This window comes from Camelus bactrianus, chromosome 13, assembly GCF_048773025.1.
Source record: "Camelus bactrianus isolate YW-2024 breed Bactrian camel chromosome 13, ASM4877302v1, whole genome shotgun sequence".
NCBI lineage: Eukaryota > Metazoa > Chordata > Mammalia > Artiodactyla > Camelidae > Camelus > Camelus bactrianus.
The window spans coordinates 68334991-68547378 of record NC_133551.1 but is presented as its reverse complement, the minus strand read 5'-3'; the positions used below and the strand labels follow the sequence as shown (position 1 = coordinate 68547378).

Here is a 212388-nt window from a genome sequence, read left to right as displayed (position 1 = left end):
TTGGAATCAAGGAGCTGGCTGCAGGATAAGAGAAACAACCTGGGTTTTTTGTTTCGTTTTGTTTTTTTAACAGCCTGGCACTTTCTCTCCCTTGTTGCTAATCAGCCAGGGTCAGTAAGCCTATCTAGTTACCTCTCAATTCCCCCTGAGAGACTTCATACTCAAGAATCTTCCTGGGGAAATGGACGGAGGTCTCTATCTTCTGTAGCTACTTCCTGCTGAAAAGGGGCGATGGCTTGTCTGATTGAGTAGAAGTCTCTCTCTACCTTCTCTAAACCTAGACAATCTGACCCTGGGATAGGCTTCCAGTCATGTAGTAGCAGAGCCTTATTTTGAAACTGCTGGAGACAACTTGAAATGAAGCAGGAAACTATTTGAATTAAAAATCATCCAAAAAGTAGAGCCAACAGGATAATTAGGGTAGGGCCTAGGAAGGGCATAGCCAAGGAATCAGCTGAGTTCTTTACCCTGTTTTTTGATGATTTTGCCTGTTCTAATAGACCTGTGATCTCTTTTTGTATCTGGCATAGGTTCCTCCCTGGCTTGGGGTGAAGAGATCTAAGGAGACCTTGCAACCACAAGGCTGCAGTTGCTTTGAGAGTGACTAGAGGTGTCCCTGGGTCTGACACAGCTCAGAAAAATTTAAGTTCTCAGCAATACAAAAGCTTCTCTGAAATTATGTCTATAATGGCCACCCAGTTTTACCTTAGCTGCCTGAACTACAGTTATTTTATTTTGACTTTCAAATGTATTTCTCTCCTTAATGGCTAAAGCAGATGGCACCATCAACAATTTTAGTGTTTTTCTAGGTATGGGGAGATGCAAGAATTGGGCTCATAAAATCTTCTCCTGAAAATACCTAACTATCTTAAGACCTATTCTGCTAGTTCTTTTCCAGAGCACTGAGTGCCTTATTTCCGATCTTCACCCTGAATTCCTTTCAGAGTGTGCTGAAGGTTAGCGACTGAATCCTTGTACAGGCAGATGGCAAGTGCCAATTTTTAACTGGCAGGGTCCCTCATGGTCATAAATTCAACCATGGTTTAGGAGGCATTTCATGATCATTTCGTCCCACGGTGCTAGGAATGCTTATTCCTAGGTCAGGCGAGGATTTGGTTGACAGGCCACTCAAAGTGCTATTATTGGAACAGGCCTTATTAATAGTAGTAAAAAGCCTCTGGACCACCTGTCTTACCAGTCTGTTATGGTCCAGGAAAATATTCCCTCTTGTTGCTTCTTCCCATATCTAGGGTTACACTATTACAATCACTGGTCTCTTACAGAACTACAAATCTGGTTAACTGCTTCCGGCTGCCTAGTCATCATTTTATCAGTGGCTCAGTCACACAACTGGTAATGTAAGAAACAACAATCTTGTAAAACAGGCAATATACAAATAATATAACTAGCAGTAAAGTAAGGTCATAAGTAAGAATTTAAGAACTTTTATTAGGTATAGCCCAGTATATTCCCAGGTCATCTGCTTTAGTCTGTTTTGTACCAATCTTTACCTTTAAGGGACGGTACATACTGGCATTGTCCATAAGGCACCCAGCCCAACTTTCTAATTTATTAGGCTAGTTATCCCTAGTATGGTTTAATTGTCCTCAACATAAGGGAGACTTTTCATTTAAATGACCATGACCTAGTGTTAATCATATAAATTTATCCCACAATTGTGGGAGGCTATACTCTTTGGCTGAAATTTTGCTTGTTGCTCTGATTGAGTTTGAGTAAACTTCAGAAGAAAATTCATATTTATGGCCAAGGTCAGAGCAGGTTACTATTAATTGGCCAGGTGAAGGGATCCCATCTAGTAATATCAATAGTGGCCTGAACAGAACTATAATTTCTTTCTTCTAGAATAAAAAAAAAAAAAAAATTAAGGGCCATCCAATTAGAGCTTTGGAATGGAGAAGTCCACAAAGGTAACCCAGAAGTACTGAATATAGGTAATTGACCATAAACCTAACAACTGAATTAACTTTAACTCTGCATAAGATTGTAAGATACATTTAGTTCATAAGCAAAGGTGTGAGCAAAGGCCTGGTCCAGAATCTTGCATCAGCTTTTTACCCCTAATTTCCTTTCATCTTGGTCTGGTAGTTTCTTCTCTGCTTGAGCACTGTTTTAAGGTGATTTGGGTCACCAATCCTCTCCATAGGCCAGTCCAGTGCAAAGGCCCTTTGTAAGTGGAAATATTCATCTAGGAGTCAATTTCCTTCAGTTTCACTGTTTAGGAGCTAGTCAAGAGTACCTGATAAGGGTCCTTTCATCTAGGTTGGAGACAGTCCTTAAGTTATGGCTTTTCTAGTATGCATAATCTCATAGTTGCAGGCCATAGGGCATTTAATCTTCATCCAAAAATAGATTACTGAGCTTCAGAAACAAACTTAGAGTGTCTTTTTAACAATTCAATTAAACTTTGCAACAATATAACATAACAGCAAGGAACCACCTGGGAAGTGAGTCTTAGGAAATACAGACCTCAAATAAGAAAACTATAATATCTACTGAAACATAATCTTTCTCTCTATAATTACCCTCATTTTAAATCAAGTATAGTTGAATCAAGACTGATTTGCCTGCAAATTAAGTCTGATTAATTGATCACATAGGCTTTTTTAAATTGTCTGTGCCAGAACTTTTCACAAGGAGTCTCAGACTGAAATTTTAAAAGGCATCCCAGGGCCAGGAAAGCCACATCAAGTGCTTGTCATAAATTTGCCTTACAGATTTAGTTAAACTTTACCCTTTTTGAGGTCCTCAAAATACCTTGAGGTTTTTGCTCTTGTTAGTGTCAGTTTTGCGATACCACGTACACATACACACCGTATGCAGAGAGAGCTGATGGCTACTCTGAAGCTTTATTAAGTTGCACAGTCTTATATAGCAAAGAAGAGTGACAAGGGAAATGATTAATAGGCAGTGTCTGACTCAAGGTCAGAAGACTCTTTATGTTTTGGTGTATCATGTTCGTGTTGGCACCAGTAAGCCTTACAGCTTATCAGGGCGGAATGTATGAGAAATGGCTGCTTCAGACATTCTTCTTGGACTCAGGCGGCTGTGCCTGTCTTAGGTTGCCCCCTTCTGGGGATCTTACCCGTCATTGGCTAACCAGCCTTCTCACCTCTGAGTCTGCAGCTTTCTACAACTTGTTTACCATTCCAGCCCAAGGCTCATTCCTTCGTTCCCACAGTTGGGGGCTTACAGTTAGGAGGCAGCCTTCCCAATTTACCTGAGAAAGATGCTGGGAGTCTAAGAGTTTCTAATCTCTAGAGGGATCAGGTAGAGAGAAAAGATAACTGTTTCAATTTTGCTTAAAAGGTATAATTTACTAAGTTGCTATACATCATAATTAGCTTAAGGAGAATTTCCTTATATATAAATACAGATTAAAAGCCAGTAATATTTTACAGAACTGAAAAATTATAACCACATTTATTGGTTTACTTAATACCATGTAATTAACCTTCTCTGTTAACAGTTTCATGAAGCCACCAGGTTTTCCATTAGAATTTTTAAATTTCTTACCTAGTTCAGAGTTATGGTCTAAAAGTTATTAGGAAACTTGTATTTATCAAAAAGTCCTTGCTATGAATTTTCTTGATGAGGAGGCATTTTGCAAAGGCATCAGAGTAAAACCATAACTGTCTATCAATGACAAGACTTAAGAAGGCACAGTTAAAAACCTGATTACAATGTAATTGACAAACTTGGTTACTGCTGTGACACACTACATTTTAAGATAATAACTGAAAGTACGACAGATAGCATTTCATCAAGACATACCAGATCTTTAGGAACTCCATACACATTTTAGAGTATCTATATTAATAACATTCTTCTGTACAATATGACCTAAGAAGATTTACTATTTACTTGATAATGTAAATGATACTTCCCATGTAACTAACATGCCAAATGAACCTAATTAGTTTAAAATCTCTCTTTGGGATGCTTCAGAGGCCCTCCAAAGCATCCCAAAGTTACCTGGAGGTCAACAGAACTTCAATTAAAATTTGATACTTGGGAAGCTTGGGAAGCTTGTCAGAAAGTTTCAAAACATCTGATCATTTAAGATCATAGTCACTGTGAAACAATACGTATTTATCAAACCAAAATAACAATAAAAGATTTTAAAGGCAAACATAGAACAGATCACCCAATATGCAAAGAAACTTTACAATCTGTTACCAAAAGCAGATTAACATTTCAAGAAAACTGTCCTCTTAACAAAGAGGAAAAACCAAATCTACTCTTGTATTAATTCACTTTTAATAACAAGACTCATTTACTTAACCAAATTCAACCTAAATTTAGACAGTCCTAACTTCCCTCTGGGTTCCTTTTTCACAAATTTTTCACATCACTTTCTGTATCAATATTATTTTTGTCCCTTATTTTTTTCTTTTCTAGAAACAACCAGCTTTAGGACAAAACTACTTTTTTTTCTTAACATGCAACTCCATTCCTTTTATCTTCTTTTACTGAAAACACACATCTTATTTTCCTGGTATACTGAAGTATTTCCCTTATTATTTTAGTAGCTTTAATTATATATAATTTTAACCTTTAAAAAAACCCCTTAATTTCCAGTGAAAACTAAGAAGTAAACAATTATGGACTGTCTTTTACATTAGCATTCTGTAGATTGGCAAACATAAATACCAATAGCTTCTAAAAACATGTGTTTTTTAATACAGAGTATTTCAGTGTGGCACCAAACATATTTATCAATAGTCCTAAATAACTTTAAATTTTCTATAAAGAGAAGCCAATGTTTAGTAATTAATGTTTTAGTATTTTATTTGGAGATGATCTTGTTATTCAATAAACTTCTATCATTTAACTTAATTAATTTAGCATGACTCTAAACCTTCAAGTTACCAAATATCTGGAGAGATCACTTTTAAGTAGACATTTTAAAAACATAATTATTTTTAAGAGTTCACCCAAAAGCTCTTGTCTTATTTGTATTTAGTTTACTTACAAGAATTTCATCAGACCAAGTTATTTTTCTTGACAAATTTGCAGCAGATATAACAAGATCTTATTTGATTTTATTAAACCTAGGTACAATAAAAGTATTACACTTAATGTTGGTAACTCTAAAGACATGTCTATATTAATTAGGTCAATGAACTTAAACTAATTTTAATACCAGGTATTAACTTAATTTTGACTATTTCCCAGTTCATGTGAACCTGAGAGTTATTTTGTCTGGCTTCTCTTGGAAATGTTTAGTTTGTAAGCTCTTAAGTTAATCAAATAGGGCTCTTTTATAAATTTAATTTTGATAATACTTTCTAGAGGTAGAGACATCTCACATGTATAATGTGTACACAGACGTATATATGATATCTAGATAGACGCAGAGATCTCATTGTTTTCCTGCTTGAGTTTTTAAAAAGGCCCTTTTCTACGTTTGTCCCCTTTGGTTTGAAGTTCTACTAATTAACCCAAGGCCAAAGTCTCAAGCAGAGCAGGCCATGTTTGTATTTCAAGGACATGATATGAGTTAACTTCAAGTTTTCTCCTAGGAATATTTTTGTTCTCTCAGGGTCAGAATTCTGAAAAAAATGTTTCTATCAAGCCAGCTGTATTTAATAGCGTATGTAAAAAATCAGTCTTGGAATGTCAAAAAAAAAGTCTCATTTTGGCCATTTTAGGGTTAGATAATACTTCCAAGTATTGGCTCCCTGTCAATTGTGGAAGCCAGCTGGAGTTCCAGCAGGTGGCTGCCTATCTGGGAGCTGACAGGCTTCAGAAGCACAACCTCCTGCTTTCTTTTAGTTTTCTTTTACTATAAAGTACAAGTCTAAAATGAAATTTAAATTTCCAATTTTAAGCCACACTAAAGAAACATCAGCCAACCCAGTTTACTCCCAAATTCCCTCCAGGCCTTCCTGCCTGAGAATTCCCTCTAGGTCCTTCCCTAGAAATTTTCCCTAGGTTCTTTGACTAGGAATTCCCTCTCAGGTAGAGGTGCAGAGCTAAAATGGCACTCTTAAAACAGTCTGAAAACAAGAAGTTGAAAGAGGATGGCAGTAAGTACCCAAATCTACCAGAGCATGTTAATTGAAGGGTGAGCAAGAGCAAGCAAGTGTGAAAGAAAGAGAGGAAAAGGAAAAGAAAGCTGTGGCCTTACAGACATCTGTTGCCACACCAGATGCCCAGGTGTCATGGGACTTTTCCCTAGGTGCTTTTGGAGAGAGGCACAAACTCTGCCCACCAGAACAGAAGAGAGTCCTCTGCCTGCCAGGGGGGTATCAAGCCCCTGGTTCCTTGGTTCACCAGAGATCTCCACCTGATGTCCTGCATCCAGGACCCTGAAAAGAAGAAAGAGAGAAAGAGGGAGAAAAGAAAGGAAACTGGCAGTAAAAAGTAAGAAGGGAATCATAAGTAAAAAGTAGGAGGCTCTCCCCAGAAAAACCTACAGGGATTTTTTCGTGGGGAATTGGGGCTTATGGATGCTTTTTACCACGTGCCTGAAGGAGTATGGTCTTTTTTTTCCTGACTGACAAGACTAAAAGCTAACCCAGACCACACCCCAGTTCATCCTGTCACAGGAGACTTCTAGACTTGTGGTGACCACTCTAACAGCTTTTAATTGGTGGTCCCAGGCCCAAGTTTCAAATCAGTCAAAGAGCCTCCTGAGATTAGTTTTCAGGAGGACCTCGTTTGGCCAGGGGTGGAGTCTTCCAACAACGCAGGTTTTGAGAGCAGATCAAAGAGTAGCTTTGGCCATGGCCTCACAGTCCCTGGGAGGTCGGGGCTAGCCTAGCACTGTCCTGGTGAAGTTCTCCCTTCAGAAAAGAAAAAAAGGAAGAAATGGGGAGGGGGAGTGAAAGAGAGAGAGAAAAGGAGAGTAGGGGGAGAGATGTAGGTGCCTGCAAGAAATACAGAAGACTAAGAAGACAGCAAGAAAGCAGCCAGAAGCTTACCTAGTTGGGTGTCCCCGATCAGCAATTTGCATCAGGAGGAAACAAAGAGGACAAAGAAGTCCTAGAGGTGGCTGCTTTGTTCAGTCCTGTTCATGAGGTCCAGTGGGCAACCCTAAGTGAGCAGCAGTCACAAAAGATGTCCCAACTGGGGTGCCACTTGTTAGCATATAGAGAAACCCCAAATTGAAAAGCCCACCAAACGTGTGGGCAAGTCCCCCCCAAACATGCGGGTCCTTGCCTGCCAATTGAGAAAGAATTCTCAGCAGAGGCAGAGGGACAAAGTGAGAAAAAGAGCTGCGTTATTGCCCAGAGACAGAAGGGAAAAAGGAAAACACACAAGTGGGGAGTCATCAGCCACGTAGCTGGTCGAGGCAGTTACAGCCCCTGATCGGGCCATGGGGTCTTTTACTGGAAGGCTCTGCCACTGTTATCTTCATTCTGTTGGTGCCAATCATCTTCTGTTACTGGCTTTTTCCTCCTGTGGAGCTCAGCTCTAAAACAGAAACTTCGGTGGGAAAGAGAACAAAACCAGAGCTACTGGGCTATGTCCTTGGGACTGATGCAGCAGTTGTGGGACATAAAATGTCTTCTTGTATGGCCATGGCCTTGGAATCAAGGAGCCGGCTGCAGGACAGAAAAACATCCTGTTGTACAGATACATCCTTGGAACCAAGGAGCCAGCTGCGGGATAAGAGAAACAACCTGTTTTTTTAACAGCCTGGAGCTTTCTTCCCCTTGTTAATCAGGCAGGGTCAGTAAGCCCGCCTAATTACTGCTCTTATTAAGGGTTCAAAAGTATAATCAGGGGCCAAGAATTCAGTGGTGGGTTTCCAGGCCCCTCTGGTGTTAGGAGGGTTGGGTCCTCTTACTTCCTCCTGTCCGTGGAGAGTGCGCCCTGTGTGGGAATTGCAAAGGGGGTCCTGGCTAGAAATGGGTACTATTTTTACTCAGGAGTGGTGTATTCAAGGTTCAACTCCCTTTAGCTTTACTGAAGAATGTTTTATAACCAGAAGGCCTTTGTAGGGTCCATTCCACTTGGGTTGCAGTTGATCCTCAGGGTGGTGATTTTTCCAGTTTTGAGGTGGACCCAATCCCCTGGGCTTACGCAGTGCAGGGGAACATCTGCAGGAAACATTAATTGGCTAGAAGCATACTTATGTACAGAAGATAAGATAGCACTGAGAGGCTGTACACACTTCATAGTACTTAATTCTTTTACATTGTGATCATTTTCAAAACTGCAGTAATACTTAGTCTTAAGGAAGTGTCTCCCACATGACATTTCATAAGGGCTCAACCGGAGCTTGCTTCTAGCAGCTACTCTTACCCTCAGCAGGAAAACTGTTAAGACCTTCTCTCAGGTTAAGTTGCTTTCTTGACATACTTTGGCAATTATCTTTTTCAAGGTAGGATTCATCACTTCAGTCATGAGGTCTCCACAAAGTATGTAATTTCCATTGTATTCCGAGGGCCCCAGATAACCCTTGAGTTACTTTGGCTATGAAAGCTCCTCCATGGTAACTTTGAATTGAAAGAGGCGACCCAAAACAAGGGATTATTCTTTTTAGTAAGGCCTTTTTACCTAGGAAACTTTTTCTGTCTGGCATGGAAAAGCTTCAACCCATCCTGTGAAGGTGTCCACAAATACCAGCAAATATCTATAATGTCCCATGGCTCTTGGCATAACAGTAAAGTCTATTTGCCAATCATCTCCTGGTTGTTCCTCGAGTTTGCACCCCTTTTATTATTTTGTTTTTTTTATGGGGGGAGGTAATTAGGTTTATTTTTTTAATGGAGGTACTGGGAATTGAACCCAGGACCTCATGCATGCTAGACATGCACTCTGCCACTGAGCTATAACCTCCCCCCTCACCCCTTTTATTATTGGAGGTGGCCTGGTTTTAGGATTGTTTCTGGTGTAAATCAGGCAATTTTTATTACTTTTTGGATGGTCCTTTGCATTTATGGATTAATAATAAACTTTTGTAGCCAATGATAAGTTGCATCCTTCCCATAATGGTTTCCTTCATGTAGATGAGTAATAATTCTTTCCATTAAATACTTGGACATAAGCACTAGTCCCTGTTCATTACATATCCAGCCTTCTTTGGTTGTTTGGTACTGATCACTATCTAAGGCTCAAGAGTCAGCATGAAATCCCCGTTTGTCTGCTCTCTCTAGATCCATTTCTGAATACTGAGGCTTAAACAGGGATAGGCCTACACTTGGAATGAGTACTAGGTTTTTTGGTTCTGGCCACTTGTTTTGCAGCCTGTTCAGCCAAATTACTTCCTTTTGCTATACAACTATCAGTGTTTCGGCATGAGCAATGTACTATGGCTACTTCTTCTGGCATCATAACAGAGTTTAATAAGGCCAGTATCTCCTCTGCGTGTTTAATTTTTTTCCTTCCTGATGTTAGTAGACCTCTCTCTTTCCACATGGCCCCATGTGCATGCATGACAGAGAAGGCATACTTCGAATCTGTATAAATGGTTACCTTTTTCTTAGCTCCAAGATGCAAGGCTCTCCTGAGGGCTATGAGCTCTGCCTTCTGGGCAGACACACCTGGAGGGAGGGTTTCTGCTTCTAGGACTTCCTCATGAGTTACCACTGCATATCCAGCTTTTCGGATTCCATGATCCATGAAGCTGCTCCCGTGTGTAAACATTTCCATGTCTGGATTTTCTAAAGGCTGATCAGTCAGGTCAGGTCTGCTAGAATAAACTTCTTCAATTATTTGTACACAATCATGAACAGGTTCTTCTGTTGTACTGGGGAGCAGAGTGGCTGGGTTTAAAGCAGATACCTCCTTTAATGTTACATTTGGGTTGTCAAATAGTATGGCCCAGTATTTGTTCAGCCTCCTCAAAGTAAGCCAGTGTCTGCCCTTTTGTTCAAGTAAAGGTTGCACATGATGTGGGGTGTGCACAGTGGTAGGACGGCCCAGGGTAAACTTTTCAGCTTGTTGTAAAAGATCACAGGTGGCGGCCACAGCCCGGAGACAATCTGGCCATTCTTGAGTTCCAACATCCAATTGTTTGGAAAAGTAAGCTACTGGCCTTCTGGTGGTATCTAAATTTTGAGTTAGCACTCCAAGACTCATGCCTTGTCTTTCATGCACAAAAAGATCAAATGATTTTCTAATGTCTGGGAGACCAAGGGCTGGGGCTGTTAAAATTTTCTCCTTGATGGCATTGAATGACTTATGGCATTCCGCAGCCCCGCTTAATGGCTTGTCACCTCTTTTGAGAGCCTCATATAGAGGTTTTGCTATGAGTCCAAAGTTTGGAATCCAAATACGACAAAACTCAGCCATTCCTAAGAATCTTCTCAATTGCTTTCTGTTGGCAGGTACAGCCTCCCCAGCTATTGCTTTCCTTCGATCCGGCAGTAAGTTTCTTTGTCCTTGTGATAACTCAAATCCTAGATATTTCACAGTTAGTTGGGAAATTTGTGCCTTTCCCCTGGAGACTTTATATCCCCGATCTGCCAAAAAGTTTAAAGTGAGGATTGTATTTTGATCTGAAGCTTCCTTAGTTTTACTAGCAATTAGTATATCAGCCACATACTGGAGTAAGAGTCCTTCACTTAATTGGAGATCCTTTAAGTCCTTGGCTAAGGCCTCCACAAAGATGCTAGAGGCATTTTTAAATCCTTGTGGAAGTACCGTCCAGCAATATTGCTGTTTTATATTAGTTTCTGGATCATCCCATTCAAAGGCAAAGAGTTTCTGGGACTCAGGACTTAGGGGTATGCAGTAAAAGCCATCTTTTATGTTCAGAACTGTAAACCAGCAAAAGTCTCCTGATAAAGCTGTAAGCAAAGTATAAGGATTTGGCATCACTGAATGTACGTCCTCTACAATTTGATTAATGGCTCTCAAATCCTGCACAAAACGATCACCTCCAGTCCTAGGTTCTTGTACCAGTCGGATGGGAGTGTTATATGGGGACTGACAAGGTCGGATTAATTGGTGTTTAAGAAAGGTAGTTATCAGAGGCTTTATACCTTTCTTCATGTGCCTCTTTAAAGGGTACTGCTTTAACTTTGGAGCCTGGGCACCTGGACGGAGTTTTACTACTACTGGGTCAGCCGTCTTGGCTCTTCCTGGCGCCCCATCAGCCCAAACATCTGCTCTTACCTTCTGCAGAATTTCTTCAGGGAAATCTGGTTGAGGCTTGTCTCCCAATTTTAATGGCGTGGCTTGGAGGGTGCAGTCTCGACCTGGGAATACTTTAGTATCTACTTTTTCTGCTGAGAAATTTGTTGGTAGAACTTGCCCTGACGAGGAACTAGGACATTCATGCCCATATGTAAAGCTGTACTTCACGCAAGTTTTCTCTATGTGACATTCAAGCGGTCGTAGAAAAGGTTTACGAGAGGCTTCCCGAGATATACCAGTGATGGATGCTGTCTTGGGGGAGAGGGGGCCCTGTCTGTTCTTGGGACACTCCCGTTTCCAGTGTCCTTTCTGTCTACAAAAGGCACATTGTTGTGGCCCAACAGATGGATGGCCTTTTCGGCCAGGTTTTGGAGGTCCCCAGGGCCTTACCGGTGGTCGTTTGTCCTCTCCTGCAGACATCCTGCTGGGTCTTGAATGGTCACAGCTGAGCAGAGCAATTTGCCTCATGATGCGTTGCTCTTGCTTTTTCCAAATTTCACCTCGGGATTGGAACACTTCAAAAGCAATCTGGACCAACTGAGACATTGGCATCCACGATCCCCCTTCCAGTCCTTGTAGTTTTTTTTTTATATCTGGGGTGCTCTGACTGATAAAGATTATATTGACCAGTCCCATGTTATCTGGGTGTTCCGGATCAATATCAGTATATTTTCGGAAAGCCTCAAAAAGCCTCTCAAGGAATATGAATGGGCTCTCCTCAGGCCTTTGCCATACATTCTGGACCCTCTTGAAGTCCTTTGCCCCCTTTTGAAGTCCAGCTATTAAACATTCTTTATAGTGATTTAGCCTTGCTTGATCCCCTGGGTCATTGGGATCCCATCCTGGCTCAGATCTAGGGATGGCCTGCTCTGCTGGAGTTCTGATTGGATTATTTGGTTGTAATTCATGGAGCCTTTCAGCTTCCTCATAGGTCTTCTCTAATATCATTCTGCGTTCCTCTGGACTAAGGAGGATAAGCATGAGAGTCTGTATGTCAGCCCAGTTTGGATGATAAAAAGCAAAAATGAATGTAAACAGATTCTCCATTTCTTTAGGATCATCTTGATAAGACGGCATTTTAGCTTTATAATTATGTAAATCCGTGACTGATAAAGGAAAATGCCTGAATCCAAGTGCTCTGGGTTGGCCTGGGTCATCTAAGCCTGCTGGGACCTGCCTTAACTGAAGTTGCCCTGCCTTGGGTAGAGTGTTCCCTGGGCCAAACTGAGTACCCTGGTGGGTGCAGGGAAGGGAGACTATTCCTTTGTGACCATTTGGTAAGGGCGAATAGAGAGTGGGACCAGCAGCCCTAGGATTGGCAGGAGCCTCATCACTGCCTGCAGGAAGATCCCCTTCAGAAGTTGAGGGAACCGCAAGAGGTGCTGACGGAGGGACTACCGCAGGAGGTGCTGACGGAGGGGCCACCGCAGGAGGTGACGACGGAGGGGCCACCGCAGGAGGTGCCAGCAGAGGGACCCCTGCAAGAGGTGCTGACGGCGGGGCTAGTTCATCATTAGGCTCAGACACAGGTAAAACACACTTTTTCTGAAGTTCTTCCCTCTGAACCATCATTTTAAATCCCTTAGGCAAATTTCTCCTCTTATGTAAAGACATAAATGATTGTACATATGGGATTTCATCCCATTTTTTATTTCTCTTACAAAACGAGTCTAATTGTAAAATAGTATCATAGTTCAAAGACCCATTCTTGGGCCATTTTTCCCCCGACTCCAGTTGATATCTGGGCCAGTCAGTGTTACAAAAGAGAATCATTTTCTTCTTTTTCATAGGCTCAGAGCTAAACATTGACCAATCTTGAAGAATACTTCCCAAGGGACTGCTGTCAGGTATGCTCTTACCATTCCCCATTTTGGAAGGGTTTTCTTCCTCAGGATGACCAGAGCAAAATGATGTAAAACAGAGTCAATAAAGTTCTGCTGCAGTCATCCAATGGTTAACCCCTATTAGCCAATTCCTTACAAATAAAACAGTCAGACATAGACAAAAAAATCCAAAGGCCTGGGGCTCTATCCCGATATTTTGAGAACTTCAGCCGGCTGTAACCTTTTTATACTGTCTCCCTTAGGGTGGGGATCTTGATGAAGTTATTACACAGTTTAGGCAGCGCGTTTTAACGAGGTTACTCACGCAAAAGATCCAGGAGCTGTTTCTTTTCCTAAAAGTGAAAGTAGCGTCGAGGAGCCTGGAGCGCCACTGCCGCAGGAAGCAGGAACCAGGAACCAGCAACCAGCCTTCAGACAAATTCGGTCTAGGTGACTACTCAGGCTCCTTGGAGAGGGCCTACACTCAGCCGGGGGCTACAGTGCCTCGGACAGGTGGTCACAAGATTTTAATCCCTTGGAGATGGCCAGAAAGTGTTACCTAGCCAGGGCTCGCTGCTTGGTGCGCAAAGAAGCCAATTCCAGGGCATCAGGTTTTGAGAAAACAAAGGACTTTATCGCGAGGTCACCGGCAAGGAGACAGGAAGCAGGCCTCAAATCTGTCTTTCCGAGCCAGGGTATGGGGCAAAATTTAAGGGGTTAGGGAAATTTCTAACTCAGCACAACGTGATTGGCAAGTTTCAAAGCAGTCCATATATGGTAATCAAGGTACTATGGCAGCCGGAAGCCGGATTTTTCTTACTAAAGGACTCCTTGCTTCTACTGATAAAGCACTCCAGCAGCAACGTTTCTATTGTTTGAGTTCCCTAGACTGCAGATTCTTGGTTTCCCAGGAAACATGTCTTCCGGGAAACATGCGCTCCCCTGTAGCACTCATGCAGCGCTGTCTCTATAAAAATCTCAAGTTTGATTAATCAACAACCCATTTAAGGAGTCAAAGCCAGTTTAAGCTGGTCAATATTTTATCTGCTGTTTCACTTTGATGAGGTATGAAAATGTTTTCAGATTTTTGGGAAAAAAAATATAATCTGCGGTTTATAGAAACTATGACCAAAAAAGTAACTGCATGCCCTTAAAAAAAATGGTTCCAAAGAGCACACTTCCTGTGCGCAGGTCGGTGACTTCACAGGGATTCCCATTCAGTACGAGAGCTAACACATTGCCCTTAAGAAAAATGGCAACTTTCTAGTTTCTCTGCCCTCTTCCAAGATGGTTTCCTCTATGGTCTTGGGCCTTGGCCTGGAGCTTCTTCCTGGCTTGTCAGGGGGCGTGGTTCATTGAGCAAAGCCTTGCGTGCCGGCGCCCGCGACGGAGGCGCGCTTCAGGGCGCAGGCGCAGGGAGGGGGTTGGGGAGGAGGGAAAGCGGCGAGTAAGATGGAAGATGAGGAGGTCGCTGAGAGCTGGGAGGAGGCGGCAGACAGCGGGGTAAGGAGGAGCCGCCGCCCCGGGGCTGGGCCGGGCGGGACCTGGCGTGAGGGAAGCCTCCGGGGAGCGGGTCTGTGGATGGTTCTCCCCAAGGAAAGGCCCCACACTCCCGGCCGGGGATGAAGGAGAGGCCCCCGGCCCCTGAGCGCCGTGAAGGCCTCTTAAAGGGGCCGCGTTCCTTTTCTCTCTCCACCTTTGCCTGGTGCGCCTACTTCCACCTCCCCCTCACCCACCGACGTGCGCGTCACCCGGGGCGCCCCACTCGCCGTCCAGGGCCTCTTCTGGCGCCTGCTAGTTCTCCCCAGGCCCCTTTGACCCTTCCTTTCCCATCGGCGCCCCCCCAGCCCATGGCACCATTTTAAAGTTCATGTGCTCTGAGGAGGAGCAACACACTGTGGCGGGGGGGGGGGGGGGCGCCGACCGGGGCGACAAGCCCGGCTCCGGAGAAGAGCAGGAGGAGGAAATTGAGTCATATCTGGGCCCCTCAGCTCTGCTAAAATCCCCACCGCTTTGCGCTGTCCGCCACGGTGGGCGAGTGTGGGTTTTTTACTCTTTCAGTTTTACTCTGAGAATCCGTGGCAGGCTGGTCTCCCGGGGCCCCCGCCAGAACAACCGAAAGTCCAGCGGGCAGCCTCTCTCTCCGGGGCCCTCCCAAAGATCTGAGCAGCGGGCAAGGGTCTCGAAGTGTGGTCGCCGGGGTCGGGGGGGAGGGGTGCGATATGTAAAGTAGCTGCATTCCTGGGAGGGGAGGGGGAAAACGGACCGTTCGATTTCGCTTTTTGGAGTTTTGTTTGCCTCCGGAAGCTATAGGAAATACGTTTATTCCAAGCTGGAACGGCCAGTTCGGTTAGGTTCTTGTTTAATTTGGTCTTTTCAGAGTTTGTTATTCTATGGTGACCCTTGTGAAGATGGGGAGATGTCTTTTTGGCCTCCCCGTGTTCGTGTCTGTTCAGTGCTGGCCCGAGTTGACATCCACCGAAGGTTTATGTGTTGGTAGTAGGGCGTGGAGAGCCAAGTGTGCCGGGGTAGCGCAGGAGCTGGGTTCTTTTTCCCCAAGCGCCTTTAAGGTTTAAGCTTGTCAGCGCTTGAAGAGGCCGAGAAATTGACCTTCGCAGTAGTGAGTGTATCGCCAAGGAAATGTTGAAACTTTGGCTTTGAAGTTTTGCCCGGTGGTGGTTCAGCATTTCTCTCAAGGTGTTTATGCTTTCCACTTAGCATAATTGAGAATTTGAAGAAATAATTGTTATAGAAGGCTTTTAGTACAGTTCTTACTGCTGAACATCTTTCTAGGATTCTGACTTGAGTAAGAAGAGCAATTGAAAGATTTTATAGGGAGCGGCCGGTATCAGCTAGGTATTCATTCAACAAACATTTTGGAGTGTCTCCTGTGTTCTAGACAGCGTGCTTACCAGTGACTTTGTGCCAGAGAATTCACAATCTCCAGTAGAGGCGTTTATTGCCCACGAGTATGAGTGAATCATGTAGAACCCATCATGCTGCTCCCTGTGAAAAAGGTTGGCCAACAATTTGGATATGACTTAAGTGATAAGTTTCTTGAGCAGCTTGTCCTTTCTTTGTTTTCCCTCTACTATTTCAAAAGGACTTGAGTTTGTCTTGTTAAAGGAGAAGAAAATAAAAAGAACAAAACTAAATATAGAATTCAGACATTGAGGTATGCTTTAGTTTTTCAGAATGCGCAAGCTCCTTAGAGATCAGCTAGCCCACTCCTGCCTTTTATAGCTGAATACATCTCAGAGATGTAAGGTTTAACTTACACATCTTCGTGCTGCTTGTCCAGTATTCTTTGTACTATCCTTTACTTTAGTAAAACCCTTTGAAAGTGCCATTTACAGAAATGGAACCCAAACCTTGTCTCATTGGCTCCATGAGTCGTTATGCCAAAATGCAAGTTCCTTTATATATAGCTTTTCTTTAATTGAAATAACCTGTAGACGTATTATCCTCCTTTTATAAACAAGGAAACTGAGATTTAGGGAGTAACCTGTCTTGCTCGAGTTCATATACAGTAAGTGTGAAGCTGGGATTTGACCCCAAGCCAGTCTGACTCTAGAGCTGGATTCTTTCTCTAGGATTTTGCTGTCTCCTACCTGGGGTCCTGAGGAAAATTTGGAAGTTGGGTATTAACTTTTATTTTTAGTATGTTTGCTTTGGGCTTATATTTGAAGGCTCTCTTGAATTTGATTACCTTTGCAAATTTCACAAAGGGTCTTGTAAATGCACTTTTGAGGGAGGGGAGCCAGGGAGGGGATGAAGCATGATGTCCATGTCACTGGGAAACCAACTAACTATACAGTATCTTTCAGATGTAGCCAGTTGGATATGTAAAAGTCTTAGCTTCAGGTTACCCTGTCCCCCAATTGATACATAGTAATGAGTGTTAAATTATACCCCCGCCTTGCAGAACAACAGCAACCCTGGATGGCAAGACTAGCAAATGGGGGTTGACTAATTCTAAAAGTGAGCATTCAAACTTTATATAATCTGGAGGCAGTTCTAATCTTTGAAAGTAGAGGCTTGTCCCTTTACCTGTTCCACCCAAGAAGTTGCATTTCAGTCAAAGGACAATTCAAAAAACATAACTCACATTCCATTAAGGAAATGCTTCTTTAAAAATATGCTGCCTTTGGGGAAAACGAAAATGTAAAATTAAATTAATGTTGATTCAAACTCTAAATTTTGTCGTTTGTCTTAAGCACATCTCAGGAGACAAATACTACATTTTGTAATTGGAAGATACCTTTGACCTCCCCCAAAAATCAGATCAGCAGTTTGCTCAGTTTGAAAAGGGGTTGTGTGCCCGCTGCAGAGATGGCAGGTGTTTTGTAGTGAAGTAAGGATTTTATTGCAAGGCGCCAGACAAGGGAGTGGGAGACAAGTTTCAGGTTCACTCCAACTTTATATTTAAGGTACGAGTTTTTAAAGGGGAAAGAGGGGACACTAGTGGTTAATCGTTCTTGTGACATTTCTTAATCATACGTCTACGTGCCTTGTGGTCTGCGACCTGGTGGTCTGGACATGTAACCTGCAAAGGTCACCTTGTTCTGAAAAACAACTTAGTCTTGTGCATCAGTGATATTATCAGAATTACATTACATCTGGTACTGGTTAGTTATTACTGTGCAAGCATGGGATAGAAGTTAGAGGAGGAAAAAGAAAAGGGAGAAGGGAAAAAATTTTAAAATCACAGCTTTTCTAAAGGCTAGTTAATGGACTGCGTTTCCAATTTCTAATGATTTGAAGCTTTGTATTCACTTGTTTAGACACACAAAAAAGATGTGACCTAGTCCATCTTATTGGTAATGAGCTAACCCAGTCCTAGGGGAAGGCAGATCATACATAAATGGAATTGGAATGGTGGTTATTATAAAGCATTGGCAACCTCTCTAATTTCCTTGCATCTCAAAAGTTAACTTTTATTCTTTTCACAGGGGCAAGTCATGTAGCTAATTGGAAGAAAATATATCTTAAGTAAGTTAAAGGATACCGGTCTTCTGGACTAAGAATTTAAATTTATGTTTACTTTCTACCCTCACTGAGCCAGTCATGTAAACATTACCCCTTCAGTGATGCTGGATGGTGTGTAATTCTGTAGTAAACATGGCATGCCTGCTGTGTACCAGGTACTTGGCACAATCCAGTGGAGAAAACGGGTGAGACAAGTGTGGCAGCATTTCCTTTGGAAGGGGCATAGATGGAATACTGTGGCTGGGATCAGAGACAGTCTTGTAGAGAAGGTGATGCCTAAATTAAGATTTAAAGGACCAGCTGAATTAAGCATTAGTTTGGGGATGAGGGGCAGGTAGAGTGTAGGGCCAATGCACACATAGGCAAAGAGGCAGTGAGAGAAGAGTGTGCAGCATTGGGAGAGCTACAAGTATTCCTTCTGGCTGGAGGGTAGGGGATTGGCAGGGCTGCGTGGAAAGAGATAAGACCTGAGAGGTATGCAGGGGCCAGACCAGGAGGAGCCTCCTTGTACTTGGTTCTGGGGATCTTGGACTTTGTCCTGAAAGCAGGAAGAGCTTTGGAGGCTTTTTTCTTTTCTTTTCTTTTTTCTTTTCTTTTCTTTTCTTTTCTTTTCTTTTCTTTTCTTTTCTTTTCTTTTCTTCTTTTCTTTTCCTTTTCTTTTCTTTTTCTTTTTCTTTTTCTTTTTCTTTTCTTCTCAGCAGAGTAGTGACATAGTTAGATTTTAATCTAAGAGATAAGAACTATGATTTATTTATCTTTCTTTGGAGAAGTGGCCAGTTTTCCCTGAAGCGTGGCCGCCACCTCACTTCGGGGTCTTCAGCACTACCTGTAATTGCTATCGTGGTGGAAGGTGTACAGTGGCTGTGGGTAGTGGGCAAATACTAGTTATTTGAGGGCTACCTGGTGCTGATTTCCTTATGTCTGTCCTTATACGAAAGAAGGCATTTAAGATTTGTGGTATCAGAAAGCACACATCCAAGTGTACCTTGCCCAGAGGAGCCATTTCTAAGCTATTCCTGGTCCTTTTGGGAAGATTGAGTTCTAGGGACTGATGTCTTCAGATGGGGCTTTCTATAAAGCAGTTGGCTAGTTTAGACATGACTGTGCTAAGCGGTCTGCCCCTGGGACTCTGGAAAAAGATGTTTCACTGTGATTTCAAAGAAAGGAGGATAATGAGCTTTTCACTAGTAACTGCTCAGCTCTTTTCTTTGAGGCTACATGGGGGGCTTGTTCCCAGCATGTTCTGCGTATTTAAGAGAGCTGCCATGGTTGCTGTAGGTTGGAATTTTAAAAGTTGCTTTTCCTTCTACAACAGGACAGAACTAAGTGTATCTTTCTAAAGCTTTTGGTAAAATCCTGCAAGAGAAAAGACACTATTGAGATCTGATGACTAAAAAGTGTTCTAAAGGCCAGCTCTTTCTTTCCAATCTCCACTCTACACTGTGTTGGGCACCCGCACAGTTAACATCAGCTTCTGGCTGTGTCAGTTAGCTAGCCTTCATGAAGTGGAGTGGATTCTTTCCTTTATACTTTCCACGGAAATAGACATTTTTTTTCCTGACAGGACAACTACTGACTTGTTGGTTTCCTAGAAGATTGATTAGCTACTTATATGTGTGGCCAAAATTACAGAATGCAGTGAATTTAACTCTGCTAACCTCTGCCAAGCATCTTTCTCCTTAACATCCAGCTCTCTGAAAGATAAAGGTTAAAACCAGCCACCACAGAAGTTAGCAACAAATCCTGTCAGCAGTCTGTGTAGATAAAGAATCTTTTGCCTGAGGGGAGGACACTTAAAAACGTTCCTCACAGTAAGTCATCCCCTCCCCACACCCAAAACTCTTACCCTTATAAAATGAATTCAGGAAATAGTCATTCTTTTCTGAAAGGAATGATAAATATGCATAGTTAAAATTGTATTCTCCAGGGGTGTGCTCCTCAGATAAGATTGTACAGGACTGTTCTGACCCCAGTCTGGAAAGGCCAGGACTGTCATTACTCTTCATAGACCTTGAGAGCCAAATTCCTAGCCCTCATGCTCTGGCCTTCTTGGCTTATAAAAACTTTTATGACCCTCCAGCTGTCAGTTCTGTTTCTGCTACCTAGTTGCACATCTCACTAGTGCCTATAAACCTGTGAACTCCCAAACCCCACTTGCCATTTCTGGAAGGGCTTCTTAGCGGCTTGAGGGCTTATTACTGGGCAACTGGGGTGCATTTTTATATTCATTGTCCCATTCCGTCTCAGTGTGAAGTGTATGTACTGTTATTCCTAGTGTCTAGGAGAGGAAATCACATGCTTGATCTCAGCCCAGGCTATTGGCGTCCTAAGCCCACACTTAAGGAATTTTTGGGGCAGTTTGTTTACCATTGCTTCTCAGCAGATAGTTAACTAGTTAAGTGCTCTAGGATGCTTAGCTGCTAGTTTCTCTGAAGTATTATACTTGTTTTGCCTGGGATTGACCTTCTCCTTCTGTAGCCTGGATGATGAGCTAATAAATTTTGTGTACCTGAGAGATTTGAACTCAGTGCTCTAGAGCCAACAGGACAGTGCTGCTGGCAGTTGTAATATTAAGAACAGTGACTGCAAATGAGATGCTGATTGAAATCTTGATTACAAATGGAAAATAACTTTTTTTTAACATCTGGCAGAATGGAGAGAGATAATGTAAATAATTTTTGCTCAGATCTGTTAAGAAGAGTCAATGACTCTGCTATCTTAGGATCCCTATATCTGTAGTTGCAAACTGACAGCCTATGAATATTCAGCGTATAGACTTTTTTGGGGTGCACGTTTTTAAAAATTTTGAACTTGAATGCCTTTATCTGGATCTCGATTCCTCTCCTCTCCTCCGCAGTCCCCACCCCATGTTACTACTGTGTTACTGTGTTCTGTCCTACCTGCTTTATTCGCTTGGCCCTGGAAGCATTCTGTTTGCTGCCCCTGCTGAGTGCCATGATGAAGGCACCCTTGCGTGTTTGAATAAAACCTGGTGGGTGCTGAGGTCGGGAGGTAATAGTGACTTTGCTTCGTCCCCCAAAGTCTATATGCCTAAATGTTTCCTTTGGGAGAGGAGCCTGGCTGTCTTCATTCTAAAAGGTAGCAGGGAAGGATAGGTCGCCTCTGCCAGACAGTGACCCACTTATCTCCATCCATGGCAGGAGAAGTCAGAAGTCTAGGATAATGGTTCAAGTCCCAGGTCTGATATTTGGGCAATTCACTACCTACCGTTGATGAAAAATTGATCAACAGTCAAAGAAATAAAAATTTTTATTCTAGTCAACCTGAGGATTATAACCTGGGAGACAGCCTCTAAGAGTGAGAACTGAGAACAGTTCCAAAGAAGTAAGGCCAGTAGTAATGTGATTTTGATGAAGGGGTATGTGTAATTCAAGCACACATCCTGATAGAAGGTTATTGCTGTTGTGAAGAACAGATATCTCAGTTAATGGTTTTAGTGCTTTTCTAAGTATGGGAAGATGCAAGAAACTGGGTTCATAAAATTTTCTCCTAAAAATATAGAACTATCAGTTCTGCCAGTTTTCCCAGAGCACAAAATACCTCATTCTGATCTTCACCCTGAATTTCTTTCAAGATGTGCTATAAGTCAGTGACTGCAGTGAGTGGGTAAGGGCTTGATTCTTGTAGAACTAGATGGTGGGCAAAATTCTTTATTTTACAGTCCCTTCCTTTCGGTCTTAATTTCAGCGAAGGTTTAGGAGGCATCTATCTCATGACCAGTTTATCCCACAGCTCTAGGAATGCTTATCCCCAGATCGGGCGGATTTCATTGATTGGCCACTAAACGTGCTGTTGCTGGACTGAGCCCTGTTAGTAGTAGTAGCCAAAAGCCTCTGGACCACCTGTCTTACTAGTCTGTTATGGTCCAGGAAATGGTTCCTTCTTGTTGCTTTCCTATTACAGTCATTGATCTTACAGAACTGTATATTTGGTCAATTGTTTCAAGTCACCTAGGCATCACTAATTTTACTGGAGGCTCACTCACACATTTGGTAATGCAAGAAGCGATAATCTTGTAAAATAGGTAGAATACAAGTAACATAGCTAATGACATTAATAATTAAGTAGGTATTTAAGCTAAGAACTTCCCTTAGGTGTGGCCTAGTAGCTCCCCAGGTGGCCTGACCAGTCTGTTCTGCACCATTCACTGTCTTTAAGAGAAATGATATATTGGCATTTTACAGAAAGTTCACCAAGAATGTCTGCATGTACAAGGCAAATGGTGGATCATTCTGACTCCTTAAAGGACTGAGAAAGGACTGTTATCTTCTTAAGAGTTAAATGGCCAATGCTAGAAGAAAAATTAATCTTTATGGTTGAGCAGGTATTTCTGCCGTTGGGGAGGTGGGGTTAACACATAATGCAGATGTAACATGCACACTAGAGGGGAGGGAGGAGGCCCAAAAGGGCAGAAGAAATTTTTATGTTTAAATTTTTCTTGCCTTGCCTTGAAGTAAGAATTTTTATTTCATCACTGTCTTTCAGCTTCATTTTCCTCATTTGTAAGATTAGATTAGTAAAATCTGTGTTGCCTGATGATGAGAGTTACATAAAGCACTGAGTAAAGCATCATTCAGAGGCAGTGTTGGAGCAGAGAGTGCCATTACTCTAAGTGTGGGGGGCCTCTCTCCAGCCATTGATAGTGTGGCCTCTGTCCTGTTAGGGTACATCAGGACTGGCTGAGGGATCTCTTTCTTGGTGCCCCTGGGAACTAATATGTAGACTGGTTAAGAGTTGTGTTGCTTAGTTTTGTATGAAAACTGAAAGGAGAGAACAGTAATAAACCTGGAGAAAGGGGAGCCCCATTAGACCCTACTTCCTGTTTTATTCCAGGGGCAGGGCTCACCAGTGTTACTCCCACCCCTGCTGGTTCCCTTCCTTTAAGATAAAGGACTGGGTGGATTCCCCCTTGACTTATAACAATATATGTTAAGTTAATATTGTACCATATCATGTATGTTCAACTTTACTGCAGTATTATTTCATGTACACTCCCTCTAATCCTTCTAATATCATATATTTTACTTCTTCATATGATATAAACCCCAAATATTTTATTTTTTGCTTTAACCAATTAACTTCTAAATAATTTTTAGAAGGATATTTTTGTATGTATTTAACCACATGTTGACCCTTTTCAGTGCTCTTTATTATTCTCTGTATGTATGAATTTTCATCTGTTAGAATTTTTGTTCTGCATAAATTCCTTTAGTATTTTTTGAAGTGGAAAAAATGCTGTCAATTTTTGTTTATCTGAAACTATATTTATTTCAACTTCAATTTTAATATAAATTTTCATTGGGGGAAAAAAAGATCAAGGACTGTGTGGATTCCCTCCCCTACTTAGACTCTTGAAGAGGCACTCAAAGCAGAATAATACATTGTCTCAAAACAGCAAGTTACAGAGTTTCTGAGTCCTTCCAACCTGGGATACATCTAAACTGCAAGGCTTGTTCTGGAAGAATGCTTTCCTTTTCCGTACTTCTTAGATTTAAGATCTGGACTTTGAGGTTCAGCTCTGCTGTGGTCTGCCACTGCCGTAGTCCTTGCTTAGGAACTGTGGGCTTGCATTAACCTGGCCTGGGGTGCTGAGGCAGGCAAGCAGGTTAGTATTACCTGTCAGTCACCCACTAGCCACTCTCCTGAGACTTTTTGCTTCCTCCTTTCGAGGTTTAGGGTCCAGTTCTGTCACTTACTGTTGAGCAGCCTTAGGCAAGTCACCTAACCTCTGAGCATGCAGCAAGGCTGTTGTACATCCCTTGAGTTGTGAGGATTACAGGTGGGGAAGAAAGGACCGGGTGCCTTCCTTACGCATACATACTTATGGCAAGTGCTTGGAGAGTGCCCTGCCACCACCACTACTGAGAAATGCTTAAGGCAGCCTTAGCTTTTTGAATATGGGTAGTGTCACTGCCTTTGGACCCAGATAGACCCAGTTCATATTCTGGCTCCACTCCTTAGTAGCTGTGGAACCATGGTCAAGTTACAGACTCCTCTGAGTTGGTTTGTAAATCATTTGTAAAATGAGGACGTATCTCTAAAGGCTTGTTTCATAGGATGATTGTTACTTAATTCATGTATTGGGTACTGTTTTACAGTACAGACAACTGTAGCAAATGAAGTTCCTACTCATAAAACTTTCTAGTGGAGAAAGACGGACAATAAGTAATATTTCATACACACAATGAAGAAAAATACAACAGATTAAGGGGCATAGAAAGTGACTGGCAGGAGTACCATTTTGTTAAAAATGGTCAGAGAAGGCCTCTCAAATAAAGACAGGCAGAGAGACCTAAGGAAGTGAGAGAGTAAGCCGTGCAGAAGCTGGCAAGGGTACATTCTAGGCAGAGGGAACGGCAAATGCCAGGGATCTGAGGCTAAATCGTGCTTGTTTTATTGGGTGGGAATGGGTGAAAGGGAAAGTGGCAGGAGATGAGGTCAGAGGTAGCAGGGAGCCAGATCCAGCAGAGACTGGGAGGCCACAGTGGAGATCGCCTTGAAACAGGAAGCCATGTGAAGGTGTGAAACAGGCTAACTTGGTTTTCAGAAAGATGGTTCTGGCTGCTATGGGTAAAATAAACTGTAGGGGCAAGAACAGAAGCACAGAGACTAATTAGGATACAATTGCAACTACCATTCAAGGGCTATTGGTAATTTGGATCAGAGTGGTCCCGGTGGCAGAAGTGTTAAGAAAACTCAGGATACGTTTTGAAAATAGAACCAACAAGATCTGCTGATGTGGATGTGAAAGAGACATCAGAGATGAGCCCAAAGTCTTTGGCCTGAACTCCTAGAGGACTGGAATTGCTGAGATGGGATGGTAAAGGGAATGTGGGAGGAGCAGGTTTAGGTGATTGGGTGAAATCAAGAGTTGGAGTTTGGACACAATAGGCTGAGGTACCTTTTGAAATCCAAGTGAGAATGTTGAGTTAGCAGTTGTATATCAGTGATTATAAAGCTGTGGGCTAGATGAGATCAGGTAAGAAGCCAGCATAGATACAGAAGGCACAAACCCTCCAACCTCACGAGATCAGGAGAGGAAGAGGAACCTATCCTGTTATAGGAGAAATCAAGGAGGCAGTGAGCGAAGGAGCTACCTGGGAGAGTGGTGTCTGAGAGCCTGAGTAAAGAAAGTGCATTAAGGGAGGAGCACTGAGCAGTGCTGAACACTGCTGAGAGGTTGAGTGAGGTGAAGATTTGGAATTTACCACTGAATTTGGCAGCACTGGAGGTCATTGGCGACTTTGGCAAGAACAGTTTCAGTGGGACAGTAGGGCTTAGAGAGTTGCATTAAAGGGAGGTGGTGAAGGCCCTCCCCTTTCTCAGAGCAGGGTGTCAGCCAAACATTGAGTACTAGATTAGTGCTAGTTGCTGTTATGAGGACCTGACAAATGGGACCCACCAGAGGAGGTTTTGCACATCAGTAAACATCATTAGCTAGTTGCTAAAAGATGAAATGTACAGCAGAGATATATATATCTTATTCTAAGGTTAGATATAAAGCAGTTTTCCATGCAAGCCACGTAGATGATTTAAATTTTTCTAGAAGCCACATTTGAAAGGTATAAACAGGTGAAAATAATTTTAATATTTTAATTTAACCCAATATATACAAAGTAGTATGTCAACATATAACCAATATTGAAAATATATTAATGATCCATTTTACACTCTTTTTCTGTACTAAGTCTGGGAAATCTGTGTGTTTGGCACTTAAAGCACGTCTCAGTTTGGACTGGCTACGTGTCAAGTGCTACCAGCTACATATGGCGGTCACCACTGCACTGAGTGACATAGCTAGATCTGGTGCAGAAGAGAGTGTGCCCAAAGGATTCCCTCTTCCTGGGTAGATGCAGAGAGACCCTGAAAGCTGTAGCAGACTTGGAACAGAAAGCAGAAAGTCGTTTTCCCTTATAACCAAGTATGAATTGTTTGGTCTCTATTAGCGTACCATCCTAAAATAAAGCCCTTCGTGGTTTTCTGGTGCCCCTAATTTCTTCCAGTTCATAGCTTGCTGGCCCTAGAAGTTATAACTAATTTTCTACAGTAGCTTTTTTTAAAATTATGGTTGATTTACTACAGTAGCTTTTTGAATAGTGTTGATACCAACTAATAAAAACCATTGCTGACTACAGCTAAAGTAATCTCAGATGGTTTTCTAAACCTAGAGTAAAAGAAAAAATGGGTCCGTTATAAGATATCTTTCTAGATTTGAATATCTCCATTTAAGAAGTATCTTGTTTGGGGTCCCTTTTTTTCTTTCCCTCTATTCATGTTTTTATTCTTTCTCCTCAACTTTTTTATGCCCCTTCTCTTCTTGAAACTCTCTTTAAGTTCTAGCAGCTTTCCCTGTCTTCTCACTGCCAGATCATCTCCTCTTCATATCTCTTTGCAAAACAATGTTTATACAACTGATATAGCAACTGTGGTTTTTTTTTTGTTTTTTTTTAATCTCCCCCCTCCTCACCCCGGCTGGGCTCTCCTCATCTGTAAGGAGTGCCTTACTCATCTCTGGGTCACCAACATCTAGCACATCTCCTGCTTTATGGTAGATTTTCCATAAATGCTTGTCTCCAGCTTTTTGTCACAGTGAAGCAAAAGGAAAATGGCCTTGAGATACATTAACAAAGCATAGTCTTCCTTAGGGAGGGAATTTTAGAACTATATCCTGTGCCCTACAGTGACCCACTTGATTAAAGTGGAATGTTTTTCCTTGCTGTGGGAGTAACAGAGGAAGGGGAATGGAACCTCTGTGGGAAATGAAACCTTCAAATGGACTAACCGAGTTTGTATTAAAAGGGCAACTGTTAAATCCGTGGTCTAGATGTGCCCCTGCAGATCTTTGTCTCTCAACTTATGAATTCTACCTTTTGCTCTTTCTGACTTACCCAATCATATTTGCTCAGGAGTTAATTTTTTGAACCTAACAGTGATCCTGAAGCATCACTGTAGAATCAAGCTTGGGATGGTATGAATTTGGGTGCTTCCCTCCCGGAGTTAGCCTGGAGAGGTGGAATAAGCTGAAGCATTGGAGATGGCTAGCCTTGTCGAGGCAGGGCACTGTCACTGCCACACCCCTGATGTAAAGAAATAAGGCAGGGACAGTTGAACAAGTTCATATCGATGAAGGTTGTTTGGGAAAGTCTCTATGATTGCGTATCTGGACTTGAAATGGCCAGTGGTGCACTTTAAAAGAACAGGGACCTTTTTACCTGATAGGTTTAGACCAGATTTTGCTAGTTCTACCCATGAATTCTTTTTGCTTTATTCCTAAATGAAATTGAGGCCCTCATGGGAGGAGCCAGAATCCTATCCAGGTGTATGGTATGGGAGGCATAGGAACCTTGCTGGGGAGACTGCTCTCCCTGGAGACCCTGACACAGGCAGTCTTGTAGCCACGGGAATGGGCAGTGATGTCCTGCCCAACACTTCAAGACATTAGGCCCAGCGTGGGCTTTGCCTGCTATGGTGGGAGTTCGGGGGCCAGAATGTATTGGAAGGTAGTCTCACCATCTACTCCTTGACAGCATCTTCTTTTTGCTTTTCATCAGGACCTGTCAGGCTCTAGTTCTGAAAGAAATGCTTGTTGTACTCTCAGAGCTCTGATAGCTTCCTTTTCCCCCAGTGTCTGCTTGTAGACATGTGCTCCCTAATTTGGGATAGGTGGACAAGACCAGTTGAGTCTGTGGGGCATACTGGTTCACAGGGAGCCCAAGACCAGTCAGTATGCCTTGAATTTGAGAAAAGTCATTTAAATAGTAACTGTTGCTGATAAAAAGAGGTTGTTTCCTAACTCAGAGCTAAGAACCATGGGTACCTCTTAGACTTCCATTCAATACAAGATTGCTTGGATTCTTTGGAGTTGTGTTGGCTGCATTGGTGACCAGAGGATTTTGGTTGTCAGAGAGAGGGATGTTGTGATGGAGCAGTACAGTTCAGTCTTTTGGCACTGGGGGTGGGGCAGGGTGGGGACCCTGCGGAGCTGGTAGCAGCAGGTCAGGCACCCTAAAGGACAAGACAACCCCTCCCTTTCCCCACTAGTGTAACCGATGAGAATTTGAATTTGTTCATTCTGCCTCTTGTGACTGGCTGGTTTGAATCTTTTTCACCATCCCTAGGTGAATTGAAGTCTATTTCTTGAACGTTCAGGTCTGAGACAGCACAGCTGTAATGGTCCTATACCAGGCTGTACTTCGCACCAAGGCCCAGAATAGCCTGTCTGTTTCTCTCCTCTGCCTTTGTTCTTCACCTCTCCCCTTCTCACTTTTCTTTTTTCCTCTCACCCACCTCTCAGTGTTACAGGAGTAAAGCTGTCATTGTAATCTGCCTGCTTTTACACAGCCATCCTGATCCTCCTTGTCTTCTTTGTTCCTTTTGGAGGTTGTGGTTGTGTCACAAATGAGGCTGTTAAGAGGTGTCTCCTTCCCCTCCTAAGCTTCCATTCCCAACTTTCTGCTGGAGGTTCATGGAAGCATAATCATTGCAAGATTAAGGGCAGCAGCAGCCAATGAAGCCGTGCTTCTTCCTTAGCTGAACTGGATTAGCAGATGTTGATGTCTCATTTCATTCACCTTGTGACTGAGGCCTCTCCTTTACCCCTCATAGGGACCAGTCTTGTCCAGAACCGCCTTGCTCCCCACTGCAGTTCTCCATGACCTCCTTCCCTGACTCTTTCTTTCTGGTTTTGCTTGTTCTCTCAGACCAAGAAGCATGTAGAGGTGTTGCTCCCCAGGGGAAGTAACATCTGTGTTTGATAACTTCAGATCTTTTGCTTAGGATTTTTGACCCAGGGAGAGGAGGTCACCCCACTTACCAGAGCACAGAGCATCATCTTCTGGAGTTTGTTCAGTGCTACTTGACAAAAGATAAAGAGCCTTTCCAGAAGAAGCCATAGGAAATCAAACTTTCTTTGATATGCTTATGCCCTAACACTTGCCTTGTGCCCTGGTGACCCTTCCTCACTCAGAGCACAGTTAGAAAGTGATGAAGATATGGGTTTCTTTCACTAGCCATGGAGGTTGGGCCTCTAACACAGGAGCCTTGACCTTGGGCCAGGGCTCTGTGCTTCCTTGTAAAAAGAGAATTTGTGCTAGGTAACTGGATTCCTTGTTGGGGTCCACATCTAGACACTTCCCCACACATTCTGAGGCCTGTTTAATTCCTTTGGGCTATCGCATCTCTGCGGGAGACAAGCATTTTCCTTGTAGTGTGCCCTGTAGGAAGGTTTCCACTTGGTCCAGCTCTTCAGCAGATTGATTGTAAGGCCTTGTCCAGAGAGAGAATAGACTGACTCATGATACCTGGACAGACTCCAGAGTGAGATGCAGTGCCCTCTCTGGCTGCTGGCAGAGCACTCCCTCTCCTGCTTGGACAGCTCTGAGGTGCTGGTGTCTAGCTGGCTGCCTGGAGATGGCCAGGATCTGCTTTCCACCAGAGCTGTTGGGTTTGTATCCCGTTCTCCCATCAGATGGAAGAATTCCTCAGCTCTGATCAACCATTCTGCCTGATGCGTTGGAGATTGATGGGAGTATTATTATTGGAGTATCAGGGAGCAGTGTAGAACTCGGGGGGTGGGAGGAAGAGGGAATCCATATCTAATGGCTTTACCAGCCTTTCCAGAGGGTTGAGCAGTTTTGGGGGGTGGCAGCATGTGGTAGGGCCTCCAAAGGCCTTCGTTCTAGGGCTGCCTCTATGATGTACTACTTTGTGACGTTGGGTAAGTTCCTTAACCTCCCTGAGTCACTTTTCCTTCATCTAACAGAGAAGGATAAAAGCTACTTTGTCTGTCAAACAGGGTTGGTGTGACCAGAGAATGAGTGTTTGGGAAAGTGTATTGACAGCCATAAAGCATTATATTGATGTAAGGCATTATTTTATAAGCCAGTAGTTTTATATTATATACCAAGTGTGCTGGTCGTGTTCCAGTTTCAGGACAGAGGCCCATTTACTCAGGTACAGTCCATATGCCCTCTTGAAGGACTTTTTTCCACCCAGGCTCTATTTGCTGGGCCTGGGCAGATTCCCTACCTTCCCTAAGGCCCTAGGGAGAGAAAGAAGCAGTTTGCCCTCCTGAGCAGAAGCCTGGATGGGAACTCAAATTCAGTTAATGCAGTGTGTATTTTAGCATACTTTAAAAAAAATCAACCAGCATATTAATATTAGGCCCATTTGTCTGTATGTCTTACTTGGCCCTCACAATGATATGAAAACGAGAGTTCCATGTAATGAAGTTTAAAAATTTAGCGCTTTCCCATAAAAATCTCCTAAAATAGCAGCTCTGGCCCTGGCAGCCAGGACTTAGCTGCCTGTCTGTAGGGGTACGAGTACTGTTTGTAGCCCCCTCACTTCCCCACTGTGCCTTGTAGCCCCCTCACTTCCCCACTGTGCTCCCTACATATAGAGTTTGGTTGCTTGCCAGCCTCTGGAGGCATTTGATTTTGACCCCGTTTGAAGACATCTAAATCCTAGAGATGTGAAATCTTGCATTCATGACGGAGAAACTTGAATAGGAAGTCCCATTTTCAGATTGGAGCAAAATGATAGTGTGGAACTTTAAAACTGTTAAGTTATTTGTGGAAAGCCTTGAAAAGCCCTTAAGAGGTAATGGGCATTAGACTAATGTGAAACAGAGTATTTACTCAGGCAGTAATATTGGTATTGATTCAAAAATTTAGAAGAATTACATTTCTGACACAGACTGTGCTGTGGGCGTAGATTCCCTTTGAGTGCATGTCTGTCAGTTCTCAGAAAACATCTAGGTCATTCTCTTACTCTAGGTTGCACCATTTCTGTCCAGTCATTAAACAGCCATGGGCACTAACTTGTGTTACAAGCTTGAGTGAGAAGTTATCGTTCTTGTGGCTTCCTACCCACCCCCTCCAGAGAGTTGATGGTGCCCTCAGAATACAGTTTGTTGTGCTTGCCTAAATATATTTTGGGTCTTTCCTAAAAATAAGAAATTGTAAACACAACTCAACGTTAATTAGAATCAGCGTCAGGCACGATTTAAGGCCAGCTTCATATGGTTCGGCTAGCTTCGTATTTTTCACAGGAAACAAAAATAAGGACACGGAAATATAAGAAGTAAAAGAGAAAAGCATATTCCAGGGAATGCTAATAACCAAAAGAAACACTTGCATAGCTCTATTAATATGAAATAATAGATTTTAAGATAAAAAACATCTCTTCACAATGGTAAACTTAATGTACTAGAAAGAATAATTCTTGATTCTGTAGTCCATAGATCAGTCAAATCAGTAAGAATGTAGACGATTTGAACAATATAGTTAACCAGCTTGAATTGTGTCCATCAGTTATTTCAGGACATAAGAGCATTTGTGACACCTGGCTATACACTGGGCTCTGAGGTGGATCTTAGCAAATTTCAAAAACTTTTTACTAAAGCAGTGATTTTTAACATTTTTCAAGTAATAGGCTCCTTTGAAAATCCCATCCATCTTGTAAGTCAGGGTTTCTCATCCTCGGCATTATTGGCCTTTGGGGCTAGGATTTTGGCAGCATCCCTGGACTCAACCCACAAGATGCCAGTAATGATGACTAAAAATGTCTCGAGACATTGCCAAATGTCCCAATGGCACCCCTGGTTGAGAACCACTGTTACAAATCTCCTCTTCAGAAAAATACATAATTTTTGCATGTAATTGCTCCCTTCTCCAATAGCTGGATGGTCTTGCCCTCATTGAAAACAGTTGAGTGGGACTTTTGTAAGAAAAAGTAGTGGGGTAGCCAAGGAGCCTGGAGGGTTGGTCTTTGCTGCTCGCACACAAGGCTGTGGAGGCCTCATGGAGTCCCTGGTACTGAGGGCCTGAGCACTCAGACTCCCATCCAGTTCTCCAGATGTTAGGCTTCTGTTTTGTTCTAGGTCTTTTGCTGGGTGCTAGTCACAGAGTTCAAGTCCATTCAAGTAAAAAAAGATTATAAAATATGTGATACATATGCTCATGAAGGCATGTAAAAGGGAGATCTTATGTCTGAGGAGCAGAGATTAGAGAAGACTTCAGAAAGGAGAGGTGGACATCCAAGCTGGATTCTGGGGGTTAGCAACAGCTCAGTTTTGCTGTGGTGTGAAACAGGAACGGAGGCTATAAAGGAATGTGTGAGCGAGGCACGTTCAGGAGCTTGGACTTGATCCGACAAGCAGTTGAAGCGTTTTAACTGGGGAAGTGACACAGTCAGATTTATGTTTGGAAAGTTGATTTGAGTGGCTCTGGAGAGCCACTGATAGGAGGCCAGGAGACTAGTTGGAGGTCACACAAAGAACCCAGCAGAATGTTGAGATCTAGAACTCTCACCACAGCCACGGGGATGGAGGACGACGAATCTGCAGGGAGTCAGGGCCCCAAACCCCAGACTCTCATAAAGGGAGAGCTGCATCTGTTACTTCAAAGGACACAGTAATGTCCCTGGTCAGAGAGAGAACACTGCCCTTAGCTCTGAAAATAAAGACATAAGTTTTTGTTTGAGAGAGATTTTTTTCCACTTTTTATATACATTTTTTTCCTCTAGGAAATAGACAGACGGTTGGAAAAAAAACTGAAGATCACACAAAAGGAGAGGTAAGGCTGCTGTCTGGTCTGAGGGCTCACGCTCTCTGCCCTTGAGAGCTGGGCAGTCAGTGGTATTCTCCAGCTGGCCAGTAGGTTTGGTAGGTCAGGCTCCTGGGCAGTGAACCCTTCCCTTAGGGACATGGTGGCTTTGGGAGTGAGCCTGGAGTGTTGCACCTACCTCCTACCTTAGTGGGCACCCTGTGTGAGGTGGTCTGTTGGAGACTGAGTGGTGACAAGTCAGAAAGCTTGGGTTTGAGGCCCAACTCTGAGGTTTGGAGTAAGTTGATTCCCCTTCTGGACATCACTTTCTTTCTCTGTGACATAAGGAGGTCGGACAGATGAGTTCTCTGGGCCGTCTCTGACTTGATGGCTTTGGGTATTATGAGGGTATCCTGGAAGAGAAGATTGTCAGGATTTCTTCAAGACCTTTAAGATAGCTTCTCCCAACACACCCAGGCAGCAGAGGAAGTGGTTTTCCAAAGCAGGTGAAAGTTGATTTCAGCAGTCTGTCTTTGCCCTGGGTAACCTGTCAGCCTCTGGCAGGGACAGGCAGCAGGGAGGAGGAGAAGAGGGCCTCTCTGGACTCACTTCATGGGCTGCACAGTCATTCCCCAGGGAGCTCGCGGGTGCCCTGCCCGCCCACCGGCTTTCCTGGCCCCCTGCCTCTTTGATCAGAGTGCTGGCTCCTTGTCTGTCTGCTTGTCTCAGCAACCACACTAACACCTGGTTACAGCCCCCTGGTCATGCCATTCCTGTCCCACCCAGGACTTGTTCCAGTTCCCCTGACAGCAGCCCTCCAGTCCCTACCCCTCCTGACAACCAAGGCTCAGCAAACAGGCCCCTGTGGGCTGTTTGGTTCTGAAGAGAAGCTAGTTGACTGCTCTGGGGAGGGTCTTTGTGGCTGTTGAAGGGTGGTCATTTCTGCCTGGTTCCCTTGTTCTCCTGTGGCTTTTGTTTATTCCCCTTCCTGTGTTGTTTTCTTCCTCCCTTTGTGGACACATCACCTGATGTGCATATCCACCAGCCTTGGACAATGCTTTTCCTTTGAGCACTGCCAAGAACTGTCTCAAGGATCGTCCTGCACCCAGCCCCGCCGCATCCAGCAGACCAGAGAGCCCTAGTGAGGGAGGGGTCTCTGCTCAGCAGCTCTTCTGAAGAGGCAGTCCCGTGGTTTGGAATAGCTTGTCTCTGGGAGGCACAGGTCACTCACCAGAAGGCTGGGGCAATTTGGTAAATCCTGTTTTGGTGCCAGGCAGGGCCGGCGGAGCTAGCTTCTCTGTAGTATTTGGTTTGAGCACAAGTTTTGGGACTGTGACTGGGAGTGAACACTTTGCCGACCCCCAGGCTCAGGGGCTCCCACTGCACCCGCCTATTACACTCCAGTCTGTGTAGGGGAGCTGGGATTTTAATTGAGGCTATGGACTCTGGACAAGAAGTGTTTTGCTACAAGGGCCAAATGATGGTCATTGTGACTGTGATGAACATGGAGATAGAAGTCCCAGAAGGAGCTGGTGTTCCTGCCCCCTTTGCCTGGGGTTAGGTCTGAGGAGCAGACCTGTGGGCTGCATGAGCTTAATAAGCAAGGTTGTTCTTTGAGAAATCCTTGAGGAGTGAGAATTTTGATGTCTGGTCAGAGGCCAGAGAATAATCAATAGAATTAGGAGGGGGAGGGAGAGAAAAGTGATACACGGTGGGTGAGGGACATGGATGGGGCCCTTGTAGTCCAGGGTGGGACTTGTGAAGCTGTGTTTGCTCTTTGTCAGCAGGAAATCCAAATCTCCTCCCAAAGTGCCCATTGTGATTCAGGACGATAGCCTTCCCACGGGGCCCCCTCCACAGATCCGCATCCTCAAGAGGCCCACCAGCAACGGTGTGGTCAGCAGCCCCAACTCCACCAGCAGGCCAGCCCTTCCTGTCAAGTCCCTAGCCCAGCGGGAGGCAGAATACGCAGAGGCCCGGAAGCGGATCCTGGGCAGTGCCAGCCCCGAGGAGGAGCAAGAGAAACCCATCCTCGACAGGTGAGTATAGCTGACCCTTCCACCAGACCACCGTGTGGAGGCCGAGGAAACTGACCTGGCTGCATGCAGAGCAGTGAGAAGCAGGCAGAATCAGGGCTGGAACCATCGAGGCTCCAGGTGCCAGCCCTGGCTAGGGGGGCTAGTTTGTTGTCTGGCACTGGTTCCAGGACTGCCCTGAAAGCTTTGAGGTCCTAGTCTGCTGGCATGCTGCCTCTGCAGGCACCAGGGGGCAATGTGGCACAGAGGTTACAGGCATGGACTTTGCGTCAAAATCGACCAGTTTGAGCCTACCTCTGCCACTTAATTCTACTTAACTTAGAGCTGCTTAACCTCTCTGTGCCCTCATGGCTTAATTTGAAAAATGAGATCATGAGTGTACCTGCCTCATCAGTATGCTGTGCAATTAAATGACAGTGGGCCCTGGGACCTTGCCTGCCAGAATGGGAAAGTGCCCAGTTAAGTGTTTAGGTGTTATCATAAGAGCCCACTGTGATGTTTTTGTGAATTTTCTAAATTCTTTTTTATTCCTGGCATGTTTTTCTTTGCAGCCCCAGAGATTGCATTATGTAAGTTTGTCACCTGGTAAAGCACTATTTGTTAAAACAGCCCCTTTCTAACTTTGAGAAGCCTCCTTGGGGTTGATGTTCTGGGACTTGAAGAACTAATCTCTGTACCTTCTTTCTGTCCCTTCATTATTTTGATAGACTTCCATTATCTGTCCTCTAAGCCTTCATTTGGCAAAGTAGAAAAAGTTTGTTTTCTTTTAGTTTTCCGTAGTAATGTGAGTCAATCGTTGACCCCATGATTTGGAGAGAAGCAGGAGGCAGCAGTGGCGGGTGCCAGGGGACTCTGCTGAGCTCTTGGTTAGAGGTCTTTATCTTGGCCCGACACTCTGGGGCATCTCTGCGACAAACGAGGTTATGTGGAAGATGTGCTATCCATAGTCACGACCTCTGAACAGTGTGGGCCCTTGAGCACTCCCCTTGACTCCAGGTGTCTGATGGCGAGCCAGCCTAGGGGGAGAGCGCTGCAGGCGCCAGAGGTGAACATGGACCATCTGCCTCACCTGCTCGCCAGGGCTTCCCAGCGTGGCGATGTGCTGAGTCTGCTGGCCAAAGAAGTAGGCTCAGGGATCCAGAGTTGGCTGTTGGCCGCTGTGACTTCTGTCCTAGGTACAGGAGTGGTTGATTTTAAGATTTGGGGACCTCTTTTATATCCTTTTTCAGGCCTCCCTCTGATCTTCTTCCTTTCAGGCCAACCAGGATCTCCCAACCCGAAGACAGCAGGCAGCCCAACAATGTGATCAGACAGCCTTTGGGTCCTGATGGGTCACAAGGCTTCAAACAGCGTAGATAAATGCGGGCAGGAAAGGATGCCGCCGCTGCTGCCGTCACCACCTCCTGGGTCGTCTGCCATGGGTCGCACTGCCGTGGCAGACAGCTGGACTTGAGCAGAGGGAACGACCTGACTTACTTGCACTGTGATCCCCTTTGCTCCGCCCACTGTGACCTTGAACCCCATGCACTGTGACCTCTCTTCCCCCCCCTTCCCACTGTGATTGGCATGTCTACAAGGGCTGTCCCAAGTCAATGGAAAGGGAAAGGGTAGGGGTTAGAGGAGGGTTGGGGGGACCCACCAAGGACTCAGAGTAGAGAGTCGACAGTGCCACCTGGCCACTTGGGGTAAAGCCAGTGCCAGCAATAACAGTTTATCATGCTCATTAATTTGGGAATTCAAAACACAGATGAGAACTCCTGTCCACCCACCTTCAAGTGCATGTCTTCATCACTTAAAAGCAAGTTCCATTTGAAAATATCCTTTCTTTTTTTTCCTTTCCTTCCTATTTTTGTTTGTTTATGCAAATATTTGATTTGGAAAAAAAAGTGCATGGGAGGGGTTTTAGCAGTTTAATGAATTTTTAATTGAGAAAGAGTAGTTTGGTAGTCTACTTAAAAATGTTTCTGGGCAATTCACTAGAAACATTAACCAATAGGATTTTGGTGAGCTTAGCTTCTGTATTCCTACTGCCGCCCGGAAAAGGGGCAGGGCTCTGCAGCCCCCAATACAGATGAGCACCCCATGCCTATACCTCCCTCCCCCAGCTAAGTCCCAGGGCATCTGGGCCATACCTGGAGACTGGGCTAGCTCTGCAGGCTCAGAGAGCCTGGGGAGGGTGCCAGCCCCTCACCTCTAGTATTTTGGGAGATAGGGAAAGTAAACAGACTTCCCTTTCCAAAATTCCTCAGGGTGGTTCCCTACCAGCCAGGCTTACTACTAGAAGAGAGCAGGGAGTGAGGCTGCACTCCTGGACTTCAGGAGTAAGGGCTGCGGGACTTGCTCAGTATTTTGCTGTTAGCATAAGGAAAGCCAGGAGGCAGTCTGACTCCAGGACTCTGGGCCTCCTGCCTAGTGTGGTCAGAAGGTAGGTAGATCTTCCCACTCCGGCAAGGCTTAGAATGCTCAAGGGTCTGTGGAGTGTGGAGTGCCATCTCTTGATGGCATCAGCTTGGTGACTCTACCCAGTATGTTTCCTTTTTGAAATCACTACCTTGGGAGCAGACTATCCTGAATACCTTTGGGAGAAGACAGGCTGTGCATTGCAAAGGTTGGTGATGACAGACTGGTTCCCCACTGGCCTAGGTTACCCTCCACCCCTTTTTCCAGAGCAGAATGAAGGCAGTTTCTCCTCTGTCCCTGGAACCTGGAGATTTGCTTTGGCTCTTTGAGGTGGACGAGGCTTAGAGGGCCCTGCCCAGAGCGGCTCTGTATGTGTACAGTCTGGCCCCCTCAGGCTTTCTGATCTCTTCTGTTGTACTGCGCCTTAGGTCCCTCGGCCAGCCAGACGGCCTCTTGGCTCAGCAGATGAGTTTTGGAGTGGTTGGTGTGACATTTGTGATGAGGGCAGCTTGTGGTGGCCAAGGTGGCAAGCTAGCTTTTGCAGGCTCCCTCCACTTTGCCCTGTGGGGATGTTGCCAGGCCCAGCAAGCCCTGGCCCACTGCACCTTCCCCTTAGGAAGACGGGCAGCCAGCTGTCAGTTGAGTCAGCAGCTAGTCCACAGCACAGCCTTACAACTGTGTGAAACTGGGAAATTGCCCATGAGCAGAGATGGAACAAAGCTTCAGTCAGTAAAGACCTACAGGATGTTGAATCATGCCTGCAGGCTATTCTAAGGGGAAATGACCTCCAGGAGTAGGCAAGGGAGAAGGTTGCTGCTGTCTTTACAGTTCCACTGCCCTGACCAAGTTTCCACATTCTACATGGATAGTGTCCATCCCTTATGTAATAGTAGTTTCTGGCCCAAGATAAGGCTATCCTTTTCAGTCGGAGAAGGGTGCAGAGGCAAGCCAGGTGGGAAGGCCAGAAGCGCTGATTGCTCAGCCATTGGGACCACCTGTTCTTGCTTCCTTCTCTCGTGGGAGCCAAGGGAAGGCTGGCCGATGGGTGTCTGTGGATGGAGGATGTAGTAGGGACTGATGCTCCCACCTCCCTCCGGCCAAAGATGGGGCTCTGCCCACTGTGTGCCTGTCACCACCCACCAGCAGTTGTATCCTGGCTTCCCAGATGGGGAGGTGGCAGGCAAAATTTTAAAAAGAAAGAAAGAAAAACGGAAACTATTGTGTTGGGGGGAGGTGAGGGGGGAGATGGGAGAACGGTTTGGATTTTGTGTGTGTTTGTGGGTGTTTTTTTTTCTTTTTTTCCTTTTTTTTTTTTTTTTTTTTGTAGTTGTCTAACTTTCCTTAAGTGCTTTTTTTTTTTTTTTAATTTTTTTTTAAAAAAATTTAAAAGTAAGCTGCAGGCTTTGGCTTGGAAAACCCCAGAGGAGTGGGGGCAGAAACCTGAGGCTGCTGCCCCTTTATCTGCCTTTGTGGTACTGTCCCCTTCCCCCAGCTCCTTCCTGACCCCGTAAGCCAGGCCTCAGACCTTCCAGCTAACCGCTTCCCATGAGCCACTACTCTGATGTCAGCCTATAACCAAAGGAGCTGGGGGTCTGGGCCTGGTGACCAACCCTTCTCCGCCCACTCAATCAGGGTGCTCCCCACCTGCAGGCAGGAGGCAACACCCTATCTGCTACCATAAGCCCCTTCCAGAGCCCACTGCCCCGCCCTGCCCTGTCCAGCCCAGCCATACCCTGCTCTGCCCCATCTGGGGATGCTCTGCTCAGGGATGGGCCGGCAGGGCTGCCCCAGCCTCCCTGGTTGGCAGAGACTCTGGAAACCTCTGGGTTCCTGTTTTTGGCCATGTGATCTCAGGGGTGCACATGGGCCCCTTGGGTGTCTGAACAGAAGGGCATGGGAGGGAGGGCCGCACCCCTGCAGTCCTGCTCTGCTGGTCTAGCGGGCAGCTGCCCACCCTACCCCACCCCGCACCGCGGGCTCCTGAGTCGGCAGATTAAGCATTTTATAAATTGTATTTTAAATACATGTTTTAAACTTGTCAGCGCCTTGTCCTCATTTCAATTTCTAGCCTCCTAACCTCTTGCTGTGGCTGCTTGTTTATCACTGGGGAGCTGCCTCCACTCAGTCCCAGGGAGGGAGCCTTTGAGTAATATTACTCTCTTTGAGTAATAGGACTGGGGTGGTGTGTGGGTTGGGGCCTAGGACCCATAACTCTTAGGCTCTAAGGAAAGGGGACCTCTGGGTCCTGGGGCTCTGTTGGTAAGAGCATGGCTGAGGCTCCTCCTGCCCTTCCAGGAGGTCTGTCCCTTCTAGGGGCCAGAGTCTTTCCAGGTACTTCCCTTGAGTTCACCATTCCCATCGAGTAAGTGGGAAAGAGAATCCCTGCCCTTGTGGGGCTCCTAGTCCAAGGTTGGAGGGTGAGGGTGACTCATCTGAGGAGAGTCCCAGTTCTGGGCACAGGTCAAGACTTTGCACCCAGGGCAACCTGTAGCAGGACCCCTGGCCCTGGGCAGGGTTTTGAGGCGAGTCTTGCTTCAGGGGCTCCCAAGCCCAAGGGAAGCAGGGGCCGGGCACTCTCAGAGCCAAGTGGAGGCGGGGAAACCTGGAGCCTTCCCTGGCACCAGGCACAGAGGCTGAGGTTCTTGTTATTTATTGGCTTACCAGGCCACAAAAGCAAAATCTAGCAGCAGTTCCTGCCTGATGGCCCATCCATCTGCAGGCCCTGAACAGCTGCCCAGAGTCAGGACTCCACGGTCAGTGGGTTCGAGCTGGTACAGAGCTGAGCCATCTTCGGCTGTCAGAGCTGGGTTCCCTAGGGAGAGGTGGCGGAGAAGAAGGGTGCGAGGAAATGAGCCATCCCATGTGCCCAACCGGAGATGAGTCCTCTGGGAGGTGATGGAGGCAGCAGTCGGGCTCAGGGGCCTGATTCCAAGTCCAGTGTTCTTTTATCCCAAGATGTCTGCAAGGGGACTGCTGTATCCATCTACCCAGCTGCTAAGACTGTTTCCTGCTACTCCTGATGGAACCAGACTCAGGCAGAGGGCTTGAGAGGTAAACCCCCTGCGCAAGGAAGGCGGGTAGTGCCAGCTTAAAAGTATGTGTTACCAAGTCCTGGGCACAGAAAGGCATAAGTACCCTGACTTAGGAGCAATCTACCTGGTACACAGGCCCTTAACAAAGGTTAGTTTCTTCCCCCTTCCATCCTTTCCCCCTTTTCCTCCCTGGACCAGCAGTCTCCCAGGCATCATCTCTTGAAAGGATGGATTCCCCTTGAGTTCGGCCAGGGGCTTCATAAGGAAGGAGGTGGATGGGCCTGGGCTGGGGCCCCTGCCCTCTGGACACCCACCTGCTTCCTTGAGATCCAGAGTGGAAGAAGAGGCTACGGGTGTCAGGGCCCAGGCTGGTGGGGGTGCTCTGGTCCAGCACGTAGTGGCTGCCCTGCTTCCGTCGGGCCGTCTTCTTGTCCAGCTGTGGACAGAGCGGGATGCAAGGCACCTGGGCGTAGGGGCTTTGCAGGTTGGCAGCTGGCAAAGGTGGAAGAGGCAGGAAAGGGAAATGCTTCATAGCACACCCAGCCTTGGGAGGCAGGCAGACCTGTGTGAAATCTGGGTTTTGCCACATAACGAGCTGGGTGGGTTTGGGCAAATCACTTCACTTCTCTGAGCTACATAAACTGGAGATGATAGTGGTACCCACCTTGGAGTTGATGATGAGGATAAAAGGGATAATTTAGCGGAGCACAGTGTAAGGGCTAATAACAGCCTTAAAGGAGCACTTGTCTTTGTAATGAGTCCAGGCAGAGTCTGATAAGGAAACTAAAGAGACTGAAAAGCTCCTAGCCTATCACTTGGCACACAGTAGGAGTTTACTATTATGGGGAAGTAACCTTGCCCATTGAAAACAGCACAGGTTTTGGAGGCAGACATGAGTATAAACTTCCCTTTCTGACACATGCTAGCTGTGGGGCCTTGGGCAAGTTACTTAAACCTCAATTTTCTCATTGTGAATACGTGGGGTAAATGTGTGATTATGAGGATTAAATTCTAGCATAAATGCAAAGGGCCTGGCACAGTGAGTGATCCCAGTGGGTACTCAATAAATGATGAGCTGGGATTGCTCTTCCTTCTCAAGCCAGGCTCTTGGGACCAACCTGTGCTCAGGGGGAAGTCTGTCAGAAGGCTGGAGGTGGGTGGTGACTCGCAGCCCGCTGCCTGAGGTACTCGCTTAAGCCCGAAGTGGGAAACCATGTCTCGGCTCCTGGGCCTGGCTGTGCCGGGGCCCAGGGCCCTCACCGTAGTTCTGCTGCTTCAGCTGGCTCAGGATCCTGAGGACTCTTCGTTCTGGGACTTCCAGGATGTCTGCCTGCTGGGAATTGTAGGCAAGCTTCTTCCGGGACCGCAGCCGGCCTGTGGCCGATTCCATCTCTCGGGCCTTAAAGGTGCCTTCCTTCAGCTTCTTCTGGTAATAGCTGAGGAGGCAGTGCCCACCCAGCTCAACCTGGCTGTGTTTAATTCACCCTCCTCCTCCCTCCCTCTTCCTGAGCCCCTGAGCCCAGCTCAGGAGCAGGGACACAAGCCCAGGAGTTGGGAGATCTGGGTTTTAGTCCCGGCTCTACTGTTAACTTCCTGTGACTGCGGGCAAGTCAGTGCCCTGCTCTGGGCCTCAGTCACCTCTATGTAAAGGTGGGGGGAAACGGTTATCTCTACCAGTCACTGCAAGTCACTTGACTTCTCTGAATGGCTCAAACAGTCCATGTTTAATAGGGTTAAAAACAAACATTAAATAACAAGGCCCGTGAAGCACTCAGCAAATCGGCCCAGGGAAAGAGCTTGGTAAATGTTACCTGTGATTTCTATCACTCATATTTTTACTCTGATGTGCTTTGAAAGCCAGTCAGTGAACTCTTGCTCATCTTCCAGATTTCGGCTTAAGGACTATCTCCAGAAAGTCCTCTCTCCTCCAGTAGAATAGCTAGGTTCCCACTACAGGCCCCCTGGCAACGTGTACTTACCCCATCATAAACCATGGCCCACTTAATATTAACTCATCACTACTTGCCTTCTTTCCAGTAGACTTCAGCACCATTCATTCATTTACTCAAATATTCATTGAGCGTTTACTGCGTGCTGGCCATTCATCTAAATGCTTGGGAAAGAGGTATGCAGGAGATGGCCATACATGGTCTTTGTGTCATCTCTCAGCCCCACCTCTTACTCCGGCCACTGCCACAGCAACCACTTCTACGTGGGCCTCCGCCAGTTTTGCACAGGGACAACCTGACATGGACTCACCTCAGACCTAAGCCTCTTGTTTCTTCCCCCAGAGCCTCTCTGACATATATACTGCCCAGAAGTGCAGGGGAATTAAACACCTGTGGGGGCCACCCTTGACCAAAGGAACCAGCAGCTGAGGTCTACAGGCTTCTCTCTCTTCCCCTGACAGTTCTGAGCCACCATTCATAGTCTCCTCAGAAGACCCTGGGGGTAGTTGACTCAGTAACACATCCCTGTACTGGCTCCCCCTCCTGTGCTCACGTCCCTTCCCTCACTTCTGCTCCCTGGGATCATTTTCCAAATCAACTGCCTCGGCACAGAGCTAGTGGGAGAGTCAGACCATGAACAAATAAATAAGCGAGGAGACCGTCTGAGTAGTGATGGGTGCTCTGAGACAAAGTAAAAGCTGAGTAGAGGGTAGTGATGAGCTATTTTGTTCATAGCCTTCAGGGAAAGTCTGGAAGTTGGTGACATTGGAGCAGAATGAGGGGAGGGAGCAAGCTAAATGGATATCTGGGAGAAGAGCCTTTCAGCCAGAGGGAGTGGCTTGTGAAAAGGCCAGGAGGTAGAAAAGAGCTTGGTGAGCTCTAGGACAAGGAGGGGCCAGAGCCTGGTGTGTGAGGGAGAAGGGGATAGTAAGGGGAAGCAAGATGGGAGGGTCGGACCACCGGGGCTTTGTAGGCAATGGTGAGGGGTGGGCAGGCTGCTCAGAGGGTCAGGAAGCCGTTGGGGCTTAAGCTGATGGCTCTGCTAGAGCCTCTGCCTCTCCCTGGGGCCTGGAATTTTGAGTTTTAATGAGCTTCACACACAGAAAATAGAAAATGAATACCAGAGCCCTCACATGGAGATTGGATCTAGACCCCTGTGTAAAATTAGGACTTGAAAAGTCAACATTCTGAGCAAAAAGATGGACTAGAAAATAACTTCACTCCACAGGGGCCAATAGACCATGAACAGAATGTATGCAACTTTCTCAGTCACAGTTTTAAAGGAAATTGCTTGCTCTCTACTTCCTCTCCTCCCCCTTCCTGTGGGCTTGAATTTAAATGTGTTGCTGGTAAATTGGCTTAGGACTGACCTAGGGAATGGTGGAACAATGAGTTGGAAAGAAACTGAGTGCTTCGGTGACCTTGTCTTCCTGCCTGCCGCCTCCAGACCGTCAATGTAAGAGAGAAATAAACTATATCGTTAGAACTATAGTACATTGGGGTCTATTCCTTAACTAATACACTAACCTAGAATTCTGCACCCAGCCAGCTAAACTATCCAGTAAGTGTGATGGTAGAATAAACATACAAAGTCTTTTGTAGACATACAAAGTCTCAAAAATTCTACCTCCCATGCATCTTTTCCCAGGAAGCTACCGCAAGACATGTTCTTCCAAAAAGCGGGCATAAACCAAAAGAGGAAAGGAAGATATACACACAGAAAATAGGAGAAAGGCCAAAGTTAAAGGAAGATGGGGAAGGAAGATCCCACAATGGCAGTGCAACTGTCGTGAAGGGCAACCAGTTTAGATTGGATCACCATAACTTAAAAGATGGAAATTTCAACAATTGGCGTTCCCATACCTGTTGTTCAATTACTGCCTTTTGAACCCTAAAAAGCTACAGGGAAAACATGCTCCCATTACGTTCTTATGCAAACTAAACAAACCAAGAAAGAGTAAACAAGCCAAGAAAAAGTAAGACATGTGATCCAGCAAACAGGATTCTAATCAGGGAAAAAGAAGAAAGAATTCCTAGGATGACAACAGACTCCCAAGATGACAGCTCTGCCACAGACCTAAAAAAGAAATTAATCCAAAAATGAGAAGAACAGAATGATTTAGAAAATGCCTCCAAGAGAAGGAGACTCTAGGAAGATACAAGAATTATCAGTGAGTAGTACAAAGAAAAAAACATCAAGGCAATTGTCAACTTTCAGGAAATAAACAAGAATGGAAATAAAATCATAGTATACAAAAATGCTCATCTATGAATAATTGTATAGCCATATTATTATAGAAACTCCAAATATTTAGTAAAAAATGATGGTTTCTTGGAATGGGGAGTGAGGAGCTGAGGGGATAGTTGTATCAGACAGCTAAATTCTTACTATAATAGGAAGTCCATAGACACAAGTCTAAAAATCACTAACCAAAATATTGTAGTACATCCATATTATTTAGAAGTAAATGCCAAAAATACACAAGAAGAAAGAGAAAGCTTGCATAGCCCCGTACCTATTAAAGATGTTGCATTCACAATTAAAAACCTTCCCGCAAGGAACACTTCAAGGTCTAAATGGCTTCACTGTGAGTTTTATCAAACCTTTAGGGGAGAATGAATACCAAGATTTCATGAACTCTTTCAGAACATGAGAACCCTTAACTCATTTTGTGAGGCCAGCATTACACTAACAGGAAAACTAGGTATTACAAAAAAGTAAGCAAGGGACCAATATCTTTTGTGAACATAGATACAAAAATTCTTAACAAAATAGCAAAATGAATTCAATGATATGTTAAAAGGATAATACACAACAACTAATGTTAGAAACAAAAACTAACCCTAAACTTTACATGGAATCACAAAAGACCCAGAACTGCCAAAGCAATACTGAAGAAAAAGGACAAAGCTGGAGGCATAACCCTCCCAGACTTCAGACAGTACTACAAAGTTACAGTAATCAAAACAGCATAGTGTTGGCACAAAAACAGACACATGGATCAATGGAACAGAATAGAGAGCCCAGAAATAAACCCACACACCTACAGCCAATTAATCTTCAAGAAAGGAGGCAAGAATATACAATGAAGAAAAGACAGTCTCTTTGGCAAGTGGTGTTGGGAAAACTGGACAACAGCACGTAAATTAATGATGTTAGAACACTTTCTCACACCGTACAAAAATAAACTCAAAATGGCTTAGACTTAAACGTAAGACAGAACATCATAAATCTCCTAGAAGAAAACATAGGCAAAATGTTCTCTGACATAAATCATAGCAATGTTCTCTTAGGTCAGTGTACCAAGGCAATAGAAATAAAAGCAAAAATAAACAAATGGTACATAATTAAACTTATACCCTTTCACACAGCAAAGGAAACCATAAACAAATGAAAAGACAACCAGTAGCTCGGGAAGAAATATTTGCAAATGATGCAAATGACAAGGGCTTAACTTCCAGAATATATCAACAGCTCATACAACTCAATAACAAAAAAGAAACAAGTCAGTCAAAAAATGGGGAGAAGACCTAGACAGACATTTCTTCAATGAAGACATACAGATGGCCAATAGGCACATGAAATAAATGCTCAATATCACTAATTATCAGAGAAATGCAAATCAAAACTACAATGAAGTATCACCTCACACCAGTCAGAATGGCCATCACTAAAAAGTCCACAAAGGATCAATGCTGGAGAGAGTGTGGAGAAAAAGAACCCTCCTACATTGTTGGTGGGAATGTGCAGCCACTATGGAAAACAGTATTGAGATCCCTTAAAAAAATGAAAATAGACTCACCCTGTAATCCAGCAATCCCACTCCTGGGCATATATCTGGAGGAAACACTAATTCAAAAAGCTACATGCTCCCCAATATTCATAGCAGCACTATTTACAATAGCCAAGACATGGAAACAACCTAAATGTCCATCGACCGATAATTGATTGGATAAAGAAGTTGTAATACAGACACACACTGGAATACTATACTACTCGGCCATGAAAAGGAATGAAATAATGCCACTTGCAGCAACATAGGTGGACCGGGAGATTGTCTTTCTAAGTGAAGTAAATCAGACAGAGAAAGCGAAATACATGATATCACTTATATGATGTGGATCTAAAAAATGATACAAATGAATTTATTTACAAAACAGAAACACATTCACATAGAAAACAAACTTATGGTTACGAAGAGGAGAGAGAGAAGGGAAGGAGGGATAAATTAGGAGTTTGGAATTTGCAGATACTGACTACTATTTAAAGAAAGACCCATGTGGTATTTGCAGAAATATAGACACAGGAAGAAGATAAAGAGTCCAGAAATAAACCCGGGTGTATATGGTCAATTGATTGGGGGGGCTTTCTATTTATAGTGTACTTTTTTCTTAACTAAGATTTTTTAATAGACTTTATTTTTTAGAGTAGTTTTAGATTCACAGAAAATTGGGAGGAAAGTACAGAGTTCCTGTATACCTCCTGCCCCGCAACACACACAGACTCCCCATGATCAACAGTGGTACATTGGTTAAAATCGATGAACCTACTTTGACATATTATCACCATAAGTCCATAGTTTACATTAGAGTTCACTCTCAGTGTTGTATATTGCATGAGTTTTGACCAATGTAAAATGACACGTATCTACCATTACAGTAATACAGAATTGGTTTCGTTGCTCTAAAAATCTGTGCTCCACCTCCTCCCTCTCCCTTCACCCCAGTAACCACTGATGTTTTTACTGTCTCCATTGTTTTGTCTTTTCCAGAATGTCATATGGCTGGAATTGTAAAGTAGGTAGCCTTTTCAGATCAGTTTTTTTTCACTTAATGATATGCATTTAAGTTTCCTGTCTTTTCATGGCCTGGTGGCTCTTATTAGTGTAGAATATCCCACTGTGTGGGTGTAGCACAGTTTATTTATCTATTCACCTGCCAAAGGACACCTTGGTTGCTTCCAAGTTTTAGCAACTATGAATAAATGTGCTATACACATCTGTGTGCCAGTTTTCGTGTGGACTAAGTTTTCATTTCATTTGGGTAAATACCAAGGAACACAATTGTTGGATCATATTGTAAGAGTTTGTTTAGTTTTGTAAGAAACCACCAAACTGTCTTCCAAAGGGGCTGTACCATTTTGCATCCTCAACAGAAACGAAACAAGAGTTCCTTTTATTCCACATCCTCGCAGGCACTTGATGATTCTCAGTGTTTTGGGTTTTTACCATTCTAATAGGTATATAATGGTATCTCCTTGTTGTTGTAATTTGCAATTCCCTAACAACACGTGATGTTGAGCACTTTTTCATATGCTTGTTTGTCAGTCATACATCTTCTTCGGTGAAGTGTCTGTTCAAGTCTTTTGCCTGCTTTTTAATTGGGTTGTTTTCTTATTGTTCCATTTAAAAAATTCTTTTGTCTATTTTGGATCACAGTCCTTTATTAGATATGTCTTTTGAAAGTATTTTCTCCCAGTCTGTGGCCTGTCTTCTCACTCTTTGATATTTGGCTTTTTGTGTTGACATTTGCACTGAAGCTACAAAAAAATGGTGGGTAAAACTGAGCCTTAGCATAAATCAAGGAAGGGCACCAAACTGAACTCCAAGTCATTGTATTCTTCAGTGCACGGCCAATTGTACTGACAGGAAGGAAGGAAGGAAGGAAGGAAAGAAGGAAGGAAGGAAAGAAAGGAAGGAAGGAAGTCCTTGGTGAAAATGAAAATAATTAATTGTATTAAATCTTGACTCTTGAGCACTTACTGGTTTAATATTCTATGAATAGTCTCTAAAACCCTTCTGCTAGATACTAAAGTACCACGGTTGTCTTGAGGAAAAGGACTTGTGAAATTGAATTATGAGCTACAGTGGTCATTTTTTTTCTTATGAAGGAGTTCAGGACACGGCACCCCAAAATATGTCACTTTGGCACTTTGGTTATTTTGAGTTAAAGGCATTTGATAAACAGTAGATGCAAGAAGGTCACACTGACCTTCCTTTCTCTTTCTAAAAGCAAGAGATGAAATTGCCATGTGAAAGTGCCTTCTCTGTACCAGGAGGAAGAAACATTTTCATCATAAGAGGTGAGGAGTCGAGGCCAAGAGAACTCTGTACAAACAGACCTTGTTAAAATATCAAGTATCTTCCTTTAGTCCACCCCCGTATCATTTAGTTACTCCCTTACAATTGCTATTCTTTGCTCAACCTAGTATGTGAGCACTTAGGCCTTGTCACTTCTTTGGGTCTTCATTTTTCTTATGAAAGTTTTTCTTGATAATTACATGTGAATAAATCTCATAGGCTTGCCTCCTGTTAATCTGTCTCATGTCAGTCCCAGCTGAAAACCCTAAGAGGGGAGAGAAAAATTTCAACTCTCCTAAAGTTTCTAACAAGGATGGGCTAGCATTGTCTGGGACACCCTGCTCACTCCAGGGGGCTGCAGCTGAGAGATCGTGGGACCCGACTAAACCAGCAGAAGGTACGAATTCTTACCATGTCAGTCTCCTGGATCTCTGTCTATAGTGCCTAGCCAAGAGTCCCTTCCTTCCCAAATTCAGATAGGCAGGAGAAAAAACGTTTGTAAGAATCAGTTCTTTGGATTGTGACCCTTGTGAACTTGGTTTTGGGTACCCATTGGTTATGGATCCTTTCCCTCCCAGGGACAGCTATTACTTTCCCACTTGTCTCATTTTGTGTCCTGAGATCTTAGCTTGGCTTTCTCTCTGCTGGGGCGTGCAGGTTGTCTCTGTCTGCAGGTGGCCAACTGGCAGGTTGGGAGCCCTGAGAATATGTAGACGTCCTGACAGAAATGTGGGTTGCACCCCACTTGTGGCTAGCATCCTATGGACTGTTGCCAATTCACGGGGTAGAGGGGTTATTTAAGTCTTTCTTTTGGATGTCTTTGGGCTCTGGATCTTGGGAAGGCTGTTACCTTTTTGCATCCCTCTTTGAAGATGCCTCTTGCATCCATGGTTAGTCATTAAAGGCTTATTAGTTTTGGGTTTGAGTCACTTGAAATAGGTGTATCCTTGGTTTCAAGAGAAAAAAAAAAAAAGAGCTCAATACTGCCAGGAAAATTTACCAGCTGAAACCTAATAATAAAATTTTGAAGGGGCTTTTTTTTTAAAGGGACTATGTGGTCAGAAGTTTGCCTGATATTCAGTCTTATAGGAATGATTTTTAAGGCTTTCTTTCCTAAGCTAAAATGAAACTATTGTACTCAGAGGGGGAAAAAAAAACATTCTGAAGCCTTTGTGGAATGATTAAAACATTCCAAAGACATACAGCTCTAAATCTAGAACATAGAATCTTTCAATTTCCATCTGAATTGAAAATCTTCTCCCTGATATAAAGAAACAAAGTAAAGATAATGTAGTTGGGTGTGCAGGTCACCCCTGCTTGGTATCATTCAGGCTGCACCCAATTCTTTGAGAATTAAAAACAACTCTTCTTCAGAGAAAGACTCGCAGACATAGTAAACAATCTTACAGTTACAGGGGGCAAAGATGGTGGGAAGGGATAAATTTAGGAGTTTGAGATTTGCAAATGTTAACCACTATATATAAGAATAGATTAAAAAAACAAATTTCTTCTGTACAGCACAGGGAACTATATTCAATATATTGTAATAACCTGTAATGAAAAAGAATGTGGAAACGAATATATGTATATATATTATACATATATACATATGGGACATTATGCTGTACACCAGAAATTGACACATTGTAACTGATTATACTTCAATAAACAAACAAACAAACAAACCAAAAACCCCAACTGTTCTTGTCTTGCAAAATGAGTCTTTACAAAAACATAAATGTGGCTCCAGGAGTAATTAAAAGCCCACCCATCTCTCTTACCAATCCCGAAATCTCCCTTACTCGTTTCAAGACGCTTTCAGATACTCTCAAGACACTTTTAAGATCAGGACATTGGAAACAGAACAGAACTATCCTGCACTTAAGAAAAAGAGAGCCATGTGGAAACAAATGAAAAATCTTTTAAGTCTTCTCCGTAAATATTAGTAAAAAGCTTTAGCCTTCTGGGTAGCTAACTTTAACTTGTTCCATCTGCTAGAAATATAATTTGGATCCAATTATTTTTTTATGGACTGATGAACTTTGTGTTATTGTACCTATCTCATAACTAAGATTTTAAAGTGAAAGCCTTAAGACCTCTGTTTGCATCTGTCTGTATGTTTATGTTTATATATACACACACACACATATATATATAATATGTAAATAATGTTTTTCTACTCCAGATGGTATTGCTAAAAATCAACCTGTAAGAGAGCTGTATTTAACTGGCTTGAAAGAAAGCAAGCAAGTAAGAAAGAAAGATTATATAAATTAAGACTAGTCAAACAAGCTTATGTTATCTCTACCAGATGTTTAACATTATAATGCTATGAATTCAACCTAAGAACAAAATGCACAATTAAAGTGAATTGCTTAATGTATGTCAACCAGGACAATAAATTAAAAGAAAAAAAAAAAAAAGGAAGAGAGCCATATGTTTAACTTTTTAGATTCTTTGTTTCTATGATTTCTGATACCTGCCTGATTTGTCAACATAAACAAACAAACAAATAAATAAATAAATAAGATGATGACTAGCTACTTAACATCTCATGAAATTTTCATGAGTAATCTAAGCAAAATTGTTAAAAAAAAAAAAGGTAAATAAATCTAAGTGGGATAAAAGTTTACAAATCAACATTTCAACAATAATTATGTTTTATACTATGTCTGCTAGTTTCCAAAATCTTCTTCGTAACTTCAAGCCTTATGATACTAAACTAAGTGAAAGATACTCATTAAACAGCTAGACAATTTCCTAATAAGACAATAAAGCAGTAACTACTGAACTCAAGAATAAGTTTATCCACTTTGGTTTCTTCACTTTTTTTTTTATAGGAGACTAAGGATATTTGGGTCTATTAGTAAGCATATCTCTTGCCACATTAAAAATATTGTGCAATAAGAATCATATGTCTCTACAAATCATCAAAAGGGTGCATTCATAAATTTATTAATCTACTACAGGATACTAATATATGACAGTTCACAATTGCTTACTTCCTAATTTTCGTTGGAAATTAAGGTTACTGAAAGTTAAAAATTATAATCAACATAAGTAAATCAGATTACTAAGAATACTAAGGGTAAAAAAATCTCTCTGTAAACAAAGTATGCAAGGAAAATAAGATGCACTTGTGATAAGAGAAGGTAGGAGGTCGGAAAAATGCATTTTTGCTGAAAGAAAAGGAGAGTGATTTTGTCCTAGTTTAAAGGGTATTTAAAGGCTGTTTCAAAATTAAGAAGAGGAAACTAAAGGAAAACAACCTAAATGGGTATAGGAAGTCACAGAGAGGCAGGTGGGGAAGAGGGAGGGAGAAATCCTGTGTAGCCACACTGGCTAAAATTTAAAAGATTGATTATAGTTATAAGTGTTGGGGGTTTTTTTAGGTTTATTTGTTCTTCAGTGGGGGTACTGGGGATTGAACCCAAGACCTCATGAATGCTAAGCACACAGTCTACCAATTGAGCTATACCCTCCCCCTAGCTTATGAAGTTTTGATGAGCTTTAATGAAAATAGTGTGTCTATACAAAACTAGAATTTATCTTTCTCTGTAAAATTTTCTTGCATTATTGTAAAATATTTTTCTTTACTTGTTAAATAATTCACCTAGAAGGCAAAGATTTGATGTTTCATCAAAATATTTTCCTGTGCTTCACGTTATCTTTATCAGGTTATCTTCTCAATATTAAAAGTTATGGTTTTTTACAACATGTAACTTTCTGTATTTGCCTTTAAAATCTTTTGTCACTTTAGTTAAATATGTACCTAAGTATTGTTGCATAATAACCTGTGATCCTATTTAATCAAGTGTTCAAATCTTTTGTATTTTTTACAAACTTCCCAAAATCAGATTCTAAATTAAAGTCTTTTGACTTCATACTGATTTCTCAGAGGGCCCCTGGAAAATCTCAAAAGAATTTGTTCTCTTGCCTTATAAAGAGAGAGATGCTGAACCGATTAGGTTTTTTTAATGTGTTAAATTACATGGAGAGCACTGTCAAATAAAAAGAGATATTAAATCTTCTTTGGATTATATTTATAGGGATGTATGTTATTAATATATGGTGTTTCAGAAACTCTATAAAATTCTTAGAAATCCGACATGTTCTGGTATAATGTTATCAGTCATAATTCTAATTATCATCTTAAAATATTGTATGTCACAAATATAATAAAATGTTCTTCTGAACTGCATTTAAGTGAACACTCATCAGATCTTTAGTTATAGCCGTTTCAAGTCTTTCATTCACAGACTATTCCTGTTTTACTCTGATTCTTCTTTGAAAGCTTTTATAGTCAACTAAAAGCAAAAATGCTTCCTCTTTAGGGAAATTTATGAAAAAGACTCTAACAAGTACCCTGGATTATAGATTTCTGATAACATTAAGATCACACCACTGAACTGGGTAAGAATTTCCAGAACTCTGATGAAGAAAACTGATGGATTCGTAAAGCTGCTAACCCAAGGTCAATCAGAACAAAAATTAATTACATGTGACTGAACCGATGAGTATGATGATAATTTCATGATTTTTTTGTTTGTAACATTACTGGTTCCTTAAAGTTTTGCTTTCCAAATTAAAAAAACAAATTCTCTTTTCTCTTAAGCTATCTATAACTTACAACAATTTGGTAAATTATACCTTTGTAAACAGAATTAAAATATTTATCTTTTTCTTCCTACCCAATCCATCCAGAACTTAGAAACTCTGTCCAAATATTCTTGTTTTCATGGCCATATAGTTATTTACATAAATTCAGTAAGTGTCTGTTCTTCTTGCTGCAGGACATAACTAGAAAGATTGGTTTTATTACCAAGGTTTTGACACTCATGCCATATTTGAAAATGGTAAACATAGAATCAGATATGACCAGACAGATGTAAGAAACTAAAGTTGACTTCATTGAGGCAATACTTACAAAGAAAGCCCACTTAAAATACTGGCCTGGTACCTGAATTATATGGTTCATGATCTTAAAGGTGAGTAAAGGTCACTTCCTTGCAGACCTGGGAACCTCAGAGCATCTTAGGGACCTTGAAAACAGAGGAATTCATTCAAATCTGCAGGCTAAGTCTGATGGTAAGTTTCTGACTTGGCTTCTTAGCCTCAACGGACTTTTAAACATCCAATCTGAGATTCCTCTTAAAAAATCACAGCAAAACAAACTTAAAAGGAACCTATTTGATCCATCATTAGTCTTGGTACACTCATCTGAAAAATTAAGCCAAGTTTTGAGGGAGGGTATAGCTCAAGTGGCAGAGTGCATGCTTGGCATGCATGAGGTCCTGGGTTCAGACCTCAGTACCTCCTTCCTCTAGGAATAAATAAATAAACCTAATTACCTCCTTCCAAAAGAAGTTTTAAAAATTAAAATAAATGCTTAATAGCTCAGCACACAGAGGCCTAACTTAGGTCGGTGCCCTACTCCCACCTACACCAACACCTCCCAAAATGAGCTATGACTATCACTGAGCTGATCTGTTCTCAGGACTGAGATGGATTCAGGGAAATACGTGATCGTGTGCTTAGATTTGTTCTTTTTCTGCCTGTTCCAATCTATGTATTTCCTTTGCCTTTTACAGATCTCTTACTTTGCAAATTCCAACCTGAATTTTTCTCAGCCACCAACTCAGCTTTTAATATATGAAACTTCTAGGGAAGTGCCAGATGGGGGAAACAAAGGAGTTTAGGACATGCCACCCCGACATATGCCGCTTTGGCATGTTGATTATTTTGAGTTAAAGGCACTTGAAAAACAGTAGATGCCAGAAAGGTACACTGACCCTCCTTTTTCTTTCTAAAAGCAGGAGATGAAATTCCCATGTGAAAGGTGCCCTCCCTGAACCAGAAGGAAGAAACATTCTTATCACAAGAGAGGAAAAGTCCAGGCGAAGAGAACTCTGTACAAACGTGCTTAAAATAACTCCTGTCTTCTTTTAGTCAGCCTCTGTATTTTAGCTACTTTTCTACAGTTGCTACTCTTTGTTCAACCAAGTATGTAAGCAGCTAGGCCCTGTCACTTCTTTGGGTCTTCGTCATTCCTGGGAGGACTCCCACGTGCATGCGAATGAAACTCAGGCTTTTTTCCTGCTGGTCTGTTTTATGTGGAGCCCAGCTGGAAACTCTAGGAGGGTAAAGGCAAATTTTACCTCCCCTTCACACTGAGTGTCATTTTTTTCTCGAAAGAAGGACAAACTATGGTTATGCAGTATTTGGTGGATATTGTCTCGAAAATGGATGAAGTTAGCCTATCATTTCACGGAAAACAATTGACAGCATTTGTTACCTATGATAACATTAAAGCTTTCAAGTAAAACGTAGAATTTTGAAAAACTTAAATCCATTCTCATAAGTAGGGCAGGAAAGTGTAGCTCAGTGGTAAGAGTGTGTGCTTAGCATGCACAAGGTCCTGGGTTCAACTCCCAGTACTGCCATTAAAATAAATAAACCTAATTGCCTCCTCCCCACTATTGAAAAAAAAATCCATTCTCATAAGCATGTATTGTATACATGTTCATACACAGAATAGTTTATAGCAGTGAAAATGAGTGAATTATAGCTCCACACAACACTTATAATATTTAAAGGCTTTTCTGGTGTTAGTGGTGATATTAATAATTATACATATAGCATATAGAGTAACTATAATGAAATGTGTCAACATTTAGAGGATACATAATATTTTCTAAATGAGCAATGCATGTTTCAAAAAACATTCATGGGCAAAAAAAAATTGATGGGAGAAGATGGATTTAAACTATAAAACAGACCAATCGATTTTTATTTAAAAGGGTATGAACAGTCCATAGATAGGATTCATATTCCATATTGCAACCAACTTTTAAGACACTGCTACTCATTAAGTTTGGTGTACTATCAAAGAAAAATATCTACATGATATGTGACTATTAAATGGAAAGACTATTAAAATATTTTTTCTAAGTACGTATTTGTGTGAGGTCAGATTTCTTCATAGACTTCAACCAAAACAACAAGACTGCAACAGATTGAATGCAGAAGCAGACAGGAAAATCCAGCCATCTTTTGCCACTCCAGGCATGGAAGAGATTCTCAATAGCGTAAAGCAATGCCATTCTGCTTATTAAGTTTTTTGTTTGTTTTGAAAAATGCAGTTATTTTTTTCATTTAAAACTTTTTTATATTAACATGTAATGGGGGTTGTCCTTGTTAAATAAATCAATTGGTATTTTAAAAATCTCTCATTTGACACAACATTGTAAAATGACTATAACTCAATAAAAAATGTTAAAAAAAAAAAAACAAACCTTTCAGTTTCAAGCTCAAATACAGAAAAATATTGTCAGAGTTTCCCTAGACCAAAAAGTTTAAAGACTGCTGCTCTGGAAAAACTCTTGCTCAGGTGTCCCAGAAGACATATACAAAATATTCTCACTGTTTCTACCCTAGCTGGAAACTAACCATAGCCCTAATGTCCATCGGCAGAATAGATTGTGACACAGTCTTATCATGTAATAGGATAGAGCAGTGAAAATGATAAATATTCTACCACCATGCACAAGAACATGAATGAATCACAAAAATGTAACATTGAGGAGAAAAAGCAAGTATCAGAGGACTTGCGTGAGTCCACTCCTATAGCTGCATATCCACCAGAGTGACTTAATTAAAGAGACTGACAGTACGAATTCGCACAAGATGTGGAGCAACTGGAAATCTCTTACATGGTTGGTGGGAATGTAAAATGGTATAACCACCTGGAAAAAAGTCCAACAGTTTCTTATAACTAAGATACATCTATCCTATGACCCAGCATTTCCATTTCTGGGTGTTTACCCAAGACAAAAAATATATATGTCCACACAAAAACTTGTACAAAAATGTTAATAGCAGCTTTACTCATTATAACCCCAAATTGGAAGCTGCTCAGAAACCTAACCATGACACGAAGGATCAACAAACCATGGTCAATTCCTACAATGGAATACAAAGAAGAGTGGACTATTGCTGCCACAGCAGCGTGGATTAATCTCAAAAGCATTTTGCTGAGTAAAAGCAGCTAGATGCTAAGGACTACATACTGTGTGTTTCCACTTATATGAAGTTTTAAGACAGGCGAAACCAATCTGTGATGGGAAAAAAAAATTAGGAGAGTGATTGCCTCTGGAGCAGTGTGTTCAGGGACCAACTGGGAAGGGTCACGAGGGTACTTTCTGGAGTGATTGTAAAGTTCTATGTATCTTTTTTTTTTAATATGATTCTTTTGGGGGGGCGTTGGGGGTAATTAGGCTTTTAAAAAATTTTGTTTACTTATTTACTTTTTAAATGGAGGCCTTGGAGATTGAATCCAGGACCTTGTGCATGCTAGGCATGCACTCTACCACTGAGCTATACCCTCCCCCTCAAGTTCTACATATCTTGAGAGGGGTTTGGATTGCTGGGGTGTGGGCTTTGTTGAGACTCAAACAATGATACACTTAAGATTTGTGCGTTTCACTGAGTGTACATTGTACCTCCAAAGATGGGGGAAAAAATTTCTAAACAAATCATTAGCTAACGACATGTATGCTTAAGTATTTAGAGGGAAGTGATTTAACTTAATATGAAATGATAAAAAATAACAGACTGATGAACAGATGGAGGGATGTGTAGGTAGAAGTATGGCAAAATGGCAAAAGTGGAATCTAGGCGGTGGGTATATAAATGTTCACTGTAAAATTCTTTGAGCTTTGCTGTGTGTTTGAAACTTTCAATAAACAACAAGGGGGAAAATAAGCAATGAAAATTTAAAACAAAAAGCGCGGGAATAACGATTGGTTCTTGTTAAGGGAGGAAGCGTTTTGTTACTGGGGCAGAGCACATAGGGGCTTCAAGATTATTGGAATTGACCTATCTTTTAACTGGAGGAATGGATACAGGGAAATTTGTTTTATGGCTTTTAAAATTACACATTTGTGTTCTTCAGAGTTTTGTGTATATATATAGTGATTTATAGATGCGGAGAAAAAGACAGATCTCTTGTCTTTGGGGTGGTTAAGCTGGTGTTGATGGAACAGCCAGTAATCATTCCTCCTCCTCCCACCCCTGTCGAAAAGGGCTGGTCTGTGGTAGGAAAAAATGATCCAACTTACTGAGCGACAGGGACAAGGCTCTGTGTGCTACGAGAGACCAGCTGAGCCGCTCTGCCGTTTCCCTTTGCTTCTCACTTTCGAGTATTCATATTGTTTTTGTACACAGTCATCTCTTCCTCAGGTGAACCACTAACCACCAGCTCACTCTGAAAACATGGGGAGGCTTCCATCTATTGTGATCTCTAGCCCTAGGCAGGCTCCATCACATTCCTTTTCTGGGATTGCTATATGGATATTGCAAGAAGTTATTCCTCTTGCTGCTGAGGTAGCAAAACAAGGAGGGTATGAGTATGGGGCTGCCCTATGCCATCCCACTGTGGGAGGAGCCTAGTTGAGCCAGTACAGAAATGAGCAGGAGAGATAAAGCCTAATGGTATCTGGTCTCCTGGATCCAGTCATTCTTGAAGCCCTGAGCAGTGATGTGAACCAATATATTCCCCTTTGGCGTAAGCCAGTTTTATGTGGGTTTCCCTTGTAACTAAAAGTCCTAACTATCAAAGTCCTCAGCTGTCAAAATTCTAGGTGCCATTTCTGTGTCTGCAACTCTCCACCCCCAACAACCAGCCCTACTCACCTGGTGATCTCCTCTAAGGCTGCCTCGGGTAGGGCCAGCATCTCCACCAGCAGGGACAGGATCTCAAAGAGCAGAGTGTCGGGGTTTGGGGGAACCATGTCCGTCAGGGCATTCTGTTCTGGGGACATGGGATGGTGGCTGCCATTACTATTGGGCAGTTCGGTATTCCCAACCCCCACCAGCCTTCTGGCCCCTCCCCCAGCTCTGAGTGCCCTGGGATCATCCCTGCTCACCCACAGAGCAGAAGAAGCGCTTGGTGTCTGTCAGCACGGCCAAAAAGTCTTTGAAGTTCACGTGACCATCTCCTGCGGAGGCCAGAAGAACACTGGGTGGGCAGGGGCCCTCCAGAGCAGGTCCAGACATTGCAACCCAGGCACAGCTGTTAACATTTACTCATTGGGTTTGATTATAAAAGTAACACATGTCGATGCAGAAAGCACGGTGCACACAGGAAAGTAAAAGATGAACATTAAAATCTCCTGGGTTAGAAGCTCCCAAAAGGTCTCAGGCTCCTTTCCCAGGTCGACCATTTACCATTTTTGTGACCTTGGCAAAGACTTAACCCTACTAAGCCTTCATTTTCTCATCTAAAGGGTAAGGATGACCGTAACACTTTTCCCATGGAAGAGAAAATGAGGCAAAGTGCTCAGCACAGGGCCATGCATATTAACGCATGCTCACTAATGCCAGCAATTGTTCCACTGTGGAAGACGGTGTCAGCTGAGGGAGGCTGAAGAGTGATCCGAAGAGGTGAGCCCCTCCAGCTGGAAAAATGCACGAAGAGCCAACATAATGCGCGACGAGCAGACGTGGAGAGAAATAGCACTTTATTCTAGTACAACAAGATGGTGCGCCCCGGCGTGGCGCGCTTGTCCTTTATATGTTCTGCCCGCATATGCGTATTGTTCATAATGCTTACTCATGCTACTAGCGCATGTGTACATTTACCTCTTACCAGGTGCAAGCTATTGTGAACTGTGGCCTGGGCCCCACGGCCTACTCACTTAAGGCTGCGGACAGACAGTATGGAGGTTCCTTAAAAAACTAAAAATAGGCTTTACCGTATGATCCAGCAGTCTCACTTCTGGGCATATATCTGGAGAAAAATATAATTCAAAAAGACACATGCACCCCAATGTTCATAGAAGCACTATTTACAATAGCCAAAACATGGAAACAGCCTAAATGTCCATTGACAGGTGACTGAATAAAGAAACTGTGGTCTATTTATACACTGCAATACTACTCAGCCATAAAAACGAATAAAACAGTGCCATTTGCAGCAACATGGATGGACCTGGAGATCATCATTCTAAGTGAAGTAAGCCAGAAAGGGAAAGAAGAATGCCATATGATATCACTTATATGTGGAATCTAAAAATACGGACACAAATGAACTACGTATTAATTATAACTCATATGACTGATTTCCTGAATATGTGTATGCACATTTGACTGTCCTTTATGAATGGATTACTGCATTCTGTTGATTCTTATTTTGTGGTTGGCTTTATTCCTTTGATAACTATGTAAGTTTAAAAAGCTAAAACTCTAAGCTGTTCTTAGAAACAATGAACAGTACATATATGTAAATTTTTTAATTGTATGTGCAGTGTATTGTATATATGTATTTATGTGCAACATATTGTATACATGCAGTCAAATTGTTATCAATTTTACCTAACAAAATTCAAAAATTAAAAGAAAAAAAGAAAAAGTATTCAAGCCATGTGATAAAATAACAAAAATAAATAAAAATAAATGCCAGCAACTATTATTACCATGTGCTAGTCTTGGCGTGAGAACACATTTATACTCACAAGATTCCCACTTTGGCCTTTGAAGCCTCACTAGATCTGCCCATTACCTGTCTCCAGCCCCACCTGGTACCACGCACCCCCAGCACTAACCTGCTCTCCCACCAGGGGCCGTATCCTTCCCTGTTCCGTGCCTTTGCACATGCTGCTTCCTCTTCCTAGAATTCTCTCCACCACCCTCCAACTCTTTTACTTAATGCTTCCCCTTGACCATCACTTCCTGAGAGAAGTCAGACCAGCGTGGGTCAGATCTCCAGTCAAATACTCTCATAAAACCCTTGTGCTTCAACCAGACACTCATAAGATTTGGGATTTCACTGAGTCTCTGGGAGGCAGGAACTGGTTGTTTTGTTCAAATTGTGTCCTCAGAGCTTAAGGCAGCTAGGTGCCAGGCAAATGTTCTCTGAAATACTTGGCAAATTAATAAATGGTCTCTAATTCTTAAAACCACCATCCAGGGGTGCCTAATACTCTGATCCCCATGTCACCAAGGAAGCCTGAGGCACAGAGAAAAGCAAGCTGTTGCCTGGGGTCACATGGGGGGCCAAACTGAGGTAAGTTCAGCTCAGGCAGTGGTGGAGGAAGCAGATTTGATTACCTGGTGGGAGCCCAGGTCCCTACAGCTCTGCTGCATTCTCTGCATCTAGCCAACTAAACTACATGTCCTTCTCCTCACCCTCTGTTCATTCCCTTTGTCCAGGTTATTTCTGCCCCCAGGAATGTCCTTCTTCCTTCTTCATTCCCTGACTAACTCCTGCTTAAACCTTCACAGTTTGGCTCAGGCATCACCTCTTCCAGGAAGCCTTCCTTCCTGATCCCTTCTTCCAAGCCACCTTAAGTGCTGCTTCCTTTGGTAACTCTTCTGTGTCACTGACTGTGTGGGCACCTCAAGGGTAGGTCTCCTGGGTCTTACACATCTGTTTATTCTCAGTGCCCAGCACAGGAATGGGCACACAGTAGGCAGTTAATAAATACTGAGTGAATGAATAATACTAGCAGTTAATGTCTCCTAGATGCATTTTGTGCACCAGGTATTGTGCTCAATACTTTCCCTGGATTAGCTCATTTAATCTTTTTAGCAGCCCAGTGAGATGGGTCCTGCTATCAGCCCCATTTTGCAGATGGGGAAAATGAGACTCGATGAACTTCAGGACTTGTCCAAGATCATACAGCTGGTAAAATGAGTGACCAAATCACGGAGGAATGTATGATGAAGCACATACAAAGGCCTGAAAGGAGTGACCTCAGAGATCACCTACATCTTAAGGTCAGGAGCTAGGTCTTAAGTCATCTCTGGGTCCCCAGAACCTGGCACTGAGCAGGTTGGTGCTCAGGGAGCACTAACTTTGGGGGCCAGGACCAGTTACATAATTTGTGGGGCCCAGTGCAAAATGAAAATGCAGAACAGGGCCCCTCATTCAAAAATTATTAAGAATTTCGAGACTGCAACAGCAGAGCATTAAACCAAACTCAGGACCCTGTAAGTGCAGGGCGCCATATGACTGCACAGGTCTCATGCTGCCTGTGAAGCTGGACCAGCCTGGGGCTCAGAATGAAGACCCCCCCGACAACACTCACCATCGATATCAGCACTCGTCAGGGCATCCTCCACCTGGGCTGGTGTCAGGGGGATGCCCACAAGGAGCAGGATGTTCTCCAGGCTCTGTGCGTCCACTTCGCCATGACCGTTGAAGATCTCAAAGTAGCTGCGGAAGGCTGGAGTGGGCGGCGGGGTTACGTGGGGTGAGGACATTTCCTGTTTCCACCATTCATCTCATCCCTTCCAACCACCCTCCCGCCTAGTGTCTTCTATCATCGTGACTGGGTGGAGGGACAAAGTTAACTGAAAGAGTGGAAGTGGAGGGGTGAGGGCCGGTTAACGCACTTCACTCTCTAGTACAAGGTCAGGCCAAGGGCTCAGCTGGCGTGGCAAGAGCTAAGCTAATTAGCCACCTTCACTTCGCACCAGGAACACACCCAACTTAGGGTACCCCTGCTATGTGCCAGGCACTATGAGAAGCTCCTTATAGCCGTGTTCTCATTTAATTCTTACAGCAGCCTTATAAAGAGTAGAATGCTTATTCCCTTGTAAAGATGGGGAAACTGAGGCTAAAAGTTTAGAGGACCAGACGAATCTTTCTGACTCAGTCTGTGCCTTGATTTTGGTGCTCTGCAGGTGCTTATTTGCATAGACATAGCCTCTGGGATAGTTTCATGGGTCTGGACCAAAGCAGAGGACCAGGGAGGATGCTGAGAAAGCTCTTAGAATAGCACCAATTGATAGAAAAGCCTTAATGTGTGTGCTATCTGGTTTCACTGCCTACAGCAAAACCCAGATTAGATCAACAGAACTGGTGAGAAGATGGTTCTACCATTTAATAGTAAACTGGGTTCCTGTTATGAGCTGAATTGTGCCTGCCCCCTGATTTCATATATGGAAGTCCTAACCAACCCCTGTACCTTAAAATGTGATGATATTTGGAGATAGGGCCTTTAAAGAGGTGATTAAGTTAAAATGAGGCCATTCGGGTGGACCCTAATCCAACCTAAGTGGTTTCCTTAAGAGAAGAGGAAATTTGGACACACAAGAGACACCAGGGATGCGTGTGCAGAGGGAAGACCACGTGAGGACACAGAGAGAAGGCAGCCACCTGCGAGCCAAGGAGAGAGGCCTCAGAAGAAATCAAACATACCGACACCTCGATCTTGGACTTCTAGCCTCCAGAACTATGAGAAAACAAATTTTAAGCCACCTAGTTTGTGGTATTTTGTTATGGCAGCCCAAGCAAACTAATACAGTTGTCATGTGCAAGTCACTGTACTTCTCTGAGCCTCAGTTTTCTTATCTGTAAGATGGAAGCAACAACAGTACACCCTCCAAGAGAGGTTGCATTAATTCAGCACTTGGCACATCATAGACTCTGTAAGTCTGTGACACACAGGATTGAAATGTGGGGTAGAGGTAGGGCCAGGATTAGGGTTGGAGTAAGTGATGACCTGCCACCGGCAGGCATGCTGAAAAGGGAAAAACCAGAACAACTCTCAAAAGGAGATGTGGTTGAGAGGGTATAGCTCAGTGGTAGAGTGTCTGCTTAGCATACACCCGGTCCTAAGTTCAATCCCCAGTACCTCCATTAAAAAATAAATAAATAAATAAATAAACAAATAAACTTAATACCTTCCCCCCCCTTAAAAAAAAAAAGCAGATGCAATCATCCAAAATGCAGGGTGGTTTGGACCATCCGAGCAGGTAGCCAGCTCCTTCTTCCCCAGAAATGGCCGAGAGTTTTGGGGGCCTCTTGGGGAGAACACTGAATCTCTAAGCCAAAGTGGCAAGCTGTCCATGAACTCTTGCCTCCAGGCAGGGCAGTGGGTTCTGGACCTAGAAAAGCCCTCCAAAATAGCTAGAGAGCTTTTCTTTTTTTTCATTTTTGCATGGAGGTACTGGGGATTGAACCCAGGATCCCTCTCAGGCTAAGCATGTGCTCTACCGCTAATCTATACCCCCGCGCCCTGGAGAGTTGTAATGCTAAAGGAAGGGAACTTCAAGGATGGGGTCCTAAGGAGCCAGAGAGCACATTCAGGAAAGAAGAAGAAGGGGCCACTCTGGCCCTGCCTGGGGCTCAGACTCTGGGGAGGAGGCGCGGATGCAAGGAGGGTACACACCCACTCATCCAGAGCCAGAGCCAGGTGTGGCCGGGTTGGCAGTGATGTGGACGGTGGATTAGGCCACCTCCGGAGCCTGCAGGAAACAGCAATCACTCCTCCTCAAAGAGTGGGTAAGAGGAGTCACGGGGCCCAGCCCCAAGGATGGTGGGGAGCAAAGGGCATGGCATCTTGCCCAGGGCAGGTATTCAGAACTTCTGAATTTTGGGGTGGAGGTGGGATGTGGAGGAAAATGGGGACCTGTCCGTAATCAAGCAGGAGCCCATGGGGCCTTCTCAGGACAGATTTCCCTCAACATGTCCTCCACCTGCCTCTGGTCTGTAGAAAAGCTTTAGCCTCCTAGGCCTTCCCCAAGTTCCAAAGAATAAAAGAGAAGTCAGAAAACGCAGGAAGAAAGGAAAGCAGCCAAGCAAGACAAAATAATAATAGTTTAGCCATTAAACAGAGTCAAGGACCTTTAGTTTCTCCTCAAGGGCTACAGATAACATTCTGAGCTGTGTCCTTTGAGCTGTTTTGCAGAGCCTGAAACCCCCACCAGGCAGAAGAAGTTCACTCTGTGCTGCCCACAAGCAGGTTGGAACCAGAAGATTAACGAGGTTGACTCCTGATGACCTAACCACCAACCAATCAGAAGAGTGTCCACGAACCGATCACACCCCACACAACCCCCTTCTCTCACCTTGTCTTTAAAAGCCTTTCCCTGAAAGCCATCAGGGTGTTTGGGTCTTTTAAGAACTAGCTGTCTGGACTCCGTGCTTGGAGGCTGCAGTAAGTGCCACGCTCTCCGTCACCACAACCCGGTGTCAGTAGATTGGCTTTACTGCGCGCAGGTGAACCCAAGTTTGGTTCCGTAACATGTCCAGGGCAGAGGGGCTTGTTAAATGGTGAGGGATGTAGGACAGGCGGGGGCTCTGGAGCCCTGCCTCCCATCCAGGCAGTCTCTACAGAGGACCGATAGAGGGGGCTTGGGATGGGGGAGGCAGAACTGTGTCCAAAAATGAAAGAGCTTTGCAGGGCTTGCTTCATTCATTCAGAGAGGTGGCTCTGGGCCAGGGAAGAGAACTGGACCCCAAGTGACAAGACCCAGCAGGAGTCCTGGCTCCCCGACAGCGGTGTGCCAGGGCTGGGGTCAGCCTCCTACCCTGCACAGCCCGCCTAGCCAAGTGCAGGGCTGGGGTGGGCACTGGGGCAGCCGCGTGATCTGCAACCCCACCCTGGACCTAGAAACCCAAGGACTGAGGGTTCTGCCTGCCCTGCGAGGGGCTCCCCTGGCCAGGCCCGCCCTCACCTTCCTCTTGCTTCAGTGTGAGGTGCTCCTCGGACCTCTCCTCCCAGGTCTGATACATCTTCAGGAGACAGTGCTCCTCCAGCTCCTGCCTGCAGAGGACAGAGCTGGGCCCAGGGCACATATCCAGCCGCCCATCCCTGCCCAATGCCCAAACCTAGCTGAAGGCGAGGGGAAGCTGGGGAGGAGGAGGTCATAGGAGGGCCCCTGAGGGAGGCTTGGAGAGGTCAGGAGAGTGTAAGAGTGACCCAGAGGAGGAGTGAAGCAGAGGGGAGGGGAGTCTAAAGGAGAGACGTCATCACAAAGGTTAGAAAGGACAGAGGGGTCTGCAATGAGAAAGGAGGCCTGGATATGAAAGATAAAGAGCTGGGAAAGGTAGACAGTGAGGAGAAATGAAGAGCAGGACTCACGAGAGGGAATAGACTGGTGCAGCGACAGGGACAAGAGCCTGGAAGAGAGACACCAGGGGCCCTGGGACACAGGCTCTGATCCCGGACACCCTTCCTGGGGTGGCTCCTACCGTGCCTTGGGGTAGTTCAGTCTCCTCTCCCCGCTGTGGTGCAAAAGTTCTGTCCTTCTCCAGCCCAGGTCTGAGGTGGGGACTGGCAGGACTGAGACGGGTACTGAAGCTGGGACTGGGGCTCCCACCGGCGCAGAGATTGGCCCAGGGGCTGGCAGCCGGGCCCAGGATGGGGTCATGGCAGGGGTGTGAGGCAGTGCCAGGGGCAGGCTTGGAGCTGAGGTGGGCACAGGGGTCAGGGTCCTGGGGGACTTCCGGTTTGGCAGGGCCCGAGCCTTGGTGGCCCTCCGATGCATGGCCTCCTCCTCCTCCACCGCCAGCAAGCACTTTATGAAGCCCGGCCGAGGGTTCCTAAGGTTCTCGGTCCCTGTGGCCACCACAGTCTCCTGAGGCTGTTTCCGCATGTGGTCCAGCTCCCTCCTCTCTCCTATGTCCCTCACCTCCTAGGGACAGGGTGAGGGAGGGAATTCAGGAGGCCTCCAGTCAGCCAGATTGTTCAACAAACTCCTCCCTGCTACCCACTCTGCAGGGGATCCTCTGCCCCTTCCTCTCTGGTCCCTGGGGAGGCCCAGATCTCTCCTGCATCCTGCCAGGCTCCCACCCCATGTCCTCCCTGACCCCTAACCCGGGCTCTGCCCCCTCCTGGCCATCCTGAGCTGCAGTCTTGAGTGAGTTACTCCCCATCTCACCACTTGTTTATTTCCTTCATTGCAACCAACACAACCTGCCAAGGCCTTATCCATGCTTATTGTTTGCCCGCCTGACCAGAAGTGAGCTTCATGAGGGCAGGACCTTGATGCCTCTTTCGACCCAGCAGCCAGCACGTGGTATGCGTTATGAATTAATAAATTCCCACTAATTCATTCAACAAATCCAGCACCTCCTACATCTGTCCCTCTCATCAGAGGGGTGGGCCGTCCCCTGCCCACCACCAACCAGGCCACACCACTCAGGTTCCAGCACAGCCCATTCAAAGATGTAGCTCCTACCACACACTGACTCTTCCTGAAGTATCAGCTCTACCCTCTCCACCAGATTGCCCCCATCAGCATGTAAACACGCTATATTATTGTCCTTTAAAAACAAAAAAACTCTCCTGACGCTATAAACCCCTCCAACTACCATCCCAGTTCCCTGCTCTTCCTTCAGAGCAAAATGCCTTGAAAGAGTTGGCTGAACTCCATCTCCACTTCCTCCAGCCTCCAGCCTGGCTTCTGCTACCACTCCCCAGCCAGACTGTTGCAAGTCACTGGTCACATCTCTGGCCTCTTAGAGCTGACCTCTCAGTGGTGATAGACAGAGATGGCCACTCCCTCCTTCTGGAAATGCTTTCTTCTCCAGACTCCCACCCCCTCCCTGAGTCTTCCACAGCCTACTTCACTGTCCCTCCCCACTCTCGCTCCATTTCTAAACGTTGTGGAGACCCAATGATTTGTCCTCAGACCTCTTCCTGCTCTGTATTCACTCTCCTAGATGTCATCCCCATTTTCCTCTCATTTGCATGTCCAATCCTGACTTCTCTGTCCTTCCTAACTCCAGGCATCCTCCTGACATTTCTTCCCAGGCGTCTAGAACATGACCCAAGCAGAACCTTAGGTATCTTCCTGTCTGCTCCTTCCCCAGTGTCATCCCTTTGGTGAATGACACGACTTGCTGCTCAGGCCCCAGATCTAAGGTCTCTTTTTTAAAACTGAAATATAGTTGATTTACAATATTGAATCATTTTCAGGTGCATAACATAGTGATTCAATTATTTGTGTAGATTATACTCCCTAAAGGCTCTTTTGACTCCTCTTTTTCCAACCTACCTTTCCACCAGGCAGACAATGACTGTGCATTCACAGGTTCCTCAGTCAAGTTAAAGAACTAGGAAGTGGCCAAGTTGGCAGAGGTGGGGATGGGTGGGAGGGAGATGGGACCCTCTCAGATGTTCAGGGAAGCTATGGGTTGTGTGCTGTGACTGAGAGCAAATTTGCAGAAGAAATCCATGCCAATGTAAGAAAAGCCATGACCTGGGGTGAACCCAGGGACTCCAGAGTGGAAGAACATCCTTGGCCCCCACCCAAGATGCACACACATGGGTACACACATGCATATGTGCAAACACACAGATACATGGGCACACTCACACAAACACACAGGCACACACTCACACCCTCCCCAGTTTGACTCCATTTCTTTCTCTACTCCTTCTTCCTCCTGATCCCCATCCCACTCTGTCCCCATCCCCATTATGGCTCTACTTACAGATGGACGAACAGGCCCCAGTGGTGGCTCGGTCTCCACAGCTTCGCCCCTAAATAAGGAAGAAACCTCCAGGTGGCAGAGGGGCTCAGCTCAAGGCTTGACCCTTACACCCACCTTTTCTCAGTGCCCGGGACACTCTTGGGTGGTCCATCACCCAAGCTTCATTCCCTTGAACTTCTAATCTCAGAGGGGCTCCTCATTGCCTCATATCCCCATGTAGGGATGTGGCCCTTGAAGTATAGGCTCACGGAACAAAGACTTCTGGTATTAGAGCTATTATACGGATGGGGAAATTGAGGCCCAGGGGAGCTTGACTTGACCAAAGTCCTACATTATGTAAGGAGTGGTCAGGACTAGATTCACCTCACTTGTAATTTAGCAGAAGAGCAACCTTGTTGGGGTCAGAGAGTGGGGTAGGGGGTGCCATCAGAGGATGGCTTACCTTTCTTTGGGTGTGTTAGGTCTTGGTGTGCATGGTGGGAAAGAGTGGGCTGTCTTTTCCTCCAGAATTGCCGTGGGCATTAGGGGCACTGCTTCCTGGGAACTGTCCCCATGTCCCCCTGGGCCAGGCTCTGGCAGAGCCCCCTGTGGCCTGATGGGGGAGGTGTCCACCTCCTTGGAAGGCTTGTCTCCCAGTTGCTGTGCACAGCTGTCCAAGGTGCAGCAAGTCTCTGTTGGCTGCACGATGTCTGACTCATTTGCTGCCAGGTGACCTGGGGTGGGCTGACACACTGGACCCTGCCAAGGACAAGGACATCAAGAGGGGGTGCCCCATCCTGGCTCCCAGGTGAATCAACCAGAGACGAGTTGTCACACACTCACTCCAGTCCAACCTCTGCAAGCACGATCTTACTGAGTTCTCCCAGTACCCCTAGAAGGTAGCACAGATGCCCCCATTTTGAGGGATGAGGAAATTGAGGCCCCCAGGAGGCATGGCCTACCCAAAATCATAATCCACGCTTCTCTGCGCAGGTAGAATGGGACCCTGGAAAAAGTGAGATGATCCTCTTTTTTAAAAATATATTTTTATTGAAGTACAGTCAGTTTACAATGTTGTCAATTTCTGGTGTACAGCACAATACTTCAGTCATATAGGAACATACATATATTCATTTTCATATTCTTTTTAACCATAAGTTACTACAAGGTATTGAATATAGTTCCCTGTGCTATACAGTGTAAACTTGTTTTTATATATAGTAGTTACATATTTTATATACTATTTTATATATAGTAGTTAGTATCTGCAAATCTCGAACTCCCAATTTATCCCTTCCCACCCTCTTCCCACCCTGGTAACCATAAGTTTGTTTTCTATGTGAGTCTGTTTCTGTTTTGTATATAAGTTTGTCTTTTTTTTTTTTTTAAAGATTCCACATATAAGTGATATAATATGGTATTTTTCTTTCTCTTTCTGGTTTACTTCACTTAGAATGACAGTCTCCGGGTCCATCCATGTTGCTGCAAATGGCATTATTTTATTCTTTTTTATGGCTGAGTAGTACTCCATTGTATAAATGTACCATAACTTCTTTATCCAGTTGAGATGATCCTCTTTAAATGGGATTTCCCAGCAGATGTTTCAAAGAACAAGAGTCCTTCATGGTACTCCTACAAAGGGGATTTCTGTACTGACTGATTTCAAAAGTTGCTATAATTGGGAGAGGGTATAGCTCAGTGGTAGAGTATGTGCTTAGCATGCACAAGGTCCTAGGTTCAATCCCCAGTACTTCCATTAAAAATAAATAAACCTAATTACCTCCCTCACCCAAACAAACAAACAAAAAAGTTGCTATAATCAAGACAGCATGGTGTTGAAATAAGGATAGATAAATAGATGAGTGTAAAAAGTAGAGATATAGACTCATGTTGAGGTGGGAAGCCCCATAAAAAGACCAGCAGGACCCCCAGGCAGGACCACTACTCTCCTGCCAGCACCATCTGGTTCCCTGGCCCAGCGGCTTTATCTCACTTTTTGCCTCTGAAACCGCTAACTTCTAGGAAAGTGGAGCTCACTCCTGATTGGTTATTTCTCTCCCTCCTGATCGGCCCATTTCTACAAAGCCTGTTCCTAATTAGTCAACTTTAGTTATACCTTATTTGCATATGATGTTGCAAAGTGTAAACTGGCAGCCTATAAAAGCCTGTGTAAACCTACAGACGGGGTCTAGAGCTTGGAGTGTTAAGTCCTCTGGGCCCGCTGGTGTAATAAACCTGAGTTCTTCAACTCTCCGAGTGCTGCTTGATTTCTCGCCCGGATCCAGGTTGCTGTCACAACTGAGCTGTAACACGTTTTTCTGCAATATTTCATGTGATAAATTGATTTTCGACAAAGGTGCAAATTCAGCAGGGAAAGTATAGTGTTCAACAAATGGTGCTGGGATGACTGGGCCATCATATGCAAAAAACAAAGCTTGATCCAACACTTATACTATGTACAAGAATTAACTCAAATTGGATCATAAATGTAAATATAAAACCTAAAACAATAAAACTTCTTAAAGATAACATAGGAGAAAATCCTATGTGACTTTGAGATACGTAAAGATTTTTAAGAGAGGTTGGGAGTATATCCTGGTTGGCAAAGTGCATGCTTGGCATGCATGAGGTACTTGGTTCAATCCCCGGTACTTCCATTTAAAAAGAAAAGAAAAGGAAGATTTCTAAGAAATAATACCAAAAGCACAGTCATAAAGAAAAAATGGATAAATTAGGCTTCACCAAAATTGAGAATTTCTGTTCTTTGAAAGCCATTGTTAAGAGAATGGAAAAGACAGCTCACAGCCTGGGAGAACACATATGAAAATTACATATATGATACAGGACTTGTATTCAGAATACATAAGAACCCTCAAAACTCAATAATAAGAAAACAACCCAATTTGGAAAAACAAAAGGGCAGAAAGTGAAAAGACAACCCATAGAAGTGGAAGAAAAAAATCCATAAATCATAAATCTGATAGTCTAGTATCCAGAATATATAAAGAACTCTTGGAACTCAACAATAAACTGACTAATTCAATTCAAATAACAGGCAAACTATTTGAATAGACATTTCTCCAAAGATATACAAATGGCCTATAAGCACATGAAAAGATGCTTGATATGATTAGTCATTAGGAAAATGAAAATAAAGACCACAATGAGATTCCACTATACACCTATGAGAATGCTTAGAATTGAAAACTGGCCATTGTTTTGGGGAGGATGTGGAGCAACTGGAATTCTCATACATTGCTGATGGGGATGTAAAATGACAGAGCCACTTTGGAGAAATGTTTGGCAGTTTCTTAATAAGTTAAATATTACAAATACCATATGGTCCATTCTACCCCTAGCCATTTATTTGCCCAAGAGAAATAAAACCACGTGTACATATGGACATGAATGTTTCTGTAAATCTTATTTGTGATAGTCAAAAAGTTTTTGAAAGCAACTAAATATCCATCAATAGATAAAAGAATGAAGAAATTGTGACATATTCATACAATGGAATATTACTTAGCAATAAAAACAACAAAGTATTGATCCACACAATAGCATGGTTGAATCTCAAAATAGTCATGCTGAGTGAAAGAAGACAAACAAAAAGGAATGGCTACTGAATGCTTCCACTTATGGAAAATTCTAGGAAATACATCTAACGCGACAGAACACACATCTGTGGTTGCCTGGGGATGGGGGCAGGTTCGAGGAGCTGTGACAAAGGGGTGTCAGGAAACTGTGGGGGGTGGGTGACAGATGTGTTTGTTTTCTTGATTGGGGTGATGGTTGCATGAGTGTACACCTATGTCCAAAACATCGAATTGTACACTTGAAGTATGTGCAAGTGTATGTCAATGATACCTCACTGAAGCTGTTAAAAAATGCTAAATCTTAAAATAAAAATAAATTAAAAGATATGTTTGGAAAAGGCACCATACTCTAACCATCTCCTGCAAGGTCCCACAAAGAAGCAGTGAAGAAACAGCGGTTAGAATATCCTAGCATTAAAAAAAAAATCGCTTGAGCTTTGTTAAACCCCGCATGTCCCAATTTTAATTTTACACAGAACCCCCTATCTCTTCCCTGCCTCCAACATTTCCCCACTCCTTCTCCTCCCCTGTGGGTCATCATTCCATACCTTCCCGCCAAGGTCTCCGCGGACATTACCTGGCAGCTCTCGGAGGCCTGACCCTCCACTGTCCCTGGGTTCTGCTGGCTCCCTTGTTGGTCCTCGGTCTCCTTCCCTGTGCCGGGCTGCTGCAGCCCTTCATGCGCTGCAGGGACCCTGGAAGGCAGCACCCCCAGCTCACTCCCTGGCATGGCCTGATCCTGGCCTGCTTGCAGGGACACGGGCACCTCCTGGGCGGCCCAAGATGACTCCTTCATCCTGGGGAGAACAGACAAACGGACACCTCAGTCTCCAGCCTGGGGCAGAGTTTTATATTCATATACTTCTCTGGAGTTCCCAGAGCACCTGCACTGGGCTAGGCACACAATAGGTTCATACTTAATGTGTAGGAGAAAGAATAAAAGGCTAACATGAATTCTCCCAATCACAGACACTTTGATGTCAATGTTTAGGAGAGTCAGGATATAATATTTTTATGATTACTCATTGCTTTCTCGAAAAAAAGAAAAATCTGGGAGAATGGGGAGATAAGAGAGGTCAGGAGACTTGAGACTCAGGTCATTAAGCTAAAGTTGACAGCTCTTGATTTGAATCTGTGTCTATCTGATCTCACTTTAATATTCTGGAGTATATCCTCCAGGTTTCTGCCTAAGGATATACATACATATTTTCAATGGGGATTAATTTAAAAGCCATCTTCAAATAATTGCATATTTTTACATGTTATTACTACAGATACACTTTTGCAATGCTTTTCAATTAACATTATAACCTAAAATTTTCCCATGCCAAAAATCTTTCATAAACATGCTTTTCAAGGAAAGTATAAAATTCTATATTTTGTAGATAATCATAATTTACTTAACCATGCCCCTACTGTGGGCATTTAGCACACACTGGCATTTCTAATATTTTAGCATTTAAAATAATGTGACAGTGAAAATGTTTGTGCATAAAACTTTGCCTGAATCTGGAGTTATTTTCTTAGGGCATATTTCTAGAAATAGATGGGGGTAAAGACAGTCTTAAGGCAGTTTAAACAAATGCCAAGCAAATCCGTTGAAATGGTTTCTATTTCTGCCAGCCCAGGGTGCAGTACCTGTCTCAGGGGTGCTCAAACCTGGCTTTGATTGATTCCCCTAACTTTTCATGTAGTAGAGATTATCTCAAGGTTTGGGGTTATAATCAAATTTCAATAATACTTTGATCAGTCTCCCAAATCTTCCACATTGCCTCTTACGTCTCTCTCTCTCGATTTTTCTCTTTTTAAAAAGAATACGTTCTCACTGTAGACAAGTTTAAATATATATACAATATTTGGAAAATAACAATAAAAACACACAAATGTGTGCCTCCATGTCTTTCAGCCCCTCTCTTGTTCATTCTTCTATGAATTTGGTGAATGCATATTTACTGAGCATCTACTATGTGCCATTCAGAGTCCCAGGCATGAGGGATTTGAGATTGAACATGTACATCCATGCCCCTTGAACAAGACATGTAACAGAAGCTTGCGGTGTAGTGGGGGAATGCAGACAAAAACTCAACACAAATAATTATTTAGTGTGATTTGTGGTACGAAAGAAGTTCGGGGCTGTGACTGGGTGGATCCACCTTAGTCTGGGAGTTCTTTCTCCTCTCTCCCCCTACCAGGTGAGTCACAAGTGTTTCTCCTGGACGTGCTCTCGGGAAGCCCCCAGCTCACCTTGGTCCTGCCGGATGCCTCTGCTCCTGGGTGCTGAGCTCTGGAGATCCCTCCTCTGATGCTTCTCTGTGGGTGGATCCATTCTCTGGCCCTCCTGGAGCTGATGAGGGCTGCTTCCCAATCCCCATTCCTTCAGTATCTGGAAACACAACCTAGAACAAAGATGCCCATGGCACTGGCTCAAGGATTGGCCTGTTCTGCAAGGATCCTCCCATTCCCTGGGTATCACCCTGGCCTCAGGGACAAGGAATTCCTGTGCCTAACTGGGGAAGGCATTGGAAAGAGGCTGTTGGTCAGCACCGATGGCTCTAGCTTGAACCTGGGGTCCAGAGTAGAGCACCCTGGGGGACTTCAATACCCTCGCAAGTCCTAGAGAGGCTTCCATAACTTCCACTACTTCAGAACTCAGGCCCTGGAATGGGTTTTGCTTCCCATCTTGGTCTATCGCTTCCCTGTTGGGTGACCTTGAACCGATGACTTAGACTCAGTTCCAAGCTTCACCTGAGTCAGCAAACTCCAGGCAACCTGGTTCAATCAATTGATAATAATTGTTACAAGATGCTGCTGCAAGCCAACACTCAGGGCATCTACCACGGGGCAGGGCCAGTACCAGGTGCCCCTGGGGATTTTACCCACACATGAGCCCTTGAGGCTCAAAGGGCTGCAGTGACATGTGACATGCCCCAGGCCATACAGCTGGTTAAGTGGTGGCACTGAGACCTCATGGCCATGCTCATTAAAAAAATAAATGGGCAAGTAAAAGAAGTCCTGAAGGTTTGCCCCAGCCTCTTTCCAAGATGCCCCTCTTCAGCCCTCTTCTTGGGTCCAGGAGAAGCCATGATTTATAACAGAGGCTTCAGGGAGGGGGCGATACTCAACTCAGGGGAATGTCAACTTTTTTTATGGTGACATTTTTAGCTCTGGGAAAAGTAGATGAGAAGGAGGGTCTTCCCTGGGCTCTTCAGTTCGTGCCACGTGGCACTTAAAATGTTTTTGATGGGAAGAGGTTAAGAGTGATGAGAGCTTAGGTTGCAGTCTGGGGGGTGGGGTCAGGGATGGAAGCTTTGAGCAGTTGTCAGGGGAATAAAGGAAATTAAAGTAGGGGAGGCTGAAGGCCACGGAAGGCACCTAGTAGAGTAAGTAGGCAATTCTTTTTTTGCTCACCCAGCCAGCATCTCTTTTGGTAACAGAAGCCAACATTCTTTTATGGGAACTTTCCTGTCTCTATCTGGCCCATGGGGCTCAGTAGAGCTAGCTGAGTGCCACTTCTGACTCCACATTATATCAAGAGATCCAGGCCACTCTGTCCTGCCATGGTGAATGGTTCAGGGATAAACATGTGACTATAATCTGGGCCAAAGACAGTGATACCAAAGACTTTCTTCACCTATTACAAAGAGGGTCTCCTGTTGAGAAGGCTAAGCCTGATGATGTAAGATGGGGACATGTAAGCCTGGAGTGACCAGAGCAATTCTTGCCATTTTTCACGAAGAGTCTGCCTGGGGATGGCACAGAGGAAGGCAGAGCCAAGAGACACTCATTTAGCACCTTGATCCAGCCATACCTGAAGTCTACATGTAGATTTGTCAGCTACCCATGCTGTTTCTCATTCCTGCCTAATCCAGCTTGAACTGGGTTTTGTGTCACTTGTACCTGAGGCTTAATAAAAGCAGATGGGGAGGAAACCTGGGCAGGGGAAAGGAAAGGTGCCTGCTGGGAGTGGAGGGATCAGAACATGAGGGCCAGGTTCTTACCTGGATGACTCCTGATATGATGGGTTCAACACTAGCCCTCTTGCTGGCAGTCCTCAGGTCAAGACTTGGCTGGGCCCCGGGAGACTTCATCCTACCCTCCTCGTACATCTGGGCATTTGTGTTGTCCATTGTGCCAGGGCCAACAAGGGTACCAAGTGAGGGGCATCAAACGCTGTTTTCCCAGAGGAGAAATCCAATCAAAGTTTCACCAAGCCCATTATCTAACTGCCTCTTCAGCCGACCATGTGAAGCCTGGCTCAAAGGAGGAGGTGGTGCCAGGCCTGGCACCTGTGGGGCACGTAGGAAAACCAAGAGCTTGCCACATATTTTTCCTCATTCTCTCAATGATTCTGAGGAAAAGGGGGCTCTGGGGAGCAAAGTGAGTTGCCCAAGATTCAACACCAAATAGGTTACAGGGGTGGGGGCAGTTAATAGCTCAGTGGTAGAATGCACGCCTAGCATGCATGAGGTCCTGGGTTCAATCCCAGTACCTCCATTAAAAATAAATAAACCTAATTACCTGCCCCCCAAAAAAACCAAACAAGTGAAAAAAAATCTGAACAGGTTACAACGCAAGAACTGAATCACAGCCTGTTGGATCCCCCCAAAACAAAAAATGTTTCCAACAGCAGCATTTCCTAACAGACATTTTTGGGAATAGTGGTCCCATGAGGTACACCACATTAAAAGGATTCTGACGTCAAACATGTCTGGAAAGTGCCAGCTCAAGTTGTAGAGTGTATGCTTAGCAGGCATGAGGTCCTGGGTTCAATTCCTGGTACCTCCTCTAAAAATAAATAAATAGACCTACCTCTCTGCCAAAAGTAAATAAAATAAAGTGGTCTCTTTCCTGCAGGATCTCTCAGAGCCTTTAATATCATAATGTGCTTTTTAAAAAGTTTATTTATTTGGGAGATGGTAATTTATTTATGTTTAGAGGAGGTATTGGGAATTGGCCCCAGGACCTTGTGCATGCTAAGCATGCACCCTACCTCTTAAGCTGTACCTTTCCCCCACTATAACATGCATTTTAAAGAGAACCCAAGAGTGTCATGGTTGCTGCTTCTATAGATGGAAACTCCATTCTTTTTGGGGCTAAAGAATAGGAGTGGGGAACATCTGTCTTGATGGCCCTGAAGTCTCCAATGGCAATGGGTAGTTTGCCAAAGCACCCCCATCCTGCCCTGGACACCTCCCTTTCTAAAGCCTTTCTTAGTGTTTCTCCTTCTGCCTCTCCTAGCCAGCCTATTTGACTGTACCACCATCCGCTGCACAAACACTGTTTTTTTTTTCTCATCTGCATTGCTTTTATTTCATATCCCATTAATTTTTTCAGTTTATATTTTATTGAAGTATAGTTGTTGTACAACATTGTATGTTACAGGGTTACGATCTAGTAATGCACAATTTTTAAAGATTATACTCATTTACAGTTATTATGAAACATTGGCTGTATTCCCTACATTGTACAATATATCCTTGCAGCTTATTTTTTACATAATGCTTTATACCTTTTACTCCCCTGCCCCTACATTTCTCCTCCCCCTTCCCTCTACCCATTGGTAACCACTAGTGTGTTCTCTATATCTGTGAGAATGCTTCTTTTTTTCCCCCTTATTTAAAAAAAAAAAATTTACTGAAGTATAGCTGGTTTACAATGTGTTAATTTCTGGCATACAGCATAGTGATTCAGTTATATATATATTCATATATTCATAATATTCATATTCTTTTTCATTATAGGCTATTACAAAGTATTGAATATAGTGCCCTGTGCTCTACAGTAGAATCTGGGCAGACTCCTCGATCCCAATCCCACAGACTGCCCCCCTCCAACCTCTGTGCCCGCTCCCCACTTCTCTGTCTCTTCAACACCCCCCACCTCATCCTTCAAGCTCCCACCTCTTCTCCAAGCTTCCAACCACCTCAGCCCTCTCTCCAGCCTCTGAATTCCTTTGAGGCAACACCAACATTTCTACAGGGACTCCACCGACCTCTTCTCACTGTTAATTAGTTCCTAGGATTAAATCCTACCCCGCAGTGAGACCACAGGACCTTGAGGGACTTGATGGTGCTTCTTTCACTCTAAATCATGACAGACCAGCCAACATCCACAGGGGAACCTTCTATTTGCTGGGCATGTTTGCAAAACGATATTCTAACCTTCCTGTCCTTGAGGTCAGTGGGTTCAGCCCTGTTTTAAAGATATGGAAACTGAGGCTCAGAGTGGCCCAATGTCTTGTCCAATACCACACAGCAAGTCGGCAGAGGCACTGCCTTCAAACCCAGGCCTGGTTGACTCCCAAGACTGGTTATCTCAACATATTATCCTGTTTCCAAAGAAGCTTGTCACTCATTCATTTACCCATGCAATCAACAATTGCATGTGACACTGCGGGGCACCGTGTCAGGCCTTGGGGGGACACTGGGTGCCCTGACGGCTCTTGCAGTTTACCAGGGGCACAGGGGACATACCCCTAACAGCTGCTGACCCCGATCCCCTCTCCCTTGTCCTTTGCCCCAACCTTGCCTACCCTGCCGTCCTACCCTCCAGGCCTGCACCCCTGCACTGCCAATAAGACCTCCGCTCCCCACCCTGGCTGCAGCTCCATCTTCCCGAAGGACTCAAGCTCTCACTTGGCACAGAGAAGTCAGTGCTGTGACCACGCCCCTCTCTCTTCCAGTGGAGTTGCTCCCTTCTCCCTGCTTCTTTCCCTTTAGGGCTCCCTAAGCATTCCCCTTTCCTCTGAGCCTTCCTGCCCCAGGGGTAGATGACCCATCTGCCAGAAACCTCTCCCACCTCTCAAACACACCCCCCATTGTCCCCTGCCTCCACCTCAGCAAGCGCTCTCTCAGCCTCAGAATTCTCAGGCCCCAGTGTTCCACAAGCTGAGGGGACCAGAGGCTCCAGATGGGATCCGGCCCCTTCTCTGTCCCCACCTGGAGCTTACAACCTCCGTGAGAGTCTGGACAAGAAGGGGAAGACCCCAACCCCAGCAGCAGAAGGGCATGGAATCTGAGGACAGAAGTGGGGGTGGGGTGGGAGGCAAATAAAGGCTATATCCTCCTTTCAAAGCACTTTCTTGCTCAAAGCTTCTCTGAGATTTAACTCATGTATCACACAACTCATCCACTTAAAGTGGACAAGTCAGTGGCTTTTATTTATTTATTTATTTATTTAATGCACATACTGAGGACTGCACCCAGGACCTCCTGCATGCTAAGCATGCACCACTCTACCACTGAGCTATACCCACCTCCCTCAATGGCTTTTAATATATTTCAAGAATTATGCAATCCTCACTCCAATTTTAGAACATTTTCATCACCCCAGAAAGAAACCCCACACCCCTTAGCCATCACCTCAATCCTCCCACCCCACCCTCAGCCCTAGGCACCCACTAATCTACTTTCTGTCTCTATAAATTTGCCTATTCTGGACATTTCATTTAAATGGAATCATACAGTATGTGTTCCTTGGTGACTGGCTTCTTTCACTTAGCAAATGTTTTCAAGGTTCATCCGTGTTGTAGCTTGAATTAGCCCTTCGTTCCTTTTTATAGCCAATATACTATGTTTTGTATTTCCATTCCTCAGTTGATAGACACTTGGGCTGTTTCCACTTCTTGGCTGTTATGAGTAACTCTGCCACGAACATTTGTTTACAAATTCTTGTGTGTGGGTATGTTTTCATTTCTCTTGGGTGTGTACCGAGGAGTGGAATTGCTGGGTCATGTGGTAACTCTTTGTTTAGCCCCTTGAGTGACTGCCATACTGTTTTCCTAAGTGGCTGCATCGTTTTTACATTCCCACCAGCAGTAGCCTGGCGCAGGGGAGACGGAAGGGCCTTTCAATACTTACTACAGCAATGTATGAGGGTTCTAATTTTCTGCCTCCTCACCAACACTTATTATCTGTCTTTTTTTTTTTTTTAATTCTGGCTATGGTAGCAGGTGTAAGTATAAAGTGGTATCTCCTTGTGGCTTTGGTTTGCATTTCTCTGATGGCTAGTGACGATGGGCAGCTCTTCATGTGCTTATTGGCTACTTGTGTATTTTCTTTGGAAAAAAATGTCTGTTCAGGTTCATTGTCCATTTATAAATTGGGTTATTTATCTTTTTATTATTCAATGGTAAGAACTCTATATATTCTAGATGCAAGTTTCTTGTCAGATAAGTAATTTGCAAATTTTTGCTCAAATTATATAAATTGTACTTTCACTGTTTTTGTCCTTCGAAGCACAAAAGTTTTTTAATTTTGTTAACGTCCCATTTGTCTATGTTTTCTTTTATTGCTTGGGCTTTTAGTGTCATATCTAAGAATCTGTTAGATTCATCTTATTATGCCATAAATCCAAGGTCATAAAGATTTATGTCTGTGTTTTCTTCTAAGAGTTGTACAGTCTGAGCTCATACATTTAGGTCTATGATCCATCTTGAATGACATTTTGTATATGGTGTGAGATAGGGGTCCAGCATCATTCTTTTGCACATGGAATGTAAATGTCTCGTCCTAGTGCCATTTGTTGAAAATTCTTTCTCATTTCTACCCTTTCTCAACTGAGTTGTCTTGGCACACTCATGGAAAGTCAACTGGCTGTAAATGTGAAGGTTTATCTCTGGATTCTCAATTCTATTCCACTGATCTATCGTCTATCCTTATACCAGTATTATACTGTCTTGATTACTGTAGCTTTGCAGTAAGTATTGAATAGCGAAGTGTGAGTCCACCAATTTCGTTCTTTTTCAAGATTGTCTTGTTATCTAGTGTCCTTTTATAAGTGGTTTCCCCATGTGAGAAATGGGGGAACTTCTCTTAGAAATGTCTATGATGGCAGGAAAATATAGCAGGGAAAGATGATAAGTGATCTATCATATACACTTCTGGAAGCCACCAAGGAAAGCTGCTCACATCAAACCCCCACCTTGGCCCTGGACCTACCAGAATGCAGCTCGATGAATCACGGCGAGATTTGCATCCCTGTCACCTCCTCACATATGAGACATGGGCTCTATCTGAGCCTACACTCTGCTTGTTGGGTTGAACGGAATTCGTTGGGTAAATAATGTAGTTAACCTGGAAATAGCCAGTCGGCCCAATTATTCTCAGCAGCAAAAGTTTAGAAATGCATTTCAGGCAGGTCGTGCCCTGTGGTTGCGGTTTGGGAATAAGACTGACCTTTCACAGCTAGAGCGCAGTGTAGTTTCCCTGGGCTGGTCACTGTTTCAGTGGCTCGATTACACAGTAAGGATAACAATCCTTGCCTCACCTACATCACAGGGATTATTGTGTCAAGGTAACCTCTTTCAGAGAGTCTTCCTTGACTGCCCCCAGACTTGGCTCTCACACGCTCCTGTGAGTTTCCAACATCATAGCCGTTTTCCATATGCATTGTAAATTAAATGACTTTTTCTTTCTGTCTCCTCCACTCTGTTGGATCCATGAAAGCAGGAGTTGAGTGGGCCTAACCTATGTGGCCCCAGCACTCAGCACCTGCTTTATAGCAGGTGCTCAATGTCCATCTTTCCAGAACCGGAAGTGCTCTGAACACATTGTAAGATCTGGCTGCTCTCCATCCCCCCACCCCCACTCTCAGCCCCCATATGGAGTGAGAATTCCCTTCCAGGTTCATGAAAGGAAGGTGTCCTACCAGCAGCAGCCACAGGGGGAGGCCCAAAACAGTCACCATAGGCCAACTTCTTGCTGCTTGGCTTCCAGAGAGGAAGTGATAGAACTCGGTGCTGATGGTGGACGGTGTCCCAAAGTTTAGCTCTTAAGAGCTGGTCCTAGATGCTCTCCCAGCTGGAAGTTTCCCCAACTAAGTGGGTCCAGGTGCTTTATTCCTGGGATACCCTACTTCCCCCTGTTGTTCAGCACATACTGATGCTAAGAGTCAGAGTGTGAAAAAGAAAACATGGTGGCCCATCCCGAAATTGCCTCTTGGCTTTGAGATGAAGCCAATGGAACATGCACACACACACAAACACTCCTTTACTAATTTACTAACTGAGCACTTAGTCTGTGCCAGACCCTGTGCTGCTGAATACAGGGGTCCACAGGTGGCAGGGACAGGGTCCCACATTCAAGAAGCTTGTAGTCTGGTGGGAGAGCAGACATGTAAACAGAATGATGAGAAGTAAGGGTATAAGATTGTCACTGTGGGCATGTGCCCTCCCTTCCCATCTCAGTATCTCTCTGCTCCAGCTTCTAAGGGGAGCTCTGTCTTTGCCACTGCAGGACTTTAGGAAAACGAGACAGGACCAAAGAACTAGGAGGAAGAAATCTCATTTTCTGAGTCACTTCTCAGTTTCTTCATTGTTGTGCAGAATCAGGGTAATGAGCAAAGTTGAAATTAGAGGTTAAATCAATTCACATAAAGAAAAGTTAACTTCAGACCCACCAAGATGGCTATTATCGAAGGAAACGGAAATTAAGAATTGGCAAAGATGTGGAAAAATTGGAACCCTTTCTCCAATTTTTGCTGGTGGAAACATACAATGCAGCTGCTATGGAAAACAGTTCAGCAGTTCCTCAAAAAGCAACACATAGAATTCCCATATGGGCCAGCAGGTCCACCTCTGGATATATACTCAAGAGAATTGAAAACAAGGACTTGAACTGGAATTTGTACACCAGTGTTCACAGCAATGTGATTCACAATAGCTGAAAGGTGGAAACAGCCCAAATGTCCCTCAGCGGATGAATGAATAAACAACATGTGGTGTGTCCATCGCTGACCTGACATAAATAGACTGCCAGAATTTCTCCAGCAAAGATGGGTTTACTTGAAATCAGCAGAGAATTGTAACTCAAGTACTGCAACCATGCCAGCCATGTGCAAGTTCCCTCAGGGCAGGGGAAGCAGAACTCTTTGACAGTGGGGAAAAGGCAGTTGGGAGGGCCACAGTAAACAAGGGGTCCATGGCTTTTCATTGCTTGAGTACTTGCCAGGAAAGAAGGGGAGTCGTTCTTTTTCCTGTTGGGCTCTGCTACGGTCCCAGGATGTGACAGCTCCCAATTCTGGTCTCCTGACTATTTAATTGAGGTTTCAGTTTGTCAATTTTTTTTTACACCATATAATAGGATATCATTCAGCCATTAGAAGGAATGAAATTCTGATACAGGCTATGGCGTGGATAAACCTTGAAAACATTATACCAAGTGAAATAAGCAGACACAAAGACAATACCTATACGATTCCACTTAGATGAGGTACCCAGAATAGGCAAATTCATATACAGAAAGTAGAACAGAGGTTACGAGGGGCTGGGGGTAGTGGGAAATGGGGTGTTATTGCTTAATGGGTATAGAGTTTCTGCCTGGGATGATGAAAATTTCTGGAAATAGATAGTGGTGATAGTTATACAACATTCTGAATGTATTTAATTTCAGTAAATTGTACACTTCAAATGGTTAAAATGGTAAAGTTTATGTTATGTGTGTTTTACCATAATAAAAAATTTTTTGATTTAAGAGGGTAGATCAACACTATAATAAAGAGCTTATACAGTGAGTGAAAAGAGAGAGAGAAGAAGGAGAAGAGGAGGTGGAGAAAGTTTGGGAGAAATTGGCGAATCAGAGATTTGGAATCAGCGGTGCCCTATATAGGACCTGCCATATTGTAAGCACTTAATTAAATATCTGTGTAATGAATGAGAGAATGTTGCAGAAAGATTGGCCCCCGTCCCTTATAACCCAAATAACACAGAGACAGGGTCTTAGAGTGCAGAATAAAAGAGGCAGCTTTATTGCTTTGCCAGGCAAAGGGGACTCACAGCAGACTAGTGCCTTCAAAACTGTAAACCCGTCTTAGGATTGGGGCTTAGTGATTACACAGTGAACAAATTGGGATGTAAAAGGTGATATAATCATCAAGAGTCTCTGGTGAAGCTTCCTCCTAAATCCCAGCGAGCCTGTCCAGCATCGTGGGACCACTCAGTGGTCTGGAGGGTCATCAATCTGTGACCTTTTTTATCTGATCAGACTCATCAGGTGCCAGGAGGAACTTCGGAGGGTCTGGTCATTCTCCCAAGAGCAATGTCCTGTGACTCCCTTCCTGGGGGAATGACTCAGAATCCAAACATGATTTTAAATTTCAATTGCCAGAGTAAGGTAAAACAAATAGGGAAATCAGTAACTTCAGCTTTAACAACGGGCCTCAGGCTGGGAGCAGTGTCTGGACAGTCAGGTTTGCTGATCTTTCTAAAAGCAAGCAGTAAGCATAAAGCCAAGAATTAGCCTAAGTGTGGCCATTTTATTATTTCTCCTTCAAAAATGGCAGAGAAGAAGGGATTTTGAGAATGTGACTATGGTTAGATGTAACTCCTATAACATTCTCTGAGAAATTCAAGTTAATACTGGATGCTTTTAAAATTACCTGTGTTATTAATAAACTTTGCTTCTTTAAATACCTTTTGTTGAATCTAGGCCACAGGGGCCTCTGGGCACATGGTGGGTTAGCAAAAGGGTGGCAGGTTAGGGACATCGCACTTAACTGGTGGGTCAGGTAAGGATTTCTCTAGGAGGAAAAGCCTCAGTGGAGTCTTACAGAATCAGAAAATGCGAGGACATTCAGGAACTGCAGAGGGAGCAAAGGCTGGAGAAGAAAAAGGCATCAGGGTGAGCTGTCTAGGTATCTACAGCTTTGAATCTCAGCCAGTTGGACACCAGGTTGAGTGTTGAAGCGATGGGGCTGACCCACAACCACACAACAGATTACAGTTTTCTCTGTGGCCCTGTAAGCGGAAGCCTCCAGACGACCCTATTCCTCATCAAGTCAGTTCTGGATCCGTCCGCCTCCTGTCTTGAGCCAGGCCTCCAGCAGGGGGCGCGCGGGCGATGAGCGGACAAGGCCCGTGAGCTGCCGCTCTAGCCTGACGCGGGTCATAGAGTCGCGCAGCTGCCGCCCCCGCTGTGGGGAAGGAGGCGGAAGTCCGGCAGGCTCTGGGCGTCGAGATGGAGGAGGGAGAGTACGAGTCGGTCCTCTGTGTCAAGCCAGAGGTCCACGTCTACCGCATCCCGCCGAGGGCCACGAACCGTGGTTACAGGTGAGCACCCGCTGTTGAGCCAGGCTAGAGCCCGACCTAACCCCTTCCCTGCTTCCCTGCCGCCCCAACACGGCCACTGTGGGAGCCGAGAACACCTCCCTTCCCGGCCCGTTGAGGGGCCAAGGGCCAGGAGCGAGGGGGGAGGTAATGCTGTGGCTTCTTCCAGTTCGAGGCTAGGGCAGAGAGGGGGACCCAGACTTTCGGTTGTCTCAGTGCGACGCATGGGGCTCCCGGCGGCGGGGAAGGCGTTAAAGCCGTATCTAGCGCTTGGGGGCTCCGGTGAGTCGTTGGGGACCCTCAACGTGGTCAGGAGCAGTGGTGTCACAGACCTGTATTTTTCATCCCTAATTAATGGCTTTGAAGGGATCCTTGAAAAGCTTGAAGGGGGAGGGGCCCTGTCACAGCCAGAAATCCCCTAGGAAAAGGAAGGAAGGAAGGGAGTCCAGAATCGGTCAACAGGACCCATCCCGAGAATTTTTGAGCTGATGTTAAAAACCCAGGGACCCTTCCTTGGCTCATCTGTTACCGCACGAACTCCAGCCCTTCTCACAGGCTGTGGCAGTTGGAAGGAATCAATCCGCACTTCTCTAGTGAAACGTTCACCTGGGACGAATAAATACGCATAGATTTGTAGATGTAGACTATCTCGAAGGGAACACCGGAAACTGCCGGACCGGTGGAAAAAGGGGGTTGGAAGGAGATTTCCTTTCGCTGTATATCTTTTTGTACTGTTTGCATTTTGTTACCATGTATCACAAGAAGAAAAATATTAAAAAGAGAAAAAGATGTACTTGATATAGACAACCTGGCCTATGGCTATTTTGTGCCACCATAGGAGGGTGGGGAGGGCTCTTGAAGGTAGTGTTTGTCCAAGTGATTTGGAAATACAAGATTGGCCTGCACAACAAGAATGATAGAGTGTCCACATGTCTGGCCTTTTGTTCCTTTCCAGTTGTGTTAACAGGGCTCATAGCTGCTTTTCTAGTGGACAAGTATTTTGTTGAACACCTGCTACGTCGGTGACATAATTTTAAAATAGTATGAAGGCAATGGTAATAACATAACAAAAACACATTTCTTTCTATCATCCAACTGGAGATGGGCCACCAAACTAGGGATGCTCGTCTACCCCCATCCGTTTCTGTAGGATGAGTTTGGTGTCTCTTGGTCTCTCAGAGTGCGATTACCAAGTGTCAGGGCTGGCTAGGTTGGCACAGAGGAAACTGCCAACTCTGGTACTTCATCCTCAGGGCTGTCTTAGCTTGAGTCTAAGGCCTCTTGCTCCAGGAAGAGGAACGGAAACTGAGTCGGCTGACTTGTGAATTGAGAGTCTGCACTTTGTGTGAACTTCAAAACAGCCTGCGTCCACAGTTACGGCATATGCTTAGGGACTTCCAAGAAAAGCCTCTTGGAAACACCCAAGGTTTTTGCTCTTTGGGGGTTTTACTGAGCTGCTTCTTAGAACTAAAATGTGAAGTTAATGCTTTAGAAGAGGCCATTGTGATAGGTCCATGGTTTCCTGGGTTCAATTCTGCTTAGGATACCTTTGAGAATATATTTCTTGAACACTCTTTCACTCTTCTCACATGTCCTGTTGCTCTCCTTTTCCCTTTTCGCTGGTGGTTGCTCCCCTCTCTCCTTTTTCTCCAAGATGGCCTCAGTGGTCCCAAATGATCACTTTGATGACCTGAGCCTAGCAGGATTTTTAACAGACCATGGGCCTCAGTAGCTGCTTCCTCTACAGAGAGAAACCGGAATCATACTTCAGAGAGGTTCTCTATAATCTAGAACTGGGGTTGGCAAACTGCGGCCCACTATGTTTTTGTCTGGCTCATAAGTTAAGAACAGTTTTTACACTTTTAAGTGGTTAGGAAAATTTTAAAGAATAATATTTCACAATGTGAAAATTATGTGAAGTCTAAATTGTCCTTAAAGTTTCACTGGAACAAGCCATGCTCAGTAGAAAATATTTGGTTAAAATACTTAAAGCACCAGCCTGCTCATGTACCGTGACTGCTTGCTCTCTGCAGGAGCAGAGCAGGCAGTTGGGATAGAGGTCGTATGGCCCTTCTCAGAAAAGTTTGCCTACCCCTGGTCTAGAGCAGGCAGCCCACGTGCCCTTCCCATTCCCATCCCCTGCCTTGGGGGAATGGAGCAGGAGCCTCTGGCAGAGGCACAATGGTTTTTGTCCCCTTAGGGCTGCGGAGTGGCAGCTGGACCAGCCATCATGGAGTGGCCGGCTGCGGATCACTGCAAAAGGGCAGGTGGCCTACATCAAGCTGGAGGACAGGATGTCAGGTAAACGCATGGGAGGCCGGCATGGGGCTGAGGTACCATACCACCCACCTGTGCAGGGCGAGGCAGCCCGGGCCTGGCCAGGACGCTCAGGGATTGTGGGAACCTGTCCTGGAAATCAGAGGCCCAAGTATACCTAGAAGCCGTCTCCATTCCCCCAAGCTTTAGTTTAAGAGGGAGTGTTTCCTGTCAAGCACCTCTTCTTTGTGGGTCCTTAAGAAAATACGAATTTTGGAGCCCAGGAAAGAGAAACCTGCAGGCTGGTCCCCAGTAGGAAGCCCCAGAGCTTGCCTGGAAGACAGGCTGGGTGAAGACGCACAGCCCTCTGCTGCGGAGCTCCCGGTCTCAGGAATTCTGCTTATCGACTAAATGGTAACTTCCCAGACTGACCACACCCATTCCGAAAGAGCTGGAAACTGCCCTTCTCAGCTCTTTTTGTGGTGAGAGGACAAGCCACGCTGGGCTGTGCCAGGGTCAGCTGGCAGTTGTCACCTTTGGCGAAATCGCTCCAGAAGCCCTGCACCACCAGTGCCTCTGGGTGAGCTGTGGACTGCGACACGGCCTGGAATCATCCCAACCCCCGCAGCCAGAGCAGGGATCGGGTGCATTGCGTGCTCAGTCAGGTGCCCCGGTGTTTGGTCATTTATTTTTTCTAACGTGGAGGTTTTGCTTTGTGGGGCAAATAAAGCACAAAGATTCATAGGCGCAACTGGCTGCCTTTTCTCAGATCTGCATCAGTTGCATCTGAGCTGTGGAACCTCAGGCAAGCCACATGACCTCTGGTACCTTGTCCTCCTTTTTATTGAAATGGAGATCACATTAGCTCCTACTTCACAAGGTTGTTGGAAATACAAAGTGAACACATATTTATCCACTTTGTGAACTGCAGGGTGACCCAAAGCATTAATTTGTTATGAGTGTGATTGAGCATTGGCAGCAGAGGAGTTTGAAGGGACAGTTGCCATGGCAAGACCAGAGAACTCTGGCTGTGAGGTTTGCTGGGATGTCCCAGGGGGTGTCACAAGGAAACTGCAACACCTATTCTGTATGGACCTTGGGAACTGGCTTAAGATGACCACCTAGTGTGACAGCCACTGCTCAAAGTTGAGCCTCACCTGCAGGACCCACCCCAAGATGCTCTTAGTTTGGGGTCATGCCCACTGGGTCGTGTTTGTCTCTCACCTTCCAATCACTCTAGGCCAGAGTGTCTCAGCCTCAGCACTAATGACATTTGGGCCAGCTGAGTATTGTGGTCTAAGTCAAATTTAAGATACTTAGCAACATCCCTGGCCTCTACCTACTTGATGCCAATAGCATCCCCCAAGTTGTGGCGATCAAAAATGTGTCCAGATGTTGCCAGATGTCCCTTGGGGGGAGGGAGGGCACAAATAACCCATGGTTGAGAACCACTGCTCTAGGCTGAAGGCATCCAGCTGAATCCAAGATCCCTAGGTACCAAACTAGAGAGGGGCAGAGAGATTAACAAGAAGCTACAAACTCTAGGGCCGCTGATTTTGATTCAGTTCAGCCTTGATTGCACAGGCACCTCTGAACCATAGAATTCAGTAGAAACTGTTGGGTTAAATACTTAAAACATCAACAGAGATCAGCACCCACCAAAATGACGCCAGTCATAAATGCTCACAGGTGTGTGTTGTGCTGCGCCCTGGAGAGCTGTAGTTGATAAGAGTATGCATTTCACAAGGGGTCTTTTTTTTTGTTTTAAATGTTTTGTTTTGTTTTGTTTTTTCCCCAAAGAAAAACAGTAATAGCCAGTTGGAAATCTGCTTATTTTTCAACTCCAGTTTTACTTTCTTCAAATTTAGAAGTGACTTACTGATTTACTATTTTAAACAAACCCCCCCTTTTTCCCCTTTAAATGTTTACCATCTATTCGTGCTGAATCATTCCAAGGAGATTGCTCTAGCATATATCTCCAGGTCCTCACTTTGCACCTTTTATCAAAAAATGTGAAACACAGTTCCATCGTGCAACTTAAGGGCTCCAATTGTCCAAAATAGGGAAAACAAAAACAAAAAAACCTTTGGAATAGCCAATTAAGTTGAACTAAAAATAAAAACCCACACGAGTGCACTTCGGTTGGGTCAGGAATCCACATCCGTGTTCCAGATGATCTGATCCCGGTCCATGAATCCTTGTAATTAATTCATCCTCCGTATCCTATCCACATTATGATTTGAGTCCATGATCCAGCTCCTAAGATTGGGATCTAGTGAGCACAAGGGCTCCTTTTAAAAGCAGTCACCCTTTTGTGCTGAGATTAGGTTAAATCTGCCTGCTTCACATTCTTCTCTGAGTGCAAAAACCCTCCTCCTTTCCAGTGGGTTCACCTGCCCTCTAGAGTCCTTCCTTGGAGACCAGGCCTTTTTTAAAGGTGTGATCTACCTGGACCAGGGCTCCCAGGGTGCAGGCCATTGATGTTAATGGATGAGGCAGATGGAATGGGTGGCCACAGCTCCAACCCATCATTCTTATGTGGAAATGGAGGCCTGGGTTGCTCAGCTTCTCTGGCTAGGAGAAGCCAGAAATCTGGATTATTTTACAGGTAATTTGATTTTGAAATGTTAAGTTAAAAATACTAAAACTGTGAGCTGGATCTGACCTGTAAGCTAACCGCCTCTGACTTAAACTTTCCCTGGGTTATATTCCTGAGTTTTCCCTTTGGCCAAAATGGATTTGACTTGAATCCCAGGGTAAGGTTTGCCCATCTGCCTCCCAGGATGAAGGCCCTGGTAGCGTGATGGAAACAGATTGCTGGGGGCTCAAGGCTCACCCTCCCTTATGCTTTCAGGGGAGCTCTTTGCTCAGGCCCCAGTGGATCAGTTTCCTGGCACAGCTGTGGAGAGTGTGACGGATTCCAGCAGGTACTTCGTTATCCGCATCGAAGATGGAAACGGTACGCACAGGACTTGGCACCTCCTCTTCTGAGAAGGGTTTTCTCTGCCTCTGGAAAGTGGGATTGATCGTGTGTTGTCCCCCAGGGCGCCGGGCGTTTATTGGAATTGGCTTCGGGGACCGAGGTGATGCCTTTGACTTCAATGTTGCCTTGCAGGACCATTTCAAGTGAGTGGTTCCAGGAGACCCGTGCTAATGCCTCCCCCCTTTCCCCAGACAATGATCTCCCAGGTTAGGATACCCAGGTGGTTGTGTGTGATCTATCTGCTAGCAGAGCCTCAGGAAAACTCACTTCTCCTGCGGGGCACATTGCCCTCTCTGCACTCCGCCAGTCCTCATCTCTGCTTTGAAGTCATCTCCTTTTCCTGAGGCCCGTCTCTGCTGCCTCAGTCAGCTGGCCCAGCCTTTGAGGTGTCACATCTCTTCACTCGCCAGGCCCCTGAGCAGCCAGTGTCCTTGCCAGGCTCCTTTGGCCTTTCTGGGCCTGTTCCTCCACAATGTGATAAGGGTTGCTTGGATTCCCAGGCCACCCAGCACACACCTTGGTGGTCCTTTCTGAAGCTAAAAGGGCAGGAAATTCTGTTCCCCTGCCATCTGCAGGCCTCCACCGCTGGCTGCCAGCAACTGGGGAGTGTGCAGCTGTTCTCATGGGTGCCTCTGGCTCTTCTCTGCTCCGCGTGGCTGCTGGAGGGGTGCTGTGTGGAGGGTGGGGGACCTTTTTGTTGCTCTGTACTTCCTGGGTGTCTGTGTTGCCTCACCAACTACTTTATAAGCCCTTGGGAGGTATGTGGAGACCTTGTCTCAGTTTTCATACCACGTGCTGAGGAGGAGACGGCCAGGTTCTCAGATTTCCTGAAGACCATTATTAGGATCCTCTATGTAAGTGATCTCGTGGAATTTCCACAGCAGTCTTTAAGGCTTAGAGAATTGTCCCATTTTGCTGATGAGGAAACTGATGTGCATGCAGCTGCTTACGTGTCAGAGCCAGGATTTGAATTCAGGCCTAACTCCCAAGCTGCTCTCCATTCCTACCACCCTGCTGCAGTAAAAGCCTCATCCTGGACTGATGGCAGGTAGGAATGAAGTGAGTGCATGAATGCAGGGCAGCTCGCCTCTTCCTCACCTCTTCCTTCCTGTTCTCTCCCCAGGTGGGTGAAACAGCAGTGTGAATTTGCAAAACAAGCCCAGAACCCAGATCAAGGCCCCAAGTTGGACCTAGGCTTCAAGGAGGGCCAGACCATCAAGCTCAACATTGCGGTGAGTCCCACCGCTGCTTGGCCGTGTTGGCCACCACACCAAGCCCAGCCCAGAGCCCACCACTCTTTTCTCACAGTTCAGCACATTTACTGAGCAGCTGCCCTGTGCCAGGTACTGTTCTGGGGACAAATGAGAGGACTCTGCTGTCGTAGAGCCCAGAGCTGAGCTGAGATGGGGGAGTCAAGATGGGATTACAACATGACAGGAGAGGTTCTACCACCTAGGGATGTCCTCAGTGCTGTGAGCTCCTAGAGGAGGGGTGTGCAGCCCGGAGTTAGGGGGAACCAAGGAAGGCTTCCTGGAAAAAGTGATCTTTAAAGAAGGGAAGAGGAGTCGAAGGGTGGTTCAAGGAAAAGAAACAGCATGTACAAAGCCTCTGAGTTGAGAAGGAACGTCAGTCACTTGCTGCCAGGGCTGGTGTCTCTGTCCTGGCTCTTAGAGCAGGGGTCAGTGTGCTTATCCCAAGCTGTGTCTTGGTTTGTCCCTGGAGAAAGGAAGATTCGGGAGCACTCTGGGCAGGAAAGGGCGGGCACTGGGAGCCATGGGCAGCTTCTGCTGGGCTGGACACACCATGTTGTCTTGGCTCCCTGTGTCTTTGTCTTGAGCTACCCTGCCTCCTGCTTTCCCCATTAGCTCCTGGTGAGGATAGGAAGGTTGGGCTGCGCTGGACTGCTAAGACTTGGCCTTTACCTGGCTGTGGGGGTGGGGTTGGAGTGATCTGGGGGGAACCAAGGACCCAATGGATTTGTTTTCTGAAGAAGCTTTGTAACCCTACATAATGCTTTTCTTCTTTACTATCTCTTTCTCCTCTTTTCTGCTTCATGCTGGTGATGATTTGGGACCCTTGAAGTTGGCCAACTGGCCCGTAAGAGAAAATCCAGGGCATGTCCAGTGGACTGGTTGGGATATGAATCTGTATCTTGCTGGGAGGAAACTAACATTTAATGAGCATCAGCTGTGTGCCAGGTAGTGTTTTTAGGTACTTTGCATATGAATTAAACATTCTCCCTTCTATAGGTGGGCAAGTGGAGGTCTAGAGAGGGTGAGGGACTTGCCTAGGGTCATAGAGCTAGAAGTAACCGGCACAGGGACTCACACTGAGGTCTTTGAGGGCTTTTGGCTTCAAGACTGTGGTCTTAGCATTTGATTAAGCTGCTCCTCTCCTTACAAGGTAGGAACCACATCGTCTTCATCTTTGTAGCTGCTCTGGTTTGTGGTTCACCTTAGTTTTTGTTTTTCTTTTTTTAATGTTTTGTTGAGGTATAATACACATACAGAAAAGGGCACACGTTATAAATGCAGAACTCAGTGAGTTTTTAAAAACCAATTTTGCTCATACAAACTAGCCCCCAGATCAAGAAGCTGACGATTATCAGCACTCCGGAAGCCCCTCTCCGGCTCTCTTCCACGACCGCTATCCTGACTGTGAACACCCTAGATTTTATTTTTATGTTTTATTAGTTGAATCATGCACTTCATACTCTTTTGTGAATGACTCCTGTACTCAGTGCAGAATCTGTAAGAGCATCGCTGCACGTAGATCGCCTGTTCTCTCCGGGGCGGTGCACTCCATTAGGAGGGTGTATCCATCATCTGCCTGTTGCTGATGGTGGACGTTGGGTACTCTCCAGTCTGGCGTTACTACAGGTAGTGCTGCTCTGAACGTTCAAGCATGCGTCCCTTGGCACACACACGTATGCACCTCTGTCGGGTCTGTATCTAGGAGTGAAATGGCAGGGGCATCAGTTCATATGTTCAGCTTTAAAGATTCTTTCAAACAGTTTTTCCAAGGAGTGTTCCCAGTTTACACTTCCACCAGCAGTGTGTGAGGGTTCTGGTTGCTCCATACCCTTGTCAGTGTTGACACGCTACGTCTGAGCGGTTCTGGTAGGTGTGTATGGTATATCATTGTAGTTTGATTTGCATTTCCCTGATGATTAATGAAGTCGGTGCTATGTTTTTAAATTAAATGTATTTGTGATAGTTTTAGAATTGTGATGCATTGAATACAGCTCATAACAACAAGAATGCTGGATGGATGGTTCTTGACCGTGTTTCAGTTGTACAGTCGTTTGGGGCCTGGTGGTCACCTTGGTCCTCCTCAAGTTTTCCAGTAGCAGTGGGACTCCAGCAGAACTGACTGGTTTGCATTCCTTTCCTCTCTTTAGAATATGAAGAAGAAGGAAGGAACAGCTGGGTCTCCCCGAGCCCGGCCTGCCAGCACAGGAGGACTGAGCCTGCTTCCCCCTCCCCCAGGGGGGAAAACCTCCACCCTGATCCCGCCCCCTGGGGAGCAGTCGTCTGTAGGGGGGTCCATCGTCCCGCCAGCAGGTACTCCCAGTTCAGGTCAGTGCTCGAGGGTGACTGTACTTGCTGCTAAACCTGCACCTCTGGGTTCCGCTTCCTCCCTGGCAGCGGGGGCCCCGTGGCTTTCCCTCCTTCACTCACAGTGGTCCGTCACTTAGTACCTGTGTGTGACAAACTGGAAGGTGGGCACCACAGAGCTGGCCCTTCCCACACTGGGTGAGGGCTGCTTCCCTTCCCACCGCTTACCCACTCAGGGCGTCTGTCCTCCCCGATGGGCGGGGGCTGCAACTCATTTGTTGCTGTGAAGTCATCTGCGTGTGGGTTCCTGGTTCTCAGAGGCTGCTCACTGAGTGAGTGAGTCATGAGGACACGGTCTCTGCTCACAGGGAGCTCACTCCAGTAGGAGAGAGAAGTCATGAGCACAAAGACCAGATTCACTGCCTGCTGGCATGACCTGGAGAGGCTTCATGGAAGAGGTGGCATTGAATGGGCCTTAAAGGGAGACTGGGGCAAGGGACACTTGGCATTCCAGACAGGGAGAAGAGCATGAAGAAGGCTCAGACGTTTAAACACTTGGTGTATTCAGGGAGGTAGATGCAGCATAAGAGTGCCTAGGTGAGTGGTAGGAAATAAAATTGAAGATTTAGTTTGGAGCAAGCTCCTCAGTGAGGCTGTCAGGCGTTGGAAAGCTGAGAGGCATCTCCCCCAGCAAGCCGCGCTGGTGCTTGTTCAGGGTGTAAGGACTGCCTTTTGGAGACGCCAGGATTCCAAAAGTTAGTGCCTAATGCCAGCCTCTGATAGTGCTGGGATGCCAGCCCAGTCCCTCGACATCCCCACCCTGCCTGCCTGGCCCAGCTTGGTGCTCCTAGCCTTCCCCAGCTGACTTTCTCCACTCGGCTCTCACCAGGATCCAGGACTGGGGGGAAGGATCCAGACAGGGAGCCTGCTTTCTTTCCCTTTTAAGGGGTGTAGGCATTGGCTCCCCTATCTGGAGGTCAGGCTTCAAACCTCAGCCCCATGGGGAATACCTCAGCCTAGCAGAGTGGCAGGAGGAGTCGTCAGGGAGGGCCCCTACCCTGGCCCCCGGATTTATTCTCAGGGTGAGATCATAGGACCATTTGCCTTGGCATCACCAGGGATGGGGCAGGAATCTGCGTACTTAACGTTATTCGTATGCTCGCTGGGTCTGAGAGCCACTGTCTTAGGCCTTCCCTCCATTGCTAGTGCATTTTGAATGGCCTGTATGGAGTCCTTGCTATGTGCCAGGTAGCATTTTAGGCCCTGGCAATACTGCAGGTACAGCCCCAAGTCCCTGCTCTCAAAGCCTTACGTTTTAATGTGCAAGACAGACAATGAGTATGTCTACAAATAAAATGGTGTCAGGTAGTAAGAGTCAGGAATAGCTAATATTTATTGAGCACTTAATATGTGCTCCAAAACCAGACTGGCTGAGTTCAGATTCAAGCTTACCAGTTGTATGACATTCAGAAAATTGCCTACTGCTTTGTGCCTCAGTTTTCTTACCTGTAGGATGGGGGTAGTAACGACACCTACAATATGGGTTTCTTGTGAGGATCAAATGAGCTAATCCATGTACAACACTTAGAGCAATACCTGGAACATTGTAAGTCCTCACTGAATGTTCGTAGTCATTTTATTAATACTGTCATTATCACTAGGTACTGGGCCTGTTCTAAGCATTCCACATGTATTAACTTATTTAATCCTCAGACCAGTCAGTCCTATGAAGTAGTTACTGTCTCCATTTCAGAGATAAGGAAACTGAGACTTTCCTGCATAAAGTTCTGGCCTATCTTCCCCCAGGGACTGTGGCAAGGTTCAAATGAGATAATACCCGTTAGGCAGTCAGTGAACTGCAAAACTAAACTGTTGAAGGCCCTAGTTTTATCTGGTTTCCCAGCCCAGAGCAGATTAGAAGTAGCAAATTGGGGGGAAGACAGAGGTGGCAGGCACAAGGCCTTCAGAAGAGACAGTTGGCAGCACTGGGAGTGGTGCCAGAAAAAACACAAAAAACACAAAAGCGGACGCTGCCGTCCCATCATGCCACCCACCCCAGTGAAGAGATACACACAGAAGTCAGCTTCTCTGTTAGCTCTTCTGGAAGGCACTCCCCAACCCCTAACCAGTTTGGCTCCCAGGACTTGGCGCACGTCTGGCACACAATTTTCTCAGCTGGTTCATCTAGGCTCTGGACTGAGGGCTTTATACGAAGGTGACCTTGCAGTTTTGGTGGGCATTCTCCATCCAAGATGTCTGGGCAGGAGATAGTAAATTTTAAACAGTTTCCAACAAAACAGTTGAAACAAGGTCAGCTTCAGGTACAAGTGATAGATGGCGTGCCCCTTGCCCTCGCTGGCATTCGTCCCCTCCACCTGGAATGTGGCCTTCTGCTCTTTCTCCAGGAGCCTCCAGGCCTCGTGAGAGGGTGGTGGGAACGCAGCTGCTGGATGGCGTTTTGTTGCCCAGAGCACATCTGTGTGGGTGTCTTTCTCAGCCATCTGGGCTCGTGAGTCTGAGTTTAGGGTCACCGAGACAACCAGAAACAGAGGTCTCTGACTCCTCTGTCTCCTTCTCTTCTTTCCCTTCCCTTCGGACTTGGGGACATCAATAGGAGGTGCCACTGTGTCCTGGCCGCAGCCCAAGCCTGCCACTACTGCCACCGCTGACATCTGGGGAGACTTTACCAAATCCACGGGGTGAGGAGGGTCACGTCTGTGGTGGGACTGGGGCCAGGGCCATTTCTCTGAAGACCTGGGGGTGCCCCAGGTGCCTTCTGACATTGGGAGCAGCAGCTCTGATTTGGACATTTTCAGGCCAGCCAGAGGACAGAGTCCCAGAGTGCCCATTTCTCTCCGTGAAGGCTTTTTGCTGCTCTCTGCTATTGGGTGGCCTGGAGCCACCATCTGCAACTCTTTCTGGTCTTTAAATCATCTCACCAAGTGCTTTGGCTTGTTCCCAGTACCTCCCTCTTCCCCTGCTCCTCCCTGCCAACTACCCTAGAACACTGGCCTGAGAGTTAACCTGGGCTCTGGCCTTGGCCCATCCTCTGAGGCAAGGTCTCTGGCCTTTTCTGCTTCCATAAAATTTCAAGCCTTGGGGTCAAGGTGAAAAGGTGCTCAGTACCAACCTCACCGTTACTTACATGGACTAAGTTCTCAGACAGGAGTCAGCACACGTTTTCTATAAAGGACCAGAAAGCAAACGGCTTAGACTTTGCAGGTGCTGTGGTCTCTGTCCCAGCTACTCAGTACTGCTCTTGTAGCTCAGAAGTACCTCAGACAGTATATAGATGAATGAGCGTGGCTATGAAACGATAAAACTTCATTTATAAAAACAGGCAGGGACTAGATTTGGTCTAGTCCTGTGCTGTAGTTTGCTGGCCCCCACTCTAGAACGTTGGGGGACTGGCTTCTGGAAGCTGTTTCTGCCCAGAGAGAAGTCACATTTTATCTCCTTTGTATTTTCAAACATTTGAGATCTCCCACCCTTCCCTATCTAACCTTTACAGGTCGACCTCCAGCCAGACTCAGCCAGGCACAGGCTGGGTCCAGTTCTGACCTGAGCCCAACTCTTTTTCTTCGTACAACTTCTGGAAAGGAGCCACCTCACGTGGGCCGAAGGAAGGGGGATGCCGCGCTCCCTGGCCAGCCTCATTTTGGAGCATGACTCTCTCCTCTCTTCCTGGCCTGGACTCTCTTGACAGACTGCACACGTTAGGCAGTAAATTGGCACCACATTACACTGTTCCCTGGGATTCGAGTATGCAGCCAGAACACCGAAGAAAAGTTCCAGGATCCCTACCCCTGTCTGTCCTCTTGACACGAGAGAGACTCTGACTACTGCTCTGTCACAATGGCCCGTATTAAACACAAGCCCCTAGAGCAAAAGGAAGGGTTGAATGTGCCGCCAGGATTCACATCAGCCCTTTGCGGGGTGGGGGTGGGGGTCACATGTGTCACGTGATCACTGCCTGGAAGGGGGCTTTCCGCACTCCCATTGGATGTAGCCACTCACAGTCAAGTCTCCTCTAGAGGAGGGATTCCTTCTTGATTTCAAGCAGGTTTATAGGCTGCAGCTTGAACAGACAACCAGGAGGGAAATCAAGAGTATTAACCAGCTTTAAAACATTTTTTTTTTATAATACTTGCTTTGCTAACGTGTTGATCTGCACTAACGCGTGGTCTTTGCAAAAGGGACTGTTCCCACGGTGTGCCCCAGCAGGGGCCCCTGAAAACATTCCTCACCATCAGCCACAGAAGCTGCTGCTCTAAGCTTCAGAAAGCTGTGTTCATCTCGGCCATGTGGCCCGGTTTCCATGTTTGCCAGGCCAGGTGGGCAGTGCAGGGCCGAGCAGGCGCTGGGAGCCAGGTGGGACAGTCCGTGTTTGAGCCAGAAACCGGTAGCTCCTCTCCTGGAGGTGGGAGGTTCGGCCTTCCCATCAGCTGGCAGCTCTCTGGGCTCAGGGCTCACGGCACAGTTCCTCGCGGGCTTGGGTTTTCTCCTTGGTTTCTGAAGTGCCTTATCTGCAGACAGCCTCTTAACTTTCTTTTCTCCTTCAGGGACTGTCCATGACAGACAGACAGAAGGAGTTCTGAAGCAACTGGAAGTTTAGGGTTGCCTGTATTACTGGTTTATAAGAATTTTATCTGAGCACACCTCTAAGATTGCTTTTATTGACATATGTAAGTTACCTCTTAATTGAAAGATTTCCTGTTTGAAGGGTCATGATGATGAACTGAAAAAAGGGTTGGCCTTTCTGTGGGACCAGATTTCTAAGGTAAAAAATAAATAAATATTTTTACTCTGTCAGTGTATGTCAAAGATGAACATATTTATGGCGGCAAGGCTGCTAAACCCTCCTGGATGTCACAGCTAAACTCGCAGCCACCTCTCACCACTCATCACGTGTCTGGACTTAAAGTCTGGGGCCAGAGGTGTCAGACTGACCAAAATAAGAGAATTTAGCCCTGCTGCCCTAAGGCAACCAGTAATTTCTCTTCCGTCTACCTAGAAGAGTACAGTCTTTCTGCCATTCTGGGACATTCTGGGCTCCTTGCCTTCTGAAGTGGGAAGGGGGAGCCCTGCCTCTTACCAAGACCTCCCCATGGAAGCATCTCCCTAAATAGTAAGAGTGTACAGACACACACAGGCCAAAAACAAGATAAAGGGCACTGAGCTTTTCACCCCTGTGGGTTCTGTAAGAAAAATGCATTTTTATTGTTGGTTACAGAAATGGGCACTCTGGCTAGTAAAACAGTGTAAGGGAGGACAAAGAAAACGAATTGAGGCTCCTCGTGTCCTCTGAATAAGGAAAAGGAAATTGCGTCATGGGATTCTCATGAATAGCAAATTTTTTTGTGTCTGTTTCCCATTACTTCCCGTTTTCTAAGGCTTAGAGGCTGGAAAAGAGGAAGCTTAGACTTAGAGGAGACCCTTAACTGGAAGCATTTACCATCGAAGGTAAGCACGTGGGTTCTGGAGACAGACCTGGGCTTTGGGTCTAGGTTGTCTCTGTGTATATGTGACCACAGGCTCCTTCCTTAACCTAGTGTCACTTAGATGAGGCATATAAAGCACTAGGAGGTCCCCATCCTATAGTTTGACCTTAATAATCTTGACCTAGAATCGGGTACCCAAAACCATTAGTCATAATGGTGTTAAGGCAGCTGATGAAGAAACGGAGGTCAAAAAATCTAATCTCAAAAGCACCTTGAGGAGTCTGTGGTGGGAGGGGCAAGGGACAGTTTGGTGCTCTTCACCAACTGGAATCCCAGCTACGGGACCAGGGTCCCCAGGAAAACCCCCAATACCAGGCCAGGCATCTCTTCAGTGATACCCCTGACTGGAGCTCCAAGTTGGTGGGGTGGGGTTTGGCTAAGATGGGTGGTAGGAGATGGCTGCTGGGATCCGGGCTTGTGAGACCTGAGGTGCTGTGGGTACAGCAGGAGGACTTGGATACACCGAGAGGTGGCAGACAGACTACAAGATGTTTTCCATCATTATATTACGTTGTATCGCGAATCTGGCTGGCTGGCCCTAAAGAAGCTAGCTGTCGTGTTGTGTGAGTTGCCCTAGTCAGGGTCACAGTGTCAAGGCGGCAGGAGCAGTCAACAAGCTGAAGCTCTTAGGCCAGCAGTCTGCAAGGAGCCAGGTGCTGCCAGAACCACCTGGGCTGGGGAGCACATCCTCCCCCAGCTGATCCTCGGATGAGCCCTGCCCTGGCCAGCACTTTGATTGCAGCCTTGCAGAGAACCCAGGCGAGCTGCGCCCAGACCCCTGACCAGTAGAAACTGAATTAGTAAATGTGTTGTTTGAATCTGCCGAGTTTGTGGTAACATCCTTAGGCAGCAGTAGATAACTAATACAAGAGGTGAGTGAAGGGCATTGGAGGTGGGAGTCAGTGTGAGAAAAGAATCTGGACAGACTTAAATGACAGAATGGCCTTGGGAGGTCATTTATCCTGCTCCTTTGGGCCTCGCTTTCCCTTTATGTTGACAGCAGCTGCTACTTGTGTGATGCTTACTCTGTGCCAGGCACTGTTCTGTGCGCTTAACAACGTAAAATTCATTTCATCGTCACAACAGCCCTGTGAGATAGGTACTCGTCCCTGGTTTACAAATGATGAGACTGAGCACAGTGAGATGATGTGATTTGCCCAAAGTCATGTAGTTGCTAAGTGGCAGAGCTGGGATTGGAACCCAGGCAGCCTGACTCTAGCATCCATGCTTCTGATCAGGTTGATGACCTTGAGCAGTGCTGCCGACAGGGCTCCACCGAAGACCTGCCTAATACACAGAAATTCCCATTGCCTCCATGCGGATTAAGAAAGCCCGAATGTGGCAGGTGAATATTGAATGACAGGCCAAGGGGTGGGGCTTTATTCCATAGGTGATTGGAAGCCACTGTGATGTATCATGGGCACACAGTAGGTGCTCAATAGCTGTTGATTTCTCTGAGCAGGGAGTGACAGGAAGATACCCTCTGTGGGCAGAGTGGACCTGATTATGGATGGGTAATGCAATATGAAAACAGAAAAACACAAAGAATATTTTACACCATCTGTAATATAGTGAAAGACTGGAAACAGCCTAGATGTCTATATTGTCTGTTGCTGTGTAACAATCACCCCAAAACTTATCAGCTTAACACATTTATTTTCTGACACCTGGACTGCAGCCTGTGAGAGATGTGGAGACAGAGGACCCAGCTCAGCTGTGAGACAATAAACGTGTTAATCTGCTAAGTGTTGGGGTACAGAATAAGGTGGATATATGCTCTCTTTTGCATAAAAAATAGGAAGGGAAAAATATGTCATTTATGTGCATAAAATATCTCTGGGAAGATATACAGGGAACAGCACCCCGCAGGTTGCTGCAGGGTAAGACTGGGTGACTGGGAGACAGGCATGGGAGAGACACTTTTACTTTATTTGATTTATCTGTACTATTTGATTTCAGACCATATAAATGTACCATTTTTTCAAAGAAAGAAAAATTAGTTAAAAAAAAATTACGTCTAAAAGGTGATCTGCCATCTTAACACCCAAAGATAGAGCACATGGTTAACATTTTAGTGTCTTCTCGTCTTTTTCCTATTATATCTATACATAGGAAATATTTCTCTTTTACAAATATGAGTTAATTCTGTCCTACTGTTCTGAAACCTTTCACTTAATATCGTGTAACAATTTCTCCAGTCACTGAATGTTTTTCTGTAATATTTGGAATGGCTTCATAGCATTCCCTTAAATGAACAACTCATATATGCAAGTCCCCTATTGCTGGACATTTTGGTCTTTCTAATTTTTTGCTACTAAAGTCAGGCATTTTAAAAAGACCTTGCCACCTAGCCTTAAGATACCCAGCAAATCCAGCTAACCGGAACACCTGTCCTCTAAGCCTCCTGGTTAATGTGGTTTTGCTGATGGCAGGCAGAGTCCAACCCAGCCTAGCACCTGGGTTTGGCTGGCACTTGGCCCTAGCAACCTAGGGGTGGTAACTCCCAGTCACTTGTTTCCCAGTTACCTGAGTTGGCAGATTTAGAACCCTCTGCAGTGAGCAGGTGAGCACCTGTCCCAACTCCCTTCTGGTGGCTGGTCCTGGGGATGTTGAGTTGGGGCAGCATGACCAGTGAGCAGCAGCCCTGGGGATTCAGGTGACCACAGGCCAGGCTGAGCTGATGAGAGCCACTGAGTCAGCATGGTAGGGGACCCAGCCTCTTCACAGAGAGAGGGGCTTAAGGCCTCCCCAGGAGGGCTGGTGTCACATACCTCCCTGCAACAGTGGGTCCCGGGGGTAAGGTCAGGGAGAGGAGCTGTGTTTTCTGTCCCTCCCAAAGTCTCACATGAGGCAGTATGGTGTAGAGGAAAGAGCATGGGAGAAGCCACTGAACTTGTGTGTCCTTTCTGTCTCAGGTCTCCTCATCTGTAAAGTGGAAGTAATTCTAGAACCTGTGGCCTACTCTTCTCTTTCACAGAAGAGTTCAAAGGGGACTGAAGGTGGGGGAGGTTGTAGCTCAGTGGTAGTGTGTGCCTAGCATGCACAGGGTCCTGGCTTCAATCCCCAGCCCCAGTACCTCCATCAAAAACAAACAAACAATAAATAAATAAAAGGGGGGGAACTGAGGACAGAATGAGAAAACATAAGAGGGACCAGCCAGCACTCTGGTGCGCAGCCAGTGTAGGCTTCCTGTAAGGTGCAGGTACTGGTAACCAAGGGACACCTGGTGGAGAGGGGCCGGGGCAGGTCCGCTGGAGGGAGGAGGGCAAGAATGGGGGCCTGAGCACAGACCCTGGTGCTGTGAGGAGCATTCTGGAGTGAGGGCTCTGCAGGGACAAGCAGGATCAGAAGTGAACTGGAGAGCCCATGAGCCTGTCAGGTCCTGGGTAGGGATCCAGCATGTCTGGGGACTCCAGACAAGGTGACACAGACCTGGGCCATGCCCATCTACTTACTGACAGAGGTCGGTCAATCCTCCCTGGGCTGAGCCAGGGACACCTCAGGGAAATTGTGCCTTTCTCCTCCCAACCTCGCACCCCTCCTCATCCCAGACCCCAGGGATAGGCTCAAATCTCCTTTGACCAACAGCTGTCAGCTCTGGCCCAGGCCACAGCCTTGCCTCTGCCATCCCCAGGTGTCAGAGCCTGAAGGCACACTGGCAGCTCCTAGTGCGATTTCTCAGATGTAAAAAACGGGGTCGGTCCTCTTTGACAAAGATAAAACTCCCACTCATCCTCTCCGACAGTGGGGAAATGCAGAACCATCAGCTGTAGTCCTGCTGCTTTTCTTTCTGGGTGTTTACTGTTTTCCAAATGTAAAACCATAAAATTAAACATGCTTTTTCAAATAAAACACCCCTCCCTCAGCCCTAGAGATTCAGCCCAGCCTCCCCTTTTGAAATGGATCCTAGAGCAGAGAGAAGTTGAAGGCCAGTGAGAGGATGGAACCTAACCTATTGTTAGAATAGAAAGGACACACTTTAGTTTCAAAAGCATGATTTCCTCTGTGGGTTTATCCCCATCACATCTGGGGAAGGACCTGAGCTTGTGAGAAGGAATGGGCAGCACATAGGGCTCCACCATTTTACAGATGAACAAACTGAGGCTAAAGTGTCCCATCCAAGGTTGCAGGACAATCAGGAAAACAGACATTCCCCACAGGTCAAGTGATTGAAGCCTCACATTGCTACTGTGGGCCCCGAAGGGGTGGGCAGGCATGACCCCTGTCTGGTTCGTCGAGGGGTCAAAGCCAGGGAACACAAAGCCTAGGCCACAGTGAGACTCTGCAGCTGGGTCTGCGCTCCGATTCTGCTCTGCCACCTTGCAGCTGCGAGACCTTGAGCAATTGGCGTAATCTTCAAATTCCCGTTTATGCAAAAAGAGCTAATAATCTGATCGTGTATGAAAAGCCCTCAGTCCAGTGCGGGTCCCGAGCAAGCGCTGGTAGACGGATCCCGCCGCACGCACTCTGCGGCCGGCCCCGCCCCGGACCGGGGCGCGCCCTCCACCCCAGGCGACGCGGGAACGCGGGCGGGTCTGGCGCGGGCTCCGCCTTCTGGCCCCTCCCGGCCCGCTCGACCTCGGCGGCGGCGGCGGCGGCGGCGGCGGCAACAGCGCGCGAAGGTAGGAGGCCGGCGGCGCGCGCTCCCGCGGGCCAGGGACTCGGGCGCGCAGGACGCGCGAGGGCGAGAGGAGGCCGCGGGGCTGAGATTGCGGCTCGCGCGGAGGGCGGGAAAGCGGGCGCGCGCCAGGGAGCGGGCTGGAGCCGGCGTCCCGGGCCCTGGGGGCGCTCAGGGCGCACGCGCCGCATCCCCGCCGCTACCCGGCCGGGCCTCTTGCAGAGTGCGCCCAGGGCCCCTGCGGACATCCTGCCGGCTGTCCTGCTCCAAATCCTGCCCGGATTCCCGCGGGCTGGGGTGGGCGGGACGAGGCGGGCGTGGGGGTGGCCTGCCCGGGCGCAGCGGCCTGCAGACAAGCGTCTCTCCGCCCCGGGGGTCCCCTCGCTCTTAGCTGCGGTGGGAGGCCTTTCCCTACTGTCACCACCAACAGCTAATCCTTTACTGCGGCTTCCGATGGGCCAGACACGGTGCCTGTCTTCCTCGCGTAGAATGTTGTTTCAGTGCAATCTAGAGTCTCAAATAACTGCATTTTACCATGAGGAAACTAAGGCCCACCCAGAGTGGTCAGTTGAGTTGCTCAAGTTGGCACAAGCCTTGCATCCTCCTTGGGTTACTCAAAATGGGGCCTAACCCCCCTCCCCCGCTATTCCAGTCTCTGGGGTTGCCATTTTGAACGCGCTCCCTCGTTTTATGCAAACCTAAGAGGACAGTGCTCTGGGCCAGTGTCTTGCCTCCTTGGTGGCTAGTGTCCCCAGATCTGCTGGGGGATTGGGATGTTGAGGGAGGGAGCTATGAGGGTACCTTCTGTCTGTTTTCATCTGAGATTCCGTTTTCCTTAGCTGAACTCATATCAGGTGCTTAGTAAAAAATCCTGTGGCAGGATCAGACCAGAGGCCAAGGCCAGGCCAGGCTCCTCTGTCAGGAAAGACCTCAGGAGTCAGAACTCCTGGATCTTGGGAGTGTCCTTGATTTAGCTCCTTCCCTCTTATTTTTCTCTCAAGCCTTAGGGATGGGAATCAGCCCTTGGAGACTAGGTACCCCTCCCACCCAGGAGTCACTGCACAGTTTTTACCCTGAACTCCTGGGATGTGGCTGGTGTTGGATATGTGTTCTCTGGGGTCCATTTGGGATCCTCGTTTGTGGGTAACATCATCTATGGCCAAGACTTGCTCTGTGTGACCCCTGCCAAACCCAGGGGAACTTTGTTTTTCCTTTCTATTTTTTTTTGTTTAGTTTCCTATATTACTACTTGTCTCCTAGCATTCATTCACTCACTTGACATGTTCATGGTGCTTTGGGCCTTAGGCCCTGTGGAGATAGCAGTGAACAAGGCTAACTTGGTCCCTGCCCTTGAAGCAGACAGACAACATGCATTTTGGAGAAAACAGTGAACTGACTACTGACCGGAACGCTTTGGCTGGGAGGTCAGTGTTCACACTCTCAGAAGGTAATAGTTTTGGCCTAGGTCTGGTTGACTAGCAGGAGTCAGCCATGAAAGGAAGGGGGAAAGGCATTCCAGGGAGAGAAGTGACAGGTGCAAAGGCCCTGAGGTGGGAGTGTGCTTTCTTTGAGGAAGGCCAGCTTGGCTAGAGTGGAATGAACTGGGGGTGAGGGAAGGAGATGAGGTGGAGAGGCGGACCAGGCTGCATCGGGCAGGCCTTGCTTCCTGCGGTAGGACTTTGAATTTTATTTTGAGTGTGATAGTAGCCAGTATGGAGGTTGAACAGAAGAGGAATGTGTGAGAATAGATGGGGTGGGGGGGGGGGACAAAAGGGGAAGTAGGGAGAAGTGGCAGTCCAGGCAAAAGATGGCAGTGGCTTATATAACACACATCAGAGTCCTAGGGTGGAGCCTGGTACACAGTAAGCGCTACATAAGGGTAGCCATTGCTGTTATTGTTTAAAACTGGAACCAGGTGTACCTGGGCCTCATTGTGGCTTCAGCTCTTCAGGGCTGGGTGATGCTGAGCAGGTTATTTAACGTCACCCAGGCTTAGTGTTGTTGTCATCTGTCAAGCAGGTAGAACTGTACCAGCATCACAGGTAGACCCGCAGCCATTGTTGGGCAAAGAAATGCAGAGGAGACACATGAACATCTACCGTGTACCAGGCACAGGGTTCTAGACTGGGTGCCAGGAGGAGCCAATGATACCAGTGACAGTGCTGATAACACTAGTAACAGCCAGCGTGTATTCACTATGTAACAGTGTGCAATAATTAAGGTAATTCTAGCTGGTGTGGTAGTGAAACCCTGAAATCTCAGTGGCTTAGCACAACAGAAGTTCATTTCTTACTCATGAAAAGTCCTGTTGAGTGTTTGGCAGGTGGCTTTCTACGTGGTGACCCACGGACTTGGACCACCTAGGAGCTCAGTGTTACTGCCTTGCAGCTGGTGGACAGGGAAGGAGATAAGCCTCCTGGGAGGTTTTTATGGGCCAGGTCTGAAGTGTCACACATTCTTTCTGCCTTAATTCTTCTGGCCTGAACTTGATCACATGGTCGTATCTGATGGCAAGGAAATCTGGGAAATGACTTATAGCCATTTTCCTAAGAAGAATCGGAAATGGTTATTATCCTGTTTTACAGGTAAGGAAACTGAGCCTCAGAGAGGCAAAGTCATTGGCCCAGGTTTACACAACTGGTAGGGGGAGGCATAGCCCGGTTGGAGTTCCAACAGTTAGACGCTGAAGCTATAACATCCAGACCTTCACTATGAGGAATCCACTTGTTATTTTGAGGATTGGATGGGAGCTGCAGACGCGAGAGACATGTACTTACACACAGGGCTTAGATGTGGTTTCTCGGGCTCTACAGACACAGTAGGACTCTAGGGGGAGAACTCTGTGGGCAGAGCCAGGAGTTGGAATTGCCCAGTGCAAAGGGTTCTGGCATCCTGCTCCCCTCCATCCCTTAGGGCACTGGCTGGGGGAAGGCGCAGAATAATTCAGTTCCGCTCACCAAGCACATCTGGGGCACCCTCTCGCCCAGCTGGGCAAGCAGGGGTGAAGAGCCTGGCCTAGGGGTGTCTGTGGCCTCGCCCTGCTCTGGTTACATGTGTGCAGCCCATGGAGAGGATTTCTGGATGTAGGAACATGGGGTCCCAGGGTTTTGTAGTGACAGCTCACTGCCTCTGGCTGAGATTAGTTTTGCCTAAATCTGGCCTTGGTTGCCATAGCAGCTTGGTGGCACTTTTTTTTTTTTTTTTTTTTTTTGTCCTGGTGTGCCTTGTTTCCTGGTTTTCCATTTCCAGAGCTGATTCCCTAGTTGGGGGTGAGGGTTCCAGGCTCAGCTTGGACTGATGTGCATTTATGCAGCACCTGCTGCATTCCTGGGTCTGACCTAGACCCAGTGGTAGAGCCTTGGGGTGCAAATGCCCTGGCCTTGCCCTTGAGGCACTTACTGGGAGGCTGCCTGGCCTCTCACCACTCCCCTGCAGTGGCACCACTTTGAATAAGTAAGGGCCCCAACCTTTCTGTGTCCCGGTTTTCTCATCTGGAAATGGCTTGAGGTGAGAATTTAATGACATAACTCTAATGTGCCTCCTATGGGACACGGCACTTAGAGCAGAGGGCACCCTGAGGCTGAGGGCCAAGAGGTAGCAGGAGCCCAGATACATGATGCTAATGACATAGGAACAGCAGCTGCCGTCTTTACAAACCCCAGCTCAGTGATCCCAGATCTGACCCTGATCCCAGAGTTCCGGCCTAACCACGACCCCACACAGCCTCCTTGCCTTAGGGAGGGAATGACAGGAGGCAGGGGGTGGACCTTGGAGCCCCAGGGCCCTGGGGTACAGGGACTGTGCATTTCAGATTTGCGGATGAAGGAAATCAGTATTGATCACATGCTCACTCCCAGCCCAGTGCCGAGTCACACTCTCTGCCCCCAGACGACTCCATGAGATGGGTGCCCATATTTGCTTCTTACATGAAGACACTGAGGCTCAGAGAGGCAAAGTTGATTTCTCTGGGGCACACAGCCAGTGACGGGAGGGGTGGTGGGAGCGGGAGGAAAGGGGATTCAGTTCCTTACCTGGTCTGGGCGATTCCACAGCATGAGTTCTTTGCCCTGCACCTGATGTGGGAAAACGCCATCAGCACCCAGTAAAGACGTTCTTAGCAAACTGTGTGACTCCTGTTCTGGATCAGGAAGAAAAGTCTCAAAGACTGGCCTTTCCGGCCTCCTGGTTGCTGGTCACTCCCCCTGGGCTTGGAGGGCTCTCGGACCCTGCAGCTGGAGAGGGTGGAGTGTGTGTGTGTGTGTGTGTGTGTCCTCACTTCCAGGTCTAACCCTAACCCTCCCACCCCCTCTTTCCCTCCATCCTTTCCCTCTTCTCCTCCATCCTTTCCCTCTTCTCCATCCTTTCCCTCTTCTTTCCATTCCTTCCCTTCTCCCCCACCTCCTCCCCTCTCTCCTCTCCTCCCTCTCAGCATCCTTCCCTTCTGTCTGTTCCCCTCAGCCTGGCTTTTCCCTCCCCTCCTCTCCTTTTCCACCCCTCCCCCTCCATCAGCCCCGCCCCCTCTGTGATCACGTGGGGATGCCGCTGGATTTAAGCCTAATCTGCCCAGTGCTCAACACAGCAGTCTGGCTGAGGGGTGGGCGGGCTTTGTTGGTCTCCAGGGCCCTGGAGAAGGGCTTGGAGAGGGGTGCCCTCAGCCTACCCCCATGAGCTTGGGGCTGGAAGGGTCATTGGAGGTCCAGCTGGCATTGGAGGCCGTTATCCAGGTGGGTCTTAGGGGCTGTACCCATCCTGTCCAGGACAGGGGAGCATGGGCCTAGCAGGAGTGGGTGAGGAGTGGGCATATCTTTGGGGTCCAGGGGTGGGAGAAGTGTGGTGGCGGGCCCCAGGGGCCCCAGCTTACAGCTCCTGGCAAGACTTAGGTTTGAGGGGTGCCCAGGGCTCAACTCTGTGGCTCCCTTATCCAGTGCCCTTCCAGGGAAGGGGGAGTTCCTTCTTCCAGATTTTAGGGTTGGGGTGACCTCTGCTGGCAAAGTGGGATCCTCGCTCATCTAGGGAGGGAGCTGGATTGGAGCCCCCAACACTCCGTGCTGTCCCGATGGGCTTGTGAGTGGACCATGGGGTTTAGTTTGCTTCCTGGCCCTTGAGGGGCCTCCTTCCCCAGGCGGGAGGCACAGAGTGTCCTCCCACGGAGCTGTTTGTGATTCTAACTCCCAGGCTTCCTTCCATTTGGGGATTTCCAGAGGGTCTCCTGGGCACCCCCATCTTGAACGGCAGGACTTTGTTTCTCTCTCACCCACACCAGGGAGCCCACGGTCCCAGGTCTCCCGAAGCCCCTCCCTCTTTCCTCACAGACGCTGGAGAGCAGCATCCTGGGGCCGGGCCAGGAGAAGGGCCTGAATGTGCAGGACCCGGCCCAGGACTCTCAGCCCACCTGCCTGCCTGCCCGCATCAGGGAGATTGTCACTCGCAACTTCTCCCAGCCTGAGAGCCCAGGTACCGCACACACTGCCAACATCTCACCTCTTCTCACATCCCCCTCCTCAGCAGCCGTAATGACAGTAGTGATTACAGCTTCCATTTCTTGAATAATCACTGTGAAGCAGGCACAAGCCTGTGATGGAGGGTCCCGTTTTTCAGATGACAACATGGAGGTATGGAGGTGTAATTTGCCCAGACTTGCTCCCCATGTGATGCTGCTAGAAGGCAGGGCTGAGCATCTCCTCCTTGCTTGCAGGCAGCCTGCTGCAAAGACTTAAACCCCACATTCTCTCCCGGGGAAGGTGTGAGCTGGATGAACCCAAGATTACAGGGGGAGGGAAGCTCAGTTTAGCTCAGGGCTTTGCAGGAGTCCAAGGGGGTGGGAATGTCTGTTCTCCCCTGGGCAGGAGGGCTGATGGGACCCTGCTCCTTCTGGAGGGTGGCACCCACAACCTCATATGTGGTTTGAGAGTCTGGAAAGGGCCCCCTCAGTTGCAGCTCCTCCTGGGTCCTGGTCCACTTCCCTGCCTCCAGGGATGGGTAGGGCACCTGTAGGGGGAGGCGGTTCCTCTGGATACAGGTGGAAGCCAATCATGTGCCCGCTGTCCCTCTCCAGCCCTGCTGCCCACCACCGAGATGGCATCGATGCTGTCGCTGCAGGAGGAGAACCAGCTGCTGCAGCAGGAGCTGTCCCGCGTGGAGGACCTGCTGGCTCAGAGCCGAGCCGAGCGCGATGAGCTGGCCATCAAGTTCAATGCGGTCAGCGAGAGGGTGGGTGCTACTAGGGGCTGAGAACTGGGCTAGGGGTCCCCTGCAGTGAGGGCAGGGCGACAGCCAGGGCAGGCCCGTACATGGGGCAAAATGTGGCCCCTGGAGTCAGGCTGCCTCCATTGTGGCCTCTGCCATCTTGAATGGCCTTGAGCAGATCACTGCGATCTGTGAGTCTGCTTTCTGTAGTGGGGATGCTGACATGACGTGCAGTCCTGAGGCATCAATGAGCGATGAAATCAAGTGCCTGGCATGGGGGTTATTTCATTCCTGTCTGTCCTGGGCCTGCTTGGGGTGTAGGACACGGAGAACAAGCCCCCTAGAGGCCCCTGCCACCCCTTGAGTCTCGGGTCATCGTCTCCCTGTGCTCCCATTTACCTGGGTCTTAGGGGATGCTGGGGTAGGCACAGGCAGCCACAGACCTGCCCTGCTCCCCGTGGGGGCGAGTCCCAGCCAGCTAAGGAAGGAGAAGCCAGGCCGGCCCCCAAGTTCAGACAGGATTCACATCCCGTGGGGACTGGTCCTGCAGGGCCTGGGACAGGAGGTCAGTGTGAGCCAGTTGTTCTGAGTGCATTGTCTCCTTTAGGCCTTCAGGCTCATGGGAGGTGGCCCTGGGGAACTGATGGAGGCTGAGAGTTGGTGAGAGAGTTGCACGAGGGAGGGTGTGTGCCCATGGGAGATGTGTGGGTGGTAACAACAATCATAATAGTAGCTAATGATTATTCGGTGCCTACTGTGTGCCAAGCATGTGCTGGGTACTTTATGTTTAATGCACCAAAGTCGGGACCAGTATGATGCTCATTTAACAGAGATGACAGAGGCTCAGAGAGGGAAAGCACTGTGCTTGGGGGTCACACAGCCAAGGGCTGTGCATTGCAGTTTTGTTTCCTGGGTGTGGGAAGAGACAACTGGGCTAGGATTCCAGGGGGCTGCCGGCCCCAGGAAAGCTGAAAAGACCTCAGATGTGAGCCCCTGATGTTACAAAAGGAAGACTGAAGCCGAGGCTGAAGCTGGCCTAGGGTCCCCTGGGTGGTAGTGGTTTCTGTGTGTGGTTGCGGGGCAGGCTGGTGTCCTGGCATCCGCCCGCCTGGACAAGCCCCTGACTTGTTGGGACTTGTAGAGGAGCTGGGTAGGGGGCACGCAGTGGCCGCCAGCACTGGGGACAGGACAGAGCTAGTTTTCCCAGGGTTTGCAGGGGGTGTGGAGGGCGGGCTGGGTCGAGTCTGCGTTGTTAGTGGTGGGCCCTGAGCCAGCCCCCTACCAGTTTAGGCCTGTCATCTTTGAGCTCCTGGCACAGTGTCAGGCCCCCAGGGGCTACATCTTAAATGCCAACTTCTGACTGACAATGAAGCCTGCACCATCCCTGCTCCAGGCTGGCAGGGGAAGGGAAGAAGAGGTGGAGGCAGCAGGTGCCTTTTCTGCTAGGACACAGCTACTGGAGCTGGACCGGGAGCTGCATTAGTGTAGGAAGTTTCCTGGTGTGGCTGGGGAGGCCCCTGGATCACATGTGGAGGGAGCCTGGTGTGTGACTGCCCTCTGTCTGAGACGGGCGAGTGCAGCCCCACCTGGAGGCCGGGGTTGGATAAGAATGACCTTGAGGCCTTTGGAGGGGTGGGGGGAGGGGGCTGGGTCCACAGAGAACATCAGAGCCTGGAGATTACCTTATTAGAGGTGGGGGAACAGGCCCAGGGAGGGAGCATGACAGGGCCAAGGTCAGTGGTGGAGCTGGGATGAGACCCCTGGTCCAGGGCTCTGTAGTCCTGAGGCACTGTCTCTTCCTGCTGCCCACTTGTCCCCGGCTGCAGGTGGCGGGGCCTGCCCTTGTGGCCATAACTGCTGCATGTGGGCTGGCTTGAGGGGCAGTCAGTGAGGTTGTTCTGACCCTTTAAACCCCACAACATCCCTGGGAAAGGGCAGTGGAGGTGAGGTCAGGATCTGTGTTCTGTTGACTGCATTAGGGAAACTGAGGCAGGGGCTCCCAGTGGCCACCTCCCAGGTCAGAGGGAGAACCTCAAGGTCCCTGCGGAGGCCCCCCTTCTTCCTGTCCTGGAAGAGCAGGTGCTGGGCAAGGCAGCTGGGATCGGAAGGAGGGGGTCGGCTCCACCGGCCAGGCCCCTGGGCTCCCCTAGTGTCCATGGCAACCTGGATGGAGTGAATGGAACGGCGGGGGCTAGGGCAGCTGTTGCTAGGGGAGACAGTAAACTTCTTTCATCCTTGGCTTGATGGCAGCCTCCTTCCCTTTTGAATTACAAGGAAAACTGAAAGCCTGTTTTGTGAGGGGCAAAGTTTGTGGAAAGGGGTGAAGTGTGCCCGGGAGTGGCTGAGGTCTGGCAGTGAGCACCAGGGAAGCGGTGGAGTATCCGGTGATGCCAGAACCCCTCTAAATCAGAGAAGCAGACAGCACCTGATTCACACAGATGCAAGACACAACACAACACAGGCTGCCATCAGACCCCTCCCATACACCCAGATGCACAAAACACATCACACAAACACAAACCCACCATGGGGATACACTCAGATGTGAATCTGCACCCACAGCCAGACACCACACGATCCCAGCCAAGCGCATGGTCACACCGCCATGATACACCCACCCCGCAGACCACACAATGTTGTGTCACATTCCCTGGACACATACGGCCAGACAAAGGTATGCACAGGTGCACACAGCACACAGTCGCCGACATGCACACCACAGATGCACGCAGAGCCCAGCCACACTCCCCAGACCCACCACTTAATGGTTAGACACATAGACGTACAAACACGTGGACACATGGGTACCCATGCAGACACACCCATCGCCTGCACCACAACGTAGACCTTGGACCGCAGATGCCACCTCACCCAGGTCCCTCTGAAGGTCCAGACACAGGAAGGGGGACATGTGGAGATAAATGACAAAACACACCCCACCCCCACCCCAGGAAGCACCACATCGATGCACAGCACACAGCATCTCGGTGCCACCGCCACCAAGCACAGAGGTGGATGCTCTGCCCTCCACCTGACTTAGGGGGACATCATGCAGGTGCTGGCTATGGGCCTGCAGCCCACCTCCAGGCAGAGACCCCTGGCATACCACCCCTTCTCCCACCCCCTCAGACCGGGGTCCCCCATCACAAGCTTAAGCTCCCAAGCAGCCTCAGTGGGCACTGCCCTGCAGTGGAGGGGTTGGGAGAGGTGGAGATGAGGTTGTTCCCAGGTTGCTGGTTCACTGAACTGCTCCCGACATCATACTGAGTTAACACAGGCCTGGAGGGCTGACCTGGCCTGGACCCGTTATTAGCGTGGGTGAGTGAAAGTCGTCGCCCTTGCCCTTGGCTTCCCTTGGACCGGATGTGGGTGAGCGTGGGAATACCCTGCCTGGGCTCTCGTTCTGTTGATTTTCTCTGGGCACTGTCATACCTCCGTTAGTCCCCCTCATCCTCAGCTGTACCCTCCCCACTCCCTTCTACAAACAGCTGGAGGAGGCTGAGGGTTCCCTTGGGACTAGCAGGTGCCTAAGGGAGTTAGGGGATTCCATGGCTAGTGGGGGCAGTCAGAGCCCCCCACATCCTGCCTGTGCCCTCAGGGTCTGATAATGAAGGAGCTAGGAGCTGCCTGGGGGTGAGGGAATGACAGTAACCGCAGAGGCTTCCCATGAGGTGACGGAGAGGTGGGGGCCTGAGGCCAGGTGGGCCGAGAGGGCATGAATAAGCCGCACTGTGTGTTAGGACATCTGTGCACACCCCTTACAAATCTGAGAGCTGTGTAGGTGGGGAGTGGGGGCAGGATGGGGCATTCATCTATGTCGCCTTGGGGATGTTTGAGACGGCCTGTGTGCGAATGTGTGTGTTTGTCTGTAAGCTCATATACGCGTATGTGTATTGATGCCTCTGAATGTATTCACGTGTGCTCATGCTTTAATTCATTAGCATGTTACTGCCACTGTTCTAAAATACAATGGGGACCAAAATCCAGGCTTTCCAGAGCTCACTTAGGGTGGGGGTGGAGAGACAGGGGCACAGATCTAATAATTATGCACCACAGGGGAGTTGGGTGTTTTGGAGGAGAGGTTCACAGCGTACCCAGGGCCTCTAAGGTGCATCTTTGTGTTTTGCATGCACATGTTTGTGGGCCCACCTGCATGTGTCCATGCACACCCTGTTTGTGTGTCCCTGCACGCCCAGTCTGTGTGTCCATGCATGGCTGCATTAGCCCCTGCACATGTGCATTGCATATCGGGCTTGCCCACATGTGCCTGCAAGGTGTTGTGGGTCAGGGCCCAAGCTGGCGCCCCCTGCAGAGGACTGTGCCTGCCTTCCCGGGAGGCCCAGGACTCTATCCCAGGGCCCTTCCCTGCAGCTGGAGCAGGCAGTGCGGCTGGAGTCTGGGGAGCTGGAAACACAGGAGCCCAGGGGGCTGGCCCGGCAGAGCGTGGAGCTGCGGAGGCAGCTGCAGGAGGAGCAGGCCTCCTACCGGCGCAAGCTGCAGGCCTACCAGGAGGGCCAGCAGAGGCAGGCCCAGCTTGTGCAGCGGCTGCAGGCCAAGGTCAGGGCCACCCACTCCTGCTCCTGCCCGCTCATGCGCTCACTTTGCCCTGCCCCCATCCCCCCCGGGGGCTAACCAGTCACTCGCCACCCATCCCCAGATTCTCCAGTATAAGAAGAAGTGCTCAGAGCTGGAGCAGCAGCTGCTGGAGAGAGCCACGGAGCTGGAGCAGCAGCGGCTCAGGGTGGGTGCCAGGGTGGAGCAGAGCAGATCCTTCCCTCCATGTGCCCAGCCTGATGCCCCTACTTCTCCCACCCAGGACACAGTGCACAGCCAAGACCTGGAGAGCGCCCTCATCCGCCTGGAGGAGGAACAGCAGAGGTGGGGTGCAGCAGAGAGGGCTCATGGCTAGCAGGGCTGTCCTCTCTGGCCACCCACCCACTGGTCCCTTCTCCACCCCCGCCCAGAAGCACCAGCCTGGCCCAGGTGAACGCAATGCTCCGAGAGCAGCTAGACCAGGCCAACTCGGCCAACCAGGCTCTGAGTGAGGACATCCGCAAGGTGACCAGTGACTGGACCCGCAGCCGCCAGGAGCTGGAGCAGCGGGAAGCAGCATGGAGGCGCGAGGGAGAGGTGGGTGTTGATGGGGGAGCGACGAGCCCAGTGGGGCCTGGAGGGTCCAGCCTAACCCAAAGGAAAGGGCCTTTGTAGAGTAGCAAAGACATCAGGAGATGGGGAGGGAGGGCCCTGCTGCCCAGGTGAGCCCTTTAGAAGAGGTAACTAGCTGTTATAACAACAGCTGGCCTTGATTCGCACGTACCACGTGCAGGGAGTGCGTTTTCTCCTGCATCTCTCATCATATCTATATGTGGTAGAGGCTGTCCTCCGTCTAAAGAGAAGTTAAGTAGCCTGACCAGGCATGCAGCTGCACAGCAGGGATGCAAACCTGGGTCCCTGGCACTTTCTGCCCTTCCTTGCTGCTTCTCGCAGCAGGTGGAGGCACTGAAATCCAGTTCCCTGTGCCAGCAGGAGGCTTGGGGTGGTGATCTCACATAGGCCCAGAGCTGGCCCACAGGAAGACCTGTTCCCTGGGCCACGGTGCCTACAGGATGGTCAGAGCTGGGGGAGGAAGCAGGCGGCACTCCCTCCAGCCCCTCACTCAGCCTGTCTGCTTTCCAGTCTTTCAACGCCTACTTCAGCCACGAGCACAGCCGCCTGCTCCTTCTCTGGAGGCAGGTTGTGGGGGTCCGACGGCTGGTCAGCGAGGTGAAGATGTCCACTGAGAGGTGAGGCCTGGCTGGCAGAGGCGGCGGCTCGGGGAGATGCTGCATAGCCCGGAGACAACCCTGCTTTTCAAGTTGAGTTCAACTCAGTTCAGTTGAACTTTGGTCTAAGCCAACATTCCTACTGGGGGCCAGGCCCTCCGGAGATGCAGAGGCAACTAGTAATAATTAACTCTTACCAAGATCATGGCAGTCATTTAATATTTACCTAATGTATTTGCTAAGTCGACTATTTATAACTAAATGACTAAGACTAAATACTAAATACTGTTTACTCTGAGCTAAGCTCTTTGTACATTTTATTTTATCTCATCCATAGTGTCCCTGTGAGGTAAGAACTGTAATGATCCCCATTTTACAGATGAGGCCACTGAGGCTCAGAGAGGTGAAGTGACTTTCCCAAGGTTACACAGCAGTAAGTGGCTGAGTCAGGATTCTCAGCTTCTGCTTTTAATCCACTGGAATATTCAGCTTCTGCTACCAAGGACCTCACAACCTCTAGTGAGGAAAAGATATAGACACCTTTTTCCAAAAAAAATTTTGACCGAGGAAGTGAGTGGTCAGTGACATGAATGGGGAACAGGGGGGATGTCCCGAATGCTCAGAAGGATGGGAGGGGTGGGGAGGTCAGAAAATGCTTCCCAGAGGAGGTGGAATTTGCACTGACCTCAAGGGATGGGTGGCTTTTAACTGGCAGAGCTGGGGGCACTTGAGGCAGAGAGCAGCAGGAGCAAAGACAGAGGTGGGAGGAAATGGAGCCAGTGGGGTTGAGGCAGAAAGCAAGTGAAAGAAGGTCAGGTTGGAAAAGAGCCTCCAAGGCCCCCTGCAGCAGGGGACTTGGTCCTGCTGGATCTCTGAGCAGGTGATGCTGCGGGGAGATCCCAGAGGCGGGTGGACCAATTTGTTTCGTTTGGTACCATAAACATTTGTCTAATTGATGATCTTTTGTTAAAATCATCTTGTATTCACTCATTGTCTGAATTTCCAGTTGACTTGTCAGTGTCCCAGATAGTTTTGCTTCACTTTTTGTCTTTACAGTTGTTCAAATCAGGATCCAGAGACAGTCACAAAATGTGATTGGCTGATTGGTCTTTTTAAGTCTCATAATGTTTGTTCAGGAAACTGGGACAATTGTCCTTAGAGATTCTCAGTCTGGATTCCGTGATATTGTTTAACACCTTTGTCCCCTGTAGTCCCTGTAAATTGGATGTTGGATTTAAGACTTGATCAGATCCAGGTTCAGGTTGTGTTTTATGGTATTGTGTGTGTATGTATGTATGTATGTATGTATTTTAAGTGGAAGTATGGGGGATTGAACCTAGGATCTCGTGGATGCTAAGCACACACTGTATCACTGAGCTATAACCTACCCCCCTGTTTTGTTGTGTTTTGACAAGACTTCTTCCTAAGTGCTATGTGCTCTGCCATCAGGAGCCTCTCTTTTTGTTCACTGGCAGCCCTTGGATGCTCAGTGCCAAGGTCTAGACACTCTTCAGAGGTTGCAAAATCATGATTGTCTTATTCTGTCACTTCTTCCTGTATTGACAAGAATTCTTCTATAATGAGGCAATTCCCCTCCTTACCATGAGATACCCAATGATGCAGCTCATTTGGGACAGGGGAGGGTTTAACCTATTTGATGTATATAAACCATGTTTTATTTTTAGTTAGCATTTAAAATTTTAACATTTTTTTTTTGGAATAACTCACATATTCACAAGGTTCAAATTTCAAATTTGAAAAAGTCTCCCTCCCACCTTTGGCCCAGACACTCAGGCTTATTTGGCACAAGCAAATACAGCAGATCATACACATCCCGTCTCTCCCCTGCTTTTTATTTTATTTTATTTTTGGGGGGGGAGGGGCGGTAATTAGGTTTTTATTTATTTGTTTATTTTTAATGGCGGTACTGGGGATTGAACCCAGGACCTCGTGCATGCTAAGCACGCGCTCTACCACTGAGCTATACCCTCCCCCCTCCCCTGCTTTTAAAAATATACTCCTAGTAGACTTTCATCTTTGTGGTTCTTGAAGATGCTTTGTTCAGCTAATAGTTGTAACTGGGAGGTGGCTCCATCTCCGGCTCTAAAGAGCTTCCCCATTCACTTTTCTTGGCTCCATAGTAACCCACTGAATGGAAGTATCATGATTTATTTAACAGCAGCTCCCTTTCAATAGGTATTTAGGTTGCCACCAGTATGTCCTGTATAAGCGGGTGTGGGGTCACCCTATACATGGGTCATTTTCCTTGTGTTGGGACATATCTGTAGAGTAAATTCTGAGAGGTGGAGTTGGTGGGACATAGAGCCTATTCAGTTATGGTTTTCAGAGCTCTTCCTGGTTGCCCTCTGTGTGGTTAAATGCGCCCTCCTGCCAGCAGTGTAGGGAAGGGCCCGTTTCCCCGCAGCCTCACCTACACTGTGCATTATGTGACTTTTTGTTCCCAGTCTGAGAGTGACAAATAGCATCCCACTGTAGTTTTAATTTACGCTTAGGAGCCCACCTCCCCATCCCATCCCCATGCTGTGTTCTCTCCACCAGGGACCTACTGCAGCTGGGAGGGGAGCTGGCCCGGACCTCACGAGCCGTCCAGGAGGCGGGCCTGGGGCTGAGCACAGGCTGGCGACTGGCCGAGAGCCGGGCCGAGGCAGCCCTGGAGAAGCAGGCCCTGCTTCAGGCCCAGCTGGAGGAGCAGCTGCGGGACAAGGTGCTCCAGGAGAAGGACCTGGCCCAGCTGCAAGTGCAAACCAACCTGGACAAGGCCGACCTCAGTGCCAGGTGGGTGCCTGGCAGGCCTCCCTGTAGAGTGTGCCCCTGGAGATGCGGGGAGGAGGGGGTGTCTCTCCACTGGGGACGGGTCCTTCCCCTGCGTGAGCTCAGCTGGTCTTCCCAGGCACCCGTGTGCCTGAGGGGGAGAAGGAGGTTCAGAGGTCCCCTGCCCAGGGCACATCATGAGCAGTTCAACCTCTGCTCCTGTGGTCTGGACAAGTCCCCGCGTGCTTTCCCATGAGATAAAGTGGATGGCTGCTTCATTCTCATTTATAGATGAGAAGCCTGAGGCTCAGGAAGGAGACGGACTTGCTCCAAGTCCCACAGCAAGGGAGGCGAGTCCTAGGGTCCCTGCCGCAGGTTTTGGGAAGCAGGCAGAACACAGAGCTGGTGGCTTTGAGGAGACGTGCTGGGTGGGTCTCCCATTCACCTGTGTTGCTCCCCCTCCTCCAGAGTGACAGAGCTGGCCCTGACAGTGGAGCGCCTTCAGAACCAGAATCTGGAGAAGGATCAGCTCAACAAGGCCCTCACGGAGAAGCTCGAGGCCCTGGTGAGATGCAGGAGGAGACGGGGGAACCAACCAGATCCATGGACACAGGGCTGGGTTGCTTGGGCCACCCCTGAGCATCCCACTCAGACTCAGTTGTACCCTCTCATTAATTGAGCACCTAGTGTGAGCCAGCCTTAGTGGTAAGCACACTCACCCCCTTTATCCCATTTCATCCTCTCAGCAGCCCTGTAGCGTGGTCCCCATTATACACATAAGGACCCCAAGGCCCAAGGCGAAATACCTGTCCAGAGCCTCAGAGCCAGTAAGCTGGGGAGTCAGGACTTGGATTCATGCCTGGTCTTTGTCTTCCCAACACCACTCCAGGAATCCCTGCGGCTCCAGCAGCAGGCAGCCCTGGAGACAGAGGATGGAGAGGGGCTGCAGCAGACCCTGAGGGACCTGGCACAGGTCTGAGATGGGAGGGAGCCGGGAGAAGCCAGAAGGGGTGGGAGCCCTGAGCAGGGGGAGGCCAGGCAGTCCTGGGCCACCACATCCTCTGGTGGCCTCGAGCTGAACTGCAAGTGGGTGGGGGCCCTGGAGACCTAGGCAGCTGTTTAACACCCCGGCGAGCTCAACCCAAACTCTGCCCCCTGGGGGAGCTCCCTTTCTGAGGAAAGGCACCGCTTGTTCCCAGCCCATCTGTGAGAAACGCTGAATCATGTCTTTGAAATAAGTGGGGCCTTCCTTATCTGGTGGGCTGAGGACTGGGAGCTGGTGGTGGTGGAACCAGGGAGACTTCCTGTGGGAAGGGAGCTTAGAATGTGCTGCAGGGTTTGGGATGAAACTGGACACCTGGTCCCCAGCAGCCTCCCTAGGCTTCTTTGCCCGACTAACCCCTTAGCTCCCCTCTTCTTTCTGCCTCACTAACGCACCCTCAGGCCGTCTTATCGGACATGGAGAGCGGCGTCCAGTTAAGTGGCTCTGAGCGGACAGCCGACGCATCGGACGGCAGCCTGCGGGGGCTCTCAGGGGCCCGGACCCCGTCCCCACCGAGGCGCTCCTCGCCTGGCCGCGGCCGCTCCCCACGCCGAGGCCCGTCCCCAGCCTGCTCTGACTCCTCCACGCTAGCCCTGATCCACTCGGCTCTGCACAAGCGCCAGCTGCAGGTCCAGGTAGGAAGGGGCCTGAGTGTCCCGGGCTAGAGTCCAGGGGGAGGGACATGGGCAGCCTAGGGGCGGAGCTAGGGTCGTAGGGGAGGAGCCCGGGCATCCTAGGCTAGAGCCAGAGCCCTGAGAAAGGACAACCCACGGAGGTGGCTGAGAGCTCTGCCTTGGAATCTGAGCCTAGAGTGGGAGGGGCTTAAGCACCTGGGGGCGGAGCCTGGGTGGAGCTACAGTCCTGGTATAGAAAGGGAGATGAGGTTACCACCCTGAGCAAGGAAGCCTTGGGGGAGTCAGAAGCAGGAAGAGGAAGGATTGTGCTTTGTGCTTTGTCTGGCACCCTGGGGACCCAGGTCAGACTTGCTGGGGACCCCAGGGAGATGGAGGCTCAGAGCCCTGGCAGAGGTCTTAGAAGGGTGAAGCACAGCGAAGGGGAGTGGAAACCCACTCTGGGCTCTTAGCTGCACTCCCATGCCCCAGGCCTGGACATGGGCCTGGGCCGCAGAGTAGGCTGGTCTACATCCTGCAGAGAGCAGAGGGGGAGCTTTCCAGGGCTCCCCCAGACTCAGTGATTCCCACAGGACATGCGTGGGCGCTATGAGGCCAGCCAGGACCTCCTGGGCACCCTGCGGAAGCAGCTTAGCGACAGCGAGGGTGAGCGCCGTGCCCTAGAGGAACAGCTGCGGCGCCTACGGGACAAGAGCGACGGGGCCACCCAGGCCCAAGAGGATGCGCAGCGCGAGGCCCAGCGCCTGCGCAGTGCCATTGACCTCCTGAGCAGGTGCCGGGAGGGAGAATAAATCAGTTTCTGGGCCTATCGCCAACCCGAGCCTGTGAGCATGTGGATTTGCACTAATATGGTGGCAACTAGCCACATGTGTCACAATTTTAGATTAATTAAACATTTATGGAAGTAAAAATTCATCCCCTCAGTTGCACTAGGCACATTTCGAGGGCTCAGTAGCACATGTGACTAGAAGACATTTCCATCATCTCCAAGAGTTCTGTTGACAGTGCTGTTCCAGACTCTGTTTCTTGGAGGTTTTGGAGACAAGAATTATCCACTCTTAGCTGCCTGGTTGTTTCTGATTTTTTGTTCTTGTTTTTGGGGTTTTCTCTTCATAAATGTAACTGCATAATAAAAAGTTTGATGAAATGGAGGGGAAATAAAAAGGCAGGACCTCCTCACAGCCTCCCCTGCCCAACCTAACCGCTGTTGATGCACTGGCTCTGCTTCCCAAGGCTTGGAAGGAGAAAGGTTTTTTATGTAGTTGTGTTCCCAGTGAACACTTCATCTTGCATTCCACTATTCTTTTTCTTAATTTCATGTTGTATGTTTTCTCCCACCTACTGCCAGCCTTCACATCTAGTGTATTGGCTGGTTGTCACTTTGAGTGAAGGGGATGGCAGTGGATGATATGACCACAGTCAGCCCTAATCCTGGGCTGGAAACCCCTGGCTTGGAAGGCGCCTGCTCCCTCCCCTGCCCTGGCTGCCACATGCTGCTGGCCTGTGCAGCAGGCAATTGTGGAATCTGGACAGACCCAGCTCTATTGGGCCTCCCAGAACTGAGGGGCATGGGGTGCTGTAAGGGGCATTTCCTAGTCATACAGGCTAGCAGAACTGGCAGCAACATTGCTCAAATGTCACAGGAGCCTAGCCTGGCATCGTCGCCTGGTGGGGTATTTGGAGATAATGCCAGTGCCCAGTTCCACTGGGCCTCCCATTGGGCTGGTTGAGGGGAAAAGGAAAGCTGGGTTCCCTCTGCTGGGAAGAGTCAGCTCCAGGGAGATGTGGATGAAATGAAGGGGCCATACTTAGGGTCAGGGAAGGCTTCCTAGAGGCAGGTGCCTTGGAAGATGGGAGATATGGCTCTTGGCTAAGACAGCAGCATGGCCATCTTCCCTGGTGGGAGCGGCCCCAGCATCCCCTTCAGCTCCCCATCCCCTTGTCCTGCAGGGAGAAGGACAGCCTGGCCCACAGCCTGCAGGCGGCCCAGCAGCAGGCTGAGGAGCTACGGCAGGAGCGGGAGAAGATGCAGGTGACCCAGGAGGAGCTGCGGCGCCAGCGGGACCAGCTGGAGGAAGAGCGGGAGGACACAGCGCAGGACAGTGCGTGGACTCGCAGGGAGCTCGAGCGCAGGTGAGCAGCTTCTGGCTCCCTGCCAAGGCCACTTGTGTGGGCCATGGGGCTACAGACTGTGTCCCTGGGGGCTCGGGAACACCTCCTGTGTCCTGGGCTTCCTGCTGTCTCAAGGAGTCCTCAGGGCACCCCTCTGATGTAGGGTCTTCAACCAGTCCCATTTCAGGAAACTGAGGCTCAGGGAGGTATAGTCATTTACCTGAGATCGGAGAACTGGTAGGAGGTAGAATATGGATAATGATAACGACAATAACTGAAGTAACAGTAGTAACGTGAATACTATTTTCTGAACTTAACGTTACAATAATGACACTAATATTACTGGGTGCTGGACACCGTTTTAAGCATTTAGAGTCTCTTATTTAACCTCCACAATAACTCTACGGTGTAGGAGCTATTAGTATCTTCATTTTATGGATGATGAAACTGAGGCACAGAGAGGTCATGTAACTTACCCAAGGTCACACAGCTAGTTAGTGGAAGAGCCAGGATTTGAACCCAGTCATTGTGCCTTCTTAACCACTTTGATGTTCACTTCTCTGAGGCATAAGTAACAGTGGTGTTTAGTACACCGTGGTAGTGGAGAGTATTCTTGTTTCCTAAGGCCCGTGGGGAGTTATGTCAGGCATTATTGTAAGCACTTCATATAGGCTAAGGTCACATAGCCTTATAACAACTTCATGAGGTGGGTGTTGCCCCATTTTGCAGATGTGAAAACTGAGGTCCAGGGTCACAGTGGGTTTGGCTATTCTTGTAGGGGAGGCTCCTGCCTCGGATCTACCCCCTGGCTGCATGTCTGGCTGTGGGAGACTCAGGGCAAGGAAGTGACATGGGACTCCTCACCCTCTGTCCCACAGCCATAGGCAACTGGAGCAGCTGGAAGTGAAGCGCTCTGGGCTGGCAAAGGAGCTGGTGGAGGTGAGGGAGGCGCTGAGCTGTGCCACACTGCAGCGGGACATGCTGCAGGCTGAGAAGGCCGAGGTGGCCGAGGCGCTGACCAAGGTGGGTCCCCATTTGCCACACCACCACCCACCCACCTCTACCCTAGACCCTAGGCCTTCCCGCTCCAGCCACAGACGAACCCTCTTAACCCTGGTCACAGATTGATCCCTTCCTTCAGGACTCAGGCTGACCTTTGACCCAGGCCACAGACTGACCTCTGATCCCAGCCATAAGTGACTGACCTTTATGACTAGCCATAGCTTTTCCAGATGCTCCTGGGACAGTGCCCTTAGGTCAGGTCATCCAGTCCCATCTCTGGACATAGGTCCTGGGGGCTGGGAGAATTAGGGGCACAGCCCTTGGTCAGTGACGGCACCAATCCCTATGGTCTGGGCCCTGAGCAGTGCTGCCCGAGATCCTGCTCTGGGGCACCCTCTGACCGCTGGCTAGAGCTGACCTCATTTGTTCTTGCACAGCTCTGGGCTCGTGGCTTCATTGGCAGCAGGCCATCCTGCCGTGATTTTTTTCTGTCTCGTGTTGTATCTCCCTCCTTGTCTCCCCTACCCTGCTCTGTGGGCCCTGTGCTCCATGACTCCTGCCTCTTCCCTCCTGTCTCTCTACGTCTCTGCACACCTTTTCCCATCTCTCTCCATCTCTCCCGGCCTGACCGTCTCTGGCCGCCCCGGTCCCCGTCCTGCAGGCTGAGGCTGGCCGCGTGGAGCTCGAGCTCTCAATGACCAAGCTGAGGGTGGAGGAGGCCTCTCTGCGGGACTCCTTGTCCAAGCTGAGCGCCCTGAACGAGAGTCTCGCCCAGGACAAGCTGGGTCTGAATCGCCTTGTCGCCCAGGTATGCTGTGTGCCAGTGGGCCCTCCTGCCTTGCTCACCTGTCCCCCCACTCAGAGACCCCACGGAGGCACCCCAACCTCAGCCCGCACCCCCACATCTCCCTGTATACCTCTGTCCCTCTGTCTTGGTCCTTGCCTCTTTCTGTCTCTGTGCTGTCTCTGACTTCGTCTGTCTGTCTTCTCTCTCATGGTCTGAGACACCAGAGGCCCTTCCTTCCTTCTCCTCCTCCCCAGTGTCCACATACCCTAGGGCACCACCCCTTCCCCCCAGGGAGCCTTCCCTGGGCTGGCCGTGATAGGTGGGTGCATCCCAGGTGGGTCCTCTTCCTGGGATGAGGGGCTGGGCTGATCTCACTCGCCTCCACCTGGCCCCCTCAGCTAGAAGAGGAAAAGGCAGCCCTGCAGGGCCGGCAGCGGCAAGTGGAGCAGGAGGCCATCTCGGCGCGGGAGGAGCAGGAGCGGCTGGACCAGCTGCGGCTGGAGCAGGAGGTGGAGCGGCAGGGCCTGGAGGGCTCCCTGCGGGTGGCAGAGCACGCCCGGGATGCCCTGGAGCACCAGCTCCCCACGCTGCACCAGGAGCGCTGCCGGCTGCAGGAGCAGCTGGCCCAGGTGGGTGTGTGTGGGGGATGGGGAGCAGGTGAGGCAGGGGTTCTGGGCTCCTAGCATTCTGTCCTGGGAGAAGTCTCAGGCTCAGGGGCCTGATCTGGGCTGAAATACAGCCCCACCTCTGCTAGCTTGGGGCCCTTGGGCAGGCTCCCCAACCTCCCCGTGCCTCAGTGACCCCATCTGTAACATGGGGCTAATAGTTCTTATCACAAAGGGTTGTTCTGAAGAGTATACCGTGTAAGTGAGCACTTAGCAGAGATGAATCACCACTCAGTACACATTACTGATATGATAATAGGCAGAGAATTTTAGAATTGGAATCTTAAACTTGGGAAATCATAGCTGGAAGGGACCCTAGATTTCCAGGGATCCAGAGGCCTTTATATGGTGTGTGTCCTGGAGGTCCTGGCTTCCTGGGAGGGGCCTCTAGGGAACAGACCATGCGGGACAGGGAGCTGGGCTCCAGGTCCCACTCTTGAAGCCTGCAGAGCAGCTCTCCTTCGGTCTCTTTTATATATTCAGCTTCTCTGGATGTTCTGGGGAACAGAAAGGATTGGATTACTACCCAAACTAAGTGAGGACCCTGATTTTTGAATGTGTGTGCGCTGCAGATCCAGAGAAGGCTGTGATTTGTACAAGTGCACACAGCACATCAGAGTAGAGCCTGAGCTTGAACCTGGTCTCCTGCCTGCCAGGGCCACGTCAGGCCTGGATTTGAGGTGCTGCATGATAAGCAGGATGGGGGGTTCTAGGGTGGGGCTCACAGTGTCTGGGGTGGGGGCCAGCTCTCCCGGCAGCTGAGCGGGCGGGAGCAGGAGCTGGAGCAGGCACGGCGGGATACGCAGAGGCAGGTGGAGGCACTGGAGCGGGCGTCCAGGGAGAAGGAGGCACTGGCCAAGGAGCGGGCCGGCCTGGCAGTGCAGCTGGCGGCAGCTGAGCGTGAAGGCCGGACCCTGTCGGAGGAGGCCACCCGCCTGCGGTAAGGCCTTGGGCACTGCCCACCCCACCCTGGGGGGTCTGCTTGGGGCCACGCCATGACCAGCCACACCTGGCATCACCCCACAGGGGCAGTTACTTAGGAGCCGGCTTGCCAACTCATCTAGCGAGGGCTTAGGCCTCCCCAGGGAGTGTGGGCCCGGCTGGGCAGGTAGGCTGGCACCTGGCCTGTGGCTGGCCACGCCCTGGGATCCACAGTTTCCTGGGGCCCGGGAAGCTGAGTCCCAAAGCCTTAGGGATCGTGCATGCTGCAGCTTGGAGAAGGAAGCCCTGGAGAGCAGCCTGTTTGAGGTGCAGCGGCAGCTGGTCCAGCTCGAGGCCCGGCGAGAGCAGCTGGAAGCAGATGGGCAGGCCCTGCTGCTGGCCAAGGAGACCCTGACTGGTATGGGGGCCCGGGGTGCATGGCAGGGACCACCAGGCTCCAGCCTGACTGTAAGCTGTTGAGTTCTGAGATCTCATCAAAGCTGGGATCACTGGCTTTGGAATGTAGCTGACCTGGGAACCAATCCTGCCACTTTCCCAAGCCAGCCCCTTCCCTCTCTGATAATGCCCACCTTCTGAGGCTTTGCCAGGATGAGGTGAGAAAAGCCTGGCCTTGGCACAGGGCCTGGCTCAGCCAACGGTGGCTGTTGTTTACCGTCATTGGGGCATGTAGAGAGTTCTGAGTTTCTGCGGAGACATTGGCAGCTTTTCCAACGACTCAGTCTCTGAACTCAGGGGTTTTCCTTGCTCAGTAAATGTTTACTGAGCACCTACTTGGATCATGAAAGTTAATTTTCCCACCCACGTACACCTGAGACAGACAGAACCAGGAAGGGAAATGCTGACAGTCTCTGGTGGGCTTCCAACTTGGAGGATGGTTTATAGATTGTCCACACTGGGGGGTCACCCTCCCCATGGTCCCCTTCACTAGTGCTGACAGTCCCCCAAGTGTGCTTAGGGCAATCAGTCATTAAAGGAGATGCCTTAGGAAAGCTGTGCAGCCTTGGAAAGTTACCTGTCTCCTCTGAGCCTCCGTGTACTCATGTGTAAATTGGGGATGAGATAAGTTACTTAGGCATGTTGTGAAACTACGATGCCGCTAGATCTGTCAAGAGCTCAGCCAGGGGCCCGCCCATAGTAAACACTTAAGTGATGTGAACTGTTACATTTTTGCTCTCCTTCCCATTTGGGGGTCCTCCTCATCAGTCATTTCATCCCTTTGATGCCATTTCAGGTAGGGAGGGAGGAGGACAGGGTCAGTGGGCAGCAGATAGGGAGGAGGACAGGGTCAATGGGCAGCAGATAGAGAAACTGAGGCCCGAAGAGGGTGAGAACCTTCTCCAAGGGAACTCAGCCTAGATACTAGGTGGGCCCTCTTCCCTCTGGGATTTTGCCCATGTGATCCACCTGGCCTGAGTCTGCTGGCCCACTGGGAGGTTCCAACCAAAGCCTGACCCTCCTTCCCCTCCCTCCTGTGCAGGGGAGTTGGCAGGCCTGCGGCAGCAGATGACAACTACAGAGGAGAAAGTGGCTCTGGACAAGGAGCTGATGGCCCAGAAACTGGTGCAGGCTGAGCGGGAGGCCCAGGCCTCTCTGCGGGAGCAGCGGGCAGCCCACGAGGAGGACTTACAGCGACTTCAGCGAGAGAAGGTTCAAGCAGCTGGGTTGGGGCAGGCGAAGGGCTCTGAACCACTGTCTCTGTCTCCTCTGTCTCCTCAGTGGGGGTAATGATAGTGTTATTATGAGGATGAAGTGGGATAATCTATAAAAAGGGCTTAGTGAAGAGACTGGCGCTTTGTAAATGCTCCATAAATGCAGGTTGATTTTATTTTTAGTTGGGGGGTAATGAGGTTTATTTATTTATTTTTGGAGAATGTACTGGGGATTGAACCCAGGACCTTGTGTATGCTAAGCATGCACTCTGCCACTTGAGCTATACCCTCTGCCATGAATGCTGGTAATTATAATTATGTATTTACGGTACTCTTCAGAGCAAGTCTTGGGCCGGGCTGCCTCTGACAGACTCCAGGGAGCGCCATTCACCCTGTAGTCCTGGATTTGGGTGGGTAGTACCACACGTCTCCAGCAGGTGGCGGCAGAGCACTCGAAGCGGGGGCACCTCTGTTTTCACACAGCTGCTGGGGACTAGTGCTGGGGCCAGGCTTAGACCCCAGGTGGGCTTTGCCGGTGGGTTGTCCCCACCCACCCAGTCCCCAGGGAAACAAACTTCTGTGCCCTTCCTCACTCCCCCTGACAGCCTCTTAATGTCACTAGATCTGTACCCTTCTCTCCAGCCACTCTGCCACCCCCAGACCCAAGCCCATTTACTGCTCACTCTTCTCCACCCCAGCCCCCCTCCCGGTCCCTCTTCCACAAGCTCTGAAAAATCTGCTATTTGAAAATGCAGATTGCTCCTTGTCACCCTGGCTTGATTGAGGCTCTCTGTGGCCCCGACCATCCTCAGAATCAGACCACCACTCCCTGCAGCCCAGTGGCCTAGTCTGGCCTGGCTGCTGCCTGTGGCTCTGGTCTGATCCTTCACCATGTCCCCCTCATGGTCCCAGCTCCAGTGACCTTAAATACTGTGGTTTCCCCATACATCACGTTTCTTCTTTCTTCCGGGCGTCTCCAGGGCTGGACTCTGCCCTGGGGTTCTTTTTCTTCTCTCTCTACCCGGCTGACTGCTGCTTGTTTCCTCCAGGAAATGTTCTCTGACACTCCCCCTCCCCCAGGCCAGGCTGCTGCTGCTCCTTGGGGCTCACACTGCCCTGGTGTGTCCCCATCACAGTCCTTGTGGTCACCTGGTTACCTGCCCTGTGGCCCCTGCTGCCCTGAGGTTGGTGAGGGGCTGCCTGGGCCCAGCCTCGTGGGTCACATGTGTCTGGGCCTGGCCCCCAGGAGGCAGCATGGCGGGAGCTGGAGTCCGAGCGGGCCCAGCTGCAGAGTCAGCTGCAGCAGGAGCGGGAGGAGCTGCTGGCCCGGCTGGAGGCCGAGAAGGAGGAGCTGAGTGAGGAGATCGCAGCCCTGCAGCAGGAGCGTGACGAGGGCCTCCTCCTGGCTGAGAGTGAGAAGCAGCAGGTTTGTGAGCCCTGCTGTGGCGTCCACTGCTGCCCAAGGGGCCCCTGTTCTGGGGCTGGTCTCTGCTCAGCCACCCAGCAGCTCAGAGCTAGTCCTTTTCTGGGCCTCAGTTTCCTCACCTGTAGGATGGGGGGATTTGAGGGGTGTTTGCAAGGCATCACTGAGACCCCTAGTCAGCGAGCCATGTCTGGCACACAGTGGACGCTTACAGCCACTGTGGCAGCCACAGTCGTGACACAATGAGCGTTGTTCCGGAAAAGCTGATCCTCCCACCCCAGGCTGGGCATGGCGTCCCCATGACCGCCTCTGAGCAGTCCCTGTGAAGCCCACATGCATCAGCTGACCCTCCTCAGAAAAAACTAACTTCTGACTTTCCCATAATGTCATGGAGACAGTCAGGGCAGGCTGCATCCATGTCCTCTCCTCACCCGCTGTGTCACCCTGGGCAAGTCACTTTACCTCTTTGAGCCTCAACAACTTCATCTGTAAAATGGGAATAATGAAGCGCCTTGCTTCAGGATTGTTGTGGCAAGTTAGTGAAATCTCTAAGTTGTGTCCATGTCCAGGTTATTGTTACGGCTATTGTACCCTTTCCTGGGGCTGCAGATGGGTGAGCCTGCACCTCTGCCATGGCTCTACCTGTGGGGGCCCAGTCAGGTCCCCAAGCCCCCAGGGAGCACATTTCCCAGGGCAGGGTGGGGGTAGGGCCCGAGCCCTTTGCTCCCTGCCTCTTGCCCAGGCCCTGTCCCTGAAAGAGTCTGAGAAGACGGCGCTGTCAGAGAAGTTGATGGGGACACGGCACAGCCTGGCTGCCATCTCCCTGGAGATGGAGCGACAGAAGCGAGATGCCCAGAGCCGCCAGGAGCAGGACCGGGTAGGGCAGCTGGGGGGCAGAGGTGAGGTGCAGGCAGGCCTCCATCTGAGACACAGCCTTGGAGGAGGCTCCTGCCTGAGGGGGAGGCATGGCTCTGCCCTGGGGCAGCCTCTAGTCTGAGGGCTAGGCCAGCTACTCTAGGCATTAAGGGGTCAGCAGAGGGCCTGGTAGGCCAGTGGAAGCAGCTGTGTTGGGAGCAGGAAGTGGACAGTCAGCTGGCCCAGTTGGGATCAGCCAGGGGAGGGGGATGCCCAAGCACCAAGCCTGAAGAGCCCATCCGTCCTAGAGCACTGTGAACACCCTGACCTCTGAGCTGCGGGACCTGCGGGCCCAGCTTGAGGAGGGGGCTGCAGCCCACACCCAGGAGGTGAAGCGGCTGCAGGAGCAGGCCCGAGACCTGGGCAGGCAGCGGGAGTCCTGCCTGCGCGAGGTGAGCTGCCCGCCCGCCCTCTTCCTTTTCCCACAACGCACCCTCAATGCCTCTGGGGGCCCAGAAAGGTGCCAGGTTTGTCCCTGCATTCAAGAACAAATGAATGAATGAAAGAAAGGAGGCAGCAAGCATTTATTAAGTACCTGCTGTGTACACACGCGTGGGGCTTGGGCTATCAAGGAGAGGCTGGTGGGGTCCCTGCCTCTTGAGGTCCAGCCACGGGATAATCCTGATTGATGATTATTTCAGGCCAAAACACTGCTGACTCAAGCATGTTTTGCTGGAAATCATAACTCACACCTGCAGTCTGAATCACTCCAGAGGGATGAGGCAGATCCCCCGTGGCCAGGTGCCCCATGGCCAGGGATATGGGGATGGACTGGTTGCCGCCAAGGCCCAGCTTGAGTGGGGCCTGAGCCCCATCCTGTCATCACAGGCAGAAGAGCTGAGGACTCAGCTGCGCCTGCTGGAGGACGCCCGCGACGGGCTGCGGCGGGAGCTGCTGGAGGCCCAGCGCAAGGTGCGCGAGAGCCAGGACGGCCGCGAGGCCCAGCGCCAGGAGGTGGGCGAGCTGCGGCGCAGCCTGAGCGAGGGGGCCAAGGAGCTGGAGGCCCTGCGGCGGTCCAACGAGGAGCTGCGGGCTGCTGTAAAGAAGGCGGAGAGCGAGCGTATCAGGTGGGGTGACCGGGTGCCCAGCCCCTAGCCCTTCACCGAGCCGTGTCCTTTCTTCCCACGGAATCTCATCCCTGGAACCTAACTTCACCCCCAGGGTTCTGGGTACATAGTGCAGATGGGGAGTCTCTGCCCTGGAACCAAGCCTGGACTTGGGTCACTTTAGGTGATTTTTCTATCTGAGGGAAGGGGAACGGTGGCCCCAGGCAGGGTTGGGCCCCGACTCTGACCCCATCTGCTGGCATCAGCCTGGAGATTAGTGTGCACCCCTGACCCTGAGTTGCTGGTTCACCTCTCCCAGCCAAGGCCCCCAGCCCTTGAGGGCTCAGCTCAGGCGAGGACATGGGGCACCTCCCGGCCAGGACCCTGCCAGACCATTCCAGGAATCAGGGGAAGGGACTTTCGTGTAGGGCCACACACTGTATTCTTGCCAGGACCTGGGGCTGCCTCTGACATCTGCCTCTGCTCCCTCCAGCCTGAAGCTTGCCAATGAGGACAAGGAGCAGAAGCTGGCACTCCTGGAGGAGGCGCGGGTGGCCGTGGGCAAGGAGGCTGGGGAGCTGCGGGCCGGGCTGCAGGAGGTGGAGCGCTCACGACTGGAGGCCCGGAGGGAGCTGCAGGAGCTTCGGCGGCAGGTACCCTCCCCAGTTCCACGCCTTCCCCGGGCACTTTGCTGTGTGTCCCTAGGCCGACAGTACCCCCTTTCCGGAGCCAAAGTCCCTCATATGTAAAACCAGGGGCTTGAACTATAGCAAGGCTTCTCACCTAACCTTAGTATGAATGGATGGGCTTTGAGGAGCCCTCAGACCCTGAAACCATGTGTTTGTGTGTGTCTACGTTTGTGTACACGCTCATTCCCCATTCACATTTCTCTGAAGACTGGATCTGGGGCTCTTGTCTAATTCTCAAAGGAACCTGTGAACAACAAAGAGGTGCAGACCCCATGGACTAGATTAGGAACTGGCAAAAGTTTTTGTAAGGCGCCCAATGGTAAATATTTCGAGCCTTATGGGCCTTACAGTCTCTATCACATCCACTCAACTCGGCCATTGTGGGGAGAAGGCAGGCCTAGATGGTACCAACATGAGTAGGAGTGTGTTCCATTAAAACTTTGTTGATGGACACTGAAATGTGAATTTCATATAATTTTCATGTGTCAAAAATACTGTCCTTCTTTTGATTTTCTTTCACCCATTTAAAAATGAGCCATTTTAAGGGATGACTATAGCTCAGTGGTAGAGCTCATGCTTAGCATGCATGAGGTCCTGGGTTCAATCCCCAGTACTGCCACTAAAAAAAAAAAAAAAAAGGCATTTTCAACTGTTTCAAAATGTACAAACTATCCTTAGCCCAAGGCCTTTACAGAAGCAGATGACTGGTGGAATTTGGCCTGCAGAGATTGGCCTACAGTTTGCTGAGCCCTGAACTAGATGATCTCCAAGCTCATCAACAACAGCAAGCATTTAACAAGTGCCTGCTGTATACTGGGCACTGCCCTGGACACTGAGGGCTCAGGCATTCCCACTCTAGAAAGCCGGCAGAACAGGAAACAGCCCCATTTGGCGCCCAGGCCCTTCCTCCCCCAGAGATGTCACAGCCTGAAGGAGAAACCCTGTTCACCTCCCACCAGTTCACCCCTCTACCCAGGCCCCTTCCTGTTGGGACTGATGTCCTGGGAAGCCACAAGAGTCCCTGAAAGGAACTCATGTCTGTGTGCCAGGCTCTTGCTGGGTGTTTTATGTGCTATAGCGTGTTCTCCTGTTCCCTTCCTTACAGCACAGTGAGGTAGGTAGGCCTCACCCCCCCACCTGCTCCTCTGGGGAAATAGGGGGCCTAGAACATTCCTTTGATTCCACTTGTCTGAGGTCAAATCCCAGTCTCCTGCCTATGGGCTGTGTGACTTTGGGCAAGTCACTTCACATCTCTGAGCTTTAGTTTTCTTATCTGTTAAGTAGGGTAATGTTAGTACCTACCCCACACAGAGTTGTGTGAAGGTTAAATGATTTAATTCAAGTGCGGTGCTTAGAACAGGGCTGGATGCATGATAAGTACTCCATAAAAGCTAGGCATTATTGTAGAAGTGAAAGGTGATGCAGAGAGCTGTGGTTCCTGCCCTGCAGAACTCCTAGGGGTTCAGCACTCCCTTCCTGCCTCCGCATGACAGGTAGTTGTGATTAGGTGGTACACAGAGGTCATTGGTGCCCAGGTGCCTGGCATGGCTTGACCTCTGTGGAGTTATCAGGGGCAGGCTCCCAGTGGATTGGAATGGTGTTCAATGTATGTGTCCCTAGAGCAGTGGGTCCTGAGTGCCCTCTGTGCCAGGTCTGGACTAGGCAGGGTATGGGGCAGAGCTGAACAGGCTGCTGTGGGAGCCTGTGGGCGCTCACCAACACCCTGGGCTCAGAGGGGCTGTGGATGCTGAGAATGGGTCCTAGGTCCTGTCTGTGTCTGCTTTCTCTCCCAGATGAAGATGCTGGACAGTGAGAACGCCAGGCTGGGCCGGGAGCTGGTGGAGCTGCAGGGCCGCTTGGCACTGGGCGAACGGGCAGAAAAGGAGGGCAGACGGGAGGCCCTGGGCCTCAGACAGAAGCTCCTGAAGGGCGAGGCCAGCCTGGAGGCCATGCGGCAGGAGGTAACTAGATGGTGGGTGGGCTGCCTGGAGGGGGAGGGTCCTCGGAGGCAGTCAGGATGCCCTGTGCCTTCTCCAGTGAGAAGGTGGTGGTGCTCAATGCTGGAGTCACCCTGAGAGATCACTGCCCAGGACTTGTCGGTCTTCCCCATTCCTTGAGCTTCTCCCCCAGGTATAATAATAACAATAACAACAGCTGCAAGAACTGTAGCAGGGGTGGCGGGAGCTTGGTAGACAGAACCTTGTCTGAGTCTCCCGGCAGCCTCATGAGGTAGGTACTGTTAGCCCCACTTTACAGAGAACCAGACACTGAGGCTCAGAGAAGTCAAGGGATCTACCCAGGGCCACACAGCCACCTAGGTCTGTCTGATTCCAAAGCCTGCACTCTTTCCCCTCTGCTTTTACTGGTTGTTTCACTACAGTGACTCTACTATGTGACCTTAACTATGCCACTCAACCTCTCTGTGCTTTAGAGCATTCGTGGGCTAGGGGCTGACACAGCACAGATGTATACTAGGCCCTGGTGCAGGTCTTGGCATCCAGGTGGTACTCTATAGGAGGTTTCTAGTGGAACTGATGACCGTGAGACGTTGACTCATTCTCTGGACCAGAGAAGTGTGTGTGAGTGTACGTGTGATCATGCACTTTATCTGTAAATAATTTTATAGCCCCTCCCCTCACTGTGTGATTTATTGATAAGTTATGTGCACTGAAAGGCAGTGTGGCTTAGTGATTAAGAGAACAGACTCTGGAGCCAGGGTGCCTGACTTTGGATCCCAGCTCGAATTTTCCTAGTTGTGTGGCCTTAGGCAAGTTGCTTAACTGCCTTGTGTCTCAGTTTCCTCATCTGTGAAACAGAGATGATTCATAGTGGTAATTAGAGTTGATTTTGGGGGAGAAAGTACTAAGTGCCTGGCACTAAGTTCTACCTATGTAAGCATTAGCTGTCAGTTTATTACTAATACACAGTATACATTGCAAGGCATATATATAGAAAGAAGAGATTAAAAAAAAAATTTCTAGTGGTTTCCACCATACTCCCATGATCTTGCATCTTCTGCTCGGGTGGAGACCACTAATGGAACAGGTGTTGCGCACGCCACTTTTGGGCCCGTGGGCTCGAGGCAGGGTGTCGGGTTAGGGGGCAGCCTTGCAGACCCCCACCTCCTGGCCTTGCCCCCGCCCCAGCTCCAGGGAGCCCAGCGGAAGCTGCAGGAGCAAGAGGGCGAGTTCCGGACCCGTGAGCGAAGCCTGCTGGGCTCCCTGGAGGAGGTGCGCGGCGCCCAGAAGCAGCAGCTGGACCATGCCCACAGTCTGGAACTGAAGCTGGAGGCCGCCCGGGCCGAGACCGCGGAGCTGGGGCTGCGACTGAGCGCGGCAGAGGGCCGGGCGCAAGGCCTGGAGACCGAGCTGGCCCGCGTGGAGACACAGCGGCGCGCGGCCGAGACACAGCTGGCCGGCCTGCGCTCTGCCCTGCGCCGGGGCCTGGGCCTTGGCGGTGCGCCCCGCCCGGCCCAGCCCCAGCGGCCGGCGCCCAGTTCCCCAAGTCGGAGTGCGCCTGCTGGAGGTAAGCAAGCTCCTCGGAGAAAGGGAGAGTCAGTCGAAGAGTCCCCGCCCCCAGCGTTGGATGCCTCTGTCTAGTTCTGCCCCGCCTACTGGGCTGCCCTTGGCCATGCCTGCCCTTTCGGCCCTTTTTTTGATGACCAGCCTCAAACCCCGCCCCCTCTGCTAGTCTCATCCTCTTGCTGAGGCCCTCCCACCTGGGCCCCGCCCCTTAGATCACTGGGGACATTGGCTGGGCCACGTCCCTCCTGAGCCTAGCCTCAGCCCCGCCCCTCACTGAGGCTGCGCACTGTAGATTCCTCTTTAAAGGGAGTAAGTAGGTGGTGCCGCATCTTTTTTTTTAATTCGCGTGTTGTTGATTTACAATGTTGTGTTTCTAGTGTGCAGCATAGTGATTCACTTATACATTTATGTATATACTTTTTCATATTCTTTTTCAGTGTAGGTTATTACAAGATATTGACTATAGTTCCCTCTGCTATACAGTAGGACCTTGCCATTTTTCTGTTACATATAGTAGTTAGTATCTGCAAACCCCAAACTCCCAATTTATCCCTCCACACAACCCCCTTTCCCCGCGTTACCATAAGTTTGTTTTCTATGTCTGAGTCTATTTCTCTTTTGTAAATGTTTGTGTCATTTTTTTAGATTCCACAAATAAGTAATGTCATATGGTATTTTTCTTTCTCTCTGGCTTGCTTCACTTAGTATGACAATCTCTAGGTCCATCCATGTTGCTAAAAATGGCATTATTTTACTCTTTTTTTGGCCTGAGTAGTATTCCACTGTGTATATTTACCACATCTTTTTTATCCACTCGTCTGTCGATGAACATTTACATTGCTTCCAAGTCTTGGCTATTGTAAATAGTGCGGGTATGAAATAGGGGTGCAAGTATTTTTTCGGATGAAAGTTTTCTCTGGACACATGCCCAGGACGGGGATTGTTGGAACATATGGTAAGTCTACTTTTAGTCTTTTTAAGGAATTTCCGTACTGTTTTCCATAATGGCTGCATCAGTTTACATTCCCACCAACAGTGTAGGAGGGTTCCCTTTTCCTTCCATTAGGGTTCCACTTCTTAGTGCTCCTAACTCCTCTGAGTCTTTATGCCTCCATCTTCCGTGACCCCTGCCTCTCTCCATCAGCACCTTATCTTGTGCATTCTTCCGTCGCTGGCTCCACACCCCTTCATACCAGGCCTATGAACCCGATATCTCTCCCAGACAGATACACACTCAGCCTGAAATCCCTTCCAGGAACAGATCCTCCCAGCCCCACCTGCTCCCAAGACCCAGTGGATGATGCTGGGAGGGTGCTTCAGGGGGTGCAGGTAGCCTTTTTGGGAGCATTCATCTTGTCTCAGCCTGACCCCAATCTCACCTTGATTCCTAGGCCTAGAAAACCTGTGGACTTTCGGAACTGTGGGAAATGCACTATGAGACATTGAGTCCTTGCCTCTTCAGGACATATTAAGCCCATTTAGCTGAATTTGTCCATTTAGCTACTCTATTTATTAAGCCACATACAGTGTAAGCACTGGGGATGGAGCAGAAAAGAAAACTGACAAACATTTCTGCCTTTATGGAGCTTGCGGTCTGGGTGTGGGAGTACCACACAGTAAATGTAATGTGTAAGTTAAATATAGAATTATTTAATGGGTGGTGGTAAGAGCTGGAAAATAGGTAAGAAAAAAATAAGGAACATTGCTGGTGAGAATAAAAAATGGTGCAGCCACTGTGGAAAACAGTTTGGCAGTTCCTCAAAAAAAACAAAAACTTAGAGTTTCCATATGACCTAAAAATTCCACCCCTTAGGCATATACCCAAAAGCATTGAAAATAGACGCTTGTCTAGAAATTGTGCTCCAGTGTTCATCATAGCACTATTCACAATAGCCAAAAGGTGGAAGCAGTTAAAGTGTGCATCAGCGGGTGAATGGACAAACAAAATGTGCTATCTGTGTAAATGGAATATTATTCAGCCTTCAAAAGAAATGGCATTCTCATATCTGCTACAGCATGGATAAACTCTGAAATTAGGCTAAGTGAAATAAGCTAGTCACAAAAGGGCAAATACAGTATGATTCTACTTATATGAAATACCTAGAATGGACATTCACGGGGACAGAAATTAAAGGTTACCAGGGGTTGTGGGGAGGGGAACATTAGGAGTTGTTTCTTACCAGTTTAGAGTTTGGGGTTGTATTAGTCTCCCAGGACTGCTTATTGCAAAGTACCGCAAACTGAGCGGCTTTGTGGCTTAAACAACAGAAATTTGTGCCTCAAGGGCCTGGAGGCCAGAAGTCCAAGGTCAGGTTGTCAGCAGGGCCTTCCTACTGAAGGCATTAGAAGAGAATTTGTTCCAGGTTTCCTAGCTTCTGGTAGTTCCCTGACTCATAGCAGCTTAACCTCAGTCTTTACAGAGTTCTCCTCGAGGATGTGTCCAGATCTCCCCTTTCTATAAGGACATCAATCATACTGGATTAAGGTCCACCCTACTTATGACCTCATTTTAACTAATGACATCTAGCACACCTCGATTTCCAAATCAGGTCACATGCTGAGGTGTTACAATTCAACTCATAATAGGAGTGATGGACAGGATTTAGAAATAGTGGTGATGTTCACATTACAGCGTGAATATAATTAAAGTATACACGTAAAGGTGGTCAGAAAGTCATATTTTGTTGTATATACCTTATCACAATAAAAGATTTTTTAAGGAGAAGACAAGGGCGGGGCTCGGATGTTGTGTGGGAGGCAGGGAGAGCCTCCCTGAGGAGGTGGTAGCTAAGGGGAGATTGGGAGAAGAGACTGAGGACCGTGGAAAGGTCTTGTGTGGGAGGACCCCTGTCCTGTGGACAGCAAGGGCCCGAGAGCAGCCGGAGTGTAGCAAGCAAGGTGGAACGGTGTAAGAGGGGAGGCACAGGGTTCATAGGCACAGGGCCTGCTCCCATAGTCCTTGCAGGCCACCACGAGGGTGCTGGCTTTACTCTGAGGGGATGAAGGCAGTGGGTAGACGTCCTGCTCTGGGTCCTTTGGGTGTTGACAGAGCTGTGGGGCAGTTTGGGTGTCTCTTGGCAGAGGCAGGAGGATGCGAAGGGCACGCGGACCCTCTAGCCTGCAGTTCCTGTGTTGACCTCCAGGTGCCGTCCTGTCTCTGTCCACCCCGCCCCCTCCCACCCCTTCCTAGCCCATCATCTCCCAAGGAGAGCTCTTTTTTTCAGCTGGGAAATAGGGGCACCTGGGTTCAATTCCTAGCTCAGGATCTTCCCATCTTTGAGACCAAGCAAATCATTTAACTGCTTTGAGCTCTCCCAGCCTGTGAAGGGGGAAATTGGTCCTTACGTCTCAGGGAATTACTGTGAGGATGAAATGAGGTGATGTAGGGCAGGCATTGGCCCATGCCCGGCACACAGTAAGCACTCAGTACAGGGAGGCGTAGAGGTGATGGAGTGTCCGTCCTTGGACTGGGCCCTGGGGATGCAGCCTTCATGGCGCTTGGGGTCTGGGTAGGGAAGCAGACATCAGACCCCTGTAAGGGGATGAGCTCACCCAAACCCAGCCTGGGGTCAGGGAGGCCTCTGGGAAGTGATCTTTACATTTAAGCCTAAAGGAATGGGCCAGGCAAAGAGAAGCCACAGGGAGAGAGGGGTTCAGCATGTACAAAGGCCCTAGTGCTTTTATAAGAGGAGGTGTTCTAGAACGTGGGAGCTGTGGGTGATGTGAAGTAGCCAGCTCGTAAAGGGAGAGAGGGTGATGCCGGAGTGAGCAGCAGGTGGTGACAGGGAAGTTGGGCTTGATTCTGAGGGTTGTGGGGGCTGGTGAAGGGTTAAGCAAGTGGGTGAAGCGACCCAGTTTGTGCTGTGGGAAGCTCACGTGGGCTGCCGGCCACAGCAGGGGTGGATGAGATGCATTAGGAGCCTGCAGGCGCCATCCAAGCAGGAGAGGCCAGTGCCTCCTGCATCCCTGAGCGTATCTCCTTTTCCAGGAAGTGGGGAAGGGCTCAGCAGCTCCAGCCCCTTGGAACGCAGCCCTGGGTCCGAGCCACCATCTCCAGGACCTGCCACCTCCCCAGCATCTCCAGACCTGGACCCGGAAGCAGTGCGGGGGGCCCTCCGGGAGTTCCTGCAGGAGCTGCGGAGTGCCCAGAGGGAACGGGTATGGTGGGGTGTGAGTGGCTGGAGAGGAAACCGGGTGGCTAAGGGCCCCGTGAGGGGCTGCAGGTCGTCAGAGCAGGGATGTTTCCTTCCTCACCGACACTGGGGCTGCAGGATGAGCTCCGGGCCCAGATGAGCACCCTGAGTCGCCAGCTGGCTGAGATGGAGGCTGAGAGGGACAGTACAAGCTCACGGGCAAGGCAGCTGCAGAAGGCTGTGGCCGAGAGTGAGGAAGGTGGGTCTGACTACCTGGGTCCTTGCTCTCTTGTTCTCTTAGCAGCTGAGATGGGAGGCTGCTAGACTGGCCTGAGCTGCTGCTGCATTCCTGCCCTGGCCACCATGGCCTGAGTCAGGGGCTGCCTCCCCTGGGGGACCCTCCCTGGCCAATCCCACCCGATGTCCAGACCCACAGACCCTCGTAGAGGCAGGCCCTGGGGTAGGAGGAGGGCAGGCCTGGTTCAGGTCTCAGGGCTGTGACTGGCCAGGCCTGACGGGGCTGGGTGGGGGCCGCAGCCCGGCGCAGCGTGGATGCGCGGCTGAGTGGGGCCCAGGCTGAGCTGGCACTGCAAGAGGAGAGCATGCGGCGCAGTGAGCGGGAGCACCGGGCAGTGCTGGACCAGGTGGCCTCCCTGGAGAGGAGCCTGCAGGCCACCGAGAGTGAGCTTCGGGCCAGCCAGGTGGGCAGGAGCTGAGGGCCAAGGGGAGGGGGTGGGGCAGATCTGTGTGTCCCTGAATGGATGTCAGTAAGTCCTCCTGTGTGCATCCCTGTTCATCTGCCTGGGGCTCTCAGCAGCCACTGAAGTGACCAGCCTGTGACTCTCCAAAAGCACATTCAGATTTCATCATCTTGTTCCATATTGAGGTCATTAGGCTATAGAAGAAAGAGCCCAGGCATTGGAGGCTAACAGATCTGGGTTCAAGTCCTTGCCCTGCTGTGTGATTCTCATTTTCATCTTCTACAGAATGGGGAGACCAATAATTATCTCCCAGAGACTGCACCTACACTCTTGACACATAGACGGTGCTCAAGGGACCTCTGCTTCCTTCATCTCTATATAGGCACACGTGGTGTTCTGGGGGTTTTATGTGGGTTTGGGAGACATCTGTGTGTGCGTGTGCATGTCTGGGGCAAGAAGGACAGGCCCTGGTGGTGATGGTCCAGGCTGCTGAAGCCTTGAGCCCTTCTTACAGCCACAGATCCGCCCCCTTCCCTCCCCTTTCCTCCCCTGGCCCTCCATGACTGCCCCTACAGCCCACCCCCTGCCTTTGGCTCTAGGCCAAACTTGAGCTGGATTGTTGTGTCTGCGGCTTCAGGTCTGGCCTTGGGCCCAGCCGCAGGGGCCGCGGGAGGAGGCCGGGAACAAAGCTGGGTAGGAGCCAGAGTGGGGCTGCTGGGCCCAGACATCGCAGGGTTGGGGCTCTGAGCAGGGTGGAAGAGAGCCCAGGCCTGGGGGGCTGTTGTAATAACACCCCCTTGACCTGCCTGTCTCTCGGATGGTAAAAGGAAGAGAAGGACCCCAGTCTGTCCTTCTGCCCCATCCTCATGCCCCAAGTCTCCTTCACCGGCTGACCCCACGAGGCGAAGGGAGGATTATCATCCCTTAAAACCCGGTAGGGCCCAAGGCTCCTGCCTGACTCAGCTCAAGTCCCGCAGGCAGCTCTGGGCCGGCCTCTGAGAGGGAGGCCCTGGAATCTGCATTTTTATACCCAACTCCCAGGGCTTTGTAAATACCCAGGTTGTGGTATCCCTGGACCAATCCAGTCCCCCCACCATACAGTGTGAAATAGGGCCAGAGAGCAGGGAGGGAGAGTTGATACTGGGTCACACAGCCTCTGTGACGGGCAAAACTAGAAAGTCCTCTGGGATCCTCAAGTCAACCCATCCTGTGAACATATGGGGAGGCTGAGGCCCCAGGAAGTGTCAGGGACCAGCACTGGATCACACAGCGAGTGGCTGGACCAGCCCCTTTGAGGCTGCTCCCCACTTTCTCCTGAGGGATGCGGGAGGTGGAGGGGGTACTGCAGAAATGGGGCCTGAGCCCTCCCCGCCCCACAGGAAAAGATCAGCAAGATGAAGGCCAATGAGGGAAAGCTGGAGAGTGACAAGCGGCGTCTGAAGGAGGTGCTGGACGCTTCCGAGAGCCGCACCATAAAGCTGGAGCTGCAGCGGCGCTCACTCGAGGGGGAACTGCAGCGCAGCCGCCTGGGCCTGAGCGACCGGGAGGCCCATGCCCAGGCTCTCCAGGAGCGGGTGGACTCCTTGCAGAGACAGGTGGGTCCCCTTCCCCAGCTGCAGGCTCCCCATCTGCGTGCCCTGTGCCAAGTACACTACAGGGACTATGTGATCCTCCCAACAACCTGGTGAGGCAAGTATCATCACCCCATTTCACAGATGGACAGATGGAGGTTCACAGAGGTCATGTCATTGCCCAAGATCACATGGGTAATAAGAAGCAGACTCAAAATTAGAATTTAGGACTGTCTGATGACGGAGTCTGTACTCAAAGGAGCATATGGGACAAGTTAGAGACATAGATTTCACTCATTTTCATTTTTTGCCTTGGCAGCCAGGAAGCTCAGCTCTCACTGGAGTTCAGTAACTCTGCTAGCCCTACACTGTCAGTCACCAAAGTTAAGAAGACAGAAAATATCAGGGTTGTGGTGGTTACCCTTTTTCCTCCATAGCAGGGAGAGCGAGGGGAATGAGAACAAAGAGGAGACCACAGGGACTGGGACTACCAGGTTGATGGCACCCGTGTGCTGGTGAACTGGCAGTGCGACCGGGCCCAAGTTGCAGCCAGTGGAGCCAGAGGCAGTGCAAAGGAACAATAAGCATCAGTGACAAAGAGAGGTGGGCAGGGCTTAGGTTAGGCACACCTGACACAAACGGAACAGAGTCACTGGACCATCCTGTCTGTCCTCTTTCCAGGTGGCAGACAGTGAGGTGAAGGCGGGGACTCTGCAGCTGACGGTGGAGCGGCTGAGCGGGGCCCTGACCAAGGTGGAAGAGAGCGAGGGGACCCTGCGGGACAAGGTGCAGGGCCTGACAGAGGCTTTGGCCCAGAGCAGCGCCAGCCTCACCAGCACCCAGGACAAGAACCTACAACTGCAGAAGGCCCTGACCGCCTGTGAACATGACCGCCAAGTGCTCCAAGTATGGGGGTTCCAGGGTCTGGCTGTGGGTGGGCCCAGTGAGAGAGTTAGCCTCCAAGGCAGGCTTGGAGGCCCTGGTGGAGAGCCAGTCCCTAGGGCAGTGGGCTGGGAACCCAGGAGCCAATGAGAGCTGGCTTTGAGGGAGGGGGGTGCACCCAATAAGAGCATTGGCCAATGAGAGGAGGCTCTGGGGGGAGGTGGGCCCAAGCCTACCTAGTAGGATGGGCTGAGGGACCCAGGGGGCAGGCTAATGGGGGAGAGTTGGGGTCTGCGGTGTCCCCACCTTGAACAGGTCAGTGGATAGGCCGTGGGCAAGGCCTACTGTCTGGCTCACTCTCCAGGTGAGAGGACTACCTGTTTTGTGGGCTGTGAGCCTGGCTTGGAGGTACCTAGTAGAGGGGAGCTCTTTGCCTCAGGGCTCCCAGGCCAGCCTGGCACCATCAGCCCTTGTCCCCCAGGAACGGCTGGAGGCCGCTCGGCAGGCATTATCCGAGGCTCGGAAGCAGAGCAGCTCCCTGGGCGAGCAGGTGCAGACAATGCGGGGCGAGCTTGCAGACCTGGAGCTGCAGCGGGCAGAGGCCGAGGGCCAGCTGCAACAGCTGCAGGAGGTGAGGGTCAGGGCAGGCTCTTCCGTCCCCGGGACCACGAGGCCCTTGGGACAAGGTCAGGACCTTCCCACCTACCACAACCTCATCCCAAACCCAGGCCCAGCCTCCTGTGAGGGAGCATAATTCACTCAGCCCCTATCCCCATTATACAGATGGAGAAGCTGAGGCCGGGAGAGACCCGTCCGGCCTCAGGCGACAGTTCCCCGATGTAGGCCTCACAGTCGCCTTGCCTAGCGAAGGGGCACAGCAGGCTGGCCTCATCATCCCCAAGCCTTGGATGCAACCCTGGGGCCCAGATGGATGAGGGACTCATTGGCTTCTGCTGCAGGTGCTGCGGCAACGGCAAGAGGGTGAGGCTGCGGCCCTGCACACGGTCCAGAAGCTGCAGGACGAGCGGCGGCTGCTGCAGGAGCGCCTGGGCAGCCTGCAGCACGCCCTGGCTCAGCTGGAGGCTGAGAAGCGGGAGGTGGAGCGGTCAGCCCTGCGGCTGGAGAAGGACCGGGTGGCCCTCAAGAGGACGCTGGACAAGGTGAGCTGTGCCCCCAGAGCCCTCCCTTCTCTTCCTTTGGGCTCTAGCCATGGTTGGTCCCAGCTGTATGTCCCTAGGGTCAGGGGGCCTCAAATGATCCTGCTGCCTCTAATCTGACATCCCTCTCTGAGCCTCTCTCTCTTCCTGGGACCTCCCTCCTTTCTTGGGCACCCTGATCCCCTCCTGCTCTCCCACCTAGGTGGAACGGGAGAAGCTTCGCAGTCACGAGGACACAGTGCGGCTGAGTGCAGAGAAGGGCCGCCTGGACCGCACACTCACGGGGGCTGAGCTCGAGCTGGCCGAGGCCCAGAGGCAGATCCAGCTGTTGGAGGTCTAGCCCCCGCCCACCCAGCCCTGGATACCGTCTCTCCTTGGCCTGGACCCAACCTCACCCCCAGCCTGAGTGCCAGGCCGTCCCATGAGGAGCTGATGGCTCAGTCAGCCTAGAGCTCTCAACCCCGACAACCCACGAGCCCAGACCCTTAAGAGGGGGCAGCTCAGGGCCGCGTCCCAAGCAAGGGGTCCTCCCCAAAGTGGAGAGAAAAGAGATGCTAAAGACCTGTCCGCACAGAAGGCTGTGTGTTCATGTGTGTTGTGGACATGAAGAGCTCTGAGTGTACCTGGGAGAACCTTGTGCATGGATGGATGTGGCAGATCTAAGTCTTAGGGGCCTGTGAATTAGGGGTCTGTACCTTTGGGTGCAGATAGATGTCTTCATGTATTTAGATGTAAAAGTACTGCACTTTTATGCATGCATTTGTGTAAACACACACATTTACATGCTTGCTTTTATGGCCATATGTACATGGGCTTCTCTGTTTGAATAGGTATGCGTGTTGGGATCACTAAGTACCCTGACCCAGGATTTGCAGGCCAGGAGGGCTGGGGGTGGAAGACAAACAGGAATCTCTTCTGCATCCCATGCTTGGCCCCAAGGGACCCTTAGGCTTCCCCGCCACCCCGGGGAGGTGCCTGACACCCCTTCACACACACACACACACACACACACACACACACACACACACACACACACACACACACACACACACACACACACACACACACACACACACACACACACACACACACACACACACACACACACACACACACACACACACACACACACACACACACACACACACACACACACACACACACACACACACACACACACACACACACACACACACACACACACAGCCAGAGGCCTGACTAGCCGCCCCTCCCGCAGGCCCAGGTGGTGGCGCTGGAGCAGAACCATAGCCCAGCCCGGCTGGAGGTGGATGAGCAGCAGCTGGAGCTGCAGCAGGAAGTGGAGCGTCTACGCAGTGCCCAGGTGCAGACAGAGCGCACCCTGGAGGCGCGGGAGCGGGCCCACCGGCAGAGGGTTCGTGGGCTGGAAGAGCAGGTACTCAGGCCTGGTGGGCTCCGGCCCCTCCCCAGGGGGATGCAGTACCAGCAGGACTCCCCCTTCAGGAATCTGGGCTGGGGTGGAAGTTTGGAGCTGGAAGTGGGAGAGGGAGAGGGGGCTGGAGTTAACCTCTTAGGTATAAGGGGTCGATGGCACCCATAGCTGAAGTGGTCCAGGGGGATCTATGCTACTGTCAGCCATGGCTGAACACAGGGGCTCAAGTGATGTCACTGGAACTCAGTCCCCTTGCCATGGCTCCGTGCTGGGCAGGCGGTCTCCCTGGGTGGCACAGGTGGCCTCAGCAGCTCCAGCCTCAGATTATCCTAATCACCCTTGACCCCAGAGGAGAGAGGGACCCTTCTTCCTGAGAGCAACAGCAACAGCCCCAACGATGATCCTCACTGGCCAACTGAGATTGCAGGCCCCCTCGTCACCATCTCTGCCCTGATCATGTCTGCAGGGCAAGGCTGCTCTGGCAGGCCTGGCCTGGCTCACAGGTCCACCCCTGGAGTCGGGCTGGTGCCAGGCCTATCCTAGTGGTGAGAGAGGGGATGGGTGGCCCCTAAAGAGATGCTGAGCAGTCAACAGACACCCAACTGCTGCACAGAGCAAAATAAGAAAGGGTGGACATACCCTGGCTTTTAATGAGACCTGGTTTCTCCTGAAACAGGCAGCACTAGGTCCCTTCCAGTCCCAGCTGCAGCTTAGGGTCCATCTGTTAGTAACCTCCCACTTCTCTGAAACCAGGTGGGGGTCCTGGGTTGGCCTTACCTCCTCTCTTCTCCAGGTGTCCACACTGAAGGGACAGTTGCACCAGGAGCTTCGAAGGAGCTCAGCATCCTTCTCTCCCTCCTCCGGCCCCCCAGAGAAGTGAGCATCTTCCTGGCTGGTGTCCTGAAGAGCCACCCCATGGCCAGGGCAGGACAGGGGCCTCGTCTCAGCACCGTCTACCCAGGGCCTGGGCCCCCAGAGCACAGCTAGGGGTGAGGAGGAGCAGGGATGGCAGTGCTGCGGGATGGGGACTCCAGCACCAAGCCAGACCCAGCAGCGGTCTCCCAGCCTCATCAGAGCCACCCACTCTCTGTGGGCCCCCTCAGTCCAGCCCCTCGCCCCTGGGATGAGCCAGTGCAGATTGTATGTGATCCTCCCCGAGAGTGACAGAGCCAAAGCCAGGGGTTGGAGAGAGACCCCCTTGTCTCTGGCTGGGCCTGGAGCACAGGCTCACAGGGAAGAGGAGGGGTGTCCAGGCCTGGGGCAGGGGCCAGAGACCCAAGCCCTCCTCTGGCTTCCCAGAGGTCTCCGCCTTAGTTCAGAGTGTTTGTCAGGGAATTCCTCAGAGAATTCAGAGTCCCTGTATTTTTGTACCTTTTTACAATGTTAATTGTTCAGAACTGTTCTGTTTTTTGTAACAAGACAACCCCATTTTTTAAAATGGTTTGTACAGATGTGTCCCTTTATTAATATGTCTCCACCCAGAAGATAGGAGGGGAACAGGAGGGGTCTGGGGCAAGAGAGATGGTGTCCCCTGGTGAGGGGTGCTCAGGGGGATGGGGGAGGCTTCAGAAACGCCTGTGTTGAACCCCCCAGAAAGGCCTGTTCCTAACCCCCCAGGATATCAGGGTGGGGAGGCCTCTGGGGTCCTGCGCCACCCACCCCCTTGAACAGATGGGACTTTGGAGGCTTGGGGGTGGGACCCAAACTCCATGGCTCAACTCTTTGCAGCTGAAGCTTTCTACCCTCTTCTCTGGCCCCTCCTGAGGACAGGGCCCACCCTCTGGACAGTGACAGGCCTCCCAGGTAACGTGGTGAACAAGTGCAGACCTGGGAGTGGACGTGCGGTCTTGCCTTGGCTCCTCTGGGTGATCCTGCACAAAGCTGCTTAACAGGTCAGAGCTTCAGTTTGCTCATCTGTAAAATGGGAGTCTGCTTCCCAGGGTGGCTGTGAGGAAGTACACAAGGAACCAGGGGCTCAGTCTGTGTTTCCAAGGAGCAGTCTCATCTCATGGAGTCCAGTGGGGTCAGGCTCTGCCCCAGCCCCACCACATCGCTGTGGACCCATGGGTGGGTTACGTAATGCCTCTAGGCTTAGTTTGCCTGTCTGTAAAATGGGAACATTAAGTGTAGCCAACAAGTAGGCCTGTTTGGAGAGTTAAATAAGATGATGTGCTGAGCCTTCATACATTGCTGGTCAGAGGGAGGTGTTATAATGGCTTCCCTGTTTCTATTCTCTGAACTGCACCAGCCTTCCCTCCCTGCAAAAGCCCCTGATATCAGAGTCCACCAACCTTGACCTCTGGCCTTACACTCTATACACACCCTTCCACACGGGTGGCCTCCCATCTTGCCTGGCACCCCCTCCGATGATGGGGGATTCACAGCCTCACCAAGCAGCCCTGACAATGAGAAAACTGTATTCCTGAACCTTCTATTTTTTGATACAACCCTCTGCAACACACACACACACACACCCCTAGGGGGCAGGTGTCATGGCCTATCTTTCTGGGCAGGTCAGAGCTGAAGCGGGTTGGTGAGGAGGCAGGGCTGGGAGTGCAGAGGCAAGGCCATGGGTCGCTGGAACATGGCCTTCTCCTGAAGCGGCCGGGTAGCCTCTCGGTGCGGACGAGCAGTGTTGGAGGCCGCAGGCCATCTCCTCTGTGCTCCCGCCTGAAAAAGTGACTCTGAATCTTTTGTAAAAACCTGTTTTTAATTTTGTATAAAACAAAGGTGATCTATGCCCAGGGGCTGTAGGAAATCCAAGCAGACCAGCTGGGGTGAGGGTCAGAGCCTACCTTGGGGGGAGGTGGGCCTGGAGTGGGGGACTGTCCTCAGAGGGACTGAGAAGGCACGTCAGGGGCCCAGACCCCATAGAGAGGCCTGGGATGTCCCCCACCTGGGGGCGAGACTGGGCATTGGGGAGCACCCCCTTGTGCCCCAGGGGTGGCCACAGGCTGGGGAGGGGCCTGAGGCAACCCCCCAGGGCTACAGTCCACTAACTTTTTACAGAATAAAAGGAATGTTGGGCTGGGGAGAAAAGCACCAGGTCAGGTAGAGCCGAAGGGCCCCAGATCCGAGGAGGGGCCAGGGCTTGGGGTGCCAGCTCCACCCTAGCAGCCCCCGCAGCTCCTAGCACAGGCAATGGCCACGGACTGGCATAGGCCGCTGCTGGCCATCACGCCACATTTGGAGAACTTGTCACGACATAGGTCAGCTGTTGAGGGGGCAGGAAGGATTTGGGGTCAGAGTGAGGGTAGGTGATGGGAACTGCCACCCCCTCCCCATCCCTGGTGACAGGAGATATTCTGGAGATAAAAAGCAGCCAGGAGGGGAGCCCAGGAACCCCTGGAAGTGGCCCCAGCATATGACCCATGTTTCATAAACATCAGGTCGGTGGACACATGGCTGGACAACAAGTAGGGGTTGGGGGAGGGCGGGGGTGGAGGCCTTCCTACCTCGCAGGAGCTCCTCGTGGGCACAGACTGTGCGGACACAGATCTCCTTGTTGACCACATACACGCGGCGGAGGCTGAGGGGATGGGGCCGGCACAGGTGTCAGCCCCACCCTCACCCAGCGCTACTGGGCGAGCCCAGAAGGGACCTGGCATTGGAGCCCAAGTCATGGCCCCCAGGCCTGAGCTTAACCAGAGCTGAGCTCAACTTTAGGACTGGCAATCTCTCCCCACAGTCACACCTTGGCCGCTGAAGCGAGCTGTCATCCCCCCTCCGCCACCCACCTGCCAGCCCGTGCTCACCTGTAGAAGCAGACCTCGTTGAGACACTGTTTGCAAGGCTTATGTATGGAGTAGAGGCGGGTACACGGGTACTGCTCCTCGCGGCAGTCTGAGTGACAGGTGGGGTCAGACTGGGGGCTGCAGCTTGAGGCTCAGAGCACCTCACCCGTGGAGACTGGCTCTCCGGGCCTGGGGACCCCTGCACCCTCAGGCCAAGCCTAGACACACACCCCAACACATGCACACACCACACTGCTGGCCCTTCCCAGGCTGCCCGATGTTACCCAGTGTATTTACACACACACAAATTCACAGCCACGCTTAGAAGCATATATTGAAACACACAAGTTCAAACACAAATCTACACCCACATACAGTCACAACAGTCCACAGCAACCTCACGAGAGGTCTGCACACACTCACACACTGAGCTGTGAGACAGGGTCCCTCACACACAGGCTGGCTCTCTCAGGCTCTTGGCTGGGGCAGGCCCGCTGAGCCAGCCTGGGCTTTCTGCCCCATCCTCACCTCGGCTGCCATGAGCACCACCCCATCCTGCTGGCAGTAAGCCCCCAGCATGCTCCCGCCCCACCCCAGTGTCTGGGAGCAGAGGGCCCCTCCTAAGGCTGCAGCCAGCTCCGCCTCCAGCCAGGCCCAGGGAGCAGAGGGATCTCCTGGAGCCACCTTGGGGGCCCTGGAGTTGCAGGGGCACATCTACAAGCCCCTCACCCCACCATCTACCCATGCTGTCTCCGTCCTCCCAGTGCCATGCCCCACTGCCCCCTAACTTCCGGGACCATGCCTCTGTCTCTCCAGTTGTCAGGAAGGCTCTTACCCAGAGGCCCAGGCTCCGTGGGCTCCGTCTCTACATTTCCTGGTTCTGGTGCAGGGGGAGAGGCAGGCAGAGATCATTGGGAGGGGTCTGTTCAGAGCAGGAGAGGTCCCCTCTCCCAGCCCCAGCACAGACCACCCCACCCACTCCCGGGTTTGGCTGGAGCTTGTGGCTTACCTAAGGTGGGGGCTGGGATTACTTCCTGCTGTACTTGCTGCTGGGACTGGAACTGGAACTGCTCCTCGGGGGGCCGAGGAGTCACCTCTGCAATGGGAGATGATAGGGGGGTCTGCTCCCTCCTCCACACCCCCCTGCAGGTCTCCATGGGCTCCCCACCCAGCTGCCCACCCATCCTATCCTGCCCCCGTCCTTTACCTTGATAATCATAGTAGTCAGGGTTGTCTGAAAATAAAGATGAAAGTGTAATTGGTGGGGGTCAGACTAGTCCCCAGCCCCAGGTCACAAGTGAGCCAGGGGCCACACCCCAAGATTGCCATTGTGCTACCCGACCTGGTCCCTGGCTGAGCCATGCGCATCTGGGGAGCAGGGATGGGGGAGGCCTGGGGGTGGTAAGGCCTTACCAATCTGGTCGCTATAGTGGGTGTACTGGACATGGTCTGGGAATGGAGGCAGCGGGTCCAGGTCATACTGGCCCTGAGCCAGCAGGCCTGCTGTGAGGAAAAGGCAAAGCTGAGGTGGTGCCTGGCACGGAAGGACAGCAAAGGCCCCACGGCACTTCTAGGGAGGGGAGGTAGAGGTCCCCAGGGTAGGCCTATAAGACCTGAAGATCCTACAACAGACTCTTAGACCCACAGGATGCAAACTCCTTCCTTCACTCTGAAGGCCCTTATACTCCCTGGTCCTGTGTCACCTCGCTGACCTTATCCTACCCTCTCCCCCATGCTGGCCTCTCGCTGTTCCTGGAACTGGGCCTGCTTCTGCCTGCCCCAGGGCCTTTGCACTTGACTCTTTCTGGACCTCTGATCTTGGTTAGCTTCTCCTCCTTCAAGTCTCATCTCAACTGAAATATCAGCTCTGCTAAGGGGCCCTTGCTGGCCCACAACCCTCTCCATCTCATCCTCCCAGTTATTTCCGTAGCAGTCAACTCAATCTGACATTTATTACGTCTACTTGATAACATCAGCCTCCCTTCTCTAGACTGGCAGGCAACACCACAAGGACAGGGATTTGTCTGCCTGATTCATCACTGTATCCCCAGGGCCTAGCCCACTGCCTGGCACATACTAGGAGCTCCACAAATATCTATTAAATGAAAGACTGTTAGACCTGCACAGCCTCTGTGATCCCCACTGATAACTTCTCAAGGTCAAGACTGCATAGGGTAGTTGGGTCCCAAAGGGATCTAGAACCCAGGCCTTCAGACTGCCTTGGACGCCCCCTGTTACTACACATCAGCTCCCGGGAGGGTCAGTAAGGAAAAGAAAAAGTGTGGATCCTGGTGCCTGGGTGTGTGCCCACTCCCCAGAATCCTTCCAGTCTGCTGCTGTGGAGGGTTGGGGGGAGGGTCCAGGAGACGCCTCCAGACTTTGGGAGGGGTTGGCTGGCCCAGTCTGTGGTCCAGGAGGTAGGAGGCCCTGGGAGCCAGGGAGCTGAGTTCTGGCCACAGGGCATAACAAAAGCTCACTGCCAGCTCCCTCCCCTCACAAACCCCACTTCCACCCACATAAGGGGAGCCCCACCAGCCCCAGAAGCCACTTACCAGGCAGAAATACCAGGAAGAGGTAGGCAGCTCTCATGGCTACACAGTGAGGTGGGCTGGGCTGGTGTCAGGGGACAGCTGGAGGAAGAGGAGGGGCAAGCTGCATCCCGGGCCACTACCCCAGGACTTCAGAGCCCACTTCTGATCCCCTGAATTCACCCGGGAGAAGGAGAGCCCAGGAAAAGAAGCCAGGCATATGGAGGGTCACGGAGTCTGGGCCCAGGGGGAAGGGGACTACTCTGGAGGGACATTGGTTCCTGATGACCTACTGGGTGTTCAGGTTCCAAGGGACACAGCCTCCAGCCTGTCTTCAGGACTGATCCTGACAAACAGACCCTACCCTGCCCTCCTCACTGAATGGAGGATTCTAATCCCCTATCAGCCCTGACCCTGCCCACACACCCATGCCCACCCTCTGGTCCAGCACTTCCCCGGGTGTCTAACGCACTGATCACACGGATCCCTGACCCCAGGCCCATCCTTGGGACCCCAACCCTGCGTAGCCAACATCACAGCACAGACTCAGCAGTCTGCCAAACCCACTGCCTGCTCCCAGTTAGCCCCTGGGCCCTGAACATCCTGCTCAGCAGGAAACCACATGTGTGTACGGGCCTCAGGGGCCCCTGGGGCAGCCAGGCCTGGGCAGGGCTCCCACCCTGAGAAGATTCTTCTGCCAGGCCTCCAGGCCTCCTAAGACCTGGCTGACTTCATCACACACTCACGAGACTGAGGTCTATTTGTCTGCTGCAGCGGGAAGCAGTTAGGGTGGAGTTTGAGGAGGGTTTCTCTGGATCCTAAAAGGACAGCGCTGAAGGAGACCGTGCTGTCACCCAGCCCAGGGGTTCTGAACCCCCCACATTGTATGACAAGTGTTATGTGTGTAGTTTTTTGGGGAGAGGGCAGTGGTCCATAGCCTTCACCAAGCTCTTGAACTTCAAGAACTGGTCGAGTCCAGCCTCCAGTCTTTGGCCACATAGTGGACTTGGTAGAATTTACAGGTCCTCATGTCCAGTCTCAGCTCAGTGGCGGGCAGCCTCAAGACTCTCAGCCTTCTGCTGGGAGGAAGTCCATGGGCTCATCCATCCAGGAAAGCCCCCTCCCCACCACAACAAAAGGTGTTCTTCCAGACAGCTAACTGGAAACTTAATTTTGCTGCATTCCCCCCAGCCTACCCAGGGAATTTAGGGAGAGGGGCAGAAACATGGGCATCTTTCCCTCCTGCCCGATTCTGAGACTATATGGCCCCTGGCCCATCTCATGCATTCAGCTTCTCACTCTTTTTCTCCACCCTTACTGCAATCAGATGAAGTGGGTGAGGAAATCCAGGTGAGGGCGAGGAGATGGGACTCATGACAAGCTGCCCCACAGGCAGGGGACACCTGGCTCCCACATCCCCATTCTGAAAACCTTTGGCCTCCTCATAGTAAGGGGACTTAACAGCCTGGAGTGCCTTCCTGGCAACTCCCCACAAGGCCTCACTATCCCCTGCTTGGCCCCCAGGCTGGTGGCAGCCAGGTTAGATGGAGCTGTCACTACTCAGAAGGCCCCAAGTTGGGGCCTTAAGAGGCTGGGGGAAGGTGACTCTGTCTGTCCCCAAAGTCCCTCCTAGGTCTCTCAGCCCCCTGCATGGAGTCTTTTCCTCCCCTAGAAGGTTGGGCACCCAGGCCCAGGCTTATTGGGAAAGGGGCCCCAGGGCAAGGGGTGGGGCGGTAAGGAGGAGAGTCCTGTGGGAGCAAGGGATCCCTCCAAGGGACCACATCTCCAGGCACTTCTAGACTATGGATTGCTGGGTGTGTGGAGGCCAGGACTGCCTAGAAGGCCTGTTCCCCACCCTGGCCCCTTCGACAGCTGGGACGTCCCCTACCCTCTGTGCCTGAGAAGGAGGGGGACTAGCGGGGCCTACTCTGAGCCCCCTGCCCCCACGCTGACTGACTCACTCTGCGGGAGGCTCTGTCTGTTCCAGAGGCCGGGCTGGGGTCCGGCTGGAGAAAACCAGATGTTGCAGGCGCCGCACAGCTGGGAACAATCAGCCACGGAAACTTGCTCGAGCGCGCTCCCTCGCGCTCTCCCGTCTCTGATCTCTCTTTGTCTCTCCGCGTCTCTGTCCCGGCGGCTCCCGCCGGACACCCCCACCCCACTCGCCACATTCCAACCTCCCTGGGAGAACAAAAGCGGCCCCATCCCCGACGCCCCCACTTCTGGCTCCCAGCAAACGGGTTCCCCTCCCTCCCCAACTCGCGTCCTCCCCTCAGAACGATCCCAAACTTTCCAAGTGCCCTCTTAGCATCTGCTCAGACGGCCCCGGGTTCAGGGACCCTGGCAGCCGCCCCTAGCATCGGGGACCCGCGGAGCCCCGCACCCCTAGCACCTGGAGGCCCTCCGACGTCCTGGCCCGCGACCTCGGCCCGTGGAGCGCCCCCACCCCGGTCGGGCCGCCAGGCCCGCGCCTACCTGGCCGGGTCACTCCGCCGCCCGCTCCGAGTCCGCCCGCCGGAGCCGCCCCTTTGCCCGCTCCGAGCTCCCCTCCGGGCCCCCGACGGGGCCGGCGCCCGCCCTCCAGCCCGGATCCGCTGGGTCCTAACGCGAGCGCCGCCGCTGGGGCCGCCACGCCGCGCCCTCGGGTCTTAAACCCTCTTCTGAGGGCGGCCCCGCGGGGAGGAGGCGCCCGCTAAGCCAGCGTCACGTCTGATCAGCATTTCACACTGTGCAAAACGCTTTCTCCTCAGCGCCTCATCACATCTGGCCCGCTGTCAACATGGTGAGGTGGGCGAGGTGGGCATGTTACAGAGGACGAAACCAAGGCTCGTAAAGGCGATTCACCTACCGTCATTCAGGGAGAAATAAGCCTTGCCCTCCAGTTTCCAGAACGCCCTCCCTGGCTGTGCCTTCTGGGTCTCCTTGGCCAGCTCCTGGCCACAGCTGGCTTCCATAACCAGTATTTCTTTGAACCCATGGGCTAAGGATACCGGGCCTGATCCCACAAATGTTCCCAAGGCACAGCCAATCCAACAAGGATCCATAAAATCACAGCCCCTCGACCCTCCCCAGACCTGGCCCTCAAAGATGTTCCCATTCAGGACCTGAGCCCACCATCCTTCCATTACCCAGGCTAACTCCCCTGCCCTCAGCCTCTGCAGGCAATCAAACTCCCACCACTATTTCTGACTCTGTAATAACCTCCAATCTAGGCCTTCCCAAATGGGCCCTGCCCTCCCCCACTCACCTCAGACAGGGTTGGGGTAGGGGGACTTCTACTTAAAGCCTCTTGTTGGTTTCCCATGGTACCTGGGAACAAGGCTAAACTCCTGAAGGGCCCCCAAAGCCCCTACCTTTCATCGCAGCCTCGCTCTGCCTCCTCATTCCTTCTGCCTAGTCTCCCAACAGCCTCAGTGGCCTTTTGGCAGTTTCTCATTGAACCCCTTCCTCCAGCTGCCACAGGGCCCTTGCTCAAGCTGTTTCTTCCTCCTGGAACACTGGTGAGGTCTTCCTCCTTCAGGTCATAGATCAAATCCTCCCTTCTTCAGAGAAGCCTTCCCTTTCTCCCTGTTACAAGCTCTTAAGCAGCTTCTGTTTTACTGCTCACAGCTGGTGCCCTATGTCTGTGACCATGTGACCTTGCCTCTCTCCCCAGTGAACCTGTCAGCCCCAGGAAGACAGGGATAAGGTCTGCTTTTGCTTATCCTCAGTTTTTGCCCATTAGGCACCATGCCAGGCTCAGAGCAGCTGTTTAGTAAACATTTGTGGAATGAATAAACCCATGTACAGTGGATTCTCCTGGGAGAGACTGGTGGGTGTGGGGGTTGGAGGACCCCTGCCTCCAGGGCAGTCCTCAGCGCTGCCTGGTCACAGGAGTCTAGGCCTAAGACCAGGGCTCAGCTGGGAGAAGGATCCAGATGCTCCTTGATTCAGGCCCTCGCCTTCAGATCTCCTTGTCTGCAGTCACGACCCCCACAGCTGTGGATCCCTTAGATTCTGAATCTGAATTAGGCAGGGACTATGTCCCATGCACTTTGTTTCCCAGTGCTGGTTTGTCAAGTGAATGAATGAGTGACTATCTGCCTATCCCCTCTCCAGTGTCTATGGCAGAATAGCAGGGACTTTTGTCACCTGGGGTACAATGCTCCCTGGGGGCCAGCCCAGCCCTCCTTGCCCTCCTTTAGTCCTTCCCTACTGCCAGGTGCAATCCCACTAGGGTAGAAGAGACTGCCTGGCATAAATGCTGCCCCCCAGGACTTGATAAAATGGGGGCACTGAAGCCCCAAAGCTGCCACCCCTAGTGTCCTGGCTCCTAGATCCTCTCTGCTGCTTCTGCTGCTTCCGCCCACTCTCCTGGCCCTAAGGACCCAAGCAGAGGTGGCAGCTGGTCGGGTAGGAGGGAGTGGGTGACAGCTCTCTTCCCCAATATTCTTGGAGACTTGTTCCTTCCCTGCTTGCCTCTCACACATTATAAGCTGCACACAGGCAGAGGTCATTTTTTTTGTTTTTTGTTCACCTCTGTAGCTCCTGTGCTTGGCACATGACTGCCGAGCAAATGTATGACTAATCAGATGGGGTAGAGGAGGGATTCAAACCCACGCCTTGCCCTGGGTCCTCCGGCCTCCCCAGCATCTGCTACCCTGAATTGTTGCTGCTTGATGACTCAGTGGCCAGTACAGAAGGTCTGTGGATGCGCTTGGCGTACAAGTTATCTTTTCATGCCCCACATCTCTTGTCCTCAGTTTGATTCAACTTTCACTGGGCTCCCACTAGGGGAGGCTGGAGATGGCACCAGAAATTTCAGTAATGAGAATGGCGGGGGCTTTTCTTTCCTGTTCTCCCTGCCCAGCACAGATGGACCAGATGATCAAGCTGTATCTCCAGAGCAGGGCTAGGCCAGTGTCCCATTGGTGGGATGAGGTCAGAAGCACCCACCCTTCCCTGGGGTACAGGGCACGTGGTTTGGGCTGGGAGACGTGGGCTCAGAGCCTGGATTTTTATCTGAGGGAAGAACTAGATGATAAACATGTCCCAGGATGTTGGGGGAGAGCGGGAACTGCCCCAGTTAAATACCTGGTAGGCACTGGCACTTGTCTGAGGCAAGCAATTCTCTTCCTGCCTCTGCAGGAGGGTAGGAAGGTTAAGAGCGCAGATTCTGGATTCAAAGCTCTCTGGCCCCACCTCGGACTACCTGCATGACCTCTAAGCCTCAGTCTCCATGTCTGTAAGAGGGGTACAGTACGCCACAGCTGTCGTGACGATTAAATGACGATGCATATAAAATGCTGAACAGAGCACCAGGCACATGCTCAATCCAGAAATATTACTGTCGGATGAGGAAACATAGGCTCAGAGAGGAGAGCTGTCCAATGTGACCTGAAAAATCTGGGGATGCTGGGATCAGACACGTGCCAGGGGCTGCCAGCCGGGCACCTGGGTCAGTGGCATCAGGCAGGAGACAGGCAGGGCCAAGCCAGGAAAATATTATGACTTTATTTGCTACACTGACAGCGGCTCTGAGTGGGGGTGGTGGCTGCCGTCACTACATGGGACATCTGAAAGGGGACATCGAGAGTTAGCATTTCCCCAGGTGGGGGCAGGGAAGGCTGGGCCAGGAAGACTTGAGGCATGAGGGTGACAACTGCCAACCTCAGGGCTGCAGGAGTGATGGTGGTGGTGTCTCTGGAGATGGGTCCCAGTGGGTGGCTCAGAGGCAGGGAGATCCAGTGTCCAGGGTGCCAGCCGGGGCCTGCGCTACCTCACGGGCTCAGTGGGCGGCGGCCAGGGCTGCTCAGCCAGCTCCTGCTCCAGCTGCTTGAAACGCTTCTTGGAGGCCCGTTTGGGCCGGAGCCACTTCAGGCAGCCTGGGAGGAACTGGTCCAGCACACTCTGCCGGGGACAGGGATGGGGCAGAGGGGCAGCTGTGGCTGAGTCCCACCCCCAGAGCCCCCATCCACCCCCAGTTTGGGGCAGGCCCCACCTCCAGCATGAAGGCTCCCACAAGGTTGAGGGCAACCAGGCCCAGCAGCAGCAGCTTGAAGCAGGTGTCAGTCATGTTCTTCAGCTGCAGCAGCCCCTGCAGGGGGCCGGGGTCCAGGAGGAGGCCCACCAGGACGGAGCCCAAGAACAACAGGGCCACCAGGAAGGGTACTGCAGGTGAAGGAGCCAGTCAGGCCAGGGAGCCCCCACACACTCACACACGGCCCGAAGGGTGCCCCCTAGTCCCCCCAGCCCCTCCCTCCATCACACCATTGGTGTAGAGTGGCCTGCGGAAGGGCGCCCCCTTGGACATGGCCGTGGCCAAGATGAGGTACTGGAAGCTGGACACAAAGAAGACCACCGTGTTCTCGTAGTTGGGCAGGTTGTCTGGTGCAGGAACCGTCCTGTTCAGAGGCACAAACCTGGGGACACAGGGACCAGGGGTCAGGGAATACGTGTGAGGAGGACGGGGCAGGGGTGAGCTCCCTACTACTCACCAGGGCTGGGTCACAGTCGAGAAGTAGCCCCCCAGCTGCATGCCGGCCACCAGGACCACCTGCAGCAGCAGGCTGCTGAGCACGGGCACGCTCAGCAGGGCCCCCGGCGGCCGCGCCCGCCCCAGCTCCAGCGCCGGCCCCGTGTGGCTCATGAGCACTGCCACTGTGGTGGTGATGACCAGGTCGATGACCAGGAACTGCATGTCGCCCAGGTTGGTATTGACCTGCCAGCAGGGGCGGGGGGAGAAGGAAAGAGAGCTCTTAGCCTGATGGGGGAGGCAGCAGCCCTGCCCTCAAGGAGTCTGATGGGGAAGCTGTGCTTCTGCCAGGCAATCTTATGGGGAGGCAGCACCCTCCTGCTGCTGGGAACTCCCAGTCTGATGGAGGAGACACTGCCCTGCCTTCAGGGAGCCCCTCTCCCAATCTGAGGGAGAAGGCACCCCTGCTGACCTTGGGGGGGCCTAAATCTGATGGGGCAGGTTCCTGTTACCCGCAGGGAACTCCCAGCCTGAGGCAGAGGCTTAGGCTCTGCCTTGTGGAGCCCGTAGGTTACTGGAGGACACACGGTTCCTGCCCTCAGGTTTAAAGTGGACACAGGGACAGAAGCCGCTATAAAGTCTGCATTGCCCCATGACATCACCTGCTTTCTGTGGGAGCTAGCAACGCATGCTCAGAGCAGAGGGTGAGGGATACCCTCTAAGCAGAACTAGGGAGGCACAGCCAAGGTTTGGGCCAGGGTGAGCAGGGAAACAGGCAGAGGCCTTGGCTCTACCCGACTCCTGCCTCCGCCTCCTTCGCCCCTGCCTGGACTCTGCCTCAGTCTCCCCTGCAGACTGGAGCTCCCAGATGACAGGGATGAAACATTAGCACAGGACAGCTGCTCCTGTTTCTGAGCACCTACTGTGCACCAGGTGCTAAGTGCTTTCATCACCTTATATGAGCCTTAGGAGCTGCCCAAGCCACAAGGCTGGAGCAGGATTTGGGGCCCCACTGTCTACTCCAGAACCCACCGGGCTCCTCCCCATGCTGCTGCAGTCCTGGCCCTGGGCTCTCGGGTATGGCTGTAGGCAGCAGGCCCTGCAGATACTCACCGTGTAGAGGATCAGGACAGAGATGAACTGGGTCAGGCTGTACAGGGCCATGTACTTGAAGACGCTGAACGACGTGTCCAGGGAACAGCGACCTTCCCTGGGTAGCGGGGTACGGGCATTAGGAGGCCCAGGCCAGTGGATGAGCCCTGCCGAGTCCCCACCCGCCAGCCCCCTGCTCGCCTCACCTGATGATCATGGGCACACACTCAATGTTGGCCACGCTCGAGGTGAAGGGCGAGACCACTGAGGCCTCCGCCTGGGAGAGCGAGATGCCCACGTCAGCTGCCTTCAGGGCCCCGCAGTCATTGGCGCCGTCCCCGCACATGCCCACACAGTACCTGACAGAGAGGGGAGGGCAGGCGTGGCCTGGATTCACCTGCCAGCTAGGAGCCTGGGAGGGGCCTCCTCATCTGTGAAATGACCCACCCACCTCACAGGCTTGCTGGCAGAACCTCCTCATGGGGATGCTGGATCCCTGCTGCCCGCATACTGCCTGGTACATACCCAGTAAATGGTACCCGGTAGGCGCTCGGTAACTAGGTGCAAATACAGGTTGCCCTCTACATCCACAGGTTCTGCATCCACAAATATGGAAGGCCAACTGTACTTTCTATGTAAGGGAGTTGAGCATCTCTGGGTTGTGGCTGTGCAGGGACTCCTGAGACCAACCCCCGCAGATACCAAGGGCTGATGCACTACTTTTAGCACGGCAGACCCGGGAGAGGCCGCCGGGTTCTCTGAGGCTGATGGCTCCCTGATGCCTGAGGTGGGAGGCAGGGACCCATGGACCAGCTCGGCCGCCCGCAGGCCCCTCACGCACAGCTACTCACTGCAGCTTCTGCAGCTCACACACCAGCTCTGTCTTCTGCTCAGGAGACATGCGGGCAAAGACGGTGCCCTGGACCAGGACCTGGGAGCCCAGGGAGACGAGGAGGGGCTGAGGCAGCTAAGAAGAGGAGGGAGCGCAGAACAGCGAGGTATGGGGTGAACAGGGAGGCCCAGGGTCAGCCCTACCTTGGGCAGCAGCTTGGGGAAGTGCTTCAGAAGGACACCAAAGGTGGACCCGCTGAGGGCCAGGTGACTGGATCGGGGGTCTGGATCCATGGTGTAGCTTGCAGCCTGGTCAGGATCCTGGGGGCCCAGGAAGCTCAGCTTAGCTCCCCTTGCCCACCCCAAGAGCTGGGGCCCGGGTCAGATGACAGGGTGGGGTGTGTGGCTGGAACTCTGGGTCAGACTCACCTGGGCCCCGTTCATGGCTGTGGAGGACTCCACTGGCAGGAGCTGGAGGGAGGCAGGCTGGCCCTGCTCAGGAGGGGTGGCGTGGATGATGACCAGACGCTCCTGGGGGTCCACCATGCCACAGGCCTGGGCCACAGTGACTGCCGTCTGCAGGTTGTCCCCTGAGGGGTATGGGGGCAAGGTCAGGGTCCAGCTGCTGTTGAGGGGGACCATCCTCACCCTGACACATATAGATGGGAAAATTGAAGCCAGACAGAATCCATTTGCCACAACTGGCTGAGTGAGCTCAGGCAGGTTATTGACATCTCTGAACCTCTCATAACTAGGCATCAAAGACTTAAGAGAAACCGGGGCCCTGAGTTCCTGTCACAACCTTTAAGCCTGACATAACTTCCCCTGTTTCTCAGAGGTGGAAACTGGAACTTGGGGAGGGATCATCTAGCAGGTAAGTAGCCAAGCTGGAACCCAGGCTGTCCAAGACCAGCCCTGGGCTCTTTGGAAGTCACTCTACTCCTCTGAGCCTCACCTGTCTCATCTGTCAAATGGGGTGACAATTACCACTTGGGAGGGAGACTGTGAAGATACTTGAAATATGTGAAAAGGATCTGACCCGAAGCAGGGGCCCAAAGAGATGCCCTGGGAGGGGACACTGGGTACCATTCTCTTTGCCCAGGATGGGGCAGATTCTGCCCTCCTAACCTGGCCCCTGCTGGTACCTGTCACCATGACGGTGCGGATGCAGTTCCCCCGCAGAGTCTGTATGACGCGTGTTGTCTGTGGCTTTAGCAGATTCTGCATGACCAGTAGCCCCAGGAAACTCAGCTTCCACTCCACAGCGTCTCTGGAGGGTGGGCAGACCTGGGTCAGAGGTCAGGCAGTGGCCATGACCCCTCCCCCAGGCACCGGGCAGGCACCTCATCCCTGGGCCCTGACAGCACAAGGGCCTTCCTCTGCCCGTGCAGGGCCTGAAGCCCAGTCCCCAGGGCGCACCTCGTCAGTTGCTGAGCTGCCTCCAGGCTGGGTGCAATGGGCAGTGGCTTCCTGGCAAGGGCCACGACGCGGTAGCCAGCGGCTGTGTAGCTCTGTAGTGTCTGGGCAAAGTTGGTGGGCACTGTCAGAAAGAGGCAGGTGTCACTGGGACAAGGAGGTGGAGGCAGAGATGGAGGCTGGGTGTCCACCCCACTCGGTGCCAAAGCCAATCAGTGGACTTGGGGGCCCTCCATTCACCTGTCTCGGGGTCACTGAGGCCTGCCACCAGCTCAGGGGAACCCTTGACATAAACCTCAGGCTGAGTGGCCCCTGGCCACGCCACCACCACACTCATGCGCTGCAGGGCCGACGAGAACGGGAAGCGGCTGAGGATGCTGACTGGCACCAGAGGCTCCTCCTGCAGGGTTGGAGGGGCAGCTGAGGGGCTGGCCTGTGGAGCCCAACTCCCAGACCACACCCCACAGGCACTCCCTCAGCCCACCGAGCCCTGCAGTTGGGGCTCCTGAAGCGGGGGCTTCATCACAGCCAAAACGTGGGTCCCAGATGTCGAGTGTTCAGCTGGTCCCTCCTCCAGGACCTGGGAAGCAGGCAGAGAAGGTGGCGTCAAGGGGAGGCCTAGGGCAGCCAGTCCTTGGCCATGGAGGGGCAGTAGGAGAGACTGAAGTTACTCATGGAAGACTTCCCCCATGGGAAACTAGACAGAACCAAAGTCAAGAATGTGGGCCTTTGGAGTAAGGTGGACCCAAGTTCAAACTCTGGCTTTGCCATTTACAAGCTGCTGGGTGACCTTGGACAAGTAATTCCAAATCTCCCTCAGCATTGGTGTCCTCCCTGTGAAAACCTCCAGGTTTGAAGCTCCCTTCCTGGGGCTACGGGGAGGAGTACATGAGACAGGCTTGTGCAGCAGTCCTGGCACACAGTAGGTGCTCAGCATGTGGCCTTGACCACTGTTATTCTCGACAGTGGGCACCATAAGAGACTGCCCCTGGAAGTCCTAGAATGAAGACCAGGTGGGCTTAGTTAGGGTCTGGCTGCCCCAAGGCAGGGGGTGGACCTGCTCAGCTTCCTCACCCAGCCAGTAGATTCCACCATCTTGAGGTCCATGGGGTCGCCCACTAAGGTGTTCTGGAGCCAGCTGAGAGTGTGGCAAGTGGCCAGTGCCCGGAGCAGGGGCCCCATGGGCAGGCAGCGGGGCTCTGAGACGAGCGACAGGAACTTCTGTCCCTCCAGGGGCACCACACCCTTCACGTTCAAGCCATCCTCAGTGAGGGTGCCTGTCTGTAGGAGGCAAGCACGCAGGCCAGTGATGAGTCCTGGGGTGAGCTGTGCCCTGCTGAGGTGGGCATCCATATCCCCTACCAGCGGGGCCTGTGGGAACCCCAGGCATCAGAAGAGGTCCTCTTGCTTCTAGACCTTTGCTCATGCAGGTCCCTCTGCCGGGTCACCCTCCCCAACCCCCAGGTTTCTCCATCTGGCATCACTTCCTCCAGGAAGATTTCTTCCTTAACCTTACAGTTGGGTCAGGTGGTCCTTGCTCTGGAATCCCACCCCTGGCATCTGTACCACCCCATCATTTGTTCACAGTGGTACCAGGGAGAGAGCCTGGCCATGGACAACTCTCACTGTAATTCCTGAATGAATGAATGAATGAAGGAGTGAGGGAGGGAGTGAACAGATGCCTGCATTTCCCATACCGTATTCCAACTGCTCAGTTACACAGCTGGCCCCTTTGGCAGCCTGGGAGCTCTGTGAATCTGATCGTGCTCCACCCTTGCAGTTTAAATGACATCCAAACTCCTCACCAGGATTCTCCTCTGGGGTTGTAAGCCTCTGCCCCATCAGGACTCTGCTTGCCTCATCCTTGCCTCCCCCCTTCCCTGTCCCTGTGCCCCAGGGACATGGTCTGTTCCTCCAAGGAGCCATGAGTCACGCTGTTTGTTCCCTTCCACCCTGCTGGCCTTCTCTTTTCTTGCTGTGGCCTCAGAGGTCACCAAGGGACCAGAGGAGCCTTCCTTGTCTGCCCCTCCTCTAAGGGACTGACCCCCACATACCACCCATCATGTGCCCCATTTGCTTCCTTCCTAGAACCCATCACCATCTGCAGCTCTCTGTGTCCTCCAGTGCACTCATTTGGTGGGGAACATCTCTGTGTAGGTCACTGTTGGATCCCCAGTGTTCACGACAGCACCCAGCACCCATGAGGCCCTCCATGGCTGTCAAACAAATTAAGTGATTTTGGACATTTCATCTGCCAGACTGTGAGCTGCACATAGGTGGGAGCTGGGGCAGCAGGGCAGGGGGAGTGTTGCCTCTGAATGTTTCCGTCCAAGCACAGGACCAGGTGGTGCCAGAGCTCAGGGCAGGGGCTCCGTGGGTGGTGGGGTTCTGGGTTTAGCAGGCCCTCAGTCAGTGTTGAATGAAGAATGCAGGTGTCCCCTGCCCCATGTCAGCCCCTCCCTGCAGCCCCCACCTTGTCAAAACACACCAGCTGGAGCTTGCCACCCAGGTTGATGCGCAGTGGATGGATGCAGTAGATGCCCTGGCTCCGCAGGCGGCTCTGGGCATAGAGCGTGCACACGGTCATGGCAGCCGGCAGGGCTGGCGGCACCACCACTGTCACCAGGTCCAGAGCCCGGATCACAATCTCCTTCACAGGCACCTGGCAGGAGGCACTGTGAATGCCAAGGGCCAGACCAGGTGGGCCTGGGGCCATCACTGGCAGCCCCCACCCAGCCCCTAAAGCTCACCTCGTTGCGGTAGAGGATGAAGATGCTGTAGACGGTGCCAAGGAGAGCTGGGAAGACAGGAGGGGACTCAGTGGGATTTGGGGTGGGGCTCCGGGGGGCCACTGGCAGAGTAGGGTGTGGGGGGCCACTCACCCAGGACAGAGAGGGCCGCCACAAACTTCATGCTCTGTGTGTGGAACTTGAAGTGGATGGGCCGGGGATGCAGGATGGAGCTCATCAGGCCCCCTTTGGCCGTGCAGAACCCTGGGAGGAGATGTGGAAAGTGGGGCAGGGGAAGCTGAGGGTCAGGATGAGCCTCTCCCACACTCCACCCAACCTGTGCCTCTGCGGTTGTAAGGCAGGATGCTCCTGGGGTCAGCAACCACCCAGCTGGGGGTCACACCCAGAGCCCCACAGGCCTTACCCAGTCCTCTGGGGCTCAGTAAACAAGGAATTAGTGGATAGTGTCTACAAACTGGGTGGTTTCACTTAAAATCCAGATAGGCAGCTTTTGCTGAGAAAAGTCAGACCTGGTGACAACGGGCCCCGTTCCCACATAGCAGGAGCCTGCTGGAGGTGTACAGCCCTGCTCTTTCCCTACGGGGTGGGCTCCTTCCTTTTTGCCGTGTCCCTGCCCCCTCCAGCCAACCCCAAGTTGGGGTGGGACTTGCCCGAGTCCCACAACAGGGCAGTGGCAGAGATGGGTCCCATGCTGCTTCGTGTTACCTCTCCTCTAGGTGCTGGGCTGAGCATCCCTACCTGTCTGGGTCACCACCGCCAGGACACGGGATCCTACAAAGGCCCGGGTCTGCAAGATGAGGGTCCCGCAGAAGAGCGTGTGCCGCCGGTGGGTCTCTGGGACGTAGGGCACCGGTCCCTCTGGCAGGGCTGTCTTCAGCACTGGAATGCTCTCCCCTGGGAGGGACGTGGTGTGAGGCCATGAGGGCCTCCATGCTGCTCCCTCCCACCAAGACCCAAAGTTATGCACAGAATTGTGACATAAGCCCTGGGTCTCATTTAACTCTTGTAACCATGTGTGAAGACACCACTGGCCCCATTTTACAGAGAGGTGCACTAAGACTCAGAAAGGGCAAAAGACCCAGATGCAGCGAGACAGTCGGGGAACGATGTGTGCCAGCCAGTTTCCAGGAAGCATCTCTCCGGAGCCAGAAAGTGTGGGAGCACACGCGTGCACAGAGTCGGGGGCAGGGGTCGGGGAGAGTGTTTTTTGCCTTCTGTTGGAATTATTTTGTAACAAGCTGTGTCACTTTTATAATTCAGATCAATACAGAGATTGACACGAGGGGGCTAAACACCTGTAAAGCCCTTAGCTCTCTGCCGGGCAGAGTGGCGATCCTTCACTGAGTGCCTCACTGAGGGGGGAGGGTGAGCACGTTACATGAGGGCAAAAGGGAAAGAGAACTCAATCAAAAAGTTCCGATGCAAGATGCAGCAGCAGGGCTCGGTGTGCTGGTGTCCTGGAAGGAGGGGTGGGAGGCTCCGTGCAGGGGGCTGGGGCTGACCTGTCAGAGAGCTCTCGTTGACCATGCACTCGCCAGCCACCAAGGCAGCATCGCAGGGCATCAGCCCGCCCTCCTGGGGCAGCACCAAGCAGTCTCCTGGCACCAGCTCACTGGAGTCCACCCATTCCTCCACTGCAGGCAAGTGGGGGCATCTCAGAACAGTCTGGACCCCTCCCCACCTCCCTCCCCAGCCTCCCTCCCTCCCCCAGCTTACCTCCCCCAGGTCGGCACACGCACACCTGTACAGACAGCTTGACCATGTCCCTCAGGGTCTCGCTTTGCTGTGAGCACGGAGAACAAGAGGAGAGTGGGTGGGTGGAGCCTGCTCGGGGACCGCCTACCCTGTCCTGTCCACCTCGCAACACCCACCTTTCTGGTCCTGTAGATCGACAGGCAGATGGAGAAGGCGGAGATGCAGAAGATGCACACGGCGTACCAGTAGTAGTGGTCGGCCAGCCACAGCCCGATGCTGAAGGCCTGGAACCCATAGTAGGGGTTCAGTGCCTGGTGAGGGGCGGGGTGGGGAGGCAGCGTCAGGGCCCGCGTCCCCCAGGGCAGCCCAGCCCCAGGCCGGGCCTCCTGTGCCCACAGGAGCAGAGGGCCTGGCAGCTGCCAAAGGACTAAAGCCAGGCCTGTCTCCTGGTCAGTCCCATCCAGACATCCCTCGAGCCCCCAGCTTCTTTGCTCTAAAGAGGACACAGGCATTCCAGGTCCCTGCTAAGCACGTCATCTAAGTGTCACACGACTGTGATGACAATTCCACAAGGCGGATGCTACCATCAGCTTCATTTTACAGCTAAGGAAGCTGAGGCACAGAAAGGGTAAATCACTTGCCTGAAACCACACAGCTCCCAAGTGGCAGACTGAGGTTTACATCAGGCCAGACTCCAAGGCCTCCTCTCCCTCTCACAGGCGTCCAGCCCTGGCTCAGAGGGCCGGGACGTTAGCAGTGTACTCTAGATCTGTCTGGGTCAGTGGCTTCCCTTTGTCCCCGTGTGACCCTGACCATGCCACGTCCCTGCTCTGAAGCTTGGGTTCTTCAGGGGTGAACGGAGTGTCCCTGTTCCCAGTTCCTACCCTGAGGCTGTTGGAGCATGAAAAGTGGACAATGCCCGGAATGGTCCTGGACTCTGGAGCCTGGCTGTCAGCACAGTGGGATTCCAGGCTGTGTGTTTGTCTCTTGGCCTCTAATCCCCAGCCCCAGCCTTGCCCTGAGCAAACTGAGGCTGGGTCTGAGATGGTTCTCCACTATGGAGAAGAAGGGAAACTGGTCTGGTCTGCTACTGTATAATGGCCCAGAGAGGGCATGTCCCTGGCCAAGGTCACACAGCCAGCTCAGGCCAGAGCTGAGGCGAGGCCCAGGGACAGCCCTACCTCATCCACCAGCAGCTGGGGATAGGACTTGACCGGTACATTGATCACATTGGGGCCGTAGATGGTCTTCCTGTAAAAGGAGAAGCAGCAGAACCATCAGATGGAGGGGCTGTGGCAGCTGAACCCTCTGGGGGCGATGGGACTTTCTTTTTTTTTTTTTCTTTTTCTTTTGATGGAGGTGTTGGGGATTGAACCCAGGATCTCATGCATGCTAAGCATGTGCTCTACCACTGAGCCCAACTCCCACCTCCCCCACTTTTTTACAAGTGGGCAAACTGAGGCCCAGAGAAGGCAGGGACCTGGAAGAAGGCCACACCCGCGGGGGCAAAGTAGGGGCCCCCAGCTCTCAGGGCAGCACCCACTTCACGGTTTGGTCCTGGAGGCTGAGGCCAGTGCAGGAGTGGTGGATGTCGTCACAGGTGCGGCCATTGTCCAGCAGGCTGGGAAGACAGAGAGGGGGCACTTGTGTGGGTGGCGGGGCCTGAGCTCTGCACCGCCCACCCCTTCTGGCCTACTTCTGCCGCACTGAGCTCCCTGGAGAAAGCAGGTCCCTCACTAACTCTGGGCTTAACTTTCTCCTTTCGTTTCTCTGATTGGGCCCCAAACCATCTCATCCAGGAAGAACAATGAGAGGTGATAATACTCAATAGTGACCATAGCACAGCTATAATTTAGTGATATTTAGAGCATTCTTTACAATGATGCCCCCTTAGGTAAGTCACTTAACCTCTCTGGGCCTCAGATTTCTCATCTGCAAAATGGGGACAGTGTCGGCACCTACCTCTTAGGGCTACCGGGTGGACTGAACAAGGTAACTTTTGCAGAGTGCTTGGACAGTGCCTGGTACTTACTAAGTAACAAACACATCTTCTTGTGTAGCAGAGGCTGTTGGTGCCATCCCTACATGCCTTTGGCACTCACCTTTGCACGTTGCAGCCTCTTACTGCAAACACCTGCCTTTGCTTAAGGGCTTCTCCTGGCTGTGTGGACACCCTCAGCCCATGATCCAGGAAGGTCGAAATCACGGAAGAGTTCACATCCTCGGGAATGGCCCGTAACCCATAACGGTAGGGAGGTGACGGGTGTGTACCTGTGGTTTCTCACTCCTTGGGTGAGGGCACCCCAAGGTGTGGGCTCTACATTGGCTCAAAGAGCTCCTGAGGGGCCTAAGCTCCAGGTGCCCATGACAAGCCCCCTTCACTGGCTACCTTCCCTGCCCTGGCCCACTTCCTCTGTGTCTGCTGGGATCACCTTCCAAACAGGTTCCCTGCATGTGCATCCCTGTCTTGGGGTCTGTTTCTTGGGGTTCAGCTAAGACATAAAGTGAGCTCACATTTATCAAGCACTTAGTAGGCAGCAGAACAGGCACAGAAGGCCCCGGTCCAGAGCCTGTGATCTGACCCACAGCAGCGTCGCCACCTTGGGCCAGAGGCTGTATCAAGTCCTACATGAAGCGTGTGTACTTTACTCTCAAAATAGCCCCAGGAGGCCAGGATTCTCTGCGTGATCTTTATAGACAAGAGACTCTGAGTCCCAGAGAGGCTCAGCGACTTGCCCCTGGTCGAGGGGGCCGAGGCACACAGCTGAGAGAGAAGCCCAGGCCAGGCCACCTTCATGCCACCTCCCCGGCCCAACCCAGCACCGCTTGGGGAGGCGGCGTGAGCAGCACCGGCCCTGACTCCTTACCTGACTTGGCAGAAGGCCTGATGGGTCTCGATCCAGACATAGCGCTGACCCTGGAAGAGGTAGTACCGCAGTGTCCGCTGCTGGGTGGGAGAGAGGAGGGGCTGGGCTGGAGGCGGCCCCAGGAGGGGTGAGCACGTGGCAGGGAGGGGCAGGGACCAGCGGCACAGGGAAGAGGCGGGAGAGGCTTGGACATGTAAACGTGGTCAGCCAGCATCCTGGACGTGTGGGACAACAAAACCAGAGGTGTCTGGAGAACAATGGAGTCCAGCTCCCCACCATACAGGGTGTGAAAAGGAGGCACAGAGACGGCCAAGGACTTGTCCAGAACCCAGCTGTCCACTTACCGCCTCCTCGTTCCTGTGGAGCTGGGTGGTGTCCTTCCAAGTATCCTCCAGTACTGCCCCCACAGCCACCTGGCTCCGGCCGTCCTCCGCCTGGGCCTGTGGGGGCAGCTGCAGGCTGGGGAGGCGGGTGAGGGAGTCACTGTGGAGCCCTGGGGGCTGCCCCAGCACCTCCCCATCCCCATGGAGCCATCTTCCCTCCTTGGGATGGGAGATACCAGGATCAGCACCTTTGCGGGAGGAGGGCAGGGGAAGCAGAGGCTTCTGGGAATGGGCCACGGGGCTGCCTCACCTGCCTTCGCTGATGGCCTCAGTCTGCACCTGGACAGTATAGAGCTGCCATGAACTATCCTGGAACACAGAAGTGTGGACTCAGTCCTGCAAGAAACCTGTCCTCTCCCAGGCCCTACCCCATGGCCCAGTGGTTCCTGCTGGAGGAGGCTGGGAGCAAGGATAGAGGTGCCCTCAGGAACCACACAACCCACCCCTTCTGCCCACTGCTCAGATGGGAAAGCTGAGGTCCCAGGAGGACAACAACCTGTGTAAGGTCCCACAGAAAGTCAGCAGCCAGGCTGGGCTGAGAGCCCAAGCATCCTCCACCCACCACCGTCCCCGACCCACCGCCACCCATCTCCGGCTCCAGGCTTGCCCCTGTTCCGCCTGCCTCTCACCTCTTTGTCTCTTATTTCGATAACGAGTGTTTCGGCGCAGGCCAGGTTGCACGGCTGGAGCCGCAGCCGCACCCCCCACACGGGCTTCCATCGGAATAGCAGCAAAGGGATCCCTGCCATCATCCAGACCACGACGTGATAGCCTATGACTCTCCACGGACTGCCACAGTAGCCGCTGAGCCTCTGGGGACATGGGCGAGAGGAGGCCAAAGTGGGGGGGGGGGGCGGGGCGGGAGGCCGAGGTATCCGGGTTCCCACCCAGGGCTCCCTCACCCCTCCCCTGTCCACGTACCACGGATGAAACTGAGGAGCTGAGGGGATCTATAGATGTCTCTATCGTCAGGGTCCCATAACCGGTGGGCGTGCTGCCCACGAGGGGGCTGCTGTCTGTGGGCAGAAAGAGGAAATGTCATTTGGTGGGAAGGCTCCTCCTTCTTTCTTTAAACATAACACGAGCCTAGTCATTTTATAAAGCTGGTCTAATAACTCGCGTCTTCATGGGTCTGTTATCTGGCCGTTCCTCGGGTTCGCACTCATAGTGTCTTATTTTCTTGTGCATCTGGTGATTTCTGACTGGGTGTGGGGGCCAGGGTTGGGGGCCAAGGCCTGGTGGGCACCCCAAGCTGCCCCAGCACCCAAACATCCAGCTATTAGCTTCCTGGGAGCTCTGTGTCTCACATTCCATCCAGCCTCCACGCTGAGGGCAGGGACAGGGCTGCTTATCCTTGTTCAAGCCTCATGCCCAGCACAAGCCTGGCAGTGAAGAGATGCTGAGAAGTTGAAGCTGGACTGATAAAACGTCAGGCCTGTCTGAGGGCAGCTGGGAAAGGGGCACCCTCACTCCAAAGGTGAAGTGGGGGCAAGGGGAGGGAAGAATCTAGCTGTTGGGGGTGGGCCAGACAGGAGGGCTGTGCTGAGTGAGCCCCCAAGGCCTGATGTACCAGAGCCCAGGTGAACAGTTAACAGGTTCCTTCCCACTATCACCCCCATTTTACAGATAGGTAAACTGAGGCTCAGAGAAGCGCACCAGACGGCTCTACTGCAGAAATTCTTTTTTTCTCCTGCCTCCCCTACTGTAGAGCAGCACTGGCAGACAGCAGGTGTTCTGGGCCCCCAGAAAGGGTGGGGCTCACAGCTCTAACCCTCAGGCAGCCTCTGCCAGGGTTTCTTTAAATGTCCCTCAACCTCTTAAAGCACCTGTTAAGACATGAAGATGCCTGGGCCCCTCCCCAGGCCTTCTGGAGCAACAGCAGTGGTGCTGGGCATCTGCATGCTCCCCAGGAGCCCCCAGAAAAGTTTGCTGGGGGGATGGGAAAGCTACACATGCTGGGGGGCAGCCTGCTGACTTCCTGGCCTCCCTCCCCTCCTCTTCCCCAACTAGAGCCCAGCAGAGACCTGATCTAAAAGTTCCACCCAACAAGCCCAGGGTGTCCCAGGCAGCTGCCCCTGGCACAACATCCCCAGCCCCTCAGCTGCTCTGTCCCCCAATACTTGGGTTTCCACAACTTCCCCAAACCCAAAGCAGCCCTGACAGTCAACATTCCCCGTGGGCCTACTGTGTGCGGGCTCTGCTCCTGATCCTTTTCACACGGTTAACACAAGTTACCTGCCGTGTAAGCACAATAATTATCCCCTTTTTATAGAAGAAAATTAGGCTCGGAGAGGTTAAGTAACTTGCCCTAGATCACACAGCTGAGTACCCGGTAGTGCCAGCATGCAAGCCCAGAAAGGCTGACTTCAGAGTGGATTTTAGTCCCTCTGCCATACCACCCGGGAACACCCTGAGGATCGGGGCCATGTGTCCCCATGAGACCAGGCAGAGAGTCTGTTTTCGCCCATCCCAGCCCCCCGTATCACCTCATAACTATGGTGGTAATAATTACTACAGTAAGGACCATAATAAGAGCAGCCAACGTTCATTAAGCACTTCCCAGGTGACAAGAGCTGCTCTAAGCCTCCACACAAATCAGCTCATTTCACTCTCCAGCAACACCATGAGGGACCCTTACTTTTCCCATCTGTACAAATGAGGGAACTGAGGCTCAGAGGCACAAAGACCCCTGAGTAAACGGTGGAGCCTGGAAGTCAGAGCCCAGATGCTGTGTTTTGGGGACGAAAGTGGGCACTTTCAGAGAACTGGGCACATGGCCTGTGCCTCCTAGGCCTCTCTCAGAGAGATGACTCAAAACCCAAATTAATCTAAGCCCCACCCACGGCCAATCCCGCCCCGACCACTGGATGACTCAGAAAATATATGAAGCCATCAGCTCCAGGAAGAGCCTGGTCTCTGGGGAAAACACACACACACACACACACACACACACACACACACACACACACACACACACACACACACACACACACACTCTCTCTCTCTCTCTCTCTCTCTCTCTCTCTCTCTCTCTCTCTCTCTCTCTCTCTCTCTCTCTCTCTCTCTCTCTCTCTTTCTCTCTCTCTCTCTCTCTCTCCCTCTCCCTCAGCCTATAGCCCTCAATCACCCAGGTGTCTGGCCAGCAGGAAAGTCTCAAATCCAGAGGAGGAGGCCTGGTCAGCCTTCTGCCCCGGGGCTCATAGGACCCCAGCCTGGGTCCCCTGGAGTGGTCCTTTTCACTCTCTTGTCCTGGCCCAGTCCAGCTTGTGAGTAAGGCTTGTCAGGGCATCATTTCCTCCTCTTCCTGCCAACAGCCCGCAGACGACAAACAGCTGAGGCCTCTCTGCTCTCTGGTGCAGGGAGTGGCAGTGGGTGGGGGGTGGTTGGGGGGACTTGCCCTGGATCCTGGCCTGGGGGCAGAGCAACAAGCATTCAGGACAACTGACCCAGTCTAGCAACCTGGGGTCTCAGGTCCCTGGCCATCAACAAGCCCCAGCCTTTTCCTTGCCCCCTTCAAAAGGCCACAGTCCAGTTGCTACCAGAGTCCCAGCTGTCCTCCTTGTCAGAGCCCCGCACCAGCCTGGGGGACCTGCTCCCTGAGTGGGGCGGCATGAGTGGTTTCACACTCTTGAGGGCTGTTCTTGAGATGTTTCTGGGGTGTAAGGGAAAAGAGCACCTCGGGGTTATCAGGGGCTGACACTGGCCAGGCATTGTTCAAGGGCTTTACTTACATTAATTCATTTATTCCTCACCACAACCCTGTGAAGTGGGTACTACTTTTATCCCTATTTAGAGATTAGGAAACTGAGGCCCAGAGAGGTGAAGCAAGTTGCCCAAAGGCCACACAGCCAGCAAGTGGTGGGATGTGGAACCAGGCAGTGTAGCTGCAGGGTCCACACTCTTAACCACAGCACTACCACCACCATCGCTGTCGTCTCCATCAGTAATTGTGCTCCTGGCCCTCTTACAAGCGGCTTAACCTCTCTGGGCTTTCATTTCCCATCTCTAGGATTATAACCCCCAAAGCAGCTGGCACACGGGGTGTTTGAAGTTCCTGAAGCGTCGGCCTGTGCAGGTGGGTGGTTGCTGGCTTCCCTGTCAAGGAGGTGTGGCTTCTGCTCTGCCCCATTTTTCTCAGGCTATGTTCCCATCACCCTGTTCTAAAACCCACAGCTGTGCCACTGCTCCCCTGGGTGCGGTCAACAGCTCCTCCCTGTGCCTTAAAACCCTCAGGCCAGCAGCTGGGCTGGCCCTGGGTGGGTCACTTTGCTCCCGCTGATCTGATATCCTCCTGCAACACTCATTCAACTTATCCCATTTTACAGATGAGAAAACTGAGCCTCAGAGTCTGCCCACCAACTTATCTTGCAGCTGGAAAGGGCCTCACTCCAACGTCCTCTCTGCCCACCTCACCCACATCCACCAACACCATCACAACATCAGGCTTGCACAGGTGTCGTGGCCCTCCTGCTCACAGTGCCTGGCATGTGGCTGGGACTCACAAATCATTCACTGAATGAATGAATGATGAAGGCCTGCACACCTCACTGACAAAAAGAGTGTGGAAGTGATAGTGCCTAGAGTCACTAAGTGCATCTCCTGCCTCTGGGTCAGCTGTGAGGTCAGAGGTACGAGCCTCTTCTTGAGGGGCTCCGCCAAAGGCCATCTTGAGCTCCCCTCGCTGCTCATTTTCCCCAGGATCTAAACAATGTCCCCTCTGGGAAGTTCCTCCTGGTGCCTATCACACACCCACCATTTCATGAGGACACTCTCCCAGCCAACCTGGGGAAAAAGGAAGGGAGCTTGAAGGAGGAAGTCACATCTGTGGTACCCTCTATAGTTTCTCGGCAGGGTCAAGCCCAGGGCATGTTCTTGAAAAAAACCTGTCAAAACACTTGGAAATGCTGGTTTATCTCTGTTCAATCTCGGTCCCCACAGGGATGGCACAGGAAGGACAGGGCAGTGTCTGATTTCTTCTGGTACCACCAGCTCAGGCCAGCCCAGAGCAGGCGCAGGCAGGCTTCTTGGGATGTGAATACTTTCACAATGACTGCATTGCTCTTCTGAATAACAGTGACTGATCTTCACATGTAACCCTCGGAGGGAAGGACGATTATCCCATTTTACAGGTGAGGAAACTGAGGAACACAGCTTCAAAGTCCTTTGCCCCGGGTCATTCAGTTTGAAAGGGGAGAAGCTGGAAATCAGTGGGTCTGAATGAAGACATTCCTCTTAGTTCATCCTCACAGTCACCTCTCGAAAACTGTGGATTAGGATCCCCATTTAAAATGAGGCACAGAGAGGTTGATTGACATGTCCAAGGTCACACAGCTTGAGGGGTCAAGACTAAACTTGAACCTAGCCTGATACCACGGCCCTGGGGCACTGCAGAGCAGAGGGGCTTGAGTCAAAGCCATTTGGGAACCTCTTGTTTCCTGCGGAAGCACCGGTTTCCAGTTTTAGTATATGTGCTGCCGAAGCGAGCATGGAAGCACTGGTTTCCTGCTGGTGACCTGGCAGCAGCCCAGGGCAGCAGTGCTGCCTCCTCTGCTGCTGCGCTTCTCCTGTGGCCAGGAGCTCCTCTCCTTGGCAGGGCTAGGAGCGTGAGGGACAGTCTACCAGGAGAACCCTGATCTGGAGTCAAGAGGCCATCTTTCTTCAGCCTTTCTCCCTCCTTCACCCTGGTGTGCCCTAGACTTCGGGTGGTGGGGAGTAAGGTGGGAGATGGGGAGGGAGAGACCTGAACTGAAGGGTCCGCAGGTGCAGAGAGGATGCTCAAGCATTGGTGGCCCTTGGCTGAGGTCTGGGCTCTGAGTGACTCACATGGAAATGAGATCCTTCTGTATAGGAGAGGTTTACCGGCTCCATCTGCAGCAGGTGGGACTTAAATTAGACTCGGGGAAGTGTGGCCTCCAGAAGCACGGCCTGGGACCTACCGATAACATGGAGGGTGTGGTCCTTGGACCTGGATGCTGACAGGTTTCCTGGGGGGCTGAGGCAGTAGATCAGGACTGGTATTTGTGCCCCAGGGCACTCTGATGCAGGTACTCAGAGGCCTTGGCTCCTCCAACCCTATTCATTCATTCAATCAAGACGAACAACTGCTCAGAGGCCCCGGATGCAGCGGCCTCCACGCCTCTTCCCTCACCTGGACATCCGTCACTACGGGAGGGAGTCCAGTAGGAGGGGGATATCTCCCCGCGCCTCGTTACCGCGGCCAAGGGGTTGCCGGTTTGCACCGCACAAGGCGCTTCCTCTCCCGGGGCTGTAGGAAGGCGCGGAGGCGATGGCTCTGCGCGGCGCCATCCCCGGGCTCCTGGCCTCTCTGGGAAGGGGAAGAGCGCGGGAGCAGAGATCCCCCAGGGGCCCGCGACCCCGCAGTGGGGGTGTCTCCCCAAGACAGGTGAGACGACGGGCAGACGGGGACCGCGCCCGGTTTCCGTCGGCCAGGGCTGCGCGCTCACCTGCGCTCATCGCGGCTCCTCGCGCTCATCGCCGGGCCCGGACGTCGTGATGCCCCGCGGTGGGGGTCGAGACGGAAGGCCGAGGGCGCGGGGCGCTGCGGGGCTGGGCGGCCCGAGGCACCTGCGGGACCCAGCGCCTGGTGCCGCGGCGAAGGTGCTGCAGTCGGGCTCTGTGCGCCGCCCAGCTCAGTGCGGCCAAGCCCCGCCCCGCCTCCTGCGGCGCCACGTCCGTCCGCGCGCCGCCGGGGCTGCCGGGATTTGTAGTCCGAGCCCGCCGCCAACGCGCGAGTGCGGGTGTGGGGGTCTGAGGGATAGACAGACAGACCTCGGACAGGCAGACACACCCAGAGGGGCGACACTCAGGGAATGCGACAGGACAACGCTCAGACACATGAGCGCACAGACACACACTCAGAGAAATAGCCCTCAGATGCACAAACACAAGTACACAACACCCCTCCCACCCTACACAGATTCACATACAGAGTTGTGACACGGAGATACAGACACAATAATTCTCAGACACACACAGAGGCAGGATACTCAGGGAAACAGGACAGCCTTGGTACAAAACACACAGGTACACAACAACCGCAGACACACATATAGATACATACACAGAGGCCAAATTCCCAAGACGCAGACACAACACACAGATTGACACCCGGAAGTGGTACTTAGAGACAGCGTACACATACCCAGTAGTGTGACACTTAGAAACACAACACCCCCCCCCCCCACTCCCTGCCACACATTCTACACTGGAGTCAACCCGAGCTCCATACTATAGTGGTTAAGGATGTCACATGCTAGTTCAGGCTGGCCTCCATGTCTTCTAGGCTCTGTGACCTTGGGCAAGTCACTTAACCTCTCTGGGCCCCATTTCTTAACCTGTAGGATGACAATGACATTAGCAATACCCGCTTAATGGATTTTTGTGAGGTTCACATGAACAAAAGCATGTAAAGCACTTGGGACAGTGCCTGGCGCTGCTCAATAAATGTCCGAGAAGGAAGACACACCTGCCCAAAGACTCTCATGGTCAGATGCGTCCCACAGAGATGTGTGTGGACACAAGGAGGCTCCGCAGTGATGCACAGAAGACCTCTAAAATGCCAGAGAGATAGCTGAGGCATAATCTGGATCTCAGAAGCCTCTCAGCATGACCACAGACACGCCTGCCCAGGTGGGAAGCAAGAAGGCTCCTGAGAGTCACTGGAGACTTCATGCTTGTATGCAGCATTGTCATGTTGCCCTATAGTGACAGGTACAGATCCAGTGTCCCTTGACCCTGGGGTCGGTGGCTTCTCTAATCCTCCAAAGGATTAGAGACTGTGGGCTCTGGGTCAAACCAGGGAAAGATCACATTAGGGCCAAGGATAAGACTGGGCCTGATCCATCATCGTTTATCCAGTATGAATTCATTCTTTTTTCGGGGGGGGGTGGGTAAGGGTAGGCTTATTTATTTGTTTTTTAGAGGAGGTACTGGGGATTGAACCCAAGACCTCATGCATGCTAAGCCTGCGCTCTACCACTTCTCCCAATCCAGTATGAATTTCTGCCATGGCCAGCACTGTTTCTAGGAGCTGGGAACATGAGGGTGAACAAGCAGACGTGGGGAACAGTCAAAGGCAAGCAGAGAACTCCAGTGGTAACCTGTCGTGGAAAGGGCTGGAAGGAGACAGAGGTGTGACAGGGAGTAATGGTGAGGGAGAGACTCCAGAGGAAGGGAAGCCCTTAACAGCACCTGCTACCTACCAAGAACTCCATATATACATCTGATAAAGGAGTGAATATTGACAGAACTCTCTGATGGATGGGATATGGAGGTGCAGGAATGGAATCAAAGATGCCCCCCAGGATTTTAGTCTGAGCAGTTGGGGGCAGTGGAGCTATTTGCTGAGATGGGGCAGCTGCTGGTGGAGCAGGTTGACCACTTGCTGGATGGGGCTACCTTCCCTCAGTTCAGGTGAGAAGACCTGTTTCCTCTGCAGATGCCCCAGTGGAGGCAGCCTACTTCTCAGAGCCCGCAGTTCCTCCTCCACTGAAAAAAAAAAAAAAAAAAAAAAAAAAATCCCTTTCCTTCCCTAAGCCTCTCTCCTCATCTGAAAAATGAAAGCTGTTGGGAGGATGAGATGAGGGGGTGGGGGCTTGGTAGAAGCCAGTTGCTTTCTTGAGACTATGGCATGGGCTAGAAGCTTCATAAAAGAGGGGGCTTGGGGACTGCACTGCAGTATCTGTCCCTCATTTTTCGTATGAGCAACTTGGCATTTAAGGGACTCCATCCTCTGGAGCCGTCTGGGAAGGAGCCGAACCTGCCGCTTGCTCCATGGTCTTCACGGGGCAGGAGGCCAAAGGAAGCTCCCTTCCAAACCACGGAGGATGTGGAAGGCCTGGGGTTACCTTAGAGGAAGCGGCTTTCGCTGTGGTTGTCTGGGAGGTCTGTGGCCTGGGATGCAGTCTTCTGTGGGCCACGACCCAGGGAGGAGTTTCCCTCTTGGGATTGCTCCTCCCTTGGGGGCCCACAGGAAGGACATAATATGCCTGGTCCTGTAAACAGACAGAGGAGGGGGTTCCTGGAGAAGGAGAACCAGGCAGGGTTTTCTTGGCATAAGAGAAGCCACTTTTGGCCTAAGCCATTTTGTGATCTAAGCCTGGCCACCATCCTTGCCCTTGAACAGATGTCAGTAATTAACGATCTTCAGGGAACAAAAGAACAAAAGATTTACCAGGCAAGAGAAGAATTAACAATAGCAAAGGTACTATATCAGTTGTAAAGACTCCCAGGTCTCTTTCAATGGTAAGGATTACTCTGAAGCTGTCAATCCCCATATCAGCTGGAACCTAAAGCTGATGATGTTGACCTTTTCTGACCCTCGTGACTTCAACTAAAGCTTGGACTTTGCCTGCCTCTGAAGCCCCTTCATGAATATGCATAAAGCTTAGCTTAAAACTTCCACAATTTTGCTGTTCGGGAAGACACTGCTTTGGGAAAAATCCCTGGTGTTCTTACTGCAAGTAATAAATCCCTCCTTCTCCCTACCTTTAGCTTGGTTGTGTCTTTCGGTTCCACACACACCAAGAGGCAAACCCGGTTTTGGGGTAACAGTCTGAGTAGCAAAAGCCTTGAGAAGTCACTTAATTTGGACCAGTTTATTCTACAGTATTGCCTCACTTCTCAATTTCTCTAGTTTCACTAGATTTTTGCAATAAAAAGGATTTTCTCACCTAGTGACAAACCCCATGACAAGATTATGGCTGTCTAGACACATAATAAAGTGGAGCTTCAGCAGTTTGTCTTGTAGTTTCCCGGGCAAGGAGGAGACTGGAAGAGAATTTGAGCTGGGAGTCAGCGGCACGCCCTCCCGGCCCCGAGCAGCCCGTGTGACCTCACAGATGAGAAACGAGCATTATGAGTCTTGCACAGAGAAACCACCCTCCCAACAGGAGGTCTCTAACTTTGGCCAGTCATGTCACAAATACACCCAACTGTCCAGTCCAGAGGGCTGGGAATAAATCACCTTTGAAGTCCCTGCAGTATTCAGCAGAAGGCCTTCCACACAGTAGGTATTTGAGGCAAATCAATTAAACTGAATTTTTGGAGCATTTGCTCAACTGTAGGCTAAATGTGTTTTGCATGTATCATTGTTATTTTAAATGAGTATATGTTTTAATTTTTAATGTTTTTTTTTTCAGCTTAATTGATGTATTGACAACATTGTGAGGTATTTAAAGTGTATGATGTGATGATTTGACGTACCTATACACTGTGAAGGGATTTCTGCTCATCAAGTTAATTAACACATCCACATGTCACATACGTGTTTATTTATTTATTTTTGGGCGAGAACTCACATTTATTCTTATGTAGACTTTACCCACAATTCTGAGAGGTGAATGTTTTTTTTTGAGGGGGTGAATGTTCTTAATTCCCATTTTACAGATAGGAAAATAGAGGTTCAGAGTAAGACAGGAGAGAAGGGGGCAGGGCACAACCATTCAAGGTTGACACAGCAATTAGCACCAAGATGGCGGAAGATTCAACTCCCAGGAGACTTTGAGGCCCAATACGGCCCGGAGATATGACTTCCAGTAGATCTTGAGCTTCGTTATATGCTCATTGTAATATATTAGCATGCTAAATGCACTCCCACAGGTGCCATGGCAGTTCAGAGTCTAACCATAAAATGTCTAAAAAGTGGATGGTGTCCCAATTCCTGGGAATCCTTGCCCCTTGCCTAAAGTAGTTGGAATAATCCTCCCATTTGTTAGTATATGAAATTGCTGAGCCCATAAAAACTAAAAACTAACTGCCTTGCCTCACCCCAAGGCCTTTCTTGCTCTCTTGCTTTTGGAGAGAGAGCCTGCGCTCTGTCTGAGTGTACATCTCTCTGAATAAATCTACCTTCACTCAACTATGGCTCACTCTTGAAGTCTTTCCTGCTCAAAGCCAAGGACCCTCACTTGGTGGGGCACGTCCCAGGAACTCAACCTGGGACCTGGGACCTGGGACACATGTCAGGGACTGAGATCTGGGACACGACCAGGTCTTGTGCCCTATTCTTCTGCAGTAAGAGGTTCAACAGCTTGCCCAAGGACTGGGTGAGAATTGACGGCTGGCTTCAGTCCTAGAGAGCCATTCCACAGTATGGTTTTTGTGAATGAAAGCACATCGGCTGGACACAATCAGGGCACAGAAGTAGCATAAAGGACGAAAGACTGTCTTTCTCTGCTCAAGTCTGCAGTTTTCTTAGAGAAGTCTCTGTGACTTGAAATGGAACAATTGCCTGCAATCCAACGAAAGATTAAATACGCAGAAAATTAAGCTATCAGTTGATAACATTCTAATTTGGCTTGAGTTTAAATGGATGAGAGTGACCTACAGTTGCAAGCGTGATAGCCAGTGAAGCTGATTTGAAGTGGCAATGCCTCAGTTTCTTATCAGTAGCTGGAGGTGCAAAACTCATCTTTACAAGCCATTAAATTTGTCGTGAGAAAACCCCATCTTTCCCTGCAGGTCTAGGGATTAGAAGCAAAATCATATTATCCATGAATCCAAGGAATGTGACCTTCCCCAGGGCTGACGTAAATCAGCTGGGCATGAACAGACCTGGAAGGCAGTTTGCCCTCCTGCCCTCCCCCCGTGGGTGTGGGGGCCTGCCTGTTTCCCCAGTTCTTGCTGCCAAATTTGAAGCACAAGAGCTGAGGACTGGGTACTGTGTGGTCTTACTAAGATGGTCAAGAATTTTGAGATGATTTAAAAAAAATTTTTTTTTTGAGATGGCAACTTAAGGGCAAAGACACTGTTCTCTCAGTTTCTAATGATTTATGTTGGCTACTTTTTCCTTGGTAAACCGGACAGCTAGGTGGGAGGGAACTTTGTCCATCCTTGCCCCCAGCACCTCACCTCTTAAAATGCCTCGTCTAGTGCTTTTGAATCGTTCCCTTTTAAAGTGAGAAATGCTCACTAAGCTTCATTCTCAGTGAGTCAAACATTTTTCTTAGCCCCCTGATACAAGAAGCCTTTGTTTTCAGGATGATCTCACTGCTACAACTTAAAAACAGCCTTGGAGTATTCCTAAGAGTGAAAATAAGGTCCGCCCAAAAGTGCATTCGCAGAGGAAATGGGTAAATAAGTTACAACACATCTACACCACAGAGCATGTAACCAGTGGTTAGAAAGGCTAAGGTTGAAAACAAATTTGACATACACTGGTAGATCTTTATTAGCACTGAACAGGCCCTTACAATATTGTGGGGTAAAAATAGAAAGCTACTGTTATTCACAATAGCTAAAACATGGAAGCAACTGAAGTGTCCATCAATGGATTAAATGGATAAACAAAATCTGATACATACATACAAAGGAGTATTATTCTGCCTTAAAAAGGAATTCTGACACATGCTGCAACATGGATGAACCTTGAGAACTTTATGCTACGTGAAATGTGTTACAAAAAGACAAATACCATATAACTCCACTTGTATGAGGTAGAAAGTGACAGAAAAAGGTGGAAGGATGGTGGCTAGGGGCTGGGGGAGGAGAAATGGGGAGCTGCTGTTTAAAGGGTAGAACCTGAGTTTGGCAAGATGAAAAGAGTTCTGGAGATGGACGGTAGTGATGGGTGTACAACAATGTGAATGTATTTAATACCACTGAACTGCACACTGAAAAATGGCTGAGGTGGTAAACTTCATGTGTATTTTACCATAATTAAAAAAAAAAAGGAAAAAAACAGAAAATTGCTAACCAATTATTTCACATCTTATTTTTGAGGGGAAGAAATTTTATATATGCACACACTTGTGATGACATGAAGGTCCAGAAGGAAATAATGTGAACTGTCAACAGGGGATGTGAAACTTGGGGAGCTTCAGTTTCCACTTTTAACTTGACACACTTTTGCACTGTTTTTTCAGTTACCACTTTTGTAGTAAGCATCCCAGCCAAGGCAGCGGTGGTGGGAATTCATGCTTTCCCTGGGAGGGCTCTGGAGGTCATTTGTGGAACTAACTGGAGTTCACAGCTGAGCTGCAGGAATCTGTAACCTTGCCTCAATGAGACAGACAGACTTACCAGGGTCTGGTTTTAAGTAATTCTAATACTGGGAGCTGTAGAAGCCGGGCTGCTCTGTCTGTACAGTAACGGATCCCTGTTACTGAGCACTGGAGTAACTGTGGGCATTCTCGCACCAAGGGGGTGAGGCTGGCACAGCTACGGCACCACTGCACAGACGGGCAAACGGAGCAGCAAAGAGAAGGGATCTGCCCGAGGTTGTCCAGCGCTGAATGGCAAAGCTGGGGACAAGCCCCAGGTCCTGTGTGACACCAACTTTGCCTGCACCCACTGTAAAGCCCCGGCCCCCTCCTCAAGGACAAGGACTCCTCCTTCTGGAAACTTCACATCCCTCTGCAGCAAGTACAAGGAACAGGCTTGCTTTGTTGTTGTTGTTGTTAACAACGTAGAATAACATTTATTTATTTCTTAAAATGTTTATTATACATGCTGTATTTGTGGACAATCAAGACTGGTGATGGAACTCAAATTAGATATAAATTATGTTCAGCTGAGCTGGTTACAGTCTTGTCTGGCATGGGAACAGTTAAGCTGAGGCTTTCTTCTCCTTATAGGTGGCCATCATTTTCTTGATTTCAGCAATAGCTTTCCCTGGATTCAGCCCCTTGAAAAAAGAGAAGAGAATCAATACCAAACGGTAAGTGAAACCGAATGGAAGCGTCCCACGACCTTGGGGGAAGCAGGCTCAGGGCACGGTGACTGCAGATCAAGTCCTTTAATACCGGAGACCTGGCCTAAGAGCTCTCCTCTGTTTCCGCTTTTAGATATCTGAAAAGCGGCCAGCTCTCTCTGTCAAGAGCCCTGTCTCATTGGATTTCTGCTGGTGAGGCTACTGTAGCAGGTAAACAAGCCGGGGAAGAGCCATCTCTTCTATGACTGCGTGTCACAACCAGCCAGACGTCTCTTAAGGTCCCACATCAGTCACATCATTATGATTAAATCAGCACCCACAAGCTCTCAAAGGCACGTGTCAGAAATGACCCTCTGTCAACCCTTCAGAAGCACCAGTATGAGTCAACTGGCCGAAAACACTGGCCTTAGCTACAGTGTGACCCTGCAGCCAAAACATCTGTTCTGCAGGACACACAGTAATTAAACCCAGTGAACGCCAGCCTCGTAGAAGTAGGAAGGGAGATAACCAAGTATTCGGTAAAATTAGACACTCATCTCGGGTCAATGCAAGGTCCCCTTATTTTAGGACAACTCTAACTCTGGAAATAAAGTGTGTAGAAAGAAAGAAAGAGAAAAAGGTCTTTGGAGAGAGAGAAAAGGGACAGAGAAGACACTTCAGAAGACTGACAGGGAATCATCTCTGAGACATTAAGTGAAAAAGGAAGATGACCGTGACAAACGACACAGGCAACACTTGCGCGTAGCATCAGGTATCTCTGGGAGGGCACACAGGAGTCTGGTAACAGCACTGCTGCCGGGCGGGGGAAGACCCTGCACAGCGTACCCTCTGAACACTGAACCATGACTACCCCTGCCCCACCTGTTCATCGAAAGGGTATTAGACTTAGGCCGTCGGTAACAAGATGACACCCAGTCCCAGTGCAGGAAGGCAGGCACTGGCCTTGGAGGCAGGTGGCCTGCGTCTAGCCCTGCCCTGCCCACAACCTGACAGTGACCTTGGCAAGCTGCTCCCCTCTCCACCCCTGCCCCTGGGCTCAGCTTTGCCAGCTGTAAAAGGGTTGCACCTGATGATTTTCAAGATCCCTCCTAGCTCAAACAATCTGGGCCTGTGTCTGGTCTGGCCTCACAGCCCCAGCGTCCACCCCGCTTTACTGAAGGGGAGGGCGGGACACGGAGACAGTCCCACAGAGCCTCCGTCCGTCTGCTGCCCTCTGCGATGTAAAGGTTCATGCCCAGGCACGCCCCTCAGGATCCTCTGCGGAGCTTTGGAAGAAGTACAGAAGCCAGGCCCCAGCCTTGGAGATGCTGTCTTCTGACCGACCAGCTACAAGGGGCCAAGCACCCACTTGTTTTTTGAAGTAACAGAAGGTCCCGTTTATGGAGTGCTCACCATGTGCCAGGCACTGTTTTAAGCACTTTAGTGGCATGACTTGCCTCAGAAGTCACACAGCTCGCTGGGCAGACCCTCGGTGGAAACGTAGGCAGCGGGACACCAGAACCTTGCTCTCCCGCTGGTCGGGACCCCACCAGGCCTCACAGCCGATCTCCCACGTGAGAACCCACGTGAGAAGCACAGAGGCGGAGGGTGGGGCCCCTTGAAACACAGCGGAATTACCCTTTCTGGGTTTCATGTTAGTTAAGATATGCTGCCTTTTTTTTTTTTAACTGCGATCTGGTTGTCCTAGAGCTTTCCATCTTGCTGTCTGCTCATTGCACCTTTAAAATGGAATTGCTCTGCCCACAGTCTCTGCTCAAAGGGCAGCCCTGGCTGCTCCCTGCCCTGACTGGACCAGGGCTGGTGCCCGACCACAGCTGGCCAGCCAGCTCTGATGAGGGGCTGCCGGGGAAAGCTGAGCTGGGCCACTGAGATGCCCTCTGAGGAACGTGAGCCCAGAAAGACTGAGGGAAGACGGGCACACGCTGAAACCACAGGTCAGGGTGGGCCCCGGAAGCAGGAAGTATGAACAGAAGAGGGAGTGGAGGCTAAGTAAGCAGGAGCTCTGAGGCTGAGAAAAGACAGAGAAGAGAGAAAGCGCAGGCCCGCTGCCAGGGAGCAGAGCAGACCGGCAGTGATGTCACGACAGACCTTGGGGCAGGGAGAGGGAACCTGGCCCCTGCAGCTGCCTGTGTGCTGACGGCTCTCCTCCTGTGGCTCCTACCCAGTTGGGCTGAACACAGGCTCCTGTTCACGGGCCCCCGTGGCATCCCTGACTTCCACCAAGCCCCCGTGAACCTGACTTAAAAATCGTTCTCAAGGGGCCTGGAGAGTCTGCTCCGTGCAACAAAGTGCCGACAGCCTGCGGCTCACGCCGACACGACGCGTGCAGTCTGCTCCCCACCAGCACACGCCAGCTCCGCAGCAGAGCCGAGGGCCACGGCCCCACGCACCTTGGGACAGGTCTTCGTGCAGTTCATGATGGTGTGGCAGCGGTACAGAGAGAACGGGTCCTGCAGCTTGGCCAGGCGCTCCTCTGTGAAGTCGTCCCGGGAGTCGATCATCCAGCGATAGGCCTGGGAAGCCAGGGACTGGTTAGCTGAGCTGTTACCCTAAGTGGCCAGAGCAGCCCTCTGGTTCAGCTCAAAGCTCTAGGCGTGCAGAGGAAAGGGGACTCTCAGCTTAGATGCCTTGTCCCCACACTCTAGCTCTTGCCATTTTTCAAAGAAAGTCTCCTAACTCTTCTGTAACACCTTTTAATCATCTTGATTAATGATCCCCACAAACCTTTGAACCACACGCATCTGGACCCTGGTGCTTAATTATATACAACTAGGCATCGTCTTCAAATGATTTCATGTTGCTCATCAGCTTCCTCCCAGATTATGAACGAGCGAAGGCAGGGCCTGTGTCACACGACTCTCTTTATCTGTCTTCACAGCACTACCCATTGTCTCTGAGTAAACTGATGACTCAACAGACTTCTGAAGAGATAATATTTGTTCTACTTATATATATATATATTCTTTTAATTAGCATATCCATCCCAGAAGCCTGAGCCCAGCCAGCTGAACACTGATTAAGCTTCTGATCACTGGGCCTGCCCTGGCCGTGTTCCTGAGAGGACCTTCACATTTCCCAGCGACTCAGATCATTGGGACAAGCGCCAGCTGTGGGTGCACCTCATTGTTCGGTCTTTAATTTGGCCAGGAATCAGTACTGCTAACTGTCACACAACCACAGAACTTCTCTTTTTGTGGGACAATGAGAAACAAGAAGTTATTTTTGAGTTGCTTAAGAGTGTGAAAAGCACTGACTATAAATGTAAAAAGTGTAAGCTTCGCGAGAAGGCAGACGGGGCCCTGCAGTGAGCTGCACCCAGAGTGGATGGCAAGGAAATGTGGTACCACTCTCTCCCCACGCAAGCCCTGAACCCGGCGTTCCAGGCTTTCACCGGCCTGGAAACTACTGCCAACCTGACACCCGGGTAATTGCCCCTCAACAAAATGTCTTTCTCTCCTGCTTGCACATTAAAAATGGAAGGAGATGGGGAGCCTTCTGGCAGATGCAGTCTGGTGAAAGCAGGCAAGTGGGCAGGGAAGAGCCAGCTGCACAGGAGAACGCTGTAAACATCTGCAAGACACGGCTGCCACCCCGCAGCCACCACCCCGGGCACGACCCTCCCCACACTGACGTGAAGGCATTTTGCAGAGGAAGCCCCAGACTGACTAAAAGGCCATGTAACTTCTCTCTAACGAATGCCAAGGAAGGAAGCCGCTGCGCCTCAAACACCTGGTTTCCAACAATACACTGTCCTTTTGGATTTCTGGATGCTTGAGTTTCAGTTTCTCTTAAAGTCAGGCAGGAGCACCTCACCTGCATGAGCACCGCGGGTCCCAGGTACTTGTCGCCGTTCCACCAGTAGCTGGGGCAGCTGGTGCTGCAGCAGGCGCACAGGATGCACTCGTACAGCCCGTCCTGCGCGGGGAGGACAGGGCAGTCAGGGGCCGCGACCGAGGCATGGCTGTGTCCTTAGCGGATTAAATGTGAGGTCTGGGGTCAGTGCGTGAACAAAGCGCCCACTTGCCCGTGAGCGTTCTTGGCAAAATCCTAGGAGTGGTTTGCAGAGATTTATCCGACTCATAAAAAAGATCTTGGAATTGAAATTTAGAAATTTGCTGAATTACAGCCCAGAGTTCTTAAGTCTAAGTTGAGTGTACTTATTCTTTAATAAATTACCCCATTTATTTAAAAAAAAAATTAAAGAAAACATGAAAAAACCTTACCACCCCCAATGCAATCTAACAGAAATTAAAAAGGCCCTGGGTGCGAGGCATGTGGAGTCTACACCAGCCTCTCTGCCCTGGCTCAACAGAGACCTCACTTCAGGTTTTCAGTGGGAACACCAACATCGTCCTAAACAGCCAACCCAAACTGAGCACCTTGTGCTTTACTGACTTTACTTCATTTGATTGTCACAATAATCCTGGGGTGAGTGCTATCGGATTCCCATTTACAGGTAAGGCACGAGGTCCAGAGAGGGTAGGTCATTTGCTGAGGGTCCCACAGCTGCAAATGCCAGAGCTGGGATGGGCCCCCAGGCAGCCTGACTCTGGAATCCCTACCCTAACACTGCCACACTGACTCAATCTGCCCAACCAGTTCTAATAAACTGGACTTTCTGATTTGGGGAACAACAGAAGCTGATTCAAAGTGGTAAAACAGAAAGGCACACTGACATCTGAAATGACAGCTGAAAACAGATGACAGTCGATGGTTACGACTGTAACCACAAGTCTTCAACAAAACCTATGTTCTGTTCAGGAAGCTGGTGGGAGTGTAAACTGGCCCCACTGGTCTAGAAAGCATAAGGTCACACGATTAAGAGCTTTAATGACCGTCATATTCTTTAGTCCACTTATAAAAAGGTAGTTGTCGACAGAGATTTATCTTTGGGTGGTAAAATTATAAATTATTTAAAAGTTAGTTCTCTGTATTTTCTAATTATCCATTATGAGCATAATGGCTTATTTAAAATCATGGGGAAAAAGCTAGGTTCAGCATATTAATTTACAGAAGAGAAAAAGGCCGAATAAGCACAGTTTGGAATTTAAATGAGTAAATTCTGACTAGAGCACACGCTCAGGGGAACCTCCTCTCCCTAGTACCACCACACGGAGGAGGCGTTTACTAGCTACAAGCCTGCCGACCCGAGGAACGCGAGACAGCCCGCTGGGCCAGAGAGGCCAGTTCCAACCTGGACCCTGGGATGCGTCAGGCTCCCTGCGAGTTGGAAACTGGGGGCAGAGCTACATCCTGAGAACAAGAAACTCTTGAAAGAGAAGTCAGCTGCTTACTCTGACTTACAACATCACTGCATCGGCCCTCGTCATCTCCATGATGACAGAGCTTGGCATTCTTACCAGCACTTTCCTTTCCTAATGTTTTATGGGGAAAAGGAGAGGGGTTAAGTATTCCCCAAGACCTAAAGGGGAGAATCCATTTGTTCATTCACACAACTAATATTTACTGATAAAAAGCACATACCAGGATCCTGGAATCCAGAAAGGGGTAAGACCCAGCCCCTGCCCTTGAGGTGTGCTCGTTCTGCTAAAGGGTTGTCATGTAAATGAGTGAAGTGGTGACCCTGAGATAGCACATGTTCCTTGGCCTTGTGCAGGCACGTTGTTGGGACCTATGGTCCCCTTCCCAACTCTTCCTCTCCAAAGGACACTGAGTATGCTGGGAGTGAGTGTGCAAATCAGAGACTTCTTAGAGGAGTGTGCAAGAGACTAAAAACTCGGTAAGTCCTTCGCTTTCAGTGACTTTACAGGCTGTACAAAGAAGGAGCAAGTCTAAGAGTGAGAAGGCCTGTTCACAGCCTCACACAACAATCAGTAGATCACTGGTCCTTGCATGGGTTCGCATTACCCACCCGGCCCCAAGAGGATGGATATCCAACCCTGGACAGGCAGTTTTGAAGTTCCCTTCCAGAAGACACTAAATGGTCTGTATCATCTCATGCTGCCACCGCCCCTCCCTCAGCCCTCAAGTCACACTTCCCAGCAAACATCTTTGCAACAAAATTCCTCAAATCAAGAAAATAAATTGGGACTAATGACCAGTTTCTCCCGATCTTCTATGGACTGCAGGTACTGCTGCTTGCCTTCCTGGGACTCGTCCTTCTTCTTTAGGTAAGGCTCAATGGATTTGTACTGAGCGTAGAAGTTGCTCAAATCCTGAGATAAAGAGGAAGAAGAAATGCGTCAGATTCCACCACCACCCCTTAGCTTTCCTATTTACCCCATTTCTTGGACACTGCCTACTTTTCTGCCCTGTGACACTCTCTTCCTTTGGCATTGATACTTGCAAAGGTCACCAAAGGAGAAACGGTCACAATGTAAGCATGATTAGGAAATCTCCTCTTTGCCCACTTGGGAAACTTTCCAATCCCACAGTCCTGTCTCGCCACTGTCCTTTAAAACATTCAGTCAGAAAAATGGAAGGTGGTCAAACAGATGAGGTATAAATTAAAACATGTAACAACGGCTGCTCTCCCAGTTGGCATTTTCCACATGAATTCTTTGTAGTTATGGCCAGATTTTTCATTTCTGAAAATGTTTCAAGTTCAAAAAACTTCTGTGCCCTGTTATTCCCAAACAATCCTCATGAGACGAGCTGCTGGAGGATCTTCTAGGCCACTTATCTTCTGCCATTCAAATTCCTTAACTAAAGTCAGGCAGGGAAAAGGCTTGCCCTAAAGATCTATAGCATAACACATGTACCTCTGCCCTCCTTCTCAAAAAAAAAAAAAAGTTGGGGGGGAGTGGAGAGAGAGAGGCAAACGGGCAGAAACTCACAGGCACAAGATCCTTTATCACATACATATGTGGGAGAGGGTAGATTTTTGAAACTTTGTTGAGGTTGGTGTCAATTCTTCGGGTGCAAGCTAGAGTGTTGCCTCCGTTGATGTTCATCGCACAAGAGCCGCAGATACCTGCGAGAAAACACAGTCAACGCCGCCCTCCCCAAGTGCAGTCAGTCCAGCCTCAAATTCTTCCCCCTGCATTGTCATTGCCCTACCATCAGGGGCAGCGCTGACGTGGGACATACCTGTGCAGAGGTGCCTGCTGCTTTTTTTTCCTTTTCCTTCTTCCTGCTGCCCAGAATGTAGACTTAACAACTGTAGTTACAAAAACCATCCTGTGAAACCACGAGGCAACCCTGCGGTTGGAAGCTGCCTGCTAAGGGTGGTCCTGGAGCACAGAAGGAGCCTGGGGGCGCTGCTGGCATCGTGGAGTGCCCCCACCACCCTAGCTCCTTGCTTCATGTGTTTTGAGAGATAAATCAGCCTTTGGTTTGTTTTTTTTTTGAAGCCACTGTAATTTGAACTCAAGCTTTTAACAGATACAACACCCCAAAGCAAATCAACAGTCTCGATCATCTTAAAGTTGAGGGCTGTATGCAGATTATCCAGAGACAGCTCTCATTCTCCCGTCTCCCCAGAGCAGTGCAGTGGCTGCACTGGGGATGTGAAACCCACATGAGCTGCCGTAGCACTGACTTTTTAAGAAGAATGAACTCATGTGAAACCAAACCAAAGCAAACCACAGCAAGCAAAAATAAGGTGCTGACCAAAGACCCAGAAATGAGAATTTTCTTAGCCCGGACTCATTTCCTGTGTATGGAATTTCCTAGGTTTTTCAGTGTTAAAAATGACTCTGCAACCTATAGCCCTGCTACCACTTCTCTGAAGCTGTTCTTTGAAGACAGCAGCCCAGAGGAATGTGACTACCTGTGAAACTTACAGAGCTGTCACTTCCATAGGACTATGTTCTCTCCTCTCCTGTTAATAAAGAGATGATACAGATCTGTCTTATGCAAATACTCCTACAGTTCCCCAAGAGATTGAGTATTATCAATATATTTACGTATGCCTGGCATTCGACTAGAGCAGTACTCTTTCATAAGAAATGGTATACAAAAAAAAAAAAAAAAAAAAAGAAAGAAAGAAAGAAAGAAAGAAAAAGAAAAACAAATTCAATGAAACCTCTCTTAAAAAGGCTTCCTTGGAAATTTCTCTTCACAAACAATGGAAACAAAAGTAGTTGCAATTAATATCATTCTGCCTCATTCTTTTTAGTTCACATGCGCCACACCTTATGTTCTTGGCTATGAAAGAGTTTTACGGGGAAAAGTTACTGAAAAGCATCTTTATTTCCTGTGTTGCCAGGACTTATGTGGGGAAGGTTGGTATTTAACTACAGCAGAATGTTCCTTGAATAGCAGGATCCAGCCACACTATCATTATCTGTCAGCATTTGCTACATGAAGTCCAATCCTGTAAGATTAGCTGAATCAAAACAGATGTCTTAGAAGTAGGACTTTAAATGCTTGAAATGCACAGCAGAACAAAGATAAAAAGCAACGGGCCAATAGCTGTAATGACTTTTTTTTTATGGAAGGTTATTTGAGGGAGAAAGTTCGATTACAGCCATTGGTCTTGGCCCCAGCTGCCCTGTTTTGGTTTTATCCCAGGTTTTCCAAGCCTGGCCAGTGGAGTATACTGCCTGGGAGTGCAATTCTGGAATCTGACAACTCTGGCTGACTCCTGGCTCACCATCTATCTATGTGTCTTTCTGGAAGTCTCCCTGGGCCTCAGTTCCTTCATGTGTACACTGAGTGTAAATAACCATAGCACCTGTCCATCTCACTCTGTAAAGTCCATGGATGGAGCCTGCACATAGTCTGTGCTCCACAGCCGTCAGATCAGTCAGCCTTCATAGCACCCTGTGTGACTTTCCCCACACCTGAGTACCATTTGAATGATTAGGAATTTTCTTTAAATCAACTCATTTTAACTTAAATTCGTATTTTAAAAATCATTTTTATCAGTTACACTATCATTAGTAACTATATTTTTCTAGTACATAAAATAAATGCATAGCTATTAAAGTAAAAAATGCTGGTCTGCACACTGCCTGGAATCAGCCCCTGTGGCATCAGCAGCACACTGCAGGGACTGCTGTTCCCACCCAGAACATACCCACTGACCACCCGCTCTGTGCACATGTAATGCTGGGAGCTGGAGGGGAACACACGTCCCGCTGTTGGACAAGAGTCAAGTGTGACAAGCACCAGCTGGAAATCCCCCACTGCCCCTCTAATAATGAGCTCCGTGGTGGTCAGCCAGCATATCCGTGCTGGTCCTTTAAGGGTACAGTGGCTCACAGGGACCGCCAGATGCAGTGAATATGCAAGTGAAAACTCCCGAAGGGAAGCAAACTCAGAAACCAGAACTCGTAACACAGTTCAAATTTCCGACACTTCTGTCCAAGAAAAGAAACTATGACTGGTGGCAAGGTCACCTGGCAGAGCGCTGCAGCTGCCCTCCAGGTACCCCCCTCAGTTCTGGCCAGCCCAGGCCTCCTTTGGGAACCAGAGCAAAAGTGTCCGAGCCTAACGGGGAAGGAAACGCTTACCTTCTCTGCACGATCTTCGGAAGGTCAAGGTAGAATCAATTTCATTCTTAATCTTGATTAAAGCATCCAATACCATAGGGCCACAGCTGACCAAAAAAGAAAAAAATCCACAAAAGTAAAAAACAAACAGACTGACCCAGTTGTATGTATGTTAAGCTGAATCTCCCTACACTTTTATCATAATATGCTCTGAGACACCTGTGTATATTGGCTTTCTCAGGTCACATTCAGAAATTTTTTTTGATAATTTTATTTTTGTACATTCTTACACATTTTAAGTACTGCAGAGTTCTGTTCTGATGACCACACTGCACCCACATCTCTAGGAAATGGAAAGCTGAAGAAGTAGATAAGTATTTAGGTTAGGAAACAATTTCCACATACTGGCAGTTTTTGTTTTTCCTTCTAAAGCTCCCTGAAAAGTTTTCCCAAATAATTTATTCCAAATTTTAGTTTTGTTTTTTGGATGCAGCCAGTAAGTAGCTTTAGATGGTTAGTTAATAGCTTCCCATCTATAAAGCACAGAGAGCAACGCCTATGTCTCATAGGACTGTTGCAGGTGAATTTACACTCAGGAAAATGAAACACTCAGAGGAGAGTCTGCCACATACATTCAGTTTATTTATTTATTATTTTTTTATTTTCATTTTTAAACCCCTTTATTGTGGTATGGTTCCTGTACAGTAAACCACACATACTTTAGACGTACACTCTGATGAATTTTGATAGATGTATACACCAATGAAACCACCACCACAATCAAGATAGCTAACATTTCCATCACTCCTCAAGAGGTGCAATTCTTGAATTCCCAATTTATCCCTTCCCACCACCTTTAATCTCTGGTAACCGTAAGTCTGTTCTCTATGTCTGTGAGTCTGTTTCTGTTTTGTAGATAAGTTCGTTTGTGTCCTTTTTTTTTTTAGCTCATATACATTCAGTGTAACTGTGACTATCATCACGCAGAGACCATGATTCTATGGAAAGGCCTTCTCTTTGAAGGCCTTTATCTCTAAAATGGAATTAACATTTATATCACAGGATTATTATGAAGTTTAAATAAAAACATGTGATTTTCATAGAACCTGGCCCAGATAAGTGCTTAGCAAATTTATTTCCTGGTTGCCATCCCTCTACTCCTCTTAGCATTTTTCTAGATTTTAAAAAGCATGCCCCCCATTTCCTTTTTCCCTCAGCTTTGAGATCATTTTTGACAAATAATATTGTATAAATTTAAGGTGCACAATGGGATAATCTGATACATATATATAGTGAAATGATTACCATATTAAGGTTAGTTAACACATCTGCATTATCTGTACACATTTCTATCAACATGCCACACCCTTTTCACTGTATCTCTGCTAACACTGGGAATTGTAACCTTTAAAAACCTCTGCTATTCTGAGAATGGAGAAATGTTATTATTGTCAGCATTTTAATTTGGGATCTTTGAAAAGCCTGCTCTGTACCAGGTTCTGTTATAGGTGCTAAAGATACACCAGAGGACAAAACAGATGAAAATTTCTGCCTGCAAAGAGTGTTTATTCTAAGTGGCCTAATTCTATAAATTCAGCCTGTCCACGTTCTTTGCCTCTTTGTTTACTGAAATCTTGGGTTCCCCCTCCTCCAAATTAAAGATTTGAGCCTATCATCTTGTAAAGGAAAACCTCTTCTGTTTTTCACTACTCCACTACTACTCATCCCAGTATTTGACCTCTGGTCATCAAATGTGTGGGTCTTTTTCCCACACTAAGCAATTCTGCAACACCAAGTGGGTGTCCCACAATGTAACTCAGTTCTGACACCATCTATCGGAGGTTCTCATGACCCCCTCCTTCGGTTTGCTATGGTGGCTCACAATTCAAATAGTTCACTGGTTTATTATAAAAAGACACAACTCTGGAACAATCAAATGGAAGAGACGCACAGGGGAAGGAAAGTATGTGGGAAGGGGAGGAGAGCTTCCATTTCCTCCTCTGCAGGCCCCTCTCCCAGCACCTCTTGGAGTCTACCAGCCCAAGCTCTGAACACCCTGTCCCTCAAGGATTTTTATAGAGGCTTTAATTACACACGGTTGGTTGATCACATCATTGGCCATCTGTGAGTGGTTCAACCTCTAGCCCCTCTCCTCTCCCAGGAGGTCAGGGAGGGAGCTGAAAGTTCCAGCCCTTTAATCGCATGGCTGGATCCCCTAGCAACCAGCCCCCAACCAGTGGTCACCTAGGCTTTTAATGAATCACCTCATTAATATAAACTCAGGTGTGGTTCAAAGGGCCTTGTTATGAATAACAAAAGATACTCATTTCACCTTTACTATTTATCTGAAGTTATTTCAGGAACTGAGAACAAAAACGAAATATAACAAAAGATAACCCTACAGCGTTTATTCTTTAGGATTACAAGGGTTTTGGAAGCTGGAAATCCCGGATAAGACCAAACATATAGCACAGCATCACACATCTATTACACCTATTGCTGATCCTGCCCCTGCCCTCAACCCGCAACTGGCTATGTGACTTCCAATTCTGGTTAACAGAATTTATAAAACACACATAAAATCTAAGTGTTTACATTGTTAAAAGCTGACCATTTTACCCCTTATGATACTATCCCTTTTTAAGTCTAAAAAGACTACACCTCTTCCTGAGGTCTGATGAATATTTTGAATTTTCTTCTAGTTTTTACATTTTAAAATTATTCCCCCAAAACTGCAAAAATGGCTAGTCAATTATCCCAGATCAATGACTAACTAAACCTTCTTTTGCCTCTGATTTGTGATATTCCCCCTCCACCTAACCCATTCTATACTAGCATCTTATATATAGTGAAGTCCACTTTGGGACTCTTTTTTTATTCTAATGACCTATCTTTTCTTGTCCTGCATGTTTTAAATTATGTACATCAATTCTACTTACTCATTTTTTTAAGTTACAAAAGCTAATATCTGCATCTTATAAAAATTTCAAATATAATTAGTTAAAAAGCCAAAGCCCTTCCTTTCAACTGTCTCATGATAAATTTCATAATAGGTAGGCACTATTAAGAATTTGGTATCAGTTTTCTCAGACTTAAAAAAAAGTGCAATATATATATATATATAATAGCATCTTGCTTTTTTCATTCACGACTCCACCAAAGGACTGTAATTAACTAGCCATTTTCCTATGGAAGAACACTTAGGTTGCTTAAACTCCTTCTCTGTTAATACACAATGCTGCAAATAACATTTTTGTACATAGATATCAAGCTTGTTTTGGCTATTCTTTGTCCCTTGCATTTCCATGTGAATTTTAGGATCAGCTTGTCAATTTCTGGGAAAAAAAAAAAAAGAGAAAAAAAAAAAAAAAGGCTGGTAGGGTTTGAGAGTGATTCTGTTGAGTCTGTAAATCAATTTGGGGGCGCACTGCCACCTTAAAAATACTAAGTCTTCCAACCCAGAAACATGAAATGTCTGTCCTTTTGTTTAGGTATTTGTTAATTTCTTTCAGCAATGTTTTATAATTTTCAGTCTTGCATGTTGTTTGCCAAGTTTGTTCCTAAGTATTTTATTCTTTTTGATGTTGTTGTAAATAGAATCATTTTCTAATTTTAGGATTGTTCATTGCTGGTATAGAAATAAAATTGATTTTTATATACTTACCTTGTATCCTACAACTTTGCTGAACTAATTTATTAATTCTAGTAACTTTTTGGTGTGAATTTGTTAGGATTTTCTATATATAAGGTCATGTCATCTGTGAAGAGAAACGGTTTCCTTCTTCCTTTCCAATTTCCTTTTATTTCTTTTCCTTGCCTTATTTCCCTGGTGAAAACCTCCAGTAAAATTCTGAACAGCTGATGCTGGTATAAAAAAATTATTTTTGCACACTGACCTTGTGTCCTGCAACCTGTTAAATTTACTGTGTTCTTGTAGTTCTGTAGATTCCGTGGAATTTTCTGTGTAAACAATCATGTAATTTGTGACTAGAGATGATTTTATTTTCTCCCTTTCAATCATCATGTCTTTTATTTCTTTTACCTGCCTTTACTCACTGGTAAGACTGTCCACTAGAATGCTGAATAGAAATGGAGAGTGGATATCTTTGCTTTGTTCCTGGTTATGGGTAAAGTATTCAATATTCACAATTAAGTATGCTGTGTTAGGTTTTTTCCGTACTTTTTATCTGGTTGAGGAAGTTCCCTTCTTTTCCTAATTCGCAATTATGGTTTTTCTCCTTTATCCTTTATGTGGTGAATTACAATGACTGATTTTCCAATGTTAAGCCAACTTCATATTCCTGGGATAAACTGAAACTTGGTCATTAAGGCATTATTCCTTTTTACAGACTGCTAGATTTGATCTGCTAAAGTTTCTTTCTTTTTTTTTTCCTTTTTCAGTTTTATTAGGTAATTATTACAGTTTGACTGCACATGTGCATTATATTGCATGTGAATACATATATACAGTATACTGCACATATTTTTTTTAGTTTACATACATGTACTGATCATTGTTTCTAAGAACAGATTAGAGCTTTAGCTTTTTAACCTTACATAGTTATTAAAGGAATAAGGCCAACCACATACTAAGAATCAACAGAATGTGGTAATCCAATCATAAAGGACAGTTACACATATTCAAAGATCAGCTAAGATTTCTTGAGGATTTTTGTGTCTATGTTCGTGAAAGATACCAATCTGTAATTTTCCCTTCTGTAATGTCTTTGTTAGATTTTGGTATCAGGTTATGATGATCTCATAAAATGAACCAGGAAATGATTATTCCTGTTTATTTTCTGAAAGAACACTGGTGTTAGATTTTTCTTAAATGTGTGGTATGATTCACCAGTGAAGCCATCTGGGCCTGGAGTTTTCTGTGTGAAAGTGTTTTTGGTAACACATTCAATTTCTATAACAGACATAGAACTATTTATATTTTCTATTTCATGTTATAGCAGTCTGGTAAGTTATGCTTTTCCAAGGAATTTGTCCATTTCATCACATTACTGAATTTCTTATGAAGTTATACATAACACACTCGGCATTATTTTCGTATCCATAGGATCTGTTTTGATAACCCTTCTATCTTGATATTGGGATTTTGTTTTCTCTCATTTTTGACCAGATTGGCTAGAAGACGATCAAATCTGTTATTTCCAAAAACATAACTTTTGGTTTCATTTATTTCTTCTATCAGCTGTCTCCCCCCATTCTATTTGTTTTTATTTTTATTATTTCCTTCTTTTTACCTGCTTTAGCTTACTTCCCTCTTCTTTTTCTACCTCCTTAAAGTAGAATTTTAGATCACTGATTTTAAACCTTTCTTTTTTTAATATATGCATTTGAAGCTATAAATTTCCCTCTAAGCATTGCTTTAGATGCATCTTGCATATTTTAAAATGCTGTATTTTCATTAACATTTAGTTCAATATAGTTTCTGATTTCCCTTGTGGTTTCTGCTTTGATGCATGAATTATCTTACTGTTACTGCTTTAAATTTTAATTCCATTGTGGCCAGAGAATATACTCTGTAAGATTCCTACTTTTTGAAATTTACTGAAATTTGCTTTATGGCCCAGTGTCTTAGTGAATGTAGCACGTGCAATTGAAAAGAATGCATATTTCACAACTGTTGGTGTACTGTCTCAAAAATATCAATTAAATCGAGGTGGTGATAATGTTCAGATTATCTAGTCTTTACTTTTAAATTTAGTTGTATCAGTTGCTGAAATAACTGCTGATGGTTATGTGTTCCTTAAATTCCTTAAGTCCTTTAATTCTGTCAATTTTGAGCTCTGTTATGCCTGCATACACATTTATGATTGCTATGTCTTCTGATAAAATGGTACCCTTATCTTTAGGAAACATCCCCTCCTACTTCTGGTAGTATTTTTTGCCTTGTAGTCTGCTCTATCTGACGTTACCACAGCCACTCTATCTTTCTTATGCTTAATGAAGTTTGCATAAATATTGCTTTCTATTCTTTCACTTTCAACCTGCATCTTTATATTTAAAGTGCATTTTTTTTTTGGTAAATAGCATGTGATTGGGCTTTGCTTCTTTATCTATTCTGACAATCTCTGCCTTTGAATTGGAGTTTAGTCCCTTTATACTTGATGTACTTACTGATATGGTTGGATTGGGTCTATCATTTTACTATTTGTTCCAACATTTTTCTCCCCTGTTCTTTCCTTCCTTCTTTTAAGTAGTATTTTTAGATTAAGTAAATATTTTTAAATTCCATTTTTTATATATATATATATATATATATATATATATATATAAATTCCATATATATATATATATATATATATCTGTATTTAAAAAATGGTTACTCTGGAATAAGTCCTTAAGTTTTCAGTCTATTTAGAGTTAGTATTGCATCACTTCATGTAATGTAAGAACCTTCCAACCTTGTAGGTCAACTTGCTCCCAGCTCTCAAGATACAGTTATCATATGCATTACATCTATGTAAGATATATTTTACGTAATGCAATACTATAATTTTGCTTTAAACAGTTGTATCTACTTGAATACAATTAAGAGGAAAAAATGGTTTTATATTTAACACATCTGGTGCTTTCTGTTACTTTCCTAACAGCTGAGTTTCTACGTGGTATTATTTTTACTTCAGCCTGAAAAACTTCCTCTTTCATGTGGTTTCAGGCTATGAATTCTTTTACTTTCTATTATCTGAAAATATCTTAAAAAAATTTTTTTTATAGTTTTTTTTTAATGGGGGGAAGTAATTAGGTTTGTTTGTTTGTTTATTTAATGGAAGTCCTGGGAATTGAACCCAGGATCTCATGCATGCTACGCATGCACTCTACCACTGAGCTATACCCTCCCCACTTGAAAATGTCTTAAGATTATCTTCCTCTTGAACAATCTTTTTGTTGAATCCAGAATTCTAGTTGACAGTGTTTTTTCGTTTGGTAATTTAGAGAAGTCATTCCATTGGCTTTCGGCTTCTCTAATTTCTGATGAGTAGTAGATAATCATTCACATTGTTTCCCTGTATGTATTGTTTTTCTCTCATGGCTTTCAAGATTTTTCCTCTATTTTTGATCTTCAGTAATTTGATTATGATGTGCTTGAATGGTTTTCTGTGTACTTACCCTGCTTGGGGTTCACTAAGCTTCTTGAGTATGTAAACTGTTTTTCACAAGCTTGAGAAATTCTTGGCCATCACTTCTTAAATATATTTTTTGCTTATTCTCCAACTCCACTCCTTCTGGGACTACAATTACACATATGTTAGATCTTCTGATACTGTTCCATAGATAAACAAGTTTCTCTCCTTTTATAAAAATCTTTGTTTCTTTTTTGTCTTAAGAACAGATAATTGCTAGTAATCATTTTCAGTTTCACTGAATTTTCCCACCGTCACTTCCAATCTACTGTTAAGCCTATCCAGTCAATTTTCTATTTCAGATATTGTATTTTTCAGTCCAGATTTTCCACTGGTTCTTTTTAAATAGTTTCTACCTCCCTGCTAAGACTTCACATCTCATTGTGAGTGTATCTTCCTTTATCTATAAGCACAATTATCATCGCTTAAAATCCTTGTCTGCTAATTCCAATAAATGGGTTGCTTCAGGCTGGTCTCCACTGACGGTCTTTTCACTTGAGCACGTGTCATGTTTCAGTGTTTCTTTGTAAGATTAGTAATTCTGGATTGTATGCCGGACCTTGTAACATGTTGTAGTACCTTGGACTGTGTATTTCTCAGAAGAGTGCTGATTTTATTTTTTTTTAAAGCAACAATTAGTATTGCTGAACTCAAGACTGGGGCAGAGAGTTTGGGGCTCCCTCTCTGTGCTTCTTTCCAGGATTTCCCCCTCATTTTCTGGTTGTTCAAGCTTGTAAGACTGTGTTTTTTTTTTTTTTTTTAAATCAAGCTTTAGCCCTTGCACCCTCACATCAACTGGGGCTTGCCCTCAGGTAAAAAAAAACATGCAAGAACAGTTTATTTACCCAAGTAACATTCTATTCTTCCAAGTGTCGTCTCCCTTCCAGTGTCGGCCTGCTTTGGTCACTCTCCTGTGCCTTCAGGTTGCTGCTTCTTATATTTATCTTATAAACCAGAGTGAATAGTTATTATTTGTGGGAGGGCTAGTCTGATGAAAGCTATTCTGCCATTACTGGATGTAAATGCAATCACTTAAAATTTTTTACCATCAAAAAATAATGATTAATTTAACTCTTTCAGTTTAAATCACATTCTATAAGTTTTAATTTGCAATGTTTTTATTTTCTAAGTATCTGATAATATTTTATTTATTCCTTAATCAAGTAGTTATTTAAAAGAGTGCTTTTTAATTTCTAAGTAATTTGGGTTTTTTGTTTTTAATAAGAATTTTTGTTTTATTGTATTATGGTCAGCAAATGTGGCCTGTACAATTTTCTTTTCTTTGAATTTTACTAATAATTTTTGGTTGCTGAGTATCTGATACTTTTGTCTGCTTGAGAAGATTATATATCAGTTAACTCTATTTCAGTAACAGAGTTATGTATTGATAAAGAGAGTAAAAAAGACTTTTAGAGTATTAGTAGTTTCAAATAATTTTTTTGATGCCATGGAAGCTTTTGTTCAAAAGAAATAAAACACTTACTCATTTACAAATAAAGCAGATCATAAAACAGGACAGTCTGGTTACACAGGGGAGAGGGAGGTGTGGAGCAGCGCGAAGCTAGAGCCCAGCTCACCAGGTCTTCCTCTGGCTGCCTGGGGTGATCCTTTAAAGTGGAAGATGATGGAAGAGGAGTGGTGCAGAGAGATGTAATGTGACGGGCTCAACCTGCTGCTGCTGGCTCTGAAGGTGGGGACTATTAGCCAAGGGATGCAGCAGCCTCTAAAAGCTGCCAGTGGCCCTCAGCTTACAGCTGACAAGAAAATAGGGAACTTGGTCTTAATAAGCAACTGAATTCTGCCAACAGCTCAAATGAACAGAAAAGATTTTCCCTTAGTCTCTGGAAAGGAACACAGCCTGCTGACACCTTGATTTTAGTCGTGAGACCTTTACCAGAATTTTAACCTATAAGATAATAAATCTTTGTTGTTTTAAGCCACTAAGTTTGTGGCAGTTTGTTATGACAAAAATAGAAAGCTAATGTATGGATCATTTTTAATATTTTAACTATATCCCTATCTCGTCCTATCACCATTCTGGGCAAGATTACAGTATTCATCACTATTATATAATACATAGGTCCAGACACATAAAATTAACATGAAAACATCGAATATTTTAAAATTGTAATGTGTTAAATGACTTCAAATACTATGCAGAAAGCCAACTCTACCAGTATTACTAGAAGTCATTACACTCTGATGTGCAGGGAGGAAAGGAATTTTGTAAAAGTTATTCTTCTTGGTACTATCTTTTTGAATCAGGTACCTACCTCACTCTTGTTTTAAAAAGCGATGATAAATTCCAGAGCCATGGATAATCTGTTTTTAAACCTTCCAAGGATGGGAAAAGCAAGTCCCTGAATCAGATCAAAAGCTCACCTTCATTTTTCAAATATCTAGCTTTCACAGAGATACTCACTTATTCAAATCAATTTCGTAAGTTTGCATATGAGGTTTATCTCCAGTCTTGTCTGGGTCCCATCGGTAGATGGCAAATTTCTTGATTCGGGGAGCTGTGGCTGCAGCTGTCTGGGCCCTGCGGCAAGCCTGAAATTGAACAAGTTCACAAGAAGAAAAAATTTAAATTATTGAAAATGCAAGTAAATCCTTCTATTTAGCTGGCACTTATAAACAGCAACACTAGATACAAATCCACACTTTACTGAAACACAGTCTTGGGAAAAGCAGTCATCCAAAATCCAACACACAGCACTAAGCACCTATAATATGCCACACATGGTGCTGGGGACTGGTGAAATGGCCCTTAATAAAACAGACAAAGCTTTTTTGCTCTCATAGAATCTACTTTGCAGTCAGCAAGAGAGAAATGAAATATTCACAATAAAGTGCAGAGAGGGAAGAATACGGCAGAGACTTACTGTAAGCAGAGTAAGTGGTCAGGGAAGGCTCCATAAATGATATTTAAGCTGAGGTTTGATGAACAGGGAGGGATTAAGGCAGGAGGAAGGGGTGTTATAGGCTGAGGGAACAACTTGTGTAGAGGCCGGGATGGGGGAGAGCACAGACATCTGTGAGGAACTGAGGAAAGCCCAGTGTGAAGCAGGGGACTTAGCAGGGGTGGAAGAGTGGCAGATTTGAGGAAGTCAAGAAAGACTTATAAGTTTTGATTTTATCCTAACAGCAATGAGAAGCTAACAGGAACTTATTAGGTGGGTGACATAATCATTTTTATTTTTGAGAAGAACATTACTGGTTTACAAAGGAAGAATTGTCTGCTGACATCTGGGGAAACCAGTTAGAAAGCTACCGCAGTTGTCAAAATGAGATACTGGTGTTTTTAGATTAGGCATCTCATTCTGCAGCATGGTCACAAAATACCAAAGACAGAGTGGCTTAAACAACATTTACTTCTCTCGGTTCTGGATGGAGGCCAGAAGTCCAAGATCAAGGTGTCAGACTTGGTGTTTAGGGAGATCTTGGTTTGTAGACAGCCGCCTTCCTGCCTTCCTGCTGTATCCTCACATGTTGGAGAGAGACCTCATGTCTCTTCCTTTTTTATATAAAGGCGTTAATCCTATCATATGGGCCCTACCCCCACAACCTAATCTAACCCTAATTCCCCCTCAAAGGCTCCATCTTCAAATACCATCACACTGGGGATTAAGGCTTCCACACAGGAATCTGGGAGGAACATAAACATGCCCGTCCACAGCACTGCAGCAGGAAACAAGATAAAGAACACTGTATCTGAAAGCAGGACAAATTGGGTGAACTAACAGCTGAGTCCTGCTCTCTCTGATGATTCTCTTACATCTCCTGGGCCCTTACAGTCTCTGCCAGTGGGTTTCACACAGCGAGCCAAGGAGTCCTGCAGCGCCAGCCAGGGCTGCTGTGAGAGGATCAGGGTAAGATGGTGGGCCTGACTTCCCTCCCTCCTTCACCCACAACCGCCTCCTGATAAGACTGTATTTGCAAAAAAACGGTGCTGTTGCTCAAAAGAAAATTTATATTTACATTTATACTCATTTTTAAAGCTCAGAGATCAAGTGATTGAGCCCATGATTACAGAGCAACTGAGTGGAGCCAGGATTTGGAACCCACGTCTGTCTGTCTGGCTCCAAAATATGTTCCTAAACACTGTACTGTCTGACTTATTTGAAAATATTCTCAGGTCTCTTCTTGGTGCTGTTTTCTTCTCTTTATGTCATAATTCCTTGAGGGCATGTGTTTAGTCAGGGTTCTCCAGAGACCGAGAACCAATGGGGTGTACATATATACACATATATGAAGAGATTTATTATAAGGAACTGGTTCATGTGATTATAGGGGATAACAAATCCCAAGATCTCCAGCTGGCAAGCTGGAGACCCACGAGAGCCAGGGCTGTAAATCCAGTCCAAGCCTGAAGGCCCGTGAATCAGGACAGCTGATGATGCAGTGCCAGCCCAAAGGCCCGCAGGCTCAAAACTCAGGAAGAGTCGATGTTCCAAGTCCAAAGGCAGGAGGAAACCTGACATCCCAGTTTGAAAGCAGGCAGGCAGGAGGAACTTCCTCTTATTCGGAGGAGGGTCAGCCTGTGCTTCTATTCAGGCCTCTAACTGACTGGAAGAGGTGTACCCATGTTAGGGGGGCAATCTGCACTACTCAGTCTATCAATTTAAATGTTAAACTCATCCAAAAACACCCTCACTGAAACACCCAGAGTGACATTTGACCAACAATCTGGGCCCAGTGACAACCTGGACACGTAACATATAACAGAACGGACCAGGTTATATTTACATCTCTAGCGTGCCTGGTCGTGGCCTCTATTCAGCAGTTCAATCCATGGTTATGAAAGACTGAAGAGCAAAAACTGAGCATTAGACCATTGCACACATGTGGTTTACTTTAAATGCACTTTAAAATGCTGAATAGTGCAACCGACATCAAGCCATTAACAAATAAAACAAAAATACCCCTCTGTATATGGCATTTACCAATAACTAAGTTGGCAGCCAGCTGTCCCCATCCCATTGTCCTTGAAGCCCTTTTCTATTTAGGCAGATGAAACAAGGCAGAGACCATACCAGTGCCCGCTGAGCTTCTACTATGGTGATGAGGAGGGCAGGGGCCTGCCAGTCTGAGTGGCACTTATAACTTGACCCTCAATTTGTGGAGAGAAAAATTCAGACTATATTCCAGGCCAGCTAATACTCTTATAAACTGTTAAAGAAAGTAAAAACTCTTAAAGTTAACTGAGTAATTACCGGAAAGGCAATGGCATTTGTTACCTTGCTGGCAAAAAGCACCCCAAATTAAATGAAGCTGGAAATAGAAAATCAGCTGTCAGTACGAAAGAAGAAAACAGATGAAGAAAATGAAAGTGAAGGTGAGGATGAAAGCTGTATTTTATCTTATCATCTAGCTGGCTAAGATCATTAATAAAAGGAAAGCCATTTCTGCATAGGAACATTTTCCACTAGTGACTCCATTTTGTGAATTGACAGGAACATCTGGCTGGCGCCACCTTGTGGTACTTAGGAAAAAGTGAAAAGATTCCTAAGACAGCAGCTCCAGCAGCCTTTGCTTGCTTAATACATCCCCCTTTCTTTTTTGTTTCTGTTAGATTTAATGAGGTATAATTCATTACAATAAAACTCACCAATTTTAAGTGTATAATTTGATGAGTTTTGATAAAGTTGTATATTTACTATCACAATTATGACAGTATTTCCATTCAAAAAGTTCTCCAGTGTTTGTTTACAATCAGTGCCCTCTCCCTCTCCCTGGCACCTGATTGGCTCTCTACCACTGCAAATGTGCCTTTTATGGAATTTCATAAATGCAATGAGACAGCACATGTTGTGTCTAGCTTCTTTCACTCAACATCATGCTTCTGAGATTCATCCATGTTGTTGCATATATCCAGAGTTTTTTTAAATTACACTTTTAATTTGGAAATAACAGTAGAACCATACACATCTGTTAAGAAATAATACTGAGTTCCCATGTACCCTTTACTCAGTTTCCTCCAGTGGGAACAACGCTCAAAACTACAGCACAGTATCACAACCAGAATATTGACACTGATAGGGACAAGACACAGAACATAATTTCTATCACCACAAGATCTGCTCTTTTATAGTCACAACCATGTCCCTCGTGCTTCCCATCCCTATTCCTGAACTCACAGCAATCACTAATCTGCCACATTTGAAGAATGTTATCTAATGCAATCATCTGGTATGTAACTTTAGGGAATTGGGGTTTTCCCCATTCAGCATAATTCTCTGGAGATTCAGCCAAGCTGCTGTGTGCCTCAATAGTCGCTTCTTTCTATTACTGAGGAGTGTTCCACGGTATGATGCACCAGTCTGTTAAGCTGTTCATCCACTGAAGGATCTGCAGGCTGTTTCCAAGTTCTGGGCTATTATGAATGAAGTTGTAATGAACATTTGTGGGTAAGTTCTGGTATGAACAGAAGTCTTCATTTCTCTGGGATAAACGCCCAGGAATGTAACTGCTGGGCTGTATGGTAGTTACATGTTTAACTTTTTAAGAAATGGCAGCTTAAACTTTCCTAGAGTGGGTGGCTGCTGTGCCTGAGGTAGGTGGTAGGGAGAGAGGGATAAAATGCCTTAAAAAATATGTAACATCTTCTTCTTTTTTTTTTAACCAAAACATCAGTAACACTTGGAGTTTAAACAGAACCTGGGGTTTGGGGTTGTCAGCTATCACTTCTTGGTTCTAAAGCCTGACTTGACAGTATTGTCAGTGGGCATCAGGCCCCCAGCTCTATCAAGCTCAGTTTCACTCCAAAAAGACCTGTCAAAGATGACCGTGGTTATCTGCAATGAGTCCTCGCTTTAACAGCTCTTTCTAATACCTAATATATCTGCTTTCTATCCACTGTACAAAGACACAAAGGTCTAAACTTGATCATGCAGATCTTCCCAAAAGGGACTGGGCTCATTTAGAAAGCATTAAAAAAAAAAAAAAAAAGGCTTATCATAAAAATGATGCAAGGCAAAAGCAATGCAAGGATTTATCACAACGAGGTATCATAAAGTGATAAGTCCCAACATAAGTTTCAGGGTACGCCAAAGTGTCACTCATTTTTTTTTCAAAACAGCTTATTTAATTTCACTGTGAGTTAAAAATGTACGTAATACAACACTTAGTGGGGAAGGGGGTGCTAACAGGAATGAGGGGAGAAGATACTGAAATCAGAATGATCAGAGCAGGTTGTGGTTCTAAAAGTGATGAGCTCTGCTCATCTTGAGGGCTGCACTAGGAGTTAATCCACAGGATTATGATAATAAAATTCCCAAATAGAGAAGTCTAAAAATTTGTTCTGCAGGTGTTCGTAGTAGAAGTAAATAGCTTTTATTCACTGAACCCTTACCACGTGCCAGATGTTGCACTAAATTATCTCTAACCTTTACAACATCTCTATAAGGGAAGTTTAATTATTCACAATTAAAAAATGAGCAAACAAAAAAAGAGCCAGGATTCAAACACAGGTCATCTGACTCCAAAGCTCAACCTTTTAGCCACCGTACAGTGGTGAAAATGCAAATTCAAAATAGAACAGCACAAAAAGATAATTCCTTTCCCCCCAAAGATCCAAGGAACAAGAGAAATTGTTACTTTGCTCACACAATCAGCAAGGTTTTCAGGTGGTGGGTGGTCTAGATACACTCATTCACTTATTTGTTCGATAAATAATTACGGGGCAGTTACTATGCCCCAGGGACAGTTCTAGGCTTTGGGGGATCAAGGACAAAACAGACATACATTCTGGTCCTGGTGGATTGTGATTGGAGGGAAAACACACAAATAAAATCTACAGTCTGTCAGGCAGTGAGAAACGCCGTGAAGTGGGAGAGATAGGCAGGGAACAGGGATCCTGGCTACAATTCTAAACCAGGCGGCCAGGGAAGACTCCACCGATAAGGTGACTATTGAGCAAAGACCTGAAGGAGGTGAGTAAGGAAGCCACACAGAATCTAGAGGAAGAGCAAACCAGGCAGAGGGAACACTGAGCGTAAAGATCATGAGGTGGGAATGTGTCTGAGGAGCAACGAGGCACCAGTGGCAGCTGAGAATGGAGTGTGTGAGGGGACAGGGACAGGGACAGGAGAGGAAGTCAGGACATTAACAGGAGAGGCAGATCACGGAGGGCTTTGGAGGGGTTTCTGCTTTTACCCCGAGTAAGATGGGAAATTACTGTGAGGTTCTGAGCAGAGAAGTGACCAAGTCAGACAAGTTTTGAAAGGATCATACTGTCTTCTGTTTTGAGAATTAACTGTAGAGCTGCAAAGATGAACATGAGAAAACCAGGTAGGAAGTGGCTGCAATAACCGGCTGAGAGCTGATGAAGGCCTGAACCAGGCTGGTGGCTGTGGAAATGGTGAGCAGTGGTTAGTTTTTAAATTTGCTTACAGAAGGGATGTGGGGCAAAGAACAAGGATGACTCCAAAGCTTTTGGCCCAAGTCATGCGAAGGATGGAGCTGCATCAACTGAGTAAAGTGGGAAAAGAAAGTTGGTGTGTGTGTGTGGCAAGTGGAGTGCCAGGATTTTGGTTTAGGGCAAGCAAAATTTATTAAATGTATTAATTACTAAATATCCACATGGAAATCTTGAAAATGAAGTTAGGTGGCCAAGCCAATCTGAAGATCCAGGGTGAGGTCTGGGCTGCAGACATGAATTTAGGAGTTCCCAGCATACATGGTAAGTGGCATCTAAAGCCCAAGGGAGTGTCTATAATGACAAGGCCTAAGGACCGAGCCCTGTATTTAGAGTTTGGGCAAATGAGGAGAAATCAGCAAAGGGAGACAGAAAGAACTGTCAGCGTGGGAGGAGGAAAGCCTGGAGACTGGGAGATCCTGGAGGTCAGACCAAAAAGTGTTCTGAGGAGGGAGTGAACAAGAGTGATGAATGCTTCAGAGGGCAAAGTACCATGAGAACTGAGAAATGATTTAACAAAGTCAGGGTCACTGGTGACCCTGACCCAAGTGCTTTCTGTAAAGTGGTACGGGTGAGAAGTCTGGAATAGGTTTGTGAGAAAATGGTGGGGAGGGGAGATGAATTTTGGTCAGTGAGTTTAGAGGCCTTTTGAGAAATTTTTCTATAAAAATGAGTAGAGAAATGGGGTGATAGTTAGATAATGGCTTTTTTTTTTCAAGATGGGAGAAATTACACCATGTTTGAATGCTGCTGCTGCTGCTGCTGCTGCTGCTGATCTGATAGAGAAGAAAAAACTTGTAACGCAGGGGTGAGGGGAGAATTGCTGGAGAGCAAGCTCTGAATAAGCGACGGGACACAGAGCCGTGAAGGGCAGCCACAGAGTGCTGCCAGTTCCCCACAGTAACAAGCAGAAAAGGAGAGAATACAGGCTGAAGGGGGAAGGTGGGCAAAAATTTGAGGGTTTTGGTAGCCTATGCATAAATTTATCCTATAAATCTACGATGGAAGGGGTCCTTCAAGAGCATTTCTATCTCAACCTACAAAGCTAATGTGCATTCAAAGCTGAGCATACCTTTGTAGAACATCTTGCATAAGATTAAATTCATAGTTTATAATTTAAGGGAAGAAGCAAGATAATCAACGACTGGACTGAAACCAGACTGAGGATGAGAAGGGTGAATTCTGGCTTGTGTGGAAGGCAGCCTGTTACTTCTCTAGGAATGCTCCCTTAAGGAGCAGGCTTGGGGCTAGACAGAGCAGATTTAGGCTTGGAGGTGGGAGAGAAAAGTGTGGAACCGGAGAGGAGAAAGGCAGGGAGGTCTGTGTAAACCTAAGTAAAACACAAGGTGCAGGCTGGTTTCTGAAATGTGTGAGCGGCACTGGTTCAAATCCAAGCTCTTACGCTTAGTAGCTGGATGTACTCTGGCAAATTACTTAACCTGATTTTATTTCCTCTTTTGTAAGAAAGTAGGAAGTATTAAAAATCCACCTCATAAGATTAACTGAAGGGCCAGGCTTCTAGCGTTGCTCAGAAAATAATTTCCGCTTTTCCATGTGGATAACAGTATTAATTCTTGTATTATTCTGATTGGCAGGCAGGAATCCTAAGCCCTGACCTTGCGAGGAGCTATCAGATACACAGCAGAAAGTAGGTGGCACTTGCCCTCAAGGAGTACATAGTCCAGATGAAGTATTGAGGCAATACAAACAGCTAATACAGTACAGTTAAATACTTAACCGGCAGAACTGTGGTTCAGTGGTGGAAGGTAATGCATAAAAAGAATTCAGAAGAGAAATCCTACTATGCCCCAGACTCCTAGGAACTTGAATATGCCCAGAGGTAAGGTAATACACCAAGCTAATTACTGGACTCCTTTTTTTTTTTTTTTTTTAGGTGGCTTTTGTGGGTACGAATGCATATTCCTACAAGGTTGTGTGTATGTGTTTTTGTGTGTGTGTATGGAGGGGGGAGGTGAATCTTCTATTTTCTCTGCCCTCAGAAAGCCCTACAATGGCCTCACCTTACAACACTGACCTATGAAATTAGCTTTCTCTATGACTTATTCCTGGAAGAGAGACCTCAGCTTTAGAGCTCACTCTCACTGGTGGGGCTCTCACAACTTAACTGCTTGCTCAGCAACCATAAAAGAACTGATAAGGTCATTATCAATCATCAGTTTAATGGTCAGAGGGCACCAGCTTGAGAGGCAGTCCTCTTCCCCTGTCTCCCCTTCTGAGAAAGACTGTGAAATGACTTCTCCAAGTTTGCGTACAGCATATTGGAAAGACCTAGCATTAGAAGACAGTCCATATGCACTGTGTTATGCAGCCACAGCAGGTACTTAGAAATGAGACATTCTCATGGGAATGCAAGAAGAGGAGAGGAATTAATGTTTATCGTACACCTACCATATGCCCAGATCTGTGCTAGGAGTTTTGCCACATATTATACTCAAAACACTGGGTTTAGATCCTGGATCAATCAGTTCTTGTGATACTGTGAGCAAGTAAAAAAATTTTCTCTCTGGGACTGTTTCCCTTTCTTTTCTTAATTAGGTTTATGTATTTATTTTTAGAGGAGGTGCTGGGGAATTGAGCCCAAGACCTGGTGCGTGCTAAGCATGCGTTCTTCCACCTGAGCTATACCCTCCTACCCTGGGCCTCAGTTTTCTAATCTCTAAAAAGGAGGCTAGAATCCCTGCTCGCCCACCTTACAGGGTTTTTTCAGGAGCCCAGAAGAAGAGTAAGATTTGAAAGGGATTTAAACATCCTTAGTCTCTTACGTACACAAACTGCAACAGCAATTTCCCTTTCTCTTTGACAAGTTCCCATTTAGAATGCAGAACAGGAGTCTGCAGTTTCCTGACAATGCAGGGGGTGGGGGGAAACCTATCAGTGCACCCTGAATAATATAAATAAGAGCAGCGCCAAGCTCTGTACCTATGTAATCCACGCCCAAACTCAATGAGGTCGGTATTGTGATCCACCGTTTACAGGCAGGGACACTGAGAGGATGACACTACTTTAAGGAATCCAGATCCTCAGGCTAAGTGGATTTCCCTCCCATTCTCCCTTCCCCTGTCTCGGACAATTCACCCGCCCTTTTCCTAACCAACCCCGGATCCAGTCCCTCTTTACTGAGCTCTCAATTTCGCACCCGGGAGGAGTGACTTCGCCTCCCAGCCCTATCCTTCACGCTCTGGCAGGTCTGGTTTTCCCAGAGGCGATTGTGTGTTGGCAAAAAAAGGCTTGGAGTCCAAATCTGTATTCGAATTCTGCTTCCACCAGCCAGTCACTAGCTCGTCATGTGACCTTGGGCAATTCAAGGCCCCTCTCTGAACTCCTTTTTTACTTTTGTCCAAAAAATCCTCTGCGCCCTGACCAATACACATGCTGCGAGGAGGTGCAGAAAGACCTCAGAGATGCTCCCGGCCAAAATCCGAGCACTAAGCAGGTGGGAGCGGGTCGTCCTTCCCCTTGAGGCCCGGTTCTGTGCTCCCTCAGCCTCCTCCGCCGCCCCCTCAGGTGCAAGCCGTCTCTGTGGCCTTCATGCCTGCACTCGACCCCCGGCGCCGGAGCTCACCTGCAGGCAGGCCCCGCCGAGGGTTGTGGCCGGGAACCGGCGCCTCAAGGAGAACGCGACCACCGCCGCCATCTTGGCTCCTGACGTCGAGCCCCACCCCTTAACCCTGAGGTCGCTCTCCGCCGGCGTCCCGCCGAGCACCGCGGCGCCTAGCTAGCATCCACCGAGGACCTGCTAGCCGCGCAGGAGCCACCGAGTGGGAGGTGGCTTCCGGTTCCTCAGTGGGCGGAGGAAAGGCGGAGACAGTGAACAAGAGCGCGCGCAGTTGCGGTAGGCCCAGCGCATGCCCACTTGGCCTCCCGCCCTCGAAGGTGACCTTCCCAGAGGGAGGGGGCGGAGTCTGAAAGGGAAGGCGGTGGAAAGGGGTGGGGCTAAGAGCACGAGGGGGGCCATCTGGTCTGAGCCCTAACCCAATTTTAACCCCTTTCTTCCTGAAAATTTATCAAGTCGCTCAACTCTGTCCCCGAGTCATTTCTGTCACAGTGTGTCAGAGACTGTAGAGGTTTTATCAGTCCCCTGTCTGGAGGAACCCCATCAGTCCCAGGTAAATCAGGAGGGTTGGTGAATGAACTGAGAGGACTTTAAAGCTGATGGGGCAAAGATGTCATTCATTCATTCATACATTCAAAAATACATATGGAGCATCTCCTATGTGCTGGGGCAGTGTAACAGAGCAGGACCTTATTGTCATTGTGACCTCTGATATCTGTAATGGTGTTTGTAACTACCTAACCGTATGATGGTTTAAAGGGTTTTTCTCATGCTTTTGCTGACCAGGTTTAGGTTGGAGAGGATGGGGCTCAGTGCCCTGCTTTTGCCTCCAGTGCCCTCCTCTTGACCCTGGCACCTCAGAAAGAGCAGTTGGGTGTTTTGTGTATCTTATTGTTCATAACTGTGCATGTCTGCAGCTGTTTTTGACCCCTTGTGATTTCCTTGTATTCTGTTATTTGAGCTGTAGGCCTCAGCCTGCAGCAGGAAGTACCAGGCTTTGGCCTGCTTAAAAGGCTAAAATCATTTATCAGCCTGACTTTAAACTGGACAAGTTTTCTCTAGAGCATTTTTCCACGGAGCCCCTTCCTATGCATCCTTTGTTCAAGGTACAGGAATATTCAGAGTCCCAAAGCCAGAGGTGAACTTTATATCCAGCAGAGGGAAGAGGACCACTGCATCTGCAAAAACAAGAACAACTTTGCAAGAATTGGTTACCCTGTATATGATCTCTATGGAAACTAACCCCACCCCTGGAACTTCTGAACTTCTACTATAACCCCTCCTGCCTTCTCTCCCCAGGAGTCTCACAGTCCTAGAGGCATTAGCCCACTGTGACCTCTTTTGCCTGGCAAAGAAGTAAAGCTACCTTTTCTACTTCATCCAAAACTCTGTCCTCAAGTCTGAATTCAGTAAGCAGGGTTCGGAGGTGCCAACAGTGGTACAACGAGTGAGCAAGCCAGGTGCAGTTGCCAACCTCACTGAAATTACTCTCTAATCGGAATGCAACCAGACAATTGCAATATAGTAAGCTCTGTTCTGCAAAAGAAGGACCAGAAGGGAACCCAATCCTTGGTGGTTTAGTCAGTTAGCATCAGGAACCATTTCTTGAACATCCACTGTGTGCCAAACATTAAGATCCATCATCTTACTTAATCCTCACAACAGTCTTATGAGAGAGTTGTGTGTGTGTGTGTGTGTGTGTGTGTGTGTGTGTGTGTGTGTGTGTGTTTTAAATCTCTGTTTCAGTCATCTCAGCTGTTTTTTCCAGACCCCTGCCTGGGTCATCTCAGAGCTTGCCTTACTTTGGGGGCTTGATTACCTTGGTGGCAGTAGCCTCAGTTCTCCAAGTCTCTTCAGTCACCTCAGGCAGTTTACGTAGTTAGCTAACTTTGCAGGTACTGTCCTGTTTCCCAGGACAATGTTTTTTCTTGACTACCCACTTGTTTTTGACATGTGAAAGGCCTCTTTTTTAAAAAAAATTGAGGTTATAGTTGAGGTACAACATAGTATGCACAAATTTTAAAGGTTATGTTCCACTTATAAAATATTGAGTATATTCCGTGTGTTGTACTATGTCCTTGTAGCTTATTTATTTTACATAGTAGTTTGTATCTCTTAATCCCCTACCCTTATGAAAGACACCTTTTTACAGTCTTTGGTTTCCACACTCACATCACTTAGATGCTACTGGAGAAATCAAGATGGCCAGATGAATTGGTGGATGGGGCTTAGTTTCTGAAGTCCTGCGCTAGACCTTCTGTGTGGACTCATTAGAGGAGGTATGTAGTGAGGCCACAAGAAACAGTCAGGACCCCTGGATCTAACCTTGACTTTTCCCTTGATGCTGTGTGACCTTGGACTAGTCCCTCCCCATCTCTGGCCTATAGTTTCCTTGCCTGTATCATCAGGGTGTTGGGCCAGCTGATCTAAGATTCTGTGATTCACCAGCAATCTCATTCCTGGGCATATCCAGAGGGAACTCTAATTCAAAAAGATACATGCACCCCAATGTTCATAGCAGTACTATATACAGTAGCCAAGACATGGAATCAACCTAAATGTCCATCAACAGATGACTGGATAAAGAAATTGTGGTATATTTATACAATGGAATACTACTCATCCATAAAAGAGAATAAAATAATGCTGTTTGCAGCAACATGGATGGACCTGGAGGTCATCATTCTAAGT

At 48.9% G+C, this 212388-nt stretch overlaps 7 protein-coding genes and 1 long non-coding RNA gene across 33 annotated transcripts; 3 read left to right on the top strand and 5 right to left on the bottom strand.

Moving 5' to 3' along the window:
* The first annotated feature begins 14315 nt into the window (after window positions 1-14315).
* Window positions 14316-38968, top strand: SZRD1 (SUZ RNA binding domain containing 1). Of its 4 annotated transcripts, none has more exons than XM_074377333.1 (4): window positions 14332-14438; window positions 32472-32521; window positions 34276-34530; window positions 35784-38968. In XM_074377333.1, the coding sequence occupies exons 1-4, from the start codon at window positions 14388-14390 to the stop codon at window positions 35884-35886; spliced, it is 459 nt and encodes a 152-aa protein (XP_074233434.1). In that variant the 5' UTR covers window positions 14332-14387; the 3' UTR covers window positions 35887-38968. The 4 variants fall into 4 exon arrangements, with proteins under 4 accessions (XP_074233436.1, XP_010956073.3, XP_074233434.1 ...); XM_074377334.1 differs by having other exon boundaries at window positions 14336-14438; window positions 34279-34530; XM_074377335.1 differs by lacking the exon at window positions 32472-32521 and having other exon boundaries at window positions 14316-14438; window positions 34279-34530.
* A 652-nt stretch (window positions 38969-39620) lies between these two features.
* On the bottom strand, window positions 39621-74918 carry SPATA21 (spermatogenesis associated 21). Its single transcript, XM_074375968.1, has 11 exons — window positions 74790-74918; window positions 73036-73187; window positions 71369-71588; window positions 64970-65412; window positions 64453-64541; window positions 61077-61214; window positions 57915-57986; window positions 57682-57799; window positions 41220-41395; window positions 40274-40451; window positions 39621-39739 (listed from the first exon to the last, which is right to left on the bottom strand). Exons 1-11 carry the CDS (start codon window positions 74916-74918, stop codon window positions 39682-39684), a joined length of 1773 nt encoding a protein of 590 aa, XP_074232069.1. The 3' UTR covers window positions 39621-39681.
* An 8759-nt stretch (window positions 74919-83677) lies between these two features.
* Window positions 83678-97441, top strand: NECAP2 (NECAP endocytosis associated 2). Of its 2 annotated transcripts, XM_010957475.3 has the most exons (8): window positions 83678-83836; window positions 86034-86134; window positions 88944-89048; window positions 89134-89215; window positions 90196-90304; window positions 92473-92650; window positions 95244-95328; window positions 96141-97441. In XM_010957475.3, the coding sequence occupies exons 1-8, from the start codon at window positions 83745-83747 to the stop codon at window positions 96187-96189; spliced, it is 801 nt and encodes a 266-aa protein (XP_010955777.1). In that variant the 5' UTR covers window positions 83678-83744; the 3' UTR covers window positions 96190-97441. The 2 variants fall into 2 exon arrangements, with proteins under 2 accessions (XP_010955777.1, XP_010955776.1); XM_010957474.3 differs by lacking the exon at window positions 95244-95328.
* A 695-nt stretch (window positions 97442-98136) lies between these two features.
* Window positions 98137-145202, top strand: CROCC (ciliary rootlet coiled-coil, rootletin). 9 transcript variants are annotated; one of them, XM_074377311.1, is made up of 37 exons: window positions 102345-102752; window positions 108061-108202; window positions 108804-108958; window positions 113306-113491; window positions 113592-113675; window positions 113751-113812; window positions 113899-114064; window positions 114611-114717; window positions 117256-117492; window positions 117937-118033; window positions 118358-118441; window positions 118912-119145; window positions 119715-119914; window positions 121093-121275; window positions 122133-122277; window positions 122918-123064; window positions 123442-123672; window positions 124455-124648; window positions 124920-125047; window positions 126128-126297; window positions 127546-127725; window positions 128465-128599; window positions 128886-129029; window positions 129466-129704; window positions 130177-130336; window positions 132166-132333; window positions 133519-133897; window positions 137885-138054; window positions 138168-138288; window positions 138567-138730; window positions 140110-140325; window positions 140983-141207; window positions 141665-141814; window positions 142143-142343; window positions 142543-142674; window positions 143578-143754; window positions 144545-145202. In XM_074377311.1, the coding sequence occupies exons 1-37, from the start codon at window positions 102531-102533 to the stop codon at window positions 144629-144631; spliced, it is 6222 nt and encodes a 2073-aa protein (XP_074233412.1). In that variant the 5' UTR covers window positions 102345-102530; the 3' UTR covers window positions 144632-145202. The 9 variants fall into 9 exon arrangements, with proteins under 9 accessions (XP_074233419.1, XP_074233411.1, XP_074233412.1 ...); XM_074377314.1 differs by lacking the exon at window positions 102345-102752 and adding an exon at window positions 107279-107472; XM_074377310.1 differs by having other exon boundaries at window positions 102342-102752; window positions 113592-113812.
* Window positions 145203-146442: 1240 nt separating this feature from the next.
* MFAP2 (microfibril associated protein 2) lies at window positions 146443-152757 on the bottom strand. Of its 4 annotated transcripts, none has more exons than XM_074377331.1 (10): window positions 152489-152746; window positions 151975-152053; window positions 150038-150115; window positions 148899-148985; window positions 148693-148719; window positions 148495-148581; window positions 148321-148365; window positions 147507-147594; window positions 147207-147280; window positions 146443-146965 (listed from the first exon to the last, which is right to left on the bottom strand). In XM_074377331.1, the coding sequence occupies exons 3-10, from the start codon at window positions 150072-150074 to the stop codon at window positions 146862-146864; spliced, it is 549 nt and encodes a 182-aa protein (XP_074233432.1). In that variant the 5' UTR covers window positions 150075-150115; window positions 151975-152053; window positions 152489-152746; the 3' UTR covers window positions 146443-146861. The 4 variants fall into 4 exon arrangements, with proteins under 4 accessions (XP_074233432.1, XP_074233430.1, XP_074233433.1 ...); XM_074377329.1 differs by having other exon boundaries at window positions 148899-148988; window positions 152489-152712; XM_074377332.1 differs by lacking the exon at window positions 151975-152053 and having other exon boundaries at window positions 152489-152757.
* Window positions 152758-155486: 2729 nt separating this feature from the next.
* Window positions 155487-174161, bottom strand: ATP13A2 (ATPase cation transporting 13A2). Of its 11 annotated transcripts, none has more exons than XM_074377319.1 (30): window positions 173966-174159; window positions 173650-173826; window positions 168423-168517; window positions 168131-168313; window positions 167752-167810; window positions 167463-167577; window positions 167119-167198; window positions 165795-165872; window positions 165433-165502; window positions 164428-164562; window positions 164273-164339; window positions 164059-164190; window positions 163295-163450; window positions 162689-162799; window positions 162557-162603; window positions 162280-162468; window positions 160881-161087; window positions 160291-160386; window positions 160047-160206; window positions 159810-159930; window positions 159536-159660; window positions 158820-158980; window positions 158595-158711; window positions 158411-158517; window positions 157766-157918; window positions 157581-157677; window positions 156490-156713; window positions 156263-156414; window positions 155994-156163; window positions 155487-155902 (listed from the first exon to the last, which is right to left on the bottom strand). In XM_074377319.1, the coding sequence occupies exons 1-30, from the start codon at window positions 173973-173975 to the stop codon at window positions 155768-155770; spliced, it is 3729 nt and encodes a 1242-aa protein (XP_074233420.1). In that variant the 5' UTR covers window positions 173976-174159; the 3' UTR covers window positions 155487-155767. The 11 variants fall into 11 exon arrangements, 10 of the variants coding, with proteins under 10 accessions (XP_074233420.1, XP_074233422.1, XP_074233423.1 ...); XM_074377321.1 differs by having other exon boundaries at window positions 158411-158490; XM_074377322.1 differs by having other exon boundaries at window positions 164428-164535.
* Window positions 174162-180903: 6742 nt separating this feature from the next.
* SDHB (succinate dehydrogenase complex iron sulfur subunit B) lies at window positions 180904-209877 on the bottom strand. Its single transcript, XM_010957470.3, has 8 exons — window positions 209707-209877; window positions 200130-200257; window positions 190593-190678; window positions 187971-188107; window positions 187233-187349; window positions 184987-185088; window positions 183564-183686; window positions 180904-181146 (listed from the first exon to the last, which is right to left on the bottom strand). Exons 1-8 carry the CDS (start codon window positions 209776-209778, stop codon window positions 181069-181071), a joined length of 843 nt encoding a protein of 280 aa, XP_010955772.1. The 5' UTR covers window positions 209779-209877; the 3' UTR covers window positions 180904-181068.
* Window positions 194953-200123, bottom strand: LOC141579637 (uncharacterized). The gene is made up of 2 exons (XR_012511435.1): window positions 198553-200123; window positions 194953-197815 (listed from the first exon to the last, which is right to left on the bottom strand). It is a non-coding gene; the product is annotated as an uncharacterized LOC141579637 (long non-coding RNA).
* Window positions 209878-212388: the final 2511 nt, after the last annotated feature.

What these genes read in the sequence shown, in the direction of transcription:
- MFAP2 (XM_074377330.1), bottom strand. Translation starts at nt 150,074, where the DNA reads ATGAGAGCTGCCTACCTCTTCCTGGTATTTCTGCCTG. An exon ending in TGACTACTATGATTATCAAG is followed by an intron (nt 148,582 to 148,692) that starts GTAAAGGACGGG and finishes CTCCCATTGCAG; the next exon opens with AGGTGACTCCTCGGCCCCCC. An exon ending in AATCCCAGCCCCCACCTTAG is followed by an intron (nt 148,366 to 148,494) that starts GTAAGCCACAAG and finishes CCCCTGCACCAG; the next exon opens with AACCAGGAAATGTAGAGACG.
- ATP13A2 (XM_074377319.1), bottom strand. An exon ending in TCATCCTCTACCGCAACGAG is followed by an intron (nt 162,469 to 162,556) that starts GTGAGCTTTAGG and finishes GCCTCCTGCCAG; the next exon opens with GTGCCTGTGAAGGAGATTGT. An exon ending in TGTGAGCTGCAGAAGCTGCA is followed by an intron (nt 157,919 to 158,410) that starts GTGAGTAGCTGT and finishes CCTCTCTGTCAG; the next exon opens with GTACTGTGTGGGCATGTGCG.
- SPATA21 (XM_074375968.1), bottom strand. Translation starts at nt 74,918, where the DNA reads ATGGACAACACAAATGCCCAGATGTACGAGGAGGGTAGGATGAAGTCT. An exon ending in GACGAGTGCTGATATCGATG is followed by an intron (nt 57,987 to 61,076) that starts GTGAGTGTTGTC and finishes TGGCCTCCGCAG; the next exon opens with GAGATGGTCACGTGAACTTC. An exon ending in GCTGAAGCAGCAGAACTACG is followed by an intron (nt 40,452 to 41,219) that starts GTGAGGGCCCTG and finishes CACCTTTGCCAG; the next exon opens with CTGCCAACCTGCAAAGCCCC.
- CROCC (XM_074377310.1), top strand. Translation starts at nt 102,531, where the DNA reads ATGAAAAGCCCTCAGTCCAGTGCGGGTCCCGAGCAAGCGCTGGTAGAC. An exon ending in CTCCCAGCCTGAGAGCCCAG is followed by an intron (nt 108,203 to 108,803) that starts GTACCGCACACA and finishes GTCCCTCTCCAG; the next exon opens with CCCTGCTGCCCACCACCGAG. An exon ending in GGCCAAGGAGACCCTGACTG is followed by an intron (nt 125,048 to 126,127) that starts GTATGGGGGCCC and finishes CCTCCTGTGCAG; the next exon opens with GGGAGTTGGCAGGCCTGCGG.
- SDHB (XM_010957470.3), bottom strand. Translation starts at nt 209,778, where the DNA reads ATGGCGGCGGTGGTCGCGTTCTCCTTGAGGCGCCGGTTCCCGGCCACA. An exon ending in TCGGCGGGGCCTGCCTGCAG is followed by an intron (nt 200,258 to 209,706) that starts GTGAGCTCCGGC and finishes GTTCAATTTCAG; the next exon opens with GCTTGCCGCAGGGCCCAGAC. An exon ending in TGATAAAGGATCTTGTGCCT is followed by an intron (nt 187,350 to 187,970) that starts GTGAGTTTCTGC and finishes TCTTTATCTCAG; the next exon opens with GATTTGAGCAACTTCTACGC.
- SZRD1 (XM_074377333.1), top strand. Translation starts at nt 14,388, where the DNA reads ATGGAAGATGAGGAGGTCGCTGAGAGCTGGGAGGAGGCGGCAGACAGC. An exon ending in AGGAGGCGGCAGACAGCGGG is followed by an intron (nt 14,439 to 32,471) that starts GTAAGGAGGAGC and finishes TTTTTCCTCTAG; the next exon opens with GAAATAGACAGACGGTTGGA. An exon ending in AAGATCACACAAAAGGAGAG is followed by an intron (nt 32,522 to 34,275) that starts GTAAGGCTGCTG and finishes GCTCTTTGTCAG; the next exon opens with CAGGAAATCCAAATCTCCTC.
- NECAP2 (XM_010957474.3), top strand. Translation starts at nt 83,745, where the DNA reads ATGGAGGAGGGAGAGTACGAGTCGGTCCTCTGTGTCAAGCCAGAGGTC. An exon ending in GCTGGAGGACAGGATGTCAG is followed by an intron (nt 86,135 to 88,943) that starts GTAAACGCATGG and finishes TTATGCTTTCAG; the next exon opens with GGGAGCTCTTTGCTCAGGCC. An exon ending in CCGCATCGAAGATGGAAACG is followed by an intron (nt 89,049 to 89,133) that starts GTACGCACAGGA and finishes GTTGTCCCCCAG; the next exon opens with GGCGCCGGGCGTTTATTGGA.